The sequence below is a fragment of the Coregonus lavaretus genome (assembly GCF_964263955.1).
Source record: "Coregonus lavaretus genome assembly, chromosome: 28".
Taxonomy (NCBI): domain Eukaryota; kingdom Metazoa; phylum Chordata; class Actinopteri; order Salmoniformes; family Salmonidae; genus Coregonus; species Coregonus lavaretus.
The window spans coordinates 20,791,913-21,052,170 of record NC_140015.1 but is presented as its reverse complement, the minus strand read 5'-3'; the positions used below and the strand labels follow the sequence as shown (position 1 = coordinate 21,052,170).

At 43.8% G+C, this 260,258-nt stretch overlaps 14 protein-coding genes, 1 long non-coding RNA gene and 1 pseudogene across 20 annotated transcripts; 12 read left to right on the top strand and 4 right to left on the bottom strand.

The window, feature by feature from the left end:
- Positions 1–17,381: 17,381 nt before the first annotated feature.
- Positions 17,382–68,793, bottom strand: LOC311103614 (netrin-1-like). Of its 2 annotated transcripts, none has more exons than XM_084145211.1 (7): positions 68,561–68,793; positions 67,209–68,253; positions 42,821–43,009; positions 37,587–37,736; positions 36,356–36,409; positions 23,786–23,860; positions 17,382–18,101 (listed from the first exon to the last, which is right to left on the bottom strand). In XM_084145211.1, exons 2-7 carry the CDS (start codon positions 68,221–68,223, stop codon positions 17,782–17,784), a joined length of 1,803 nt encoding a protein of 600 aa, XP_084001337.1. In that variant the 5' UTR covers positions 68,224–68,253; positions 68,561–68,793; the 3' UTR covers positions 17,382–17,781. The 2 variants fall into 2 exon arrangements, with proteins under 2 accessions (XP_084001337.1, XP_084001338.1); XM_084145212.1 differs by having other exon boundaries at positions 68,592–68,793.
- Positions 68,794–73,180: 4,387 nt separating this feature from the next.
- Positions 73,181–78,811, top strand: LOC311103920 (phosphoinositide 3-kinase regulatory subunit 5-like; annotated as a pseudogene). The gene is made up of 12 exons: positions 73,181–73,208; positions 73,713–73,782; positions 73,929–74,106; positions 76,036–76,202; positions 76,426–76,494; positions 76,614–77,397; positions 77,582–77,707; positions 77,814–77,942; positions 78,146–78,239; positions 78,405–78,481; positions 78,581–78,674; positions 78,807–78,811. The product of its transcript is annotated as a phosphoinositide 3-kinase regulatory subunit 5-like (transcript).
- A 3,487-nt stretch (positions 78,812–82,298) lies between these two features.
- Positions 82,299–89,945, top strand: LOC311103478 (phosphoinositide 3-kinase regulatory subunit 6-like). The gene is made up of 19 exons (XM_084145044.1): positions 82,299–82,385; positions 82,605–82,691; positions 82,851–82,942; positions 83,073–83,141; positions 83,384–83,519; positions 83,651–83,720; positions 84,014–84,191; positions 84,327–84,471; positions 86,136–86,222; positions 86,339–86,657; positions 86,931–87,024; positions 87,156–87,275; positions 87,464–87,574; positions 88,376–88,481; positions 88,595–88,668; positions 88,907–88,997; positions 89,095–89,147; positions 89,455–89,555; positions 89,708–89,945. Exons 1-19 carry the CDS (start codon positions 82,373–82,375, stop codon positions 89,862–89,864), a joined length of 2,103 nt encoding a protein of 700 aa, XP_084001170.1. The 5' UTR covers positions 82,299–82,372; the 3' UTR covers positions 89,865–89,945.
- A 3,961-nt stretch (positions 89,946–93,906) lies between these two features.
- On the top strand, positions 93,907–97,421 carry mfsd6l (major facilitator superfamily domain containing 6-like). Its single transcript, XM_084144868.1, has 2 exons — positions 93,907–94,156; positions 94,509–97,421. The coding sequence occupies exon 2, from the start codon at positions 94,563–94,565 to the stop codon at positions 96,375–96,377; it is 1,815 nt and encodes a 604-aa protein (XP_084000994.1). The 5' UTR covers positions 93,907–94,156; positions 94,509–94,562; the 3' UTR covers positions 96,378–97,421.
- A 742-nt stretch (positions 97,422–98,163) lies between these two features.
- LOC311103319 (bMERB domain-containing protein 1-like) lies at positions 98,164–113,545 on the top strand. Its single transcript, XM_084144869.1, has 6 exons — positions 98,164–98,472; positions 103,384–103,507; positions 109,306–109,379; positions 110,130–110,244; positions 110,851–110,921; positions 111,099–113,545. Exons 1-6 carry the CDS (start codon positions 98,394–98,396, stop codon positions 111,218–111,220), a joined length of 585 nt encoding a protein of 194 aa, XP_084000995.1. The 5' UTR covers positions 98,164–98,393; the 3' UTR covers positions 111,221–113,545.
- An 8,814-nt stretch (positions 113,546–122,359) lies between these two features.
- LOC311103534 (target of Myb1 membrane trafficking protein-like) lies at positions 122,360–140,892 on the top strand. Of its 4 annotated transcripts, XR_014610098.1 has the most exons (17): positions 122,370–122,512; positions 124,213–124,297; positions 124,402–124,480; positions 135,451–135,600; positions 135,725–135,859; positions 136,019–136,150; positions 136,414–136,530; positions 136,679–136,812; positions 136,900–136,927; positions 137,037–137,160; positions 137,248–137,311; positions 137,857–137,926; positions 138,289–138,357; positions 139,259–139,318; positions 139,610–139,649; positions 139,814–140,239; positions 140,571–140,892. XR_014610098.1 is itself a non-coding variant. In XM_084145109.1 (16 exons), the coding sequence occupies exons 1-16, from the start codon at positions 122,461–122,463 to the stop codon at positions 139,897–139,899; spliced, it is 1,425 nt and encodes a 474-aa protein (XP_084001235.1). In that variant the 5' UTR covers positions 122,370–122,460; the 3' UTR covers positions 139,900–140,892. The 4 variants fall into 4 exon arrangements, 2 of the variants coding, with proteins under 2 accessions (XP_084001235.1, XP_084001236.1); XR_014610097.1 differs by lacking the exon at positions 138,289–138,357 and having other exon boundaries at positions 122,360–122,512; XM_084145109.1 differs by having other exon boundaries at positions 139,814–140,892.
- On the bottom strand, positions 126,135–134,779 carry LOC311103535. The gene is made up of 3 exons (XR_014610099.1): positions 134,680–134,779; positions 128,012–128,212; positions 126,135–126,551 (listed from the first exon to the last, which is right to left on the bottom strand). It is a non-coding gene; the product is annotated as an uncharacterized lncRNA (long non-coding RNA).
- Positions 140,893–142,315: 1,423 nt separating the features above from the next.
- Positions 142,316–147,353, top strand: LOC311104549 (2-amino-3-ketobutyrate coenzyme A ligase, mitochondrial-like). The gene is made up of 9 exons (XM_084146417.1): positions 142,316–143,066; positions 143,739–143,869; positions 144,117–144,218; positions 144,353–144,499; positions 144,849–145,003; positions 145,143–145,225; positions 145,474–145,645; positions 146,218–146,339; positions 146,829–147,353. The coding sequence occupies exons 1-9, from the start codon at positions 142,847–142,849 to the stop codon at positions 146,978–146,980; spliced, it is 1,284 nt and encodes a 427-aa protein (XP_084002543.1). The 5' UTR covers positions 142,316–142,846; the 3' UTR covers positions 146,981–147,353.
- A 408-nt stretch (positions 147,354–147,761) lies between these two features.
- LOC311104547 (DNA replication licensing factor mcm5-like) lies at positions 147,762–155,770 on the top strand. Its single transcript, XM_084146413.1, has 14 exons — positions 147,762–148,068; positions 148,433–148,559; positions 148,762–148,890; positions 149,034–149,206; positions 149,509–149,664; positions 149,801–149,970; positions 150,068–150,239; positions 150,350–150,461; positions 153,668–153,811; positions 153,904–154,146; positions 154,276–154,388; positions 154,545–154,673; positions 154,768–155,038; positions 155,244–155,770. Exons 1-14 carry the CDS (start codon positions 147,899–147,901, stop codon positions 155,343–155,345), a joined length of 2,211 nt encoding a protein of 736 aa, XP_084002539.1. The 5' UTR covers positions 147,762–147,898; the 3' UTR covers positions 155,346–155,770.
- A 4-nt stretch (positions 155,771–155,774) lies between these two features.
- Positions 155,775–160,235, bottom strand: LOC311104546 (heme oxygenase-like). Its single transcript, XM_084146412.1, has 7 exons — positions 160,122–160,235; positions 159,964–160,015; positions 159,655–159,766; positions 159,266–159,481; positions 158,899–159,171; positions 156,201–156,249; positions 155,775–156,116 (listed from the first exon to the last, which is right to left on the bottom strand). The coding sequence occupies exons 2-7, from the start codon at positions 160,011–160,013 to the stop codon at positions 156,001–156,003; spliced, it is 816 nt and encodes a 271-aa protein (XP_084002538.1). The 5' UTR covers positions 160,014–160,015; positions 160,122–160,235; the 3' UTR covers positions 155,775–156,000.
- A 2,130-nt stretch (positions 160,236–162,365) lies between these two features.
- Positions 162,366–170,753, top strand: LOC311103612 (FAD-dependent oxidoreductase domain-containing protein 2-like). Its single transcript, XM_084145209.1, has 10 exons — positions 162,366–162,482; positions 162,908–163,125; positions 163,328–163,639; positions 165,350–165,601; positions 165,778–166,113; positions 166,289–166,455; positions 166,620–166,785; positions 167,140–167,366; positions 167,571–167,741; positions 167,996–170,753. The coding sequence occupies exons 2-10, from the start codon at positions 162,911–162,913 to the stop codon at positions 168,226–168,228; spliced, it is 2,079 nt and encodes a 692-aa protein (XP_084001335.1). The 5' UTR covers positions 162,366–162,482; positions 162,908–162,910; the 3' UTR covers positions 168,229–170,753.
- A 376-nt stretch (positions 170,754–171,129) lies between these two features.
- LOC311103594 (ankyrin repeat domain-containing protein 54-like) lies at positions 171,130–173,627 on the top strand. Its single transcript, XM_084145188.1, has 8 exons — positions 171,130–171,719; positions 172,017–172,064; positions 172,177–172,275; positions 172,414–172,485; positions 172,664–172,711; positions 172,803–172,927; positions 173,023–173,130; positions 173,293–173,627. Exons 1-8 carry the CDS (start codon positions 171,341–171,343, stop codon positions 173,365–173,367), a joined length of 954 nt encoding a protein of 317 aa, XP_084001314.1. The 5' UTR covers positions 171,130–171,340; the 3' UTR covers positions 173,368–173,627.
- A 257-nt stretch (positions 173,628–173,884) lies between these two features.
- Positions 173,885–183,679, top strand: LOC311103574 (HMG domain-containing protein 4-like). Its single transcript, XM_084145163.1, has 13 exons — positions 173,885–173,943; positions 174,662–174,751; positions 174,902–175,038; positions 175,127–175,202; positions 175,319–175,915; positions 176,061–176,264; positions 176,397–176,587; positions 181,556–181,637; positions 181,739–181,803; positions 181,947–182,046; positions 182,217–182,392; positions 182,701–182,823; positions 182,997–183,679. The coding sequence occupies exons 2-13, from the start codon at positions 174,715–174,717 to the stop codon at positions 183,039–183,041; spliced, it is 1,833 nt and encodes a 610-aa protein (XP_084001289.1). The 5' UTR covers positions 173,885–173,943; positions 174,662–174,714; the 3' UTR covers positions 183,042–183,679.
- Positions 183,680–185,810: 2,131 nt separating this feature from the next.
- LOC311103510 (GTPase IMAP family member 1-like) lies at positions 185,811–188,127 on the top strand. Its single transcript, XM_084145085.1, has 3 exons — positions 185,811–185,917; positions 186,907–187,061; positions 187,145–188,127. The coding sequence occupies exons 1-3, from the start codon at positions 185,893–185,895 to the stop codon at positions 188,027–188,029; spliced, it is 1,065 nt and encodes a 354-aa protein (XP_084001211.1). The 5' UTR covers positions 185,811–185,892; the 3' UTR covers positions 188,030–188,127.
- Positions 188,128–208,063: 19,936 nt separating this feature from the next.
- Positions 208,064–209,026, bottom strand: LOC311103394 (forkhead box protein D2-like; the record flags this gene model as incomplete). Its single annotated transcript, XM_084144960.1, has 1 exon — positions 208,064–209,026. The coding sequence occupies one exon, from the start codon at positions 209,024–209,026 to the stop codon at positions 208,064–208,066; it is 963 nt and encodes a 320-aa protein (XP_084001086.1).
- Positions 209,027–237,203: 28,177 nt separating this feature from the next.
- Positions 237,204–240,551, top strand: LOC311103611 (permeability factor 2-like). Its single transcript, XM_084145208.1, has 4 exons — positions 237,204–237,444; positions 239,372–239,504; positions 239,747–239,833; positions 240,129–240,551. Exons 1-4 carry the CDS (start codon positions 237,381–237,383, stop codon positions 240,136–240,138), a joined length of 294 nt encoding a protein of 97 aa, XP_084001334.1. The 5' UTR covers positions 237,204–237,380; the 3' UTR covers positions 240,139–240,551.
- The last annotated feature ends 19,707 nt before the right edge of the window (positions 240,552–260,258 follow it).

The window sequence follows — 260,258 nt, the reverse complement described above, 5'->3', positions numbered from 1 at the left end:
TGGCCATATGATGTTTAAACAATCCAGACTATGGATGGTTTTACACACATCCAAACTTTTCACAGTAGCTGGACAAAGATCCAATATAAATAGAAAGGGAGAATGTCCACACCGTTATACTGCTCCCAAATAGGCCTGTGTTTTATGAACATAATCGGAACCATTTTACAGATCAGATCACATTCACACATCTCCAGAAGTTGCATTGCAAGCGAGCCACGGACGTTGTCACCATAATACCAGGAAGGTGAATCATTCTAATAAGTTTGGTTGTAATAAAATTAAACAAAAAACAAGCAATCTGTTTGTTTTTTAAAACAACAACAACAATAAATAAATGTCAAATGTAATGATATCATAAAATCGGCAGTATAAAAAAGACACGCATCGCTGTTGAACCAGCCTTCGTTATAGAAGGCCTAAGGGACGGCTTGGTTTTGGAACATATGAAATGGAAAACAAGCAATTTTTTACAGGTTACAGATACATTCTTAATACCAGGTTCACCGGTATTAACCGAAGGTTCTCATCTCTCGTTTCATGATGGGTATGGACATGTAGCCTACATCATGGAGGGGGTTTTACGCACGTCCAAAACAGGACCTGCATGGCTAAAATTATGTGGGCCTGCCTACAATGCATAGATAAAAAGGGAATGTCAGCTCACTGTTTTACTCCTCTCAAACTTGATATTTTAATAAAGCTTTGGTGATTAAGATTTATCAAAAGTCTTGACTACTTCGTGATTGCATTGGGCAGACAAAAAAAGGGGAGGCAATGATTGGTTTTTAATCAAATAAAAATAATAATAAAATAAAACTATTGTAAATACGAAGTATACAGGCACCAAAAGCACATTGGGCTACTCTTGTTCCATGCGCATATGGGCAGTGTGCATCACGGCTGGATAGGCTGAGTTTCCGCTGTCAAAATTCATGCCATAACCAACTGCGTTACAGGCTAAAACCAGCTTTTGGTTGGTCTTAAATATCCCCATCAGCGCTGCCTGAAATGTAACTGTGGATCATGTTTTTAAGGACCATATTTCCACCCCGCCTATCTGAGCGCAAGCGAACTGATATAAGACAGGTAAATTGCCGAACCCGGCGTTAAGGCTGGAAAATGCCAGTGCTGCAGTTTTTACATGACAAAATTGCAAACTAATGTGCGTTTGACACTAGTGCCGCCTTAACGGCAGCGAAAATAGAGCCCTTAAAGTGCATAAATACAGTATCAACTGTCTAAAAATTAATTCACTAATCTGGCAACCAGACAGATAAAAGTTTCTGATGCCCTGGTAGTCCAAGGTCATTTTCTAGAGATGTGTTTGTTGTGCACTCAGTAAGGGCAGGGGGCTGGAATTGGCCTTCCCCGTGGCTAAGCCTCCTATCTGACCCAAGCCTTCCTCTTCTGACCCCGTGGAAGATTGCCATCAGAGGTGTTTTTGATGTTGTATTGATGCTTGGCTTTTGATGTCAATGCTGCTTTGATGCCGATGCTGGACTTGTATTGGAACACCACCCCGTGTGAAACAAATTGCTTGTCTGTTCCTCTTTGATCCTGACTGCTGATTTGTCACCAAGCTGACTCTTCAGCTAAAAGGATTAAGGCCTACCCTCACCTCAGAGCTCTGCACACTTTACTCTATTTCTAAGATAAATCTTTCTCTTACATGAACAACTAATGCAGTACCTGATGCTCTATTCATTACAGGGACCATGAGGCAGACTGATTCCCTAGTTCTCCACCGGTTCTGCAGTTACAGTTTTGTTTCTCCTTGACTGTTTAATGTTCTCCTGTATTAATCCGACAACCAAAAGGCCTGATTTACAAGCATCCTAGGAGCACTTTGCTTCTACTGTGCTTTTAGTAGGAAGGAACTACAGGCAGACAGTAATGTCAAAACCAGACCCATGCCCCTAAAACATACTGCAACATGGTAAGAGTTTTCTTGGTACAGTTTCTAACATTTTGATTGCATAGTGATTCAATGTGTACAAGGTAATTCTCCACACAGACCATACTTCTTTCCAGATGCTGAGACTGATATCTTAAGCAGTGTCTCAACAATATGTTTTGTGACACATTTACTTTATGGAAATCTTAGGGCGGCACTTTTGGAGGTTTACAATCACGCTAGAAGCGCTGAACATACCAAGTCACCCTGAGAAAATAAGGTTGTCTACCTCACTCTCACTAAATGTCCGCCATGAATCAACCTCAGTATCATCTTCAAGCCTTTCACATCATATATACCTAGAAATGTACAGTGGTTTATTTTGGCTCCACGGTGGTGCAACAGCAAAAGGAAAAAATGGCAAGGGAAAAAGTGATTGTGAAATGTGGGAGCGAGGATATTTGGCAGGGCTTGGCTTGTTTGCTCAGTAAACCCCAGGCCTGTGTTTTGCTCAGGGAAATGCCCACATTGTTGGGCCTGGAGACCGTGGTTACAAGCCACCATGGGGCCCAGCCAGCAGGTCTGGAGAAACAACAAGATGAAGGTCAGCTAATATAGCAGTTAATTCCACTTCCTGGTCCCCATGACACCCAGTGAGGGTTTATTTGAAGATCCCAGACCCCAAAGTCACTGTGCACTTTGTTTAGTCCATGAGTATTTTTCGTCCTGAGCCAACACTTGCAGATATTAATGTATTCTGATGAAGAGAGAGGGAAAGAGGGGGATTCTGGGCCGGGAACAATCCAATTTTACCCACCATTCTCTGACCCTATTCCCTGTTTTGTTTAACCCATTTATTTCTGAATTCTCACAGCAGAAAAGTAGAAATGTCTGAATGTAATATTCACATCAGTCAGGTGTCCGAAATAGTGGCAAAAAATTGTTGATAGTCTCTTCCTAGCTTTGTTTGGTCTCCTCTTGGATAGTCTATTTAAATGGTGGAAGATGAGAAAAGCGGTTTACTGTGAGGCAGCTAAAATGCTTTCCTAGTTGAGCAGATCCTTTCACCACCATTGAGATGTTATTCCACTCATACCTACTTTGGCTCTGACAGTGTGTGAATAGACATTAAAAGAGCTAGTTTATGAGCTGATTGTCTTACCCATAATTCACCTCAGGCCTCTGAGAATGGTGAGGGGGGTGGCTGAAAAATATAGTATATACCATCCAAAAGCCAAGTGGCTTAATCCTGTATGGAAATGGTCATGAGAAGAATGAAAGCCAACCCTCTCTATGTGCTCTTGGGTACCCAGGCAGGAATGTAGGCCTCTAGTGGGACTTCTCCAAGATGCATAAGAAAAGCCTTTGTGCTCCAATCTAGTAAGCCAGAAATACAGCTTTTGAACCATAGGCGTTGAAAGAAAGAGAGAAATAGAGAGGGAGATGGGGAGAGAGTGATTAAGTGAGTGAAGGGGGGGTCTGAGGGTGTTAGTGTCAAATGCTGAGGGTGTAACGCGTTTGGAATCCAAGAGGCTGTGTGTGTGTGTGTGTGTGTGTGTGTGTGTGTGTGAGGGATGACATCAAGTGCTTTTTTGAGGCCTCCCTCGATTTAGACTCCATTAAGGTGCTTCGTTCTTTGTTTCATGGAGTCCCATTCTCCCATGCTTAAGCCTCACTGTGAATGAAGGGTGTGAACGATTGAGGGATGGAAGAGGGCCTGGAAAATAGAAACCGGAAAGGTTGTGTATGTGTATTATTTCTAAGCTATTGACTGGTGAATAGACTCATATAACTGCATTGTAGAATTGGAGTCCAGGGCACTGGTGTCACAGCATCTTAACTATGTTACTGTATGTGTACAAGACCTGGTGTGCAGAAGTTCCTCAAGGAGACAAGACTAGCTAGTCTTATTTAATGTCTGTGAGTTGATATCTTTAAAACATTTAAAATTAATACAATAATATATTTGTGATGGCGCTACAGTGGATAGCAGCTGTTTTTCATTTCCGACCAATTAATACAATAATCTTAACTTTTTTTTGTACATAATGTCTCTGCCATCATTTCCTATGACCGAAAATGGCTTCTGGACATCAGAACAGCGATCACTAACCTCGATTTGGATGAAGATTTCTACTTCAATGAGTCGGCAGCTCTAAACATTCTGCTTACCAGGCCCTAATCCCCGGGACTCTAAAGAGGAAGTTGCGGTGAAAAAGAGGCAGGCGAGGCAGCCTCCTAACGAGATTACGTTGGCGAACAAATAGATCGCCATTGCACTCTGTTCTGTTGGCGAATGTACAGTCACTGGAGAACAAACTGGATGAACTCCGTTCGAGACTATCCTATCAACGGGACCTGAAGAACTGTAATATCATATGTTTCTCTGAGTCTTGGCTGAATAAGGACATGGATAATAAATATCTTGCGGGTTCTATATGCGTCGTCTAAACAGGACGGCAGCTTCGGATAAGGCTAGGGGGGAGGGGTAAGTCCCTTTGTTAACAGCAGCTGGTGCGAGATCTCTAATGTTAAGGAAGTCTTGAGTTTTTGCTCGCGTGAGTTAGAATAGCTCATGATAAGCTGCAGACCATACTATTTACCGTATATTTTTTGCAGCTGTCTATTTAGTACCACAAACCGATTGAACTTCACTCAACTTTCTAGTTTTCCCCTTTAGTTAACACTATCAACGTTTCTCTCTACTGTGGGAATTGCTAATATTACCTTGACTAACCTGTGCCCCCACACATTGACTCTGTACCGGTACCCCCTGTATATAGCCTCCCTACTGTTATTTTACTGCTGCTCTTTAATTATTTGTTATTTTTCTATTATTTTTCTTCTTTTTATTTTATTTTTTACTTATCTATATTTTACTTAACACTTATTTTTCTTAAAACTGCATTGTTTGTTAAGGGCTTGTAAGTAAGCATTTCACTGTAAGGCCTACACCTGTTGTATTCGGCGCAAGTGACAAACATTATTTTATTTTATTTCAATGCATACCAATACATACCGAAACAAAACAAACTATGAAAGGTTTAGTATGCAAAACTAACTATGCAAGATATTTTCTTGTATGCAGAACACACCAGAGTAGGATTCTATTGCATTGACAGGCACAACTCAGGCCGTACCCTACAGACCGGTGCGGCATATCCAATCAGCTGCAATATCCCTATATGCAAATAGACCATTGCCATATATGGATCTGTGCCATTCACTTTGAACTGGACTGTGTTTACAACATGAATGGTGGCGAGTAGATGCGCTTGTTTTGAGATCAAAGCGAGAGCTGCATGTAGCCATGTGTGCACATTTGTTCATATTCTTTGCTAGTTAGTGAGTTATTAGCCCAGTTATAGCTCATTTCTAGTCAGCAATGTGGAAGTGGTTGCTTCCTACAAGAGCACAAAACGTGTGCTTTTCTAGTCATCTTTGAAAAGCAAGTCAGGTAAAGAGCATCTTTTCTGTCTTAAAGGGGCAGTGTTGTATTTTGAGACAGGCTTTAATAATCTATGTAGCCAATAGGCAGAGGGTGGCATAATTTGTCTGATTCTCTGTAATAATGGTATGGGAATAATAACAAACTTTATTTTTTAAAGTGGTTTCTTGCATCAAACAACACATTTTCAGTCACCTCCTTGTCTGAAGGACAAGTGGATAAACAGGTTAATGTCAGGCCCTGCATATTTTTTTCCAATAGACTCAATGAATGTAGGCCTACATTGAACACCACACATTGGCTGCTACTGTAGGCTGAATGATAGAACAGCTATTTCCATGTTACAATGTTATGGGATGCATTTTCTCCATTGTTTTTGATGGTAGGCCACTGATAGACCTACATTATGATCAAATAGCCACAGTAGCCTACTTGGCCACTGTTATAACTGTAACTTAAAACGGGTACAGCCTCAGTGTTCACAATAAACGTGTGCTAGAATACATTTTCACAACTTTCAAGTTTGCACTCAGCAGACCTGGAATTTGCTCATTCCCTAAATAAATTAGAGGGAACATTGGTCCACACACACCAACACAGTTGGGAAGAATGCACAACAATGCTTCTTCCCCCGCAGGCGGCTGAAAATATTTTTAATGTGCCCTCAGATCCTCAAAAAGTTCTACAGTGACACTATTGAGCGCATCTTGACTGACTGCATCACTGTTTGGTATGGCAACTGCTTGGCATCCAACCGCAAGGCGCTACAGAGGGTAGTGTGTACGGCTCCTTACATCACTGGGGCCGAGCTCCCTGCCATCAAGGACCTCTATACCAGGCGGTGTCAGAGGAAGGCCCTAAAAACTGTCAAAGACTACATCCACCCGAGTCATAGACTGTTCTCTCTGCTACCGCACAGCAAGCGGTACCGATGCACTAAGTCTGGAACCAACAGGACCCTAAACAGCTTCTACCCCCATGTCATAAGCCTGCTAAATAGTTAACCAAACAGCAACCCAGACTATCTACATTGACCCACCCTTTAGCACTAACTTTGACTCATCACATACACTGCTGCTACTGCTTATTGTCTATCCTGTTGCCTTGTCACTACCTATATGTACATAGCTATCTACCTCCATTTCCTGCACATCGACTCGGCACTGGTACCCTGTGTATATAGCCAAGTTATTGTTTCTCATTGTGTATTTATTTATTGTGTTATCTTTCCATAATTTTTCTGTTTTTCTCTTTGCATTGTTGGAAAGGGCTCGTGAGCATTTCACTGTTATTCTACACCTGTTGTTTGCGAAGCATGTGACAAATACATTTTGATTTGATATTAGTGTTCATCACCATCATAAAGCGATTGGGTCCCTATAGCAGTCTTCATACTGACTGACATTATCCTCTCCTCAGATGTTCTAAAGCAAATAGCGCTTGAAAAATACGTTTGGTCAGCTGAGGAAACATTGGGTTATATTGTTCTTTGTTTGGTTGGCTGCTTGGGAGGGTTTTACGGAGGGTTAAGAAGATGGAGCGGGGGGCCAAGTGGGTTTCCAGAAACAAAGGCTCTGATTGCATCTAGTTTTCAGCAGAGAGAAGGGGATCAGAACCCCATGGTTCTGGTTCTACCTGATTTAAACGCACCCTAAAGCTTTCTCTCGAATGAAATGTGGAGGCGCTCTTCTAAAAAGTTAAATGAAGTCTCTGTTTCACAGAGTCACTTCCCCTCACAGAGTCACTTCCCTCAAGCGGAGCGGAGAGGAGAGGAACGGAGGGGGAGAAAGGAAGGGCTTTATTAGTGTCAGATGAACCATGGTGACGCTAAAGGCCCTACTGCCTGCTGAGGGCCCTGGTTGGATTGGGTCTGAGAGTTTCTCACGGCACCTCTTCTCTCCAGGCTAATCCACTCTCCAAGCCTCAGACCTCCCCTCAGCCCTTCACCATCCACCCAACCCCATAGCATTCCTGTCGATGGTTGGCATCTCTAACAGCCTCCGAATGGTGTGCAATGGTGTTGGGTGGTGTAGGCGGGAGGCTGGAGTGTGTGTTGCTCCACAAGAGTTGTGAACAAGGAGAATGGGGGTGGTGATCTATTCCTGGATATGATGTGAAAAGTTCATCAGCGATGTGCTCAGACCTTGTTTCTACTACCTTCTAATTTACTAATAGCAGGTGGAGGGGTCCTTTGCTTCATTTAGAACCTTATTTTAATTTTACCTTTGGACATCACTGTCTCCACAGCAACAGAAGACACCCCTAATGGTCTCAGGGTTATGTTTAAGTTTCAGGGTGAAGCCAGGGAGCAAGGAGCGAAACAGAGATTTCAGAGTATGAAGCATTTGAAGGTCTGATTGTGACCAAAAATATGGTCTTAAAAACACAGTCCTCTGGCACTAAAACAACTGACTGGGAACTGAGAACATGGATGGTCATGTGATGGGAGGTTCCTCCGTTTCCTGTCAGTGAATGCTGTAGACCAGTGGGGGGTATAGGGACACTGTCCAGCCCTGTCCTGTCCTGCTGTCAGCTCGGTCCCTGTCAGAAGTGCGGGCGGAAGCCTTTGTTTTCGCAGGAGTCTGCAGCCTGTTCACAGGGAAACAATGGCAGGAGTGTGCCTGGCCCTGGGCTGGATGTTTATGGAATGTACAGGGCTAAAGGCGGGAATCCCACCCTGCTGCAGTCTACTGGAGACTGCCTGCATGGGAGCTGACCTTATTCCTCCTCCCAATGTCACTCCAAAGCTCTCTCTCTCTGCATGCTGGAGTAGAGCCATGTGTTGCTCCAGATTCTCCTGTTCTCACACTGAGAGTGAGACACACACACCCAGATCCCTTTTCACCTCATTTCCCATCCCTCCCTATTACACAGTTAATAGAGAGAGAGCACATCACAACCCTTGTGATTTAAAACAGTAAGAGTGTCTTAAAACAGTCAGAACTTTTTAGAGTTCATGTTTTGGGTGTTCAGGACTGAACTGTGTTTTTGTGGAGGAGGCATGGGGCTTGGATAGCTAGAACAGTCATCCTGGCAGCCAGCAAAACCAAAAGCAATAGAAACCAATAGCAGCACATAGAGAAAGGAGCAAGAGGCTTGTTGTGCAACTCCAGACACACCACATTTTTTGTGTGTCTGAATGAGCGTTATGAGTTTACACTCATCCATAGTGACCTCATCCTCTGTCTTTCTCTCCTCCATCTTTAAGGCTTGTTAGTTGGGATCGTTTCACGGCCCGTGTGTAGCTCAGTTGGTAGAGCATGGCGTTTGCAACGCCAGGGTTGTGGGTTCGTTTCCCACGGTGTCACGGTTTCGGCCGAGGCTGCCTCTCTTCCTTGCTCGGGCAGGCTTCGTCGTTCGTCGTCTCCGGAATACTAGCTGCCACCGTTGTATGTTTCTATGTTCGTCTGGTCTGGTTTTGTACACCTGTTATCGTTTAGTGTCATTAGTGTCCTATAAGTTCTCGTTGTGTTTGTCTAGTGTTGTGTGTGATTGTTTTCACTGTCGTGCGTTTTGCTAGTGATTACTGTTTGCTCGGTTGAGCTGTTCTCCCTTGTATTGGAGTATTTTGTCGCACATGTGTAGTGCGCCCGTTCTATTTTCGCCTGCGTGCGGAGTTCTCGCCTCAGGGCATTTATTTTCGTGCTTGTGTTTCGTGCAAACCACTAAAGTCTTTTGGACTTACTTTCTGCGTCCTGCGCCTGATTCCACCACCACACCCACCTACAGCAACACTGACAGAATCACACACCATCTCAAATGGAATCAGCAGGAGCCGCAACAGCACAGGAGACGTTGGAGGACTGGGTCCGGGAACAGAATGACCAGATCCTGCGGATGGGGGCCGCACTGCAGGAGGTGATCACCACCCTCCAACGCTGGGAGACCCGAGGGACACCCCCAACGCCATCTTCCCTGCCCTCACCATCGGCAAGCCATTCCATTCCCGCTCCGGAACCCAGAGGAGTTCGACTCTCGCTCCCGAGGGCCTACGATGGGACCGCTGCCGGGTGTCAGGGTTTCCTTCTCCAGGTGGAGCTTTACCTGGCCACCGTGCACCCGGCGCCCTCGGGGCACGAGAGCGTGTCCGCCCTGATCTCCTGCCTTACCGGCAAGGCGTTAGAATGGGCCAACGCCGAGTGGAGGAGAATAGACGCTGCCACCATCACGTACGACGAGTTCTCCCGCCGCTTCAGGGCGGTGTTTGACCATCCCCCGGAGGGGAAAGCGGCGGGGGAGCGTCTGTTCTGCCTCCGGCAGGGGAGAAGGAGTGCCCAGGAGTTCGCTTTGGAATTCCGTACTCTAGCGGCGGATGCAGGGTTGAATGAACGGGCCCTCATTCATCACTACCGCTGTAGTCTACGTGAGGACGTCCGTAGGGAGCTGGCCTGTCGGGACACCAGCCTCTCGTTCGACCAGTTAGTCGACATGTCCATCAGGCTGGATACCCTGCTAGCTACCCGCGGACGTCCCGAGGGGGGTCCGTCCATTTCATCCTCCAGCGCCTCCGAGCCGTGCCCCATGGAGCTCGGGAGCGCTGGCGCTAGAGAGAGGAAGGGTCGGAGTACGAGGGGGTCCATCTCCTGCACCAACTGAGGTCGGGGAGGACACACCGCGGCTAGGTGCTGGGGATGGCCTCCTAGGGGAGAGGACGACAGGCCCCGCACTGGGGAGCCCTTCCAGGTGAGTAGGCGCCCCACTCACCCAGAGCTCTCTGTTGCGCACTTCTGTATACCTGTGCGTTTTCCACAGGTCGCACCTCATTCCCAGCATAAGGCGCTGGTAGATTCAGGCGCGGCTGGGAATTTTGTTGATAAGAGATTTTGTTTAGCCTTAGGGATTCCCCTTCTTCCTGTTGACGTCCCCTTCCCCGTTCATGCCCTAGATAGCCGTCCGTTGGGTGCGGGCTTGATCAGGGAGGTCACGGCGCCACTTATGATGTGTGCGCAGGGGGGTCATCAGGAGATGATCCAGCTATTTCTGATCGACTCGCCTGCGTATCCGGTGGTGCTGGGCATGCCCTGGTTGAGTACCCATAACCCGTCTATTTCGTGGCAGGAGAGGGCTCTGATGGAGTGGTCTGCCCAGTGTGTGGGTCGATGTTTAGGCGTTTCCGTAGGGGCTACCTCGGTGGAGAGTCCAAACTCCCATAACGTCTCTTTTGAAGGGGGGTCCGGTGCGTCTGCAGTGGTCAGCCGAGGCGGACAGGGCGTTTGGGAGGCTGAAGGACCTGTTTACCTCGGCCCCGGTGCTGGCGCATCCGGATCCCTCTTTACCATTTCCGGTAGAGGTGGACGCGTCAGAGGCCGGTATAGGAGCAGTGCTTTCGCAACGGTCCGGCGCGCCACCTAAACTCCGCCCCTGTGCTTTTTATTCCAAGAAGCTCAGTCCGGCGGAGCGAAATTATGACGTAGGGGACAGGGAGCTGTTAGCCGTGGTACAGGCCCTAAAGGTGTGGAGGCACTGGCTTGAGGGGGCTCAACACCCTTTCCTCATTTTGACGGACCACCGTAACCTGGAGTACATCCGGGCAGCGAGGAGACTGAACCCTCGCCAGGCGCGGTGGAATATGTTTTTGACCCGGTTCATATTTAAGATCACGTACATCCCTGGGTCACAGAACGGTAAGGCAGATGCACTGTCTCGGCGGTATGACACGGAGGAGAGGTCCGTGGAGCCCACTCCCATACTTCCGGAGTCTTGTCTGGTGGCACCGGTAGTGTGGGAGGTCGATGCTGAACTCGAGCGGGCGTTACGCACCGACCGTAGTCCACCTCAATGCCCGGAGGGTCGGAAGTACGTCCCGCTCGAGGTTCGGGATCGTTTGATCTATTGGGCTCACACGTCACCCTCCTCTGGACACCCAGGTATCGGCCGGACAGTGCACTGTCTTAGTACTAAATACTGGTGGCCCACGTTGGCGAGGGATGTGAGGGTTTATGTCTCCTCCTGCTCGGTGTGCGCCCAGTGTAAGGCGCCTAGACATCTGCCTAGGGGTAAGTTACTACCCCTGCCCGTTCCACAACGACCATGGTCTCACCTCTCTGTGGATTTCATCACTGACCTTCCTCCTTCACAGGGGAATACCACTATACTGGTCGTTGTGGACCGGTTCTCTAAGGCCTGTCGTTTGCTCCTTATGCCGGGCCTTCCTACTGCCCTGCAGACCGCCGAAGCGCTATTCACCCATGTGTTCCGGCACTACGGGGTACCCGAGGATATTGTGTCTGATCGAGGTCCCCAATTTACCTCCAGAGTCTGGAGAGCTTTTATGGAGCGGTTGGGGGTCTCGGTGAGCCTCACCTCGGGTTACCACCCGGAGAGTAATGGGCAGGTGGAACGTGTGAACCAGGATGTGGGTAGGTTTCTTAGAACATACTGCCAGGACCGGCCGGAGGAGTGGGCAAGGTACGTTCCCTGGGCCGAAATGGCCCAGAATTCCCTACGCCATTCCTCCACTAACCTAACCCCTTTCCAATGTGTGTTAGGTTACCAGCCGGTTCTGGCACCTTGGCAGCAGAGCCAGATCGAGGCTCCTGCGGTGGATGAGTGGGTGCGGCGCTCGGAGGAGACATGGAACGCTGCACACGTCCACCTGCAGCGGGCCCTCCGTCGTCAAAAGGCGAGCGCCGATCTCCACCGCAGCGAGGGACCGGTGTACGCACCTGGTGATCGAGTCTGGCTCTCTACCAGAAACCTGCCCCTCCGCCTGCCCTGTCGGAAACTGGGTCGGCGGTTTGTAGGGCCATTTAAAGTCCTGAGAAGATTGAACGAGGTGTGTTACAGATTACAACTACCTGTTGAGTATAAAAGTATTAACCCCTCGTTCCATGTGTCTCTTCTCAGGCCGGTGGTAGCTGGCCCACTCCAAGAAAGTGAGATCAGGGAGACTCCTCCGCCCCCATTGGACATCGAGGGGGCACCGGCGTACTCCGTGCGGTCCATCTTGGATTCGAGACGTCGGATGGGGGGTCTCCAATATCTAGTGGAGTGGGAGGGGTACGGCCCGGAGGAGCGGTGCTGGGTGCCGAGGAGAGACATTTTGGACCCGTCTCTCCTGACGGAATTCCATCGTGGTCACCCGACGCACCCTGCTCCGCGTCCTCCTGGTCGTCCCCGAGGCCGGAGTCGGCGCACGTCTGGAGCCGCGCGTCAAGGGGGGGGTACTGTCACGGTTTCGGCCGAGGCTGCCTCTCTTCCTTGCTTGGGCAGGCTTCGGCGTTCGTCGTCTCCGGAATACTAGCTGCCACCGTTGTATGTTTCTATGTTCGTTTGGTCTGGTCTGGTTTTGTACACCTGTTATCGTTTAGTGTCATTAGTGTCCTATAAGTTCTCGTTGTGTTTGTCTAGTGTTGTGTGTGATTGTTTTCACTGTCGTGCGTTTTGCTAGTGATTACTGTTTGCTCGGTTGAGCTGTTCTCCCTTGTATTGGAGTATTTTGTCGCACATGTGTAGTGCGCCCGTTCTATTTTCGCCTGCGTGCGGAGTTCTCGCCTCAGGGCATTTATTTTCGTGCTTGTGTTTCGTGCAAACCACTAAAGTCTTTTGGACTTACTTTCTGCGTCCTGCGCCTGATTCCACCACCACACCCACCTACAGCAACACTGACACACGGGGGACCAGTATGAAAAAACAAAACATGTATGCACTAACTGTAAGTCGCTCTGGATAAGAGCGTCTGCTAAATGACGTAAATGTAATGTCGGCCAGTCATATTAGTGGTTATGGTCCCTTTCACTAATGAAGAACACAGCCTTTTATAAAGGGGCGGTTGGTTGGATCCTTGGGAGTACTTTGGATTGTGTTTCCCTTGAGTAGGCCTAGCCTATGACCAATCAATCCTACTGTAGTGTTGGTAGAAACTCCCATAAGACAAAAAACGAACCAAGGACTTGAGTTGTATGAGGGCTACTTTTGGCCATGAACACATTGTTGAGAATGGAGTTTAGGATGTCATCCAATGACTATGATGCCTCCACCTCACAGTTCCATCTGTGCTGTGCATTAACTAAAAGCTTGGTGATATAATCATCTTAATATCCAGTACTTATTGTCTGTGAAGTTTATAGAGTTCAGGGATCTAAAACCAATGATGAGAAGGAATTGCTGAGTTAACTACTTTGTGTTGTTGTAAATGACTGGAGCTCTTGGGCGGTAATGTCTAATTTATGTTGAATACATTTACTCAATGAACAACTCTTAGTATTGCTCTTTTCTGTAGTCACCTAATGTGCTGACTGTACTGAAATGACCTCTTTAACTTGTAACTTGGTGCTGTTTAGATATATAACGGTTTTTGTTAGTTCTTCTCAGATTTTCTAAAGTTTAATTACATTTTCCCAATTGTAATTCACTGTTATTGCAGGAGGAAAATAGACAATGGCTGATGCAGTCTCATAGGGTAATGACAGACTGTGGTCATATTGGGCCACACCATTTAGCCCATGTCAATCCCAAATGATTCACTACACTGAAGTACATAACTACCAATGAGACACAGATGAGATGATGAGAAACAGTTGAAAGTCCACAAGTACTTTTACAGAGCTTTATTTCAGATTTATTAGGCTGTTCAATAGCTACACTTTTACTTTTTCATTACAGCCGTCTATTATCCAAAGCAAAGAGTAACCAAAAATAAAAACAGGCAAAAACAAAATCCACATTGTTTCATGTGTCATTAAATATATTCATTTGTGATAAACATAATATATTAGTATGCATTACAGGACATTACACAAACCTTTGCAATGGACAAAGCTAAACAACATTTACAAGCCCAAGTATGAACACAAGCAACGTTTAGATATATTTCTGTAGCAGATATCTGGTCATGACTGAGTACCATTCTCCAAATGTGTGTGAAACTGGTCTAAATTTACACAGTGGACTCACTGACAGCTTTGATATGTGTTGATCCAGAGATGGATGCACTGGCACAAGAACAGTTGAAATGGATTGCAATAAAAATGTCAATACAAATATGTCCAAAAAAAGTGTGTGTGTGTGTGCGTGTGCATCTGCGTGCATGTATGTGTGTTTATGTATTTCCCAAATATTTTTGGGAATGTTTATTACAGGTTGTAGATAAGCCTCTCTCTGCTGCAATACACTCCTGGGTATGCATAACTCGTAAACAAGAGAAATCTGCCTCTTTTTCAGTCATTTGTCTACCCATTTATTAAGCCTATGGTATTTTAAACTCTGGTTAATAACACATAGACATAAATCTAGTAAATGTTTAACAAAAAATAGTAACAAACTATACAACTATATAACATTTAAACAGCCGGTCACCCCTTTTGTTGAGTACCAAGTAACGTCTTGAAAATGGAATGTCTGCAAGGTTTGAAGTGAGAATCAGACGCTGACACAGTGTGTTGATCACACAGCTTGACTCCTGTGATATTTCATCACTCCACAGGTTATCTTTCACAACATAATGTATGTATCTGTATACAGCACACACACACATACTGTACATACTGTCATCCACAATTTGGTTAGCTTAGTCAGCTAAGTAGTCAGCATGCATCTATTAGTTTAACAAAACGTAGGTTCCTTTTGATAGGTCTTATCAAACAACATGAGGTGATTCACTGTTGAAGAAACCAGTATCATCAAACCAGTCTGTGGATGATTAGAGAATGCATCAATCAACAAGACAGAGTCAGTGGACATTAGGTGCCAGGACCAAAGGCCAAAGGCAGCACAAGATGATCAGTCAAATGTGTGATCTCAGTTTGAACAATCATGAATGGACATACATTCGTTCTTTGATGATTTTTCTGAAACCATACAAGTATGTTAGTTTGTATCCTGCAAAGTGCCATTAAACACTGAACATATCTTATATGTTCTGAATACTGTTGAATAATAAAGGACTAAACATTAAGTGCATGGTCAACTCATCTATTTTAGTTCTTCTAGTTGAGAACAGAGTGCTGTCTAAATACAATAATATTGTATAATTATGTCATGCTTACTGGTACTTTTATTTAGCTGAGGTCACAACCACACTGTCAGGATGGCAAGGAAATGTAGCATTTAATAGACTCTTTCTCTATGATAGTATCTGAGGAGCAACTTCTTCGTGGCACTTTAATGTTGATTACATAGTACAGCATCAGCTGTAATAATGAGGTAACACCCACATGAGGAGCTCTTAAAGAAGAAAGGTAACTGGCAATAGCTGGCATGTTTTTTCTCTTTCTCCAATTTGTACAAGTATACGCTGAAACCACAGTAGAACCTAGTTTAAATGATCAATTTAACGTGTTAACACTCTTAGCAGTTTACACAGTTTATCTTGACAAGGCCTGGCAAGCAGGAGCCACTCATTAAACATGAGAGAGATTCCCCTTAAGCCATGCCATGCCACCTCAGCTTGCTAGAAAACACTTTACACAATATATATACAGTGGGAAAAAAAAGTATTTAGTCAGCCACCAATTGTGCAAGTTCTCCCACTTAAAAAGATGAGAGGCCTGTAATTTTCATCATAGGTACACGTCAACTATGACAGACAAATGGAGAATTTTTTTCTCCAGAAAATCACATTGTAGGATTTTTAATGAATTTATTTGCAAATTATGGTGGAAAATAAGCATTTGGTCACCTACAAACAAGCAAGATTTCTGGCTCTCACAGACCTGTAACTTCTTCTTTAAGAGGCTCCTCTGTCCTCCACTCGTTACCTGTATTAATGGCACCTGTTTGAACTTGTTATCATTATAAAATACACCTGTCCACAACCTCAAACAGTCACACTCCAAACTCCACTATGGCCAAGACCAAAGAGCTGTCAAAAGGCACCAGAAACAAAATTGTAGACCTGCACCAGGCTGGGAAGACTGAATCTGCAATAGGTAAGCAGCTTGGTTTGAAGAAATCAACTGTGGGAGCAATTATTAGGAAATGGAAGACATACAAGACCACTGATAATCTCCCTCGATCTGGGGCTCCACGCAAGATCTCACCCTGTGGGGTCAAAATGATCACAAGAACAGTGAGCAGAAATCCCAGAACCACACGGGGGGACCTAGTGAATGACCTGCAGAGAGCTGGGACCAAAGTAACAAGGCCTACCATCAGTAACACACTACGCCGCCAGGGACTCAAATCCTGCAGTCCCAGACGTGTCCCCCTGCTTAAGCCGTACATGTCCAGGCCCGTCTGAAGTTTGCTAGAGTGCATTTGGATGATCCAGAAGAGGATTGGGAGAATGTCATATGGTCAGATGAAACCAAAATAGAACTCAACTCGTCGTGTTTGGAGGACAAAGAATGCTGAGTTGCATCTAAAGAACACCATACCTAATGTGAAGCATGGGGGTGGGAACATCATGCTTTGGGGCTGTTTTTCTGCAAAGGGACCAGGACGACTGATCCGTGTAAAGGAAAGAATGAATGGGGCCATGTATCGTGAGATTTTGAGTGAAAACCTCCTTCCATCAGCAAGGGCATTGAAGATGAAACGTGGCTGGGTCTTTCAGCATGACAATGATCCCAAACACACCGCCCGGGCAACGAAGGAGTGGCTTCGTAAGAAGCATTTCAAGGTCCTGGAGTGGCCTAGCCAGTCTCCAGATCTCAACCCCATAGAAAATCTTTGGAGGGAGTTGAAAGTCCGTGTTGCCCAGCGACAGCCCCAAAACATCACTGCTCTAGAGGAGATCTGCATGGAGGAATGGGCCAAAATACCAACAACAGTGTGTGAAAACCTTGTGAAGACTTACAGAAAACGTTTGACCTGTGTCATTGCCAACAAAGGGTATATAACAAAGTATTGAGAAACTTTTGTTATTGACCAAATACTTATTTTCCACCATAAATTGCAAATAAATTCATAAAAAATCCTACAATGTGATTTTCTTGAAATTTTCTTCTCATTTTGTCTGTCATAGTTGACGTGTACCTATGATGGAAATTACAGGCCTCTCTCATCTTTTTAAGTGGGAGAACTTGCACAATTGGTGGCTGACTAAATACTTTTTCCCCCCACTGTATATATATATATATATATATAAGAGCCTCTTTAAACACAGAAATGTGATACAGTAGATTGTTTTCTGATGTTCTGTAAAAATGAACTGGAAATATAAAAATAACAGTATCATGAATAAAACAAAAAATAAGTAACTTATTTGAAATATTAGGTGCAAACTCTGCAATTCCACAACGAAACAAACCTTGAAGGACAAACAGAACAACAACTGTAAAAAGAGCTCCTTCACACAAATGTTTCTAAAACCACTAATATTCTCTTTTTGTTTCCACTCAAAGCAGCAGCACTCAGTCACTTTCTCTCTCTCTCTTTTCACTTCATCTCACCCTCTTTCCTCTCTCCCTCTGGTATTTCCTCCTTCTTTCTCTCTCCTCCTGTGTTCCTCAGACTCGAGGTGAGCCCCCTCTCTTTCTCTCCTCTCTGGCTCCTCTTAACACTTGCCCCTCTTGTCGCGCTGTTGGAACTTCCTCAGTCTCCGGCCCCACAGGTCCTTCCAGGGGATGAGCAGGCTGCCCTTGTCCGCCACCACGCCACTCTGCCCAGGGGAGTCATCATCCGTGCCCAGCAGCAGGTACTTCCTGCCAAGCTTGATTTTGGGGCACTTGCAGGCCACGTCCTTGGCACGCACCCACAGGAGCTGGTCACCGCGCCGGATGCGTTGTTCTCCTTGCTTGTAGACGGAGATGATGTTGACGGTGAACTTCCACCACTCCCCTGCCTTGTCTCCTTTGAGGACGTGCACCTGGACAGCTGGATGACCAATGAGAAGAAGGAGTGAATGTGAAAATGTCACAATAAAGCAAGCAACTCTTGAGTATAAGAGATCCAGTTAAAAGTTAATGTACAGTAAAACATAGATCCCTCTTAATAAAACACAGGGTAACTAAGCAGGGAATCCATAGCAGCCTGTGGGTTTCTGTTCCTGGGGTCCAGACTGGCCTGGGGGTGACCGCTCAGCTGTAAATGTCCTGTTTTACTATAGCTCCAATAACTGCTCCAATGTTTGAGTATGATTCAGGAATTGCTGACCCAGTCTGTTTGGATTGCTCCCCCTGGTCCCTCCCCTCAGCCATCACCCCTGACCTCTCCTTGTTGTGTTGGCTAGCATACTCCGTATTACAGCAACAGTTGCCATAGTGCTCCACAGGGAAAAGACAATGGGTGCCCGCTGAGTACATTTGAATGAGCACCTCCCTGAGACTGGCTGTAATGTTTGACTACTGTGGACGTATCCTTAGAAACACTTTCCTTTCCTCAACTGACAAGCCTGGAGAAAAAGAAGTGGCGAGTATACTGGATTCAACTCAGAAAGTCCAACAGTGAAAATGCAGCATTCAACCTTTACTAAAAGAATACCACATCTGTTTGAGGTAAAAGCTCTGAAGCAAAGCCATTCTTGTGCTTTTGATAGAATGGCCTTTCAGGTGTTAAGCAGGATGCTGCACATCTTAAGAACCCTAGGCTAGAGCAACCTGGACCTGGTAGCCATTGAACCTTTCTCCCAAGAATTTGGCCCCTTAGAGCAGACAGAAATACAGACCCCCCCTTGCAGCAGCTCCCCTGCATGGATTTCTCTGTCACATAAATCTACCATTACTTCATCACTCTGATTGCAAAAACGCCTCAGTCATCGCAACAAGGGGGAAACAACTGAACTGACTGGGGTAGGAGCTAATCTGTGCTTGAGGTAAAGTGGTTTAGCTGGGAATGTGCTATTAACGATTGGACTAAAGTAGGGGGAAAATGAACCAACCTGAATAGTGTCCACTCACAATTGTTTGAATTGACCCAATTTGGAAAACAGTGTGTGGATGGTGTGAAATGTTCTCAAGATTCACACACACACTAATAAATATACACACACACACAAATGCATACATGCACACGCAGACACACGAGTGCGCACACACACACACACCTGTGTGTGGGCTAATGTTAGAAAAATATAGGTGTCTGAAAATAGCACAGGAAGTATTTTTTTCTACTTGTCTCTCTCTGAATGCCAACGTTCTCTATTGCGAGCCGCATCGATTGTCCCCCATAACAGCCTGGAACGTTCTAAGAGAACGGGAGGGGGGGCCTGCTGGTGTGAGCAAATTGTACACAATTTCAGAAGAAAGGAGGCCTGTTGGGCTGAGTAGAGCATGCTCTCACAGTCCTTCCATTCATTAACAATGTGTCTCTGGGCTGGAGCCTACTCCTTCATCCAAACACATAAAGGGTGTGTGGGGGGGTGGAGTGGGCCACTATTTATCTTCCCAGCCACAGAGAGGCTTCCAGAAGAATCGGGATGTGTTCTGACCTCATGAGCTATCCGGGTTCTGCTCCCAGAGCCCCATCCAAGAGCAGCGTGAGAATCCAGCAGAGATAGCCCTCTTCTCTCCGGGTCGCTCTTACTGACCGACTGGCTAACTAGCTCCCCGGGTGAATGGACCAGACTCAACTCTATGCTGTCTGACACCAATGCAGAACCCTCTGTCCTCAAACCTCTGCACATTGCTTCAGTCCTGCTCCTGACCCAATTAAGTCCAAAACGCCCATGGGGCTGGTGTTGAACTGAGCTCATGAATGGAGATCTAGGAAACTAAACATCTGTTTTTCTAGCAGACAATCGGGTACATCAGTACTACTTGGACCATCTTAGCAGGGTGGCACAGAGGGAGGGAGAGAGAGGGAGTGGGAGAGAGAGGGAGTGGGAGGAAGAGGAAGAGAGAGGAAGTGCGAGGAAGAGGGAGAAAGAGGAAGTGCGAGGAAGAGGGAGAGAGAGGAAGTGTGAGGAAGAGGGAGAGAGAGGAAGTGCAAGGAATTGGGAGAGAGAGGAAGAGGGAGAGAGAGGGAGAGAGAGGGAGAGAGAGGGAGTGCGAGGAAGAGGGAGAGAGAGGAAGTGCGAGGAAGAGGGAGAAGAGGTGCGAGGAAGTGGGAGAGAGAGGAAGTGTGAGGAAGAGGGAGAAGAGGTGTGAGGAAGTGGGAGAGAGAGGAAGAGGGAGAGAGAGGGAGAGAGAGGAAGAGGGAGAGAGAGGGAGAGAGGGGAAGAGGGAGAGAGAGGAAGAGGGAGCGAGAGGAAGAGGGAGAGAGAGGAAGAGGGAGAGAGAGGAAGAGGAAGGAAGAGGGAGAGAGAGGAAGAGGGAGAAAGAGAAGGGTTTAATAGCACAATGCCTGCCAAGCCTCCCGCTGGGTCCCCTCTCTGAGCAGTGTGCTGGGGCTTGACCTGCACACTGCCAACAAGGGGGCTCTAATCAAATTAGAGGGTGTTTAATTTCAATACTGAGGCCCATGTCCCATCTGGTTATCAGCTGAGTGACTGATCTGGGCCCTGCTGCCCCCAGGGTGAGCTCACAGGGGCTGCTGGGTGACGGGGCTGTGTGACCCTTCCTTTCACCGCTGGCCCTGAACGTCTGCAAAAGCTCTTTGATTCATTGTCCTCCCCGCTGGAGGGGTGTCAGCCCAGAATATAACCCTTTGTGGCAGCCGTCTCCGTAGCTACGACCAAGATGGAAAACAAAAATGAATAAACACAACATATTTCTTTCTCTCCGGGGTGGCAATCCATCAGCGTCGGCCTAATTTACCACCTGTTTGCGCCCTGTGGAATGCTCAGAGCCGGCAGAGTGCACCACTGTGTTTAAACATGGGGCCTCTTCCCGCGACCCCGGGAGGCCCGCAGCGCCACTCACACAGGGGGGTCGTGGCCCCCAAGAACAGAGACACTGTGAACCCCACAAAGGCCCAGGGACAGCCCTGAGAAATGAATTAGATTGAGGCAGAGAAAAAGCCCCCTGAGGAATGGTCTCTCCATACAGCTCCAGCTCAGCCACAGGAGAATCATCAGTGCTCAGCTTTTTTGATGAACTCCGGAGAAACCAATAGGAACCTCCTGCTTTTCATTTACATTTTAGTCATTTAGCAGACGCTCTTATCCAGAGCGACTTACAGTTAGTGAGTGCATACATTTTCATACTGGCCCCCCGTGGGAAACGAACCCACAACCCTGGCGTTGCAAGCGCCATGCTCTACCAACTGAGCTACAGGGGACATGAATCAGTCTTGTGATTTATAGATGCGTCCGTTCTTTTTATGGATGACTAGCAAGATTAAATTAATGAAAATATGGATTCTGTTGACTGTTCAGTTTTCTGGTGAACTGAAACAAGGAGCTCACATTATTGTCTCTCTCTCTCTGTGTTGCACAATATTGATTGAGAAAAGAAGAACATTTGGCCATTTATGCATTGGGACTTTGTTAAAAGTCTGACATATCGCTCCGTTTGATTGATGAACTATGATTGATGATGAGGCTTTTGGACATGTGACAGCTATGAAGGGGAACAGTGTGGCCAATGCAGCTGGATGTGTTTCATTAGAGAATTAAAGGGATAGGTCACCCAAATTACAAAATGACACATTGGTGTACTTACCCTGTAAGCAGTCTATAGACAAGGTATGACAGCAATCCATGCTTTGATTTAGTTGACATGACTTGAATGGGATTTGTGTCACAAATGCTAAAACGTTAGCATGTGAAAACAGTGCCAGGGAAACTAAACCAAAGCATGGATTGCAGTCATTCCTTGTCCATAGACTGCTTACAGGGTAAGGACACCACTATGTAATTTTGTAATATGGGTGAACTATCCCCAAACCCTGATTATAGCAGATACGGTCTTATATGAACAAATATTCTATCAATCAAAGGCTTAACAAAATGATCACCAATTTATTGGGTGACAAAAATATTCAATATTATATAGGCCTACTGTACAGTTAGGTCTCATGCCAGGAGTCTAAGAGAGCTTGCATTGTCTTTTATAAAGGAAACTTTAGTGGATATTTGGTGATAGGGAGTACGATCTGTTCTCCCATGCTGGCAGAGCGCTGGACATGCCTCAGGGTTTGTGCTGCTGCTGCGGCTGGGGAGATTTGTACAGTGGTTAGCAGACATGAATCTGCTGATAGGAGATCTGCACCATACTACTACTGTGATTAATGGAATGGAAAACCCTCAGAGGGGAGGGAATCACTATCCTTATGGGGATATGGAGGCTACACAGTGGTACAGCGCAATGAAACACTATATTAGCGGCCAGCATCATCAATCATTCAAACTCAAATTTCCTTTTAGCTTCAAGTTATAGAAGTTATTTCATTTGTGAAACAGTTCTAAAAAACCAAGGCATGAAAACACAAGCTATGTAATACCTGTATTTGGCTTGGAAGTGAATGCTTTCATACTGGCACATTTGTAATGGCACATTTGATCAGAAGTATTTCAGATGCAGATGAACTCCTGTGGAGTCATTGATGACAGAGTATATTTGTTGTGCACTTTGGCTAATTTTATTAATATGGGGCTTGCTGAAAATGCCTAAGAGCCAGCTCCTAGCCAGAGCCTCATGCTCCCAGGGTGCACCAGCCTTTCACCATGGAGCAATAATACTGGACCCCACTGAGGCTGGCGGGCCTGAGAGCAGTGATTGCCCCAGACCATGGGCAGGAGCCAGGGTGAGCAGATCCACAGGGCTTAGAGGGAGGTGGAAGGGGAGAGGAAATGGTCCGTTAGTTGTAATTGAGAGGGACTGTGAGAGGACGCTGCGGGAGCTTGTTCTGCAGCCCTCTGAAGCTCAGAGCCCTGGCTTTATGAGGTACAACTCCCCTAAGACACACACACACATCCGTCAAGGTGGGACAACAAATCCAAAGAGTTCCAGCTAAAGCCTGGCAGAGCGGAGTTTTGCAGCTCTCCAAACCAACAGGGTGGCTGGCTCGTGCCCCAACCTCTCTCTGTGGACAGTTTCAGCTGGAGTGGAGGAACTGATATGAGCTCAAGATGTAGAGGATAGAGTTGAATAATCCCTTTGTTTCTCTGCCCAGACACTGATGCCACTGATCTCTATCTTTGGTGATAAAAGAAGAGGCCCTGCGGTGAGGATGCCCCCAGCAAACACTCTTCTCTCTGTCCAGCTCCCTCCACCTCCAGTGAATCTCACATAGTAATGAGTGTATGTCAGTGCAGGGATGTTAGGATATGTTAGACATAGGTTTTGTGTGGCTAGCTTACAGATGATAGATAATAATATGTATATATGTTTTGCATATAAACTAATCAAAGTGTAAGTAGACTGGATACATCTGTTAATGTGCTTTACACCAGTCTAAAGCTGTCTGGTTTTGAACATGACCTTTTTTTGAATTCCATCATGTCTTATTTCCCAGAAAGCAGCACTTCACAGTCTAATACTGGCTGGCCTGTCCATCAGCGGGTCCCCTGGGCTCAGTTTTGAGACCATTTCCCTTTGATGCAATGACTCTTATCCTGGGAGTGTGAATAAGCCACAGAGAGGGGCTTGGGCAGTGGACATGCCTGAGATTAATAAATACATCTGACCCTCAACCGCTGGCCGACGCCTGGGCATAATATTCCTGCATAGTGGACTCACCATAGTCTTTCTTGCAGTACTTCTTCATGTTGATCTTTAGCTTGCCCTTGGATGTCTTGCAGTGAGAATCACAGTCTGTGGAAGAGAGGGAAATAATGGGTGGATTAGGTTACAGCACACCCAACATATCACAAACATCTAGATTTGAATTATTCTCTCTCTCCCATGGTTTATGGACTGACCTCAATTATGTTATCTAATAAATGCTTTTTAGGTACATCCAAGGGTCTACACTCTACCCCCACTATAAGGGATTGAAAGCTTACATCTATTGCCAGGCCATTTTAGTGTACTTGTGGTCCACTGTCTCATGTTATGCTGTTATGGTGTCCCTGTGGAGATGGTGGAGGCTAGGCGAACCGAACGAGTGTGCTCACATACTCCCTTACTGTCATGACTTCCGCCGAGGCTGCCTCCCCTCCTTGTTCGGGCAGGCTTCGGTGTTCGTCGTCACCGGTTACTAGCCACTGCCGCTCCATTATTCATCATTCCATTTGTCTTGTCTTGTCAATCACACACACCTGGTTCTTATCCGCTCATTAGTCCGTGAATAAGTGTTCCCTCTGCCCCCCTTGTCCTTGTGGGTGATTGTTAATTGTGAGAGTAGTGTAGCTCGGTGGAGCTACTCGTACCTTGTTATTGCCAGGGTAGATATTTCTCCTGTGCCTGTTATTGTTGAAGCTACCGTTACCTTGTTGTCACGATCGTTTATAGACGGGACAGACCAAGGCGCAGCGTGATAAGCATACATGTTTATTTAAACGAATAAACACACGACAAAACAATAAACAAACGATACGTGAAGTCCAAGGCAGCACAACATACCTTAACACGGAACAAGATCCCACAACCCACTAGTGCCCATAGGCTGCCTAAGTATGGTCCCCAATCAGAGACAACGAGCGGCAGCTGCCTCTGATTGGGAACCACACCGGCCAACATAGATCTAGACATCCTAGATCTAAACATAGAAAATCCAACATAGAACATCACCACAATGAATATACACAACAAGGAAAATCACACCCTGACTCAACAAATAATAGTCCTCAGAGTCAGGGCGTGACAGTACCCCCCCCCCCAAAGGTGCAGATTCCGACCGCACAACATAAACATAACAGGGTAGGGGCCGGGTGGGCATTCCACCTCGGAGGCGGATCCGGCTCCGGGCGTGACCACCACTTACTCTCCACCTCCCTGTTGCGCCCCTGGTCTGGTCTGGACCTCGGCGCGCTGCTTCCCCTCTCCTTCCTCCCACGAAGTACCAAGCCCTGTCTGGACCCTGGTGTGGGAGACCCCGAACCTGGAGAGGGGCTGACGTCTGGGTCTGGACTGGAACCGCTGACTGGAGCTGGACCCGACGACGGTGGATCGACCTGCTCTGGCTCCGGAGTGGAACCGCTGACCGGAGCTGGACTGGACCCCGGTGGAGCGGATTGCTCTGGCTCCGGAGTGGAGCAGCTGACCGGAGCTGAACTGGGCACCGGTGGAGCGGACTGCTCTGGCTCCGGAGTGGATCCGCTGACCGGAGCTGGACTGGACCCCGGTGGAGCGGATTGCTCTGGCTCCGGAGTGGAGCAGCTAACCGGAGCTGGATCAGGCACCGGTGGAGCGGACTGCTCTGGCTCCGGAGTGGAGCAGCTGACCGGTGCCGGACCAGGCACCGGTGGGACAGGCACGGGCCGTACTGGACTGGACACACGCACCACTGGTTTGGTGCGAGGGACAGGAACAGGCCGGACCGGGCTGGCGACGCGCACCACTGGCTTGGTGCGAGGGGCAGGAACAGGCCGGGCCGGGCTGGCGACGCGCACCACTGTCTTGGTGCGAGGGACAGGAACAGGCCGGACCGGGCTGGCGACGCGCACCACTGGCTTGGTGCGAGGAGCAGGAACGGGCCGGACCGTACTGGGCACACACACCACTGGCTTAGTGCGGGGAGCAGGAACGGGTCGGGCCGTACTGGGAACACGCACCACTTGCTTGGTGCGAGGAGCGGGACTGGATTCCTTTATAAACCCCCGCTCCTTCTGCTGCCTAACCAGCTCCTCTCGCCGTGCCTCTACACCTTCCTTCTCCCTTTTTGCCTCCTGTAGCTCCTCCCTCTGACCGAATAACTCCTGCTCCCTCTGAACCAATAGCCCCCGTAACATGGTGGCCTCCTCTCCTAACCTGCAGATCCGCCCTTTAACGGCCTCCTGTTGCCTCGTCGTCCACACCGTGTGCCCCCCAAAAAATTTTTCTTGAGGTTGCCTCTCGGGTCTCTGTCGTCTGCACGGTTGGCGCCGTTTCTCCTCTCCTGCCTGGGCATTTACCTTTGCCCATGGCCCTTTCCCCGCGAATATCTCCGCCCATGACCACAATTTGCCCACCTGTGACATCGCTACTCGCTCTTCCTGGGCACGGTGCTTGGTCCTCGTTTGGTGGGATCTTCTGTCACGATCGTTTATAGACGGGACGGACCAAGGCGCAGCGTGATAAGCATACATGTTTATTTAAACGAATAAACACACGACAAAACATTAACAAACGATACGTGAAGTCCAAGGCAGCACAACACAACATACCTTAACACGGAACAAGATCCCACAACCCATTAGTGCCCATAGGCTGCCTAAGTATGGTCCCCAATCAGAGACAACTAGCGACAGCTGCCTCTGATTGGGAAACACACCGGCCAACATAGATCTAGACATCCTAGATCTAAACATAGAAAATCCAACATAGAACATCACCACAATGAATATACACAACAAGGAAAATCACACCCTGACTCAACAAATAAGAGTCCTCAGAGTCAGGGCGTGACACTTGTATTGCCAGGGTAGATTTTCCCCTGTGCCTGTTTCGTTTGTCGCTATCCAGCGCTTTTTGTGTACAACGGAATAAACTCTGCATTCGGTGATTACCCTCCTGCACCTGACTCCTTCTATCACACTGGAGCTTTACTTCTCCAGCATCAGGCCGGCGCCATCGGAGCGGGAGAAGGTGTCTGTCTTCGTTTCCTGCCTCTCGGGGAAAGCCCTGAAGTGGGCCAACAGGGAGTTTGCTCGCCTCTTTCGGGCGGTCTTTGATCACCTGCCCGAGGGTCGAGAGGCGGGCAAGTGGCTGGTCCACCTGAGGCAGGGGACGAGGGCCACGCAGGACTTTGCGTTGGAGTTTCGGACTCTGGCAGTGGGGTCCGGGTGGAACGAGCGGGCCCTGATCGACCATTTCCGGTGCCATCTGCGGGAGGACGTCCGACGGGAGCTAGCCTGCCGGGACACCATGTTGTCTTTCACAAAACTGGTGGACACGGCCATCCGTTTGGACAACCTGCTGGCAGCCAGAGGACGTCCTGGTAGGGGTCTGCCTGTTTCCACCCCGGACGACTCGGATCCCGAGCTGATGGAGCTGGGTGGAGCCGCCGTCCGAGAGAGCGGAGGACGACAGCGACAGTGCCACTCTGGTGGCACGAAGGGACAGTACACCACATGTCGTAGTCAACGCTCTTTTGGGCCTGGAGGCGGCAGGCAGGGCACTCTCGCATCACCCCAGGTATTGAACACCCACACTCGTTCAGAGCCCTCTGCTGCGCATTGTACCCTACCTATCCACTTTCCCAATCACATGGTGGTTCCCCAGTGTAAGGCACTAGTCGATTCAGGCGCAGCTGGGAACTTTATGGACAGGGCATTCTCACGCCGTCAAGGCATTTCATTGGTTCCCCTATCCATTCCACTCCCCATCAGAGCACTTGATAGTCAACCATTAGGGTCTGGGTTTGTAAAGGAAGTCATGGTACCAGTCACCATGATCACCCAGGAGACTCATTGTGAGCAGGTTACTTTTTCGATTATTGAGTCTCCTGCTTTCCCTGTGGTATTAGGTATCCCTTGGCTAGCACTCCACCACCCCACCTTCTCATGGCCGCAGAGGGTTCTCACGGGGTGGTCGCGAGAGTGTCAGGGTAGGTGTCTAGGTGTTTCCGTTGGTGCAACGGTTGGTGGAAAGTCCAGACGGTACCTCCACCGTGCGCATTCCCCCCGAATACCATGATCAGGCGCACGTGTTTTCTAAGACACAGGCGAAAAAATTACCACCTCATCGGGCGGGGGATTGCGCGATAAACCTTCGGGTAGACGCTGTACCTCCCAGGAGTCATGTGTACCCCCTGTCGCAGGCTGAAACGGAGGCTATGGAAACATACGTCACCGAGTCCCTGGGCCAGGGGTATATACGTCCCTCCACTTCACCCGCCTCCTCAAGTTTCTTCTTTGTGAAGAAGAAAGACAGAGGTCTGCGCCCGTGCATTGATTATCGATCACTGAACAAGGAGACTATAAGATTTAGTTATCCTCTCCCCCTCATTCCTTCAGTGATTGAGTCAATGCATGGGGCACACTTCTTCACTAAACTAGATCTCAGGAGTGCATACAACCTGGTGCGTGTTCGGGAGGGGGATGAGTGGAAGACAGCATTCAGCACAACCACGGGGCATTATGAATACCTGGTGATGCCCTACGGTTTGATGAATGCTCCATCCGTCTTCCAGTCCTTTGTGAACGAGGTGTTTCGGGACATGCTTGGTCGCGGTGTGGTGGTCTACATCGATGACATCCTGGTGTATTCCGCTACGTGCGCCGAGCATGTGTCCCTGGTTCGCAAAGTGCTGGCCCGACTGTTGGAAAATGACCTTTATGCCAAGGCAGAGAAGTGTATGTTTTTCCAGCAGTCCGTCTCCTTCCTCGGATACAGCATTACCACCTCAGGTGTGGAGATGGAGGGAGATCGCATTTCAGCCGTGCGTAATTGGCCGACTCCAACCACGGTTAAGGAGGTGCAGCGCTTCCTTGGCTTTGCCAAATACTATCGGAGGTTTATCCGGGGCTTTGGCATGGTCGCAGCTCCCATTACATCCCTGTTGAAGGGTGGGCCGTCCCGGCTCCGCTGATCTGCTGAGGCTGACCTGGCCTTCAGGAGACTGCGGGGTCTGTTCACCTCAGCTCCGGTACTGGCCCACCCCGATCCATCACTACCGTTCGTAGTGGAGGTGGATGCGTCCAAGGTAGGGATAGGCGCTGTCCTATCCCAATGCTCTGGCACGCCACCCAATCTTCGCCCCTGTGCCTTCTTCTCTAAGAAGCTCAGTCCGGTGGAGCAGAACTACGACGTTGGTGATCGGAAGCTGTTGGCTGTTGTCCGAGCTTTGACCGTGTGGAGGCATTGGCTCGAAGGGGCAAAACACCCTTTCCTCGTCTGGACGGACCACCGTAACCTGGAGTATATCTGGGCAGCAAGGAGGCTGAATCCTCGCCAGGCCAGGTGTGCTCTATTCTTCACCCGGTTTGATTTCACACTATCATACATTCCGGGTGCGAAGAACGTGAAGGCAGACGCACTGTCCCGGCTGTATGACACAGAGGAGAGGTCCAAAGACAACACCCCCATACTCCCGGCCTCCTGCATTGTGGCGCTGGTAGTATGGGCGATGGACGCGGAATATAGAGCAGGCATTACGCACAGATCCATCTCCACCTCAGTGTCCAGCTGGGCTGCGGTACGTGCCTGCTCTTATCCGTGATCGGCTGATCTTCTGGGCACACAAGTCATCCTCCTCTGGTTACCCAGGTATCGGTCATACAGTGCGCTGCCTGATCTTAAAGTACTGGTGGCCTACCTTGTCTAAGGACGTGAGGGTGTACGTCTCCTCCTGCTCGGTGTGCGCCCAGAGTAAGGCACCTAGGCACCTCCCAGCGGGTAAGTTACAACCTTTACCAGTTCCACAACGACCATGGTCTCACCTTAGTGTTGATTTCTTGACTGATCTTCCCCTCTCCCAAGGTAACACCACCATCCTGGTCGTTGTGGACCGCTTTTTCAAGTCCTGCCGCCTCCTTCCTCTGCCCGGTCTCCCCACGGCCCTGCAGACTGCGGAGGCCCTGTTTACTCACGTCTTCCGGCACTACGGGGTGCCAGAGGATATAGTGTCCGACCGAGGTCCCAGTTCACGTCCAAGGTTTGGAAGGCGTTCATGGAACGTCTGGGGGTCTCAGTCAGCCTGACCTCTGGGTTCCACCCCGAGTCAAATGGGCAGGTGGAACGGGTAAATCAGGATGTGGGTAGGTTCCTGCGGTCCTACTGCCAGGACCGGCCGGGGGAGTGGTCGGTGTTCTTGCCATGGGCAGAATATGCCCAGAACTCTCTCCGTCACTCCTCTACTTACCTAACGCCATTCCAATGTGTTTTAGGTTACCAACCTGTTCTGGCACCGTGGCACCAGAGCCAGACCGAGGCTCCTGCGGTGGATGACTGGTTTCGGCGCGCGGAGGAGTCGTGGGACGCTGCCCACGTTCACGTCCAGCGCTCTGTGCGTCGTCAGAAGGCCAACGCTGACCGTCACCGCAGTGAGGCCCCGGTCTTCGTACCCGGGGATCGGGTCTGGCTCTCGACCCGGAATCTGCCCCTCCGCCTGCCCTGCCGGAAGTGAGCCCGCGGTTTGTGGGGCCGTTCAAAGTCCTGAGGAGAATCAACGAGGTCACTTATAGGTTATTACTTCCCCCTGATTACCGTATTAACCCCTCGTTTCATGTGTCTCTCCTCAGGCCGGTGGTGGTTGGTCCGCTCCAGGAGTCTGAGGTACGGGAGGTTCCTCCACCTCCTCTGAACATCGAGGGGGCCCCGGCGTACTCTGTCCGTTCTTTTATTTATTTATCTTTTATTTATTTTATTTTTTGTCATTTAGCAGACGCTCTTATCCAGAGCGACCTACATTTACATTTACATTATTTAGCAGACGCTCTTATCCAGAGTGACTTACAAATTGGTGCATTCAACATATGATAGCCAGTGGGACAACCACCTTTCTTTTAATTAATTTTTTATTTTTATGGGGGGGTGGGGGAAGAAGGATTACTTTATACTATTCCAGGTATTCCTTAAAAAGGTAGGGTTTCAAGTGTCTCCGCGAGGTGGTCAGTGACTCCGCTGTCCTGGCGGAGCTTGTTCCACCATTGGGGTGCCAGAGCAGCGAATAGCTTTGACTGGGCTGAGCGGGAACTGTGCTTCCGTAGAGGTAGGGGAGCTAGCAGGCCAGAGGTGGATGAACGTAGTGCCCTCGTTTGGGTGTAGGGTCTGATCAGAGCCTGAAGGTAAGGAGGTGCCGTTCCCCTCACAGCTCCGTAGGCAAGCACCATGGTCTTGTAGTAGATGCGAGCCTCAACTGGAAGCCAGTGGAGTGTGCGGAGGAGCGGGGTGACATGAGAGAACTTGGGAAGGTTGAACACCAGACGGGCTGTAGCGTTCTGGATGAGTTGTAGGGGTTTAATGACACAGGCAGGGAGCCCAGCCAACAGCGAGTTGCAGTAATCCAGACGGGAGATGACAAGTGCCTGGATTAGGACCTGTGCCGCTTTCTGTGTAAGGTAGGGTCGTACTCTGCGAATGTTGTAGAGCATGAACCTGCAGGATCGGGTCACCGCTTTGATGTTAGCGGAGAATGACAGGGTGTTGTCCAGGAGCAATTAGGGTTAAGTGCCTTGCTCAAGGGCACATCGACAGATTTTTCACCTAGGCGGCTCGGGGATTAGAACCAGCGACCTTTCGGTTACTGGCACAACGCTCTTAACCACTAAGCTACCTGCCGCCCGTTCCATCCTGGATTTGAGGCGTCGGGTGGGGGGCCTTCAGTACCTCGTGGAGTGGGAGAGGTATGGTCTGGAGGAACGGTGCTGGGTCCCGGTGAGGGATATCCTCGATCCCTCCCTGTTGCGGGATTTCCACCGTCGCCATCCGGCTCCCCCTGCTCCGCGTCCTCCTGGCCGTCCCCAAGGCCGGGGTCGGCGCGCTGCTGGAGCTGCGCGTCAAAATGGGGGTACTGTCACGACTTCCGCCGAGGCTGCCTCCCCTCCTTGTTCGGGCAGGCTTCGGCGTTCGTCGTCACCGGCTTACTAGCCACTGCCGCTCCATTATTCATCATTCCATTTGTCTTGTCTTGTCAATCACACACACCTGGTCTTATCCCCTCATTAGTCCGTGTATAAGTGTTCCCTCTGCCCCCCTTGTCCTTGTGGGTGATTGTTAATTGTGAGAGTAGTGTAGCTCGGTGGAGCTACTCGTACCTTGTTATTGCCGGGGTAGATATTTCCCCTGTGCCTGTTATTGTTGGAGCTACCGTTACCTTGTATTGCCAGGGTAGATTTTCCCCTGTGCCTGTTTCATTTGTCGCTATCCAGCACTATTTGTGTACGAAGAAATAAACTCTGGATTCTGTGATTACCCTCCTGCACCTGACTCCTTCTATCACACTCATCACACTTACAAGACCTTCGCTTGAAAAATGAGAAAAAATCGGCAATAGTACTGTTTGTCCATCTTGCGGCGTCGTAGCCAGTATACACTTCCTCAAAATAGTTTGAATAAATCTAAGATACCTCAAGAAATCTGTCATTAATTTTGACGTTTTTGCAGAGGAGATCTTAGTCGCGCAGTTTTATATCTAACTAAGATATTTGGTTTAGTATTTCTCAGGTGAACAAAATGTGCATGAAAATGAGTTGTCTATCGTTGAATGTCAACAAAAACTTCATTGAAGAATCCCTACTGTTGACCAAAAGACCAACACACGGCTCCCGAACTTGGGATAGCATCGAGAAAATGTTTTGTGTGCACGAACAGCTGGAAACAAAAAACTTGCCGAAGACCAAAACAAACAAAAACGTCACAAAATGTCTGATTGGAGAAAAAAAAACTGATTGAAATGGATTTAACAGGTGACATCAATAAGGGATCATAGCTTTCACCTGGATTCACCTGGTCAGCCTATGGTTTTGTACACTCAGTGTATATGCACAAACTGTTCCGAACTGTTTAGGATGGGAAGCATGCGGACGCCTTTACACAGATCCTATTGTCAGCTCACTCCCACTCTCTTCCTCCAACCTCTCCACACAGAATCCCTAGCCTGTCAGAGTCCTGGCATCCATTGTGTCAGCACTCATGGTTGGGAAGGTCTCTTACAAAAGGAGGTCACTGAGGGAAATTAGCTAGTAGCCTACCAAAAATTAGCAGGGGCCTAAACAGTATCCAACACACTTGAGACGAGAAAGAGAATACTCTCACGTTGGCCGGAGCCGATCTCTCTGTGGCCTTTGAGAGGAGCCTGCTGCAAACCAGTGGCCAGAAAGAGCTCATAGAGTTATGATTAATTGCTTTTGGGTCTGGTGCTATCCCTTTGACACCAGGCTGTGTTGACCTGGGCTCGCAGGCGTGCCAAGAAGCTTTATCGATGTCCGCCGACCGTCGTGTTGTCAGGGTGCCAGGCACCTTTTGTAATGGGGGAGATGGGGCTGGGACGAGAGGCCAAACTGAAAATGAAAATCATTTGTTCCCTCCACTTTTCCACTGACTGACACAAATTGGAACTAGAACATCTCCTGGTTTTGCTCCCCCTCCCAGTGTAATAAGCCCCATGCTCTTTTTTTTGGGGGGGGGGGGGGGGGGGGGGGACGAGGGGCTGGTCGGCCAGGGGAAAAGGGGGAGCAGTTGGGAGAGAGGGGACCTTTCAGCTTGCCTGAATATGGACAAACTTCATTATTTCTTCCAGCCTCTGTCCAGTCCTCCCCTTTCTTTCCCTTTATACTCAGTGTGAATGAGGTTGCCCGGGTAACAGCGGAGGGAGAAAAAAACGCACTCCCCCAAAAAGGAGGATTGGGGCGGAGGCAGGGGGATGGGGAGTGCATGTATGTGGAGAAAACATTTCTAGTGAAACGCCTGGCAGCTTTCGGGTGGTGTAGAAATAAAAAAGGGAAGGGAAATCCCAAAGTAAATGAATTTGACGAGTCCATATCGACCACGCCTGATTTTCATGTAAATGTAGCGAGGGCCCATTTGTCTCCCCCTGGCCCCTGGAGGCCTTCATCGTACCTCCCTTTGATAGCTGCCATTGCCCATTAGCCCAGCAGCACAATCCCAGCACTGGCCATCACACCCACAGCTCTCATTAAGGCCCGGCCCCCGCTGGGAGGACAAACGTCCCCTTTGTGTGGCCTCTCGAGCGGGGCCACCGCCATTCTCCAGGGTCCCTGGGGACCACACCGCTCTTAATTTGGAGGGTGGTGTCTGTGTGGGGTTCCTGACAAGACTCCAAACCCCATTGCAGCTGGTTGCCACCGTATGTAGCAGGTTGGCCATTCACCGCAGTGAAATATGTGGCGCCACACTGTTAGTCCGATGATAATGATAAAAAATGACAGAACCTACACTACCAATTAAAAGTTTGGACACACCTACTCATGCAAGGGTTTTTCTTTATTTTTACTATTTTTTACATTGTATAATAATAGTGAAGACATCAACACTATGAAATAACACATATGGAATCATGTAGCAAACAAAAAAGTGTTAAACAAATCAAAATATATTTTTTATTTGAGATTCTTCAAATAGCCACCCTTTGCCTTGATGACAGCTTTGCACACTCTTGGCATTCTCTCAACCAGCTTCACCTGGAATGCTTTTCCAAGAGTCTTGAAGGAGTTCCCACATATGCTGAGCACTTGTTGGTTGCTTTAATTCACTCTGCGGTCCGACTCATCCCAAACCATCTCAATTGGGTTGAGGTCGGGGGATTGTGGAGGCCAGGTCATCTGATGCAGCACTCCATCACTCTCCTTCTTGGTAAAATAGCCCTTACACAGCCTGGAGGTCATTGTCCTGTTGAAAAACAAATGATAGTCCCACTAAGCCCAAACCAGATGGGATGGCATATTATGCTGCAGAATGCTGTGATAGCCATGCTAGTTAAGTGTGCCTTGAATTCTAAATAAATCACAGACAGTGTCACCAGCAAAGCACCCCACACCATAGCACCTCCTCCTCCATGCTTTACGGTGGAAAATACACATGTGGAGATCATCCGTTCACCCACACCACATCTCACAAAGACACAGTGGTTGGAAACAAAAATCTCCAATTTGGACTCCAGACCAAAGGACAAATTTCCACCGGTCTAATGTCCATTGCTCGTGTTTCTTGGCCCAAGCAGGTCTCTTCTTCTTATTGGTGTCCTTTAGTAGTGGTTTCTTTGCAGCAATTCGACCATGAAGGCCTGATTCACACAGTCCCCTTTGAACAGTTGATGTTGAGATGTGTCTGTTACTTGAACTCTGTGAAGCATTTATTTGGGCTGAATTTCTGAGGCTAGTAACTCTAATGAACTTATCCTCTGCAGCAGAGGTAACTCTGGGTCTTCCATTCCTGTGGCGGTCCTCATGAGAGCCAGTTTCATCGTAGCGCTTGATGGTTTTTGCGACTGCACTTGAAGAAACTTTCAAAGTTCTTGAAATGTTCCATATTGACTGACCTTCATGTCTTAAAGTAATGATGGACTGTCGTTTCTCTTTGCTTATTTGAGCTGTTCTTGCCATAATATGGACTTGGTCTTTTACCAAATAGGGCTATATTCTGTATACCCTCCCTACCTTGTCACAACACAACTGATTGGCTCAAACGCATTAATTCCACAAATTAACTTTTAAGAAGGCACACCTGTTAATTGAAATGCATTCCAGGTGACTACCTCATAAAGCTGGTTGAGAGAATGCCAAGAGTGTGCAAAGCTGTCATCAAGGCAAAGGGTGGCTATTTGAAGAATCTCAAATATAAAATATATTTTGATTTAACACTTCTTTGGTTACTATGTATTATTTCATAGTTTGATGTCTTCACTATTATTCTACAATGTAGAAAATAGTAAAATTCAAGAAAAACCCTGGAATGAGTAGGTGTGTTAAAACTTTTGACTGGTACTGTATATGTTTTATATGCATGGCAATTTAAGGGAATACTTCGGGATTTTGGTAATGAGGCCCTTTTTCTACTTCCCAAGAGTCAGATGATGTCTCTGTGTCCAGTATGAAGGAAGTTAGAGGTAGTTTCGCCAGCCAATGCTAACTAGAATTAGCACAATGACTGGAAGTCTATAGGTATCTGCTAGCATGCTAGTATCCCTTTAAGTTGGACCAAAAACAAGTTGGCTTAGGCAACAGGTTTTAGAGACCAATACTTTGCTCAAGGTCTCTCTTTTTCTCCTCACACACATGCACTGAGCAGTGACAAAGTATGAGCTAAATGTTACAGTGGTAAGTCATTTCAAATCAGTGTTGCACTATAGCACGCAGACTCAGAGCTGTGCATTTGAACAATAGGGTGAAAATAAGTGAGCAAGGGAAGGGTTCTCTTCCCTCTCAGCGCAGCGAGAGTTGATTGAAAAACCTTCGGGTGTGAATGAAGCATGCAATCAGATTATGGGCTGGAGGCTGAGTGGGAATACAGAATGGGAGGCCGGGGAGAGAGAGCTGACCAAAAACATCTCCTGACACATAGATATCCACTTAAAATACTACAATTATGAAGGTGACCCTTAAAATACTACAATTATGAAGGTGACCCTTAAAATACTACAATTATGAAGGTGACCCTGAACCGAAATGAATTGTGCATGTACTAAAATACAATACATTTGTTATGTTTTGCTTTTGTAATTGCCATACTCTGTGGATGCTACATGGCTCAATAGTGTCACAAACTCACCTAAGGGCTCTTCAGAGCTGATATAGGTGGCGGTGGGCGATGCAACTGGAATCTCTGTAGCAGAGAGAACACAGCACAAACATAATGACATTTCACATCACTACTCAGTTTGACAGCTTCATATGTGGAAAAAGGAGCAAAGTTGTTAGAACGTCTCAGTTCAATTTCCTGCTCGCTTTCCTTGGGGCTTAAATGAACCTCAGAGCATTGGTGATATACTCTCAGGGATGCCTTAATAGCTTGTCATGTTATTGATTGCTGATTAGGACACAGAGATTGTGCTTGGAATACACATTAATAGCCAGTTTCCCATTTGTGTTTCATTCTCTTGTATTCGTGGCATACTGTATTGTCAGGTACAGAGAGCCAGGCCCCCCGGCCTTGTTAAAATTGAAGTTGGCAGGAAGTTTGATATCACAAAAATGTAATATTAAGCTATTAAACCTAAAACATATTATCTAGAAAATATACGAGAAACCAAATATTTTCAGCTCCATTTTCAAGACCCCCATTTCCTCCAACTTTTACACTACATTTGTTACTTTCCCAACAAAATTAAAGAAATCCTATTCCAGTGGGTTCAACGATTTATTTTATCGCTGTGGATCCTGGCCAAACATATCACACTGATTCCTTTTCCACAATGGCTTTGTTGAATTTCCAAATACAACTTTATCGGAAATGTCACCAATTGAAACGGCTGTATAAAATGGCAGCCAAATGTAAATGTCTATGTGTCCCAGCCATCAGCGTTATCTTATCTGGTCATGCCAGCTGCGTTGGCGGTGCTACCCACCCATTAGCCCATCTCGTGTGTGGCGGTTTCGTTTATCGGCAAGAGGCTGGAATCTATGGGCTGCTGATACTGCGAATAAATAAATCAGTCATCATTCCCCTGGACTGGCTGGGTGGATTTATAGGGAGATGGACTGTTAACGGTGCTGCAACACACAAGGCCATGTTAGCCTAGACATTATGGCCTGTTTTCTTAAGCTCTGGTCAAACAGTAAAATATCCATCCAAAGAAATAAAGGAACAGGGGGAAATAACCAAATGAAATGAACTCAGGCCATGAATTCATGTATAACAAGCATGGGTTTTGGTGCGATACAGTACTTGTCAGCGACTACTCCAATTGATGGGGCCAGTGTTGTTACTAGCTGGGCTATGGTTGGGCTGACTTGTGTGGTCTGTCTGAGGACAGATCTCTAAGTACTGAGGCAGGTCATACTTATACAGGGGGCGATAGGAGAGCGGCTCTGCTGGTAGCCCTTGGCACAGCGGTTGCAGGTGATGCCAGTCACGCCGTCCTTGCAGGGGCACTGGCCGGTGGTTTGGTTGCAGGTCTTGCCGGCTGCGCCAACTGGATGACAATCACACGCTGTCAGGAGGAAAGAGCAGGAGAAAACAGAGATGATATCAACAAAATGTAGATTAGATGAAATCTGTTAGGTCTTCACTAGTATTAGTTTAAAACCAATTAGGCATAAAGCATCCTTCTCAATTCACTGTGCCTCTCGTTCCTCCAATGTTGACTCTCTAAACTTCAAAGTAAGCTTTGAACAAGCTTAAAGTGACTCCCAGGCCACCACAGATGGTGACTGGGACCTGCACCAGCAGTAAACCTCAAACAAATTACGATTACTCCCTTTTTCCTTAATGATTGTAGGCCTTGCCATCAGGCATGAGTATTGAGGAACAGTATATTACATTATCAAATAATATCACATTTAGATTTCACTAAACAGTTTCTCTGCCTGGTCTGTTAGCACTTTGAGACTGCACCTGTGTGTGTGTGTGTGTGTGTGTGTGTGTATGTGTGTGTGTTTGTGTGTGGGTGTCTGTGTGTGTGTGTGAGCCATGTGTGTGGGCCGTGCTTGTGAGCCGTGTGTGTGTCTGAGCCGTGTGTGTGTGTGAGCCGTGTGTGTGTGAGCCATGTGTGTGTTTGAGCTGTGTGTGTGTGAGCCTGTGTGTGTTTGAGCCGTGTGTGTGAGCTGTGTGTGTGTGAGCTTTGTGTGTGTTTGAGCCGTGTGTGTGTTTGAGCCGTGTGTGTGTGAGCCGTGTGTGTGTCTGAGCCGTGTGTGTGTGAGCCTGTGTGTGTTTGAGCCGTGTGTGTTTGAGCCGTGTGTGTGTTTGAGCCGTGTGTGTGTGAGCTGTGTGTGTGTGAGCCGTGTGTGTATGAGCCGTGTGTGTGTTTGAGCCGTGTGTGTGTGAGCCGTGTGTGACCAGTGTTCTCTCTGTGGAGCGTTGTGATCCACGGCGGGCAGAGCAGAGCCTGTGCGCCTCTCAGATTGAGTTTACAATCTAAAGCTTTTTGGCAAAGAGCTCCTCGCAAATATATCCTGAATAATGTTCCCCATTAATGGAAGAGTGGAACACACTTCAAAGCTGTCTGTTTAAGTTGTTAGTCGGGAGGATTGCACATTAAATGTGAGAATTTCGTTTTGTGCATGTGCTCTGCCAAACGTTTACCATAAAGCCTGTGTTTGAAGTTGAAGCCCAGCTCTCTCCATTAGAGTTGTATGTGTTTTATGTAGCAGAAGAGTAATTTGAAAATAGTTTTAAGTGGTCCAACAGAGGCTGGAGTTGGGTGCTATTAGCTGGGATTCAATGGGCTTCATGAATATTAGAAGTCACTTGTTAAATAAAAAAAACTAAAACTTTTCTGTCTTCTTTCTACTCAATTTGCAGTATAAGTACATTTTGTCAAGTTTGTTTGACAACTTTTATTGAGGTATAATAAAATGAGAATAAAATAATCCTGTCCTAAATAAAAACAAAAACAAGAAGGTCATGAATGAAAAGTCATGTTTCTAATCAAGTCCTCCATCTTTCCCATCTAGAATGTTCTTATGGTTCTTACGTCACACAGTAGGAATACAATAAATATGCCCAGGGTTATATGAGCATTCATTTAAAAACAGGATTCTAAACTCTACGGTACATGGACTGAAACTGTAGGCTTGCTCTTGCTTTCTGTTTATTTCATGGGCATTATCTTCTAAAGCATTTACAAATGACTTTTTAATGCAGGGTGGGACCATAAAAAAAAAGAACCTGAGGTCACTCTTGTCCCTCCCTATGGCATGTGGGTATTGTATTCTAAAGATTTATGTCTATTTCTTAAGGGGTTAAGGGGTTGTATTTGAAAGCAACATCAAAATAACTCTTGTTTTTGTATTGCTTTATAATACTTCACAATAGAGATGCACCACTGCGTCTCCACTCAATCCATCCACCACCATCTAGTCCTTGTCCTCTGAGCTCAAACCACTGCACTGTGCTCTTAATGTTCTGAGTCCTACACTGGGAACCAACTGGAAACATTAATTAATTTCCCTGTGCGTGTGTGGAGCTGCCTGCGGTGTGGAGGTAAAGAGTTGCTGAGAGGTTGAGGGGGAGTGTAGTGCAGTGGACCGTGTGGCTGCTCCACTGCTGTGGGCTCCCTGTGCCTGGTGAAAGGCTTATACGGCGGAGCGGACGAGAGGACGGGGAATAAAACAAACCGTTAGAGCTGGGGGCCGCTGGGGGCCGCGCTGCACTTCGAGAGCCGTGTTTACACTGCGCTTGATGAGGGATGAAGTCGTTAATCTGGGAAATAAAACATGAGGCATTCCACACTGCCACTGGAGACGCCGGTGTTTCGGCCTATATGGCGGAGGGGTCTATTTCGTAACCTCCACCTTTCTGAGAGTGGTGATCCTACATTTTGGGGTGTTCAGGTTGGAGAATGAAAGCAGACTTCCTCCTGGCTGTGTTGGCACAGCATTGTGTTTCCTGTCCAAAAACAGCAGAGCGAGATGGTTGGCTGAGTTGAACAATAAATACCATAGGTCCTAACTGATGTCACAAAGCGCTGAGTTTGTCATCTGAGGAGAGCACAGCAATCAGGCTGTTTGGGTTTGATCCCTGAGTATGGACCAGAGTAAATGGTGGGGCAGAGCTGGAAGCCTTCACGTTACTGATACAGCCCACTAGAAAGCCTAAGACAGGTTGCTGTATGTGGTAAGCTCATTAGGGAAGGAGAGAACCTCTGTAACACTAACCTGCCCATAGCTTCATCCTCTGCCCGCCCCTAACTTCATCCCAAATATAGGCTGTAAAAATGTTTGGGCTGGCAGCGTGCAGTGAAACAATGATGCTCCCAACCATTAGCCACTTTCGAGAAGTGCAAAAGATCCATCAAATGTGTTTAGAACAACAGCACAACATGAACTATGTTTGCCCTGAACTCCAATTAGGTGTGAACTCTGACAGCCACCACTGTGAAACAACCCCAAAACAGACTGGGTAAGTGGCTGCGTTTTATAAATGATGGTGGACTGTGTTGATACTTTCACTCCGTGAGACTTGGAATAGTCAGAATGAGTTAAGAGTGGAGGTCTCTTGTGGTCTGCAGTAGGAAATGTAATATGTTGCAGTTCCTGTGACTAATTGGCCAGTGGAGTATCAGGCTGAAGGGCACTGGAGGATAGGTACTCCAAGACCCCACTCTGAGCCAATAGGAATGCAGCCACGGAGACCCCAATATGTGGGTCTGCACAGAGTCACTTACTTGTCACTGAAGCGCAAGCTGGGTCCCAGTGTAATACAGCACATTGGGATGTTGTAATGGGACTGGAAACAAACGACTTGAAACAATATTCTGTCTTTCATACGAGGATATTACACTCTTAGAAAAAATGGTGCTATCTAGAACATAAAATGATTATTCGGCTGTCCTCATAGGAGAACCCTTTGAAGAACCCTTTTTGGTTCCAGGTAGAACACTTTCGGTTCCAGGTAGAACCCTTTCCACAGAGGGTTCTACCTCGAACCAAAAAGGGTTATCCTATGGGGACAGCCGAAGAACCCTTTTTTTTAAGAGTGTAGGATATTGCTGTATGATAAATATTTGGAAAGACTAGAAGTCATCCAGTTCAGAGTAAAGTGTAATGTTGGTGGATCTGATGCTGGCTTGTTCAAAGAGACTGTTTGAATCAACTCCTGTACTCCTGAATTCCATGGCAGACCTCACTTCTATTGTTAGCCACTCATCTCTTTTTCCAGGGAAATCCTCTGAGGTTTCCCCTCCCCCGTTACAATTCACAGACATTTAGGGCGACTCATTATAGTTCTCCAAGTTAAGCAAATAAAGTCTAATAAAATGTGGTCACTAGGGACCGAGTGTTGGGATCCTCCCCTGCTTTAGTGGTAAAGGTACTCCAACTACATTGTTTCATAGGCTCTGTCCACAGAAATTCTGTTATTACTGTAACCTGTAACCTCTATTTGAGAGAGATAACTTATGACTTGGACAAGGAACAACGGTAGAAGTTAATGCATTTGAGGTAAATGTGCAAAATGAATATGCTTTTTATTAATCCACTCACTCAAACCTGCCTCAGCATCTGCTTGTGCTGGTGTTTGTGTGATTGCATGTGATTGCATGTGTGTGTGTGCGTGCGTGCACATGTGTATGCGCATGTGTGTGTGGACGCATGTGTGTGTGTGTGTGTGCGCACGTAAGTGTGTGTGAGTGACAGGTGCTTGTTTGCTCAGTGCCTCAGAGCCTGTCTCCTCTCCCCACGGTGCAGGGAGACAAAGGGAGTGAAGCTTTTCTCTCCTCCACACACTAATCCTGGACAGCATGGACTCAAAACTGACTTATGTGCTCACACCTGTGAGTGTGTGTGTATGGGGGTGGGGGATGATAGCAAGATCTGTTTCCACTCAACTGTACAGCGGATCAGCTCACACATCACTTCAGTTTGTTTTGCTTGTGTTGTCATGGAATTCCCAATAGACTCCAAATACCAGAGTCACACAGGTCAGCAACACTCACACTGGCACAGGTGGGAGCTTTTATTTTACAACTCTCCTGTCTCACATAACCATAAATAGTAGTGAAGTAGTGGAAAGTTCTACGCATAAAAGTTATCAAAGGTTGTTGGAAGACTTGTTTCCTGCTGATAATTTGTTGAATTTCTAGATATCATGGCAGAACAATTCAACTTGTTTTCCAACAACATGCGTCAAGAAAGTCCAAAACTGTGGCCTCCCGTGTGGCGCTGCGGTCTAAGGCACTGCATCGCTTGAGGCGTCACTACAGACCTGGGTTCGATCCCAGGCTGTGTCACAGCTGGCCGTGACCGGGAGACCAATGAGGAGGCGCACAATTTCCGTGTCCCATCACGCTCTAGCGACTCCTTGTGGAGGGCCGGGTGCCAGCAAGCTGACTTCGGGCGCCTGCAAGCTGACTTCGGTCGCCTGCTGGACGGTGTTTCCTCTGTTTCGGAGGACGCATGGCTCTCAACCTTCACCTCTCCCGAGTCCATAGGGGAGTTGCAGCAATGGGACAAGACTGTAACTACCAATTGGATATATTGAAAAAGGGGTGAAAGTAATAATAATCCAAAACTGGAGCAGAATATCAGCTAGTGTGAGGTTTGGGTGTCACGCAGCCATTTTGAGCAGCCCAGATACCTTTGCAGGCCCTCCTGTGGGAGATGGCCTTGGACATGTCCCGGAAGAAGCCCTCCTTGCAGTAGTGGCAGTGGCGTCCGGCAGTGTTGTGGCGGCAGTTGAGACAGACTCCGCCGCTCCTCCGCCCAGACAGCTTGTATAGCTCCATGTTGAAACGACAGCGCCGGGCGTGCAGGTTACAGTGGCAGGCTGCAGAAAGAGGGGTAGAGAAAGAGAGGTGAGGGGGAGAATAACACAGAGGTCAGTGGGTTCGCATGCTTTTTACACAGGCGTTGAGTATACTTAACGAAGGCTTTGGCCTCCTGAACCTGAACCTGAACCTCAACACTCAACACAAAATAACTCCACCATGCAACCTTGCAGTTCAGCTAGTCTAGTGCTTCATACGCTGGAACTGAAAACTGATGAACTCAGCAACTCAGTATATCTGTACAGTATATCATGGTAGGGTGTTGACCACGTTACTTTCCAATTTCCAAAAACCAAATAACAGCTAGTGAAGTGTAGTGTATGGGGACCCTGAGAAGGTTACTGTTACTTTAATGACATCAGTGGGTCAAAGTCCTCTGGTCAGACATGTCATTTGGAGACAATGGGTTTTTAAAACAGATGGCCTGGCCAGGCTGTGAGCGATCCAGTTTCTAAGAGTAAAATGGTGTGGTCTGACGCCACGCTCTCCTTTCCCCTCCACCTGCCTATGGATTTGACCTCTGACCCATAGTGACGTCAGGAGAGTGATTTCCTTTCCCACAGATCTCGCAGCCTTTACTAATTCTCTTAGTTGTTTTATTGTCATAACATCATGAGGGATACCTTCCCAATTAAATAGGGTGATTTATTCCTCAGTTCATCAGTTCTCTCTGTGTGTTAGAGCCAGGGTGGACTTTCCACCTCTGCTCTAGTGATATTATCTTCCAAAGCACTGTGAAAGAACTTCAATTTTTGGGCTTGCATTTGAGCTTTTCTGTTTTAGTGTCATCCAGGCACGTACTGCTGTGATAAGGCTGGAAGAGGAGAAGCCCCCATTGTTTCTTATTTGTGGATAATCTCTCCATCAGTGCACCCTGCCTTAAGGTTATAGCCACAAGATCTGAGCGATAAGGGCACATATGCTACACGTACATCAGCACTCCCAATCACGTATCAACCAACTCACACCTGCCATTGGGGACCAGGGTTGGCAGGTGGGTGGGATTCAGAGCGGCTTCCTCTAAATTGGGGCTTAAACACACTGTCACACACACAGTCACACACACAAACCGAGGTGTTTGGCAGCTGTCATGGGCTTATCACACCTCAAACCCCAGGGCCGATCAACACACTCAGAGCACACCAGACCCGCGGAGCTTTGAAGCGTGCTCCCTCCTCCTCTATCCCCCTCCCTTCCCTCTCTCTCCCCCTTGCTCTTTACCACCTTCTTATCCCAGATGTTATCTCCACTTTGGGTGGAAGTGTTACTACAAATGTAATGGGATTTTTTTATGAATGGGAAATGGAATGGAATGCTTTTAGTTTTCTAACCAGAGGAAAACATCCTACAGATAACTGCCAAAATAAAGGAAACACCAACATAAAGTGTCTTATGGCATCGAGCCACCACGAGCCGCCAGAACAGATATATATTCTACAAGTGTCCAAAATAATGGGTAACTGGGAATTTTTATACATGACCCTAAGCATGATGGGATGTTAACTGCTTAATAAACTAAGGACCCACACCTGTGTGGAAGCACCTACTTTCAATATACTTTGTATCCCTCATTTACTCAAGTGTTTCCTTTATTTTGGCAGTTACATGTATGCTGGTACTGTAACTTTAATCTTCACAGTGAGTCAGATGGAAAGTTGAGAGATAAGAAATACCCAGGTAAGTATCTGGGCACATGCATTCTGCATGCAACATAGGCAGAATCTCCCTATTACTTTGACAAGCAGCAAGTCTTTGTTCGGTGTGTATCACAGTCTGGGTGTATCCAATAATGCTTCAGCCTGTGTGTGACCCACTGTGTGTGGCGTCGTTGTGGTGTCTATGTGTGTGTGAGAGAGTGTCTGCATCATGTGATTAATAAGCGTTATCTCCTTGGCTGTCCCCAGCCTCTCCTAATGAGTGCTGTGCTATCTCATACACACTTCCCTGGCCTGCTCTCCAATCACTCCGCTAATTGTCCCTCAGTGCCAAGGCCTCAAGTACTGATCAACTATATTTAGACCAGCTAGCCCAAAATGTCCCTCACAGCATCTATCACACACACTGTTGTGTTTACAACTGGGCGCCTGACAACAAAACAACAAGTGAAGAAACAAACAAACGCTCCCTAGTTTTCAATATGTGTTCAATTAGAGTGTAAATGTAGTCCTGTAGAACCTACTTAGAGGTACACCATTTAAATCTATTTATGTTCAAGTGTTGTAATACTGTATAGTGAAGGACATGGTAGGTGTGAGACTCTGACTTGATTAATCATCCCACAGCTTGCTGTAGGTGGATTCATATTCTGTGTTCCGTGAGAGAATCTAAAGGCCATACATGGCCTGTATTGATACCAGGTCCTGGATTGTTGCAGGGACTCCCTGCCACAGACACACATAACCTACCTGTCACCAGGTGTCTGATGTTAACCAAACACCCTGTGTTCCTAGACTGCAGACAGAGGAGTTGTGTGATTTGTATTGAGATGAATGCTGCACTTGTTCAAGGATGAAGAGGAAAGGAATTCCAGTGAAATTATTGTTTACCCAGGATCAATTAGTCCCTCAGTCAGTGAAGGCCCATAATGATAGTGGCCCATATTATGAGAGGATGACGTGTGCCAAGCCAAACAAGCCTCTCATCCTCACCCTGGCAGTGATCTGAGGGAAACACAACATCAGTGCCGTGAGCAGATTCATATACTTGTCACATTCTCTCCGAGGTATCCAATGCCGTATTTTCATGACAACAATTGGTTTTATAGGTTGATATTTCTGAGCGCTGGGTTTGTTTTCCTCCTCTACCACATTGCTTACTGTAAACCTCCCGGTGCGGTGGCTGTGCATTACGTCTAACTGTGAGAGACTACAGACTCAGCGATTGAAGTCTTGTTTATTGAAGTCTTGTTTGGCCATGCCCTCAGGAACCTAGTGATTTCCCAATTAGAATAGATGTATACATTTTACATGTTTATAGGACATTTTATGAGCTTTGCAGTTTGTTAAACAGCTTTTGTTTCAATGAGCTGGTAAAACGAATCCTGGCATCATGCGAAGTTACACTAATAAAGGTTTTAGTTGAAATTAGAGAAAAATCAACTTGTGACATTTAATTCAAAGTGCTTGTTACAAAGCCTACATGATACTTGCATAATACTTGCATAACACCTGCGTGGTGTGTGGGTGAAGCTTCAGAAAATGAGTCACAAGTATTCATTAACATTCATAAAGCACTTATGAAATCAAAGTGTTACCACTCATTCCCCCATAAATATCCAAATTGCAATGGAACTGTAATATATGAAGTAATAGTTAAGTCAAGTAACTATTTAACTAAATCAAGAAAAATGACAAGTGACTAACAGCATGCCTGACTTATGAAAGCATAATGAATCAATCGTTATGTTTTATTAAGGATGAGAGCCTATGGGATTATATAGGCTTCAATAAGAGGGACATGAAAGTCACTATTTGGCTCAATAAGAATTATAGCAATAGCTTTAAGTGGATGCTACAATATGTTGCCATTACAACAGACTGAAAATCACTCTTATGAAGTTCTAATACATCATTGTCATAAACATCTGGTTTAATAAAGAATCACATATATTATAAATGTTGGTGCCAAAAACATGCAAGAATCAGCAGACATGGCTTGAAACATTACTTGTAATATGCCTACATTTCTTTGGGCCAAGGGATTTGTCACAGAATTAAGATCCAACTGTGCATTTGGTCTGTTGATACATGTACTGCATGACTTTAATGGTGCAAATGCCCCTGAACGTCTTCTGTGGGGCACTCCCGTTAGATCAGTCACCCTTAAGCTCTTAGCTTCATGCCCCAGACACACTCAACATTTTCCTACAATAAATATTTCGATTGCACATTGCTGGAGCAGCTGCTATTTTGATGAGGGAGAAAAAACAACAAAGGCCTTTTGGAATGAGCTATCCAGATGATGAATCATTTTATGAGTTTCCGGAATGCTTTTGATGACTTGAGCTGGGTTGAAAAGACAGAAACGGTATAAAAAAAGAAGAAACTTCTCTTATTTGGAGGACTGATTCAACCCGTCACCTTGGCGTAATGCAAACAAATAAATAAACAAGTGAGAGTGCAGATAAAGAGCGTATAAAGACTTTGATCAGTCTGAGCAGAGCTGACAGGTTGAGACAAACAACTGTTTGAACACGAGGACTTTTAGCATGTATGATTTGTTTTTAATGAGACACACATTGGAGGCGGTGGGGGAGGAGGTTTCAACAGGACGCAGTGATGAATGACCCTGGGGCTGGGGTTCATCTGCAGTGGAAGCAGCACCTGTCTCAGTTCCTTCCTCAGCTATGGGAACTCAATGGAAACTCTGACCTCTACGCTGGAAGGTCCAACATCTGCATTGTCCCACTTACTGGCCTCTCATACAAAACCACGGACACTTGGCATTCAGTAGCACTCTCTCTTTTAGAAGGAATGCACACAGGCATTGATGGAAATATTGCTCATCCATGAAGAACATGTAAGAACTCAAATCAATCAAATCAAAATGTATTAGCCACATGCGCCGAATACAATAGGTGTAAACCTTACAGTGAAATGCTTACTTACAAGACCTTAACCAACAACAAAAAAAGTGTTAAGTAATAAATAGATAAGTAAAAAATAACTAATAATTAAAGAGCAGCAGTAAAATAAAATAACAGTAGGGAGGCTATATACAGGGGGTACCGGTACAGAGTCAATGTGTGGGGGCACCGGCTAGTCGAGGTAATTTAGGTAATATGTACATGTGGGTAGAGTTAAAGTGACTATGTATAGATAATAAACAGAGTAACAACAGCGTAAAAGAGGGGGGGGGGGGGGGGGGGGTAGCCAAGATGAGCTGTTCTGGAGTCTTATGGCTTGGGGGTAGAAGCTGTTAAGAAGCCTTTTGGACCTAGACTTGGCACTCCAGTACCGCTTGCTGTGTGGTAGCAGAGAGAACAGTCTATGACTAGGGTGGCTGGAGTCTTTGACAATTGTGATGTACTGGGCCGTACGCACTACCCTCTGTAGTGCCTTGCAGTCGGAGGCCAAGCAGTTGCCATACCAGGCGGTGATGCAACCAGTCAGGATGCTCTCGATGGTGCAGCTGTATAACTTTTTGAGGATCTGAGGACCCATGCCAAATCTTTTCAGTCTCCTGAGGGGGAATAGGCTTTGTCGTGCCCTCTTCACGACTGTCTTGTTGTGTTTGGACCATGATAGTTTGTTGGTGATGTGGACACCAAGGAACTTGAAGCTCTCAACCGGTTCCACTACAGCCCCGTCGATGAGAATGGGGGCATGCTCAGTCCTCTTATTTTTCCCTGTAGTCCACAATCATCTCCTTTGTCTTGATCACGTTGAGGGAGAGGTTGTTATCCTGGCACCACACGGCCAGGTCGCTGACCTCCTCCCTATAGGCTGTCTCATCGATGTTGGTGATCAAGCCTACCTGCCACTGTTGTGTCGTCGGCAAACTTAATGATGGTGTTGGAGTCGTGCCTGGTCATGCAGTCATGGATGAACAGGGAGTACAGGAGGGGACTGAGCACGCACCCCTGACGGGCCCCCGTGTTGAGGATCAGCGTGGCAGATGTGTTGTTACATACCCTTACCACCTGGGGGCGGCCTGTCAGGAAGTCCAAGATCCAGTTGCAGAGGGAGGTGTTTAGTCCCTGGTTCTTTAGCTTAGTGATGAGCTTTGAGGACACTATGGTGTTGAAAGCTGAGCTGTAGTCAATGAATAGCATTCTCACGTACAGTGGGGAGAACAAGTATTTGATACACTGCCCATTTTGCAGGTTTTCCTACTTACAAAGCATGTAGAGGTCTGTAATTTTTTATCATAGGTACACTTCAACTGTGAGAGACGGAATCTAAAACAAAAATCCAGAAAATCACATTGTATGATTTATAAGTAATTAATTTGCATTTTATTGCATGACATAAGTATTTGATCACCTACCAACCAGTAAGAATTCCGGCCCTCACAGACCTGTTCGTTTTTCTTTAAGAAGCCCTCCTGTTCTCCACTCATTACCTGTATTAACTGCACCTGTTTGAACTCGTTACCTGTATAAAAGACACGTGTCCACACCCTCAATCAAACAGACTCCAACCTCTCCACAATGGCCAAGACCAGAGAGCTGTGTAAGGACATCAGGGATAAAATTGTAGACCTGCACAAGGCTGGGATGGGCTACAGGACAATAGGCAAGCAGCTTGGTGAGAAGGCAACAACTGTTGGCGCAATTATTAGAAAATGGAAGAAGTTCAAGATGACGGTCAATCACCCTCGGTCTGGGGCTCCATGCAAGATCTCACCTCGTGGGGCATCAATGATCATGAGGAAGGTGAGGGATCAGCCCAGAACTACACGGCAGGACCTGGTCAATGACCTGAAGAGCGCTGGGACCACAGTCTCAAAGAAAACCATTAGTAACACACTACGCCGTCATGGATTAAAATCCTGCAGCGCACGCAAGGTCCCCCTGCTCAAGCCAGCACATGTCCAGGCCCGTCTGAAGTTTGCCAATGACCATCTGGATGATCCAGAGGAGGAATGGGAGAAGGTAATGTGGTCTGATGAGACAAAAATAGAGCTTTTTGGTCTAAACTCCACTCGCCGTGTTTGGAGGAAGAAGAAGGATGAGTACAACCCCAAGAACACCATCCCAACCGTGAAGCATGGTGGTGGAAACATCATTCTTTGGGGATGCTTTTCTGCACAGGGGACAGGACGACTGCACCGTATTGAGGGGAGGATGGATGGGGCCATGTATCGCGAGATCTTGGCCAACAACCTCCTTCCCTCAGTAAGAGCATTGAAGATGGGTCGTGGCTGGGTCTTCCAGCATGACAACGACCCGAAACACACAGCCAGGGCAACTAAGGAGTGGCTCCGTAAGAAGCATCTCAAGGTCCTGGAGCCAGTCTCCAGACCTGAACCCAATAGAAAATCTTTGGAGGGAGCTGAAAGTCCGTATTGCCCAGCGACAGCCCCGAAACCTGAAGGATCTGGAGAAGGTCTGTATGGAGGAGTGGGCCAAAATCCCTGCTGCAGTGTATGCAAACCTGGTCAAGACCTACAGGAAACGTATGATCTCTGTAATTGCAAACAAAGGTTTCTGTACCAAATATTAAGTTCTGCTTTTCTGATGTATCAAATACTTATGTCATGCAATAAAATGCAAATTAATTACTTAAAAATCATACAATGTGATTTTCTGGATTTTTGTTTTAGATTCCGTCTCTCACAGTTGAAGTGTACCTATGATAAAAAATGTCAGACCTCTACATGCTTTGTAAGTAGGAAAACCTGCAAAATCGGCAGTGTATCAAATACTTGTTCTCCCCACTGTAGGTGTTCCTCTTGTCCAGGTGGGAAAGGGCAGTGTGGAGTGCAATAGGGATTGCATCATCTGTGGATTTGTTGGGCCATTATGCAAATTGGAGTGGGTCTAGGGTTTCTGGGATAATGATGTTGAAGTGAGCCATGACCAGCCTTTCAAAGCACTTCATGGCTACAGATGTGAGTGCTACGGGTCGGTAGTCATTTAGGCAGGTTATCTTAATGTTCTTGGGCACAGGGACTATGGTGGTCTGCTTGAAACATGTTGGTATTACAGACTCAGTCAGGGACCTGTTGAAAATATCAGTGAAGACAATTGCCAGTTGGTCAGCGCATGCTCGGAGTACACGTCCTGATAATCTGTCTGGCCCTGCGGCCTTGTGAATGTTGACCTGCTTAAAAGTCTTACTCACATCGGTTACGGAGAGCGTGATCACATAGTCATCCAGAACAGCTGATGCTCTCATGCATGCTTCAGTGTTGCGTGCCTCGAAGCGAGCATAGAAGTGATTTAGCTCATCTGGTAGGCTTGTGTCACTGGGCAGCTCACGGCTGTGCTTCCCTTTGTAGTCTGTAATAGCTTGCAAGCCCTGCCACATCCGACGAGAGTTGGAGCCGGTGTAGTACGATTCAATCTTAGTCCTGTATTGACTCTTTGCCTGTTTGATGGTTCGTCTGAGGGCATAGCGGCATTTCTTATAAGCGTCCGGGTTAGAGTCCCGCTCCTTGAAAGCGGTAGCTCTACCCTTTAGCTGGACAAGAGGGTCTGCCACAGTGACAGTTTCTGGACAGTTCCTGGAAATACTGCATATTGACCAACACTTTGACATGGTTGGCTTAAAGGGTAGAGATGATGGAAGTGGATGAGCACAGGAGGCCTGATTTTACTACAGAGATGTTATCAAACTGATGTGTTAGGATGGCCAATTAGTGTCAATATTTATAATCCCTGCTATGGCTTGTGCTCTGCTACCATAACAGCACTGAGTGAGACATGATGATCAATCACTCAGCTCACCTTTAACCTTTGAAAACCTGCCAAACCACACAAGAGTGCACTTTGTGCCCTGAGATAAGACAACAGAAGGAAGAGATAAGCCAGGCTAATGAAATGGATTTCTGTGTTATGAAATAGTGTTTGATTCTGATCCTTTTCCATTTGACCCAAGGACCCAAGCATCCTCTTATGTCAAAGGCCAATGCGTGGGTCAATACGCTTAGCCCATTTTAGTCTTCAGAAAGGTAAATGCTGATTTTATCAGTAACTGCTTGCCTTATACCAAGTCAGAGTGTAAGCTTATAGGGAAAACTCCCAAGGATAACCTTTCAGCTTTCAGCTATCACTCTTGCCAAGAGAATACAACGAGAATAATTTTAAAGACCTGCTACTGAAGCTTAACGTAAACTTCAGTAGCCACTACATGGTCATGAAAAGCTCCAATCAAACTTCAATCAGACTGCCTATACTTTGAGGTATAGTACAACAACAATGTTTTATAACACCATGACAGATCTGGACTATGATAGTGTACCATAATGATAACTTGCACTCTAAATGACTGTACACTGTGTTTACTGAAAGTCTGAAAAACACTTGTCCTATGTATCCTAGCTCAAGTGGCCCCAATTTCTATGTTACAGAAAACTCCCTTATAAAGGCCCTTTGGCCTGGCAGCAAAGTGTCAGAAGTGATGTATTTTGAGCAGCACTGTGTGCCTGAGGACTAATAGGATCTCCTTTACACAACCAACCCCTGTGGCCATGTTTAGCAACAACAAAGCCTCCCTAATGGACTCCCATTTCCCACTACTAACGCAGGTTTAATAGCAGTGTGTGTGTTTGTGTGTGTTCTCTCCCTGCTCCCCGTTTCAGTAGGACACCATACCCCTCTCTCCCTTTGGGCTCTCTCTCACACAGAGGCAGTCTGGGAAGGCATCTCCCCTCCGCCTCGCTACGCAGTGATGTCATGGGGAGCGCTCTCTTTTTACAAGCGCATCTCTGTGATCTCTGGCGGAGATCAATTAGCTGAGCAATCAGGCCTCCCCTGCTTTTGTGTGAGTAACTCCTCGTAAAACAGAGCGGTTGCCTGGCGAACGGGCACATGGCGTCTCAACAAAAACAGCCACCCAAAGTCAGGCCAAGCCATGCTCTAAGAACGAAGGCAAAACCAAACCGTGATTCTGCTGTTCTGAGCGTAACATTAGCTAATGTAATGTAACATTAGTGAATGCTAATGTATCAAGTGTGATGGGTGGTGACTGGTGCCACTGTCAAAACCAGTTGTTAATTGGCCTAAATGATGCCAGTCTGCTGCACACAAGATGTCATAACCATGGAGAAGTTGAAGTTGGATCATGTTGTCTGAGAGTTAATTGGAAGCCTCTCAAAAAAACATTACAATGTGCTTGTTGATCTCAATGACAATGTTTGTGTCTTTCCCAATTATTCCTTTGCTTGTGTTATCAGTTAAAAAGGCATAGCTACTGTATGGTATGCCGCCTTGTCCTTTTAGAATAGCTCAAGTGGAACCACACATCACCTACACATGAACCCACAGAGACTGCTCTGTATCACAACCCTTAACTACAATAAAAAAGACCTGACACTTTGGAACAGCAAAATTGTATAATTGTGCAATCAGTAATAGCCAGAGAGCTCTGCTCCCTCCCCTCAACAACTAGTTGTGGTGCCAATGATAATACACCATGTCTTATGAATAATAATATATAATGAGCAGCATATCTCAGTCCATTTATCCTGCCTGCTCTCATCCTCAGTGGAATACCTCAGTGGAAATGAACTCGCTATCAAACAGAGCCCAATCAAACTGCTACTCTCCCAATCCACAGGCCTGTTCTCATGGCCTCTGGTCTGAATGGGTCACGCTCTATTTAAATACTCCAGGTCCCCACAGTCAGGAGTCATCATCACCTCCGGGGAGCTACTTATGAATGATAAAGGTTGCTAAGACTTAGCGTTTGCATTAGCTGTTAGCGGCCACGTTAAGGGTAATTGTGACTCCGCTGCTGTCTGGGCGGTCAATGCGGGAAAACATTGGACTATAACATTTCCAATTAAAGTATCAGGCTGACGTGCTAGTGGCAGAGCGTCCTGTAGTGTCATGAGCTGCCGGGCAGTGGGAGAAAATAAACAAGTGTATATGAGGGGGTGTCGGTTTGACGGGTCATCTGGGGAACATTTCCACTTTAGCCTATGTGCTATACGGCACCAGTGAGGAAACACGTCAGCATGAAATATACCTCAGCGCTGTAACATGGGTGTTGTAATCATCTTATGAACAACTTATTTATTTCTGATTTATTTGTCTATATTTTGTCTGTGCAGGTGTTTATTTTCATAACTGTACTGTAATACATCCAGTGTGTAAGTAAAGAAACCAACTGACAGGGAGGCTGTTCCTTTCCTTCCTCAGGTTTATTTCTTTGAGTTTATGAGAGAGGTGATATAAAATCCTTTGCTCACTAAGCTCAATAAGCAAAGTTTACACTCTTCCTGAACTTTCACAATGGTCAGTTGATGAGAGGTATGGCTCAAGTTCTTCTTGATTTACTATAAATGTGTATAGCACCATCTACTACACCAGCCCTAATGCAGCAGAAACGATATAGATATTAGTGAACAGAGGTCACAAGTCAGTCACACAATTGACTTAATTTACTGTTACTGAGTCAAGATCATGAAATGATTAGTGCAGTGCTGACGACACACAAAACCACTGTGGCTTCTTAACCATTTGAGCCGACAATTTATATAGTTAGAAGGAAAACAAATATGTCAAAATACTTTCCATAATGCCATAAACAAACATCCAAATGTCACAATCTAGCAACGAAAAGACTGTGTTACAGTCCCATTGATTTCCTGAATTCCTATACTACATACAAAACGCTTGAATGTGCATATCATTACCTCCAAATAAATGAAGACATATTTTAAGACTGGAAAGTGGAAACCCTCCACATTCTAAGGTTTTCAAAGTGAATATGATTTTTTCCCAATAACAAATCCATCATAACCAAGAGGTCCTAATTTTCAGGAGTGCTTATCTCTAGTAGCATTGCATCCCCTTTCCCTCAGGTGTAAGACAGGCAGTTCAACAGATGTGCGGCATTATAGCTCATCCACTCATCATCTCATCTCTGAGACCTTCCTTCTGAGAACCATGCGGTCATGGTCCAGGGAGCGACCCTCTCCTGGTGCAGATGTCGTCCTCCTGCATTGCCTTCCATTCCTCTCCACAGGATTTACTGGCCTTGGTGGACGTTAACAAGCCTCAACGCTGTTTTATTGGAATGCAGCAGCTCCACAGTGGGGGCCTTCTTCAGGGTAATTTACTGGCCGTGAAAATAACTTCAGTTGGTGGTGAGGTGGGCATGACATAGTGGGGGGCCAGGGTGTCCATGGTGGTTAAGGTTGGGGTGAAGGACCTGATCTTTATCACCACCATTCATCAGGAGTTCAGAGCTTGTGAGGCCCATTGGTTTTACTAGCTGATTTCTTCATTAACCACAAGTATCTCAGACAGTGCACTATGGTCTGATTAGTGGAGAGAGGCAAAGAAGGTCCACAACTGCCAATGAAGATCAGGAGATGAATTTGTTCTGCACATCCATGAACACAACATCTCTACACAGCCTCTGTCATATCCTGGCTTATAGGTCCCTTTCTTCTTCTTCTTCTTCTTCTTCTTCTTCTTCTTCTTCTTCTTCTTCTTCTTCTTCTTCTTCTTCTTCTTCTTCTTTTTCTTCTTCTTATTATTAAATGTCCTGAGGCTGGAGGTGTCAGTGATCAGAATGTAAACAGGCTCTGGTGTGGTGAAGCGTGTGGTCAGAGGGGAGTCTCTCATTCATTCAGTCTCCAGACCAGAGGAGATTAAATAGAAAGCTTGCAGTGAACATGTCCTGCCCTGGGCACTCTGGAACTTTGGGGGGCTGCGGTGCGGTGGGCTCCAGTCCAATCCTCCCCACAGCGCGGGGAGGATTTTTTTGCGTTCCGCCACGCGCGCCCTCCACACTGTCTCCTCCGTGGCGGAGAGCGAGCGAGCAGGAATCCGCTGCGCTGTAAATCATAAACGACGATCCATCGTAACCCTGGTGTGTTTATTGTGCTTTTCTCCCCTTTTCTCCATGCGCTCATATATAACCACGCAAACTCCCGATGTCAAAATCTCTCTCAAATATGTTTTATTTTTTGAATGTGTCAGGCCAGCCATTTTCTTTCTCAATAATCAGAGGATCATTAAAGGACCTTATCCCAGGGTTGTTTGAGGCTTTCCTTTTAGTGGCTTAAGCTTTCTCTATTAATCAAAACAGGTGGAAAGCTCATAATGTGAGATAAATGAGGAAATGTTTGAGCCCTAGGGGTTCCAGCTTGCCTTGGGAAAGGGGACTGAGCAGTTCCATTCTGGCGAGATGAAGGAAAATGTTATGGAATAATTGTTAATGATTGTTTTCGTGGAAACACTGAGAAGTCGTTGTGAGTTGTGTTTTTTCCTACTAATTTCACCAAAGTCCCAAAGTTTGTTCTGGTTGCTAGGTGGCTTTCAGGAGATGGAATTGGGCTGGAGAGGAAAAGGCAGGGTTCCTCCTTTTGCACGCCAACGGTTTGTTGTCTTAGGGAACCCAATCAACCTACAGTAACTACGTCCTGAGCCAGATAGAAAATACACCAATCTAACCTGTGCATTTGAACCATCTGGTTCCAATCACTGTCAAATACAATTGAATACATTTCACATAGACTTACATCACGTTGATGTCTGCCATTTCTGTCACTTTCAGTTAGGTCAGAATTATCAACTTGTCTCCAGATAAGATATCACAGAACTGTCTGGCTTTTCACAATGACTTATTCAGATCTGACAGTTCCAATATGTGTTTTATTGTAACACTATGTGCTTCTGGCTTGTTATGTTGATTTTTCTGTCAGTTGTGAGTGATTGGGGACTAAGACAAACTTAAAGAGTCATTAAAGAAACTGCTCTTCGGTGAGAAGCCAAACCTAGAATGAAACAGTAAAATAGGCTTAAAGGCCTACCAGGGCTGGTTAATGATCTTTGTGGGGGTAATTTAAACTATAATGCAGTGTGTATACGACATATTAACTTTAAGGGTTTACTGTAATTTATGCAATTCCCTGAGATACGGAGTGGAAACCCTTCTGAAGCTACTGGCTACTGTTTCCATTGTGATTTGAACGTGGACATTGAGGTTGTGGCCTGGAAGTTGCTGTGACCTTTAAGGTCATTGAAATGGTCTTGTCTACTTTGAATCATCTCCATCTGTTGATGGAATGGGCCAAGTCCACCATTTTGGGTTTGATACGTGTTGAGGAAATGTCACTCTTGAAGTTCAAAACATCTCATTACGGAGCCCAGACCCTGCCATTGTTACATCACAGCGTAATCTAACTTGGGCTTTGGTCTGTGTTTGTTATTGGGCCTCTTAGCTCATTCCATTTCCCACCCGCCTGTGAGGAAACCAGATATCACATCTCAAACTCACTATCCTGAAGAAATGAAGCTCAGTATCTTGGAAAATAAACCATCTGGCATAAAGAAAAGGGTTGTAAAAAGAGGGCGGGCCAATGATCCCCATCGCCTCACCAACCCCATGCACACACATTATATGCACACACAAACACGCACACGTGTACAGTCAGTGTTCATCACCCAAGACATCAGCATGACAGGGAGGATGTTATCTCTGCCTGTGGGTTTGGACCAGCAGGAGTGGGAGGAAGTCACGCCTCAGTGTTTGGGGTGTGTGGAGCGACCATGACCCCAGGCAAGTGCTGGTTCCCTGCCCAGAGTATATGACAGCCACCCTGGTTTTCGTCCATCTTCTCCAGGACTGTAAGACTTATGAAAGACTGTGTAATCCTCTGCCTGTGCAGGGTTCCATGCTCCAGGAGCCAACAGAACAGAGATCTGCTCCACACAGCACAGCAGCAGCAGGAAGAGGAGGAGTACGATTGATGAATCCCCAGGTTTTAACTTCTTACAGCAGATGGAACCCTGGGATATTTACAGTTCTGTGGGGAAGGATGGGGGTCTGGTAGCCATCCTCCTCGAGCTCTACTGATTCTATCCTACTGTTATTTATCCTCCTGGATTTCCCCCCAAATCCACTAAGTGGTTCCTTATTCGGAGAAAGGAATTGGTCACTGGGGTATGGGAGAAAGACATGTGGTGTCAGGGGGTGACTGAAATCAATTTAAAAGTACCGAAGATCCTTGGAGAAGCCCAAGCAGAACTTATTTGGACAAATAAATAAAAGTGGGAACAACTCCATTTCCTTATCACGGTGGTGATTGGGTCTGCTGTTTGTTTGTTTTACAACGTTCTGGAGATAAGTGGTTTTTAATGAGGAGGACGAGAAGCATCGCTGAAGTCTGCACATGAGAACTGAGCAGAGAGAAGTTTAACAATTGGATGCTACACGAGCTTCGCTGTATCTGAAGACATGTTTTACTGCTGAAATTAATTGAGTGTTGATACTGTGGTAGCACTATCATGCAACAGTATGGATCAGTCAAAGCCTTCAACCAGTCAAACATTTTTACTTTGACTTTTTGATCAAATTTGTTGGTGTAAAAGCAGCAGTTGTTGGAAAACTCCTTAGCTCTGACCCAAACTGCATGGTGAAAAAGATGTCCAGAAAATGAAAAGCCCCCTGCTGACTGTCTAAGATTCTAATGAGTATCAAGCCTTCATTCAGCCATAATAGAGCCAGTTGTCATTTGTTGTCTTTGTCTTTGAGTTAAAAAGGCCCTGTATCCACATAACAGCAGGGAGGATGGCATCAGCCAAAGGCCGTTAGCTCGGCTTCTACTGGGAATTTCACAATGCTGAGGTAATAGGGTAATTGCAATAACCAGCCATGCCATTGCACAGGGAAGTGTGTGCATGTGTGTGTGTGTGTGTGTGTGTGTGTGTGTGTGTGTGTTTGGGCAAGGGGTGGTAACATCCCAGTACTGGCTGTGTTGGGTGGCAGCACAGTGGGGGAGCTGGTGGAGGGTCTGAAGCTGAGCAGTGGAGCGCAGAGCGTGTCATTTCACTGGGCCATTAATCATTCCCAGACTAGGGGCTTAGGGGCTTCATGCGGGCTTCATGCGCTCACACTCATGCTAGGTGGTCCTGTCGCCGCCGTGGCAGCCCAGGCGGGCAGAGGGTGGCGGAGGTTAAACCCACGTAGGTTAAACACACAAACACACATCAGCTTCCCATGCCTATGTCAACAGATACACTCAAACAACACACACAGATAAACAAACTAATACACATTCATTCCATCACACACGGTTATCAACAGATATAAATATTGCATATTTGCTTGTTTTGACAGAAGTGGCAATCTCTTCCTTGGCTTCTCTTCAGACACTAGAAGATAATCACATCTAGCAACCAGTGAAACACACTATTGAATCCCTCTCAATCCTCCACATCCCCTGTTCTCTACTTTGGAATTAGAAGAGTGCAGATTTTCTTCTGGTGGACAGTTTATATACCAACACAGGATGGATACATAGTAGACAGACTCCCAGCTCTACCTGTGCTCCCTCTCCTCTGGTGCCCATTAAGAACCCTTATATATTTAAGCCTGTATTTATTTAAGCCCCCCCACCACCACTGTACCTCAGCATGGTTACCCCATAGAGATAATGAGGTCACAGATTAGCCACGTGTGCGACTGTTCCATTTAGTTGCCAGACCCACCTGTCTCCGTTTTCACTGTGAGATCTCTGACTTATACAGTCTCTACAATTTCCTCTTGGCTGGTGATACAGCACCTCAAGCATTCATAATGTGACCTGTGATATGTGTAATGCAACACTTGTCAGCGGTTATCACGTATTAGTAACACTAGACAATACATTAACTGTTTCAGTTCCTGAAGAGATGAGTGCCCACCAAGATTCACAGAGACTGGACCTGTATGTCCTCTGACACACTGAAGCAGTGTGAAATGACCCCTCATGGTCATCTGACGTCAGAGTCAAGAGAAAATGAATCTTAAACCAAAGCTAACATTTCCTTCCAAATGTTGAGGGTCAACTCTCCAAACTGCCGTCCACAACATAGCTATAGAATATTTTCTCTATTGTCTTAAAAGCCAGAGTAAAGCCTTTTTGGCTCTACGTTCATGTCTGTCTTGAATTATGAGCTCAACAAAACAAAATCCCCCAAAACATGAAGCATTTGCCCAGAGGACACTGGATTCCACCAGAGCTTGGATTTTGAGATCCCAAAAATACACGTCTTTGTTTTTTAGTCTCCCTGTATACAGTGAAACCTCCCAGCTCACTACAGCCACACAGGCTGATGTGCCAAAAGGACTGTCCTGCAGGCCCACCATATGGAGATACACTGTAGTTTCCACTTCAGTTATGGAACAGAACTAGTTTGGGGATGTTTTGGAATGAGTAACAGCCCAAATGTACTGCTATACATTACCTTGTTAGCATAGAGGTCCATCGTGTGGACTTTTAGAACTCCTGATATTGACTGCAGATTATTTTATTTTCTTTAGACTGCAAATTTGATATTCTTTTTTTATATGCAGTAATTGTCTCTACAAACGCGCAGACCATAATTTTTCCTTGAAAAATCCTAGAGGCCAAACAATGTACATATTTCCCTCCTGGCACTGTGCTCTATACCCATGGTTTCAGATGGACCTAATGATATGTTTTTAGTCCTGCTCAATCTAAGAGCAGTCTAACTGACCTTCTACTCCCAGTGGGGTGTTTAAAGGTGTCTGAGTTTTCATCTGTCTGTGAGAGACTCCCAATACTGACCTGGCTGCAACCCACCTGCTTCCAATTAACTATTCAAAAAGCTCTCCTGCTGCATGTATTTGTTTTCATTTTTGTGTTTTCTTTTGTTGGTTATTTTTCTCTTTCATTCAAAAAACATTTATTTTACAGAGATGTATTTTTAGGTCTGCATGGCACATTTCCTTTTGCTTGGTACCCATAATTGAATGGTGCATTCTTTCAGCCCATGAGACTGTCACGATCGTCGGGAACAGAGGAGGACCAAGGCGCAGCGTGGAATGCGAACATATTTATTATTATAAAGTATCACACGAACAAAACGAAAACGTGACATCCCTGGTTACATACACAAACCAACACGGAACAAGAAACCACACTGAATGAATGCCTAACGGCTACCTAAGTATGACTCCCAATCAGAGACAACGAGCTACAGCCGTCTCTGATTGGGAGCCACCCTGGCCAACATAGATATACAACAACTAGAACAAACACAAATGAAAACTCACACCCTGGCTCAACATACTAGAGTCCCCAGAGCCAGGGCGTGACAGTACCCCCCCCTAAAGGCGCGGACTCCGACCGCGCCAACCAAATACCACAGGGGAGGGAACGGGTGGGCACTCCGCCTTGGCGGCGGATCCGGCTCCGGGCATGATCCCCACTCGCTCTCTAACCCCCCAAAGTACCCCTGGTCCGGTCTGGCCCTGCTGACCGGAGCTGGACTGCACACTGGTGGAGCGGATTGCTCTAGCTCCGGCGTGAAGCAGCTGACCCGTGCTGAACCAGGCACCAGTGGAACAGGCACGGGCTGTGCCGGACTGACGACGCACACCACTGACTTGGTGTGGGGAGCAGGAACGGCCCGAGCCGGGCTGACGAAACACACCCCTGACTTGGTGCGGGGAGCAGGAGCGGGCCGAACCGGGCTGACGAAACGCACCACTGACTTGGTGCGGGGAGCAGGAACGGGCCGAGCCGGGCTGACGAAGCGCACCACTGACTTGGTGCGGGGAGCAGGAACGGGCCGAGCCGGGCTGACGAAGCGCACCACTGACTTGGTGCGGGGAGCAGGAACGGGCCGAGCCGGGCTGACGAAGCGCACCACTGACTTGGTGCGGGGAGCAGGAACGGGCCGAGCCGGGCTGACGACGCGCACCATTGGCCTGGTGCGGGGAGCAGGAACAGGCCGGACCGTACTGGGGACACACACCACTGGTCCTACGCAGGGATCTGGAATGGGCCGGACCGGACTGGTAACACACCCCAGTACCTCTCGCCATGCCTCTACACCTTCCATCCCCTCTTCGACCAGTGGCCCCCGTAACCTGGCGGCCTCCTCTGCCAACCCGCTGGGCCGCTCTGCCGCGGTCTCCTGCTGGCCCGTCGTCCACGGCGTTAGCCCCCCCCTAAAAAATTTCTGGCCATCTCTCCTACCCGTGGACCAGGTCTCCATGTCCCTCGCCAGCCTTTCGCCCTTCTGCTTCCATGTCAAGCCCTTCTCTTCCTCACCCGGCTTGACCCAGTCGAGGAGGCGAAGGAGATCTGCTAGAGATCTCCCTGGCGATGGCTCCTGGACACGCTGCTTGGTCCAGTCTTGGTGGTTTCTTCTGTCACGATCGTCGGGAACAGAGGAGGACCAAGGCGCAGCGTGGAATGCGAACATATTTATTATTATAAAGTATCACACGAACAAAACGAAAACGTGACGTCCCTGGTTACATACACAAACCAACACGGAACAAGAAACCACACTGAATGAATGCCTAATGGCTACCTAAGTATGACTCTCAATCAGAGACAACGAGCTACAGCCGTCTCTGATTGGGAGCCACCCTGGCCAACATAGATATACAACAACTAGAACAAACACAAATGAAAACTCACACCCTGGCTCAACATACTAGAGTCCCCAGAGCCAGGGCGTGACAGAGACCTTTCTTTGCTAGCTGTGTTCACTAATAAATACAGTATTCTATGAAAACAAGTAACTATCCATAATATACAAGTAACTCAATAAAGAGAAAGCATTTCAGTGGTTGTTTGCTCCAATATAATTTCACTTAATATGCTACATTCTTTAACTAACAAAATATTTGTTAAAACTGACTAAATAAAGGTTATTAACATAACAGAAATAACAATAATGTAAAATTATTCAAAATAGGGATTAATAACTTGACAAATCAAAACCTACAAACATGTCACCAAATCCAGCTGGACTGGACCTAACCCCTGGCAGTAGATGATGGCTGCTTCGGGCCGAAGAGTTCCTCTACAAGAACATCTATGACATCATCTTTTCAATAAATTATTTTCCCTGTCACATGGGCTACAAAGGAAGCGGAATGAGACCCAGATGGTGGGCAGCCCCGGCCCCGACCCAGCCTGGCAGTCCATGGGAAGGCAGCAGGACTGGAGTCAGCAGAAACAATGTCAATGGTCCCAGTCAGCCACATGGAGAAAGAACAGTCCTGCAGAGAGACTCACTGAGCTGCTGCACACATAGAGAAGGCCTCGTCAACATGGGGTCCATCAGAGGTCTGGGGTTTGTTAGAGCCTATCTCCTCTTCACTTTTTACCAAACAGGTGGGATAGCCCAACCAGCGATATCACAGTTTAAACAAAGCTCTGTGTTCTATAACTGGGTCTTTTGACTGAAAAACTTCTGCAGTAGAACATGAACTTCTACTTTATAAATGCTCTCTCTAAACTGTTCCCTTTGAGACATAGTGAACGCAATCTAGTGGTCTTTCGGGGAGATTTAAGAGCTCACATAAAGATTCAGCACACTTTGACACTATTTTTAGTGTTGGTCTAACACAAGTACGTGCTGGACTGCCCGGGAGGTGAGCCAGTGGGCTATTGACATAATTACATCCCATTCAACATCACTGTATGTGGTAGACGTGTCAGTCCAAACCAAGAATGACTTCTGTTTATGTTCGATAGCTGTCACATACTTTCAACAGTGTACAAAACATGCTGATAACAATTAGAGAAAAAATATATATCTTATGAGAGAGTGTGGCTGTTTCATCGGTTTGTCAAAATGTGAATACAGGTGCATGACATTCATAATTTGTATCCTATTTCAATCTACATGTAAATTCACTTTTGTCCTCTCCTGTAATATGTACTATAAACCAGAGGGTTGGACAGTTTCTTTTCAATTGCTTTCTCTCTCTGGTTCTTTGTGACAGGCTCTTTGTTATGTTGATAGGCAATGCATTTAATTTAGGGGGGTTAGACACATGCAGAGATCTGTGTAAGGCAACAGGTCAAACATAACGGAGGTGCCAGTGGCAAGTGACTGATACTGCCCCTCTGCCAGAGAATCCCAGCTCAGAGAGAAAAGAAGGCCATGCTGAATTACCAGGCCTTGGCAGGAACTTTCCAACTCTCCCTCTACATCAGTGGGCCAAAAGCCTATAATGTACATTAAAGAGGAGAACATTAAATCAATAACTAGGCTTGGATGCACAAATGCTCCACAACTGTAAGAGCCTGGTAAGGTCTCAATTAAATAATAGTGTTGCATTTAACCTCTGTTCAATACAAAGTTGAAATTGAACAAGTGCAAAATTACACGTATGAGTGACTAAGGCTACCATTTTCAACTTGCCTCCAAAGCCACTTGGCAGGCAAGTCTTTCCCACAGTTTCCTTCACACCCCATCAGTCAACGAAGTGAGGAGAGTAGGTCTGACGCGAAAGGGTCAGTGCTACACTGTGCATGGGTGGAATAGAAAGCAGCTGGAATGAATTTAAGAGATGTGCCTCTTCTGGAAGAGAAAACCTGATGGTCAGAGGAGGAGCCAATTCTCAATTTCTCTCCTTCATTTATCTCTTCAATGATAAACCAATCACTGGCCTTTGGGGGTGTGGTGGTAACAGATGAAGCAGATCATGCAGATGTATTTTCTCATAGCATCTAAGATGCTAAATTAAAGGCAAATCCAATCATTAAGATTTTAATTTGGTTTAAATTAACTAACTTGCTTTGCATGCAACATCATTGGATGGGAATGCAATGGGAGGGTAAAAATTCATTTACACAAAATATGATGGCCTCCCTGCATGCAAAGCAATGGGAAATGGACATTGTTTTACATCCCCAGTGCAGCACTTGTAGTGTAGCCAACTACTCTCCCATATCCACATCTCTCTCTGTCTCGCCACTTCACTCTCTCTCCACCTCTCTGTCTGTTTCTCCATCTCTCTCTGTCTGTTTCTCCATCTCTCTGTCTCTCCACCTCTCTGTCTGTTTCTCCATCTCTCTGTCTCTCCACCTCTCTGTCTGTTTCTCCATCTCTCTGTCTCTCCACCTCTCTGTCTGTTTCTCCATCTCTCTCTGTCTCTCCACCTCTCTGTCTGTTTCTCCATCTCTCTCTGTCTCTCCACCTCTCTGTCTGTTTCTCCATCTCTCTCTGTCTCTCCACCTCTCTGTCTGTTTCTCCATCTCTCTCTGTCTCTCCACCTCTCTGTCTGTTTCTCCATCTCTCTCTGTCTCTCCACCTCTCTGTCTGTTTCTCCATCTCTCTCTGTCTCTCCACCTCTCTGTCTGTTTCTCCATCTCTCTCTGTCTCTCCACCTCTCTGTCTGTTTCTCCATCTCTCTCTGTCTCTCCACCTCTCTGTCTGTTTCTCCATCTCTTTCTGTCTCTCCACCTCTCTGTCTGTTTCTCCATCTCTCTCTGTTTCTCCATCTCTCTCTGTCTCATCATCTCTCTCTGTCTTTCCATCTCTCTCTCTGTCTTTCCACATCTCTCTCCGTCTCTCCACTTCTCTCTCTGTCTTTCCATCTCTCTCTCCGTCTCTCCACTTCTCTCTCTGTCTTTCAATCTCTCTCTCTCTGTCTCTCCACCACTCTCTGTCTCTCCACTGCTCTCTCTCTCTTTCTGATAGTACTCTAAGTCAGGGGCCAACCAGAATCCCAGAAAGATCATTAGCAGCAGCCATTCTGAGCCCCTTTAGCCAGACCACTGAGTTGGGCTGTAGCCCAGTGAATAACAGCCTCCCCTCGCCCAATACACACAACGAGGTGTCAGGCCACCCTTATTATTCCCTTCCCTTCCCTTGGACTGCATGCTTATTCTGGCTGTTCTGACGCTTTATCTGATGACATAGAAAGTGAGGTGGTGAAAGGGGCCTCATGCTGACAGCATGATGGATGCCACAAGTGACAACCTTTTGTTTCAGCAAAACACACTGACATGCCAGCCCTGCACAGGCAAAATGTAGAGGGCAAGGGGAACAACTTGTTCACTTGTTCTGTGTCATTGAACAAACCATGGCAGTGTCAGAACTTGTTTATTTTCCAGGTTTTGGTTCACTGTAGATGAGGTTTGTTCAGTGTGGTACTGTTTATACAAGCATCCAGATCTGTTGAAAAATAGGCATCACAGCAAATATACTCTACTGATGGAATTAAACTTAGTTCTGGTTTCAAAGTACCTAATGTTTTGTCCCTCTCTGAATAGTTGACTTGGCCCGAAGTGGCAGTTTATTCTCTACGTGCCAAAAATGTCAATAAAACCACCTTAATTGCCCATCCAATCTGATAAAAGCACCTGCTTATGGAAACACAACATGCCTCTGCAGTCTATCTCTACAGCTGCAATGTTTCCTTCCTTTTGAACTGCTACTACAGTCGGAAACTCTGCTCAAAATGCAATTAAGTACTTGGGCACCCGCACTTCCTTTGGAGAAATAACTTCCTGCCTTTTCTTTCAGGGATTTTTTTCTGAGATAAATATAAAATCAGAGGCCAATATAAAGCATTTAGACTAAACAGTAAGCATGTGTTTCTCATGTCTTCCAAAATGGATAGTATCCCAAAATTACATGTTTATAAATGTATTTATATTTTACATGTTTTTTTTATGGGGGGGGGGGGGGGATTTCCATTTGTTTATATCAATATCTAACTATTTTACTCTCCAATGACTGATGTGGTTACATACTTCAAACAAACATATATTATGTGTTGTTCTAAACAGTACAAACATGTCATTGGCATGGTTGGTGTCAACATGAGATGAAATACTATTCAATTAATGAATTGAAAATGTTTCATTATTTTTAAAGGAGGATGAAGTTCATGATTTATGTAAATTTTTTATATCTTAATTGAGTGATTTGAAATGGAAATTAAGCCAAGGTTTAGTCAAAAGTTGATTAATATTACAGTCCATTTTGATATGAGTGTAATATAGTCTATCATAAAACAACGTAAAAAAAAAAAAATGTAATTAGGCCAACACATTGTGGTTTTATTTTTCATAAAAATCTGTATTTTGGTTTTGATTTACGTTTTGCATAAATCATTGCAATGTGTAGCTAATCAGCGTTTGGTTTTATGTGGATACTTGTTAGTAAATTCAATTCCATACAGGGTGATAAAAACAAAGTTTGGAACAAGGACCAGGCCTCACTTTATTAAATTCAAATCATTCAATTAAATTATTTTCAACAAAATCATTTTTTTACATTAACATAATAAGTTGGTTATAGGCTACAACATTTGATATAAATTATGCTGACTTTTTCAAATTGGTTGATATATGTTAATTAATTCCCATCCTCCCAATTACTGTGGTTTCCCATTTTGATTCGTTATCAAATAGGGCATATTTGAACAGGGTAACTAATTTACTGGTGTAAACAAGGAGAATGTGCTTATTATAGGCCATTACGAATGCATGGTGCATTAGTTTTATTTGACACAATTCAACGATTTAAATCAAACTAATTAGCCAAAAACAATCGGTGGTTTACAAAGCCTAATTCATATTGGATCAATGTGAGATGCTTAAATTGAATTTGAATTTAAGAAAAATAATAATTAACAAATCAGGTCTGCGTTAGGCTATGCGTAAAATGCGTTTTTCTAGGCATAATAAGAAACATGCGCACTCACACAAAATACTTTCGATCATTATAAGTCTTGTAATTTAGAAAGTACATCTCGAAAAAATACGTTATAACACAAAGCTTTTGATTATAAAGGTAAATAGTTGACTCACCAACACATTCGTTTGCCTCTCTTGCGGTTGCGCGCTGCCAAGGACGGTCATAATGGAAAGGTTTGCACCTGTCACACTCCGGCCCCGCGGTGTTGTGCTTGCACTCGCATACCAGGTTTCCTTCCCTATCTTTTACGCACTTTGAAGCGTGGCCGTTGCACTTGCACCGCCCGCCAACCTGCAGGTCTGATACCGCGTAAAAGTAAGAATCTCTAGCCAGCTCCGAGTCGTCCTCGTTCTCATCTCCAAACGTGTGCAGTCGGCTGAACGTCACCTTGATGTCGGTGGCTGTCACCCAGTCCTGCAGCACGGGAGAGTTGTCGAAGTCGTGCGCCGAGGGTCTGCCATCCAAGGTGCTGAACGCAATGAGCCCACCTGTCAGCGGGTGCATGTCCGTGTGAGAGTCCGTGCAAATCGCCTCTTGTTCGTTCTGCTTGGTAATTGCCGCCTTATTCTGCTTGTTAAACATCTTCTTACACTGGGTAGAGTAGAATTGGAAAGGAACCCAGGATTTGCCATAGTCCATGGACTTAAAGATAGCCATAGATTCGGGTCGGGGTGAACAGAACTGCAAGCTCACATAGGTGACCTCAAATTTTTTACCCAAGGACAAAGTGAGAGTGACGTTCTGAGGATACTGGACATAGTTTTCTGACTGCCAGCAGGTGAGGTTATGAGGGTTGTTGAGATCAGTTAAATACGCGGGTGGATGAGTCTTCTTTGTGTCCCCTGCATCGCAGGTGTGGCAATCCCTAGTCCTCTCCTCTTCCTTCTCGGTCACGACGCAGTACCTTGAGGCCGGGGTTCCACAGGTGCTGGAGACGCGCACGTCCTTCCCGAAAGCGGAGTTCACGAAATCGGGGATGCACCTCCGGGGGTTGCCGTTCTCATCATAGCATGGGTCTGGAGGGGACGACTGGGCAGCAAACATACTCATCCCATAACCTCCAAGAGCCCCCTTAACCAGCAGAGAAATGGCCACCAAAGTGACCCAAACCTCTAAAATCCTTATCATTGTAATCCGTGCTCTTTAGTGTCTCTTGCGCTGAAATGTAGTCGTAGAAAAAGAGAGACATATTTAAAATGTTTGTTACATAGATTTAGAGGAACTCTATCATATCATGCATTATAAAATGAATAGCCTATAAAATATATATATTTGACCAATTATATATAAATGCTATTTAGCCTACATCTGAAATTATCCATGATGAAGACAAACAAGCAGAATACTATTCACACATGTTACTATTAAATCAATAGCCTATGTACATTTCTGTGTTTTGTTCTCCACACATAAACAGATGAAATACAAACAGTCATGCACATGTACGTGAATGAAATCATCTTACGAGACAAAGAAAACTCCACAGAGGACACTACCTCGGAATAACTGTTCAGCCTGGAAGAGAAGTGTTGTAAAACGTAAGAATTTAGAGGGCAGCCTACTCTCTTTTTACGCACGAAAATATACCGCTAGTTTGGCTTTTTCTGGGTTTCTAGACATACATTGGAAGGACCAGCTCGCTATTAGCTTCCCTGTCCTGTCTTCCGCTCAGTCACACCTCTGTCTACCTCTGTCTCTTGTCTGTCCCATTCCCTCTCTGACGCTTTCACTGTTTGAACAGAAAAGTGAGACCCTGTTATCCAGCAGAGTTTGAGGTCATATGGAGATGCTCGCAGAGCTAAAAGACAGAACAACGACATCCACTGGTGTGTGTCAATAAATTATCAAATATACCTCGACTCAAATGTATTTGAAATATGTTTGTATTCACCTTATTACATCATATTATTAAAGCAACCATGATAATTAGGATGTTTTTCCTCTTATTTGAATTATTGCAAGATCACACAGCTGGCAGGTCCAATGGCAAAATATGACAAATTGTGGCCAACATTCTAGATAACTTCAGTGTTCTTCTCAAGTTACCACCTGTGCCACAACAGGATAGCAGATGCAGGTATAACTGATAAATAATCATTTTAAAAAACGTTTAACTTGAATCTCACAAAAGTGCCAACCCAACAGGTTTAATCTCAGCCTTAACTGTATTATTGAAGTACTTTAGTAGGATACGTTGTGATCAGATTTGCCTCAAATTTAGATAGAAGTCCCACCAAGCTTCAGTAAGTTACAAGCAAGCAGCGACATCGTGCGGTGGCGGGAAGTAGTGTCACGAGAAAGGAATTCAAAGTAATCTATCCTTGAGACATTCCTGCTGACTGTGCCCGCCTTTGTTGGCTACTCTGAAGCTCAGTAAACGCTTGATTGGGAAAATGGAAAAGAATGGGCCAAAAGCAAACCAAGGTCACATCCCTTTAACTGTTTGACACATTTTCCCATATTGAAAAAGTATCATTTTGTGTGGCAATTTTTTTCAGACATAAAAAAATGTAAGGTACACTCAGCGAAATGATGTTGCCACAAGCAGCACCGCAGATATGGCTAGAAGGGATACAACTTTTGTCAAATTAACATTTTAGCTAACGTTACCCTTTTCCAAATCTTAACCTAATTATCCTAACCTGATACGTTAATTCTCCTAACCTTCTGCGTAAATTCTCCTAACCTGCTATGAAAAGTCAAATCTGACAAAAAAGGTATCCCATCTAGTTAAAACCTAGATATTGAGAGGAGCGAGATGCAATACTACCCTCTCACACGGTCAGCGCATGTGCATGGGTTCGCTTCACGCTGTTCACAGCGTATTAGCCAGGGCACCCAAACAGCAAAGAAATTGAGCCTAGCACTTCAACGCTCTTAGTTGTTGCGGAAATGGACCCACTGCTGGTCATCACTAGTTACCACAGCCACAAAGTCATAATTATGGCTAAAACCCTCCTATTTCTACAATTTATCTTCTTAAAATCTGATTTTAAACCTTACCCTAACCTTAACCCTAACCTTCTGCTAATCTTATGGCTAACCCTAACCTTAAATTAAGACCAAAAAGCAAATGTTTGTTTGCATGAATTTTTATGATATAGACAATGTTGACTTTGAAGCTGTGCTATCTTATGGACACCCACTATGCTGTTTACTTTCTGCATCTACTTCATATGTCATATCGCTGAGTCTACCTTTAAGGCTTCAAAGATGCTTTACAGTTTCAGTTGACCAGAAGTTGTCAATGTCATGCAATTTTTAAGACATTATAATCTGTCCGATTCTTAGATAGAAGTAGGCCTACTTAATTACTTTGACAGTGTCAATCTCTTGACAAGATGTCAAATGAGGTAAATGTATTTGAGATACTCGGTCCAATGTGGCTCAGTTCGTAGAGCATGGCACTTGCAATGCCAGGGTTGTGGGTTTGATTCCCAGGGGGGACCGGTATGAACAAACATGAAAATGTATGCTCTCACTACTGCAAGTCGCTCTGGATAAGAGTGTCTGCTAAATGACATTAATTAAATGTGCCTGCCAACTACCCCCTCAACATGACTTTCATTCAGTTCCTGTTTAGCTTCATATGCTCACTTGATTTTGCATTTGGCATCATCTATTTTCGTTGGGCTGTGGCAGCACACACAGTGAAGGATGTGGTCGCTGTATTCGTTTCTCTTCCACTAGTGAGCCGCAGCTGGATGGAATCAAAAACTCTGGGATATAAAGCAATACTGAATGACACAGACCCTTCAGGACAGCTGCAGGTAAGACTTAACAAACTTCACTCAATGTCTGGTCTACTGCTTTGAAGAAATGTCAGCATTACATTTACGTCATTTAGCAGACGCTCTTATCCAGAGCGACTTACAGTTAGCACATACATTATATTTTTTATCGAACCCACAACCCTGACGTTGCAAACGCCATGCTCTACCAACTGAGCTACATCCCCTGCCGGCCATTCCCTCCCCTACCCTGGACGACGCTGGGCCAATTGTGCGCCGCCCCATGGGTCTCCCGGTCACGGCCGGCTACGACAGAGCCTGGATTCAAACCAGGATCTCTAGTGGCACAGCTAGCACTGCGATGCAGTGCCTTAGACCACTGCGCCACTCGGGAGACTAATGTCCTTTCTCCTAGAATAATTTAGACACTTTGTAAGAACTTGTTGGTGTATATCTTGACTCAAGACTTGGGAAAGGAAAATAATTTAGACTCAAGACTTCAGTTTAAACTGCAGTTGAGTGTGTGTGCAGTGTTGATACCTTCTGTGCCATACCCAACAACAACACTGAAGTCGCTTAGCTTTCTTAGAAAATGGGCCCATTTTGCAGAGGTGTGAAATTTCAAAATCTTCCAAAAAATGTTGCTGCAAAGATAAAGTGTTGCTAAGGCTTTTGTTTCCTGTTCCTCTTTCAACATATTATCCACGCAATCTGTCAACAACAGTCTAAACCAAGTCACAACATGATAGTTGTGGTGTTGGACATATGCTTCACATACTCCAACACACTCAGTTATTGTTGCTCCCAGTACAATGTTGTTGTCCCTGTGTTATGTGGGAGTCCTCTGGCTGGCACCATGGACCACAGGAACAGTGTGACAGGGTGACAATAGGGTGACACCTGCTTCCTCTGCAGACAATTACCTTTCTGCTGGCTGAGGTTGGAAGTCTGGCCAGGGCCAGTACAGTAATGTCAAGTAGAAAGGTGCTCATCAGACCAGAGGAGGCTTTGTCAATGAGTTTGTGTTAGTTAGTGTGTCATAGCTCAAAGCACAAGTGTTCTGAGGCACCAAATGGAGATAAAATATCCAGCTTCATTGATTCACAAGTCATATACTATATATACAAAAGTATGTGGACACCCCTTCAAATGAGTGGATTTGGCTATTTCAGCCACACCCACTGCTGACAGGTGTATAAAATCGAGCACACAGCCATGCAATCTCCATAGACAAACATTGGCAGGAGAATGGCCTTACAGAAGAGCTCAGTGACTTTCAACGTGGCACCGTCATAAGATGTCACCTTTCCAACAAGTCAGTTTGTCAAATTTCTGCCCTGCTTGAGCTGCCCCGGTCAGCTGTAAGTGCTGTTATTGTGAAGTGGAAACGTCTAAGAGCAACAACGACTCAGTCGTGAAGTGGTAGGCCACACAAGCTCACAGAATGGAACCATCGAGTGCTGAAGCGCGTAGCGCGTAAAAATCGTCTGTCCTCGTTTGCAACACTCACTACTGAGTTCCAAACTGCCTCTGGAAGCAACATCAGCACAATAACTGTTTGTTGGGAGCTTCATGAAATGGGTTTCCATGGCCGAGCAGCCGCACACAAGCCTAAGATCACCATGCGCAATGCCAAGCGTCAGCTGGAGTGGTGTAAAGCTCGCCGCCATTGGACTCTGGAGTGATGAATGACGCTTCACCATCTGGAAGTCCATCGGACAAATCTGGGTTTGGATGTCAGGAGAACGCTACCTGCCCCAATGCATAGTGCCAACTGTAAAGTTTGGTGGAGGATGAATATTGGTCTGGGGCTGTTTTTCATGGTTTGGGCTATGCTCCTTAGTTCCAGTGAAGGGAAATCTTACCGCTACAGCATACAATGACATTCTAGACGATTCTGTGCTTCCAACTTTGTGGCAACAGTTTGGGGAAGGTCCTTTCCTGTTTCAGCATGACAATGCCCCCGTGCACAAAGCGAGGTCCATACAGAAATGGTTTGTCGAGATCGGTGTGGAAGAACTTGACTGGCCTGCACAGAGCCCTGACCTCAACCCCATAAAACACCTTTGAGTTTAATTGGAACGCCGACTGTGAGCCAGGCCTAATCGCCCAACATCAGTGCCTGACCTTACTAATGCTCTTGTGGCTGAATGGAAGCAAGTCCCCGCAGCAATGTTCCAACATCTAGAGGAAAGCCTTCCCAGAAGAGTGGAGGCTGTTATATCAGCAAAGAGGGCACCAACTCCATATTAATGCCCATGATTTTGGTGTTCAACGAGCAGGTGTCCACATACTTTTGGTAATGTAGTATACGTGAAAAGCTACCATCAAGTTCACACAACAGAACTGTAAATATGGTAAGTGTGCACAGGAAAGGTTTCAGTGAGTAGGACAACGTCATTTTATTATTCCATGTCATCACATTCCTGCCTTAAAGATGCACTTCCGGGATCTTAAGCACTACAAATGTGTAACATATTGCACAAATTGGATTTGTAACATATCACACAAATTGCTAAATTCGTATGATACTGTATCATACAAATTGCACAATTCGTAACATATCACACAAAATGGATGATGTGGTACACAATTGGATGACGTAGTACACAAAAAACGGGGACCAGTTTTGGCTCGTGGGCATCACTTTCAAAACTACTGGCTGAAATTATACAAACGTTTGAGAGTGCATCTTTAACTGCCATATCTCCTTATCTCATGTAGGGTATGAACTTCACCCTTGGGGTGCTTCCGTAGTCACCTTCCAAGTAGTCATAATAGGGAGGCTCTTTTCCTGTTTGTTCTGCCACAGGTGACCCTTAGTTTCCTATTCTGGTTTAAACAACACAAGAGGTAACGCCATCCCTTATACTGTATTTCCACCAGGTATCTCATTTCAAAGACTAGTGAGAGAAGAACAGGGCTTGACCACCACCACCAATCACTCCAAAACGATGTAAGTCAACACGGGCCAACAAAGACCAACCGTGATTAAATCATTCAACATCGCTCCAACTTGAAACATTTAAACACAAACCACTGTTCTCCTCTTTGTTGTGTGTGTGTTCATAATATATGTGTGTGTATGTGTGACTGTATTAGGACGGTGTTGTTAATGAGCCCAGGCGAGGACGTCCCTCCTGAGTTCCTGTCTGTCTCTGAGCAGCTGAGTGGTGTCTGTCACTCCCAGAGGGACACCTCCGTCACCCTGATCAAACATGCCCTCCAGGCTGCCCTGGGGACCAAGTACCCCCTTCACATACTGCATAATGCACTGCAGGTATGTCCTATTATATGTGATTCCTAAATTATGTGTTCACAGTTCAGTTACTTTACCTACTGTCAGGTAGGCATTTGTATATGATTATCTGTACCCAAGGGTCATGAATTACCTTTTTCTATTCACCATTTTCTAGCTCCATGGTTTGTTAACGTATTTTTGGTTGTTTGTTTTGGATTTATGCATCTATGCATTATGCATAGTGCACCAATACTACTGAAGAGAATCTGTATCATACAGTTGAAGTCGGAAGTTTACATACACCTTAGCGAAATACATTTAAACTCAGTTTTTCACAATTCCTGCCATTTAATCCTAGTAAAAATTCCCTGTCTTAGATCAGTTAGGATCACCACTTTATTTTAAGAATGTGAAATGTCAGAATAATAGTAGAGAGAATGATTTATTTCAGCTTTTATTTCTTTCATCACATTCCCAGTGGGTCAGAAGTTTACATACACTCAATTAGTATTTGGTAGCATTGCCTTTAAATTGTTTAACTTGGGTCAAACGTTTCGGATATTCTTCCACAAGCTTCCCATTATAAGTTGGGTGAATTTTGACCCATTCCTCCTGACAGAGCTGGTGTAACTGAGTCGGGTTTGTAGGCCTCCTTGCTTGCACACACTCTTTCAGTTCTGCCCACACATTTTCTATAGGATTGAGGTCAGGGCTTTGTGATGGCCACTCCAATACCTTGACCTTGTTGTCATTAACCCATTTTGCCACAACTTCTTTCGGAGTATGCGTGGGTCATTGTCAATTTGGAAGACCCATTTGCGACCAAGCTTTAACTTCCTGACTGATGTCTTGAGATGTTGCTTCAATATATCCACATAATTTTCCTTCCTCATGATGCCATCTATTTTGTGAAGTGCACCAGTCCCTCCTGCAGCAAAGCACCCCCACAGCATGATGCTGCCGCCCACATGCTTCACGGTTGGGATGGTGTTGTTCAGCATGCGAGCTCCCCCCTTTTCCTCCAAACATAATGATGGTCATTATGGCCAAACAGTTATATTTTTGTTTCATCAGACCAGAGGACATTTCTCCAAAAAGTACGATCTTTGTTCCCATGTGCAGTTGCAAACCGTAGTCTGGCTTTTTTATGGCTGTTTTGGAGCAGTGGCTTCTTCCTTGCTGAGCGGCCTTTCAGGTTATGTCGATATAGGACTCGTTTTACTGTGGATATAGATACTTTTGTACCTGTTTCCTCCAGCATCTTCACAAGGTCCTTTGCTGTTGTTCTGGGATTGATTTGCACTTTTCGCACCAAAGTACGTTCATCTCTAGGAGACAGAACGTGTCTCCTTCCTGAGCGGTATGACGGCTGCGTGGTCCCATGGTGTTTATACTTGCGTACTATTGTTTGTGCAGATGAACGTGGTACCTTCAGGCGTTTGGAAATTGCTCCCAAGGATGAACCAGACTTGTGGAGGTCTACAATTTTTTTTCTGAGGTCTTGGCTGATTTCTTTTGATTTTCCCATGATGTCAAGCAAAGAGGCACTGAGTTTGAAGGTAGGCCTTGTGAAATACATCCACAGGTACACCTCCAATTGACTCAAATGATGTCAATTAGCCTATCAGAAGCTTCTAAAGCCATGACATCATTTTCTGGAATTTTCCAAGCTGTTTAAAGGCACAGTCAACTTAGTGTATGTAAACTTCTGACCCACTGGAATTGTGATACAGTGACTTATAAGTGAAATAATTGTCTGTAAATAATTGTTGGGAAAATTACTTGTGTCATGCACAAAGTAGATGTCCTAACCGACTTGCCAAAACTATAGTTTGTTAACAAGAAATGTGTGGAGTGGTTGAAAAACGAGTTTTAATGACTCCAACCTAAGTGTATGTAAACCTCAGACTTCAACTGTACATATACTGCTCGCAAGCAGATTATACAATATCTGTATCTGTCTAACAGTCAAAAGGGGCAGAGGATCTGGAGCAGCTTGTGACTGCAGTAACAGAGGCCCTGGAGATAGCAGCCTCTACACGGGACCCAGACACAGCCAGAGAGTCTACTGCAGAGCCTGAATGGGCTGGTGGAGAGCATTGGAATACCCCCTACAGACTGCAATACAGGCCCTGGTGAGAGAACTTTACTACATGCTTCATCATAATCTCACCATCTGAGGTGTTCCTGGAACAGATAAGATGGTCAACATTGGGCAAACAGGACTGACTGGAGATGATTAGAGATGGACAGATGAGGAAGTCCAATTTTGAGTTATGACTCTGAGAAACTCAGTGTCACATACAATGCTTGATCCTACTTGATCTGATTAGTCTTTGTTCTTTCTCTTCTTATTAGGAAATGCCCATACACTGATGCTGCCCTTAGCCAAATGTCACATGTACTCCTGGGATAAGGACAACTTCGGTAATTAGCTTTTTTCCCATTGCTTCTTTCTCCAAATCCAAGACAGTATATTTCAATGCCATACTGTAAAATATGTATAGCCTTTGTGTCTGTGGCTGTAATTCTGTGTATTCGTTCAGACATTTTAAATTACATTCTTCAGAGTGAGCTGGACCAGCTCCCAGTCCTTAACCTTCCCAGAGACAAGGGAAAGGAGGATGATGAAGAGGAGAAAACAATAAAGAACCGATACACAGACCACCGGATCTCCACTGTGTCCACCTGCTCCAGAGACTCTATGTTCTCCAGCTACTCCCTGTCCTCCAGCTGGTCTGTGCCCTCCACCCTGTCTGAGTCTTCTGGGATGGACAGTGACTTCAGCGAGGACTTGGAGATAGATGACGGCCAACCAGAGACCAGGAGGAAGCCTAAGTCAAAAGCCCACCTCAGCCAGCGTTTCTCCATGCTCTTCAAGTCCCAACGCAGCTCCTCCCTCTGTCGACGTGCCCAGAGCATGGGCTCCCGTGGTGATGTCATTAGAGTCGGCACGTCTGGGGCACGGATCAAGCGATCCAAGTCCTTGCCTAGACAGGTCCGCCTGCCCCGCAGTTCAGGGGTGCCCGCCCCCACCTCAGATGGACCGTTTCCCCAGAGTCACCACGTGTGTGTCCAGAAGAGGCCCATCCTGAGCTGTGAGGAGGGGAAGGGGTGGAGGTGTTTGGGGAGGACCGGGAGGCAGGGAGGCTGGCCAGGGCCTACACTGACCTTCAGCAGAGGGAGAGCAGGTGTCCTCGCCTCACCAGGGCCTGCAGGCTGCAGTTCTACTTTGTTCCTGTGAAGAGGAGGAAACTGGGAGGTCCAGGAGGAGTGACCACAGTGCCAGAGGGGCACCTAGGGAGTCCACTGAAATGCCCACCATCTATGGTGAGAATAGCCAGCTTTTTGGTTCTTCCAGAAGAGGACAAGAGCACAGCTGACTTCATAGTTGTGTACAGAAGACAAAAAAAAGTATGATGTGCCATTAGATAAGATAATGAGAGCTTATAATCACTTCCTAACCCTAACCCTAACTTTGTACAATTTATCTTATCTTTGCTGTCACATCCAGGAGTCAAATGGAGTTATACTTGAGGACAGCACCACTGACATCGCCCAGTTGATAGGCATGACTGACCCCTGGTACAAACGAAGCGTGCTCAGTCTCCTCAGCCTGTCCTCTGATGTCCTGTGCGAGGTACCACAATTACAACTTCACCTGGGTTCCTTTTCAAACAGGCCATCATGTGCCCTTTAATTATCCTAACTGGGGATTGTATTTCTATATGAATGTAATTTCCCAGACGACTTCTAAAGTGGATTGTAACTCAGAGAACAGCTCCTCTGAGCGCCTTCTCCTCCTGGCAGACCTGGTGCTGTATTACTGTCGAAATGCAGCACAACCTGTTCTGCTACAACTCTACCAGGCTGAGGTGAGCCCGGTCCTACTTTAACTAATACATATTTCAACACTGTATTCAGATACACTGTGAAACATTGTAGGATACAAAGAAGTTCTATACAGTCAGATCTGTCTATACCAGTAAATGATTGAGTCCACATGAGTGAGGTTTTTCACACACACACACAAACACGTGCATGCCATTCAAAGTACTTTCAATTATTTGTGACATAGCTGACCCTGGCTGGGGGAGAGAAGAGAAGAGAGGTGTTTATCCATTCCTTGGAGCTAGGACACACAGCAGGGACACGAGCCGTCAAGGCCATGGGTGAGTTTGCCCACCTCAAACACACATATGCATGCACATGCACAAAAACACACACACCACTCTCAAAGGTTATTTAACAAAACATGCCTGTGCTTTATTCTGAAATCTATACTTTTGTATGTCCTTCTACTGTAATATCTAATCATGATTGCCTCTGTATTACAGGTGCAGCTAGCAAAAGGTTTGGGATTGATGGAGATCGTGAGGCCCTGCCATTAGCACTAGATGTTGTTTATAACAAGGTATTATTTAGCACTTTTTCAAAAATACTAAGTAATCAACACTATTATAAAATTACTTGAGAGAGATTATTTTCCAACCCTTCCACCATTATTTTTTAGGTTTGTGTGAGTGGGAGGAGTCAAAGGACAGAAACAGACATGGTTTGCACCTCGATAAACTTGAGGAAAGCCTGCAAGGGACCTGAGCAGCTAGGTATGTGGCTTACCACAAGCTTTGAGGAAGATGAATTGAGAAAGATTAATGCAAAAATAGATTTCTCTTTAATTTTTTGGCAACCTTGAGTGGATGCCTTGTGATGCATTGTACTTGTGTGAGGATGTCTAGACTAGACAAAGGGGATTTTACTGTTGTGGTGCTGTGAGAAAGTGTTTCACTCAGGATATTGTACAATCACCATAGGCTTCCATTGCTAGCAGTGCACTGTACTTTTTTAGTCATTCTTATTATGTCTGAAGATTCATTCATTGAAATGTTCTCTATGCTATAATGTCAACATTTAATTTTCCAACTATGAATGGCCCTATAGCCTCCTCAGACCTTATTGACAAGTGTATAGCATTAATAAATAAATATTTATTTAAATAAAGAAATCCACCCTGTTGAATTTATTTCAGCTAAGCAATGATATAAAGGAAGTGAAAATTCCAGTTCGATTCCTGTCGCTGCAAGGAAAATCATTCAATTTCCACCCCTCTTCCTTACCTTGCCATTTTTTCCGACCTTAGCCTGCCTACATATTACAAAGAAGGTGTGGCCAAATACACTGTTTTTGTTCATGTAGCCTACTAGATTAGCCAGGCAGGCTGACGCGCGACCCACGTACCTAGAGAGGCTACTGGATTGAATGTTTTTTTTTTTACCAAACTTCCTCCTATGAACACAACAGTATAACGTTACCGTGTAGCTGCTGCTGTTCATCAGTCGATTCGTCCACATCCAGTGTGCGGCGTACAGCGGCAGGTGCGTCTCTGTAGTGACTACTGTATCATTGTATTATAGGCTATACTGTAATAGTAAAGTATATTTGCACCTGTAAAGCAGACTTTTGCGATGGTGTTGTAATAGTGATTGCTGCAATGCAGTTTGCTGTTTTTACATCTAGAACTCTAAATATATATCTGTTACTTTTAATAATCTCACGCATAGATCAATGCACGTTGATATCAATTTCGCTATTGCTTATGACAATGTTTGTGTAAATAGCCTAGGTCAGCAATAGTTTACATGTAGGTTTATATGCTGAGCCAGTCAACTGGGTTCCCTGGGGAGTTTTTCACCCTAGGCTTGCACTTTTAAAAGTTCACTTCAGTGACAAATTACTAAAAAGTTAAATACAAATAGACTAGGATTGATTTGATTGATTGAAAGAAATGAATTTTAAGTAAACTTTGAAAGTAGGAAGTATTAGTAGCGCAATGACAGTGAATGACCCTAGACCTGTATCTGGAATTTGGTGGAGGGAAGACAGAATTTGGTGGAGGGAAGACAGATTGATTGTCATTTCTCATGCGTTCAGTATTCAAATGTGTTCAGTATTCAAATGTACATTGTGTCAAGTGCATAGAGAACTCAGTAGTTCAGAAAATCTTTGTCGTAGCAGAAGAGATTCATCCGGAAATCCTTCTGATCTGTGTAGTTAATGTTTTGATTATTGGTCTTTCTGCCTTTCAGTTTGTCAGAGAGTACTTCTCAGTCTATAACTAGTCGTCATGCTCTCTACACCCACACATTTCTGTAGACAGGAAACAGGTAAATTCTGGCCTCAAGGTGTTATCTGAGGAGACTTACTGTACTGTACGCTATGTGTTGATGCGGAATGGCAGCTTTAGATCGTTTGAGGTTGTATGAATGTAATAGTGTTTTTATGTACGTTTGTAAATTACATAAATTCATCAATTTTTATTTTTTTTATTTTTATTTTACCTTTATTTAACCAGGCAAGTCAGTTAAGAACAAATTCTTATTTACAATGACGGCCTACACCGACCAAACCCAGAAGACGCTGTGCCAATTGTGCAATATAAATTGTCAATATAATTTGTTTCCCAATGTTTCCCTGTATGTATCGACTTTGGTGTCTGATAGGTTAGGTGTCACTTATCAAGTGAATGATCAAAAAGGCTTTATGTTTTTATGAGTTGCGGAGAAGGCCCCCCACCTTCAGTTGTCTTACAGTGCATTCGGAAAGTATTCAGACCACTTGACCTTTTCCACGTTTTGTAACTTTACAGCCTTATTCTAAAATGGATTAAATCTATATTTTTCCTCATCAATCCTTACACAATACCCCATAATGACAAAGAGAAAAGTGGTTTTTAGAAATGTTGCTACTTTATTACAAATAAAAATGGGAAATATCACATTTACATAAGTATTCAGACCCTTTACTCAGTAATTTTTTGAAGCACCTTTGGCAGCGATTACAGCCTTGAGTCTTCTTGGGTATGACGCTACAAGCTTGGCACACCTGTATTTGGGGAGTTTCTCCCATTCTTTGCAGATCCTCTCAAGCGCTGCACAGCTATTTTCAGGTCTCTCCAGAGATGTTCGATCGGGTTCAAGTCCAGGCTCTGGCTGGGCCACTCAAGGACATTCAGAGACTTGTTCCGAAGCCACTCCTGCATTATCTTGGCTGTGTGCTTAGGGTCGTTGTCCTGTTGGAAGGTGAACCTTCGCCCCAGTCTGAGGTCCTGAGCACTCTGGAGCAGGTTTTCATCAAGGATCTCTCTGTACTTTGCTCCATTCATCTTTCCCTCAATCCTGACTAGTCTACCAGTCCCTGCCACTGAAAAACATCCCCACAGCATGATGCTGCCACCACCATGCTTCACCTTAGGGATGGTGCCAGGTTTCCTCCAGACATGATGCTTGGCATTCAGGCCAAAAAGTTCAATCTTGGTTTCACCAGACCAGAGAATCTTGTTTCTCATGATCTGAGAGTCTTTAGGTGCCTTTTGGCAAACTCCAAGCGGGCTGTCATGTGCCTTTTACTCAGGAGTGGCTTCTGTCTGGCAACTCTACCATAAAGGCCTGATTGGTGGAGTGCTGCAGAGATGGTTGTCCTTCTGGAAGGTTCTCCCATCTCCACAGAGGAAATCTGGAGCTCGGTCAGAGTGACCATCGGGTTCTTGGTCACCTCCCTGAACAAGGCCCTTCTCCCCCGATTGTTCAGTTTGGCCGGGCGGCCAGCTCTAGGAAGAGTCTTGGTGGTTCCAAACTTCTTCCATTTAAGAATGATGAAGGCCACTGTGTTCTTAGGGACCTTCAATGCTGCAGAAATGTTTTGGTACCCTTCCCCAGATCTGTGCCTCGACACAATCCTGTCTCGGAGCTCTATGGACAATTCCTTCAACCTCATGGCTTGGTTTTTGATCTGACATGCACTGTCAACTGTGGGACCTTATATAGACAGGTGTATGCCTTTCCAAATCATGTCCAATCTATTGAATTAGCCACAGGTGGACTCCAATCAAGTTGTAAAAACATCTCAAGGATGTTCAATGGAAACAGGATGCACCTGAGCTCAATTTCGAGTCTCATAGCTAAGGGTCTGAATACTTATGTAAATAAGGTATTTCAGTTTTTTTTTTTTTTTTATAAATTAGCAAAAATAAATAAAAACCTGATTTCGCTTTGTCATTATGGGGTATTGTGTGTAGATTGATGAGGATTTTTAATTTTTTTAAATCCATTTTAGAATAAGGCTGTAACGTAACAAAATGTGGAAAAAGTCAAGGGGTCTGAATACTTTCCAAATGCACTGTATATCCACTATATGCAGTACATGTGGTGTCATCAACCCCTGCTATTTTCTCTAGGAGGGAGCCCATGATGCTAAAATGTGATGTTTGACCTCCAAATTCTCTTGGGATTAATAAGGAAACAACCCCATGGAACCCTCCAGTAGGTACACTTTCACTCACTCAGTCTTTGAACTCATACAGTATTTTAATTATTTATGTATACTTTGCTCTTTACTGTTTACTGTTGTTTGTCTCTATTAATCACTTGGGTAGACTGATGTCTAGTTGTAAGAATCCCCACACATAGGACCACTGTGTTTTAAACAGAGCTGCTATCTTGTCAAAATATGACGTGATGTTTATAACTCTATTATTGTAGCTGCCAGTATGTCGTCAGCAGTGGAGTCCAGTATGTACACCAGTATCCGGGCCATCCTCAGACAGGCTGCCTCCTCATGCAACAAAGGTACATTATCAGTGCATACAACAATTAAAAGGAAACGATTATCACATGTATCATTATGTGGCATAATTATCTATTATAGAATATTATTAGTATTACACAATTTAATAGACTTGAGGACATAATGTGGTCAATTCAGCAGCATTGTATGACTTCCTGAAGGTATGCTGAGGTGGACTCTTCATAAGAAGGTGGAGACCCATCCGTCTAACAGTGTCTCACTGGTCAGGGTTCTGGTCAAAGAGCTGGAGAAGGTTGGTCTGCCACTACTAGAGTGTTTTGTTCTTGCAGAATGACACATGGCATGCCCTTTGTCTTCAGAAGTAGAATTGGCCATTTAATTGTCAGTTTGTTGATGAAACCTTCCTTCATTTGTTGATTCAGGTGGAGAGGATTGACGATAAGATGCATGTCATTCCATTGCTTCACACTCTCATCTATGTTATTATTCAGGTCAGATCCATTTACCTTACCTTCATCTGAAATTACCTTGATCATAGAGTAGCTGTCCTGTATTACTGACGTCTTATTTACTGTGTTATATCCACGTATTATATTTATTGTGTTGAGTTCCTGGTTATCTTTATCATGCACAGAATAGTTCTATTGTTCCTTGTTTGTTTTTACTTGCCAATCAGCTCTGATGTATGTATCTGATTGTGATGGCTGTTGTCTCTATTCCGGTGTATCGGCAGCAGTCTGGCCACATTCCATGTAACCTGTATCAGAGAGTGTATGAGTGCTTGAAAAGGCTGCTAACACTTCCAGAGCCCTACTGTACTATCACACTGAGATACATGAGGAGCATAAAGATGGAGCAGATCACACCAGGTACTCATCAATAGCACTTTACACTTCAGTGGCATGTACTGTAGCACAAGCACATTTGAATCATAAGAAGACAGTATACAGTTCTCCAAACATTTATTTGAGTTTCTACCTTACAATAACTTACTCCACAGGAGCTTTGTATCAGAGAAGGGTCATTGCTGAGCAGAGCCTAAGGAACAAACATTTTCCCAAGCAGGAAAAGTGAGTTTAAAACAACCATGAACATATATGCCATCAGAAGATATTTTACACTTCCCACTGAAGTCCATTTGTAGTCACTGAATCATTATTAGCAACAGCTGACTAATTTAATCATGGTCATTTCTCGTAAGGTGAGGGTGGTATTTATTTTGCTCTGTGTGAGCTGTGGTGATACTTTCCCTTTCACAAACTGATGCTTGTAAATGAGGACTTTCCCCTCAGCTACTCTGAGGTTGTGCTGTATCCACAATAGCTGTGCTGACTGGCTGCCCCTCTGACTGTGTCCCCTGTAGGGTATTTGTGTTTGCAGACCCTGCTGTGTTCTCAGGGCCCCTGTGGCAGGCAGTGAGGGCAGACCTGGAGCTGGCCAGCCCCCAAAGTGACACACTGGCAAGACTGGTGCTACTGCACACTCTGCAGGCTGGACTGGTGAAGGCCTGTCATGGCCCCATACTGACTCAAGCTCTGGAGGTGAGGGAGGTCAATGGGCTGTGATGATATGAGACGTTTGGATGAATTGATTTCCTATTTGTGTGCATCAGATGGATCATGAAATCACGTGTGTGCCTGCGTGTGTGCGGGCGTGCATGTGTGTGTGTGTTGCAGGATCTAGGAGAAGATGTGGAGCAGTACTTCCAGGAGGTGGTGTTAGCTGTAGAGCAGAGTATAGAGAACGGCGAGGCCGGCCGTGACCAGTACCAGACCAGGCTACAGCACATCTACAGTGACATCCTGACCTCTGCTAACCAAGGTGTGTGTAAAGGAGAATAGGGTTGGGCGGTTTCCAGATTTTCATATCGTCATACCGTCCTTCTCTCATCTCGGGATTTACGGTATTACCTGTGTAGTACACAAGGGGGCGCCAAAAAACAGAAAAAAACATTGGGCATCTATTACCATAATGCTAGCAAAGCACAATTAATAGCGAATTTCCATGAAGGCTGCTAGCTAAATATGCTAACGAGCGCAAACGAAAATAAACAAATTGCAATGACAGGAATTCCAGCTCATTAAGTTATACATATATAGGTAGGAGCTACTGAATGTCATTTTTGGTGAGTTTGGACATTTACAAGCGAATGTGAACAAGAGACATTGTGCAAATGAACAAAGTTTTGATCCGTGCTTGTCTGAAGGAAGAACAGTACTGGCTCTGGAGCAGTATGTGTACACACTGTTTCTGTGTGGAGTCTGGAGTCTCTAGGGCAACGGGCCTGCCTGCTCTGCTCGGAGAAGAGGGAAGGAGTAGCAGACAGCCAAGAATGTAGAGGAGAAAAAATGCAAGGAAATCAAGATAACATTGGCAGCTGTACAGATTTCTCAGACACGGCAGAAAGCTAACATCATATGATGCCCTGTCACCTTATTAATTCAGCCACTTACTTAGATAACTAGCAAGTTAAACTTAGGGGTCGCGTTAACGAAGAATTCTGCATTTTTCACGAAAAAAATATCAAACGTATAAGAAATACCTTGCTGCGTTTTATAAACGCAGATCTAAAATGCTTCTTATTGTAATTTCTGCTCGGCATCAGACTAATTCTGTGCTTCAGTTGCACTTCTCCATTCAGATGAGAATTCAGGAACGAGCATTCTATCAGCAGACAGCGCTCTGACTAATGTGGAGCTACTTTTCTCCGGTACTTTTTAGTGTAGCCTACTTTTCTCCTGTAAAATGCTAGATTAACTTTAAGCAAAACATTAGGAAATGTAGCTGGCTACGTTCTTTCTATGATAAACATTAGAAATATGATGGCCATGCATCATTTTTGAAAATATTCCTTGCTTTTTCATATTAAGCTCATTTACTTGTGTGGCTGCCAGCCAAATAGCGTTTCACTTCTGTTGTCATCTGATAAAGAATTAAGCTATTTTCTGCCGAATGTGTTACACTAATGTATTTTCTGTGAAGGAAAGTATAGTTACACGCCCCTGATCACTCTATTGAAGCAAAAAAACACTGTTGACTTTCAATATAAAATATAATACCCCCGTGAGTACCCAGCTGGACTGACCTGCTCCCGCTTTCTCCCATTGTGCTATTTACAAACAAACACGTGACTGGCTTAACTGTTCTGGGGAACTACGGTAAGCTTCATAATGTAAGATAGTGTGACAGCTGAAATGAAGTACGCAATCTGCTTTATCTCTTAATGTATTGCACAAGTTGACTGAAGGTATTTACTTAAAAGAGTAGCTACAAATATTTTTATTTAATGAAAAACTTCAAATAAATAGCTTAAACGTTATTGACGGTATTGAAAAACGATCCCGTGGCTATTTCCAAATACCCCGGCATACGGTATATATGGTATACCACCCAAGCCTAGAGGAGAATAATGAAAGAGATTTGCTGACTGTGACAAACAGGATACGCACTGTTTATTGTTTTATGTTCACTCTCTCTCTGTTCAGACCCAAAGGCCCGGGGCTCTCTTTCTAACACTCCATTGCCCTCTCCAAAGATTCACTTCCACCTGTGGACAAACGAAGAGGAGCTGTGTGAGTCAACATTAGAGAACATTAGAGTCTCTAGGCCATTATAAAGACTTGAGAATACTGTCAAATCAGACTAATAGATAGTGTGGCAATCTTGAATCTTTCATATTTTTCTATAGGGAATGAGCTGATGAACTTCACCCTAAACGTTTCCCCCTCTGAGCGGAACTCTATGTACCAGGAGGAGGAAGAGGAGAAGGATGTGTCCAAGAGGGTTTCCCTCCTGTCTGTTGACAGTGGAATAGAGAAGGACCGGTCACCGGGTTTCAGAGGGAGAATGAAGCCGGAAGACAAAATGGCGCTGGTGCAGGAAAACATCAAGGGGCCCACCAGTAGCACCCCTCTCCCTAAAGAGGAGGGGAACCATACAGCACGCATAGTGGTGATGGGAGACGACAGGGTGCTGGGGAGACTGGCCAAGGCGTATCACTCCATCCGGTAGAAAGTACTTCTACTGTCCCTTAATGTCCCTTAATACCTAATTCCATCCTCATACATGTGAAATTCAATTTTTATCCAAAGCGACTTAAAGTAATGTGTGCATACATTTTATGTATGGGTAGTGCTGGGAATTGAACCCACTATCCTGGCATTGCAAACACAATGCTCTACCAACTGAGATACAGAGGACTACACTGTAATTACACTATAATTCTGTCATTTAGGAATGTGTGTGAACTGTTTTACAATGTGCATTGCTTTTGTGTGCAGAAAAAGGGAGGCAAAATATCTCATCTTGACCAAGAGAGTGAACCTACAGATATACTACATCCCTGTCACTAATGAGCCCATCGTCAATTCACCTGTGAGCAATAATCCAGTCCAAAATCAAATCATACCAATAATGTAAAATAAACATCCATCTCATGCTACACATGTACAGTAACCGGTATGATTTGATAGGTTAAGGAACCACAGTCTTTTTCTCTTTTTCAGGGAAGCACATCACAAGTTGGAGACAGGTTGTCTCTAGCCTCGTTCTTAGGAAGGGTTGATCCCTGGTACGAAAGCAACATCAACAATTTGGGAGCCATGATTCCAAAGCTGGCGGGAACGGTGATGATTACTACTACATGCATTGTTTCATAAAGTAATCACATGGTCTAATTCTGATCATGATTATCCAGAAAGATCCATCAAATAGTTTCAAGGATACCTAAATGGAAAGGGGTTTTAAGAGAGAAATAGACATCCAGTCATGTCACAGTGAGACCTAATACTGTGTCTACTATGTGCCATTGCAGCAGTCCAGTCACAGCAGGTCATCAGAACCCAACCTATTCCTTGTGGATGTCCTCTCCTACTACCTTCGCTGTGGCCTACAGCCTGTCCACTTCACACTCTACTCCGTCAAGGTCAGGTCCCTGAGATACATCCACATGTTATAGTCACGTGTGTGTGTGTGAGTGTGTGTGTGTGTGTTAGCAGCAGGATGATACACAAACATATGGCTGTTCATGAATAGTTCATACTTAAGAGTTCATAGCCCAGAATAACATAATGATTACGGTTTTCATCAGGGGTTAAATTGGGAATTCGGAGGTTGGGAAGCCCTATTTGATGGATGGGGGGGATTAGGGTTGGAGTTTAAGTTATGGTTAGAGCTGGAGCTAAAGTTAGGGTTAAGTTTGTGGTTGAGGCAAGTTTTAGGGTTGAACCAGAATGTGGACGTAAAGCTAGGCTTAGGGTTGAACCGGGATGTGGACATGAAGCTAGCATTATGGTTAGGGTTGAGGTTTAGGCTTGAACTGAGATGTGGACAGGAATCTAGGGTTAGGGTTGTGGTTGTGGTTGAGGCTAGGTTAAGGGTTTAACCAGGATGTGGATATTAATCTAGGGTTAGGGTTGTGGTTGAGGGTTAGGGTTTAACAAGGATGTGGACATGAAGCTAGGGTTAGGATAAAGGTCAGGGTTGCGGTTATCCTAGGGTACCCAAGCCTTAACCCTAACCTTGGTTTATCCTACTTTTATCCTACTTTTTATCCTACTTTCTTCTTTGGACCCGTATGTTGCTGGCTCTCCCTTTGACCCAAGGTGCAGGAACCCTGCTTCGAGTAGCTCGGGCTCAATTTAACCACTTTTTATCATTAAGAAAAAACCACAACACAATTTCTCCCTAATTTCAGCTTGTTCTTGTTGCCCTGTTGTGTTTTTAGATATCTGTCTCTGGCCAGACTGGCAGCCCTGTGGAGGAGGTGTTTGTGTCCCACCTGGAAGCAGAGTTCCCAGAGTTTAAAACACTCAGAGAAAATCTGAGACAAGGTACTGTTGTCAAAACTGTGAATGCAGCCTGAACCATGTTCTAAGGACAGGGACAGAAACTATCTGGTCCTGTTATTGCTTCTGTTGGTGATTGTCATAATGTCTCTGTGCAGAGAGATCTAGTAGGCGACGAACAAGGAAGCCACTTGGAACCTGTGGAGCGGTGGTTTCTGTGAATTACAGTAAGGTACTTTCTGAAGGCTTTCTTCCCTATTTGTGTTATATAATATTTGGTTAGTGGTTAGTGAATGTATTCCTGCTGGTTTAGTGTAGTCACAGTATCACTGTAATCATTTAGGAACAAGTGGTACACTTTTAAATGAAAAGTAACAACTATGGCAATATCTAGATATCCTTTAAATCCGTATGGCATAATGTCTTAACTACTGTACCAAATGTGTTTGTGTCTCATATACTTTCTGCAGGTCTCCTTGAGCAAACAAGAGGTTGTTAAGGGAATGTCAGTGATGACATGTGGAGTGGTCATCAGTGCAATATCACCCAATGAAACAGAAGGTTTGCATTAAAACATATAGTAACTACCTAGCTGTTCTCAATGGCAACTTGGTTTCATTACCTCAAATCAACAATTTGTCATCCCTACTTTCCCTAGGTCTTGATTTCCTCACTGTCAATTTTGACAGCACAAATCCAAGATGCTGCGCGGTAAGGATATTTCTGAATGTGTGATTAATAAATCATTGAGACCCCAGTAACACCATATTGAAAAGTACTGAAACTGTCAGTCAGGCAACACACTGCCGGATGTGGTTTCTTGATCTTATCCTCATGTCTCACCTCCAAAGTAGATTATTGATTAAGGCAATTATATATAATGGTAGAGGTTTGATTTGAGCCCATACATGTAAAGAGGGTAGGCATACAATATGTACTGCAATTTGGAGTCACATCCCACAATGATTTTTGCTCCCAACCTATCAGGATATTTAATTTTACCCTGCTGTGTTTACAGGAGATCAGAACCCAAAACATTAAAATCAGAATCCTGGAGGATAAGACCTTCACTGTGTGTCTGGACAAAGACTGTCGCAGGAAATACACACATGTCCAAAGGTCAGAGATAACACTCATCAGCAATAGAATGCCATGATGCTCTACCATCTCTACTATTGATCAATACTATACAGTAGTTATTTGGTTGTCTTTTACAGAGAATTTCCCTGGGCTCAAACTGTAATAACTAAGTAAGTAACACTATTTTACAGCATTGAGATCTCTCCATGCTTGGATCCAGGGTATTGCCCCCAGACAAGTTCCAAGTCCAATTTCAGTGTGGGAGAGGAGTGGGAGGCGGGGCTGAGCAAGTACTTGTGCAAGATCCTGCCTCTGCCAATCAACACCTTCACTGGCATCAACCACTGAGGGGATTTGATTATTTGGCCTGGGCTCCGGCCCGGGCGTGAGCCAGGTGCCCCGCTCTGGCCAACGGCGAAGGAAGCTAAAAACAAAAGTGACGCAGGTTAAGCACGTGGTGTAATGAGTAGGATTCTGTGTTTTCACATGCAAAAGGGATTTATTTTGATAAAAAAACACTTTATCTGCCTTCCCAATGAAAACTAGTTTGAAAATTCTAACATTATATTTTATGAAAAAGAGATGTTGTTTGTATTTTTTGGGGTATTTTATTAGGATCCCCATTAGTTGTTGCAAAAGCAACAGCTACTCTTCCTGGGGTCCACACAAAACATGAAACATGGCATAATACAGAACATTAACAGACATGAACAGCTCAAGCACAGAACTACGTCAAATTCTTTTTTTTTTAAGGCACACGTAGCCTACATATCAATACATACACACAAACTATCTAGGTCAAATAGGGGAGAGGCGTTGTGCCGTGAGGTGTTGCTTTATCTGTTTTTTTTTAACCAGGTTTGCTGTTCATTTGAGCAATATAAGATGGAACGGAGTTCCATGCAATAATGGCTCTATATAATACTGTACGCTTTCTTGAATATGTTCTGGATTTTGGGACTGTGAAAAGACCCCTGGTGGCATGTCTGGTGGAGTAAGTGTGTATGTAAGAGCTGTGTGTAAGTTGACTATGCAAACAATTTGGGATTTTCAACACATTAATGTTTCTTATGAAAAGAAGAAGTGATGCAGTCAGTCTCTCTCAACTCTTAGCCAAGAGAGACTGGCATGCATAGTATTTATATCAGCCCTCTGACTACAATGAAGAACAAGACGTGCCGCTCTGTTCTGGGCCAGCTGCAGCTTAACTAGGTCTTTCCTTGCAGCACTCGACCACATGACTGGACAAAAATGAAGATAAGACTAAACTAGAGCCTGCAGAACTTTCTTTTTGGAGTGTGGTGTCAAAAAAGCAGAGCATCTCTTCATTACGGACAGACCTCTCCCCATCTTTACAACCATTGAATCTATATGTTTTGACCATGACAGTTCTTACAATATAAGGTAATGCCAAGTAATTTAGTCTCCTTAACTTGTTCAACAGCCACACCATTCATTACCAGATTCAGCTGAGTTCTAGAAGTTGGGGAATGATTTGTACCAAATACAATGCTCTTAGTTTTAAAGATGTTCAGGACCAGTTTATTACTGGCCACCCATTCCAAAACAGACTGCAACTCTTTGTTAAGGGTTTCAGTGACTTCATTGGCTGTAGTTGCTGATGCATAAATGGTTGAATCATCAGCATACATGGACACACATGCTTTGTTTAATGCCAGTGGCAGGTCATTGGTAAAAATAGAAAAGAGTAGAGGGCATAGAGAGCTGCCCTGCGGTACACCACACTTTACATGTTTGACATTAGAGGAGCTTCCATTAAGGAAAACCCTTTGAGTTCTATTAGATACAGTGCATTCGGAAAGTATTCAGAACCCTTCCCTTTTTCCACATTTTGTTACGTTACAGCCTTATTCTAAAATTGATTAAATAAATAAAAATCCTCATCAATCTACACACAATACCCCATAATGCCAAAGCTAAAACAGGTTTTTCGAAATTTTAGCAAATGTTTACAAATAAAAAACAGAAATAACATATTTACATAATTATTCAGACCCTTTGCTATGAGACTCGAAATTAAGCTTAAGTGCATCCTGTTTCCATTGATTATCCTTGAGATGTTTCTACAACTTGATTGGAGTCCACCTGTGGTAAATTCAATAGATTGGACATGATTTGGAAAAGCACACACCTGTCTATATAAGGTCCCACAGTTGACAGTGCATGTCAGAGCAATAACCAAGCCATGAGATCGAAGGAATTGTCTGCAGTGCTCCGAGACAGGATTGTACCAAGGCACAGATCTGGGGAAGGGTACCAAAAAATGTCTGCAGCATTGAAGGTCCCCAAGAACACTGTGGCCTCCGTCATTCTTAAATGGAAGAAGTTTGGAACCACCAAGACTCTTCCTAGAGCTGGCTGCCCGGCCCAACTGAGCAATCGGGGGAGAAGGGTCTTGGTCAGGGAGGTGACCAAGAACCCGATGGTCACTCTGTCAGAGCTCCAGAGTTCCTCTGTGGAGATGGGAGAACCTTCCAGAAGGACAACCATCTCTGCAGCACTCCACCAATCAGGCCTTTATGGTAGAAGGGCCAGACGGAAGCCACTCCTCAGTAAAAGGCACATGACAGCCCACTTGGAGTTTGCTAAAAGGCACCTAAAGGACTCTCAGACCATAAGAAACAATATTCTCTGGTCTGATGAAACCAAGATTGAACTCTTTGGCCTGAATGCCAAGCGTCACGTCTGGAGAAAACCTGGCACCATCTCTACGGTGAAGCATGGTGGTGGCAGCATCATGCTGTGGGGATGTTTTTCAGCGGCAGGGACTGGGAGACTAGTCAGCCTAGGTTTGCCCACTTTGCCAATGAAGTAATAATTTAAATAATTGGCAACATCAAATGGTTTTGTGCTGAATAAGCCATCTGATTTGATGAAAGATGGAGTTGAATTTGTCTTTCTGTCCATAATTTCATTTAAAGTATTCCAACGTTTTTTTGCATCATTCTTTATATCATTAATCTTGGCTTCATAATACAGTTTCTTCTTTTTTGTTGTTGAGTTTAGTCACATCATTTCTCAATGTGCAGTAAGTCAGACAGTCAGATGTGCAGCCAGACTTATTAGCCACACCTTTTGCCCCATCTCTTTCAACCACACAGTTTTTCAATTCCTCATCAATCCATGGAGCCTTAACAGTTCTAACAGTCAGTTTCTTAACAGGTGGATGTTTATCAATAATTGGAAGAAGCAATTTCATAAAGTGTCTGGATGCTCCTTATTAATCACATCAGACCAACAAATATTTTTAACATCATCCACATAAGAGTCACAGCAAAATATTTTGTATGATCTCTTATCCACTATTTTAGGCCCAGCTTTTGGAACTTTGGCTTTCCTGAATATAGCCACTATATTGTGATCACTGCATCCAATGGGTACGGATACAGCTTTAGAACAACGTTCTACAGTATTAGTAAAATGTGATCAATACATGTGGATGATCTTGTTCTTGTAGTGTTTGTAAACACCCGGGTTGTTTGTTTCTGAATGATGCAACATGCTGCCTAGTAGACAACATGACAGAGCGGCGCAGATTACTGTTCGAGTTGAGAATTGCGCTCCTCGCTCACCGCTTTTGCCCATTCATGTCATGGGCCATAGACCGGTGCACCGTGGTTCAGCTTAATCGATGCCAATGCCTAGTAGTGTGGGTGGGGTTCAACAGGCACAGTAACATTTTTAGAGCTGTCACTCCTGTCTACAAAAGTGCAGCTATATTCTTGAAACACAACTAACTTTTGTAATTTTCTTTAACACAGCATATTGACTGTATAAAGACATGTTCAGCAGTTGTATATTTCCTTGCAAATTCCAGATGGACAGTCCAGTGAATTGTTAATGTTTTGACTGTATTTAATCTGGACTACTTTCTACAGTGCTTGTTTGCAATAAATGTTCTGTTTACACTATGCTATTAAAGGAAGGCACTGTGTTATTAATCACAGAGGAAATTATGGTCCTCAGCTGGTAGAGCACGGCGCTTGTAACGCCAAGGTAGTGGGTTCGATCCCCGGGACCACCCATACACAAAAAATGTATGCACGCATGACTGTAAGTCGCTTTGGATAAAAGCGTCTGCTAAATGGCATATTATTATATTATATTATTATTACTTCTTACATCTTACCCGATTCAAATGTTTAGAATGAAGAACATATTTTTGACTGTGTGACTTTTTTGTATGAATAAACTATGAGTTAATTTAATCATGTAGCACTGGAAAAACTCACCACCTGAGCTGGGTGTTTTTTTCCCCCTGTCTCGTGCAGTTGTCATCCTCACGCCGTGAGGGCGCTGCAGACAAACAGATGGATACGTGCAAGGTGTGTACCACAACTTTTCTTTTTCAATTTACAGAGAGGTGATAACAGGTGCGCTCGTGACAACTATCAATAACGATATAAGAGACGTAAAAAGTCAGAGCCAAAATGACCGAGCACAAAGAATAACCATACGTTAATTAAAGTCTACTCTCAAAAAGGATCAGTTGTGTAAAACAGTTTACTGTAAAAGATGACGTGGACATGGACGGAGTGGACATGCCTAGGTTGAAACAGGTTCATCGACTAGCCTCAAACACGCCAGCTGCGCCGAAAATTGGATTAATCGTTTTGACGGTAAGTCATTGTAGCCTACTGATGTTAGTGGTTGATGTTTTTGGCTCTATTGAATTAGGTTACAGTTTTTTATTGAAGGTTTGATTAGGTGCATATATGGCCGATGATATCTTTATTTTCAGTGATTTCAGTCATTCTTATAATATAGGCATTCGTTAAAGTTAAATAAAAACAAATATGATCACATCCTCAATGTTAAATATGATTGCTATGTATCTATACTTGATTTTAAGATATATTGCATTATTTTCCAGGTATTCAAACATTAACCAAATAGTAAATGTACATGTTAGCTACTGTTTGAAATATGTTTATAATTATTTCTCTACATATTATTCGTATGTATTCACAGTGCGTGCTCTGTATGAAGATTCTGTGAGTCAGCGAGTTCACTTGGCTGGCAGCCATGAAGAGGAACAAGCAGATAGACATTAAGGGTGCTCTAGCCCTCGCCAGCACCTTCCACTTCCTGTATTCTTGTGCCAGAGCCTGCATCCTCCCCTTCCTCACCCTGTACCTCAGATACCTTGGCCTCACTCCCTCCATGACGGGCCTTCTCATGAGCACCAAGCATCTCATCTCCCTGGTCTGGAGCCCTCTGTCCAGCTTTCTGTCCAGACACTACAACAAGAGGAGGGCAGTGATTACGGGGTCTCTGGTCTGTTCAGCAGGGGCAGCCCTCGTCCTCCTGCTCATCCCATCCACAGGCGTCGAGACGCTGACCAGTCATTGCAACATCTCTCACCTCAGTGTGAGCCCCACTGAAGAGCTGAGTGACGATGTGCCTGTTTTTGGCAGTGTAATGCCTACCACCCACACTACCATTGTATCCCAGTCAGCAGCACATGAATCTTCACCTACAGATACAACCGGTGACACTGTGTCTTCTCCTGTTTCAATGAGCAAAGCCACAACTTACACACTCCAGCAGCAACGTTCCAACAATGTGACTTCTCAATGGTCACAAGTGAATGTATCTGTGGCCAGCCGCAGTAAAGGAGGGGAGAGCAATGGCTCAGAGTCCCACCACGGTGCCTCCAACACTTCACCCACAGTGAGGAGGAGTAGGAGGTCAGGAGGTCAGGAGAAGCAGCAGCAGAGGGAGAAGGACGAGGCCCACTTCCAGTTCCTGGGCAGCCTCAAAGTTATGGACGTCCAGCACCAGCTCTTCTTCATGCTCCTCATCGTGGTGTCGCTATGGGAGCTGATGGCCGCCCCGCTGGAATGGACCGTGGACGATGGGCTGTATGAGTACTTGGATTTTGTGGATGCCTCTGATCGCTATGGTAGCACAGGGGTGTGGGGGCTGCTTGGGGCAGCGTGTGGGGTGGGTGGTGCAGGACTGCTGGTGAGCCACCTGGACTGCCTCATTGGCTCACACACACCCAGGAGCGCTGTCCACTTCTACTCCTATGCAGCTCTGACAACCCTGGCCGTGCCTGTGGTAGCCTTCCTGCCCCTCTACCTCAACAAGAAGCGTAGTCGCTCCACTGGGCTCTTCAAAGCCTTACAGCTGGTGCGAGGGGACCTCCGGGCCCTGCTGTGTGCTGTCACTGCCTTCCTAATGGGGCTGGCGGGGGCTGCGGTGGATGACTTCCTGCTGTGGCAGATGCAGGACCATGGGAGCAGCGAGCTGCACATGGGCATCTCTTTAGCCTTAGCGGTGCTCTCCCGGGCCGCCTTCCCTCTGCTGAGTGGCCAAGTGTCAAAGCTCCTGAGCCCAGGCAGGGTGCTGTTGGTGGGGACGGCCTGCCTGGCCCTGCAGTGCCTCTACTACTCCTTCCTGTGGGGCCCCTGGGCTGCACTACCTGCCCAGGTGCTGAGCTGCTTCAGCAGTGGCGCCCTCTGGTGGGCAGTGCAGATGCAGTGCGAGGACGTGGCCACGCCGGGCATGGAGAGGAGCTTGAGGAGGGTCTACCAGGCCCTCTCTCTGGACCTGGGGGCAGGGCTGGGCAGCTTGGCCGGGGGGTTTGTTGTCCACAGGTTTGGGGTATCTGTGCTATTCAGAGGGGTGGTGGTGATTCTGCTCCTGTGGTGCCTGTTTCTGCCACTGCTCCAGTGGAAAGCCCCACGCCAACGCAGGATCAACTACTCCCGCCTCCTCGCTGCTGACACCAGTGAAGTGAGCGAATCAGAGTCGGAGCAGGAGAGAGACTGGCTGGAGAAAGCCATGGAGGATGACAAGAGCAATAATAACACGGGCAGAAGGATAACTCATTAGCCCTACAGTACAATATGCAACACAATGGGAGCAGGACACCACCACTTACGGACATGTCACTCTTCATTTAGTCTGTCTTCTTGCTGCTCCACAAACTGCTAAGTGAATCCGTCCTTGGCTGGTTTAATTGAAAACCAAGTGTTGCTTTTTAATTCTCATTACTGCAGCTTTATTCATTTAGTGCTAATGCTCTGGCATTCCCCACCTGCCCAGAAGGCATTTGACATTCTTCAGTTAAACTAAACATATGGACTGCAAGCCTTACTATTGCACTGGAGGTTGATCCACTGTGAATGCAGAGTGATGATAAACTGTCATTTGCATAAGCTATCAAGAAACTCTGGATAGCAAATAACGGAGAATAATTAAGTGTGGGCAGGTGACTGAGTAACTGTGCGAGTGCTTATGAGTGTTAGTACAGTCCACGTTAGGCAGCTTTACTGTCTGTAACATAAGGCCACTTGAGTGCAGGTGTGGTCTTTTTGGGCGAGACAAAACGCTGGACTAACAGACTCATCCTGAATGTGTGGTTTAGCCTGCTCACATATGGCAAAGATACTTACTCTCTTGAGTCCACTGTGAAAATGTTATGTATTGTTCAACGTTCAGCTGTAGGTCTACCACGGGGGGGCCAGTATAAAAAAAAAAATGTATTCACTAACTGTAAGTCGCTCTGGATAAGAGCGTCTGCTAAATTACTAAAATGTAATGTAAATGTGTCTCTTGTGTGGGGGAAGTACGAGGAAGTATTAGAAGCTATCTGTGGTTGGTTGCTGAACCTGTATGTTAGATGGTGTTTGCTAAACCTGTATTTCAAAGGATGTTTGCCAAACTTGCCACAGGTGACATTGCCCATTTTGACCTGACTGTTATTTCAGCATGTCAGCCAGAGACAGTAACATAGATATGCACCTCTCCCTGAAAGCTTTGTTTAATTTATAATGCTTGGAGTGGATACAGCAATACATTACATACAGTGGTTGATATACATGTCCAATGAATAGTAATATATCAATAAAAATATTTGTATTATTGTGCCTTGAAGACATTCTCAAATATTGAAGACTGGCATTACAATACCTTTTGTTTATCTAATGTTTCTAGTATGTTTATTGATACATTGTAAGTCAATGCAGTGGACAGGATATGTCAATACCTCACAACAGGGTAGTGTCAAACATCAGAAAATGTCTTGTAGTGTTTTTAAAGAACACAAGCAGGAAACCCAATGCCTCTTGTGTGAATATCAATACACCTCTTAATGTAACAAAGCAAAGGTCAGTAGTATGTGGCAGTCCTCTTGAATCTTTGTATTTGGCCTGGTCTGTCACGACTCATGACTGTAGAGAACAGTCAGTTGAGTGATAAGGAGCTATCAGCCCGAGCAGGCGCCATAAGTAAAATATTTGTTTTGCAACAGGAACAGTCGGTCCCAGACGGGTGTCCTTCTGTTCACTTCCACCTTATACTGTTGACTTATTCACGCACTATCCTGACCTTGTCAAGTGATTTTTTTTGGGGGGGTGAATTGTCACCTCATGACTGAACTATTTTATCTGTCTGTGTACTGTAGACTTATAGGCTACTGCTCTCTACTGATGACTTTAGTCTGAAGTCCCTGTGTGTACACAGCTGCTGGATCAGCTCCAAAGGGTTAGTGACAGTGACCTGGGCTTGTAGTGCTGCCACCTACTGGCCAGAGGCAGCATCTGCTACCAGCCCAGTCTCTCCAGACCCTCTCTATCCCCTCCCCCCCGCCGGACCTTTGCAAGTCACAAGGTGGCGCTTCACGTTATACTTCAGTCATCCGACTCGAGCTGTGTCCGTGGTGCTGAAATCGCACTGTATTCTGCAAATACATCGCCAGCGTTCAACAGGTATTCTCCACGTGGTGATGGTGTTTCGATATGGCCACATAAATAGGCGGCGCCGTGTAATTCCATTTTCAAGTAGGCTAAGGGTATTTATCTGCTACTGATTTATTATTATCAGCCTGAAGTCGTTCAGACCGAAGAAATGGAAAAGGAGCGAAAATTCTCCAAACAATATGGGTCTTTGGATCGCACCAAATTGGATGGAAAAGCCGATAAGAAGGGTGAGCCTTTGCAAAATGATTAATGATGTACAGTGCGTAGCATGGAAAGTTGTAGATATACGGGCTACCTTTTTATTATCTATTCTACTTGTGTTTTTTTGCATGAGGATAAATTCAGTTTGATAGGACTTGGTGCTGAAATCTTTCCGTTTTAGACTATTTTCTTTACAAAAATCCAATATGTTTTGTGATTTAGAGACTTTTTATGAAGATTATATGATACTCGAACTGAGCTACACCTATACATAGAAATACTTGCAGTAATCCAGATTAGATCAAAGTGTTTCAAAACTTGGGCTATTTGCCTATTATCACCAGAACCTTGACTATGTGAACTAAAGGTTATTCACTGAACCACACTATGGACATGTTAACAATCTTTGTATGTATCTGCATGCCATATATAGAAATTTCAACCAGTGACCAAAATACTGAATTCACAAAGGTCATTTCTAACTTAAAGCCACTGTCAGATGTATCATTGTCATTTTCCTCATGGCTATAAGGCTCAAAATGTTACTCTGGTCCATGTGCTAATCATAAAATGAACAACACTTGACTGGGTTAAGGACACTCATTGGTGACTGGAATGGCGTAGTGATCTGATATTCTTGTGTATTGTCTGTTTTTTCTTCTGTCTGTACTAGTAGAATCATTTCATGAACATGGACCATGGATAATGTTACTGCATTTAGAAGTAATAGCCAGGACAGGGAGACGTGATGAACGATAGATCGATAGATCTTAGAGTGAGACATTTATTTTCTGAAAAGAGAACTTAGTGCAACAAGGCATAAAACAGAGCAAATGTTCCCAGGATCTTTATGTAATCTGGTTGTGCAGTGCAGACAGCAGGGGAGTACACTTTCAAATGACATCTGAAGGCTGGGGGTGGCAAGGCGACCTAAAGAGCGACTTTGCTTGGAATTAGTAGGCAAAAGAGAATGAGGGACAAAATGATGGAAATCGGGGGTGTTTGAGCTGAGGTTGAAGAAGAGGAGTCTTTTATTTTTACTTCCTCATAATGTTTTTGGTATGCAGAGGGGCTCAGTAGAGTGGACTGGTATCCTAAAAGAAGCCCTGAAATGCTGCTGTCCTGACTCATTGTGTTACTCTGTCTGTACATATGCAGTGTGAGGATATCACTCACCTTTGCCTCCAGCAGTGACTCTTCACAGGTGATACAGGAAGACATACATTTACATTTTAGTCATTTAGCAGACGCTCTTATCCAGAGCGACTTACAGTTAGTGAAAACATATTTTATTTTTTTATACTGGCCCCCCGTGGGAATCGAACCCACAACCCTGGCGTTGCAAACACCACGCTCTATCAACTGAGCTACATCCCTGCCGGCCATTCCCTCCCCTACCCTGGACGACGCTGGGCCAATTGTGCGCCGCCCATGAGTCTCACAGTGATGAGTCTCCACAAAGGTGAAAAGGAATGGAGTATAGCCAGCCACACACAGAGCCCTGGTAAAGCTCTGGTCATCCAAAGTGACATTTGGAAATCCAATTGTCAGGAGCAATTTTCACAATAGGGGCAGAAAATTGCCTCCGGAGGAAGGCACATACAGCAGGCAACTCACGATCAAAACACAGACACCAAGCTTGCTCTGAGGATTTTGTCAAATGCGTAATTAGTGAAGACCCATTCAAAAAACTATCAGGAGCTTTTAAGTGGTGAGGAGTCAACCTGGGCGTCTGGAGGTCTGAGAGGTCAGAGGGAGTTGTTGACTCTTCAGGGCAGTTCACTCTGGGAGGTGTTTTGAGTTGTCTCATTAAACTAATGTTGACTAAGAACACAATAGCATTGGATAAGAAAAGCCAATAGACTGAAGAAGGACATCTCAGCCTTTAATCCCCTGCTGAGATCCGAGTCATTTGGCATCATCAAGCTGCCTCAAATTCCACTCACCATCATGTTCAATTTTCTCACTCATCCCCAGCCTTGCTAAGCAAGTCCGTAGAACGTTACACTAAGCAATGAAAGGTTTATTCCAATTATCCAGCCCATCGTCTGTTGTAGGATGGAGCAGTTCTAGACAAAATGAAGAGGAATCTACATGATTATCACTGATTGCAAATCACTAGTCCTAATTTCAAATTGTTTCTTTGTAGTTCCCCAACATACCTTCATGCACCAGTTAAGTGTATATGTTGTTTATGTATGTTTGACAGTTCTTAGCCATTGCAGGTTGAGATGACTATAATGGAGATGATTATATTCAGTGTTTCATATCATCTTGGGAAACTAGGAGCTCATCACGGATAGCAATCACAGCGCTTCACAGACTATGACCAATGAAACAGACCGGCCCCCTCCTGGCACCACTGCTGGAGATGGGCCAAATGAGGAAATGTTAATGAGACTGCACAAGTCTACTTAATTGATGACCTTAACCAGTTCATTATAGATTCTAGAAATGTACTAGCCCGTCGGTGCTCAGCATCTATTTCCTACTTTAATTGTCACTGATTCTCAGTCTTCTGTCTCATTGTCTGAGATTCTTTCTCATTGTTCATGAAACTCAGACATGTATCAATATCCTGATGTCAACTGTTCAGAGAGAGCTGCTGTCATGCCATCCCAGTCTCAGCACCACTGAGTCTCTGTCCAGCCTGGCAGTGTGCCACTCAGAGGCACATTCCCTACATGCTGTCCCACTGGGGGAGGAAACCCAGGAAGCATGCTGCACACATGCCATAATTAAGGCAGGCTGAAGACACACACACTCACCACCACGCACACACACACCCACCACTTATGCTGCTGCCATACTGTTTACTATTGTTATTATTATTTATCCTGATATCAGTCACTTTCTCCTAATCCCTGCCTACATGTACATATCTAACTCAATACTCCAGTATCCCTGTACATTGTACATTAGGTGCTGGCACTGACCCTGTATATAGCTTCCTCTCTTATTTCTTTTTTCTCATGTTTTGTTTTTTATTAGTTATACTATTTTGATATTAAATACTTCACTGTTGGGTAGGGCTTGCAAGTTAAGCATTTCACTGTACTTGGCATGAGACAAATAAACATGAAACTTGAAAAGTTCTGCTCTGGCCTCCCTCTCTCTTCTAAGACATGTTGTGCTGGGATAGGTGGCGCGAGCAGAATAAACAGTCATTTGTTCCCGTTTCCGTGCTGATGCATAGTACTATGCCAATGTAGCAGTAGAATAACTTGCTAATACACTACATGACCAAAGGTATGTGGACACCTGCTCGTCGAATATCTCATTCCAAAATCATGGGCATTAATATGGAGTTGGTCCCCCCTTTGCTGCTATAACAGCCTCTACTCTTCTGGGAAGGCTTTCCACTAGATGTTGGAACATTGCTGCGGGGAATTGCTTCCATTCAGCCACAAGAGCATTAGTGAGGTTGGGCGATTAGGCCTGACTCACAGTCGGCGTTCTAATTCATCCCAAAGGTGTTTGATGGAGTTGAGGTCAGGGCTCTGTGCAGGCCAGTCAAGTTCTTCCACACCGATCTCGACAAACCATATTATTATTTATGTATTTATTTTTGTAATTTTTACCCCCTTTTTCTCCCCAATTTCGTGATTACGATCTTGTCTCATCACTGCAACTCCCCAACGGGCTCGGGAGAGGCGAAGGTCGAGTCATGCGTCCTCCGAAACATGACCCGCCAAACTGCGCTTCTTAACACCCGCCCGCTTAACCCAGAAGCCAGCTGCACCAATGTGTCAGAAGAAACGATCGAGGTCAGCCTGCAGGCACCCGGCCCGCCACATGGAGTCGCTAGAGCACGATGAGCCAAGTAAAGCCCACCCAGCCAAACCCTCCCCTAACCCGGACAACGCTGGGCCAATTGTGCGCCGCCCTATGGGATTCCCGGTCACGGACAGTAATGACACAGCCACAGGGATCGAACCCCAGGCTGTAGTGACGCCGCAACACTGCGATGCAGTGCCTTAGACCGCTCCGCCACTCGGAAAGCCTCGACAAACAATTTCTGTATGGACCTCGCTTTGTGCACGGGGGCATTGTCATGCTGAAAGAGGAAAGGGCCTTCCACAAACTGTTGCCATAAAGTTGGAAGCACAGAATCGTCTAGAATGTCATTGTATGCTGTAGCGTTAATATTTCCCTTCACTGGAACTAAGGGGCCTAGCCCAACCATGAAAAACAGCCCCAGACAATTATTCCTCCTCCACCAAACTTTACAGTTGGCACTATGCTTTGGGGCAGGTAGCGTTCTCCTGGCATCCGCCAAACCCAGATTCGTCCGTCGGATTGCCAGATGGTGAAGCGTGATTCATCACTCCAGAGAACTTGTTTCCACTGCTCCAGAGTCCAATGGCGGTGAGGTTTACACCACTCCAGCCGACGCTTGGCATTGCACATGGTGATCTTAGGCTTGTGTGCGGCTGCTCAGACATGGAAACCCATTTCATGAAGATCCCAACGAACAGTTTTTATTTTTATTAATTTTTTATTTAACCTTTATTTAACTAGGCAAGTCAGTTAAGGACACATTCTTATTTACAATGACGGCCTACACCGGCCAAACAGTTCTTGTGCTGACGTTGCTTCCAGAGGCAGTTTGGAACTCAGTAGTTAGTGCGCAACTGAGAAGAGACAATTTTTACGTGCAACGCGCTTCACAATAACAGCACTTACAATTGACGTGGGCAGCTCTAGCAGGGCAGAAATTTGACAAACTAACTTGTTGGAAAGGTGCCACGTTGAAAATCACTGAGCTCTTCAGTACGGGCCATTCTACTGTCTATGGAGATTGTATGGCTGTGTGCTCGATTTTATACACCTGTCAGCAGTGGGTGTGGCTGAAATAGCCGAATCCATTAATTTGAAGGGGTGTCCACATACTTTTGTATATATAGTGTATCTTTGTTTTCTTGTTTCCCTTCCAGCAGAGGAAGACATTGTGTCAATGGCGGACTCCACCATCACAATAGATGACATCGAAGGGGAGCTTTTCAGAATTGAGCGGATACGTGATGTTCTGGTACGGAGGGAATCAGAACTAAGATACATGTGAGCATTTTTTTAAATAACTATCCAATCACACCAACACTCAGTTTCTGACATCTTTTGGTGATTTATCAGAGCCCTCTAGTATGAGGTAGAAGAACAGGATACACATTTTGGGCCTTTTCAGTCTCACACATACAGTGAGGGAAAAAAGTATTTGATCCCCTGCTGATTTTGTATGTTTGCCCACTGACAAAGACATGATCAGTCTATAATTTTAATGGTAGGTTTATTTGAACAGGGAGAGACAGAATAACAACAACAAAATCCAAAAAAACGCATGTCAAAAATGTTATAAATTTATTTGCATTTTAATGAGGGAAATAAGTATTTGACCCTCCGCAAAACATGATTTAGTACTTGGTGGCAAAACCCTTGTTGGCAATCACAGAGGTCAGACGTTTCTTGTAGTTGACCACCAGGTTTGCACACATCTCAGGAGGGATTTTGTCCCACTCCTCTTTGCAGATCTTCTCCAAGTCATTAAGGTTTCGAGGCTGACGTTTGACAACTCGAACCTTCAGCTCCCTCCACATATTTTCTATGGGATTAAGGTCTGGAGACTGGCTAGGCCACTCCAGGACCTTAATGTGCTTCTTCTTGAGCCACTCCTTTGTTGCCTTGGCCGTGTGTTTTGGGTCATTGTCATGCTGGAATACCCATCCACGACCCATTTTCAATGCCCTGGCTGAGGGAAGGAGGTTCTCACCCAAGATTTGACGGTACATGGCCCCGTCCATCGTCCCTTTGATGCGGTGAAGTTGTCCTTTCCCCTTAGCAGAAAAACACCCCCAAAGCATAATGTTTCCACCTCCATGTTTGACGGTGGGGATGGTGTTCTTGGGGTCATAGGCAGCATTCCTCCTCCTCCAAACACGGCGAGTTGAGTTGATGCCAAAGAGCTCGATTTTGGTCTCATCTGACCACAACACTTTCACCCAGTTCTCCTCTGAATCATTCAGATGTTCATTGGCAAACTTCAGACGGACCTGTATATGTGCTTTCTTGAGCAGGGGGACCTTGCGGGCGCTGCAGGATTTCAGTCCTTCACGGCGTAGTGTGTTACCAATTGTTTTCTTGGTGACTATGGTCCCAGCTGCCTTGAGATCATTGACAAGATCCTCCCGTGTAGTTCTGGGCTGATTCCTCACCGTTCTCATGATCATTGCAACTCCTCGAGGTGAGATCTTGCATGGAGCCCCAGGCCGAGGGAGATTGACAGGTCTTTTGTGTTTCTTCCATTTGCGAATAATCGCACCAACTGTTGTCACCTTCTCACCTGCTTGGCGATGGTCTTGTATCCCATTCCAGCCTTGTGTAGGTCTACAATCTTGTCCCTGACATCCGTGGAGAGCTCTTTGGTCTTGGCCATGGTGAAGAGTTTTGAATCTGATTGATTGATTGCTTCTGTGGACAGGTGTCTTTTATACAGGTAACACGATGAGATTAGGAGCACTCCCTTTAAGAGTGTGCTCCTAATCTCAGCTCGTTACCTGTATAAACGACACCTGGGAGCCAGAAATCTTTCTGATTGAGAGGGGGTCAAATACTTATTTCCCTCAATAAAATGCAAATCAATTTATAACATTTTTGACATGCGTTTTTCTGGGTTTTTTGTTGTTGTTATTCTGTCTCTCACTATTCAAATAAACCTACCATTAAAATTATAGACTGATCATTTCTTTGTCAGTGGGCAAACGTACAAAATCAGCCGGGATCAAATACTTTTTCCCCCTCACTGTAACATCCATGCCTTGGCTCCTTGTGGAATGGGTTGTGGTTGTACTGTAGTAGGTTTTCACAGGGCTCATTAGAGTTCGACAGTGATCCCCTCTGACTTGGTGACGCTCCACATATGACAGCATCTAGCGATGGGAGTGACCAAGTGCATGAAGGCGAATACTGTGTAGAGAGGACAGCAGCACATTGTCTGCTCTCCTATTAGTCGACCAGCTCAGCTCCTACACACTTTTGTCTCGACACTGCACATGGACTTTGTTCTGAAAAGAAACAGTTTTATACTTTTCTCTGTCTGATCCCCTTTGCTGTAATGTTTCTTCTTCATTATTGTGACATGTGTAGGAGAGAGCGGGGAGAGACTCCGAGAGAAAGGATAATGATGCTGGGTATGGGGAGGTCCAGTTGCTGGGGAGGCTATATTCTCACTGTTCCTCCTCCAGACCTCACCTTTCTGGGTTGGAGCTTACATATAAGCAACCCTTTAAACAAAGTAAATGGGATTTCTATGGGATTTCTGTGAGATTAAGTATGATTACTGAACACTAACCCTACACACTAACAGTAATCACTATTGGCCTGGTAAACAGCCGTACTTCCGCTCACCGTTAAGTAGATGAGCACAGCGGCACAGAGAGAGCTTTTCTCACTTCTTACTGTATCTGTGATTCCTCCTTTTTCATCATTTGGGACAGGAGCATATTGACACCAGTCGCTGCAGAGCTCAAGGTCTTTTCAAGGCTGACCACAGCTCTAACAGAGAGAAACTGAACAGTGATAGCATAATAACAAGCAATGTACCTTTGTTTTCATGTGGAAAAGTAATTACTGTTAGGTTTCTGATGTGGAAAGTAGCTTGTTTTCTTATCTACTTAGGTGGAAGTGAAATTAAAAACTAATAACATGACATGGTTTGCTTATGGAATTAAATAAGAACTCTCATTTGCATGCAGTGCATTAGGTGTATGCAGTTCAGTGTGTATTCTTTTTTAATGCTGTAGGCACCGCAAGGTGGTTTATTGTGAAAGGCAGATTTATTGTAATGTCGGGATGCAGCTTCAGACACAATGACAGGGCAATACAAAGGGAATCCATATTAAAGCACATACACAATTTCCATGCAAATAAACTGTGATGCAGCTACTGCATTGGTCACTCCTATGAAGTGGCTTGAAAATAATAACACATTTCCTGTGCTTAAAGGCCTGGGGGCATGTTTATCTAGGAGGTCATTTTCCTCTTATCGTCCGATGGAAAAGCCCAGTTATCCAGAGCCTCATTAGAATTCCAGTGGGAATAGCCACATCTGTAAGAGTGTCTGACCAGTATTGTTTACTTAAACCTCCCTACCTGAGTCAATCAGTGAAATGAGATATGATGCAGCTGCAGCTCAGAGAGATGGGGAGTGACTCATTCTCAGAGGCCCTGTGGCATCAGTTGTTTCAGCTAATAAACCCTCAGCCAACAATCATTTCAGTCCTCCTGAGAAGAGGAGAAAGCTAATTTCATTCGCCATTTGCACTGAAGTGGTTTCTGTCTGTAGGATAGGATAATATGGTTATTGTTATTATGTCTATGTTTACCAAGCTGAAATGGAAATCGCTTCAATTCTATAGCATTACATTTTACTATGTATTTGGCCATTTAAATGTACTGTGTTCGAATCGTTGAGAAGTCACTTTTTATTTAATTTTATAGAAGCCATTACAGTGGGGAGAACAAGTATTTGATACACTGACGATTTTGCAGGTTTTCCTACTTACAAAGCATGTAGAGGTCTGTAATTTTTATCATAGGTACACTTCAACTGTGAGAGACAGAATCTAAAACAAAAATCCAGAAAATCCCATTGTATGATTTTTAAGTAATTAATTTGCATTTTATTGCATGACATAAGTATTTGATACATCAGAAAAGCAGAACTTAATATTTGGTACAGAAACCTTTGTTTGCAATTACAGAGATCATACGTTTCCTGTAGGTCTTGACCAGGTTTGCACACACTGCAGCAGGGATTTTGTCCCACTCCTCCATACAGACCTTCTCCAGATCCTTCAGGTTTCGGGGCTGTCGCTGGGCAATACGGACTTTCAGCTCCCTCCAAAGATTTTCTATTGGGTTCAGGTTTGGAGACTGGCTAGGCCACTCCAGGACCTTGAGATGCTTCTTACGGAGCCACTCCTTAGTTGCCCTGGCTGTGTGTTTCGTGTCGTTGTCATGCTGGAAGACCCAACCACGACCCATCTTCAATGCTCTTACTGAGGGAAGGAGGTTGTTGGCCAAGATCTCGCGATACATGGCCCCATCCATCCTCCCCTCAAAACGGTGCAGTCGTCCTGTCCCCTTTGCAGAAAAGCATCCCCAAAGAATGATGTTTCCACCTCCATGCTTGACGGTTGGGATGGTGTTCTTGGGGTTGTACTCATCCTTCTTCTTCCTACAAACACGGCGAGTGGAGTTTAGACCAAAAAGCTCTATTTTTGTCTCAACAGACCACATGACCTTCTCCCATTCCTCCTCTGGATCATCCAGATGGTCATTGGCAAACTTCAGACGGGCCTGGACATGCGCTGGCTTGAGCAGGGGGACCTTGCGTGCGCTGCAGGATTTTAATCCATGACGGCGTAGTGTGTTACTAATGGTTTTCTTTGAGACTGTGGTCCCAGCTCTCTTCAGGTCATTTACCAGGTCCTGCCATGTAGTTCTGGGCTGATCCCTCACCTTCCTCATGATCATTGATGCCCCACGAGGTGAGATCTTGCATGGAGCCCCAGACCGAGGGTGATTGACCGTCATCTTGAACTTCTTCAATTTTCTAATAATTGCGCCAACAGTTGTTGCCTTCTCACCAAGCTGCTTGCCTATTGTCCTGTAGCCCATCCCAGCCTTGTGCAGGTCTACAATTTTATCCCTGATGTCCTTACACAGCTCTCTGGTCTTGGCCATTGTGGAGAGGTTGGAGTCTGTTTGATTGAGTGTGTGGACAGGTGTCTTTTATACAGGTAACAAGTTCAAACAGGTGCAGTTAATACAGGTAATGAGTGGAGAACAGGAGGGCTTCTTAAAGAAAAACGAACAGGTCTGTGAGAGCTGGAATTCTTACTGGTTGGTAGGTGATCAAATACTTATTTCATGCAATAAAATGCAAATGAATTACTTAAAAATCATACGATGTGATTTTCTGGATTTTTGTTTTAGATTCCATCTCTCACAGTTGAAGTGTAGCTATTATAAAAAATGACAGACCTCTACATGCATTGTAAGTAGGAAAACCTGCAAAATTGGCAGTGTATCAAATACTTGTTCTCCCCACTGTATCTCTACACTCATCTAGAGTATATCTCCCTGTCTCCTAGCTCTGCCTGCCTGTCAGACAGTTTTTTCACTCAGCAGCAATCTTTTGAAAATTGCTATAATTCGCTGTTGTTATATTGACCACTGTTGTAATAGAGGAGTTATTGCAGAAGCTGAGGGCTTGATGGGACGTTTTGCCTCAGGTTTTGCCTCAGGGACAACTGCAGTGGTTGTCTGACACATTGTGGTCCCAAGGGAAGGGTGATCACATCAGAAGGTCCTCTATGTCACAATCCTTATTACTGTCCAGCAGCACCTTTTTTCTAAGAGTGACTCTCTCTGTGTGAGGTGAGGTGTTCAATTCACATAGTAGTGACTGTCTGTGTTCTTCAGTGTTAACCCTAATGTGGGGCTATACATGCAAGCCACAGTGCCTTCAGAGAGACCACTCAACACTGGAGCCAGCATGATTGTATCTTTAAGACTACAATCTCTCCATCCTCTGTATTGAAGCATTTTGTATGGGTTTCAATTGTTCTGTCAATAAGAGAAATTAGGATTGATTCCTGACTGTCAGACTAAGTGTGGTACAGGGAGAAGAACAGCCATTGTACTGACAGTCGATACGTGACAGGATCCGATTCTCACCTTGTCCTGGGTTCTCTTCCCCTGGCTCATACTAAACAGCTGTGAATATATATTTCCTTTGAAGTATATCAATGTGGTTTATGATTGAGAATGAAATGGATTCCTCAATTTTTTCCCCTCAGGATGGACGACATTCAGCTTTGCAAGGAAATCACACGGCTGAAAAAAGAACTTCAGAAGCTGGTGTCTGTTTCAAGTAGGCTACCATACACTCTTAGAAAAAAGGGTTCCAAAAGGGTTCTTCGGCTGTCCCCATAGGAGAACCCTTTTTGGTTCAAGGTAGAACCCTTTTTTGTTCCAGGTAGAACCGTTTTGGGTTCCATGTAGAACCCTCTGTGGAAAGGGTTTTACATGGAACCCAAAAGGGTTCTATCTGAACCAAAAAGGGTTATTCAAAGGGTTCTCCTATGGGGACAGCCGAAGAACCCTTTTCGTTTCTAGATAGCACCTTTTTTCTAAGAGTGACTCTCTCTGTGTGAGGTGAGGTGTTCAATTCACATTATAGAGCGCACACACACTCACTGTGGCAGAAAATGAGGGAATATCTCCATTAAAAGGGCTCATAGTCCAGGTAGTGCTCTAGGAAAACCAATAATAAAACATTTGCAGTACAGAAAAGCAGAAGATTTGGAGCACAACATCCTCATTATCTCAGCTTATCATTTCAATGTTTCAACTCCAGCCTCTTTCTGTATTATCTCACATTTTGTAGGTTAGATCCAGTGGTAATGCTATCCACGCCCCTTTCTCAGTATTGTAACAGCAACACCATGCACAGTCATCTGGTGGTTACAGATCCATCAGCCTAAGCTTAATTTGCCTGGTGCTTAATCTTGAACTGGAGCTGTGTGAATGCTTAATGATTCCTAGCATCTATGGTTACTATATGAACCGTTTATGACTGCTGTATGACCACTCCATGACTATACTCTCTGTATGACTCTAGACACAGACAAATCCAACGAGGACCGGCAGAGGGAGGAGGAGCTGCTGCAGCAGATCCACAAGCTGGTGGAGACCAGGGACTTCCTGGTGGATGATGTGGAGTTTGAGAGGCTCAGGTGAGGGCTGCCATGATCTTAAAGTCAAGGAAGTGTGGGCCATCATGTTCTTAAAGGCAAGGGATACTATAACTAAACATGTTGCCGAAGTAGCATCTAGTGACCATTAATATTGGTGACTCAGTTGTCACCTCTGAGTCATACTGTATCGGAACCTGTTTGTGACCATTCCTCCATGTTGCTGTGCAAGCCCCTTGCATTTGTTTAGAGCGCTAAATTAGCTGTCTTGCATGTTAGGCAGCCCTGCTTCTCTGACTACAAGTCTGAGTGACACTTTTGACAGATCTCAGAAAGGTGGGTGATACGTGGGAAGCAGATACTTAATAATTTACAGTAAAGTGATGTTGACAGTAGAAAACCATAAAGAGAAAATGATTTATTGTTCAAGTGAATTCACACCATCCACACATATGAACAAATGTTGGAAGTGTTCATGTGAGCCTCTTTGTCTCTATCCAGTTGTTTGGTTGGTTATTTGTTAATTTTGTGTGTGTGCGTGCATTCTTGTGTATGACTGTGTTTTATGTCAACAGTGGCTGTGAAATATATAGTGGAAGATTTTCCCTGTTGTTAACTGTGCATACACCACTCAATCTCCTTCAACAGGGAGAGAGAGGAGGACAAAGAAATGGCTGATTTCTTACAGTCTAAATTTCCCAAGACCTCGAAGAAAAAAAGTATGTGCAAATGTGTTACCATAGTGCTGTGTAGTCAAGGCTCAAATATGAAGCTTCCTTTTGTGCAATTAGTCCAAGTCACATTGATTGAACCAAGTTAAAATATGATAACAACATTAACCATGCTGATGGTGCTGATGACAATGATGATGATAATGATGTCTCTTTTTTTCCCAGATGTCACAGAGGACCGAAGGATGACCTCCAAAGCCCAGCAGACTTTGTCCACTCCCTTCGTCACCAAAACCGGCCTCACCCTTCTGAAGGAGTGCTGCGGCTTCACATGCTCTGTCATGTAGACTCCCTGCCCTGTGGAGAGACAGAGACACTTTGTTGGTGTCTGGATGGGGTTATTTGTGTCGAGCGGGCAGACGGAGCTCTCATACTTAGACTATAACCATAAACATATGTACAGTGACAGGTAGGGTTAGGACTGTGTTCCATCAATTAATCTTTTGCTGGATTGTTGCACCAATTCAGTGCATTTTGAGAAGTGTAGATTTCAACTCATTTTTAAATTCTGTCATAAAGAACACATGTTCAACTTAATAAAAAAACAAGTTTTCCCATCTCAAGAGGTTAAATACAAAAATTACTATAGTAAGTGCCTATCAAGTTCCAAATAAAGTAACAGGGTTGACCGCAACAGGGTTGACGATTTAATCTTAAATCACCCACAAATCCGCTTGTCACAGGGAATAGAAGTTTGTTGTGTGCAACAGGGAGTGGCAATTTAATTCAAGCTTCACAATAAAAATATATATATTCAACAATATCTAGCCTGTCTATCTATGGGTAACAAGGTTAACCTGTTATGCTTGACCTGCTCAGTTTCCCACCACAGAACACCAGGAAATTGCCAAAAAGAGTAGAACCAGCTCACCTACTTTTACACTATGATTTGAATATGAATTGAATGTTTCTTTTGAAAAAAAAAATATTTAAAAAGGAATAGTTTCACCATATTAAAACCAGAGTTCAGTTCACGTAACAGGGTTGACCTTAAAATGAGGGACAGATGTAAATTATTCACTAATCACATGAAATAAATAATAATCTTCAGAAATGACTTTGTCAAAGCAACAAAATAACTAGGGCTTTACAATGATGGTGAAATGTAAGGGTTGAAAATCTTCCTAGAAGTCACAGAGGGTGCAGGTAGGGACATGTCAAAATGCAGATTTTTTGCACTTTAGTAAGTCTTTATTTAAGAAATCTTCATTTTTGAATTCTCCATCTGGTCTATATCAAATGGCACTTAATTTAATATAACAGGCTGATAATTTCCTGATAAAGTATATAGCCTACTTGACTCAGCCCAGTCCATACATCAACACATATCTTCCTCTTCACAATGGTCAAAATAAGTATTCTGGTCTGTAACCATGTTTCAAGTAACGAACAGTGGTACTATCCTTTGGACAGAGTGAAAATTACAACAGAACGTTTCCAGTCTGATACATTATTTTTATCTCTAGCAAATGTGGGTCAGGTCCTGGAAATGACTATCTGGCAACCCTTAGATGGTTGGTGTATATTTGCGGATGTACAGATAATCTATGGAAAACTGTCTGTAAAACTTGTATTGTGATTTGACACGGTGAGTGACTACGTTTAAAAGCTCTGCAGCAGGAGAGTCGTTGAGCACCAGGTTAATGGCAATTATCTTATTCAAATGGTCTCTGTCCAATTAAAGTAATTAGACAGTATTATGTGTTGCTATGACTGTGCAATTATCCCTCTCCAATGCATTAGAGCTTGACACTTCATTTCCCTGGGCATTGTAGACTGCTATGACTAGCAAACTTCACTCTTTTGGTGACATTTTACATGGTCACGGCTAACAATGACACTGCTTAACCTTGTTAAAGGCCACTGCTTGCTTGGCTTCCATGCCAGGTGAAAAAAGGAGCTAAAAAAGATCCCCCTCTCTCAGTCATTTGGCCCCTTGGTATCTCCCCTCTGGACTAGCTGCTTTACTGTGGTAGCGACCCTGTCAGTAGCTGTGCCTGATTGCTGGAATGCCTTCTTCTTTCAAAATGGTAACCTTGTTTCCATTTCAGTTTAAAATGCCATGTTTTGCTTTTTTTGTTTCCCCTTACTTTCTATTATGCTGATTGGTCCGAAGGGAATTGCTGTTGTTGCTAATTTGCGATACTTGTCATTTTTTGTGACAGTAGAGGTAAATGTGTGATAGTGAAAACCATGTACTGTGAATGTGGCAATGACAAATATCTCAGAGTATCAAGGACAACTTTCCAAGCATAATGGAGATCAGAATTTCTCCCCTTTTGAATTAGATAATATGTCTTGAAATCAACTGTCTGCTGATGATTCTATTACATAACACTCTATAACCTGACATCTATCAATGAGCACAGTCTGCTCAATGTAACAGCTCATTCACAATGCTCTGTATATTTATGTTGAATTCTCTACAATGGTTTAAGCCAAGCTGTCTCGTAGTAGCACATTATCTGGGTGGAAAACTGAAAATGTATTTTCACATTTATGATCCTAATGGCTATGGGAGTTGTTTGTGATTAGCCTAATTGTTATAATTTTTTGTGGCTTAGAATGTCAGAACTTCTGGTTGTAAATATTGTACTGGTTTAGAGTGCTTGTATAATTAAAGAGTTGTAATGTAGGTTTATTGTCCATGATTTATCCATTATTATTAAATCATTGTTTAAATCTGTACTGTATTACCATCAAGCCAGGTAAAAGCTCTTGCAAGGATATTGTAAGCTGGTTATAAGGAGCTAAATTGATTTATTTCAAGATCACGTACATCTTTACCTTAATTGAATCTCATACTTTCTTTACTCTCATCTCTGTGAATCACTATACTAACAAATGCTTTGTGTTATCAAGGGAGTGTGACAATTAGGTTGTTTTTTTCCTTCTCTTCCGCGCTCACATCTCAGAGACATGGGTGGGCGTTGAGAGTATTGGAAACAAAGCCACAGGAGCCAGTGGAGGCTGCTGAGGGGAGAACGGCTCAATAATGGCTGGAACGGAGCAAATGGAATGGCATCAAACACTTGGAAACCATGTGTTTAATGTATTTGATACTATTCCACTGATTCCTCTCCAGTCATTTCCACAAGCCCGTGACAGGAGCGTTATTAAACTGTCACCACAATGCAAATGTAATGCGTGGGGTTTGGGCTTTAACATCTGACCTATTACAAAGAGCATTCTGCCACATGCGTGTGTAACTGTCATGACAACGGCCCATGATGGGAGCGATGGTGTTGCTCTACAATAGTGAGAACCAGCTGTTTGTATTTTTGCCCCAGAGCACGTTCCTCCTCACCTCAGCCCCCCCCGCACTGCGCACACAGATGACTCATCCAAGGGACTCAAGGGGAGAAGGATTGTGATCCACTGTGGCTTTTTCTTTCCCTGAAATCCTTCACTCTATAGCAAGTCCACCACTGGGGGACCATCTGCAAAGGAAAGCTGATCCTAACAAATAATAATACACACTGCTTCAGAATAGAAAACTGTCAATTGACAATACAGTAGCCTATACCCTGTTCAAGATAGAACAAGATTGGTTTGGTTTACTGGACCTAATGATATGGGTGTTTTAGATGTAATTGTTGTTTTGCAAGATGTTGTCTATTGAAGATACTTGAAGACTCAATCATTTCTGTGGCATTTACCTGACAGCTGAGAGAGAGGCACAGCCGGTTGCAAATTACCAGACTCTGCGTCAGTGAAGACACCTCACTGCATTTCATTTGCAGGCCAAAAAAACATATAATCAAGCAGCTGCACAGAGAGAATTCAGACACATTACTTCCAACCCACCCTAATTGGAAGCTGCTGATTCTCAGCAAGCTCGTTCTCATATGCGGCGTGGGCCGAGACATTAAACAATCCCTGCACAGAAGATAACACGGCTCACCAATTAGGGACCATTTCTGGCAAACACATTTGTATCTTTCTTCTTTCTTCCTCCTGCGCTCCTCTCCTGCCCTCCTCTCCTGCCCTTCTCTCCTGCCCTGCTCCTGCCCTTCTCTCCTGCCCTCCTCTCCTGCCCTCCTCTCCAGCCCTCCTGCCCTCCTCTCCTGCCCTCCTCTCGAGCCCTCCTGCCCTCCTCTCCTGCCCTTCTCTCCTGCCCTGCCCTCCTCTCCTGCCTTCCTCTCCTGCCCTCCTCTCCAGCCCTCCTCTCCAGCCCTCCTCTCCTGCCCTCCTCCCCTGCCCTTCTCTCCAGCCCTCCTGCCCTCCTCTCCTGCCCTCCTCTCCTGCCCTTCTCTCCTGCCCTTCTCTCCTGCCCTCCTCTCCTGCCCTCCTCTCCTGCCCTTCTCTCCTGCCCTCCTCTCCTGCCCTTCTCTCCTGCCCTCCTCTCCTGCCCTCCTCTCCATCCCTCCTGCCCTCCTCTCCTGCCCTCCTCTCCTGCCCTTCTCTCCTGCCCTCCTCTCCTGCCTTCCTCTCCTGCCCTCCTCTCCAGCCCTCCTGCCCTCCTCTCCTGCCCTCCTCCCCTGCCCTTCTCTCCTGCCTTCCTCTCCTGCCCTCCTCTCCTGCCCTTCTCTCCTGCCTTCTTCTCCTTCCCTCCTCTCCAGCCCTCCAGCCCTCATGCCCTCCTCTCCTGCCCTCCTCTCCTGCCTTTCTCTCCTGCCCTCCTCTCATGCCCTCCTCTCCTGGCTTTCTCGCCTGCTCTCCTCTCCTTCCCTTCTCTCCCGCCCTCCTCTCCTGCCCTCCTCTCCTGCCTTTATCTCCTGCCCTCCTCTCCTGCCCTTCTCTCCTGCCCTTCTCTCCTGCTCTTCTCTCCTGCCCTCCTCTCCTGCCCTCCTCTCATGCCCTCCTCTCCTTCCCTTCCTCTCCAGCCCTCCTGCTCTCCTCTCCTGCCCTCCTCTCCTGCCCTCCTCTCCACCCCTCCTGTCCTCCTCTCCTCTCCTGCCCTCCTCTCCTGCCCTTCTCTCCAGCCCTCCTATCCTTCCCTTCTCTCCAGCCCTCCTGCCCTCCTCTCCTGCCCTTCTCTCCAGCCCTCCTGCCCTCCTCTCCTGCCCTTCTCTCCTCCCCTCCTCTCCTGCCCTCCTCTCCTGCCTTTCTCTCCTGCCCTCCTCTCCTGCCCTCCTCTCCTGCCCTTCTCTCCTGCCCTCCTCTCCTGCCCTCCTCTCCAGCCCTCCAGCCCTCCTGCCCTCCTCTCTTGCCCTTCTCTCCTGCCCTCCTCTCCTGCCCTTCTTTCCTGCCCTCCTCTCCTGCTCTTCTCTCCTGTCCTCCTCTCCTGACCTCCTCTCCTGCCCTCCTCTCCTCTCCTGCCCTCCTCTCCTGCCCTTCTCTCCAGCCCTCCTGCCCTCCTCTCCTTCCCTTCTCTCCTGCCCTCCTCTCCTGCCCTCCTCTCCTGCCCTTCTCTCCTGCCCTCCTCTCCTGCCCTTCTTTCCTGCCCTCCTCTCCTGCTCTTCTCTCCTGTCCTCCTCTCCTGACCTCCTCTCCTGCCCTCCTCTCCTCTCCTGCCCTCCTCTCCTGCCCTTCTCTCCAGCCCTCCTGCCCTCCTATCCTTCCCTTCTCTCCTGCCCTCCTCTCCTGCCCTCCTCTCCTGCCCTTCTCTCCTGCCCTCCTCTCCCCAGCTGAAGTTCCCCTCTTGTTGTGAGTTGTTATGATCGATAAGCTCAAAGCAGCGCCAGACAAATCAATTCCTTGTAAATACAACCCCATGGTCAGGGCTGTATGCTCCCCTGCTGTATGTATTTTGTTCCCTGGACAAATTATTTTGACATTTACACCAGTGAAACTAAATAAGAGATCTCATTGGTCATGTCAGATATGGAGAGAGGTGGCACATTGGGAGGGATCAGGAGGCTGCCCACTGGTAGCTGTTGGTGGAGTGGAGGGCCAGAAGAATAACCCAGCATGCCTTAATAACCTGTTTGCAGCTCCAACTGGATGCAGTCACTCTTCAACAGTTTTGTTCCCTAGCAACATGTCACCTTGACTTTCAATGTAATGTTGTTGTTATTGATAAATGTAGATATAAAGGCTGTGAGATTATTATTTTTATAATTGAAAGCATGGTGTTAGAGATAGCATGCTGAGGTGAGGTGGTTTCAGTTAACAATAGAGGTGTTAGAATCTAAGTCAACATCATATCAAATTCATATGCTTTATAACGTTAATGCATTAATAACTTAAGCACTGTGCGCTTAGTGACATTAAATAAACTAAGTATACAGTATGTTCATAATGGCATCTCAATTATATACAGTATAAAGGGCATTTGAATCATGTGGTTTCGCTAATTTGCCTGTCTTTCTACTGTATCTCCACTGACCTGTGCCCTGTGACTGTGACTGGTCTAATTGAATTCATTAGTGAAGGATTAGAAAACTGTTGAAGTGTGACAATGAGAGATTGAATGGTTGTTAGAGCTGTAAAAGAAAAACACTTCTGTGGAATTGTATTATCTGACTCAGGGTTGAGGAAGAGTTGATGAGAGTTGAGACCCTTTCCTCCATCATATTCTATGCATTTCTGCAACCTTTTCTTGATCGACTGGAACAGTATTTACATTTATAACAAAATGTATTCAGAAAAGAATCTCACATCTGGATGATCTAGTGTACAACAACTAAATAATGATCTTCAATGCATCAAGTTCCTGTCGATTATGTCTCAGTTCTCAGTTCAATATGGGATGTGCAAGATATTGTAAACCATTGGCTCAATAACCGGAGATAGGAGAAATGACATTGGCCAGACATTGACTTGCTTCCAAATTGCATGGAATCTGTTTATATTTTCTATTCATCTTTATCACATTGACAGTGATGATGCGACATAATATATGTGACATTTCGGCCTATTGCTCAGAGCTAGGCTCAGTATTGGCTGACCACTGGCATTTTGCAGTCCCCATATTGAACCCTTTGCCAGCAACTGTCTTTCAGCTGTGGATTGGACAGGTCCGTGTAGGCTGGCTATTGGTTCACTGCAGAGGTCACCAAGACTTTGCATTGGAACACACTGGTACCCTTCCTTACAAGAAATACCATTTCTCACACCCATTGTTCGAGATAAGATAACATGGGCCACCATGATTCAAGGGCTTATCACTCCCTAAACATTTTTATACAGTGGGGAAAAAAAGTATTTAGTCAGCCACCAATTGTGCAAGTTCTCCCACTTAAAAAGATGAGAGAGGCCTGTAATTTTCATCATAGGTACACATCAACTATGACAGACAAATTGAGCATTTTTTTTCTCCAGAAAATCACATTGTAGGATTTTTTATGAATTTATTTGCAAATTATGGTGGAAAATAAGTATTTGGTCACCTACAAACAAGCAAGATTTCTGGCTCTCACAGACCTGTAACTTCTTCTTTAAGAGGCTCCTCTGTCCTCCACTCGTTACCTGTATTAATGGCACCTGTTTGAACTTGTTATCAGTATAAAAGACACCTGTCCACAACCTCAAACAGTCACACTCCAAACTCCACTATGGCCAAGACCAAAGAGCTGTCAAAGGACACCAGAAACAAAATTGTAGACCTGCACCAGGCTGGGAAGACTGCATCTGCAATAGGTAAGCAGCTTGGTTTGAAGAAATCAACTGTGGGAGCAATTATTAGGAAATGGAAGACATACAAGACCACTTATAATCTCCCTCGATCTGGGGCTCCACGCAAGATCTCACCCCGTGGGGTCAAAATGATCACAAGAACGGTGAGCAAAAATCCCAGAACCACATGGGGGGACCTAGTGAATGACCTGCAGAGAGCTGGGACCAAAGTAACAAAGCCTACCATCAGTAACACACTACGCCGCCAGGGACTCAAATCCTGCAGTGCCAGACGTGTCCCCCTGCTTAAGCCAGTACATGTCCAGGCCAGTCTGAAGTTTGCTAGAGTGCATTTAGATGATCCAGAAGAGGATTGGGAGAATGTCATATGGTCAGATGAAACCAAAATATAACTTTTTGGTAAAAACTCAACTCGTCGTGTTTGGAGGACAAAGAATGCTGAGTTGCATCCAAAGAACACCATACCTACTGTGAAGCATGGGGGTGGAAACATCATGCTTTGGGGCTGTTTTTCTGCAAAGGGACCAGGACGACTGATCCGTGTAAAGGAAAGAATGAATGGGGCCATGTATCGTGAGATTTTGAGTGAATTCCTCCTTCCATCAGCAAGGGCATTGAAGATGAAACGTGGCTGGGTCTTTCAGCATGACAATGATCCCAAACACACCGCCCGGGCAACGAAGGAGTGGCTTCGTAAGAAGCATTTCAAGGTCCTGGAGTGGCCTAGCCAGTATCCAGATCTCAACCCCATAGAAAATCTTTGGAGGGAGTTGAAAGTCTGTGTTGCCCAGCGACAGCCCCAAAACATCACTGCTCTAGAGGAGATCTGCATGGAGGAATGGGCCAAAATACCAGCAACAGTGTGTGAAAACCTTGTGAAGACTTACAGAAAACGTTTGACCTGTGTCATTGCCAACAAAGGGTATATAACAAAGTATTGAGAAACTTTTGTTATTGACCAAATACTTATTTTCCACCATAATTTGCAAGTAAATTCATTAAAAATCCTACAATGTGATTTTCTGGATTTTCTTTCCTCATTTTGTCTGTCATAGTTGACGTGTACCTATGATGAAAATTACAGGCCTCTCTCATCTTTTTAAGTGGGAGAACTTGCACAATTGGTGGCTGACTAAATACTTTTTTTCCCCACTGTACATGGGCCATAATGGTTCATTCTCTCTGTAATCATCCAGATAGTTTTTGTTAGTGTTAATTTCATGGGTACAGTTCAGTGGAGGCTGCTGAGGGGAGGACTGCTCATAATAATGGCTGGACAGAGCAAATGTAATGGCATCAAACACATGGAAACCATGTGTTTAATGTATTTGATACCATTCCACTTATTCCGCTCCAGTCATTACCATGAGCCCGTCCGCCCCAATTAAGGTACCACCAACCTCCTTTGGTACAGTTGAAAAACACTTGGATTTGATGGACAATTGAATGCCATTGAAATACACATATGTGGAGCAAAATGTCACAGTGAATGGCCAGTGCCTTTTCAGTCTCTGTGCTGTGGAACCCAGTGATGTCAGAAAGCCTCTGGGTGAGACAGGTCAGCAGCAGAGAAGAGCACAGTGATGGTTACCCCGATTTTCTCTTTACTCCCAGACTCATGAGACCATTAATGAAGAAAACAACTATTCCAGGTGCAACACAGCAACTCACATCTGATGACCACAGACAGTGACCATCTCTCAAACACTATCTTCTGCATGTTCAATATTCACACTCACACATGCAATTACCAGCTCTAAAACACACTGGCAACCTCAAAGCACCTGCAACCAAATCACTTACACACAGTAAGTTATTACATTTCTATTAGTGATATTATGGCATCATAACTGTGAGGTACAGAACAGTAAAGGCAGAGACGGTGAGAGTAACACCTCTAAAGTGTTTTCATTTTCGTCTCACGTGAGTCATTCTGAGTCACCCCTAGCAACTTTGCGGCATAACAAGTCAATTATTGGGCTTTTCTCCTGCATATCTCACCCTCTTTGAGGAAGAAAACAACATTTAAGGAATGTAATTTGCAGGTTATTTATTTTAAATGCACAAACTATTCAATATTTTGGGAATTTTGCAATTAATACATGCTATTACAATGTCATAGCATCTACAGTACATATTATTTGTTATTTTGTTGCACATATTTTCATTACTATCTAAAAATACTGAAATAAAATACTTGTATAGAGGTGTCTCCAAATTTCACTCCAAGTGCACAGTAAATGAAGTGCAATAGCCTATGTGAAATAGAAATCAAACCATACCATACCATAACATAACTAGTGACTGACTGTAGGAATCACGATCACTGCCATAACCCTAACATTTACATGATCTTTAATGAAACAGTGCGACCTTGTGGCAGAAAGCTGAATCAGTTGAAATTGCTGTATAGGACAGAGCCGACAATATTGTTGCTTAAAAGTTTACATGACTCAAGAAAACGATAACACAATTAGTGGAGTCGGCTATTTCAGCCACACCCACTGCTGACAGCTGTATAGAATTGAGCACACAGCCATGCAATTTCCATACACAAACATTGGCAGTATAATGGCCTTACTGAAGAGCTCAGTGACTTTCAACATGGCACGGTCATAGATTTACACCTTTCCAAGTCAGTTTGTCAAATTTCTGCCTTGCTAGAGCTGCCCCGGTCAACTGTAAGTGCTGTTATTGTGAAGTGGAAATGTCTAGGAGCAACAACGGCTCAGCCGCGAAGTGGTAGGCCACACAAGCTCACAGAACAGGACTGCAGAGTGCTGAAGCGCGTAGTGCATAAAAATCGTCTGTCCGCAGTTGCAACACTCAATACCGAGTTCTGCCTCTGCCTCTGGAAGCAATGTCAGCACAAGAGCTGTTCGTCTGGAGCTTCATGAAATGGGTTTCCATGGCCGAGCAGCAGCACACAAGCCTAAGATCATCATGCGCAATGCCAAGTGTCGGCTGGAGTGGTGTGAAGCTCGCCGCCATTGGACTCAGGAGTTCTCTGGAGTGATGAATCACGCTTCACCATCTGGCAGTCCGAAGGACGAATCTGGGTTTGGCGGATGCCAGGAGAACGTTACCTGCCCCAATGCATAGTGCCAACTATAACGTTTGGTGGAGGAGGAATAATGGTCTGGGGCTGTTTTTCATGGATCGGGCTATGCCCCTTAGATCCAGTGAAGGGATATCTTAACACTATAGGATACAATGACATCCTAGACAATTCTGTGCTTCCAACTTTGTGGCAACAATTTGAGGAAGGCCCTTTCCTGTTTCAGCATGACAATGCCCCCGTGCACAAAGCGAGGTCCATACAGAAATGGTTTGTCAAGGTCGGTGTGGAAGAACTTGACTGGCCTGCACAGAGCCCTGACCTCACCTTTGGAATGAATTGGAACGCCGACTGTGAGCCAGGCCTAATCGCCCAACATCAGTGCCCGACCTCACTAATGCTCTTGTTGCTGAATGGAAGCAAGTCCCAGCAGCAATGTTCCAACATCTAGTGGAAAGCCTTCCCAGAAGAGTGGAGGCTGTTATAGCAGCAAAGGGGGGGACCAACTCCATATTAATGCCCATGATTTTGGAACGAGATGTTCAATGAGCAGGTGTCCACATACTTTTGGTCATGTAGTGTAGCTTCATAGTCCACGTATTTTGATGGCTGGGGTAGAATGTGAAGATGGTTTATCATTGTTCAATATTGAAAATATAGCCTTTAGTCAAATAGTGTTTTTTTGTTCCTCTCTGTGTAACTGTTCTGGTGGCCCTATTGTAGGCTACCCTATCATTCTGAATGTATTAATATGGTCTCATTTTATGCAATGTATAAATTCCCAATTAGTAGACTATAAAGTTCAGTGAATGTAACTTTCACTTTAACAGATGACGTAACCTAATTTAATTAAACTTGTGGTGTTCCAGTTTGTTGCGAGAACGCCTCTCTGCTGTGGAAACGAAGGACGTGCAGTTCTGGATTTTGGTTTGACTGGCAGAAAGAAGGATGGAGTTTCTGACAGGGAACCCGTTTACTACACCGGTTGGCCAGCGAATAGGTAATTGTTACATTTTAACTAATAAAGTAGGTTTATAGCGGTTTGTAGCTAGTTTACATTGTTGCATCAGACATGATTCGCTACAAGACATTGGTAGGCTATTGTTGGAAAACAGACACTATCACTCCATAAAACGCCACAAAAGGAAATTGGCGTTATTGGTTATGTATTTAATAAGAAACAAAACTGTGACAATTGCTTGCTTATAGTTAGTTAATTGATGAAGATTGACAGTGCAAGAATAGATTATGCTATTACTTGACTGATCCTTACACCGCACAATAATACCCTAGAGGCGGGTTTACAGTGTTTTAATCCTCAATTTCATTGGCCAGTTTGGGTATTGTTGGTGTTGTATAGACCAATCGTTTGGCAAGTTCTGAGTGGGGCGGTGAAAAGTAGTTTCCTTCCTTCGTGACCTAATTTTAAGGGGGGAATTTATTAAAGGTCCAATGCAGCCGTTTTTATCGCAATATCAAATCATTTCTGGGTAACATTGAAGTACCTTACTGTGAATGTTTTCAATTAAAATTGTAAAAAAATAAACAACTTCTTAGCAAAGAGCAATTTCTCAAGCAATAATTTTGCTAGGACTGTGAGTGGGAGAGGAAAACTAGCTGTTATTGGCAGAGGTTTGGAACTCTTTCTTATTGGTCTGTTAACTAATTTACCACCTGGTGATATCATCGGGTAGGCCAAAACTCCATCCCACCAAAACAGGCACATTTCAGGTAGACTTTTCAAACATCTCTTACACTAAAAGGGAATTATCATCATTTTCACAATTTCACATTATTATTACCACCTAAGTGTGAAAAATATATATCAAACACAGGAAAATCATATTTTTGACTGCACTGGGCCTATTAAGAAATAATTGAATAACATATACTGTAGATGTTTCAGAGTGAATAACGTTGCTGACTAATAATTAATCTTCTTGCCAACTTGTTTTTATGTAGACTACAAGTGGCCTACTATTTTATCTTATAAGCTTGAAAGCTCCCCCTGTGACATAATTATAGATGGGAATACTGTCTGCCTATTTTAATCTATATTTACATTTACATTTTAGTCATTTAGCAGACGCTCTTATCCAGAGCGACTTACAGTTAGTGAGTTCATACATTATTGTTATTTTTTATTTTTTTTATTTTTTTATCATACCCCCCGTGGGAAGCGAACCCACAACCCTGGCGTTGCAAACGCCATGCTCTACCAACTGAGCTACATCCCCTGCCGGCCATTCCCTCCCCTACCCTGGACGACGCTGGGCCAATTGTGCGCCGCCCCATGGGTCTCCCGGTCGCGGCCGGCTACGACAGAGCCTGACCACAATGTGACAGTAAAAGTAGGAGAGGTTGTTCTACTTTCTCAACTGAGCTAAATCCTGTTTCTATCCCCTCCCTTTCAGAGGAATGAAGACAGAACATTTAATTTGTTTCAATAAACGTCTGCCAAAGCACCTGATGCTGGTCACATGAACCAGTCAGTTAGACGGAGAAAGAATGAGTTTAACAAACAAACAGGGATTTAACTCGCATGGATGAGTAGAGGCATCAGCAAAGTAGGCTAATACACAACTATTGAGAGTTGTGAATTAGAATGATGAGGCAGAGACCGTTTCACAGTGACTTCTATGTCGTCCAGATAAATAAATGTAAAATAAAGTGCAATGTCTTAATTGTTTTTGTTCTCAGAATATGCAACCAGCTCCAGTCTGCAGTCGGAGGACTGGGCCCTCAACATGGAGATCTGTGACATCATCAACGAGACAGAGGAGGGGTGTGTATCCTCTGTTGACATAATGGACTGGTTTTTCCTTTGGCAGCTTACTATATTGTGCTCTTGTTGTTTTGAAATTGATTGTTTACCTACAACGATTACAGGCCTAGAGATGCATACAAAGCAATAAAGAAGATAATTGTGGGAAACAAGAACGTCAGAGAGGTCATGCTGGCATTGACTGTGAGTGTAACATTTGCCTCTCTCATTCACCATACTTTTGCCTTTTCTTCATACATTTTACATTTTAGTTATTTAGCAGACACTCTTATCCAGAGCGACTTACAGTTAGTGAGTGCATACATTTATTTTTGTGTTTTTCATACTGGCCCCCCATGGGAAATGGCATGTAACCTATGTTACAAGTTTATGAAGAAACTAAATCTAAACTTTCTCTCTCGCCCTCTGTTAAGTGAATTATTTAACAAACTATTTTAGTGTCTCTGTGCGTCTCCCAAAAGGTTGTAAGTCTTTTGAGATTTAAGTAACGGCCAGAGTCCCGGTCTGCATAGTCAGAGATATTTATTCATTGAGAATTCTGAAACAAAATGGTGGTACAATCCTTTTATACACATAAGTCATACTAAAAATCCTGCCCCCCCCCCCCCCTTAGGCGGCCTGTATTTTTCCACTATACACATCTTGTAAACACACACACACCTCGGCTCAGCTCATGTTTTCCTCTGCTCTCCTGACCATCACTGTTCTTATCTTTTCCCACTCCTTGCTCGGCCAGGTGCAGATATCGCATCCTCCCTAAATTGGGAGGCCCCTTTATCTTGGTTTAGACAGTTCTCCATTGTTGTCTGGTCTAACTCTTACTCACATTGCTAAATAGTAGCTCAATGGTAGCTTACTGGTCCTACACTCACACATTTCTAACACATTATACACAGTTTCAGGGTGTAATAATTAGTCATTAATAATTAATCTATCAATCCACCCTTTGACTAAATATTACGCACATACAAAATATATGTTGTTATAGAAATAAATCACACTCATTGAAGTATATAAGTTGGTTTGCATATAAAAACATTAAAAAGTGTCTCATTCAATACAGGTTCATCAGGGTTACCCCATGATTAAAAGCGTAATGTTACTATTTAGCAATGGTACCTAACCTGTTTACCCACTATCTGGAAACAACAGTCTAAGCCTATAGTGAAGAACATTTGCTTCATCACATCCTGCAATATTGATTAATTAGTACATCATACTTAAAACTAGACTTTAATACACAAAAGTCATTACAATAACTTTTAAACTAGAGATTTGTAGTTCTAGGTTAACATCCAATCACAGCTCTTCGTTAGATTTTCACTGCAACCTTCACACATTAGAACTAAGAAAAGTTTCATCCAGTCTCAAACTATCTGAATCGTCGTCATCCTCCACCAAGCCTGGTAGGTCATATCCTTCATTCCTTAGGTCGGAGTCCGGGATTGGGCCGTATCTCACCATCTGTTGGGAAACTGCCTACTCCATCGCCTTGCTCACCAACCCTCAGACACAGGGAATAAGACAACATCCACAAAGAACAAGCATACCCATAGAAGCTATAGCGGCACCCAGAATAGTTGCAACAATAGTTTTCCATTTACCAAATATGTTATCAAACCAACCGTTTAGGGAGCTATCAATACCAGAGTTCTCAGCCAGTTCGTTCGCCAGCGTGGTGAGTCCCTGAAGCGCTTTGGTCATGGACCCGTCCGGTGCTATATTGTTGGGGATGAAAGTACAGCACATAGATCCAAACAGAACATAAACTCCGCCCCGCTCAGCCAAAAGCATATCTAAAGTTATTCTATTCTGCCATGCCATTAAGCTAGTTGCCTCTGTCTGCTCAGCCAATCCCTTTATTGCATCACGAGTGTGGTTTATAAATCTTTGCTGGTTATAGTAAATATAATTTATCCAATCTACGTTTTTATTAATTGTTGACCACCAGAAAATACTTTATTCAAACCCAGCTGCGATCTGATTCCTAGCTTTGAATTCTTCTGGAACCCCTCGAGGTACTCCTATCCCATCAATATATATCCTTTCATCAAAGGATCCCGGGAGGAGGTCCCGCTTTCTACGTGACAACTCACCAGTCTCTGACACGTTTGATGAGAGTGAAGGGCATTACCAGCTGAGCTAGCGCACAGGTTCCTGTCCAATTAGTATGTAGGTGAGGCCACAGTCTGTCATCACCACACAACCACCAGATGTCAGCACGGGCCTGGTTTTGGTTCCTAAAATCCTCTGGCTGCAACAAAGAGGAGAGATTAGTCATGGTCTCTTTAGTTGTGACATTCTCTGTGTGGGAGCAGGAGCTAAGATGCCCTACCCTGTATCCTATTTTATCAGTCCTAGAGAAACAATAGTAAGACTCCCCTGAGACTTCAAACGGAAGTAACCTAGGTCGGGGTGACTTTGTTATCGGGGGATACAGATAGTGCAAGTTACTACAAGACTCCTTCACCACATTCCCAGGTGGCTTGAACAATTTAATCATGCAAGATAAACCTGACGGAGAGTTAAAGCCCGTCAAGGGGAACGGAGTAGTTGTTAACCTTGGTTTGGCTGTCCCACAGGCATAACAGTCCTCTTTAGACATAGTTCTTGCCGTATACTGAATCCATTCCAACCACAGGTTAGGATCCCTGTACCCCGTCTCCACCTGTACTACTTCCTTCAGGTCTATAGTTTGCACTATCTTCACCATGGCCCCGGTCTCACTACCTCCCTCAGAGATGTTTACTCTATAGGGTGCCCCAGTTGAAGAGGATATCTTACTTGTCAGGTCTGTAACATCTGCTGGGTTGATTACTACCCAGAAAGCCACTAATGGGTCTCCACAACATTTGCGGTAAAATCCTATGTACCACATTCCCTCATCCGTAGCCTTTACCTGTTTTAGCGTAATTCGGACTTTCAGACAGTACCTACCCTTATATGGGTCGCACTGCCATTTCTGGTAATTCCCTACTTTCACAATACTCCACCTGTCCTTAAACTGTGTATGGAGATTGACATATCCCCCTCGCTCGGTATGAGCAACTACATGGTCCCAGGATGTACATGGTGACATACATATATATCTCCCATCCTTTATGATACTACCAGCCAGTAGTCCCCAACTTCCCAACTAGTCCGCAAAGACCTCAAAGGTGATGTCCTTCCCTACAGTCCCTAGTACTTCCCCTTTCCCTACGTCTAGCTGTCTCCTATGCCTTCGTAGACTGTGCTCAGGTATTATTTTATCAACTTGTGTTAGGTTAACTACTACTTCTGGCGGATCAGGAGGGTTTGAGTGTGTTAGGAATATGGCCCCCACAATCAGACAGCTACCTACCGTCAGGAGACCTGTGAATCCCCACCCTCGCCCTGAGAACATGTCGTCCTCTGTAGCTCAGCTGGTAGAGCACGGCGCTTGTAACGCCAAGGTAGTGGGTTCGATCCCCGGGACCACCCATACACAAAAAATGTATGCACGCATGACTGTAAGTCGCTTTGGATAAAAGCGTCTGCTAAATGGCATATTATTATTATATTATTATGTCAGATGCCAGAGGCCAACCCATTGCTTTACCTTCTATCGAACTCACACAGGGATGATCAGACAGGGTAAGGGAATCTTCGTTAAGGAGCCAACCCCCGAGCCCTAGTGGTGATCGGTTCTTTCTCCTAACTCTGTGTTTGTTCGTCAGGTGTAGCTGGGATTACCTTTTTACAGTGTGTGACATGCACCCAGGTGGATCTTTCCGCAATTCTTACAGCGAAGGCCGTCACCAACAGGACCTGATATGGACCTTCCCAACGGGGCTGCTTCCAGTCTTTCTTCTTCAAGGATTGGATCCACACCCAGTCACCTGGTTGGATGGAGTGGGTTACCTTCTCCTTTAGTTCTCCTGTGGGGCACAAAATCTTTGACATACGTGTTTGGATAATGAACAGTCTTCTCATGTGTTGTGCCAACGTGTCTTCTACTTCTATGTCTGCCTGTTCTGGCCCTGCCAACTGTGGCATCCTGTAAGGTCTTCCAAACACTTTCTCAAAGGGGGACAATCCATTCTTATCTGGCGTTATTCTGATAGTCATTAGTACGATTGGCAGACATTGTACCCAATTCCTTCCTGTGCTCATGTGAGTTTTTCGTAATCTAGCCTTAATTGTCTGATTCATGCGTTCGATAAGTCCAGCCGATTTCGGGCTATACGAACAATGCTTCTTCATGTTTATTTGTAACTTCTGTCCAATATTATATATTACTTGATTAGAAAAATGCGATCCATTATCAGAAAAAATAGTTTCTAGAAGGCCGAACCTTGGTATTATATCCTGGCATATTGCTTTTGCTACTGTTATAGCATCTGCCGAGGAGGTAGGGAAAGCTTCTACCCATTTAGTGTATTTGTCTATTATAGTCAAACACCACTTCTTTCCCTCACTCCTGGTCAGCTCTATAAAGTCAATTTCTAATTGTTGAAAGGGGTACTTAGCCGGAGGGTACTCACCCAGAGGTGCCCTTTGTCTACCCTGGTGATTACTTTGAGCACAGATAACACATCTTGAACAAAAGTTTTTTAAATAATTTGTAATCCCATATGCAACAAAGTGTTGTCTAATCTGCTCTACCATCCCTCCGGTTGACACATGCCTCTGCCCGTGTGTCAATATTGCAGCATATCTAAACAGTGATTTCGGGAGAATTGGTAAGCTGTCTTTGACCCATATTCCTTCCTTATTTACTGCGCCTTGCTTTACCCATCTGTGAACTTCCTTAATTGGGGCCCTACTGTAGCTCTCTATAAGTAGATCTCTGTCTATCGAAACTTCCTCTTTTGACAGCTGACTGGAACCAGAGAAGTGTTTTGACCCAGCCTTCTTAGCTTCCTCATCTGCCTTTGCATTCCCCAAAGTAATGCTATCCTTCCCTGTAGTATGCGCCTCACACTTACATATTGCGAGCTTTTTTGGTAATAGTACTGCATCTAGGAGGTCAAGAATCAACTCTGCATGTGTTATTGGTTTACCCGAAGTCGTAACCATTCCTCTATTCTTCCACTGGGCAGCAAAGACGTGTACGGTATTAAAGGCATATGCACTGTCGGTATAGATAGTTATAACCTTCCCTTTACCCAGTTGGCATGCTTTTGTTAATGCCACTATCTCTGCCTGTTGGGCAGAGTAGTTTCTTGGTAAGGGTTCAGCAGCTAGAACCTCGTTCTCTGTCACTACAGCATAACCAGTTGCATTCGTGCCATCAGGATTCTTCCTAGAAGATCCATCAACAAACATTGTTACTTCACAACATGGTATAGCTATGTCTGTTAAGTCAGGCCTGGGTAGTACTATTTTTTCAGTTTCTTCAATACAGTTATGGGGACTACCATCATTCACAACTGGAACCAATGTTGCAGGATTCAGCGTTGTACATCGTTCAATAGTTAGATTTGGCATGTTCAGCAATCTTATCATACAAGATAGGTGTCGTGCTGGTGACATGTACGCCATCTTGTGTTCCAATAGCAGAATTGACACTGCATGTGGAACTTTTAAGGTTAGATCATGGTATAGTACTATTGAAGCTGAGTCCTGCACTGCATTAGCAGCTGCCACAACTGATTGCAAACAGACAGGCATTGCCTGAGCCACCTCATCAAGTCTTGAAGAAAAATATGCTACCGGTTTATTTTTGTCCCCATGTTTTTGTGTCAGTACTGATGTCATATATCCCTCTCTACAATCCACAGTTTGAGTGAATGGTCTGTCATATCTAGGGAACGCCAGCACCGTTGAAGAGGTCAATAATTGCTTAATTTCCTCAAATTGCAAATCAGCCTCGTTATTCCAGATTATTTTATCATGTGCTGCCATAGCTTTTCCATAGATAAGATCACTACATTTTCCAGTGTGTAATGCATAATGGGGAATCCATGCTCGACAGTAATTTATCATTCCCAAAAAGCTCATCATTTGTTTCTTATTCAGAGGTTTAGGAGCTTCTAATATTGCTGTTTTCTTGAGGAGTTTAGGGTTCTCCCATCCTGCGTTATCGTGTGACCTAGATATATTACCTCTTTCTGCCAGAGTTGTAGTTTCTTTTTACTGACCTTGTGCCCTTGTCCTGCCATAAAAGTTAACAACTGGAGAGTATCCTTTTTACACCCCTCCTTCGAGGGGTTTGCTACCAGTATATCATCGACATATATCAAAATTTGGCTCCCCTCTTGGGGTTCAAACATTCCCAGGTTACGTGTGATAGCCTGGGAAAAAATTGTAGGACTTTCCGAATAACCTTGTGGAAGTCTCGAGTATGTGTATTTCTGACCTTTGAAGGTAAAGCCAAACCATCCTTGACTATCAGGATGTACAGGTATACTAAAGAAAGCATTAGCTATGTCTATCACAGTAAAGTAAGAATGTTCTGGTTTCAATTGGTTCAATAGAGTGTGTGGGTCTGGAACACAGGGTGCTCTTGGAATGATGTTCTTATTTACCCCCTGTAGGTCCATTACCATTCGCCAATCATTGCTTGGAGCTGCCTTCTTTACTGGAAATACAGGTGAATTACACTGTGCCTCATCCCCGGGGATTATCACTCCACCTTTGAGTAAGTGGTCAAATGTGGGAGTAATCCCTATAATGGCTTCTGGTTTCATTGGATATTGTTTTTGGTATGGCCTATGGTTTGACCGCGGAACCACCTGGACTGGAGTTACTCCCTTAATTAACCCCACATCGGCTGGTCCCTTAGACCACAACTCTAGAGGTACAATCTCAAGGTCTCTTTCTTGTTCCTCTGTGAGGAAAATATCTGGTCATCAATTATCACATCCTATGTCTAGGTGCACAGCGGGTGTGCAACCTGCTCTCCAATTCAACTTCCTACGATATCGGCCGGTTGATTGGCTATGTTGTTCCCGGTTAGGAGCAGTCTGCCAGTCTTTAACATACTTTGCCTGTGTCACCCATTTCCCCAGATCTAACCACTCCTCTTGAGCTTCCTTTGCCAAGGAGACATGTGGGCTCCATCTCTCTCTATAGAATTGCTGACTCTGTGGCCTCAATTCAACTTCTGCTGCTGCATGGGTGTCATCATAATGAAACCATTTCAAGCCTATTGTCCTTTCTGTGGTTTTAAACAGAGCTTCCTCATATTCTTTACTAGGGACAGAGTGTGTATTATACCACAGAGTACAATGTAAGTCATCCTCAGTCATTTTAGGTGAGTCAGGTACTAGGGTTTTAGTCAAGTCTACTAAGGTCTTTGGTATGTCTGAGTTACCTCCCCTCAACAGGTCCTGGCTATACCAATAACATGGTTCCCCTTCACCACTTACAACCATATTATCCTTTATCACATGAGCCTGCATTCCCCTCACTGTCGGTCTTACTTCTATGTTTAACTGCGTAATCGCATCTCTTCCCAATAGATTAACAGGACACTGTACTGAAATCAGTACAGGCAGAGTAGCTTCACTCCCTGTCTTTACATGTTTCAGTGTTACTGGTGCAGACAGCTGTTCAATACCTTTATGACCAGAGGCTGATTGCACTATAATTTTTTCTCCATTAATGTCAATTCCCTCTGGTGCATTATCTTTACAAATACAGGTTCGGTCTGCCCCAGTATCACAGAGAAATGTTATCTTTTTACCCATTACTGTCAATGTTAGGTATGGTTTCTGTTCCTGTTGTAATGCCAAATCTACAAGAGACAGATCAAACACCTCCAGCTCTCTCTCCTGCTTCTCCTGATTTCTTTCTTCCTCCCACTCTAGTCATGCCTCCTCTTCTTCCTCTGATTCTGGCTTTCTCCCCCTGTCTCTTCCTCCTCTGCCTGGATTATACTTTCCTCCTTTTCCTCTCTTCCCCTTCTTTTTACAGTCTCTTGACTGGTGCCCTTTCCTTCCACAGTGATAACACGGTTCCTCACATTCTCTAGCAAAATGTCCCGTTTTGTCACAATTGAAACACTTCCATTCACTCCTGTCTCCACTATTACCGTTGCCTCTCTTCTCTCCTAGGTCCTTCCAGTCTCTCCTACCTCCCATCTCCCCTAGGACTGCCACTAGGTACTCAGCTCCCTTCGCTTCCTTTCTCTTGTTTCGTTCCTTTACATTCTGTTCATGATGGATTGCATAACGTTTAACCTCAGCTAAGGTGGCCGTCCCCCAGCCAATTAGGGTATTTTTTATTGTTTGAGAGATTTCTGGCCTCATTCCACTTAGGAAGGCAATCTTTAACTGTTGGTGATACGGACCCTCTGGTGCCCCTGGTCCTGGATCTATTAGCCCACTGTTTGCATTGAACACATCTCTCAGTCTCTCTAGGTATTGACTAATAGTCTCACTGTCTCCCTGTTTACACTCATGGACCTTGGAGAAGTCGGCATGTCTGTGATAATATTCTCTCAGATTATCACAGAGTTGTGCCAACTTATCTCCATAAGCCCCTCCTTCTGCCCACTCTAGGACCTGCGCATTCCCGTCTCCGGGAACCCAGTTCCCTCTCACTGCCGCCCAGTCTTTTAACACTATCTGTCTGACTGCCCTCTCTAGTTCCCCTGTATTCATCTTAAAGCTGGCGGTCAGCCCTTCCATATCTCTTCTGAACTGGTGTACCCCCGTCTTGGGGTGTGGTATCCCGTCCACTGCTCTCATTACATCTCTCTGGGTCCATGCTCTGTATACTTGTAATGTATCAGGCTGGTTGTCTTCTCCTGCTCTGGGGTTTGGCAGGGCTATTAAGGGATAGGATTGCTCCATTTTACCCTTACCACTGCCAGCCCCATCTGATTCTTACCCTTCTGACTCATCATTCCCCTTTCTCTTGGCCTCAGCCCTGTGCCTCTCTAGCTTTTTCCTTTTCTCTTTCTCCCTTTTAGCCTCCTGTCTGACTTTCTCTGCCCTTGTCCTGTACTCCTCTACCTCTGGCTCTTCCTCACCTTCATCTTCCCTTCCTCCTCCAGCCCCTTCTTCCTCATAGGGAGGTGGGGCCGGTGGGGGGGCGACATTATTCCCCTGCACTCTCCTTCTCCTCCCTACGTATTCATCATCTGGATTTTCTCTCCATGCCTGGTCTGCCAAGTTTGGATATAACCTTTCTGCCCTCTGCTCTGGGGGAGGCTCGGAGACCTCAACCTTCACTTCTCTTTCCCTCTCACTCACTTCTCTTTTCTTGCTGCCTTCTTCCCGCTTTCTAGCTTCTACTAGCCACACCCTGGCTGTTTCTAAGCCCTCTCTTTTCTGTTTCTTTAGATCAGTACCACAATTTACATGCATTTGTTTAATCATAGATTCCAGTTTAATTACATCATGTCGCCCATTAAAGCCATATTTATTTCTCCAAATATGCCCATAATACACATTTCGTTTGTCTCGCATTTCCATGAATTTCTCGTCCCCAGTAAATTCTGGGACCTCTTGTGAGGATTTGCCCCCCATGGTTGGTACTGTTAAAAATCCCTTAGCCACCTCTTCTATATAACAAGTCAATTTAACAAGTAATAGAAAACCGCTTCACACAACAACACCCTGAATCACCCCTTCCTGTATATGTAATCTTGACTAGTCCCCCAGAATTATCTCATACTTTTACAGAGGGATTGATCCCCACAATGTAATCTTGATAATTCCTGACAGTCTCATACAACAGGAATGGGTTCTCCCTCCTCTATACAACCACCTGGAACCACCCCTCCCTGTATATGTAGTCTTGACTAGTCCCCCAGAATTATCTCATACTTTTACAGAGGGATTGATCCCCACAATGTAATCTTGATAATTCCTGACAGTCTCATACAACAGGAATGGGTTCTCCCTCCTCTATACAACCACCTGGAATTATTCATGTGACTTTTGAGCAAACATTAGGTCTCACACGTATACAACCTTACATGATTATTGGTGTTGTATCGGTAACCTGGAGTTTATAAGGCTCCAGAACGGATAGAGTTACAGCAAAATCTACAGTTGTTTTTGACTTTACTAATATTCTATTTCTCACACATGCTTCTTTAATTCCTTCTGGTGTACTTTTTGTATTTGTTTAACCCGGATTATTTGTTGACTGTTCAATAATCTCTTACAGGTTACATCCCATAGGTGTACTTTTAATAGTTCCTTCTATTTCAACACCGGGTAGTTTCTTTTGGTAATGGCCTATTACCGTGAATCATTACGAACCCACCACCAGGTTGACTAGTCCCCCAGAATTATCTCCTACTCTACGGAGGAGTCTATCCTCACAATGTAATCTTGATAATTCCTGACAGTCAACCCCACATTTCACTTAAAATGGCTACGCATTGATCAATTTGCTACTTTTCAATATTTTAGCAAGTCCTCAAATCAATTTCACCAAGTTAATGAATAAAGACTACTGACCTTATCCTTGCAGCCGAGATTCAATGTAGGTTTGGATTCCGTCACCGTCTCTGTCATTAATCAGGTGTCCTCTGGCCTGTTTTAACCCTTAATGTCAAAGGGCAGGACTTTCTATTTACGAATGTATCATTCGCCCGTCGACGGTTTTCAGAGTTACCTGGAATGACAGAAACAGGGTATTGGAGTCCGGCTCAGAAGGACCAAGCTGTTAAGTGAATTATTTAACAAACTATTTTAGTGTCTCTGTGCGTCTCCCAAAAGGTTGTAAGTCTTTCGGGATTTAAGTAACGGCCAGAGTCCCGGTCTGCATAGTCAGAGATATTTATTCATTGAGAATTCTGAAACAAAATGGTGGTACAATCCTTTTATACACATAAGTCATACTAAAAATCCTGCCCCCCCCCCCCCCCCCCTTAGGCGGCCTGTATTTTTCCACTATACACATCTTGTAAACACACACACACCTCGGCTCAGCTCATGTTTTCCTCTGCTCTCCTGACCATCACTGTTCTTATCTTTTCCCACTCCTTGCTCGGCCAGGTGCAGATATCGCATCCTCCCTAAATTGGGAGGCCCCTTTATCTTGGTTTAGACAGTTCTCCATTGTTGTCTGGTCTAACTCTTACTCACATTGCTAAATAGTAGCTCAATGGTAGCTTACTGGTCCTACACTCACACATTTCTAACACATTATACACAGTTTCAGGATGTAATAATTAGTCATTAATAATTAATCTATCACCCTCTCTCTTATGTCCTGTTGGTTCTCAGGTACTGGAAGTGTGTGTGAAGAACTGTGGCCACAGGTTCCATGTGCTAGTCTCAACCAGGGTGTTTGTTGAGGGGGTTCTGGTCAGGGCCATCTTACCCAAGAACAATCCCCCTCTGGTCCTGCATGACAGAGTGCTCAGCCTTATACAGGTGAGCGATGGCATTGGTACTCATACCTTCAGTAAGCCACAGAGCTCACTAACACTGTGTTGGAATTGACAGCTAGCTATTGTTGGGCTGTGCTGTTTATGATCTGTGTTTGTCTATTGTTCAGGCGTGGGCAGACGCATTCCGCAGCTCACCAGCTCTGACGGGCGTGGTTTCTGTGTACGAGGACCTGAGGCGGAAAGGACTGGAGTTCCCCATGACTGAACTGGATGGATATTCCCCCATTCACACTCCAAATAGGGTATACCTTCAAACAATGACTGGTGAAAATGCATGCATGCATTTCCTCACTGACAAATACAGAGTACAACTTTCTGCTAAACCTCTCTAAAGCCGTTTTAACTCCCTACTCCTTAACACTATTCTCTAACTCAGTTGGTCCCTGTGCTCTGTCCACCAGACTATGCCTGATAACGGGCCTACTGTCACTGTATCTGCTGCACCCTCATCTCCCAGGCCTGTACCCATATCACCCCAGCTTCCTGCATCCCAACAGAGCGAGCATGGACCCCTCACCTTCACACCTTATCAGGTGATTAGAATGCTCACGTCGTACAGGGGCCTCTAAAATGGCATGGCTTTTATTTTAGTAACACAACATATATTTTGCATGCAGGCTGAATTCACTCCAGGGCATTACTTTAAAATCAAATTACCTTGTGCACTGTGGATGTTTCACAGTTACTTGTTTCACATCCAGAGTTTATGATAAAAGTTGATGCTTTGCAGTATTATGCCTTCCCCACCCCACACAATTTAGCATATGAGTGCCGATGCCATTGACTCCTATTCCAGGTTAAAAAGTTGAAGACAGACCTGGGAGTGGTTCGAGGTAACCTGACAGTGATGTCAGATATGATGTCTCAACTGGATCCAGCAACAGCCAAGCATTCAGACACAGAGCTGCTTCAGGTTAGTTGGTTCACTCTCTGGGCACGCTCTATGGCTGTCCATCCATGGCTGTGACACATGTCATCTGTTTGTATCCATCTCACTTTTGTCCATTGTTGTCTTTTCACTGACTCTCTGTATCTCCTGCTCTCTCTCTCTCTGTCAGTAGGAGTTGTATGCAGCATGTAAGGACATGCAGGATACGATAATGGAGCTGGTCCCAAGACTCAGTGAGGAGAAGCTGACAGAGGAGCTGCTGGTTGCCAATGACGAAATCAATGCCACCTTCACTCGCTACCAGAGGTATTGTCCTAGCTAAATGATCAACATCAGATACAGTCAATAATTCATGCTATGATAACAGTGTGATTTTCATTATTTCCTTTCCAGGTTTCAGAGACAAAGAGCTACACAGCAGGTAAGTGTTTTTCTTAAGGATCTGTCGTCCTTTACCCTAATTTCTCAACCAAACATGCATTTGTGATATGTACTGTTCAACTTCTTCAAAAAATGTCTCAATCGCCCAGAGCCCAACCTACGTTAACCTTATTGACCTCAGTGCTGCAATCAAGCCTGTTGCTACAGCTCCCACCCACTGCCATCTCAGCCGATCAACAGTTGACACTGTGTCTAGTCAGATGACAGGACTCAGTAAGTAACTACAGTGTTCCTCCATCTGATAGAGGTTCTCACTGTCCCTATAGTACAATTCATTATCTTTCCCTGTTTTCCATATAGGTATGAGGGAATTCGATGAATTTGCACAGAACAGGAGCATCTCACAGACACAACAGAGACCGAGGTAATAGGCAGCTCCAACAAAATCTAGGTTTTGCTTTCATCGTAGAACGGATTGCTCAGACTGATAGCGAGTGTGAGAGGGAGCTTACAAAAGCAGGTCTCAGACTTTCTCCTGGCTTAGTACTGTATAACAAATAGACTAGTGCTATGGTTCAGTCTTGTCACTCCGTGGCTTGTTTTAGGTTATAACAGTCCTGCTCCAGCTAAGGTGGTGCTCTAGTCTAGACAGGAAATGAATGTAGGCCTATTGAGGTGAACCTGACTGGCTCAGGGTGGCTGCTTATCTCTCTCAAGATATCTGTGCCATTCATTCTGTCAATAAGGATTATGAACTGAGTCTGACATGAACTGCAAGCGTACATGGCTAGTGAGAAAACTGTACAAACATTTGCAGGACAAATGTTGAAGGAATGCGTTCCTCCGCTGTATTTGGTTTTCCAGTAGAAGTGGTTCATACTATGGCCAATGGTTACTTGTGGAGATGGCTACTACTGTACGTACACTGTAAACTGCATCATTTTCTAAGCAGTGAAATGTGTGTTTCAGTGAGCGGAATGAAGGTGCTGCCGACAGTCTGGCTCAAGCTCAGAACACCAGATTACAGAACACTGGAACGGTCAGTAACCCCAGAATGATTTAACCCAGGACCGATTTGAAAGGATGTCTGGTTAGGAAGGGCATTGATTGTGTCCATAGAGTCCTTGTGCCCTGTGGAGTGTTACTAAGTGTCACTAATGTGTACAATAACCCTGTGTCTTAGTTAATGTGTAGGTCTGCCCTGCCTCTGTATGTGGAAAAAAAAAAAAAAATCTGTCTGTTAACCTGCTACAGTTTCACGTGCAAAGTTGGCCATTTTGTCAGTGCTATAAGAGTGTCTGTCTGTTTTGTCTGCTTGTTCATAACCCAATGGTTTTGTGTTATGGCATGCATGTCTACCGGTATGTTTGTTCGTAAATAAAAATGTCTATCTGTGTAAAGGATGACAGCCCAGACCCCACCCCCCTCAGCTCCTCGCCACAGTTTGATTGGATGATGGAAAAGGGAATGGTGGGTCTGATTGGCTGGCACAGTGCCATTCCGTTTGTGTTCTAGCCTGTGTTTGGGGCTCATGCTGGGATATTTTGCATTCAAGCATGTTTAGTGTGTATTTTAATTAATTATTGTTTCCTCCATCTTTGTACTGAGATGGTTGCATGCTCTTCTTTCCTGTGTGCCTGAACTGGTTATTTTTAGCTTGTCAAACAATACTTAGATTTTTGCATTCATGGGTTGAGTGTTATAAGTGTTCATTTCTGAAGCTGATAGGGATACTTCGGGATTAAAGGGATACTTCGGGATTTATCTATTTCCCCAGAGTCAGATGAACTCGTGAATACCATTTTTATGTCTCTGTGTCCAGTATGAAGGAAGTTGGAGGTAGTTTCGTGAGCCAATGCTAGCTAGTGTTTGCGCAATGACTGGAAGTCTATTGGTATCTGCTAGCATGCTAGTAGATCGATACCCATAGACTTCCAGTCATTGCGCTAACGCTAGTTAGCAATTGTGCTAGAGTTAGAAACTTATTTGAAATGGCTCGCAGAGACATAAAAAGGGTATCCACAAGTTCATCTGACTCAGGTGAAGTAGACAAATGGCCTCATTGCCAAAATCCCGAAGTATCCCTTTTAAATCATGACTCTTCAGAATCATTACTAGGCTTGCTAATTTACTCCCACTCTCTGTTCTGTTTTCCCTGTCATAACTTGAGGGTGGTGGATCCCTTGTTTCCCCCTGTCTAAAATAAATGGTTTTCGGGTTTGTTTCAATCAGAATACTAGGGGTCTGCATGCTTGAATGGTGGTTATTTGTAGATTGCCCAAGAAAAATCTAGGGGTAACAGTGTTCTTGTGATGACCAAACAGTGGCTTACAGTAAATCCTGACAGTAACCTCTCACCCGACTCCCCCAGATCCCTGTGAGTCAGACGTCTGTGATGGATGACATTGAGAAGTGGCTGGATGTGGATGAGGTGGGTCACTATTGGCATTCACTCAAAATGTAATGGTATACAAGCAGAGTCCAACTTGGTTCCATGTTATACCAGTGCCTGTCCTTGCACCCCCTTTCTCATTTGGTTTTATGGACTATAGTGTACAGTAAATGCAAATGCCTGCTTTGTACTTTACCCCAGCAAATGTAGCATTCCTGGATTCTTGAACATATTCAATCTGCTTGCATGAGCAAGTAGATTTGTTTGGACAAATGACTGTTGACGTGAACACAACAGACAAGGCTTTCATGTGTGTTATGTGTGTCACAGGAGGACGACATGGCTGATTCAGAGGGTGTGACAAGTGAGGGTGAGCTTCTATTTCTTAGTTTCTCATCCACTCCCTGGGTATCGCTATGTAGATCCAACAACAATTTTGTTTGCTTTCTTGTACTATTGCAAAGTCCTGAGGAATCCCTTTTTGAGACCCAACAAAGCCCTCCTAAGGCAACTTCTCCTTCTCCCTCCTTTTAGAATTTGACAAGTTTCTGGCAGAAAGAGCGAGAGCAGCAGAGCGACTCCCGTCCCTGAAAGCTTCTTCTTGTGACAACAACCACTGAGTCATAGGCCAAGCCGCAACCTGCCACATAACCAATGCCATTTTCCCAAATAGTGTGAGAGGACTGAACTGGCTGAATGTATGATTGGCACATACAGTGAGCAAATGACTGGTGGGAACAAGAACTCCTGAAAATAGGGGTGTGCTACTGACACTCAGGTACACTACAGTACTACTTTATGTTAAACTCCCCTGGGTTAAGGTCTTTATCTAATATGTTTAATGTGTATTTTTATGTTAAGGCTAAATTAACATGGACCAAGTGTTTTTAACTTACACTAAACGAGTGCTTTATGATAAGTTAAATCGTTCCATGCCACTATGTATATGGATATCCATCAGCGGAGGCTGGTGGGAGGAGCTATAGGAGGATGGGCTCATTATAATGGCTGGAATATAATAAAATGGAACGGAGTCAAACGTGGTTTCCTTATGTTTGGTACTGTTTCATTTATTCCATTCCAGGTAGCTTAGTGGTTAAGAGCGTTGTGCCAGTAACCGAAAGGTCGCTGGTTCTAATCCCCGAGCCGACTAGGTGAAAAATCTGTTGATGTGCCCTTGAGCAAGGCACTTAACCCTAATTGCTCCTGTAAGTCGCTCTGGATAAGAGTGTCTGCTAAAATGACTAAAATGTAAATAATGAGCCCATCCTCCTATAGCTCCTCCCACCAGCCTCCTCTGGTATGCGGAATTTGCACAATGATTGAGTTTAATTCATGTTACATTTCTTAGAAGAGAATGGAATATGTCCAATATTTTCAGATAAACAGAAAATGCAGGCATGGTAAACACAATGGTAGTAGATTGCAATAAGCTATAATTAGGGGAAATGGTTAGGAAATGAATTATGTGATGCTCATGATGAATCCCATTTGTAATACAGAACACTTTTAGGAAGAGCAATACAAACATAATTGTTTCTGAAGTACTTGAAGTTTATCAAATGTTACACAATGTCATGATGAAATACTGTAATATTAAACACAGATTAAGTCTTAAAGATAGTTTGTTTTTATTCACTCTGAGGGTTGGGAGATGGGGTGCTCAGCGTGTGGAACACCGAAGGGCTGAGAGGAGTTCCATACAACCGTGGCAAGGGCAAATTGAACTCTGTATTTTCTTTCCTGATACAAGGAATTGATACCCGAAGTAAAAACTAACATTGTGCCTAAAACCAAAGTATGAAAGAGGCAATTTAGAAATGTGTTGTGAAGCATAAAGCAGGCCTATATTTGAATCTCTGAAATATAGCATTTTGATCTGGAAATCTTTATTCTGCATGGTATCTAAACTATACTGAACAAAAATATAAACAACAATTTAAATGATTTTACTGAGTTACAGTTCATATGGAAATCAGTCAATTGAAATAAATTCATTAGACCCTCATCTATGGATTTCACATGACTGGGCAGGGGAGCAACCATGGGTGGGCCTGGGAGGGCATAGGTTCACCCACTTGGGAGCCAGGCCCAGCCAATCAGAATGAGTTTTTCCCCACAAAAGGGCTTTATTACAGACAGAAATACTCCTCCATTTCATCAGCTGTCCAGGTGGCTGGTCTCAGACGATCCCGCAGGTGAAGAAGACGGATCTTGAGGTCCTGGGCTGGCTTGGTTACACGTGGTCTGCAGTTGTGAGGCCGGTTCGACATACTGCCAAATTCTCTAAAATGACGTTGAAAGTGGCTTATGGTAGAGAAATGAACATTCAATTCTCTGGCAACAGCTCTGGTGGACATTCCTGCAGTCAGCTTACCAATTGCACGCTCCCTCAACTTGAGACATCTGTGGCATTGTGTTGTGTGAAAAAACTGCACATTTTAGAGTGGCCTTTTATTGTCCCCAGCAAGAGGTGTACCTGTGTAATGTTCATGCTGTTTAATCAGCTTCTTGATATGCCACACCTGTCAGTGGATGGATTATCTTGGCAAAGGAGAAATACTCACTAACAGGGATGTGAAAAAATTTGTACACAAAATTTGAGAGACTTTCTTGGAAACATGGGACCAACACTTTACATGTTGCATTTTATATTTTTGTTCTGTATAAATCACGATTGGCCTTTTTCAGAATAAGCTGTTTACCTCTATCTCCTGTGTACAAGTATAAAGACTTAGAGACTGCTTTGTTTCTTTGGTTGCTATTCTTTGTTTTATCAGTGGTTTCGGTTTTCTACAGGTTTAATTGAAAAGTAAAATGTTTTATCTTAAGTAGGCTACTTTGTTGCTACTTGCAAATTAAATATGGCGAGTTCGTTTTGCATGGCCCCGTGACCCGGGATATTGGCGATTTAAGGGCCAATATAATAGTCTAACATTTGCGAACCCAATTTACGGGACACCGGGCCATGTGAAACGAACTCGCCCATGGTGTCGCTTTACCACGGAGTTTCTAAACCCAGAGGCGCAACATCGCGAGACTTCCGGGAACGCTTACGAAACAGACCAGGCCGAAATCTAAAGGCACAACCTAGATTCGAGCCAATGTCTTAAGTAGGTTAACATGTTATTACTCCAACCTCGTTAAAGTGACAAACTGATACGTTTTTATTTTCGTCAAAAACTATTTTACATCGAAGGAGTGCCTTTGATTTGACTGCCTGCACATGCGTAGTTCGGCGCCAGACGACCATTAGACCCGACGACGTGTTTCTACGCATGAGTTTAGCTAGCCAACGTCGCCATGACATCGACTACAAGTGTGATCGGGGATAGTTTTATCCTATTTTCATACTGTACTGCCGTTGGCTATATGTTTTGAGACGTGGTTGGATTCAGAAAACGCCGCTACACTCCCCATAGCTTCTGATTGGTGCTCCATGATACGCCCACGTGAGTTATATATTACTCTGACGTCACTTACATTATTGTTGGCCACGCCTTACGTCGTTATTCTGTCTAGTCACAACCTGTCAACTGCTTGGAAAGATTTTGACAGAAATTCACCATGCCTCTTAGAACAGCTGTCCGTTGTCTTAGTACCCCAATAAGGGGTATTTTGAGACCCTCGACTACCACCTCAAACCGGGGCTATGCAGCTGTCGCCGAGGCTAGATCGCTGCTGGAGCATGAACTTGAAACGATCCGAACCGGTGGAACGTGGAAAGGAGAAAGAATAATCACGTCCAAGCAGGGTCCTCATATCAACGTGGACGGCAGTCGTGGCGGTGAGTAGCCGAACGTTATAGTTAAGGGTCAGCTCACCAGCTTTCAATTCTATTGATTTGCCTACCTATTGCTGCCCTCAGGGACATGAAAAACATGTGGCAAAAGTTGGCACCGAGAAATTTAGCTCTAGTCTACCCACGTTGTCCAACGAGGTCAAACTTGTTGCATACAGCCAGGAGTTGTAGCAAGCTAGCTAGCTAGTTTACCTACTAGCTTAGTATTTTCTGCCCCCATCTGAACTTCACAGAAATTCATCTCAGCCTGATGGTGTTGGGGTAGCTAGCTACATGACCGAGACTTGCCCTACTTGGCAACTGGAAGTTATGCGTGTGATTAGTGTTATCGTGATTTGTGGTGGCTGCTGGTGTTGTCACTGTTCACCTTTGTGTACCAGAGAATGACTGACCCCTAGTGCTGATTTATGAATGGCTTATTGACTGCATGTCCTCTCATGTGTACAACTGGCACTCTGCTGTATTTGCCAGTAAGTACACAATGGCAGAAATTCCCACTCATACTCCCTCCAGCAGTCATGCAAGGTCACTGTGGTAATTACCACTGGTAAATCAAGCTTTCTCTGGGAGTTGAGTCAGTATTGTTATGATGTGTATGTCCTCTAAGACCTGGCTTATATATGCTTACCTATTGTTTCACTCTCTCTCCCCATACAGACATATTGAATTTCTGTGCAAACAACTATCTGGGCCTCTCCAGCCATCCCCAGGTAGTGGAGGCAGGGATAGAGGCCTTGAAGAAGTATGGTGCCGGGCTGAGCTCAGTGAGATTCATCTGTGGCACACAGGTAACCAAAAGACTGCTTGCACAAGTGTTGTGGTCCTCTGTAGCTCAATTGGTAGAGCATGGCGCTTGTAACGCCAGGGTAGTGGGTTCGATTCCCGGGACCACCCATACGTAAAAATGTATGCACACATGACTGTAAGTCGCTATGGATAAAAGCGTCTGCTAAATGGCATATTATTATTATTATTATTATTATTGTTGGTGGTTCACAGTACTCTGTGATTGTCTCCTTACCATATGATCCACAGGACATTCACAAAGATCTGGAGCAGAAGCTGGCTCAGTTCCATGAGCGGGAGGACTGCATCCTATATGCCAGCTGTTTTGACGCCAACGCAGGGCTATTTGAGGTTTGTGATTCTTGAATACATTAACATGTGATTATAACTGTTTTATAACATTATGTTGCATGGTATGTCTTTACAGTATATATGCCACTGTATTAAACAGGCCTAAAGTAGTAATGCACTCTGTTCTACATCAGGTTCTGTTGGGCCCCGACGATGCAGTTCTGTCTGATGAGCTGAACCATGCCTCTATTATTGATGGGATCAGATTGTGTCGGGCCAAGAGGTTCAGATACAAACACATGGACCTGAATGACTTGGAGACCCAGCTGAAAGAGTCCCAGGTAAAGAGGGTGCTATACATGCATTGAAATAATAATCTCCTTGAGGTGATTGTTATGTGGGATAATGACGGAGGGGTAAGAAGTAAGACTGCCTTCATCTGCTGTCCATCTTCCAGCTAGAGGATTTCTTAACCCAGTCTTCCCCATCCTAATACCTGCACTACCTTCATATGATTGCACAGCTTCTTTTTTTAATGAAGAGCTGTACCTTTCATAAAGCTTATCATACAGAATCCTCTTGAAATCCATGAAGCTTGAAACCGTAGTGATGGGTAGATTTCTGAATTGATTTTAGTGTTAATGGGCTGTGTTTGCATCACTGGTCATCATGGCGCCCTGTCCCTTTCAGTCATCTCGTCTACGCCTCGTTGTCACGGATGGTGTGTTCTCCATGGATGGTGACATGGCTCCATTAAAGGGGATCTGTGACCTGGCAGAGCAGTATGGAGCCTTGGTCTTCATTGATGAATGCCATGCTACAGGCTTCATGGGCCCACGAGGCAGGTTAGTGAAGGTCCAGGTGGAGAGATGGAGAAATTATGATAGAACTCTAATTATGTAATTATGCCTAGGAATACTAGAAAGGATGATGGTTTTGTAGCCAATTATTCAGACTAATAGTGTTATTCAATTTTGTTTGCAGAGGCACAGATGAGCTACTGGGAGTGATGGACAGGGTTCACATTGTCAACTCTACTCTGGGAAAAGCACTGGGAGGTGCAGCTGGTAGGTTTCCCTCAGTTTAGACCCATATAGTATATGGAGTCCATTAACGGTACTGTATGTTCTCAATGCTTATGAAATGTCACTATTGACAATGTAGGCTCTGTAATTTAACTTCATAAATGGATGACAAAAATAAACTTGAAAATATACATCGATATGGGGTCAGCTTTTTCTTTCCACCTGGACCTTCAGGTCAGGTTTATCTCAATATATAAGGTGGATATGGTTTTCTTTCTATTTTCTCTCAGGTGGGTACACAGTGGGTCCTAAACCTCTGATTGACCTGTTGAGGCAGCGCTCTCGTCCCTACCTCTTCTCCAACTCCCTCCCCCCTCCTGTCGTGGGCTGCGCTACCCGGGCTGTCGAGCTGCTTCTCGCGTCCAATGAGATTGCTCAGAGTGTCGGGGACAAAACCATGAGGTGGGAATCCGGGGAGGGGCCCTCTGTTTTGGTGAATGTGGTAGACACCCTCTAAGCTTATGCAACGGTTAACATAGGAGCATGGACAAAAACAGATAAGCCTTTTGTGTTGGTCTTTGTGAAAAATACGTATGAACAAAATCATGAAAGGGACATGTTTGAAAAGAGCAATTGATTGACCTTGAGATTGACTAATCCCTTGTGCTGAAAAAGTGACAAGATCTGTGTTTATTCTGCATTCAACACTTGCTTGTTTCATCTCTTATCTGTACTGTGTCCTTCACAGGAGGTTGGTGGCACCTTAATTGGGGAGGACTGCAGCGGAATAAGTGGAATGGTATCAAACACATGGTTTCCATGTGTTTGATGCGATTCAATTTGCGCCATTATTATGAGCTGTCCTCCCCTCAGCAGCCTCCAGTGGATCCTTCCACACATGTTTACAGTTTCAAGAGCACTACATGTTTCCCAGAGAACCCAGTTAGCAACAATGAAAGTTGAAGGCATTGATACTGTATGAGGAACGAGTGCCATTTCTGTCATGTTGTCATTATTCTCTCCCCCTCTCGTAGGTTCAGAAACAAAATGACTGAGGCTGGGTTCACCATCTCAGGCTCTGACCACCCTATCTGTCCTGTGATGCTGGGGGACGCCAGACTAGCCTCTCTGATGGCTGATGACATGCTGAAACTAGGTGAGACAACAGTTCAGGCTGAATGTGAATGGAGCACAAGAACATTTCAAGCATTATCAAACATTACAAAACAAGCTGTATATTTGTTTGAAATACTCTATGGGTTTTTTGTCCACTCATTTTATAGAACTTAACTATTTTTGAAAAGCTTGATCAAAAAGATTTCTGGCAAACAGAGCAGTGTGGAATTACAAATGAATGGACACACATCAACCTGTAGAGGGAGACAGAGATTTACTCATTGATATTTTGTATTCAACAATTCTGTCTCACAAAATGGGAGCTGACAACAATCAGAGTTGACATAGGGGCCCTTTGGCCACCATAGACCTAATAGACTATTGGCTGCAAACTACACTGCTTGAATACAAGGGCTGGGAAAAAAATATTCATTTGAATTCGGGCCTCCAATCTGCCCTTTCTTGAAGGACCGAAGTCTTCAGTGTTATGTCTATCTACTGCAAGTACTCATTCTTCTGATTCCCACAGGAGTGTATGTGATTGGGTTCTCCTACCCAGTGGTACCAAAGGGCAAAGCCAGAATCCGGGTCCAGATCTCAGCGGCCCACACTGACCAGGACATTGACCGCGCTGTGGATGCTTTCATACAGACAGGCAGGAAGCATGGAGTCGTGTCTTAAATAGAAGAACTGATGGATCATTTTGCTGCCAATAAGCAAGTTAAAAAGACAAACAGCTTGCAGAGCTTGGACTGGGTTACAGGTTACAGAGGAGGCCTATGAATGACAGTGTGACAAAGATAATGTATTACATACAGGGTAATGTATTACAGACTAAGGTCAATTGTGGTCAATGCTATTTGTTGCTTTTACATTTTTTAAAACATTTTAGTCATTTAGCAGACGCTCTTATCCAGAGTGACTTACAGTTAGTGAGTGCATACATTTTTTTTCTTCATACTGGCCCCCAGTGGGAATCGAACCCACAACCCTGGCGTTGCAAACGCCATGCTTCACCAACTTTTCTCAGTTGAATGAATAAAATACTTTTGACAAAACTTTGTATTTTTCTATGAAGCTAGCTAGCTATGTTGGCTAGATATGGTTGTAATACTGGGCAAGCTAGAAGAATATATTTTAAAGTATTGTTTTTATTCAGGGAAATCAACGTGTGCTTGCATCAACAGTAGCTAGTAACTTTGTGATCACAGAAGAAACACAACGGGTTGTTTCAGTTTGTTGTAGCGCCACCACAATATAATGTCCCTGGCTTGCTCATATCTGGTTATTTGTTATTTTCCCGCCACCAACTCTTGCAAGTCCCACCCTTCTACAATCAGGACATGCCTCTAGCAATGTATTCAGCCAATCATTATCACTAGTCGAGCCTATCTCCCAATGGCAAAGCGAGGGAGGGCGTTGATATCGGATCTCGCGGGAAAGTGACGCAAAATTTTGCCGCGAAAGAGTCAGCGGGGAATTCATTGTCCACAGAAAGTCATTGGAGTCAGTCATTAAAAAGTGTTTTACGTTTAGAATTATTGCACTTTGAGCACCCAAACTTTATTTTCATCACTTTGTAGATATAATCGGTGCATTATGTCTGGTTTCGACGACCCGGGAGTGTATTACAGTGACAGCTTCGGCGGTGGAGATGGACCCGGGGATGAAGGTGGTGTGAAACGGAGCCAGATCAAGAAACGATTCCGTGAATTTCTTCGGCAATTCAGAGTTGGAACCGATCGCACCGGTTTCACCTATAAATACAGGTAAGATCGAGATTGTATATAGTGCCACGAAGTCATTGTCGATGGCTACCGCCGGTTTGTGTGATGACGATGTTCCACCGATGCCTAACGTTAGTTAGCCAGCTAGCTAACAGTTAGTTAGTTAGCCAGCTAGCTAACAGTTAGTTAGGTAGCCAGTTACTGTAACGTTAGCTAACTACCACTGATCACCACAATGGTTTTGAAGGAATAAAGTTAGACTCTATTCAATGTCCTGTGATTGAGTTTGTTTTTAGCTATGTCCAATCGTTTTGTTTGCCCTATGATTAAATTCACATTCTGTGTAAGATATCTATATATCTTATATTGTTCATGTTGGATTGTTGACATGTGTTCTGGTCTGTAGAGATGACCTGAAGAGACACTACACCCTGGGGGAGTACTGGGTGGAGGTGGAGATGGAGGACCTGGCCAGCTTTGACGAGGACCTGTCAGACTGCCTGTACAAGCTGCCCTCTGAGAACCTGCCTCTGGTGAGAGGCTTGAATAGAATAATAATAGACTAATAATTTGAGTTGTTTTAATTGGCCCAATTGCAGGCTGAATAATTCATGGATTAGATGGGTTCCTATAGTTTGCTGATCGTATCATACTGATCTACTATTTTTCTATTTGACAAATAACTATATCTGAAAAGGATCCTTTTAAACTGAGCCCTGACATTATGATTGACAGCTGGAGGAGGCCGCTCAGGAGGTGGCTGACGAGGTGACCCGTCCCAGGCCCCTGGGAGAGGAGACAGTGCAGGAAATCCAGGTCATGCTGAAGAGTGACGCCCATCCTGCCTCCATCCGCAACCTCAAGGTAAGAGACCCTCTGAGGATGCAATGCTGGGCCTTTCACCTTTCAGTTGGCTCATGTAGAGGGTGGCATGAAAGATGTCCCTCAATTTCCCAGCCATGTAACATGCCATGACTCTGAACACTCCATCTCTTTCTCTCTGGTAGTCAGAGCAGGTGTCCAGGCTGGTGAAGGTCCCTGGGATCGTCATCTCTGCCACGGCCGTGAGGGCCAAGGCCACCAGGGTGTGTCTGCAGTGTCGTGGCTGTCGCTCTGTCATCAGTAACATCTCCCTGCCCCCAGGCCTGCAGGGCTACGCTCTTCCCCGAAAGTGCAACACGTGAGTGCGACCCTCTGAGTTGTTGAGTGTTTGTGTGCACACTCCAGTACATGAAAAGTGTATAAAGTCCTCGTGTGTGTGTAAAATCATCAGTGTGGTCCACTGTAGCTCAATTGGTAGAGCATGGCACTTGTAACGCCAGGGTAGTGGGTTCGATCCCCGGGACCACCCATATGTAAAAATGTATGCACACATGACTGTAAGTCGCTTTGGATAAAAGCGTCTGCTAAATGGCTTATTATTATCTGCTTTATCATAGTGTGTGTGATTCCATTCTTAAACATATCTTCTCTGTCTCTCAGTGAGCAGGCTGGCAGGGTGAGGTGTCCTATAGATCCCTACTTCATCATTCCAGACCGTTGTGTCTGTGTGGACTTCCAGACCCTCCGTCTGCAGGAGGCTCCAGATGCTGTGCCACACGGAGAGATGCCCCGCCACCTGCAGCTCTACTGTGACAGGTAACACACACAGCAGCATCTGTGTACCACAATATTCTCAATTAAAAACAATTAACACATGCCCAATATACACACAGTGCAAAGTGAGACCGAAGAGTACATACCACATTACAGCTCGTGTTCTGCATCCCCTCAGGTACCTGTGTGACCGTGTGGTCCCTGGGAACAGAGTGACCATCATGGGGATCTACTCCATCAAGAAGGTGGCCCATGCTAAGGGCAAGGGCAGAGATAAAAGTGCAGGCGTGGGCATCCGCTCCTCCTACCTACGTGTGGTGGGCATTCAGCAGGACACAGAGGGAGCAGGTAGGCATGATAAGGCTACTAGAGGTTAGATTACTTATCCAACATTATATCCTATGTGGGATAGTGTCATAGATATAATGCTATCTTTGTCTCTCAGGTCGCGGGGCCACAGGGTCAGTCTCCCCTCAGGAAGAGGAGGAGCTGAGAGCATTGGCCTCCTCCCCCGACGTCTACGGCTCCCTCGCACGTTCCCTCGCTCCTTCCATCTACGGCAGTGATGACCTGAAAAAGGCCATCGCCTGCCTGCTGTTCGGCGGCTCCAGGAAGAGGTGAGTCATAAACATTGGAAATTGCACGTAGAATTTTACGATTTTTGATATGCTCACATTTCTCTCCAGTGTGTGTGTATGTATGGTAATAATGACCTTTCCTGTCTCAGGCTGCCTGACGGGCTGACCCGTAGAGGAGACATCAACTTGCTGATGCTGGGAGACCCCGGTACTGCCAAGTCTCAGCTGCTCAAGTTTGTGGAGAGGTGCTCTCCCATTGGGGTAAGGATGGGCTTAATGTACAGTGTGTATGTATTCACACCCCTTGACTTTTTCCACATTTTGTTGCGTTACAGCCTGAATTGAAAATGGATAAAAGTGAGATTTTGTCACTGGCATGCACGCAATACCCCATAATGTCAAAGTGGAATTTAGTTTTTTGACATTTTTACAAATTAATAAAAAGCTGAAATGTCTTGAGTCGGTAAGTATTCAACCCCTCTGTTATGGCAAGCCTACATAAGTTCAGGAGTAAAAATATGCTTAACAAGTCACATAAGTTGCCTGGACTCACTGTGTGCAATAATAGTGTTTAAACATGGTTTTTGAAAGAATACCTCATCTCTGTACCCCACACGTACAATTATCTGTAAGGCTGAGCAGTGAATTTCAACCACAAAGACCAGGGAGGTTTTCTAATGCCTCGCAAAGAAGGGTACTTATTGGTAGATGGAAAAATATATATATCCCTTTGAGCATGGTGAAGTTTTGAATTACACTTTGGATGGTATATCAATACACCCAGTCACTACAAAGATGCAGGCGTTTTTCCTAACTCAGGAGAGGAAGGAAACCGCTCAGAGATTTCAACATGAGGCCAATGGTGACTTTAAAACACAGTTTAATGGCTGTGATAGGAGAACTGAGGATGGATCAACAACATTGTAGTTACTCCACAATACTAACCTAATTGACAGAGTGAAAAGGAGGAAGCCTGTACAGAATTCAAATATTCCAAAACATGCATCCTGTTTGCAACAAGGGACTAAAGTAATACTACAAAAAATGTGGCAAAGCAATTAACCATCTGTCCTGACTGAATACAAAGTGTTATGTTTGGGGCAAATCCAGTACAACACATTACTGAGTACCACTCTCCATATTTTCAAGCGTAGTGGGGGCTGCATCATGTTATGGGTATGCTTGTAATCATTAAGGACTGGGGAGTTTTTCAGGATAAAAAATACACAGAATGGAGCTAAGCACAGGCAAAGTCCTAGAGGAAGACCTACCTGGTTCAGTCTGCTTTCCACTAGACACTGGGAGCTGAATTCACCTTTCAGCATTACAATAACCTAAAATACAAGGCCAAATCTATACTGGAGTTGCTTACCAAGAAGACAGTGAAGATACTGGAGTGGCTGAGTTACAGTTTTGACTTAAATCTACTTGAGAATCTATGGCAAGACCTGAAAATGGTTGTCTAGCAATGATCAACAACCAATTTGACAGAAAATAATAATGGGCAAGTTGCACAATCCAGGTGTGGAAAGCTCTTAGAGACTCACCCAGAAAGACTCACAGCTGTTCTCGCTGTCAACGGTGCTTCTAAGAAGTATTAACTCACGGGTGTGAATACTTATGTAAATTAGATTATGGGGTATTGTGTGTAGATGGGGGGGGGGGGGGGGGGGATATATTTAATCCATTTTGAATCCAGGCTGTAACACAACATGTGGAACAAGTCAAGGGGTATGAATACTTTCTGAAAGCACTGTGTGTGTATATACACTGCTCAAAAAAATAAAGGGAACACTTAAACAACACAATGTAACTCCAAGTCAATCACACTTCTGTGAAATCAAACTGTCCACGTAGGAAGCAACACTGATTGACAATACATTTCACATGCTGTTGTGCAAATGGAATAGACAACAGGTGGAAATTATAGGCAATTAGCAAGACACCCCAATAAAGGACTGGTTTTGCAGGTGGTGACCACAGACCACTTCTCAGTTCCTATGCTTCCTGGCTGATGTTTTGGTCACTTTTGAATGCTGGCGGTGCTTTCACTCTAGTGGTAGCATGAGACGGCGTCTACAACCCACACAAGTGGCTCAGGTAGTGCAGCTCATCCAGGATGGCACATCAATACGAACTGTGGCAAGAAGGTTTCCTGTGTCTGTCAGCGTAGTGTCCAGAGCATGGAGGCGCTACCAGGAGACAGGCCAGTACATCAGGAGATGTGGAGGAGGCCGTAGGAGGGCAGCAACCCAGCAGCAGGACTGCTACCTCCGCCTTTGTGCAAGGAGGAGCAGGAGGAGCACTGCCAGAGCCCTGCAAAATGACATCCAGCAAGCCACAAATGTGCATGTGTCTGCTCAAACGGTCAGAAACAGACTCCATGAGGGTGGTATGAGGGCCCAACGTCCACAGGTGGGGGTTGTGCTTACAGCCCAACACCGTGCAGGACGTTTGGCATTTGCCAGAGGAACACCAAGATTGGCAAATTCGCCACTGGCGCCCTGTGCTCTTCACAGATGAAAGCAGGTTCACACTGAGCACATGTGACAGACGTGACAGAGTCTGGAGACGCTGTGGAGAACGTTCTGCTGCCTGCAACATCCTCCAGCATGACCGGTTTGGCGGTGGGTCAGTCGTGGGGTGGCATTTCTTTGGGGGGCCGCACAGCCCTCCATGTGCTCGCCAGAGGTAGCCTGACTGCCATTAGGTACCGAGATGAGATCCTCAGACCCCTTGTGAGACCATATGCTGGTGCGGTTGGCCCTGGGTTCCTCCTAATGCAAGACCATACTAGACCTCATGTGGCTGGAGTGTGTCAGCAGTTCCTGTAAGAGGAAGGCATTGATGCTATGGACCGCCCATTCCCCAGACCTGAATCCAATTGAGCACATCTGGGACATCATGTCTCGCTCCATCCACCAACGCCACGTTGCACCACAGACTGTCCAGGAGTTGGAGGAGATCCCTCAGGAGACCATCCGCCACCTCATCAGGAGCATGCCCAGGCGTTGTAAGGAGGTCATACAGGCACGTGGAGGCCACACACACTACTGAGCCTCATTTTGACTTGTTTTAAGGACATTACATCAAAGTTGGATCAGCCTGTAGTGTGGTTTTCCACTTTAATTTTGAGGGTGACTCCAAATCCAGACCTCCATGGGTTGATAAATTTGATTTCCATAATTTGTGTGATTTTGTTGTCAGCACATTCAACTATGTAAAGAAAAAAGTATTGAATAAGATTATTTAATTCATTCAGATCTAGGATGTTGTTTAAGTGTTCCCTTTATTTTTTTGAGCAGTGTATATTTCAGCACTCTTATGACACTCCCTCAACATAGTTTTGAATATGAATTACAAAGATGGATTCCAGAAGTTTAATTTGACAATTAATTTATCAGTGTGCTAGTGACCCCTATCTAAAGCGCTAACCCATACATCCCCTCTCTCTCTTCCTCTGTCAGGTGTATACCTCAGGTAAAGGCAGCAGTGCTGCTGGTCTGACGGCCTCTGTCCTCAGGGACCCCGTCACCCGTGGCTTCATCATGGAGGGAGGAGCCATGGTGCTGGCTGATGGTGGGGTGGTCTGCATCGATGAGTTTGACAAAGTATGGGAACATGGACAAGAGAAGTACATACATTGCTGAATACTTGACAAGTTTGTTTGCAGACTCTTAACTGTGTCTCTCTTTCCTCTCAGATGAGAGAGGATGACAGAGTAGCCATCCATGAAGCCATGGAGCAACAGACCATCTCCATTGCCAAGGCTGGCATCACCACCACCCTGAACTCCCGCTGCTCGGTGCTGGCCGCTGCTAACTCTGTGTTTGGCCGTTGGGACGACACCAAGGGAGAGGACAACATCGACTTCATGCCCACCATCTTGTCCCGTTTCGACATGATCTTTATCATCAAGGACATCCACGACCATCAGAGAGACATGGTGAGGGAACACACTTTAGTCTTCTGGGTTTGTGTGTGTGGGAGAAGGTTTATGCACAGGGATACTGAACACGGCCCAGGCTAGCAGTGTTAACACAATCCACACTATTGACCTTCTTTTCTCTCTCAGACTCTGGCCCGCCACGTGATGAACGTCCATCTCAGTGCTCATACACAGACTGAGGGTGTGGAGGGAGAGATCACACTGGCCACACTGAAGAAGTACATTGCCTATGCCAGAACGTGAGTCTTGAAAAATTCTGCAGATAATATATCCTGTGTATGATATATTCTGTTTAGATTGAATTCATGAACTCTACTCACAGAGAAACAATCCTACACACTAGCATATACACATGAAGGGATTTGGTGTTTTAACGGTCAAATGTGCCCTGACAGGAAATGCGGCCCACGTCTCTCTGCGTCGGCAGCTGAAAAGCTGAAGAACAGATACGTGGTGATGAGGAGTGGAGCGAGGGAACATGAGCGGGAGAGCGACAGGAGAGCCTCCATCCCCATCACTGTCAGGTACCTATATGATGCTTCACCTGACAACATCATTACCAATCAGGATACAGTCTATCTTCAGTGTCATTACGCTTGATTCTCTGGTCCCCTGTAGGCAGCTGGAGGCGGTGGTGCGCATCTCTGAGTCCCTGGCCAAGATGAAGCTGCAGGCCGTGGCTGGAGAGGAGGAGGTGGACGAGGCCCTGCGGCTCTTCCAGGTGTCCACACTGGACGCTGCGCTGTCCGGCAGTCTCTCGGGTGTGGAGGGCTTCACCACTCAGGAGGACCAGGAGATGATCTCTCGTGTTGAGAAGCAGCTGAAGAGACGCTTTGCCATTGGCTCCCAGGTGTCCGAGCACAGCATCGTCCAGGACTTCACCAAGCAGGTCAGTTACACTAGTCTACTTTGAACATATACTGTGTTGAACAGAGACTGGACCACTTGGTCAATCACATAAAAGTACCTTGTGCAATGGAATGTTGGGCATTTGTCTATATGATTGAGTGCTGTCCTCAGTTGGCCTACGTGTTACCCTGTAGCCTGTTTACCTGTCCGCTGACCAGAATCTCTCTACCCTCTCCCATATACAGAAGTATCCAGAGCAGGCCATCTACAAGGTCCTTCACCTGATGATGAGGAGGGGAGAGCTGCAGCACCGCATGCAGAGGAAGGTTCTCTACAGAATCAAGTAGTCTCACAAAAAGATGCATACGCACAAAGATGAAGCCATGATGTGCTGTGTAAATAGTAGTTGGGACAAGCGTCTCCTCCATTCATTCCTCACAAGCCGGTGGACATCTTCATGAAGTCACGTCAATATGTCTTCTCCATCCTAGACCATGGTCCGCCTACAGAGCCACTGATGTCTACCTTTTCATGTGTTGCTTTGCCAAGTTAAGCCAACAGTTATTTACACTTCTATTGCTCTCATAAGTCTTTTGGTATCTATTATTTTAAGACTAAACAAATGATGTTATGGAGGCTATTTTGTATGAACTGTATTGTTGAATTGTTTGGGGTAAGAAGCGAGTGACATGAGAATGCCCTAAAGATTGTTAACGTTAAATAATTGTGAAAATAAAAAAGAAATGTTTAAATAAAGAAGTTTGCTATGTTGAAATGGTGTGCATAATCTTTAATGAAACATACTATGTACAAAGATATTGTACAGAATTGCAATTAATACAGCATATATCAATTTACATTACTATAAGATTGCCTTAAGCATTAAAAAAAGTACAGCCATGACAAAGTGTAGTAAGTGCATACACCCTTAGGTGGTCATGATTGGTGAAGTGATTCTGTCAACTACATAAACATACATATTTAAGGACTTATTTCAAGGCTTTAGAATACATAGATACCTATTCCGACTGTTGCTAAAGCAACACAAATACCCAGAGACAACTGCACGATGGACGAAGAGGGGATGAAAGCTGGTGTCTTGGTCTTTTTTTGGTCCCCTGCAAAAGCAAAATAATACCTTATAACACAAAAGTCAGGTGAAAGATCACATCTTTCCATTCAGCATATAAGCTTTGACTTACCATAAGCTTCCTCTGTGACACTCAACATTTTCTGTAGATCATCGAAGACCTGTACGAGAAATAACAAACAGGATGTCTTCATTGAACAAGACACACAATCATCAGCAATATGCTATGGCAATGGCAACCCAGTAACAAGTTTACAATGCATCATTCACTAGACCTTCCAGTTTCACTTCCTTTGCACAGTTATGTTTTGCAAGTTTTAATGTCACATGCACAAGTACAGTGAAATGCCTTTCTTGTAAGATCTAAACCCAACAATGCAGTAATCAATAAGAATGTAATACTAAAAATAACATAATGTAGAACAAAAACACACTAGAAAAATTATAAGAAATAAGAACATGAGAAAGTAAGCATACTATATACAGGGTCAGTCAGTTCCAGTACAATATTTACAATGTGCAGGGATACTGGAGTGATATAGGTAGATATGTACAGGGATAAGGTGATTAGGCATCAGGACAAATGATAAACAGAGTAGCAACAGTGTATATGATGATTGTATGTGAGTGCGTGTGTGTAGAGTCAGTATAAATGTATGTGCATATTATGTGTGTTTGAGCAAATTTTGGAGTGAGTGTTTGTGTCTGTGTTGGAGTGTCAGTGTGCATGAGTGTGCATAGACAGTGTAAAACTGAAATACAAGGGTCAACTCAGATAGTCTGTGTAGCCATTTTGTTAGCTATTTAGCAGTCTTATGGTTTGGGGATAGAAGCTGTTCAGGAGCCTGTTGGTGTCAGACTTGATGCACCGGTACCGCTTGCCATGCGGAAGCTGAGAGAACAGTCTGTGGCTTTGGGTGGCTGGAGTCTTTCATGATTTTCCAGGCCCTCCTTTCACACCGCCCGATATAGAGGTCCTGGATGGCAGGGAACTCGGCCCCAATGATGTACAGTGGGGGAAAAAGTATTTAGTCAGCCACCAATTGTGCAAGTTCTCCCACTTAAAAAGATGAGAGAGGCCTGTAATTTTCATCATAGGTACACGTCAACTATGACAGACAAAATGAGGAAAAAAATCCAGAAAATCACATTGTAGGATTTTTAATGAATTTATTTGCAGATTATGGTGGAAAATAAGTATTTGGTCAATAACAAAAGTTTCTCAATACTTTGTTATATACCCTTTGTTGGCAATGACACAGGTCAAACGTTTTCTGTAAGTCTTCACAAGGTTTTCACACACTGTTGCTGGTATTTTGGCCCATTCCTCCATGCAGATCTCCTCTAGAGCAGTGATGTTTTGGGGCTGTCGCTGGGCAACACAGACTTTTAACTCCCTCCAAAGATTTTCTATGGGGTTGAGATCTGGAGACTGGCTAGGCCACTCCAGGACCTTGAAATGCTTCTTACGAAGCCACTCCTTCGTTGCCCGGGCGGTGTGTTTGGGATCATTGTCATGCTGAAAGACCCAGCCACGTTTCATCTTCAATGCCCTTGCTGATGGAAGGAGGTTTTCACTCAAAATCTCACGATACATGGCCCCATTCATTCTTTCCTTTACACGGATCAGTCGTCCTGGTCCCTTTGCAGAAAAACAGCCCCAAAGCATGATGTTTCCACCCCCATGCCTCACAGTAGGTATGGTGTTCTTTGGATGCAACTCAGCATTCTTTGTCCTCCAAACACGACGAGTTGAGTTTTTACCAAAAAGTTCTATTTTGGTTTAATCTGACCATATGACATTCTCCCAATCCTCTTCTGGATCATCCAAATGCACTCTAGCAAACTTCAGACGGGCCTGGACATGTACTGGCTTAAGCAGGGGGACACGTCTGGCACTGCAGGATTTGAGTCCCTGGCGGCGTAGTGTGTTACTGATGGTAGGCTTTGTTACTTTGGTCCCAGCTCTCTGCAGGTCATTCACTAGGTCCCCCCGTGTGGTTCTGGGATTTTTGCTCACCGTTCTTGTGATCATTTTGACCCCACGTGGTGAGATCTTGCGTGGAGCGCCAGATCGAGGGAGATTATCAGTGGTCTTGTATGTCTTCCATTTCCTAATAATTGCTCCCACAGTTGATTTCTTCAAACCAAGCTGCTTACCTATTGCAGATTTAGTCTTCCCAGCCTGGTGCAGGTCTACAATGTTGTTTCTGGTGTCCTTTGACAGCTCTTTGGTCTTGGCCATAGTGGAGTTTGGAGTGTGACTGTTTGAGGTTGTGGACAGGTGTCTTTTATACTGATAACAAGTTCAAACAGGTGCCATTAATACAGGTAATGAGTGGAGGATAGAGGAGCCTCTTAAAGAAGAAGTTATAGGTCTGTGAGAGCCAGAAATCTTGCTTGTTTGTAGGTGACCAAATACTTATTTTCCACCATAATTTGCAAATAAATTCATTAAAAATCCTACAATGTGATTTTCTGGATTTTTTTTCCTCAATTTGTCTGTCATAGTTGACGTGTACCTATGATGAAAATGACAGGCCTCTCTCATCTTTTTAAGTGGAGAACTTGCACAATTGGTGGCTGACTAAATACTTTTTTTCCCCACTGTACTTGGCTGTCCGCACCACCTTCTGTAGTGCCATGCGATCGAGGGCAGTGCTACTGCCATACCAAGCAGTGATGCAGCCAGTCAAGATGCTCTCAATGGTACAGCTGTAGAACTTTTCATAGTGACTTTTCATTATTGTATCAGTTCCCATTCTTACCCAGTTTGCAGCCACCCTTCCTCCCTCTTCCCTTTCACTCACCTGGATGTTGAGTTCGAAGGCCATGATAGCCTCCTCCAGCACCCCCTCCCTCTCCTCCTTGGTCAGCTCGATGCTGTTCATTCTGCTCCTGTACAGCTGCTTGAAGCGGTTAGGGCTTGACACTCCGGGGAAAGAGAAAAATGACAGTCCCTCTCTGCTGCTTAACCCAATTGACTTCTGGGTAATCTTCCCCAAAACTTGTCCTCCTGACAGGTCACCTAGGTAACGGGTGTAGGCGTGGGCCACCAGCAATTTAGGATTGCCTTCGCCAATCTGGAGAGGGAGACAAAGAAATTGTTATTACTAAGCAGGTACACAATTAAGATAGTGTGCCTACCCTGCATGTTGGTATATCTATAGTCTGTACCTTGCGAAGTCTCTGTGTATATCTGTGTGTTGCAGCAGGAGTGATGACTCTCTTTCGCCACTCCTGTCCAAAGAAGTGTTCCAGATCTCTCTCTAGTGTCTCCAGTCGGGCCAGTTCCTGGGGGAAGTATATCGGTGCGACACCTGGGTGGGAAGCATTTCTGTCCATCTCCTCTTCCAGTGCTTTGTAGATCTCATAGAGGGAACACAGAAGAAGCTGCCATGGAAAAGAGGGGCACAGATTAATACTTAATACACATTGAGTGCTCATTATCCATGACTATGTAGAAAGTTAAACAAAAGGCATTCTAGGTAGTTCATAATATGAAAACCACTGTAAATAATTTTGGCAAGTGGTTTTTAATTCACTCTCAGATTGGCTTTTCTCACCTTGTACTGCCGAAGAGTTATCTGTCCCTTCTGATAGCTCAGCATCAGTTGGGTGTTTTCTGCCCTGACATGGATGTCTTTAGTCGCTGCTTTTATCTGCTCTGACAAATCACTGAGGAGAGATGGCGAACATTGGAAGGAGGACATACTGATTTACCCGAGTACAGTAAATGTGATGCACAGTGTTTGCAGTTAGTAATTGTGTTCTGTATCTTCAATACCTTTACTTTACCATATATCAGCCCTGACCTGGTCTGAAATACAATAATCTAGTAAACATATCGACCATTCATTACAAAGTTACTGTACCTGCCAGGGCTCTGCATGTCATATTTCCGTGCCGAGCTGACTGTCTCCATGTCTGTAATCCAGAATTGTTTATATGGTGGTTATAACATTATCACCCAAATGTGACCAGCTCTTACAGTTTATTCAAAAACAAGTCAGTGAAAGAGTTGATAATTTACCTGTGTGGTATTTCCTTGTTGATGTCTTGTTGTACAGCTGGTAAACGAAAGCTGCCTCCTTCTCAGACAAGTTTAGAGTTGCTGTGTCCTCTTTGTCCTGTGCCCCTGTCTTTATATTTGACTCCCTTACCTTCTCTCCCAGTGTTTGTCAGCTAAATCAAATGGGAAGTGAGACTGTTGACTCATTTCCCTTATGCTGAACCTTAACATGACAGGGCAGATTTACCAGTGAGGGGAGAGCATGAGTGAGCAGATGGGATGGTAGAAATCATTAAAGACAGTCACATGAACCACAGGAAGTGAATGTGTTCCTTCTGCTATTGAGGGAGAGTATGTTGACTACAGGTGAGAACAAAGGTATATACACTGAGTGTACAAAACATTAGGAACACCTTCCTAATATTGAGTTGCACCCCCTTTTGCTCTCAGAACAGCCTCAATTCGATAAGGTGTTGAAAGTGTTCCACAGGGATGCTGGCCCATGTTGATTCTAATGCTTCCCACTGTTGTGTCAAGTTGGCTGGATGTCTTTTGGGTGGTGGACCATTTTTGATGCACACAGGAAACTGTTGAGCGTGAAAAACCCAGCAGCGTTGCAGTTCTTGACACACTCAAACCTACTACCATACCCGTTCAAAGGCACTTAAAACGTTTGTCTTGCCAATTCACCCTCTGAATGGCGTACATAAACAATCCATGTCTCAATTGACTCAAGGCTTGAAAATCCTTCTTTAACCTGTCTCCTCCCCTTCATCTACACTGATTGAAGTGGATTTAACAGGTGATATCAATAAGCGATCATAGCTTTCACCTGGATTCACCTGGTCAGCCTATGTCTTGTTCCTAATGTTTTGTACACTCAGTGTATGTACCTATTCGTTTTCTGAAGATGAGTCAGAAAAACAAGAGTGATTCAATATGCTGACTTAACTGCAGGCAGGACTCAATGGTTTAGTTAATCCAATTTAACCCAATTCTCTCTCCCATTGTGTTCATTGCACTTTGTGTTGGTACAAAGTTGCAGCCACAAATGACTAACTGCAGGTCAAAATTCCTTTCAGGGGATTACATTGTAAACTCTTGCTCTCAACATTCAATTAGTATGATTTACCCTACATCTGTCTATTATCCATCTATTGATCTATTACCAATCTATAGATAACCTGATATGACACCAGCTAGCATAATAACATGATTCAACAAAATAGAGAAGTGGGATAACATGACTCAACAGAAATGTATGTTGCAGTCGCCGAAGGCAAAAATCATATCAGAGCAATTTCTAGGCATGATAATATTATGAATAGTTAATTATGTTTATGATATTATAATAATATGCATGTTATGTTTCACTTAATTAACATTTAATAATGATTAGTATGTCTTTCACAAAACATTAATCAAATTACTACAATTATCTAAAAATCTAAAAAATTGCAACATTACAAAGTTTATTACATTGAATGTAATAAAGAAGGTCAAACTGTTACTTTTTCTACTTGATACTTTTGTATCAAAAGTAGCTAACAGTTCTTCAGTGGTGGAAAAAATACCCAATTGTCATACTTGAGTAAAAATAAAGATACCTTAATAGAAAATGACTCAAGTAAAAGTGAAAGTCACCCAATAAAATCCTACTTGAGTAAAAGTCTAAAAGTATTTGATTTTAAATATACTTAAGTATCAAAAGTAAATGTAATTACTCAAATATACTTACGTATCAAAAGTAAAAGTAAAGTATAAATTATTTCTAATTCCTTATATTAAGCCAACCAGGCGGCACCATTTTCTTGTATTTTACATGTATGGATAGCGAGGGGCACACTCCAACACTCAGACATAATTTACAAACGAAGCATGTGTTTAGTGAGTCCGCCAGATCAGAGGCAGTAGGGATGACTATGTTCTCTTGAAAAGTGTATGAATTAGAATATTTTCCTGTCCTGCTAAGCATTCAAAATGTAACGTGTACTTTTGGGTGTCAGGGAAAATGTATGGAGTAAAAAGTACATCATTTTCTTTAGGAATGTAGTGAAGTAAAAGTAAAAGTAGTCAAAAATATAAATAGTAAAGTAAAGTACAGATAACCCAAAAAACTACTTAAGTAGTAATTTCAAGTATTTTTACTTAGGTACTTTACACCACTGCAGTTCTTGTCCGTCACTTTAATTTTTTTTATCACGCCCTCTATTTTACACACAAGCTCTTATTGGTCAGAATACTTTGGCATGCTTGAGCGTCGTATCAAGGTATAGGGGCTCCGTTATGAAATCCCAGAATGTAGGTTGTTGGAGAGTTTTATTTACAGACCAAATGCTAATTGATATGGGTTTAGATGAGAGGGAACCATTGCAGTGAAAGGTAAGACATCCTACTTTAATTGATCTGTTGTGTCTTTTGGGCTCGTGGAGTGCTTCTCAAACAGCGGTCTAGTGCAGCTGCATCCCCTCATTTCGAGTTATGATGTCGGGCTAGAGTTTCAAGGCGAGCACGGGGATACACCCCATGAAGGCCCACTATTGTCGTACTTTCTCTGTTCTTCCACTCACTTGAACAATGCTATCTGATATTTAATTTCAAATGACCTTCTTATGTTGGTAAAGCCACTGAAAGGAGTTGCATGACTTTTGTAATAATATGGTTGCTGCTGTCAGTGGATATTTTCAGGCTGCAGCTTCCAAAGCTTAAATGTGCCATTGATTATTGTCACCAGGGTATTGCAATGACCTTCACTAAACCCACTCTCCCACCAATAAATGCCTTCATTGCCTTTTACTCATTCATAGGTCATGGATTCCCCTATCCTTCTTCTCCTTGCCCTCCTGGTCACCCTGGTCCAATGTTTTCCTGATGACTACAACAGTCACAACAGCACCCGTCACCATGACTACTGTGTGCTTGGAGCCGGGCCCGCGGGCCTTCAGATGGGTCACTTTCTCTCCAAGAGTCAGAGAGATTACATCATCTTGGAGAGGAACTCGGGGCCAGGGAGCTTCTTCAATATGTGAGTGCCACTGTAGTAATGGGTGTCGGCTATATCGGGTGTTGCACTTGCTGAATACATTTTCCAACTCAGCAAAGTATTTTGTGACAGTGCAACAATGATGCAACTCTCTCTATTGCCCTGCTCATAGAAATATGTCCTGACCTACACCATGTACATGAACGTGTTGTATCTCATGGATATTTTTTCTCTCCATTTAAAGATACCCTCGACACAGGAAACTCATCAGCATCAACAAGATCTACACAGGGAGGCGGAACCGCGAGTTCAACCTTCGCCACGATTGGAACTCCCTCCTGAGTGACAGGCCTGACCTGCTGCTTCAGCGAGTCAGCCGGGAGCTCTACCCCGATGCAGACTCATTCCCCCGCTACCTCTCCATGTATGTGAAGGAGCTGGGGCTGAAGGTCCAGTATGGGGTGGACATCGGGAAGATCAGGGCCTCAGAGTCTGAATCACCTAGAGGCAGGGGATACATACTGACTGACCAGGGTGGACTGGACTATACATGCAGGTACTGTGTTATATCCATACTAATACAGTGCATTCGGAAAGTATTCAGACACCTTGACTTTTTCCACATTTTGTTATGTTACAGCCTTATTCTAAAGTGGATTAAATTGTTTTTCTCCTCAACAATCTACACACAATACCCATAATGACAAAGCAAAAACTGGTTTAAAAAAAACGGAAATATCACATTTACATAAGTATTCAGACCCTTTACTCAGTACTTTGTTGAAGCACCTTTGGCAGCGATTACAGCCTCAAGTCTTCTTGGGTATGACGCTACAAGCTTGGCACACCTGTATTTGGGGAGTTTCTCCCATTCTTCTATGCAGATCCTCTCAAGCTCTGTCAGGTTGGATGGGGAGCGTCGCTGCACAGCTATTTTCAGGTCTCTCCAGAGATGTTAGATCAGGTTCAAGTCCGGGCTCTTGCTGGGCCACTCAAGGACACTCAGAGACTTGTCCCGAAGCAAATCCTGCGTTGTCTTGGCTGTGTGCTTAGGGTCATTGTCCTGTTGGAAGGTGAACCTTCGCCCCAGTCTGAGGTCCTGAGCGCTCTAGAGCAGGTTTTCATCAAGGATCTCTCTGTACTTTGCTCTGTTCATCTTTCCCTCGATCCTGACTAGTCTCCCAGTCCCTGCAGCTGAATAACATCCCCACAGCATGATGCTGCCACCACCATGCTTCACCTTAGGGATGGTGCCAGGTTTCCTCCAGACGTGACACTTAGCATTCAAGCCAAAGAGTTAAATCTTGGTTTCATCAGACCAGAGAATCTTGTTTCTTATGGTCTGAGTGTCTTTCGGTGCCTTATGGCAAACTCCAAGCGGGCTGTCATGTGCCTGTTACTGAGGAGTGGCTTCCGTCTGGCCACTCTACCATAAAGGCCTGACTGGTGGAGTGCTGTAGAGATGGTTGTCCTTCTGGAAGGTTCTCCCGTCTCCACAGAGGAACTCTAGAGCTCTGTCAGACTGACCATCGGGTTCTTGGTCACCTCCCTGACCAAGGCCCTTCTCTCCCGATTGATCAGTTTGGCCGGGCGGCCAGCTCTAGGAAGAGTCTTGGGGGTTCCAAACTTCTTCCATTTAAGAATGATGGAGACCACAGTGTTCTTGGGGACCTTTGCTGCAGACATTTTTTGGTACCCTTCCCCAGATCTGTGCCTCGACACAATCCTGTCTTGGAGCTCTACGGACAATTCCTTCAACCTCATGGCTTGGTTTTTGCTCTGACATGCACTGTCAACTGTGGGACCTTATATAGACAGGCGTGTGCCTTTCCAAATCATGTCCAATCAATTTAATTTACCACAGGTGGACTCCAATAAAGTTGTAGAAACATCTCAAGGATGATCAATGGAAACAGGATGCACCTGAGCTCAATTTCGAGTCTCAAAGCAAAGCGTCTGAATACTTATATAAATAAGGTATTTCTGTTTTAAAAAATGTTCATACATTTGCAAACAAATTCTGAAAACCTGTCTTCGCTTTGTCACTATGGGGTATTGTGTGTGTGTGTATATTGATGAGGATTTTTATTTATTGAATCAATTTTAGAATAAGGATGTAACGTAACAAAATGTGGAAAAAGTCAAGGGGTCTGAATACTTTCCGAATGCACTGTATCTAATGTAAAAGGATGGAAATATGGAAAAATTATCCGCTATGAATACCATTCAAGAGATGATTATCTCTCTCTTTCTCTCTTACCCACAGAGTCCTCCTGGTGTCCACAGGACTGTGGGATCCTCAGAAGGTCCAGTTTGAGGGCTCAGACCTGGTGGAGGGCTATGAGTCCATCCCTGTGGACCCAGAGGAATATAAGGACCAGGCCGTGCTGATCCTGGGCAAGGGGAACTCAGCATTTGAAACAGCTCAGAGCATCCTGGGTAGGGCCAGCCGGATCCATCTCTATAGCCCGAGCCCGGTCCGCCTAGCCTGGCAGACACATTATGTCGGAGACCTCAGGTACTGAGAGGCATGATTTAGGTTTTGACTCCCATATTGTCCTCTCCTACCAATTGTTATTTCTTTTGTTTCACTGATTTTAGTACTCCTGCAGCAGTGTTTTAGATCGGAGTATGTTGCTATCCTCTTAGCATAATCTTTACATATCAAAGTGATCTATTTTCTCTCTTCCACAGAGCTGTGAACAATGAGCTGCTAGACACGTACCAGCTAAAGTCCCTTGATGGGCTGGTGGAGGGAGGCCTTGAGGACATTGCTATCGTCAGAAATGGAGAGGATAAAAAGAAGCGCTCAGGCAGAAAGAAGAAGTGTAGATCCAGTGGGAAGGAAAAGCGTGGCCAGTTGTTCCTTACTCTAGCTGAGCTACTGGACAGTCCGGATGGGAAGAACAGTTCAAAGGTCACAGCGACAAACCTGCCTGTGTACCACAATGACAACTTCTCTCTCCGCCAGCCATATGATCGTGTGATCCGCTGCTTGGGGTTCCGGTTCAACTTCAGCATCTTTGATGGGTATGTCAATTATAATTTTACAGTGGCATGTCTTTACATAGTGCGGAAAGAGTTCTGTTAAAGTAATTGTTTTCTATGGAAGTGGTGGCTCTTCTATTTTATAATTTTCATTGGAAAAGCCATGTTTCAGTCAGATAATGTCAGTCTGTCCTAATGATACCGTTAATCTCTCCAGCTCTGCCCGCCCACCAAGCAGTGAGGGTGCCAGGGGGCGGTTGCCAGGGGTGACAGCCTGGTACGAGGGGCGGGGAACCCCAGGCCTTTTTGTTCTGGGGACGGCTGCCCACTCAAGAGACTATCGCTCTTCTGCAGGGGGGTTCGTTCATGGCTTCCGATACACAGGTAACCATTCAAACTGCTGGTATTACAACGCAGACAAGAGTAAATCTGACTTCTGTATAGTTAGTAACTGTCTGTAAAGGGGCAATTTTGTCTATAATATAATGTTTATATAGACAAAATGTTTATTTGACTATTTATGGTTCTAACTTTGTGTTCCACCCTAGTGCGTGCTGTACATAGAGTCCTTGAGCTGCGTTACCATAGCAACTCGTGGCCAGCAACCAAACTGTCAATCAGTCAGCTGCAGTCCTGGCTGTTGAGGAGGGTCAATGAGGCCTCCGGACTGTACCAAATGTTTGGGGTACTTGGAGACATCATTTTACTAAGAGGGTAAGTAGTGCTGAACCACTGTGCACATTTGTCTTCATGATTATTGTCCTTCATTGTAATCTCTACCAATGAATCTCACATTGATTGATTGCCTATAGATATCCCGATTTATGTTAATTAAGGCTGCGTTTACACAGGCAGCCCAATTCTGATATGTTTTTCACTCATCTGTATTTTGACCAATCCGAGCAGCTCTGAAAAAGATCTGATGTGAAAAGATCTGATGTGATTGGTAAAAAGACCAATTAGTGTAAAAAAAGGTCAGAATTGTGATGCCTATGTATACGCAGCCTAAATTTGTCAATTTGCGAACCAGTTTAACTTGAATAATCTACTCCTTTCCTTTCCCGTCAGCTCTCACTGTGAGTATCTGGAGGAGTTTCCCCTCCAGGCCCTGCCCCAGTTCTCATCTCTGTCTGGCCACCAGCTCTCCAAGCATGGTCTGCTGGTTCTGGTCCTGCAGTACGGGATGAACCGCACAGACTCACTGGGCCCTGGCAGAGCAGAGTCAGAGTGGACCCGTGCCTGGAGGTCCAACTTCCTCCACCCTGTTCTATACTACTACGACACACTTCCTACGGGTGAGTGTGAGAATGTTATAAACCTTATGAAGAGGACAAAACAGTTTGGCTTTATGGTTGTGTTGAAGTAATGACATTCAAATGAAGAGTATGTCTGTGTGTAGCACAAGGCATCTTTGTGGTATGACGTCAGCACTCAAACCTACATATGTATGTAAAAATATAATACATGTTATTCTTACATTTGTCTGCCACCCTAAACAGAGAGGGACATGAGACACCGTCCTGTTGGCTGGCCACTGCCACGACCCAAAGCAGTGCATCACATGATCGAGGACTTCTTGACTGAGTGGGATGGGCCCATCTCCCACAGCCAGCCACTGCGGCGCTTCCTGGAACATTGTCTCCACACTGACCTCAGGGCCTTCTATGCAGGTAGAGCATGTCCTCTCCTGATCCCTCATTACAACATGCCCTTAGGATATGTCCTTTATATTTCCATATACAGTACCTCCTACTCATCTATTTGTATCACACACGATTTGTTTGTTCGCTTGAAACATACTTTCATACATGATCTGTGTTATTACTGTTTTATTACGGTTCTGCCCACTCAGTTGAGACATTTTATTACTTGATGATTACTGTTTTACAATGTGTAAAATTGACCTTGTTTCTTTTCCCCACAGAGTCATGTTTCCGCTTTTCCCTTACCAATCGAAAGCCACCCCTGTTTTGTCGTCAGGGATACCTGAGGAAGCATGGGGTTGTTAGTAATAGTCAGCTAAGGCAGCATGCCCATGAAGCTGGGCTAATGCCTACAGAACAGGACTCTGCATCCCTAGACACAGACCCATCGTTCCCTGATTACCTTACCCGAGCTGGAGCCTCAGTGTCCTCTGCAATGAACCTCGACTTCTGATTGTTTACCCAAGGATCCCCAAACTAAGCAAATGACAGTTTTGATGTCCCAAGACATTCTCTACCTCTCATTATAATATCCCATTAATATATACAGTATATACACTGAGTGTACAAAACATTAAGAACACCTTCCTAATATTCAGTTGCACCCCCCCTCCCCCTTTTGCCATCAGAACAGCCTCAATTTGTCAGGGCATGGACTCTACAAGGTCTCGAAAGCATTCCACAGGGATGCTGGCCCATGTTGACTCCAATGCTTACAACAGTTGTGTCAAGTTGGCTGGATGTCCTTTGGGTGGTGGACTGTTCATGATACACACAGGAAACTGTTGAGTGTGGAAAACCCAGCAGTGTTGCAGTTCTTAACACAAACTGGTGCGCCTGGCACCTACTACATACCCCGCTCAAAGGCACTTAAATATTTTATCTTTCCCATTCACCCTCTGAATGGCACACACACAATCCATGAGCATGTCTCAATTGTCTCAAGGCTTAAAAATCCTTATTTAATCTGACTCTTCATCTACACTGATTTAAAGTGGGTTTAACAAGTGACACCAATAAGGAATCATAGCTTTCACCTGGATTCACCTAGTCAGTCTGTCATGGAAAGAGCAGGTGTTCTGAATGTTTTGTACACTCAAAAGTTTGGACACACCTACTCATTCAAGGGTTTTTCTTTATTTTTACTATTTTCTACATTGTAGAATAATAGTGAAGACATCAAAACTATGAAATAACACATATGGAATCATGTAGTAACCAAAAGTGTTAAACAAATGAAAATATGTTATTTTATATTCTTCAAAGTAGCCACCCTTTGCCTTGATGACAGCTTTGCACACTTGGCATTCTCTCAACCAGCTTGATGAGGAATGCTTTTCCAACAGTCTTGAAGGAGTTCCCACATATGCTGAGAACTTGTTGGCTGCTTTACCTTCACTCTGCGGTCCAACTCATCCCAAACCATCTCAATTGGGTTGAGGTCGGGTGATTGTGGAGGCCAGGTCATCTGATGCAGCACTCCATCACTCTCCTTCTTGGTCAAATAGCCCTTACACAGCCTGGAGGTGTGTTTGGGGTCATTGTCCTGTTGAAAAACATGATAGTCCCACTAAGCGCAAACCAGATGGGATGACGTAACGCTGCAGAATGCTGTGGTAGCCATGCTGGTTATGTGCGCCTTGAATTCTAAATAAATCACTGACAGTGTCACCAGCAAAGCACCCCCACACCATCACACCTCTTCCATGCTTCAGGGTGGGAACCACACATGCAGAGATCGTCCGTTCACCTACTCTGCGTCTCAAAAAGACACGGTGGTTGGAACCAAAAATCTCACATTTGGACTCATTAGACCAAAGGACAGATTTCCACCGGTCTAATGTCCATTGCTTGTGTTTGTTGGCCCAAGCAAGTTTCTTCTTATTATTGGTGTCCTTTAGTAGTGGTTTCTTTGCAGCAATTCGACCATGAAGGCCTGATTCACGTAGTCTCCTCTGAACAGTTGATGTTGAGATGTGTCTGTTACTTGAACTCTGAAGCATTTATTTGGGCTGCAATCTGAGGTGCAGTTAACTCTAATGAACGTATCCTCTGCAGCAGAGGTAACTCTGGGTCTTCCTTTTCTGTGGCGGTCCTCATGAGAGCCAGTTTCATCATAGCGCTTGATGGTTTTTGCGACTGCACTTGAAGTAACTTTTCAAAGTTCTTGAAGTGTTCCGTATTGACTGACCTTCATGTCTTAAACTAATGATGGACTCTTTGCTTATTTGAGCTGTTCTTGACATAATATAAATAATATGTACTTGGTCTTTTACCAAATAGGGCTATCTTCTGTATACCACCCCTACCTTGTCACAACACAACTGATTGGCTCAAACGCATTAAGAAGGAAAGAAATTCCACAAATTAACTTTTAACAAGGCACACCTGTTAATTGAAATGCATTCCAGGTGACTACCTCATGAAGCTGGTTGAGAAAATGCCAAGAGTGTGCAAAGCTGTCATCAAGGCAAAGGGTGGCTACTTTGAAGAATCTCACATATAAAATATATTTTGATTTGTTTAACACTTTTTTGGTTACTACATGATTCCATATGTGTTATTTCATCATTTTGATGTCTTCACTATTATTCTACAATGTAGAAAATAGTAAAAAATAAAGAAAAACCCTTGAATGAGTAGGTGTGGCCAAACTTTTGACTGGTACTGTATATACCAAATATTTTGGTTGAACAACTATCCTGACTCCTCTGAGAGTTGACCGCTTATCCCATTTTAGTCCTTAAAGCATATTTATATATTACACTAAATTGTGGCATGTTTTATATGATGTAACTTTAGATTTGAATGTGTACAAACAGTATGGGTGATGTTGGGTTTTCATTACATGGTGATCTATGCATTATGCATTATTTATTTTTTATACTGTTTGTGTAGGCCTACTACTGTTATTTATCTGCTTACTTTATTTTCTGTTGCAACAGATGTAAGACATTAAAGAGAGAGAACATAATGCTCTGATGTTTACATGTTTTTGTAGTATACAGCGTATGGGCAAAGAATATTTCTTGAATTTCTTCACTCTAAATCGTATCTGTTTTCAAGATTTCTTGAGCGTAAAATCTCACATAGAACTAACGCGATATTCAATACTGCAAGCACACATCCCGCCTGTCCCGATTGCTCATTGGCTTTTGCACGGGAGTGGGGGTGCTTTGTTTTTCGAGTGGAAAAAAACAACGTTGACTCTGATTGGTCATAGTCCTTCTCAACTTTCCTCTGTACAATAGGAGCGCCTTTTACTGCTTGTTCTCCGTGAGAATTGAAAATATGAAACAGGAGACATTTTGGCTCTTGTGACAGGCGCTCATATTGAATTCAAGGCATGAACATATGAGCCACAATGGTAAATGTGTGTAGAATAGTTTCTGTATTGATGTCCTAGTGCCAGCGATGGCAACGGAGGAAATAAACGACGTATTCAAAGTTCTAAGTCAGTTCATCAACATAAATTACTATTTTCGTAGCTCCTAGTACTGGCTTGCGAACGAGGATCAATTTGAAGAGAGAACGGCTAAATAAATCTTCCATATGAGTCGGTGAACATGGACGGGTGGAGTCCAATTGTTGCAACAGCTTCTGACGATGAACGTTCAAGCTCCGAGGGTGAACACACGGTGGAGACTGGATCAAGAGAAACGGAGGAGAAAGAGGGTGAACTAAAGAGAAATGATGAGAGGATGGATGGAGGTGCTGCTGAGGGATTTGGGATAACTGGATTCGGGGAGGGCACGGTGAGATTGAGTCGTACAGGACAGACCGCTGAGCAAGAACTTCGGTACCTCCACTTGCTATGGGAACCCAGTCGAGTTGGATTAGGGGCGGGTGGCGCGAGCAGCAAACCCGGGAAGGTGACAGGGTGTAGAGCGAGGCGACAAGGGAGAGCCCGGCGAAATGTGGGGCCCATTGGAAAATATATTTATGGTACAGAAATTCCACACACTCAAAATTGGAAAATGTTTTTGTGTTGATGGAAGAGTTGACTGTGAATTCCAAACCCAATCATGAGGTGTAAATAGTGTAAAGCTGTCTGAATGTTGCGGTGGGACTGGGATGTCATGCAAGGCTATGGCTCCTGAACTTTGATAACAGTATCATCAGTATGCATTATACTAGCCTAATACATCAGACGGTGATAGGCATTTCCACACTCAACGCATAGAGCTTAGCATTATACCTGTTGTTTACCTGAACTTTGGCATGTTTGTTCATTCTCTCTAGTGGTGAAGAGGTTTCGAGAGGCTGCCAATGGCAACGACATTGATACAGGTAGGCACTGAAGAGAACTATTGGAACATCTCTATTGTAAGTCTCAACAAGACTAAGTAATATATGGCATCCCTTTCAGGTGTTTAAAGTTTCTGTCTCTTTTTTTATCCAGTGCGCAGGCTTCTTCAAGAAGATATAGACCCTTGTGCAGCAGATGACAAAGGAAGAACAGCCCTCCACTTCTCCTCCTGTAACGGCAACGAGAGCATCGGTAAGTCAAAGTGAGAAGTGCAAGGGACTCATGATTCATTACTCAACAGAGTAATGACATTGTTATGAACTGATAATAATCACATCAGCATTACTGTGAACAAATTATTAACTCGTCCCCTTCCTTCTGGCTCTGCAGTGCAACTTCTTCTGAGCTACGGTGCTGACCCTAACCAGCGGGATGGCCTTGGGAACACCCCTCTCCATCTGGGTAAGAACAACACATGGCACAGAAAGTATAGCATTTAGTTCAGTGGTGTACAACATTGCTACTTTAGGTCCCGATGGCAGAAAAGTAAAAGATGAAAAATGTATTTTGATTTTACTTTTCCATGACTGAAAAATGTATATATTCCACAATCTTTCCACTTCTGCACCTGTCTCTGCAGCGGCCTGTACCAACCATGTGCCTGTAATCACCACATTGCTGAGAGGAGGTGAGAAGCCATACTGTATGTATGAACACACATGGACATACATACTGTACACCAGCTGAGGGTAACTTGTTAATGTTGTGTTTCTGTTCAGGAGCACGTGTGGATGCCCTAGACCGAGCAGGAAGGACCCCCCTGCACCTGGCACACTCCAAACTCAACATCCTGCAGGAAGGAGACTCGAGGAGTATAGAAACTCTAAGAGGGGAGGTCACACAGGTAATAAGGGGTTATAACAACAGCACTATGTAAACATTAGTATACCAACGTTTATTTGGTGCAGTCTGAAATTCTCTCTCTCCATGGCTCTGTAGATCATTCAGATGCTGAGGGAGTACATGAATGTGATGGGACAGAGTGAGGCCAGAGAGAGACTGGACCATATCTCATCACAGCTGCAGCACACACGCACCAAAGAACAGGTAAGACACATTTGTGTTTAACTCGCTCTCTCTCACACACACACACCTGTTTTTTGGCATTGAACCAAATGGTAACACAACCAACTGATATCATTCTTATTACTTGGTACAAGCATGAATGAGCCTTCACAGGTGACAATTATGGCTTCTCTTCTGTTTCAGGTTGATGAGGTAACTGACTTGCTGGCCAGCTTCACGTCACTCAGTCTACAGAAGCAGAATTTGGGGGATAGGTAGAGGGGGCTGTCTTTGTGGATACATTCTCCTGTTTACCACGGGGGTAATGGGCATACTACTGTGATAAAGTACATAAAAAATATATTTATGAACTCATTACCTTTGACTGTTGTGTTGGTCTCCCTCTCAACATCATATTTGTGTCACTGCCTTTTTTAAATGTTGCCTTGCATGTGTTGTACATTAATGTTTACTGTAAAAAATGAATCATGGTCATTGTTGTAACAATCTGAGTTAATGGATGAATAAAATATGTTTATAAGAAAAAGAGGGTGTCTTTGTAGACTTGGTGTAACATCAATATGCATTGTCAGTTAATGCAGTTGTCATTATCTCATTCATAGAATTAGTAAATGGAAAATAATTGTTACATATTGGTTACATTACAATATCTTCAAATTAATAGAAGCAATGTATATTTCCCGCAATTGGCATTGTGCACTACAATAACGTACACAATTTAATTGTTCTGATTCGCTACATCCCAGTCAAGTCCCTCCCCCTGCCGACATGCGTCGTTGTTGACTGGTATCAAAGATGGCGACTGGAACCGCGTAAATTGGTGAATCCGGAGAGGTAGTAAAATTACATATAATTGTACATTTCTTCTCTCTTTGCGACAGTAAAATGCACATGTTCTCACCTCAGTATGCTAAAAAATAATTTATGAACCAAATGCTTGGAAATGACTTTCTTTCTCGATTTAGACCGACATAGGCCTAGCTGCACCAGAAGCCACGGACTGCTATTGCAGTACCTTCCGGATAACCCAGCACATAATCAGCAATACGAGTTAGAAGGGGTTTCAAATGTTGGGAGTTAGGGACTCTCAGCTAATGAAAGGGGGTGTGTTTGTGTATTTTTTCGAAAGTAGGCGGGAATTTATCCTTCAATTACCTAAACACACTTCAGTTTTGTAATGTATCTATTATTACTATAGGCTCAAGCATGCCATTTATCAGTGTAGACCGTTATCCAAACTTTAAGGAGAGACGGCAATTACAGCAATTGAATGTCCCATCTCATCACCCATATGTGGTGGCGGGTTGTAACAAGGCAGTTCTTGCTTTTTGACGGGGCTTACTCAGTTTGATCAATTTGGTGTACAAATACTTCTTTATTGTTGTCTCAGTCTCTTATTTATGACATCCTTTCATTCACAGTGAAATGTAAATATCCTGTATTTTGCAGTGAAACTGCTCTCAGTCACATGTCCGTGTTATATTGGCTGAGTCAGTGGCTGATGTTTCCTCCATATCCTTATGACTGTGTTCTAATATCTTCCTAATGTTAGTGACACCCTGACACAGAGAGACGAGCAAGCGGGTTGAGAAGAAAAGAGAGATCATGGCTTTTGAGGAGATCAAGAAGAAAGGAGTAGTTGGTAATTTGTGCCAGTTCTTTCCTCTTGTGCCTCTTATGTTCTTTTGAAGAAATTTGTCAATAATTTAGTTATTAAAAGTCATCATCATCATTCCAATTGTCATGCAATGCCTGAAGTTCCCATTGTGCATTACAACTATCTCTTTCTCAGAGGTAGGGATGGAAGGGGAAGTGGGCCTTGTGGCTGGTCGCAGTCAGAGAGAGAAGAGGAGATCATACAAGGACTTGCTCAGAGAGGAGGAGGAGATTGCTGCGCAGGTCCGCAAGTCCTCCAAGAAACGGCCCAAGGTAACACCAGAACACTGGCTTCAAAATGTAGTGCCATGTAGTTTCTGTTGGTTGTAAATTTAGTAAAATCCTGTATTTTTCTGTTTAGGACTCTGAACTTTTCTTATTGGGAGGGGACTCCCACAAGAAGAAGAAAAAGCACAGTGAAGACTACTATTATAGAGGTAAGGGAGGAAGGAATTCTGCTCTGTCAATAAAAAATATTGAATTATTTGTGTGAATTTTACGCTGAACAGATTCATTACTGTTCTCACTCTCCCTTCATTATGTTCTTTACCAGACCAGCAAGGCTCAGGCGCACCTCCCCACAAGAAGAAGCGAAAGTCGTCGGACCACTCCCCTTCCCTGTCCTCCTCGTCTTCCTCCCATCCCACAGACACAGCCATGGGGCTCCTACAGGCCATCACCTCCCCTATGGCCACCGGCTCAGACCCGAGCCCACACCTGCACAAGAAGCCCTCCTACCCGTCCTTCTCTTCCTCCCACTCCTCCAAAGACCGCAAACGTGATGGGAGCACCGGAGGAAGCAAAGGCTGCCACTCCTCTCATTCCCGCCCTATGTCCTCATCCTCCTCTTCCAAAAAGCACTCCTCCTCCTCCAAGTCGTCGTCTCTGTTCCATGGCGGTACCAGTTCCCCTAAAGGAGATCTCCTGAACCTACGCGAGCCGGATGGGCTGAGGATGAAGCTCATGCTCTCGCCTAAGGAGAAGGCCGAAGGAGAGGGCTTCCCCTTCCCTCCCCACTCCTCCTCATCCTCAAAAGGAGGGATAAAAAAGGAGAAGGACAGAGACCGGAAGCAGCTCTCTAAAGTCCCCAAGAAGATGCAGCAGAGCCGAGATCCACTGCCTGTTGTGGGTAAAGAAGTGGAGGTGGAGGGTAAGAGTGCCTTTGGCAACATTAGGCATAGATTTATCACTATGAGACATGATTAGAAACACAAATTTGCATGTGTACTTAACCACTTATCCTGTATTTGTATTGATTCCTGCATGAACCCTATGTCCTCTCTCTTGTGTGTCAGGGCACTACGGCGGGGGTATGGGGGGAGACAGCTCCTCCTCAGGGGGCGAACTGGAGGCAGGAGAGCTGGTGATAGACGACTCGTACAAGCATCTGTCAAAAAAAAAGAAGAAGAGCAAGAAAAGCAAGAAGAAAAAGGAGAAAGAGAAGGACAGGGAGAAAGACAAAGGCGGGAGAGAGAAGAAGCACAGCAAAGGATCAGGAGGTGATGAGAAACTTTTGGAACGCTGCCTCTAGTCTGCCTTAGTCCTATTGCAGAAAGATGTTTAACATTGGTTTCTTGAACAGTTACTTTCATTATGCATTCTAATACATGCTCCTTGGATGCTTTCTCCAGGAGACCCATCGAGAAGCCACACCCATACCCATGGCTCAGCCAATCACACTGCAGCTGGTGGAATGTATGCCACAGGGGCCCCCATCCCTACTCCCATCCTTACTCACCATCATCAAAGTAATGAAGTAGCAATGATGGAGAAGAAGAAAAAGAAGGAGGAGAGGGAAAAGGAAAAGCAGGAGAAAGAGAAGGTAAGAACCAAAACAGATTGGTAGTTTAGGCTTGTAGACAGTGTTTCCTGCATTTTGTACAGTGTATATATCAAATCAAATGTTATTGGTCACATACACATATTTAGCAGATGTTATTGCGGGTGTAGCAAAATGCTTTTATTTATATATTTATATATATATACACTGCTCAAAAAAGTAAAGGGAACACTTAAACAACACAATGTAACTCCAAGTCAATCACACTTCTGTGAAATCAAACTGTCCACTTAGGAAGCAACACTGATTGACAATAAATGTCACATGCTGTTGTGCAAATGGAATAGACAACAGGTGGAAATTATAGGCAATTAGCAAGACACCCCCAATAATGAAGTCATTCTGCAGGTGGTGACCACAGACCACTTCTCAGTTCCTATGCTTCCTGTCTGATGTTTTGGTCACTTTTGAATGCTGGTGGTGCTTTCACTCTAGTGGTAGCATGAGACGGAGTCTACAACCCACACAAGTGGCTCAGGTAGTGCAGCTCATCCAGGATGGCACATCAATGCGAGCTGTGGCAAGAAGGTTTGCTGTGTCTGTCAGCGTAGTGTCCAGAGCATGGAGGCGCTACCAGGAGACAGGCCAGTACATCAGGAGACGTGGAGGAGGCCGTAGGAGGGCAACAACCCAGCAGTAGGACCGCTACCTCCGCCTTTGTGCAAGGAGGAGCACGAGGAGCACTGCCAGAGCCCTGCAAAATGACCTCCAGCAGGCCACAAATGTGCATGTGTCTGCTCAAACGGTCAGAAACAGACTCCATGAGGGTGGTATGAGGGCCCGACGTCCACAGGTGGGGGTTGTGCTTACAGCCCAACACCGTGCAGGACGTTTGGCATTTGCCAGAGAACACCAAGATTGGCAAATTCGCCACTGGTGCCCTGTGCTCTTCACAGATGAAAGCAGGTTCACACTGAGCACATGTGACAGACGTGACAGAGTCTGGAGACGCCGTGGAGAACGTTCTGCTGCCTGCAACATCCTCCAGCATGACTGGTTTGGCGGTGGGTCAGTCATGGTGTGGGGTGGCATTTCTTTGGGGGGCTGCACAGTCCTCCATGTGCTCGCCAGAGGTAGCCTGACTGCCATTAGGTACCGAGATGAGATCCTCAGACCCCTTGTGAGACCATATGCTGGTGCGGTTGGCCCTGGGTTCCTCCTAATGCAAGACAATGCTAGACCTCATGTGGCTGGAGTGTGTCAGCAGTTCCTGCAAGAGGAAGGCATTGATGCTATGGACTGGCCCGCCCGTTCCCCAGACCTGAATCCAATTGAGCACATCTGGGACATCATGTCTTGCTCCATCCACCAACACCACGTTGCACCACAGACTGTCCAGGAGTTGGCGGATGCTTTAGTCCAGGTCTGGGAAGAGATCCCTCAGGAGACCATCCGTCACCTCATCAGGAGCATGCCCAGGCGTTGTAGGGAGGTCATACAGGCACGTGGAGGCCACACACACTACTGAGCCTCATTTTGACTTGTTTTAAGGACATTACATCAAAGTTGGATCAGCCTGTAGTGTGGTTTTCCACTTTAATTTTGAGGGTGACTCCAAATCCAGACCTCCATGGGTTGATAAATTTGATTTCCATTGATAATTTTTGTGTGCTTTTGTTGTCAGCACATTCAACTATGTAAAGAAAAAAGTATTTAATAAGATTATTTCATTCATTCAGATCTAGGATGTGTTGTTTAAGTGTTCCCTTTATTTTTTTGAGCAGTGTATATATATATATAATACACACAGTTGAAGTGGGAAGTTTACATACACCTTAGCCAAATACATTTAAACTCAGTTTTTCACAATTCCTGCCATTTAATCCTAGTAAGAATTCCCTGTCTTAGGTCAGTTAGGATCACCACTTTATTTTAAGAATGTGAAATGTCAGAATAATAGTAGAGAGAATGATTTATTTAAGCTTTTATTTATTTAATCACATTCCCAGTGGGTCAGAAGTTCACATACACTCAATTAGTATTTGGTAGCATTGCCTTTAAATTGTTTAAATTGGGTCAAACGTTTCGGGTAGCCTTCCACAAGTTGGGTGAATAATAAGTTGGGTGAATTTTGGCCCATTCCTCCTGACAGAGCTGGTGTAACTGAGTCGGGTTTGTAGGCCTCCTTGCTTGCACACACTCTTTCAGTTCTGCCCACACATTTTCTATAGGATTGAGGTCAGGGCTTTGTGATGGCCACTCCAGTACCTTGACTTTGTTGTCCTTAAGCCATTTTGCCACAACTTTGGAAGTATGCTTGGGGTCGTTGTCCATTTGGAAGACCCATTTGCGACCAAGCTTTAACTTCCTGAATGATGTCTTGAGATGTTACTTCAATATATCCACATAATTTTCCTTCCTCATGATACCATCTATTTTGTGAAGCGCACCAGTCCCTCCTGCAGCAAAGCACCCCCACAGCATGATGCTGCCACCCCCGTGCTTCACGGTTGGGATGGTGTTCTTCGGCTTGCAAGAACCCCCTTTTTCCTCCAAACAAAAAGATAGTCGTTATGGCCAAACAGTTCTATTTTTGTTTCATCAGACCAGAGGACACTTCTCCAAAAAGTACGATCTTTGTCCCCATGTGCAGTTGCAAACCGTAGTCTGGCTTTTTATGGCGGTTTTGGAGTAGTGGCTTCTTCCTTGCTGAGCGGCCTTTCAGGTTATGTCGAAATAGGACTTGTTTTACTGTGGATATAGATACTTGTGTACCTGTTTCCTCCAGCATCTTCACAAGGTCCTTTGCTGTTGTTCTGGGATTGATTTGCACTTTTCGCACCTAAGTACATTCATCTCTAGGAGACAGAACGCGTCTCCTTCCTGAGCGGTATGACGGCTGCGTGGTCCCATGGTGTTTATACTTGCGTACTATTGTTTGTACAGATGAATGTGGTACCTTCAGGCGTTTGGAAATTGCTCCCAAGGATGAACCAGACTTGTGGAGGTCTACAATTCTTTTTCTGAGGTCTTGGCTGATTTCTTTTGATTTTCCCATGATGTCAAACAAAGAGGCACTGAGTTTGAAGGTACGCTTTGAAATACATCCACAGGTACACCTCCAATTGACTCAAATGATGTCAATTAGCCTATCAGAAGTTTCTAAAGCCGTGACATAATTTTCTGGAATTTTCCAAGCTGTTTAAAGGCACAGTCCACTTAGTGTATGTAAACTTCTGACCCACTGGAATTGTGATGCAGTGAATTATAAGTGAAATAATCTGTCTGCAAACAATTGTTGGAAAAATGACTTGTGTCATGCACAAAGTAGATGTCCTAAACAACTTGCCAAAACTATAGTTTGTTAACAAGAAATTAAAAAATAAACTTCCGACAAAAAGTATTTGATCCCCTGCTGATTTTGTACGTTTGCCCACTGACAAAGAAATGATCAGTCTATAATTTTAATGGTAGGTTTATTTGAACAGTGAGAGACATAATAACAACAAAAAAATCCAGAAAAACGCATGTCAAAAATGTTATAAATTGATTTGCATTTTAATGAGGGAAATAAGTATTTGACCCCCTCTCAATCAGAAAGATTTCTGGCTCCCAGGTGTCTTTTATACAGGTAACGAGCTGAGATTAGGAGCACACTCTTAAAGGGAGTGCTCCTAATCTCAGTTTGTTAACTGTATAAAAGACACCTGTCCGCAGAAGCAATCAATCAATCAGATTCCAAACTCTCCACCATGGCCAAGACCAAAGAGCTCTCCAAGGATGTCAGGGACAAGATTGTAGACCTACACAAGGTTGGAATGGGCTACAAGACCAACGCCAAGCAGCTTGGTGAGAAGGTGACAACAGTTGGTGCGATTATTCGCAAATGGAAGAAACACAAAATAACTGTCAATCTCCCTCGGCCTGGGGCTCCATGCAAGATCTCACCTCGTGGAGTTGCAATGATCATGAGAACGGTGAGGAATCAGCCCAGAACTACACAGGAGGATATTGTCAATGATCTCAAGGCAGCTAGGACCATAGACACTAAGAAAACAATTGGTAAGACACTACGCTGTGAAGGACTGAAATCCTGCAGCCCCGCAAGGTCCCCCTGCTCAAGAAAGCACATATACAGGGCCGTCTGAAGTTTGCCAATGAACATCTGAATGATTCAGAGGAGAACTGGGTGAAAGTGTTGTGGTCAGATGAGGCCAAAATCGAGCTCTTTGGCATCATCTCAACTCGCCGTGTTTGGAGGAGGAGGAATGCTGCCTATGACCCCAAGAACACCATCCCCACCGTCAAACATGGAGGTGGAAACATTATGCTTTGGGGGTGTTTTTCTGCTAAGGGGACAGGACAACTTCACCGCATCAAAGGGACGATGGACGGGGCCATGTACCGTCAAATCTTGGGGGAGAACCTCCTTCCCTCAGCCAGGGCATTGAAAATGGGTCGTGGATGGGTATTCCAGCATGACAATGACCCAAAACACATGGCCAAGGCAACAAAGGAGTGGCTCAAGAAGAAGCACATTAAGGTCCTGGAGTGGCCTAGCCAGTCTCCAGACCTTAATCCCATAGAAAATCTGTGGAGGGAGCTAAAGGTTCCAGTTGCCAAACGTCAGCTTGGAGAAGATCTGCAAAGAGGAGTGGAACAAAATCCCTCCTGAGATGTGTGCAAACTTGGTGGCCAACTACAAGAAACGTCTGATCTCTGTGATTGCCAACAAGGGTTTTGCCACCAAGTACTAAGTAATGTTTTGCAGAGGGATCAAATACTTATTTCCCTCATTTAAAATGCAAATCAATTTATAACATTTTTTACATGCGTTTTTCTGGATTTTGTTGTTGTTATTCTGTCTCTCACTGTTCAAAGAAACCTACCATTAAAATTATAAACTGATCATGTCTTTGTCAGTGGGCAAACGTACAAAATCAGTAGGGGATCAAATACTTTTCCCCTCACTGTAGTCTGCTCATCTCCTGCTTGTCCTTTCTCTCTCAGCCCAAGAAGAAGAACACAACAGCGTACCAGGTGTTCTGTAAAGAGTACAGGGTCAACATCAACGCAGAGCAGCCGGGACTAGGTGGGGAGAGTTATTCCATTTTTATAATTACATTGGAACTATTCATAATTGTGGTACATATGTTATACAAAACCTAGAGAAAGACTTTACTGTTTTTGCAGTGTTTGGGGAGCTGAGCAAAAAGTTGGCAGAGGTGTGGAAACAGCTCCCAGAAAAAGATAAACTGGTAAGTTTCACTTGAAATGATCAATTTAAGAAGAGATTTGATTGATAATTCTGAGAAACATTTGAAATCAATTTAAGAATTGCGTGCCTGCACTATGCTATGAGTCATGGTCAATGGCCTAAATTGCTTCTATATACACACAGGTTTGGAAGCAGAAAGCTCAGTACCTGCAGCACAAGCAGAACAAAGCTGAGGCCACTACAGTCAAACGCAAGAGCTCCACAGATGGAGTCAAAAGCAAAGGTTAGAGCCCATCTGCAGCCACATTGGCCTTGCAGCTCTATCAGCTTTGACAGTGATTACAAGTCAATCAGTAGTCCTGCCACTTCTCTATGCTGCTTTATCTCTCTCAGTAGTCCACTGGACACTCATGTTCAGTTGGTCACTGCGTGTGTTGTATTTGTGTGTCTCAGGCTCTATGAAGGGCATGGGGCTGGGAGCAGGGCTGGTGTCCCCCAGCCGGGCGTCTGTGGGTGTGTCCCTGTCACCAGCACGGGTCCCTGACGTCGACCCAATTGACGCGGCCGCCCACCTGCAGCTATTGGGAGAGTCCCTGTCCCTCATCGGCCACCGGTTACAGGAGACAGAGGTACACACACCAACTACCTATTCCCTGTATCTTTTAACTTAGCTGTTTTTTTTAGTCATTTAGCAGACGCTCTTATCCAGAGCGACATACATTTTCATACTGGCCCCCCGTGGGAATCGAACTCACAACCCTGGCGTTGCAAGCGCCATGCTCTACCAGCTGAGCTACACGAGACCAGCTGTTGTGTCCAACCTTACTCTCTTCACCTACAACAGAAATGTCTCATTATCACGTTCATATGAGTAAAGTCTGAACAAAGATTTGTGTGTGACCACTAGACTAACTGCCTCTGCTCTCATCTCCCTCAGGGGATGGTGGCAGTGTCAGGCAGTCTCTCTGTACTGCTGGACTCCATCTTGTGTGCCCTGGGACCCCTGACCTGCCTCACAGCACAGATCCCCCAGCTCAACGGGTGTCCCCGCAATGTCTTGGTAAATCACTCACACCTTGCCATCTATCAGAAATGTTGTTCTAAAAGGTTTAATGTCCCACTTGGGCTGTATAGAGTAAAAATATGTGGCTGTAGTGACAGCACTTTGTGTGACAGCATGTGTGTTGCATAAGGCCAGCCTGTAACATTTCTCTCCTTTTATGTCTCTTTCAGTCCAACACCTTGGACAACATTGCCTACATCATGCCTGGGCTGTGAAGACCACAGAAACATTCCTTTCCCATCTACTGAGTGTCCTCGCCATGAAGTAAAACGTTTGGAGTGAGAGTGCCCATTATAGAAGCCTGGCTTGGGATGCAGACTATTATTTATGCCGCAAGGCATTGGAAAACGTGGACATTAATAGTTTCAACATGTTTTTTTAAATGTATTTTTAAATTTGTTGTTAATTTTCTATATATATATATTTTTTTTTTACTGAAACCTATTTTAATGAACACTCTTATCTTTCCCTCTGGCATGTCTGTTAGTGTCTTCAGATTTAACTGTATGTTCTTGTGAATGTGTGCGGGCGTGTGTGTTTTCTGTGTGTATACAGTATCTCCAGAGGCTAGTTTTTACTCAAAAGGACAAGCCGGGGCCCAAATCCACCATTGTTCCTCTTCCATCAACATACCATGAAAATAATATATTTGACAACTGCTCATGTTTGTTTTACCAGTTAATTACATAATGACTTGCTCTTTTGTATATATGCTATTTTACTGTGTATTAAGGTTTAGATTTTGATTGTAGAATGAAATTTGTATACGGTAGAAACATTTTCAGGCAACTGCAATCAAACTACTGTTGTGGTATTTGCAGCTTTTGAAGCACAAAGCCACATTTTCATTAATACATTTCTTCCTCTGAGTATACAGTATGGAAATGTTTACAATAAAAATGACAGTGTCAACATGCAGACTAAGCATAGCAGACTTATATGACTGGTATGTACCACCACCACCTTATTTAAACTACAGCTGTTGTTCTGACACCTACTCAAACCAATTAATTAATAAGGCTTATATTTATTGTAACAAACCGTTGTAGTGTATCAAATTAATTGACCTTTTAAGGCCAGTTATACCTACAACTGAAATTGCTATTTTTAAGTGAGTAAAGTTAATTGTACATGAACTGCAGCAGGTGCTCTTGAAGAACTCTCAATGTCTCACCATTTATCTCAGGATCCTTGTCAGATTGAGGATGATATGCTCTTCTCTACAAATACAGTAAAACTAGAACACTATTTCTGTGTTTCCACATGACTCTATGCCCCAGCCAGGGAGGAATGCGAAACCTTCCCTAATGACGTGCTTTGGATTTTTGGTGGCATTTGTTAACCCAGAAGTAAAATCTAGCGTAATTTGGTCAGCTGCGTGATTAACTTTGTGTTCATATGTGTTAGAAATTGAGAGAACGTTTGGTGATACTGATGATTTGTCGCCACAGATGGTTTGTTTACATAGCAGGTTAAGTTAACTAACATAGCTGGTTAGGATAATTAACGTGTTAGGTTACGAGAACTAACGCAGCAGGCTAGGTGAAATAATGTAGCAGGTTAGGAGAGTGAGGTCAAGATTACGCCTCAATCACACCGACAGTGTTTTTGCATTTTGGTACACCAGAAGTACATTCATTTCCGATGGAACGCTGCGTTTGACTTTTAGCATTGCGTTGAAGAGTCAGTTGCAGTGCATTCTGTGTGGTGCATACATTGGATTTATCGAACGTATGCGTCAAAACTGTAGACGGCTTGACAGAAATGGTTGCAGAAAGTGAATGTTGAACTTTTGTTGCACACATATCTAGATGATGCTGCGTACCATATTGCGCGGGACTCTGTTGGTGTGATCAGGCGTTAGGAAAAGGGCTCAGTTACAACGCTACGTTGACAACGGTAGTCCCCGACTCGACCACTAGATGGAGCTGTAGTCCTACTCCATCTAGCCACAACGGTAGAAACGTAAACAAACCATTTGTGGCGACCAATGACTATGTATATATGAAGGTGGCGACAAATAATCAGTATCGACATTACACCGGGTCTTCAACCTGTTCTTGCCCAGGCACCCCCTCCCAGGCAAACCGGCGTTCCAGGGACCCCATCCTACATTAGACCCCAAAAAATATCACGTCTTGTCTTATCATCAGGTGAATGATGATGGCAAGGAGAAGTAATCAACATTTTAAAATGAATAGATTTGGTAAATCGTTTTTCATTATTTTGACCTCCCCATGTAATCTGGAAGAGGAAGTGTAAACTCTAGTATAGCCTATTAGCTGGAAAGGTAACTCCAAACACAGCAGCTGTTTAACTGGTTAAACAAAGGTTAGCCATGTGTTGTCAAACATATATGTCCAAATCAAAAAAGCTTACCAGAAGCCAGCGGCACTTCCACACTGGTAGTTTATTTGCAGGTGCTATTTCAAGGCCTATGTCAGACACTCCAGTGAGTGTAATACCAAAGACTGTGTAATTTTGTATCTTCTTTACCTGCACTGTTGGAGCTTAAGAATTTCACTGTAACCTGCAATTACATCTGCAACCCTGTCATTGTGATTAATAAACTAATCTAATCTAATATTATGTTGTTGCTAGCAATATTCATAAAAACATTTAAATACAAATATTTATATTTTCGCGGATCCCTGCAGTACCACGTGCCTCCGGTTGTATCCCATAACAATATAATGCACATCCCTTCAGTTCTGGCAGATTCTCGGTCTACACACAGAATCTGCCCACGGGAGATTAGATTTTTGGAAGTTTGAGCAAGTATGCCTTGAACATATTGATTATAGTGTTGTTGCATAGTTGGCATTTGAAGAAGTCAGCCTACTTGACTTTTTTTGTCACTGCATCAAAATACCCTACAAAAACGTAGCAGGCTAAAACAGGATTTTCTTGAAGAGCATTGACTGTACGGCTACGCCCTGACGACTGCAGAAGCACACGGCACAGATCGATCCCTCTTCTAGTGAGTCAGGACGTAGGAACGAGGAAGTTGACTAGGGTGCATACTAAATACGGAAATAATATCTGGCAATATCGCACAAGCAAAAGATGGCATCAGGTCCCCCACAAACAGGTACATGTAGCCTACCAATTATTCACGCAGGTTTCAGGAAGGGTAGGCTTTGACTTCGCGTTTGTTTATGACTGCTTCATACTCGCTTGTGCACTGTTAACTCTCCACAAACGCACTTTACGGCCTGTCAGTTTTTAGAACGTGAGGGAGACTGTCTCCGCATTACGCTTGAGCGTATGTCTGTCTTTTGGAATTAGAGGAGACGTGTTTACATTGTATGCTACATTTTATAGGCCAGGGTTTCACAAACTCGGTCCTGGGGCACGTTTTGGGTTTTTGCCCTAACACTACACAGATTATTCAAATAATAAAAGCTTGATGATGTGATGGTTATTTCTCCCGAGTGCTAGAGGCGTCACTACAGACCCGGGTTCCGATCCCGGGCTGTATCACAATCGGCCGTGATCGGGAGTCCCATAGGGAGGCGCACAATTGGCCCAGCGTCGTCCGGGTTAGGAGAGGGTTTGGTCGGGGTAGGCCTTCATTGTAAATAAGAATTTGTTCTTAACTGACTTGCCTAGTTAAAGGTTAAATGCTAGGGCAAAAAACAAAACGTGCACCCAGGGGGTTTCCTGATTGAGTTGATTCTATGATTATTTATTTTTTTGTCTCACAGGAAAATATGTACAATGCCTCCATTGTTACAATATATATTTGGGCAGAACTTTCAGAGATACAAATGTCATTGCTTATTGAACAGTACTAATGTAAACGGGGGGCCAGTATAAAAAAATATGTATTCACTAACTGTAAGTCGCTCTGGATAAGAGCGTCTGCTAAATGACAAAAAAAAAAAAAAAAAAAAAAAAAAAAGTAATAAAAAAATAAAATAAAATAAATAACAATAAATATAAAATAGAAAAATAACAATAAAAAAAGAAACAAAAGAAAGCAGAGATCGGATGACAGAAGCTTGTGATGTGTGCAGGCTACTGAATCCTCCTTTTCTAATAATACTCCTTCCATCTCCTCGCCTTGTCCCAATGCAGAGCTGAGGCTGGTTCTGCTGGGTCGGACAAGAGCAGGACAGAGTGCAGCTGGAAACACCATACTGGGCCGCCAGGCTTTCCTTACCCAGACTGCCAGTGAGCCAGCTGTCACTCAGGAATGTGAGAAGCACAGAGGAACCATTGCAGGGAGATGGGTAAGATACTTTGTTCATTCTTTAAAAAGGAAATAAATGTCAACAAGAGGTTCTAACCTCACACACTCTGTTTTTGCGTGCAGGTATCAGTGGTAGTCGCCCAAGATTGGTTCTGTTCAGAGCGCCCCCCGGAGGAGGTGAGGCACCATGTCTCCTCTTGCGTGGCCCTGTCGGCCCCAGGGCCTCATGCCTTCCTGCTGTGTGTCCCTGTGGACCGGCCGGCTGACATGGAGCTGCGGGCCCTGGAGTCCCTGGAGAAGGTTTTTGGCTCCACTGCAGTCAGTGGACACACCCTGGTCCTCTTCACCCACACAGACCAGATGGTTCTGGGACAACAGCTGGACGAGTACATCGCCACCAGACGCAAAGACCTACTGGAGCTGGTGGTGATGTGTGGAGACCGCTATCACTCTCTGGAGAGGAGGAGTAGAGGAGAGAGGGATGAGAGGAAGAGTGTGGAAGAGCTGCTGGAGAAGGTTGAACAGACTGTAAACGAGAGTGGGGTGGAGTTCTACAGCTGCCCCCTCTACCAGGAGGCTGAGGCCAGGGTGAGAGAGAAGCAGGCAGAGATAGTGCGGCAGAGAAGAGAGGGAGGTGGAGGGGGAGAGGAGCTTGATGAAGAGGTGCCCTCCTCAGCCTCACCTCCAGAGCAAGAGCTAGACGATGAAGAGATGGCAAGAGTTAGGGAGGAGGCAGAGCGGAGTGTGCACAACTTGAACATAGACACCGACGGTATCACCTCTCTTTCTCCTGCCTCCCCCTCTCCTTCCTTTCTCTCGTCCCTGTGGCAGGGGTTGACAGGGTGGCTGAGGAGGCTGCCCAAGATGCTGAGGATGGAGTCTCTGCTGGGGGCTTTCGTTGGCCTGTTTGTAGGTGGGCCCGTTGGGCGGATGCTGGGGGCCACTGTGGGCTCAGTAGCCACTGAAGTGGGGAGAAGGAAGACCCTGAAGACAGAGAAAAACAAATAATGGCAATGGGATACATATCTCCAGTTATTAACCTTAAACGGTCATTTCACAATTTTTCAACTTCATATTCATCATCTCCAGCACCACCCCAACATCAACATATGTGAAAATGGCGCATTTCTATGTTTTGTTGTAAAGAAGATAGCGAAAGATACGTTTTTCCAATGACATCATCAACCAGTTAGTAGATAATGCCTACTCATAATTAGTCCAAATCACACGATGCACACCGCTGATGTCATTGGAAAAACGTATCTTTCTCTATCTTTCTTACTACAAAACATAGAAACACACCATTTTCACATATGTTGATGTTGGGGTGGTGCTGGAGATTGTGAATATTAAGTAGAAACATTGTGAAGTTTCCCTTTGTCATTTCACTGCACTTATGTTTTATTGTGCAATTGGCTTGTATTTGACCAACGTAAAGTCCTCACAATACTTGTTATAATATATTTGTTGTTTCACTATTGGCATGCCTATTTTGACTGGTCATATTTTCAAAACCATGTATTGTAGAACTTATGGTAGGGCCAACTAAGGACTTCAAATAGAGGGGAAGTTACATACATGATCCACTTGGTGGAGACATTGACCAAAACATTGAAGTTGAACATAAAATATTTGAGCTCAACTGAAAACAAATACCTTACTGCTAACTAAAGGAAATAAAATACAATTTCTAAGGCAATTTGTTGTGTCCTGTATATGTCACACAGTTGATACTTTTAAAGCATACAATTACACATTTCCCTCAGACTGAATTTTGTCATTTACTGTCTTTGCAAAAATTTTAAAGCACTATATCAGGAGTTGAGCATAGGCTACTTAAAAATAAGATCTTCACGATACATGATAGACAATGGAGACCTCAACTATGGACGGACCATCTGCATCAGTGTGTGTTAGCTGATGACAATTGCTAGAGCTTGTAGAGGGAGTTCTGGTGATGAGTGTGGAGTCCTAAGTGAAAGTGCCTCTGACTTTGGAAAACACTGACGCACTGCTCTCAACGCTTTCTCTCTTTTCTCTTTATGCAAGGGCAGGTTATGGTTTTGACATTGATGTAATTGATACTCTGTTAAAACCATCAGTCAAAACCCATCTTTACATCTCTCTCTCTAACTTTCTCTCCCTCGCTCTCTCTCTCTAAGCTGACGGAGACTCTGCCTGTGGAACAGCTAGGCGTTTCCGAATGTGGGTGGTCCGCCGGGGGTGGGAGGGAGAGAGAGAGAATTAGTCCAGCTCTCATGTTTCCCAAAAAGAGGGGGAGGAAAGGAACGAGAAAGAGAGAGTGGGGAGAGAGCGAGAAAGAGGAGAGAGTGAATATGTGTGAGCAAGCGAGAGAAAGAGAGAGAGAGAACATGCTCAGGGATTACATCTGTCTTCCAGATGTGGCCTCCACAGTTGTCTGAAACAGGAAAAAAGAACGTTTAAAAGTAAAGGAAAATTGGTGCTAAACAGTTTTTTATTGTTAAGGATTACACATACAGTACAGTACGGACTACAGTATAGCGGTCTACAGTGAACCAGGGTATGTTGCCAGTTAATTTCTTATGAAACTGCAATGAAATGACGTGGTGCACCCGTCCAGTAGACCTTATGAAGATAATGCATATAAAAAAGAACACCTGTCCAAATATTGTTCTGTCTTATTGGATATGCATCAGTGAGAGGACAGAGTGAGTGATGATAGAGTGAGTGATGATAGAGTGAGTGATGATAGAGTGAATAAGAAGGGATGAGAGAGGGGTGGAATGTAGTGAGATGGATTTCCATAGGCAGACACTGTGAGTAGAGGCAACCATGGCGTTAGGCCTAAATCAGAGGGAGGCTGTATCTCTTGTGTAGACAGTTGTGGCCCAGGGTTGGTCCTCAGAGGGTGAAACCTCCTCAGGACGGCAAAGGATGCAGAGTTGATTTGTGCCTGTATGCATAACCAACGCCAAACATCTGAACATACAGCTCATTGAAACACTAGTGACCCATCATTAACACAAGGGCTGTAACTTCTGAAGCTCTCCATCAGAGCAAAAATGTTGTTCTAAGGACCTTGTGGTCCCCCACTGAAGTGGGGGCAGTTCGCTGTGATTCGTGGACACCACACATTTTTTTTGTTATCATCACGCAAACCAAAGGAAAATAAACAGGATGACACACTTTTTCCTCCACCGCACACAAGGCGTCTCCCTTTACTAGCCAACACAGCACTCACCGTAAAATGCTCAAAATATCAACAGGTCAGGACTGATTACAACCACAGTATACCCTCTAATACACATCAAATACTGCATGGTCTCTTTGTGGTTTGTTGAGAAGAACATCTGAATGAAAATACAGTAGGCTACAAAGGCATTGTGGAAATTGAAGTTGGCTAAATTAATCTGGACCATATAAAAATAGACTGTTTTATCCCTGGATGTATTCACAGAGGAAATAACAAATACTACACATGTGCCAACCAGAATTTACAAAAATACGTTTTGAGAAAGGTAGAAATAAACTTTTATTAAAAATATGGGCTAATAATGTGGTGATATGGTGTGTCCAGATATTAGAAAGGCCTTTTGATGATGGTTAGCCTACTGGGTGGGTAGCAAGTGGTATGCCAACTTGGAAATTCAAGGTTGCTTGTTACTTTGCATCATATAATTTTTGCTTTGCATATAGCGAGGCATACTGTAATAATTATATCACAGCCCATACTGTTCCCCTTCCAACAGAGCAAGGCCTAAAATGTTAGGTCCAGCGGCCTGCCTGCCTGCTCTCCTCTCTCCTCACCAAGTGTTCTCCCCGTCACAGGCTGAGTCCACTCATCTTTTTCCTATTAGTGCTGTTTTCATGTTCCTCCCTGTAGCGTGAGCGTGTGTGTGTCTGCAATTGTTTACGAAGCACTGTGAGGAGCTAACATTTGCCCTGTCCGTGTGTGGGTTGGTGCAACAACTCATAAAGCCAAGATGAAAGCTTCGGCCAAGTTAGCAAATAATAATGCAAGAAAGATGTGTCCATTGTAACGGCGCATTGAGGGGTTTGAAGCTGTTTATGGCTGGCTGGCAATATTAAAGTAGTTGACGTTGAATGGTAGTGTCCGTTTATTGCTTCATGAGGTGATATGTCGTGCCAAACACATGATGCATGATTTACTATTATGGCTTTTGACATTTTTGACCTTAGAAGGGGTAAGCCTACCTCTGTCAATAATCACATGGAACAGTCAACATAGAACTTCCAAATTAATCTGTTTATTTCAGTTATCCAGACCATTTGACATTGCTATGATTGGTAAAGCATGCAATACATATTCTGTAGCTATAAACAACATTTATTATAATGCACAACTGAAAACAAGGACATCACTAATTTCCTTAGAGGAGTACAATTAGCGCATGCTTTCACGCAAATCAAGATAAGTGTCAGGACAAAGAGGAAGAGACCACAGCCAACATCACTGTAGGCCTACAATCACATACATCTGCCGAGGTTAGGGGAGCTAGCACGATCCAGTGGACGGATACACACATACACACAGCCAGCCTCGCATGCACCAACAGCTGGACTGATGTTTAGGATGGGAGAAGCACGACTGGGTGGAAGTGGACTGGTGCAGCCAGCCAATATGAGAGTAATCTTTCATCCCCTCACACATAGCTGGCCTGCCCTGGACCCGAGCTAGATGTGGAGAGGAAGCTAGCGGAGAGGGACAGAGATGGAGATTGAGAGAGAAGATGGGGAGTGTAGGGAAAGAGAAATAAAGACAGAGAGAATTAGGAAGATTGATGTTGTTGTGTGGTCTAGTGTTTTTATGTTCTTTCTTCCCTCTCAAAAGTAATCCCCAAAAATGTCTGTGTATCTGAGTCGAGAGAGAGAGAGAGAGAGAGAGAGAGAGAGAGAGAGAGAGAGAGAGAGAGAGAGAGAGAGAGAGAGAGAGAGAGAGAGAAACCTTCCATAACAAAGTCATCACCTACAGAGAGATGAACCTGGAGAAGAGTCCCCTAAGCAACTGGTCCTGGGGCTCTGTTCACAAACACAAACAGACCCCACAGAGCCCCAGGACAGCAACAGAATTAGACCCAACCAAATCATGAGAAAACAAAAAGATAATTACTTGACACATTGGAAAGAATTAACAAAAAAACAGAGCAAACTAGAATGCTATTTGGCCATAAACAGAGTACACAGCGGCAGAATACCTGACCACTGTGACTGACCCAAAATTAAGGAAAGCTTTGACTATGTACAGACTCAGTGAGCATAGTCTTGCTATTGAGAAAGGCCGCTGTAGGCAGACCTGGCTCTCAAGAGAAGACAGGCTGTGTGCACACTGCCCACAAAATGAGGTGGAAACTGAGCTGCACTTCCTAACCTCCTGCCAAATGTATGACCATATTAGAGACACATATTTCCCTCAGATTACACAGACCCACAAAGTATTCAAAAACAAATCCAGTTTTGATAAACTCCCATATTTATTGGGTGAAATACCACAGTGTGCAATCACAGCAGCAAGATTTGTGACCTGTTGCCACAAGAAAAGGGTAACCAGTGAAGAACAAACACCATTGTAAATACAAACCATATTCATGTTTATTTATTTACTTTAACTATTTGCACATCGTTACAACACTGTATATAGACATAATATGACATTTGAAATGTATTTATTCTTTTGGAATGTTTACTGTTCATTTTTTATTGTTTATTTCACTTTTGTTTATTATCTATTTCACGTGCTTTGGCAATGTAAACATGTGTTTCCCATGCAAATAAAGCCCCTTGAATTGAATTGAGAGAGAGAGAGAGAGAGAGAGAGAGAGAGAGAGAGAGAGGAGATGGTCTGCATCTCTGTCAGGAGGAGTGTACAGTATATGGGCCTAGTGTGAGATGTTTTATGTGTGTGAGAGCGGTACCACCGGAGGGAAGAGGGGTGTGGATGGACAAGAGGCAATTATATAAGGAGGAGGAGGAGGAGGAGGCAGAACTGAGCCATCTTAAAAAGACACACGTCCAGGCCAAATTTCCCAACAGCTTTGGAAAGAGTTTTAAAAAGAGTTATCTGTGTTGCGGTGAACGTTTGAGAAGTTGGGATAAAGGGCTGGGAGGGCTGGGTAGTTGTTTGTGTGACAGTTCTTAAGGGTTTGTGGTTCTACACCACACCTCCTACAAAAGCCAGTGCTTGAGAACTTATAAGAGGGGAGGGGCCTAACTCAGGACTAATGACAACTCACTACAGGCTGTGGGTGCTGGATGGCCCCAGAGCTTGCCATAATTGATGAATAGTGTGGTCCACACTAACTGACATGCGCAGTTGGCTGTAAGTGGGTGCGGTGAGCAGAGCCTTTTGAAGCTGGGGCCGTGGGCTGTGTTTGAACCATCAGCAGAGACCCTGCTCTCTGTAATGGACACCGACCTGGGGTTTGATCAGGGGCTCCGGCAGGCCAACACAAGCACACACTTTCCTCCAATTGTATTACTGGGCTTGGGGGAGGTGATGGTATTATTTCTGCTACAACACTGGTTTAATTCAAGGCAGATCTGACCCCAGCCTCTCTTCTCCAGTTCAACTCATTGGATCAAGTCATAATCCCGCCTCAACCACATGAATAAGACACAAAGGGGCGATGCACTCGTTCTTATCGCATACGTCAAATGTCACTCTGGTCCACATGCAAGTCATGTGGCTCATGATGATACCATTTCATCTGAAAGCTGAGGGAGCTTAACAGAGATCTACAGAGACGAAAGGAGAAGACAGACAAGTAGGACAAATGGTGCAACGCCACATTGACACAGAATCAACCTGGAGCTTGTGGCACTGCTGTTTGCACAGATCCACAACCCAGCCCAAACTCCAGTGGATTACACGGGAAGTTACTTGGTGGCAAGTCGATGTATTAACATGGCAAGTACTCGTCCACCAGGGGCAATGCGAGAGCCTGTTAACATCTAGTAAACCATGAGCTACGGTTTGACATGTTGTATTTGGTTCGACATGAGTATTCGTATTTGACTGTTTAGAAGTTCGAAATGGGGGGTCATAAGTCTGGAGAAATTCTGGAGGTTGTGTTGCGACATGGGGATTTGTATTTGTCTTTTTAGAAGTTTGAAATGGGGGATTGTTATTCTGGAGAAATTCTGGAGGTTGTGTTGCCACAACCAAACACAGGCCTACTGTAGGCCTACACTCCACCAGATAAACTAGTGACTGACCCATCACACCACTTCACAGGAATAGTGCGCCAAACCGTCCCTAAACAGGAGAGACTTATGAGGACATTTACTGTGAGCTATGACTAAACCAAGTCATCTCCGAGCACTCTGCGAAACATCCGAATTCCATCCCAGAAATACAGGCCTTTCTCCAAAACACATAATAACTCCTGTTCAAAGGCCCTATCTTGTAGTATCATTTCAAAGGGGCCAAACACAAAACACACTCACACTCAACCTTGGGCAGGCTTTTCCAGTGACTGCGCAGCAGGCAGCGGATAGCGGCGGTTGCGGTTGGTTGCCGTTTGGGGTGTGACACGGTCCGGCTCCCACGTAGTTGAAACACGGGAACATGGAGCGGCGGGTGCTACTGAGGCCCCTGATCCTCGCAGACGCCGGGGGGAGGTGGGGGGGGGCACCCTTTAATCTGAGTTTGAAATGAGAGACAGGCCGCCAGCACTCAGGGACGGCCCTCTGATTTGTTCTGTGGTTCCTTTGATAGCATGCATCCTACAAAAGACAGGGAAACAAAAAAAGATGACATACAGACAGGTCTTGGGGAAAACAGGTTTTAATCCATGCAGCTGCAATGACTGCGCTTCGGTCACAGCCTCCCCAGAGAGGGCAAGGGAGTCAAGCTGAGAGTCACAGCCTCCCCAGAGAGGGCAAGGGAGTCAAGCTGAGAGTCACAGCCTCCCCAGAGAGGGCAAGGGAGTCAAGCTGAGAGTCACAGCCTCCCCAGAGAGGGCAAGGGAGTCAAGCTGAGAGTGATAAGCTAACATACAATTAAACACAATAGCGTTTCTGACAGCTAGATAGATTAGAATAGTATTCTCTTTAAAGAGATTGAAGTGGATTTTAAGCACTTACAAATTCGTAACATATTGTACGAATTGGAATTCGTAATACATCATACAAATTGCATTTATTTATTTATTTTCAGGACATAACCCAGGAAGCAAAATGACGTTAGATGTCTTTTCCAGATGTCAGGTGCATTTTAGGTGCTGAATGAAAGGTGAAAATACGTATTTTCTGGATGTCAAAAATCCATATTTTCCAGACATTGAAAATGCGTACTTTACAGACATTGAAAATGCATATTTTCCAGACATTGAAATCAACTGCATTTTAGGTGCTGAATGAAAGGTGAAAATACATATTTTATGGTATTGAAAATACATATTTTACAGACGTTGAAAATATATATTTTCCTGTCATTGATTCAATGGTCAAATTTCAACTGCACATACATTCTCAATGAAGTAAGCATTATATCACAATAATACTTTTTCAAGCCTCTTAATATAGGAAGAGGAGCCAGCTGAAGATTGCAACATAATAATTAGTATTGCTCCCATTTGCCACATACACTTACAATATGTTAGCTTTTTCAAAATCTTTAAAACTGACAGTCCAACCTACAAAATAAACCAACAGACCACTTCAACTCCAATAACATTCTCAGCAACGGTTACAGAATGACTGTGATATGTTTAGTTCAATGCTCTGACTGTAAGTTGCTCAGGATAATACCGTCTGCAGAATGACCAAAATGTAAATGCAATTTACTTTGACATCATTTGAGATATAGCCTATATTGGGCCTAGTGCTTTTTACACAATGTAGAAACCTAATATTCCACAAATGACTTTGTAATTTCAATGACAGGTATTTGTATCCACATTTCAGCTGTTTATAATAAACATATTAGGCCATCACTGTCTATAGTGAATGATACTTCTTGACATTTTACAGGTGAAACGTCCAAGCTGCAACTGCATGCCAACCATTTGATCTCAATCAGTTTCATGGGAATATGCATTTAGATTTTCTTGAATGATGTAACTACTATTTGAGCGAATTTTAGAGCAAATGGTGTTATCAAGCTATAGCCTACCTGTATTTTGTTTAAATCAAAACACATATTTAGCCTAGTGGTGCACGCTGTTGAGTTATGGCCTGCATGAGAAAAGAAACGTGACACTTTATTTAGATGCTCTACAGATGGACTATCCGGACTATCCAAATAAAGTGTGACCCTATTCATCACAATCATCCCAAAATAAATTAAGTTGTGTTTTTGGTCTAACAGTAACTTTGTACTATGCTATTATTTTCGGTATGTTAGGCATATGTAGAATACTAATGAATCATTAAGTGATCTTGTGAGACACTGATTCAGCTTTGATCTAAACTTTATTAAACAAGCACCATTCTGAGAAGTGCCGGAGCGTGGCTCTCTACGGCACTCGGAAATAAATGGTAGAGCGAAGCGTAATCATTACAACAATTATTATCTGGGTGATTCTTTTTATTCGCACCGGTGCTCCCAAATTAAAATTCCAGGTTGCACAACAAAATATGTAGGAGCATCTGCGACCAAAATGGTTGCACTTTAGAGTCCTGGTTGTACACAATTGTGCACAATTTTCGGGGACCTGTTTTGGCTCGTGACCGCTACTTTCAAATCTACTGGCTGAAATTATACAAAACCTCTGTAGCATCACTTTAAGTCAACATTCTAAAGACATTATTAGCGATAATCAATAATCAATATGGTAATAATCTGTCATTCCTGATTTTGTCAAATATAATTTTACCCTGGAGTCCATGCTTTGACACATTCATTTTGGTCACATTTAAATCACTGTCAGTCTGAGTGAAAGCGTTTGCAAGACTGCCATGAAAATATGAAAATATAATCTAAACATGATCTAAAGAAAATGTTTAATCCCTCACATAGCATATTCCTACACAAATGTGTTTCAGTTTGTGCATGGTTTGTTTAAAGGCGTGGGCTTGAGAGAGAAATCAGAGTGTGTGAGAGACAAATCTTGAGAGAAACAGACAGATTGTGGCTACTTTGATGTGCTTGGGTGCTGCTAGGAATAGATGCTAGAAAGAAAAAAAGCACACATTGCAGATTCAATGGACAAATGTCTGTCTACAGACCACTACAGTATAACTGTGTGTGTGTCGCACAATAACTCACAAGAGACTCACACTCATCCATGTGTGCAGACTCAAGTTGTCAATCATGTGAACTGAAAAAAAAGAAAAGAAGAAAAAACATTTTCTCCCAAATATCCTCAAGCGAGGCAGACAACCAACACGCCTTTAAAGGGAACCAAAACAGCCTCCACCACATTTAAATCTTTGTTGTATTATGTTCCCTCCAGAAGGAGGAGGAAAAGTAGTATTTCTGTGATCAGAAATCTGCGACCAATATGCTCCCCATATGTCTGACTTTAGCGTTTTGTCTTTCAACTCCGGTCATGTTTTTGTTTTGGAGGAATTTGGCTTTTCTGCACATATCTATTTATCTATTCTTTGCTCTTATATACCCAGCGTATTAAGTGAAGCCTGTCTTTGTGTGGACGCTGACAGCCCATCACTTAGCAGTGACTGTATGGTTTGCTTTATCAATAGCACATCCAGCGGTATTAGGAAAATGGGCCTAAATGGGGCCATAGGTCTACACTAGACACAGACAGAGCCCTGTAAACAGTACATGTACAACTGCAGTTCAGATATGAAGCGCATCAAGAAACGTCAATGTTTTTTCAATCTACATTCCAAGATTACTTCATTTCCATCACACTGCCAGACTAGAGTCGCAGCCAACATCTGAACACTTCATCATTCATTGAAATATTACAGACACTAAGCTCAGTAACTCACAGCCATAGTTTGAAAAATTCATCTGTGTATTCACCTCTATTAATTAACGGTTGCCATGACTCAACGTGTTTCAACATGGTCTCTGTACAACAGTAATTATCTATGAAGGCTGTCATGTTTATTTGCCTAGTAATCTTTAAACTGCTGAAGTCGAGTCGTTCAGTGCGCTCACTGTGCCGTGTAGATTGTTAGATCGTGTCAGATTGAAGAAGGAACAGATTGAGTTGATTTTTCCTTATTTGAGGCAGGGTGGTCCCTCTACAGCCTAGTGTGTGGGACTGTCACAACAACGTGACCCCCTGAACATTTCCAACACACACTCACCCCTGTCCCATCTGTAGGGCGAGGGAGCAATCCTCCCCAATAACAAAGCCGCCATTGACACTAACCCTAGCCTCCTTCCTCCACCCCTCCATCCCCCTGGTCCTCATCACCCTCCCACGTTGCCCGCCCGGGCCCAGTGCTGGGCTGGCCATAGGGCCCCGGAATGCGGTTCAGGTGGAGAGCTGTGCTGTTTCCAATTAGCAGGGTATAAATTAGCATTGCTCTCTCCCATCTCCTCTCCAAACATTGCTGTCTCCCCATTATTTTCGACCCCTCCACACTTCACTCTTGCTCTGACCTCCCCTCTGCCGCGCCACCACATAAATTTCCTCTCTTTATGGCTCTTGTCTGCAGTCCCTGCACTACCTACTCTCATGCTCAGTATGGTTAACGTGCATTTGGTATAAAGTTCTTCATCATCGGTCAATGAGAGTATAAATCCAGTGTTATATATTTGAGTCTGAAAGGATATATACCTCCCAGGTTTACTGTAACTCTGCTCAAATCCTGTACAGAGGACAAGGACAAGGACAAGGACAAGGACGGACTCATATATTGTTTATGTCTGCAATCCAGTATACTGTATGTTGGGTCATATTAATATTCAATTACAAAAGTAGAATGTGCAAAATGTGTAACTGAGCGAGTGTAGTCTTTTATTTCTGGACTTGTTACAGTGTATTTGCGAGCTCTTTTTCCACAGGTCAGTCTGTTAAATGTAGTGTTATTTTTCCAGGGCAGATAGATCAGGCTCAGTGTAGCCAAGTAGGACCTGAGGTCAACCTGGCACTGAAGGTTCACATCTGTTTAAATAAATCCTCCACGGTGCCATCAGCAGTAAAAACACACACGCACACACACATGCACAAAAAACACACACATAGAGAAACACACACAGTGATAGTTTTTCATCATTAACTTTTTTCACATTCCCGCTTTTGGCACCTGTCATCCCTGTGTTTTTTTGTTTCATTTTTTACGAGCGCGGGCTGCCGTTACTGAGAACACAGCACATGGGAGGGAAATTTACAGAGCGTGTCCTCCCCAGACCGCGCACGTTCACAGGGATCAAATGCTCCCAAGGTGTCCTACGTATAACTCTATATTTTCCCTCTGCCAGACCCACCCCCCCCCCCCACTACACTGCACTATTTTACAGAGCCCGAGACCTCCGCTTGCCCTCTGAGCTCTCACTTTATGAGCCCCAGCTCATCCCTTGACTTGTAGAGAAAACAAGACTGGGGCAGCCTTTTATAGGGCTCCTGAGGAAAAGACAGGGGAAAGGCCCAAAAAAAGAGAAAAGTATGAAGCACTTGGTTTAGTCTCCTGCTCCCTGGACATCAGAGAGACACGGCGAGGGTGATAGAGGAAGGGAAAGAGGGAACGAAGAGGGAAGAACTGCAGAGAAGAGAGGAGCAGTTTGCTGAGGAAGTGGTCATGCTGTGTTTCCCAGCAGCCTGCCACCAGTGTCAGCACCAGAGACCAGACCAGCATCACCTCATCGACTGGCATTCCCTCCATTCAGCTGACCAGGAGGGAATGGGGGATAAAGATGCAGAGAAAAAGAGAGAGAACAGGGACGAGGAGGAGGGCGTGAACTCTCCTCCCTGACACAGGCTCACTCATGTGGGCTCCCTCCTCCGCAGGAGTCCCGTGCCTCTTTAGATAAACACAGCGGATCAGTTAACAGCTTTCACCTCCCTCACTCCCTCCTTTCCTCCTTCTCTCTCCAGATGTTTGGCCCATGCAGCCGAGTGCACTCAGGGCTGAGGAGTGGCGATCTCCAGCATCGACTGGAATGCTGCTCCTCCATCCATCTCCATCAGTGGAGACACCATTTGTTTGACTTGAGATGTGATTGTGTTTTCCCTTCCCCACACCTGCAGCTTCCTCTGGACCTACCCTGAGACCTATGATCAATCGCATTGACTTGGGAAAATAGTAGCAGAGCAGCTGCAGCCCCATGCTTTATGACTTCTGCCTGTGGTTGCAGGCAACCTATGGATGAACAACATCCTGAGCACAGTTTAATTATCAAAGTGTTATTCCCATCAAACTAAACCCAGGAACACATTTTATGATCCTCTTATATTCTTGCAATGGAGTAATCATGCTCTACCTACCCCATCTGTTTTAAACTGTTGCTCTCTCTTCCCTTTCTGCACTGCTGCGACTTTGTGTCATTCAACAGACTGTGTTTTATATGGATCAAATGCTCCTCTAACTCTAGCTTATCATGCACCTCAGGGAAAGCCTGCAAGGAACCTCATTTGTCAATAGCGCTTAACAACTGGTAGTGGGGAGAGATGGCCCAAACTTAGCAGCGCTCATTTCAACACGGTGGGCTACCCTGTTGTTCAAATCCTCTCAAGCTGTTCCAGACATCTGACAATCGCTACTTTTATTTATTGACTTCATTTTGCTCAGAGGGCAGGTCTTACTTCTCCCCTGAGTGATGCAGAGTTAATCTTTCTCTCTCCTTTAAACCGTACTTAAGTGTTTAAACACTCTGGGTAATGACGTGCTGTTGTAGAAGTGAAAAACCATGCCAGATAAAAAAAGGAAAACATCCCTGCAGCCTTTCCCTGAGGAGCGGATGAGAGAGAGGAGGACCCTGTTAATCAAAATGAATGAGCACCTCTTAGGGCCCTTGTGTCGACTGAACTAGGAGCACTCATAAACCCCTGGGCTGAGTCACTGCTTGCTCAGAGTGTGAAGAGAGATCCAGATTCTCTCCCACACACAGAGAAGATATCACCCCAACCAATTGTAGGTTTCTGTTTTATTAATTGTTTTCTCTTCTTTGCTTACTTTTCCAACATGTTGAATATTTATATTGATGTCATATTTTGTCAGTGAGTCATAAGAACTCTTGCGGTGTATCCCTCTAGAAATGATTAAATAGTCTATTTATGATGAAGAATTGTTTTCTCACTTTTGTCAGTACAATGAGGGAGGACTTCAGTTGGCATCTGATAGATCCTCTCGGATATTGGAACGATCACATATAAAATGTATCTTAGCCAACATTTTAAAGTTTTGCCAGTTGGTTTTAAATTCTACAAACAATACCGCTGCTCTACTGTCAAAAATACGAGTCTGCTATGAACATTAAAGTAACAGACATACAATGGTGATTCCATACTGCATTTCAAACCCAATATTTGTGTATGCAATTTAAAAATAAGAGTTACCTGGAGTGAGCACATATTACAATGATCAATGAATTAAAAGAAGGAAGGGTTTCCGTTTCCCAAGTTATTACTACATAAATAGGTTTTGAGTATGGAGATCATCATGTTTTGCCGTGTCTGTTTTCCTTTTGATGCACTCCCTGATTCTCCCTACTGTAGCTCCTACTGCCTTATAGAATGTCTTCCCCAGAGCAGCTTTTTCAAATTTGGGGCTTGCGACACTCAGCCAAAAGCCGCAAATTACCCCCCTCTAGCAGCAGCGAATTAGGAACAATTTTGTGTTTGCTATTAAAAAAAAAAACAGGGGAGAGAGAAGCGAGGGGAAAATGTAGCTTACACCAGGGACCACCAACGGAGGCAACATGGGATGAACAGCTCGTTGGCCGACAGATTGGGTGGCAGGGCGGTGCTTTTACACATATTCTCTACTCTCTGATCTTCACAGCAATCAGCTCTATCACATCACTGCTACATAGTATAACACAACATTCATTACATACAGTAAGAATTACTGTATTTATGTTGTTGTTCCAATGTTTACAAGCCCCTGAATGTGCTTTGTAATTTTCCCAACCCAGACCTGCAGCACTGATAAAATAAGGCTTTTGCTCCAATACCAGCACCCTCAGGGATGCAGTGACTATGCTGACATTGTGTGGCAAAGGGTGAGAGATATGAGGTGCAAATTCAATGGATGTACTCTCTTTATTTCATTGATGCCATTCTTTTCAGTAGAGGGAGAGGGCTAGGTTTGATTTCCCTACTATGCGGTTGGTCCTTAACTCTGTCTGAGCACCAACGTAAAAATGCTTTTTTTTCTTGTTTCTTACAAAGCGTGAGGTTTGGCTCGCCCGCCTAATCTGCTTCGATTGAGCCAGTCCATGTTTTTCCCATTCTGGCAACATTTTCAATGCCCTTTTAAAATCCACATCCAAGTTGTAATATGCCACTGCAGATGTTATTGAGAGAAGGAAGAAAACCAAAACTGGGGAGAGAGGGGGCTATAGGAGGGACCTATCCCCTACTGTTACCCTTTAAGTTCAGAGTTTCCAAACTCCATCATGTCCCCATGGTGATGTCTTGTGGAGCAGGCAGGCCACTCGGTCTTGCTCAGAGATCAGTTGGCCAGAGCAGACTATGGCCAGGTTGGGGTTACTGAGTTATTCTCGTTAAGCCATAGGCCTACTACAACTGTAATCAGAGCCCGGCTAGCCTGACCCCACTCTGACAAGTCTTGGACCAGATGTTCATTGTGCTTCCTGCTTCTTTTTGATTAACTGACAGCAGGTTTTAGTCTTTGTTTGTATGGCTAATGGCTCTCATTTGGTGCAATAAGCGGTTGAGGGGCTGCTGTGGGTGACATCACACTCAGTGCCTTTGATCTGAGCTCTCTGAGGATACGCTAGCTAGCGTTTCTTGTTGGCCACGGTTGTGCTAGGGTTAGAGCTGTTGGTCCATACCTGGGGGTCTGGACTTGATGACGACAAGAAGGTAGAGTACATGGCACTGCCCGATTCTTGTTGCCCAATCATTGGGCACATTGGGTAGAGCTCTCTTCACCCACCAGCCCTAAGGGGTGCCAGGCTGCAGGAAAAGGGCGAGGGCATGAGGTCGCCAGCTGGGACGCAGCAGGCTGCCAGGAAGATTGAAGGGGGGCATTGTGAAGAGTAGGGGGGTCATGACCAAATGCCACCCATTGAACTGCATAATGGCTGCATTAGAGGGCCTGTGTTTTTGTCTCACAGATGTTGTAATGAGGTAGATTCGATTAACAATAAAACCCAGAGCGCAACTGCGGATATTTTGATGTTGTTTGCGAGAGTATTTTTGATCTTGGTGTTTCGTGAGAGAAGTTGGGTAGTTCTTCTGGAATATAGAGGGAGTAAGTGGGTGGAGGGTGTGGTTAGTCAATTCATGGGTATAGAGGCGGAGTCCATTAGGGTTCTATGATTAACACCAGGAAATCTATGTCTCCACACCAACTCTGAGAACTTCACCCTTGTCTTATCAGGCACCTATCAGACCCCTGCCTACTTGTCTTTTGCTGTCTTGCAATCTCTCCATCTCCGTAAAGCCTTCTCGCTCCCTCGCTCTACCCTTCTCTCCCTCTTTTTCTTGCTCCCTCTCTCTCTCTCAGCGCGTGGCTGAGGTGTGAGATCATTCTCCTTCTGGGTGGCTTTCCTGCTATATGTCACTGTCATCTGCTGGCACCGAGGGTTGGGGGGGGGGGTCCCTTTTCCGAAAACACACTGCCCTCCACCGCCCCACACACATAAATTCTTGGGCACGAGACTGGAGAACGGTGCACCAACGCAGCACCCTGTTTTACTGGGCCTGGCAGAGTGAAGCACAGACCGGTGAAGCAGGGGAGAGAGGGAGACGCGGAGGGTGGAAGATTTATAATTGAATAACTCTCGAAAGCAGGGCAGCGGGGATCAGCCCTGCCAGGAAAAGCAAACGCCAACGAGCAGAGCCTGTGGAAGTCAGCCATTAAAGTGAGAGGATCAGCCGCAGCACAGGGCTAGCTTTTCAAAGGCTAACTCAAAATGCCACCTACTTAGCTTCCCCCTCTATACCTTGATACTACCACCCCCTCAATTCTGATCACTGTAGCCAACAGATAATCCCTTTGAAATTGAGCTGCACTTAAATGCTTGCATTGTCTTTGGTCTCTTTCAATCAGAGTTTAAATAACTTACAAACCACTCTCAACAGTTCAGGAAAAAAAAACATTCAACGGAAGTCATTCCAAATGATGCATTTCAAATGTAGGAATAACATGTAGGAATAACATGTAGGAATAACATCGGAACATTGTTTTTCCTATAATGACTGAATTGGCAAAGGCTATCCCACAATGCACCACTCTCTGCACTGTGAACTGGGATCATGGCTGTGGAAAGGAAGAAAGGGGAGGGGGGTGTTGGAGGAATGAGTTTACCTTGCCTGTTTGGCTTGGCCTTAATGATGCTAGAATGAAAGCATGGCATAGCAACCGTGTCAGGCATGAATGGACTTCTGAGTAAATCGACAGACTTTTCCCAGGAAATGGCCTCTACATCAGAGGGAAGATATGAGTTATGATAAGTCATAACTGATAATCCACGTGCACCTGAGTAGAAACCTGGAGCGGTAACAGGGCACGCACCACTGATGGGGGTCACATAAACCTACATTCATCAAATTCATAGTGTTATGAATAACCATAATGTGACATCGACTGGAGTCTTCGGTAGTGACGTATTCAATTTAAGGCCCAGCGTCATTGTTGTTACAATTGCTGAGCCCTTTTACAGATCATATTTAATTTCCAAATGAATTGGCAGTCTCAAGGAACATTCTTTCACATGCCATTTAACAAGAACAAAAACACCCACGATGAGACTATAAGAGAGAGAATGTAGGAGAGAGGTGGTGCTGACCAGGGGTTAATGCAACAGGTCTCCACTGATAAAAAAGAGGAGGTAGTAACAGATTCTCTCCCATCCTGTTTGACACCATCTTGAAGGACGGAAAGGAAAGGTAATAAAGGCAAACAACTGATTATTGGCAGGCTTCTTCTTCTCTTCCAACATGGATGGAGAAGTCGGTGTATGATAAAGGACAGCTGAACACACATACAAGAGGACATACATGCACAGTTTCTGTCTTGCTTATTTTGTCAGGTGCTGTGACTTTCCCCACAGATAAATGTCACTCCTTTCTCTCTCTGTCAATCAAAAGCACTCTGCTTTTCTGATTGTTTGTTTGTTCTTCTTGATAAGAGTTTTGACTTCTGCATTATCTACAAAGCTTTCACACAGACCCATTGACTGACGCATGAGGAGCATTTGACTTTGATCCAAAAGGGCAGAGGTGACAGTGTATCTGTCTCATACTTGACCAGGGAAGGTGACTCTCAACCATAACGCCTGGTTAAAATGTAGATGTTTCAAAGTCGTGCATTTGCAGCTTCTATATGTGCCGAGGCTTTACGATGCTAGTGTAATCAATGAAGGCACTGGCTGTCCCAGAGTTTACACTTGATCTGTTTTCTAATTGACCAGAGTTCTGAGATGAATCATGACTGACCACACAATAAAAGATGGCATTACGGCTCTGACACTGTTATCATACATGGGCTAAAATTACACATTAGTAGTATTTTCAGATTTCCTTCAAGCAGATAAGTATCATTCAAACACTAAATATTTACTGTCAGATGATATAAATCTCATGCTGGATCTTTTAAGGTTACTTCACCACAATTCCCACCACACTATTTAAGATTATCAATAGCAATAATAAATGTCTAGTGTTTTACGTGCAAAAAAAATATATGACCACAAAAAGGATCAAATACACAGTATTCGGGAGGGGACACACACACACATACACACACACACACACACACACACAAAGAAAATCATTGTGTATTTCTCTCTCAGTCGAGCAATTTAACAATTCGCCATCGGGTAACAATCTTTTTATTTATTTCACTCCTCCAATGGGTGCCAAACGGCATTAGACTGAAGTAGATATTATACTTCTATCCATCAGCCCTTTCCAAAAGCTTTAGAGTAGTCATCAATCTGAACTAGATTTAGAATAGAATTAAATAAATACTTTCCTCCCATGAAACCTAACATTATTTTCTTCCTGTCATTTTCAGTGTAACACAGCACGGTCTGGCATAGAAGTAAAAGAAAAGCACACAATAAATCTAAACAAGGACGTTTAAAGAAAGCAACCAATATGGTTAATTATATAATTCAACATTTACATGAATAATCTGTCTCAAATACTCAATCTTCATTATAATCCATGAGAAATGTCTGTTACTTTGGGTTCAAACAGTACCAGAATCATCTCCAATGTGGCTCCAGATATTTCAAATGATATTAAGAGGGTAAGGAAACCTTTGTATTCCTCTTATGTTTTGTTCCTTTTATGTTTACAAATATATAGCAAACAGTATCACAAATTTACTTGATTTGTGATATCTATCAAGTTCTAAAGCTATTTGTTATTAATTACTTTAAAATATTGTTTTAAAACATCCATAATTCCCAACCAATAAACAATAGGGCTTACATTTTCTTACAATGTAATATTGCTTTTATTTTCTGACTACTAGAACTATATTCCACGAATCTGGTTCTAGCAAAACAGAGTTAAATCATGTCTTGTTGATGTCTATTTAAACACATATTTGAATAAATCCTCAACTGGCAACGGTTCGTTTGTGGTATACCTCTTTGAATAGTAGGCTATAGGCTCAAGCTACATTTCCCATACAAAGATATTAAAACATTTCTAAATAAAAAAATCTTATAAGGAATGCTTTGGAGAGAGACAACCAAATGCGGGTTTAGGAATTACCTCATAATCTGACATTAAAATATGAAGTCTTTGAATGTGTTGAACAGATTTTTTCCATTTTTGGTTTGAGAACGAGCAGGCTGTGTGTGGCCCCATGACGCAAAATCAGGCAATTATAATACGATGTTGAACTAATGGATGGATGTGGTGTAACTCAACTGACAATCTGAAAGCTGCGCAGCTGCACAGACCGTTACTGCTGGACTTCAAATTTAGAAAGAGCATTAATTTACAATGTGTTTATATATCAGTTTTTGGGGATGAATGGCAAACGACAGCGAGCTGCTGAAGAACAACCACATTGAGAGAGTTTCATAATAAATAAATAATTGCAGTAGGGCCTATATTGTAGTCATAAAAAAAACGACAAATAAAAAAAAGTTTCATTTGCAGTATCAGAAAATCATCAACATGTAGGCCTAACATATTTTCCAGGATATTTGATTTAGCCTAGATTAGAGTAAACACAATATTGCTTCTCGTTCATGTGATCCATATATAATTTGATTCCGCACATCACTTGATCCCGAGTCCCTGTTTCGACAGACACTTTTAAAGCTATATGGGCAAAATTGGACAATTATTTTAAGAATTTGATTTGACTTAATATAGGCCTAAACATCATATAATCGAATAAAATAATATTTTATTATTAGAGAAATGCTAAACAGCCAAACTAAAATTACCCTAATTTTGTAAAAAGTTCTGAACATAATTTAACCCATGCATCATCTACACACTCAACAAAATTCTGAATTTAATGGTTTTCTTGCTGAAAGATGCAATCAAGTTCACTGCGCATTTAGGCCTACTATAGGTAAAAAAAATGTGCAGCTATATTTCCATCAGTTGTTAAAGGCATCAATGACAGATCTTCATTTGCGCAACATTGACAGGTCAGTGACGCAAAGGCCTATAAGAAATATGACTGAGTTAAATATGTTGTTTTAAATAATTCACTTTATTTATTTCCAAATGTAAAAGGAAACTCGTCTGTTAAATATTTGCATTTCAATGGACAAATGTAATTTTATACTTTAGAAAGAAAAACGCAAGATGCTATGAAAAATGTAATCAATGCAAGGCATAAATCTACAGCATACTTAAGAACTTTTCAAATAGGCCTAGATCAACAAGAAAGTCCATCCAATTACCATTGGCAAAACACCTGTGTTTCCACAAGAGCTTCAAAAATCTCTATCACCTGAGATACAAATCAACAATTTAAAGTCTGAAACACAACTAAAATATTCACAAGCACGGCTCATTTAGCCAGGTCAGAGGTGCTGCGCTGAGTCTGTAATTTCTGATATTCTTGATGTAAACTGACGAGATGTGGAGACGCCGCGGAGTGGAACAGCGCAGGGGACGCGTATGGAGCGCTGGAGGTCAGAGCGGAAGAAAAGGTGGCACAGCGGCCCGGATTGAAGGACCCGATAGTGACAGGCTGCTGTGATTGAAGAAAAGCCTTGGCAGCGAAAGAGTTCCGGGTAAACAGGCTCGACAAAGCCGGTAGGAGGCTGCTAACAGGTGGGATGGTGGGCGCGCATGACGAGTGTGCATGGTGATGGAAGCCGAACGGATATATCTCCAAACTGGGTAGCTGAAGACCCGCTGTGCCAAGTCCATAAGTACCATAAAAGTTGTGAAAGACACTGGGCTCTAGGGGTTGCTCCTTCAGCACCCCGAAACGAAAATGCTGGCGTTTGAACCTCTTCCTTCGACGCAGAAAGCTCCCATTCTCAAACATGTCCGAAGAATTGGGGTCCAGCGTCCAGTAGTTTCCCTTCCCTGGATTACCAGGCTCCCGGGGCATTTTGACAAAGCAGTCATTGAGCGAAAGGTTGTGTCTGATGGAATTCTGCCAGGCAGGGAACTTCTCACGATAATAAACGAAGCGGTGGCTGATAAAGTCACATATCTCGCTGAGGGTAAGACGCTTTTTGGGGCTTTGTAATATGGCCATTGTTATCAAAGCGATGTAGGAATACGGAGGCTTTACCGACGCCGGGCTTTTACTTGCTGCTGGAGGACAATTCGACGTGGGTGAGTAGTCCTCCCTTTCCTCGTCCTGCCCGCTCGAAGACAAAAAAGTGTCCGGTTCATGCTCTGCGCTTCTCGCCTTTTCCAAAGGTAAAGACACGAGATTCTCCTCTCCGTTATCCCTGAGTCCTTCTCCTACTACGTCAATAACAAAATCTTCCATGGGCTCCAAGTCCAATGTCATAGTCCACGGGCAGAGCCAATATCACCTGTCCCAACAGGTGGGAAAGGGACAGTTCTTTGAAATGGATAGATGCTCACGCGCAATGCTTTGCCTTCTCCATTCACAAAAAACAAGCTTAAAATATGTGCGCTTAGCCCCCTCTCACGAGAGTCCTCTAACGATAGTCAAGAGAGACAAAAAAAACTTCAAAAAACCCAAAGCCTTTTTATCTCCAAACAAACACGAAATTGAACAACTTTTTAGCCTTAAACGGAGAAAGGGGAGGCTGAGAAAAGTATGAAGCACGGTGAGTCTTCCAAGATGTCCAGCATCCTCTATCGTTGGTTTCCTGTTGGAACTGTAACCGTATTGGATCAGGTGACTGTGATGTCATGGTTATGCTCGAGGAGAAGCTCTTAACCAATCGAAACAAGGCAATGGGTACCAAAGTACCACCCGTTAACTATCATCATCCATCACTCCAATATCAACATCATATTTCAAATTCCATTCGGTAAATTACCATTCGTTTAATAAGTGACAACTATAGGATCAATACGGTGGGGGAAAATGATCAAGTATAGCCTAATCCTGTTATCCAATTAGACCTAGGCCTACTTGTGGATGGCTATTCGAGGCCTACTTGTGGATGGCTATTCGAAAGATCAAATATATGTAGGAGTAGACATTTGGCCGCACTAGATCATCTGAACTATCACCACATCAATAACACATTTAAAAAACAAAATGGCCTTTAATTGTAATTTCGTGAAGCACCAAAAACAAAGATAACTCAGTATAAGCCAAATACCATTAATCAACTCTTCTTTTTTTCTGAATAAATAATAATGTCCTACCAAGAGTGTTTCGAACATGTTTCTTATACTATTTTAGCAACATATGCCCATGTGCAAAAAATGGAGGTGAGTGTGAATTGAAGCCTCCATCACACCGACAGCCTATTTGCGTTTTGGTACACCAGGAGTACATTCATTTCCAATGGAACTCTGTGTTTGCCTTGCAGCATTGTGTTGCAGAGGCAGTTGCAGTCCATTCTGTGTGGTGCATACGTTAGATTTATCGAACATATGCATCTTATTGTATGCATAGACGGCTTGACAGAAACAGTAGCAGAATGAATGTTGAACTTTTGTTGTACACATATCCAGATGATGCTGCGTACATTTGGTGTAAAACACTGTAGGTGTGATCGAGGCATAAATTCTAACATTACGCACAAATGGCACCGGCTAAACAACTATAATGTAGGGAAGCGTGTTGAGTTAGTAATGTTGAAAATACGAAGTTTGACATGAAGTTTAATAAAATCAAAGTGAGGAATCATTTTAATTAGGTTATGCTCTTTCAAGAAATGATGTCCTTTGGATAAAGGCCTAATGCTTGTGAAAATATGACTTCATATACTGCAGCCAGAGGCCCACATTCAAAATGCTGCAATAATGTAAAGGCTAGATTAAATCAATCAATCTAGATCGATCAAAAATAAATGTGGTAGGCTATTAATTTTAGTCAAGATAAGTGAGACAAATCAAAGGAGAGTGAAGATTAACAACACCACAATAATTGTGTTGATCTTGGGGACTTGTAGTGACGGAAGAGAAGTATGAGCCAACTCCATCATCGACACTTATAGTGGCAAAACAAATCGGTGGACAGTAGGCCGATAGATCCCCTTCAGAAGGTGTCTATCCCTATAGACAGAGACAGTTCACGCGCCTTGCAACTTTTACAATTTATAGGGGGAAATGTAGCCTATAGAAATGTATAGTAGCCTAATTATGCTCATAACATGCTGCTATTATAATAGCAACAGGAATAATATTCGAGCATATTGAAACTAGGCTACTATGCCAATTAAATGTAGCAGCTAGCCTACTTGTTATTTCGTGATAGGCATATGACTAGATCTGGCTAAGGTAAAGATAACTAGGCTTGCTGACATTATTTTTCCTCCATGAGAACCCTATTTAGCGAGAGGTACCAGGATGGTCATAATGTCAAATTCCACACTGAGAAAAATGTAATTGATATGCCTTATTTCTCATGAACAGAGAAACCATAGTCCTGCTAGTCAATTGAAAACACACACTTTTAAATATATAACAGTCCGCGCTAACACTGCTAAATTGCCTTTTATATAGGCCTAATAGCCAACTGAGAATAAACTGGTATTATGATGAAAGTAATAGATTTGCACTTGCCAATTCATAAAAGGAATGCCAGAAGCGGAGGGCACTTTTGTATTGTTCGAAGGCCCTGGGTTGTTTGTGTTTAATGATTCAGTCCTTTGTTGGGATTTCCACATTTCCTATTGATACCCCAGGGCAGCCGGCGACGGGGCTGGTGTGGGTGGGCTACGTTACCGACAAAGCTGCAGATGATTTGCCAAATTCATCACGCATGTCTTCAGATTGGAAACAGGCCCAATGCCGTGGCGGGAAAACGCGTTGTGTGGTTTCAATAACAAAAACGGATAATAATAGAAATTCGTCTGAATTTCCACAGATATGGTGCTATAATGACTATAGCTGGCACGAGAAACGTTATTCATTTCTCGTTGAAATGACTCGTTGAGAAACGAGAGATGGAAATGATCAAACCAACAAAAGGCCATATACTGAGATAGCCTATAGGCTAAATGACAGTTCATTATAATAAACAATTTAAAGTTAACGCCACATCCGATATTGTTATTAGATGCACACATAAAATATGGTGCTGTCGCTTAAAAGTTGTTGTGCATCGTCATATCACATCATAAATTATATTTAAAGCAGCTTAGTCCTACAGAGAAATAGGGTTATACCCAAGTTAAATTCACCTGCTGATTAACGTTTTAGTAAAAGTATAGGAGTTCCATTAATTTGTTCTTCAGACCCCAGACTCTCTCTCACTCACTCAAAAACATACACACGCGCACAGTAAAGACGTTTAAAATATTATTCTTCAGACATTCGTCTACATATTTCTGTTTCCAATTCTGTCAAAATATTTGACTATCCCTTCAAGATGCTTTCATAATTCTGAGACACATGTGTATGCCTGATCAAACTGAGAGAAAAAAAGTAGACTAACAAATGTTTTTTATTAGGAAATATTGACTAGCACTTCAAAGACTGAGGATGTTTTCTGTCAATTTCACATAAACACCTCCTCAGCTTTATCCACTTAAAACCTTGGCAGTGCAGTGTTGAATGACTCAGGCATAATGTGAGAGGCATTGTATATCATGAATTACTAGTTCAGTCACATTTAAAGAACTGCTGAGCCAAACAACAGTGATGTAAGAAACTAAATAACGGGTGAATATGTATTATTATGTGAATGAGTGTGTATGCTTGAGTGTGTCTCACTCTCTCTGCATTTATGAGGGATCCAGAAGAAGTGGGAATTTCATAAATCATCAGGTCAGTACGTTTTGCTTTACTATAGTTTTCACCATCCCCTTGAACAAATATTACAGCTCTATGAAGGAGTACATTTCCAAGGACTCGAATACAGTGCTATGAGTCTACGTCAAACCACATGTTAACTACAGAGGACCAAAAGCAATTTCTATTGTAGAATACCTACAGTCATGTTGAGTGTGTCCAGGAGATACTTTTCTCCAAAAGTGAGCATGACGCCATCTTGTGGCATAAATGAAAAATCACACCATCACATTCAAAAACATTGCATTCTGAACAGACCGCATGCAGACCGCGCCATCGCGCGCATGTAGATTATTTCCTCCCACACCAGACACGATCAGGACACGCATGTTGAAATATCAAAATTTACTTTGAACCAACTATATTAACCTTAATCCCAAATGCAAATCAATTTATAACATTTTTTACATGTATTTTTCTAGATTTTTTTGTTGTTATTCTGTCTCTCACTGTTCAAATAAACCTACCATTAAAATTATAGACTGATCATTTCTTTGTCAGTGGGAAAACGTACAAAATCAGCAGGGGATCAAATACTTTTTCCCCTCACTGTATATATATATATATATATATATATATATATATATATATATATATATATATATATATATATATATATATATATACAGTACCAGTCAAAAGTTTGGACACACCTACTCATTCAAAGGTTTTTCTTTATTTTTACTATTTTCTACATTGTAGAATAATAGTGAAGACATCAAAACTATGAAATAACACATATGGAATCATGTAGTAACCAAAAAAAGTGTTTAACAAATCAACATAGATTTTAGATTTTAGATTCTTCAAAGTAGCCACCCTTTGCATTGATGACAGCTTTGCACACTCTTGGCATTCTCTCAACCAGCTTCACCTGGAATGCTTTTCCAACAGTCTTGAAGGAATTCCCACATATGCTGAGCACTTGTTGGCTGCTTTTCCTTCACTCTGCGTTCCAACTCATCCCAAACCATCTCAATTGGGTTGGGCTCCCGAGTGGCGCAGCGGTCTAAGGCACTACATCTCAGTGCTTGAGGCGTCACTACAGACCCCCTGGTTCGATTCCAGGCTGTATCACAACCGGCCGTGATTGGGAGTCCCATAGGGCGGCGCACAATTGGCCCGGGTTTGGCCGGTGTAGGCCGTCATTGTAAATAATAATTTGTTCTTAACTGACTTGCCTAGTTAAATAAAGGTTAAATAAAAAATAAATAAAATAAAAAGGTCGGGTGATTGTGGAGGACAGGTCATCTGATGCAGCACTCCTTCTTGGAAAAATAGCCCTTACACAGCCTGGTGGTGTGTTGGGTCATTGTCCTGTTGAAAAACAAATGATAGTCCAACTAAGCCCAAACCAGATGGGGATGACGTGAGATGTGTCTGCTACTTGAACTCCATTAAGCATTTATTTGGGCTGCAATTTCTGAGGCTGGTAACTCTAATGAACTTATCCTCTGCAGCAGAGTTAAGGGTCTTCCATTCCTGTCACGGTCCTCATGAGAGCTAGTTTCATCATAGCGCTTGATGGTTTTTGCGACTGCAAAAGTATTGACTGACCTTCATGTCTTAACACAACTGATTGGCTCAAACGCATTAAGAAGGAAAGAAATTCCACAAAATAACTTTTAAGAAGGCACACCTGTTAATTGAAATGCATTCCAGGTGCCAAGAGTGTGCAAAGCTGTCATCAAGGCAAAGGGTGGCTATTTGAAGAATCTCAAATCTCAAATATATTTTGATTTGTTTAACACTTCTTTGGTTACTGCATGATTCCATATGTGTTATTTCATAGTTTTGATGTCTTCACTACTATTATACAATGTGAAAAATAGTAAAAAATAAAGAAAAACCCTAGAATGAGTAGGTGTGTCCAACATTTTGACAGGTAGTGTATATATATGCCAGAATTGCAGGAAATTAACATCAAAGTTGCCCATCCCTGACTTAGAGTAATGAATTCATCATTTACCACTTAGAGTAATAGACCAATCCAACATACTGTATCTGTTGACTAATCCAAATACAAATACACATTTATTTATTTTTCACCTTTATTTAACCAGGTAAGCCAGTTAAGAACAAGTTCTCATTTACAACTGCGACCTGGCCAGAAATGTGCTGAATAAAAATTACTACTGTACATTCTCCTGTACATTTATTTTTAAAATATATAACAGCGGTCTCTGCCATTAAATAGAATAATACAACTAATATACTAACATTATTTAAAATAGATTAAATACATTTGTGCATATGTTGGTTCACACCTACAGTACATCAACATGGCTAGTTTAAAGCAGAGGTAATCTGATGGGGTCAAACAGCACCCTGGACATATGATCAGGGCCTTTTATGTTTTTAAGTTAATTTCCTACAATTCTACAAATTTTTCCATTTGGCATAGAGAAAATGTTGCAGTTTTAAAGCAAGTTTTCTGCAATTCTACACATTTTGCCATGTGTCCGAGAGCACATTTAGCAATTGTATAACTAATTTTGTGCAATTACACTCATTTTGCTATGAGGCAGACAGACATTTTTATAATAAATGTTATGCAATTCTACTCATTTTGCCATGGGGCATAGAGAAAAATGTGCAGTTTTACTGCAAAAATCCTGCAATTATACACATTTTGCCATTGGGTGGAGAGAATTTTTGCAGTTTTAATTTCCTGCAATTCTACACATTTTGCCATGACAAAATCAATGGGGCCCCCTTGGAGATCAGGGCCCACAAGTTTAGATAGCTAGCTAGACTAACTTTCCAATCTAAAAAATGTTAGCTGACATGGGCTAGTTGAGTGACCATGTCAGTGACTGCTGATGCACAACCAAATTTCGAAATTACAACTTGTGTATTCTACTTTTCTAACTCTATGAGTTCCTAAAAATACAAAGGGGGGGGGGGGGGGGGTCAGGTCCTCCACTCACACTATCTGTTCCTCAGTGTGGTCTAATCCCGCCCCCTCCACTGTCCCCCCTCCTTTCCCCGTCGTAAACCCCCGTCTCACAAAGCAGGCCCTGGTGTGGTATCACTTCATTTGTGACATCATGATTTTGCCCCATATTAAAACATCCGATTAAGGGAGTCGGCTAGTTGAAACACACAAGGGGAATCCCAAATCACCCCCTTCCCCTCCCACACCCCTCCATTTGCGCGTTCACGCACAAGCGTCCCAAAGCTGAAGGAGTGAAAATTATCGAGGGTGTTGTAGCATCTAATTAGACCCTCTGGTAGGCACTTCGATTGAGCCTGCAGCTTCCGAGCTATTGGAATACGGTAAGGCACCGCGTTATTTCACACAAAATAATGGAGAGGCTTGCGTAATTATATGACACGTGCATTTGTTTATGTCTGGTGTCGAGACTTGACAAATGCAAAATATTAAATACCTACCAAATTAAATGTTGAACTGTTACTGAGGTTTATATTTTGTAAAATGACAGGGGGATTTGTTAATTTGAATTGCATGCTCGTTTTATTATTTAAAAGTGAAACATGAATTGCATCACGAGTGTGTCCTGAGGTTGATTGGTTTACTGATCCTCTCACCACTCTCTGGAAGTACCCTCGGAGATTCGTCAGCAACACGTGACAACAGAACGCTCACGAGGCGGTGGTTTGGGATTCTCCGAAAAGTTATGTTTGTGATTTACCTTTTTCCTGATGACATGACCTGGTCAGCAAAAAACTCTGGGCCCTTACTTTTGTGATGTCCTTTCAAAGTGTGTTGCGTTGTGGGGATATAAATTGTCCTACATGTCGACTGCATGAACTTTACAAAAATCATGTGATCAAAAATAATCATGTTTTGAATGCAGCCATCGCCTGCATTGTAGGAGGCTCTATTGTCAACCAATCATTAGGGCGTTTTTGTTTGACCCACCCCAGGGTGACCAAAGACATGACTGAAACAGGAACAAACTTTGCCTCAATTCATGTATACAGTGGATATGTACAAATTAATGTGATATTTGAGGCTCTATCTCACACCAACTGATTGTACAATGTACACAAATATATTTTCAGTTTGTGAGTGTGATGAGGTAGTGCACACAAAAATGTACTTTTTAGCTTACGTTTTCATGTACTGAATAAAAATCTAAAGTTCAATGTGTTTCTATGGCATTTTCAACTCTACCGATATTTTTGTCACAAAAACTGTTGTATTAAATAGCAAATGTGCCTACATGCACTAGTCAACAGCTCACAGATACAGTGCGGGTAGGGAAGGCTAGTCTACATGATGAGATTATTATGAATATTTGTATTTGCCAAATGGCAGTCAAGCATTGATCATGTCACCAGAATAAGACCCTCAATATTTATTGGAAAGGAGCATCAATCTCATCACAGTGCACTTTCATCACCCTGTGAAGTTCATCATTTATTTAATCTGTAGCCTAATAAACTGAATGGTTTCCTGAGTAGTAGTGGGAGGACCACACACCATATCATAGCGTGACTCCAAGTTTACTGCGTTTCCACCACCATTTCGCGCATAACACATTTTAAAAGACACAAAAAGATCCCACCATGTCGAACGAACAAATGATCTGTTGGCATTTACAAAATTGTACTGAAACTTCCTGTTTCCATCACAGGCACAGCTGTTGTGATTTTTTTTATATGTATGACTTTACTTGCATAAAAACTGTGGCTGGAAACGTGGTTAGGGACAGATATACATTTACTGGGGGGGAGGGGCTGGTCCAACTCAAAATAAAAATGCACCCCCCTCCCCAACATTACAAATATTTTAATAAAATTAATTGAACACCCTCCCCCTCATAGAATTCACTCAAAATAATGTTTACGACCAAAAATAGCAATAACTAGCAACCCTGTGTTTATAAATGTGGATATCGACTTTGCCACTTCAGTATGCTTATGTGGCACAGTCCATGCCACGCAGGGTTACAGGCCAGAAGGATGAGGGTTCGCCGAACACCACAGACAAGCTCACTCTCCCTGCCTGTTTCATTACTTCACTATCAGAGCCAGCTGCAAACAATGATCAGCTAGGGGGAAATACGATTATCTACATTTTGATGCCATATTTATAATTCTATAAAATATATGCAACGAATTGTCCACCAACACGTTTCTGTGCCAATGCACCACACAACCAATAAACAAAGCATACCGATGTCGGGACCTTCAATATCATTGTTTGCGTTTTCAACACCACAATAAATAGACTATGTCAATCTGAACAAACAGAACATACATCCCTCCCTACCCAGTATCGATGGCTTGACAATCTCCAAATGTCATTCAACTTTTCGGTGTTTTGTAACAGATTTCTCTTTCCATTCATCAATTGGACACTGCACAGTTTGGAATGATTGATTGATTTTATTTGTCAGTTAAAAGTAGATTTTTAAAAGTGACTGGGATTGCACAATAAAGTCGCGGACTGATTTCCATTGTTGTCCCAATTTGTTTTACATAAATACATATACAATTACATAGATACAGACACTTTACAGAGATAGAGACAAAAAAATGCTGAACCGCCAGATGAGTATGAGGGGGGAGTTTAAGTATAATTCTTACAAACTTGTTTGGCTGGTAGCTTATTCTTTAGATGTTTGGGGCTGCTGGTAAACAATGATGTGCAGACATAATCAAAGAGACACTGGACTAGCGCACTTGCCGGAGTCTTTAGGGTGTCTATAGCTAGGTTTCCATCCAATTGGTGACAGATTTCATGCGAATATTCTAAAATCTTCAAAAAACAATATGCCATATCAGAGTTTCCTTTCGAAAAATTTGACGCCAGACAACATGACAAGGAACGTTTTAATTTACCAGACATTTGAGACATTTCACAGACATCCATATGCATTCAGATCCGACCTGGCGCAGGTCGGATCTGTTGGTCCCCCCTTTGCTGCTATAACTGCCTCCACTATTCTGGGAAGGCTTTCCACTAGATTTTGGAACATTGCTGCGGGGACTTGCTTCCATTCAGCCACAAGAGCATTAGGTAGAGGTAGGGCACTGATGTTGGGCCATTCTTTCACACCGATCTCGAAAAAACTATATCTGTATGGTCCTCGCTTTGTGCACGGGGGCATTGTCATGCTGAAACAGGAAAGGGCCTTCCCCAAACTGTTGCCACAAACTTGGAAGCACAGAATCGTCTAGAATGTCATTGTATGCTGTAGCGTTAAGATGTCCCTTCACTGGAACTAAGGGGCCTAGCCCGAACCATGAAAAACAGCCCCAGACCATTATTCCTACTCCACCAAACTTTACAGATGGCACTATGCATTGGGGCAGGTAGGGTTCTACTGGCATCCGCCAAAACCAGATTAGTCCGTCGGACTGCCAGATGGTGAAGCGTGATTCATCACTCCAGAGAACGCATTTCCACTGCTCCAGAGTCCAATGGCGGCAACACTTGGAATTGCGCATGGTGATTTTAGGCTTGTGTGCGGCTGCTCGGTCATGGAAACCCATTTAATGAAGCTCCCGATTAACAGTTCTTGTGCTGACATTGCATCCAGAGGTAGTTTGGAACTCGGTAGTGAGTGTTGCAACCGAGGACAGACGATTTTTACACGGCCTACCACTTCGCAGCTGAACTGTTGTTGCTACTAGATTTTTCCACTCCATAATAACAGCACTTACAGTTGACCGGGGCAGCTCTAGCAGGGCAGAAATTTGATGAACTGACTTGTCGGAAAGGTGGCATCCTATGACGGTGCCACATTGAAAGTCACTGAGCTCTTCAGTAAGACCATTCTACTGCCAATGTTTGTCTATGGAGATTGCATGGCAGTGTGCTAATTTGAAGGGGTGTCCACATACTTTTGTGTTTGTTGAATTAGCTGTATCCCTGAAAACCGGATGCATCCAGTTGTGGGCAATTCCACTAAGGGTGACCCCTGGCTCTACACGGGGCACAACATCAGGAAGTAGCATTAGCCACTAGTATGATGAAGGAAAATGGCGTTCTTTATGTCAGATGGCTCCTGCGTCTGCGTCTGTACAAAAGGAGGCTAATTCATTAATTTTCTATCCTAATATTTTTATAAAGATAAGCATTATATTGTTAGATTATAGGAGACACTCTGGTAGGCCTGAAACAGAATTCCTCACCTCAAGTTCAACTTCCTGAGTTAGTTGGAGAGCCGGGGCCGGGAGAGCTGGGGCCTGCAGTAGCTAAAGCTTAACAATAGCCACACCATACCAAACCTTTCTAAACTTTATTAGGGTAATATAAAAAGTAAGTCAAGCCATTGTTTACAGGGAAAATATAAGCAGAAGAGTGAATGTAAACCAGGGACAAAACGCACTACCCTCCCCTGTGCCCAATAAAAAAAACACACAACCTTCCCCCCAGTAAATTTCGACATGTCCATATAGTGTCTGACTTTCAGCTGTTGCAGATGACTTCATTCCTTGACTTTTATCTACAGTCAGTTGCTTTCGCCTTACCACTTAAACAAGCCCTCTGTTATTCGTTACTGACTATAACCAGAGTTTTCCCAGTGAGGTCACTTTAAGCTCAGGAAAAACTCCTGTTCCTACTTATAGCACAACCATTGCAGCACAATCTGTGACCTATACAAAATCACCCATCAATCATATTACAATTACTATTTTCAAAAAATACACACTTCCTCTCATAGATGGGGGCAGAGTGGTCATACATGGTGTGATGTCGTAGTTGTACGGGTCAGATGTGTTGGTTCATGTTTCATTTTTGTCATGTGTTTAGAGCCCATGGCGAGCTGAGTTTCTGGCACCCTGCCTGTCTGGAGGAATGTAATCTCAGTTACTCAATGTTTACTTACATTTTATTGTTTGTCACTTCATGTTTATAATAGAAAATTGTATTTAAAGTGTGGACAGAGATTGTGATATAGACTGAGTATACAAAACATTAGGAACCTCCCCTTTTGCCCTCAATTTGTCGGGGCATAGACTCTACATTGTAGAGCCTACAAGGTGTCCAAAGCGTTCCACAGGGAAACTGGCCCATGTTGACTCCAATGTTTCCCACAGTTGTTTCAAGTTGGCTGGATGTCCTTTGGGTGGTGGACCATTCTTGATACACACAGGAAACTGTTGAGAGTGAAAAACCCAGCAGCGTTGTAGTTCTTGACACAAACCGGTGCGCCTTGCATCTACTACCGTACCCCGTTCAAAGGCACTTAAATATTTTGTCTTGCTCATTCACCCTCTGAATGGCACACATACACAATCCATATCTCAATTGTCTCAAGGCTTGAAAATCCTTCTTTAACCTGTCTCCTCCCGTTCATCTACGCTGATTGAAGTGTATTTAACAAGTGACATCAATAAGGGATCATAGCTTTCACCTGGATTCACCTGGTCAATCTATGTCATGGAACGAGCAGGTGGTCTTAATGTTTTCTATAATCGGTGTAAAGCATGCACAGAGATTGTGATTTAAAGTGTTATTAGGTAGGCCTATTTATGTAAATAAAACATCAGTCAGCTTTAGAGGCCCGGGTGGTGTAAACTAGGCCTACTTGCAATAAAAAGAGTATTGAATTGAATTGAATTGGATTCAATTGGATTCAATTCAAGCATTGTGTTTTCTCTACTATGTCTTCATTTGAAACTCACCATCATACATTAGGTGAGCGAACATAGAGTATATTATGCCCCTTTCAATGGTAGAATAAATAAAAAAACGTCTAAATGAATGATGATTAGGGTCGGTGTCCAGGCGGTCAGGGAAAACTACTGGCTCTTATAGCATAATTATGTTCAGGAGTTTTGTGATCTGGTGAGCCTAATCACTGGCGATGATGATTCTTTGTTGAAACGGTCCATCCTGTGTGATTAATGTTTTGTGACACAATACGCATATTTCAGCCATTTGTCCACAGCTAGGTTGCATTAGAAATGTTCTATTAGTCGATGTCAGTTAGGATTCCAATGTACACATCTTGAATGTGTTAATACATAGTTGTGAGTGAGAAATATAGCGCTGTGCACTTTACTCATATGCAATTCTACTCATTTTGCCATGGGGCGGAGAGAAAAATGTGCAGATCTACCGCAAAAATCCTGCAATTATACACATTTTGCCATGGGGTGGAGAGAATTTTTGCAGTTTTAATTTCCTGCAATTCTACACATTTTGCCATGACAAAATCAATGGGGGCCCCTTGGAGATCAGGGCCCACAAGTTTAGATAGTTAGCTAGACTAACTTTCCAATCTAAAAAATGTTAGCTGACATGGGCTAGTTGAGTGACCATGTCAGTGACTGCTGATGCACAACCAAAATATCGAAATTACAACTTGTGTATTCTACTTTTCTAACTCTATGAGTTCCTAAAAATACAAAGGGGGGGGGGGGGTCAGGTCCTCCACTCACACTATCTGTTCTTCAGTGTGGTCTAATGTCTAATCCCGCCCCCTCCTTTCCCCGTCGTAAACCCCCCACAAAGCAGGCCCTGGTGTGGTATCACTTCATTTGTGACATCATGATTTTGCCCCATATTAAAACATCCGATTAAGGGAGTCGGCTAGTTGAAACACACAAGGGGAATCCCAAATCACCCCCTTCCCCTCCCACACCCCTCCATTTGCGCGTTCACGCACAAGCGTCCCAAAGCTGAAGGAGTGAAAATTATCGAGGGTGTTGTAGCATCTAATTAGACCCTCTGGTAGGCACTTCGATTGAGCCTGCAGCTTCCGAGCTATTGGAATACGGTAAGGCACCGCGTTATTTCACACAAAATAATGGAGAGGCTTGCGTAATTATATGACACGTGCATTTGTTTATGTCTGGTGTCGAGACTTGACAAATGCAAAATATTAAATACCTACCAAATTAAATGTTGAACTGTTACTGAGGTTTATATTTTGTAAAATGACAGGGGGATTTGTTAATTTGAATTGCATGCTCGTTTTATTATTTAAAAGTGAAACATGAATTGCATCACGAGTGTGTCCTGAGGTTGATTGGTTTACTGATCCTCTCACCACTCTCTGGAAGTACCCTCGGAGATTCGTCAGCAACACGTGACAACAGAACGCTCACGAGGCGGTGGTTTGGGATTCTCCGAAAAGTTATGTTTGTGATTTACCTTTTTCCTGATGACATGACCTGGTCAGCAAAAAACTCTGGGCCCTTACTTTTGTGATGTCCTTTCAAAGTGTGTTGCGTTGTGGGGATATAAATTGTCCTACATGTCGACTGCATGAACTTTACAAAAATCATGTGATCAAAAATAATCATGTTTTGAATGCAGCCATCGCCTGCATTGTAGGAGGCTCTATTGTCAACCAATCATTAGGGCGTTTTTGTTTGACCCACCCCAGGGTGACCAAAGACATGACTGAAACAGGAACAAACTTTGCCTCAATTCATGTATACAGTGGATATGTACAAATTAATGTGATATTTGAGGCTCTATCTCACACCAACTGATTGTACAATGTACACAAATATATTTTCAGTTTGTGTGTGTGATGAGGTAGTGCACACAAAAATGTACTTTTTAGCTTACGTTTTCATGTACTGAATAAAAATCTAAAGTTCAATGTGTTTCTATGGCATTTTCAACTCTACCGATATTTTTGTCACAAAAACTGTTGTATTAAATAGCAAATGTGCCTACATGCACTAGTCAACAGCTCACAGATACAGTGCGGGTAGGGAAGGCTAGTCTACATGATGAGATTATTATGAATATTTGTATTTGCCAAATGGCAGTCAAGCATTGATCATGTCACCAGAATAAGACCCTCAATATTTATTGGAAAGGAGCATCAATCTCATCACAGTGCACTTTCATCACCCTGTGAAGTTCATCATTTATTTAATCTGTAGCCTAATAAACTGAATGGTTTCCTGAGTAGTAGTGGGAGGACCACACACCATATCATAGCGTGACTCCAAGTTTACTGCGTTTCCACCACCATTTCGCGCATAACACATTTTAAAAGACACAAAAAGATCCCACCATGTCGAACGAACAAATGATCTGTTGGCATTTACAAAATTGTACTGAAACTTCCTGTTTCCATCACAGGCACAGCTGTTGTGATTTTTTTTATATGTATGACTTTACTTGCATAAAAACTGTGGCTGGAAACGTGGTTAGGGACAGATATACATTTACTGGGGGGGAGGGGCTGGTCCAACTCAAAATAAAAATGCACCCCCCTCCCCAACATTACAAATATTTTAATAAAATTAATTGAACACCCTCCCCCTCATAGAATTCACTCAAAATAATGTTTACGACCAAAAATAGCAATAACTAGCAACCCTGTGTTTATAAATGTGGATATCGACTTTGCCACTTCAGTATGCTTATGTGGCACAGTCCATGCCACGCAGGGTTACAGGCCAGAAGGATGAGGGTTCGCCGAACACCACAGACAAGCTCACTCTCCCTGCCTGTTTCATTACTTCACTATCAGAGCCAGCTGCAAACAATGATCAGCTAGGGGGAAATACGATTATCTACATTTTGATGCCATATTTATAATTCTATAAAATATATGCAACGAATTGTCCACCAACACGTTTCTGTGCCAATGCACCACACAACCAATAAACAAAGCATACCGATGTCGGGACCTTCAATATCATTGTTTGCGTTTTCAACACCACAATAAATAGACTATGTCAATCTGAACAAACAGAACATACATCCCTCCCTACCCAGTATCGATGGCTTGACAATCTCCAAATGTCATTCAACTTTTTGGTGTTTTGTAACAGATTTCTCTTTCCATTCATCAATTGGACACTGCACAGTTTGGAATGATTGATTGATTTTATTTGTCAGTTAAAAGTAGATTTTTAAAAGTGACTGGGATTGCACAATAAAGTCGCGGACTGATTTCCATTGTTGTCCCAATTTGTTTTACATAAATACATATACAATTACATAGATACAGACACTTTACAGAGATAGAGACAAAAAAATGCTGAACCGCCAGATGAGTATGAGGGGGGAGTTTAAGTATAATTCTTACAAACTTGTTTGGCTGGTAGCTTATTCTTTAGATGTTTGGGGCTGCTGGTAAACAATGATGTGCAGACATAATCAAAGAGACACTGGACTAGCGCACTTGCCGGAGTCTTTAGGGTGTCTATAGCTAGGTTTCCATCCAATTGGTGACAGATTTCATGCGAATATTCTAAAATCTTCAAAAAACAATATGCCATATCAGAGTTTCCTTTCGAAAAATTTGACGCCAGACAACATGACAAGGAACGTTTTAATTTACCAGACATTTGAGACATTTCACAGACATCCATATGCATTCAGATCCGACCTGGCGCAGGTCGGATCTGTTGGTCCCCCCTTTGCTGCTATAACTGCCTCCACTATTCTGGGAAGGCTTTCCACTAGATTTTGGAACATTGCTGCGGGGACTTGCTTCCATTCAGCCACAAGAGCATTAGGTAGAGGTAGGGCACTGATGTTGGGCCATTCTTTCACACCGATCTCGAAAAAACTATGTCTGTATGGTCCTCGCTTTGTGCACGGGGGCATTGTCATGCTGAAACAGGAAAGGGCCTTCCCCAAACTGTTGCCACAAACTTGGAAGCACAGAATCGTCTAGAATGTCATTGTATGCTGTAGCGTTAAGATGTCCCTTCACTGGAACTAAGGGGCCTAGCCCGAACCATGAAAAACAGCCCCAGACCATTATTCCTACTCCACCAAACTTTACAGATGGCACTATGCATTGGGGCAGGTAGGGTTCTACTGGCATCCGCCAAAACCAGATTAGTCCGTCGGACTGCCAGATGGTGAAGCGTGATTCATCACTCCAGAGAACGCATTTCCACTGCTCCAGAGTCCAATGGCGGCAACACTTGGAATTGCGCATGGTGATTTTAGAATTGTGTGCGGCTGCTCGGTCATGGAAACCCATTTAATGAAGCTCCCGATTAACAGTTCTTGTGCTGACATTGCATCCAGAGGTAGTTTGGAACTCGGTAGTGAGTGTTGCAACCGAGGACAGACGATTTTTACACGGCCTACCACTTCGCAGCTGAACTGTTGTTGCTACTAGATTTTTCCACTCCACAATAACAGCACTTACAGTTGACCGGGGCAGCTCTAGCAGGGCAGAAATTTGATGAACTGACTTGTCGGAAAGGTGGCATCCTATGACGGTGCCACATTGAAAGTCACTGAGCTCTTCAGTAAGACCATTCTACTGCCAATGTTTGTCTATGGAGATTGCATGGCAGTGTGCTAATTTGAAGGGGTGTCCACATACTTTTGTGTTTGTTGAATTAGCTGTATCCCTGAAAACCGGATGCATCCAGTTGTGGGCAATTCCACTAAGGGTGACCCCTGGCTCTACACGGGGCACAACATCAGGAAGTAGCATTAGCCACTAGTATGATGAAGGAAAATGGCGTTCTTTATGTCAGATGGCTCCTGCGTCTGCGTCTGTACAAAAGGAGGCTAATTCATTAATTTTCTATCCTAATATTTTTATAAAGATAAGCATTATATTGTTAGATTATAGGAGACACTCTGGTAGGCCTGAAACAGAATTCCTCACCTCAAGTTCAACTTCCTGAGTTAGTTGGAGAGCCGGGGCCGGGAGAGCTGGGGCCTGCAGTAGCTAAAGCTTAACAATAGCCACACCATACCAAACCTTTCTAAACTTTATTAGGGTAATATAAAAAGTAAGTCAAGCCATTGTTTACAGGGAAAATATAAGCAGAAGAGTGAATGTAAACCAGGGACAAAACGCACTACCCTCCCCTGTGCCCAATAAAAAAAACACACAACCTTCCCCCCAGTAAATTTCGACATGTCCATATAGTGTCTGACTTTCAGCTGTTGCAGATGACTTCATTCCTTTACTTTTATCTACAGTCAGTTGCTTTCGCCTTACCACTTAAACAAGCCCTCTGTTATTCGTTACTGACTATAACCAGAGTTTTCCCAGTGAGGTCACTTTAAGCTCAGGAAAAACTCCTGTTCCTACTTATAGCACAACCATTGCAGCACAATCTGTGACCTATACAAAATCACCCATCAATCATATTACAATTACTATTTTCAAAAAATACACACTTCCTCTCATAGATGGGGGCAGAGTGGTCATACATGGTGTGATGTCGTAGTTGTACGGGTCAGATGTGTTGGTTCATGTTTCATTTTTGTCATGTGTTTAGAGCCCATGGCGAGCTGAGTTTCTGGCACCCTGCCTGTCTGGAGGAATGTAATCTCAGTTACTCAATGTTTACTTACATTTTATTGTTTGTCACTTCATGTTTATAATAGAAAATTGTATTTAAAGTGTGGACAGAGATTGTGATATAGACTGAGTATACAAAACATTAGGAACCTCCCCTTTTGCCCTCAATTTGTCGGGGCATAGACTCTACATTGTAGAGCCTACAAGGTGTCCAAAGCGTTCCACAGGGAAACTGGCCCATGTTGACTCCAATGTTTCCCACAGTTGTTTCAAGTTGGCTGGATGTCCTTTGGGTGGTGGACCATTCTTGATACACACAGGAAACTGTTGAGAGTGAAAAACCCAGCAGCGTTGTAGTTCTTGACACAAACCGGTGCGCCTTGCATCTACTACCGTACCCCGTTCAAAGGCACTTAAATATTTTGTCTTGCTCATTCACCCTCTGAATGGCACACATACACAATCCATATCTCAATTGTCTCAAGGCTTGAAAATCCTTCTTTAACCTGTCTCCTCCCGTTCATCTACGCTGATTGAAGTGTATTTAACAAGTGACATCAATAAGAGATCATAGCTTTCACCTGGATTCACCTGGTCAATCTATGTCATGGAACGAGCAGGTGGTCTTAATGTTTTCTATAATCGGTGTAAAGCATGCACAGAGATTGTGATTTAAAGTGTTATTAGGTAGGCCTATTTATGTAAATAAAACATCAGTCAGCTTTAGAGGCCCGGGTGGTGTAAACTAGGCCTACTTGCAATAAAAAGAGTATTGAATTGAATTGAATTGGATTCAATTGGATTCAATTCAAGCATTGTGTTTTCTCTACTATGTCTTCATTTGAAACTCACCATCATACATTAGGTGAGCGAACATAGAGTATATTATGCCCCTTTCAATGGTAGAATAAATAAAAAAACGTCTAAATGAATGATGATTAGGGTCGGTGTCCAGGCGGTCAGGGAAAACTACTGGCTCTTATAGCATAATTATGTTCAGGAGTTTTGTGATCTGGTGAGCCTAATCACTGGCGATGATGATTCTTTGTTGAAACGGTCCATCCTGTGTGATTAATGTTTTGTGACACAATACGCATATTTCAGCCATTTGTCCACAGCTAGGTTGCATTAGAAATGTTCTATTAGTCGATGTCAGTTAGGATTCCAATGTACACATCTTGAATGTGTTAATACATAGTTGTGAGTGAGAAATATAGCGCTGTGCACTTTACTCATATGCAATTCTACTCATTTTGCCATGGGGCGGAGAGAAAAATGTGCAGATCTACCGCAAAAATCCTGCAATTATACACATTTTGCCATGGGGTGGAGAGAATTTTTGCAGTTTTAATTTCCTGCAATTCTACACATTTTGCCATGACAAAATCAATGGGGGCCCCTTGGAGATCAGGGCCCACAAGTTTAGATAGTTAGCTAGACTAACTTTCCAATCTAAAAAATGTTAGCTGACATGGGCTAGTTGAGTGACCATGTCAGTGACTGCTGATGCACAACCAAAATATCGAAATTACAACTTGTGTATTCTACTTTTCTAACTCTATGAGTTCCTAAAAATACAAAGGGGGGGGGGGGGGGGGGGTCAGGTCCTCCACTCACACTATCTGTTCTTCAGTGTGGTCTAATGTCTAATCCCGCCCCCTCCTTTCCCCGTCGTAAACCCCCGTCTCACAAAGCAGGCCCTGGTGTGGTATCACTTCATTTGTGACATCATGATTTTGCCCCATATTAAAACATCCGATTAAGGGAGTCGGCTAGTTGAAACACACAAGGGGAATCCCAAATCACCCCCTTCCCCTCCCACACCCCTCCATTTGCGCGTTCACGCACAAGCGTCCCAAAGCTGAAGGAGTGAAAATTATCGAGGGTGTTGTAGCATCTAATTAGACCCTCTGGTAGGCACTTCGATTGAGCCTGCAGCTTCCGAGCTATTGGAATACGGTAAGGCACCGCGTTATTTCACACAAAATAATGGAGAGGGTTGCGTAATTATATGACACGTGCATTTGTTTATGTCTGATGTCGAGACTTGACAAATGCAAAATATGAAATACCTATCAAATTAAATGTTGAACTGTTACTGAGGTTAATATTTTGTAAAATGACAGGGGGATTTGTTAATTTGAATTGCATGCTCGTTTTATTATTTAAAAGGGAAACATGAATTGCATCACGAGTGTGTCCTGGGGTTGATTGGTTTACTGATCCTCTCACCACTCTCTGGAAGTACCCTCGGAGCAACACGTGACAACAGAACGCTCACGAGGCGGTGGTTTGGGATTAAAGAACCAATTATGTTCTTTAATGCAAGGCCGACAGACAAGTTCCTTACTCTTTCCTCCTTCCACTTTCCTCTTCCATTTTTGCAGTAATGCTGCAATTATTTGGTTGTAATTTTGGGTAGAGCAGACATTTCCATATGTTTTTGTTAGCTGCATGTGCGACATAACTCTACCATTCCTACCGATAAAATCATTTACGAAGATTATACTTTTTATTTTATTTTTTCTCAAAAAATAACGTTTTTTTATCAATTAGTATATTTTAGTTTAACCACAATATTTGTTGCAATATTTGTTCTGTCATTTCTGGAGGATTAAATTGAAATTGCAACCAACTTTCTATGGCTTGTTTTAGAAATAGTGATATTTGGGAGATGATTTCCTTTTCAAATACCTGAAAGTGAGGGGTTGTAATCTGAATAAAGGGAAAAAGTCCCTTCTTGAACATTGGTTGAGACAATCTTACTAGTTTGCTAGAGAACCAGTTCGGATTTAAGTATCATTTTTGTATTACTGAAGCTTTTAGTGATGGGTCTAATGCTTTAATATTTAATAATTTCTGTCCTCCTAATTCATATTCATTATATAAATAGGCCCGTTTAATTTTGTCTGGCTTGCCTTCCAAATAAAATGGAATATTTATTTCTCATATGATTTAAAAAACAGTTTGCTAGGCGTAGGCAAGACCATAAGCAAATAGGTAAACTGGGATAATACTAAAGAGTTAATCAGGGTGATTTTTCCACAAATTGACAGGTATTTACCTTTCCATTGTAGCAAGATCTTATCTATTTTTGCTAACTTTCTATAAAAATGTTTTGGAGTGAGATCATTTATTTCATTTGGGATATGTATTCCGAGTATATCCACATCACCATCAGACCATTTTATTGGTAAACTACATGGTAATGTAAAAATTGAATTTTTTAGTGATCCAATATGTAATATAGTACATTTATCATAATTTGGTTGTAATCCAGAGAGGTTAGAAAATGTATCTAGATCCTCTATGAGGCTGTGGAAGGATTCAAGTTGTGGAGTTAAAAGAAAACATGAATCATCAGCGTACAATGACACATTTGTTTTTAAGCCTCCCGAGTGGCGCAGTGGTCTAAGGCACTGCATTGCAGTGCTAGCTGTGTTACTAGAGATCCTGGTTTGAATCCAGGCTCTGTCGTAGCCGGCCGCGAACGGGAGACCCATGGAATGGCCTGCAGGGATGTAGCTCAGGTGGTAGAGCATGGCGTTTGCAATGCCAGGGTTGTGGGTTCGATTCCCATGGGGGGTATGAAAAATAAAAAAAAGTATGTATGCACTCACTAACTGTAAGTCGCTCTGGATAAGAGCGTCTACTAAAATGTAAATGTAAGCCCTGGATTTCTAATCTCTTGATATTATTGTTGGATCTGATTTTAATAGCTAACATCTCAATGGCAATAATAAATAGATATGCCGATAGTGGACAACCTTGTTTCTTGACAGTTTAAAACTTTCATGATTTTAACCCAATTTATAAGTGATTGTCCAAAATTGAAATGCTCCAGGCATTTATATATAAACCCCAGTCGTACTTTATTAAATGCCTTTTCGAAGTCTGCTATGAATAGTAGGCCTGGCTTCCCAATTTTTCATAGTGTTCTATTGTTTCCAGAACTTGCCTTATATTATCTCCAATGTATCGCCCATGTAAGAAACATGAATAATGTCAGACAATACCTTTTTAATTCTATGCGCTATACATTTTGCTAGAATTTTTGCATCACAACACTGAAGTGTAAGGGGCCGCCAATTTTTTTAATGGACTGGATCTTTATATTCTCCACTTGTATCCTGTTTCAGTAATAATGAAATCAGGCCTTCTTCTTGAGTGTCTGATAATCTACCATTTACATAGGAGTGGTTAAAACATGCTAATAACGGTCCTCTGAGTATATCAAAAAAGGTTTGGTATACCTCGACTGGTATGCCATCCAACCCTGGAGTTTTCCCGACTTAAAGTCTTTAATTGTATCCAGAAGTTCCTCCTCTGTAATTTCACCTTCACATGAGTCTTTCTGTATGGCTGTTAATTTTACATTATCAATAGAAAAAAAATCTCTACAATTTGCTTCAGTTAGAGGAGGAGAATTATTGTAAAACATATGCTTAAAGTACTTTGTTTGGGACTAATAACAAATAACAACAAATAATAACAAAGATAGCTAATAATGTAAGCATACTGTGTCCATAATAAGTATATAGGTTGTATGTTGGGAGCTTTTGGGAAAGAGCACAGTTAGAAAGATATGGCATTTAGAAGAAAACCGGATGGACATCATGAAAATGATCGGAGAGGTTGAGAGTAGAAGAGGTTCAGGAGCAAAAAAATAAATAAATATATATATATATATATATATAGAATTATTGTAAAATTAACTCTGTCCATAAGGTGTAGATAGTAAGTATAGACCGGAAGTAGAGGCCTGGGCGTTGTTGTTCACTAATTTACTCCAAGTAGGGAAAGGATGGTGGGGTTGAAAAGTAATAAAGGGGAATATATATATAAAAATAAAAATAAAACATGGGGGATTGGAAGTGATGCAGACAATTACATTGATAGAAGATACAATCTATATGCAATATTAAGCTGATCCACCCCCCCCCCCCCCCCAAAAAAACAAAAAAAAGTACTTTGTTTCCTCCTTCAAAATATCATTTGGTGAATCATGGGTGACTCCGTCATTTGTAACCTGTTTCAATAAATTATATTTGGTAGCATTCCTATGTTGAAGATTAAAAAATAATTTGGTGCATTTTTCCCCATATTCCATCCAGTTTGCTTTATTTTTATAATATATTACACTTGATCTTTCTTGAATAAGTTTCTCCATTTCTTTTTGTTTTCCCTCTAATTCATTCTGAGCCTCTATGTTACAGTTTTTATTGCTATCTATCTGTTCTGTTAGACCTTCTATTTCCTTTGTTAGTGTGGACTCTTTTGACCTAAATTGCTTTTGTTTTCGAGATGAGTACTGAATTGCATGGCCCGAAAAGTTATGTTTGTGATTTACCTTTTTCCTGATGACATGACCTGGTCAGCAAAAAACTCTGGGCCCTTACTTTTGTGATGTCCTTTCAAAGTGTGTTGCGTTGTGGGGATATAAATTGTCCTACATGTCGACTGCATGAACTTTACAAAAGTCATGTGATCAAAAGTAATCATGTTTTGAATGCAGCCATCGCCTGCATTGTAGGAGGCTCTATTGTCAACCAATCATTAGGGCGTTTTTGTTTGACCCACCCCAGGGTGACCAAAGACATGACTGAAACAGGAACAAACTTTGCCTCAATTCATGTATACAGTGGATATGTACAAATTAATGTGATATTTGAGGCTCTATCTCACACCAATTGATTGTACAATGTACACAAATATATTTTCAGTTTGTGAGTGTGATGAGGTAGTGCACACAAAAATGTACTTTTTAGCTTACGTTTTCATGTACTGAATAAAAATCTAAAGTTCAATGTGTTTCTATGGCATTTTCAACTCTACCGATATTTTTGTCACAAAAACTGTTGTATTAAATAGCAAATGTGCCTACATGCACTAGTCAACAGCTCACAGATACAGTGCGGGTAGGGAAGGCTAGTCTACATGATGAGATTATTATGAATATTTGTATTTGCCAAATGGCAGTCAAGCATTGATCATGTCACCAGAATAAGACCCTCGATATTTATTGGAAAGGAGCATCAATCTCATCACAGTGCACTTTCACCACCCTGTGGTTCATCATTTATTTAATCTGTAGCCTAATAAACTGAATGGTTTCCTGAGTAGTAGTGGGAGGACCACACACCATATCATAGCGTGACTCCAAGTTTACTGCGTTTCCACCACCATTTCGCGCATAACACATTTTAAAAGACACAAAAAGATCCCACCATGTCGAACGAACAAATGATCTGTTGGCATTTACAAAATTGTACTGAAACTTCCTGTTTCCATCACAGGCACAGCTGTTGTGATTTTTTAAATATGTATGACTTTACTTGCATAAAAACTGTGGCTGGAAACGTGGTTAGGGACAGATAGACATTTACTGGGGGGGAGGGGCTGGTCCAACTCAAAATAAAAATGCACCCCCCTCCCCAACATTACAAATATTTTAATAAAATTATTTGAACACCCTCCCCCTCATAGAATTCACTCAAAATAATGTTTACAACCAAAAATAGCAATAATTAGCAACCCTGTGTTTATAAATGTGGATATCGACTTTGCCACTTCAGTATGCTTATGTGGCACAGTCCATGCCACGCAGGGTTACAGGCCAGAAGGATGAGGGTTCGCCGAACACCACAGACAAGCTCACTCTCCCTGCCTGTTTCATTACTTCACTATCAGAGCCGGACAACATGACAAGGAACATTTTAATTTACCAGACATTTGAGACATTTCACAGACATCCATATGCATTCAGAGCCGACCTGGCGCAGGTCGGATCTGTTGGTCCCCCCTTTGCTGCTATAACAGCCTCCACTATTCTGGGAAGGCTTTCCACTAGATGTTGGAACATTGCTGCGGGGACTTGCTTCCATTCAGCCACAAGAGCATTAGGTAGAGGTAGGGCACTGATGTTGGGCCATTCTTTCACACCGATCTCGAAAAAACTATATCTGTATGGTCCTCGCTTTGTGCACGGGGCATTGTCATGCTGAAACAGGAAAGGGCCTTCCCCAAACTGTTGCCACAAACTTGGAAGCACAGAATCGTCTAGAATGTCATTGTATGCTGTAGCGTTAAGATGTCCCTTTACTGGAACTAAGGGGCCTAGCCCGAACCATGAAACCAGCCCCAGACCATTATTCCTACTCCACCAAACTTTACAGATGGCACTATGCATTGGGGCAGGTAGGGTTCTACTGGCATCCGCCAAAACCAGATTAGTCCGTCGCACTGCCAGATGGTGAAGCGTGATTCATCACTCCAGAGAACGCATTTCCACTGCTCCAGAGTCCAATGGCGGCGACACTTGGAATTGCGCATGGTGATCTTAGGCTTGTGTGCGGCTGCTCGGTCATGGAAACCCATTTAATGAAGCTCCCGATGAACAGTTCTTGTGCTGACGATGCATCCAGAGGTAGTTTGGAACTCGGTAGTGAGTGTTGCAACCGAGGACAGACGATTTTTACACAGCCTACCACTTCGCAGCTGAGCTGTTGTTGCTACTAGATTTTTCCACTCCACAATAACAGCACTTACAGTTGACCGGTGCAGCTCTAGCAGGGCAGAAATTTGATGAACTGACTTGTCGGAAAGGTGGCATCCTATGACGGTGCCACATTGAAAGTAACTGAGCTCTTCAGTAAGGCCATTCTACTGCCAATGTTTGTCTATGGAGGTTGCATGGCCGTGTGCTCAATTTTTTACACCTGTCAGCAACGGGTGTGGCTGAAATAGCCTAATCCACTAATTTGAAGGGGTGTCCACATACTTTTGTGTTTGTTGAATCAGCTGTATCAGTGAAAACCGGATGCATCCGGTTGTGGTTAATTCCACTAAGGGTGACCCCTGGCTCTACACGGGGCACAACATCAGGAAGTAGCATTAGCCACTAGTATGATGAAGGAAAATGGCGTTCTTTATGTCAGATGGCTCCTGCGTCTGCTATACAGATATAGATCTACAAAAGGAGGCAAATTCGTTAATTTTCAATCCTAATATTTTTATAAAGATAAGCATTATATTGTTAGATTATAGGGGCCAGGCGAGCTGGGGCCTGCAGTAGCTAAAGCTTAACAATAGCCACACCATACCAAACCTTTCTAAACTTTATTAGGGTAATATAAAAAGTAAGTCAAGCCATTGTTTACAGGGAAAATATAAGCAGAAGAGTGAATGTAAACCAGGGACAAAACGCACTACCCTCCCCTGTGCCCAATAAAAAAAACACACAACCTTCCCCCCAGTAAATTTCGACCTGTCCATATAGTGTCTGACTTTCAGCTGTTGCAGATGCACCATGCTGACTTCATTCCTTGACTTTGATCTACAGTCAGTTGCTTTCGCCTTACCACTTAAACAAGCCCTCTGTTATTCGTTACTGACTATAACCAGAGTTTTCCCAGTGAGGTCACTTTAAGCTCAGGAAAAACTCCTGTTCCTACTTATAGCACAATCATTGCAGCACAATCTATGACCTATACAAAATCACCCATCAATCACATTACAATTACTATTTTCAAAAAATACACACTTCCTCTCATAGATGGGGGCAGAGTGGTCATACATGGTGTGATGTCGTAGTTGTACGGGTCAGATGTGTTGGTTCATGTTTCATTTTTGTCATGTGTTTAGAGCCCATGGCGAGCTGAGTTTCTGGCACCCTGCCTGTCTGGAGGAATGTAATCTCAGTTACTCAATGTTTACTTACATTTTATTGTTTGTCACTTCATGTTTATAATAGAAAATTGTATTTAAAGTGTGGACAGAGATTGTGATATAGACTGAGTATACAAAACATTAGGAACCTCCCCTTTTGCCCTCAATTTGTCGGGGCATAGACTCTACATTGTGGAACGCTTGTGTCCAAAGCGTTCCACAGGGATACTGGCCCATGTTGACTCCAATGTTTCCCACAGTTGTTTCAAGTTGGCTGGATGTCCTTTGGGTGGTGGACCATTCTTGATACACACAGGTAACTGTTGAGTGTGAATAACCCAGCAGCGTTGCAGTTCTTGACACAAACCGGTGTGCCTTGCATCTACTACCATACCCCATTCAAAGGCACTTAAATATTTTGTCTTGCTCATTTACCCTCTGAATGGCACACATACACAATCCATATCTCAATTGTATCAAGGCTTAAAAATCCTTCTTTAACCTGTCTCCTCCCGTTCATCTACACTGATTGAAGTGGATTTAACAAGTGACATCAATAAGGGATCATAGCTTTCACCTGGATTCACCTGGTCAATCTATGTCATGGAACGAGCAGGTGGTCTTAATGTTTTCTATAATCGGTGTAAAGCATGCACAGAGATTGTGATTTAAAGTGTTATTAGGTAGGCCTATTTTTTGTAAATAAAACATCAGTCAGCTTTAGAGGCCCGGGTGGTGTAAACTAGGCCTACTTGCAATAAAAAGAGTATTGAATTTAATTAAATTGGATTAAATTGGATTCAATTCAAGCATTGTGTTTTCTCTACTATGTCTTCATTTGAAACTCACCATCATACATTAGGTGAGCGAACATAGAGTATATTATGCCCCTTTCAATGGTAGAATACATTAAAAAAACGTCTAAATGAATGATGATTAGGGTCGGTGTCCAGGCGGTCAGGGAAAACTACTGGCTCTTATAGCATAATTATGTTCAGGAGTTTTGTGATCTGGTGAGCCTAATCACTGGCGATGATGATTCTTTGTTGAAACGGTCCATCCTGTGTGATTAATGTTTTGTGACACAATACGCATATTTCAGCCATTTGTCCACAGCTAGGTTGCATTAGAAATGTTCTATTAGTCGATGTCAGTTAGGATTCCAATGTACACATCTTGAATGTGTTAATACATAGTTGTGAGTGAGAAATATAGCGCTGTGCACTTTACTCATATTAATAGTTAAAAACAAATCTGGTTAGTAAAGAATCATCAATGCATTCAAAACTCAAGCATTTCACAACATTTCATAACACTTTAATTTGGCATTTTTCCATCTGTGTGATGTGACAGAGGTTGTTCCATGAGAAAGCTGTTGATAAATCAAAATCAAATCAAATCAAATGTCATTTGTCACATGCGCCGAATACAACAGGTGTAGACCTTACCGTGAAATGCTTACTTACAAGCCCTTAACCAACAATGCAGTTTTAAGAAAATAGAGTTAAGAAAATATTTACTAAATAAACTAAAGCAAAAAATTACATCTATAAAAATGTAACACAATAAAATAACAATAATGAGGCTATATACAGGGGGTACCGGTACCGAGTCAATGTGCGGGGGTACAGGTTAGTCGAGGTAATATGTACATGTAGGTAGGGGTAAAGTGACTATGCATAGATAATAAACAGCGATTAGCAGCAGTGTAAAAACAAATCACAAGAGAGTCTTGCTGTCACTCATGAGATAAACTGAGAAATTCCCTGCCTCACTCAGCCAGTCAGTCAGCCAAGTCCCCGATTTCACAATCTTCCATATGCTGCAATGACTCACTTCCAGAACTCGGCTTTAAAACAGCTCTCTCCCCACAGTGGCAGACAAAGCGTCTCTCTCCTCACAGCGGCAGATTCAAACTCACCACAGACAGAGAAGGAAAGAAAGAAAGAACTCACAACAAGACTGACAAAGAGAGAAAGATATAACAATACAATACTTTACACTACTTGTTACCAGCGAGATAACAACATTAGACTTTATTTGAGGATTTCTAGTAGGATCATCTGTAACTCCAAGATGAGCATCAGAATGTCAGCCAGCCTTGTCGTTGTGCTCCTGGTCCTCCTGACCATCACTGAGGGTGAGTTTATATTATTACCTACATCACTCTGACTCAATGCATTGACACCAATGGACATGAATATAATGGTTATGAGCAGTAGGATTACTATTTACCTTTATATACCGTACTGTATCCTGTATCCAGTGGCGGCTCCTGAACAAATTCTCAGGGAGGGCAATTTTTCTGATGATTTAGGTGACCTACACACATTTTTAAAAAGATATGTCCAGCAACAACATGAAGACAGGGGCAGCATATAAGTCAATACCAGAAGCATTTATTGACTGATCTCAAAAGTGTTGGCTTACAAAAGCAAAATAAGTTATCACAGTAAAAATAATCAAGGGTGTTCTTTCACATTCCTCAACACTGCATAAACAATATGCATTTCCATAAACAAATGAAATATCAGCTGAAAATACAGCATCTTGGTATTTGTTCAGATTGCAGGATCAACAAGAGCTTTTACCACATTTTTTGATATCTGTTTAATCTTACCTTATGGCCTGCACTTGCTTGTGAAGCTGTCGAGGGCACGTTTGATAGAGACAGCATCGATGTCCTTCTTCTGTAGCTTCTGGTACAGAATGTCGACGTGGGGCATGATTTTGTGAAAAAGCCGCAGGAAAAAAATTAAATCTTCATCATGTAGTATCCTCACGTAGCCAGCTGCCTCTCTCAAGGTGTGCTGGTCAAATGAACCCAATGAACCCGTCCGGATGGCTTCAAAACATTATATGAGGTCGTCTCGATTCTCGTAGACAGTGTTCACGACTCTGCTGTTGCTAACCTCATCGTTGTGGCGGCGGACAGCTAGCCTGTATCCCTCATCCAGTTGAGTGGCAATATTCACTCTCCCAAAAGCAGACAATCTCAAACAGCTATATGTGGGTCTTTGACAGCTAATTTTTCTTAATCTTTTCTGAAAGATGGTGCATGTCGGTTACACCAGTCGCTGTCCAAGCGGTGCTGTCTGCTGTGCCGCCTTCAGGGTGGAAGAGTAAGCAGGGGTAGCAAAAAACTGCATTAGCTACATCGCAGCCTGCTAGCCAGGTTTTCCGTTCATACCAATTTTTGGAAAATCCTCGGGTGTAGGACTTCCCCCCTTTAGTAGACACCTGTTGAATTATTAAATTTGGTCTGGGGGGTCCTAATTGTTTCGTTGCCAATTTATCTTCATTTGTTCGCCGACAAAAAGGAACTTCTTTCAAACACACAATCGAGTTGGACTGAAGCCTAGCCATTTTGATAGTAGTAGTGAATTGAATGAGGCTGCTACCTGGTCTTTTCTTAGTTACGTTCATTCGTGGTTACGTTATGTATGACGAAAGCGCGTAAGTGCAAGCCCACAGACACCCATAGAGAATGTATTGAAAGCTTTGAAATGTGACAAAACTAGATTTTACATGGGAGTCTATGACAGACTTCTGGGCGATTTTCAACCTGACTGAAATCGCCCAAAAAACGGGCGGGGCCATTTGAAGCACGACTTTAGCCTGATTTGACATTTAGTGGCTGGCAGATCAGACGTGAACACTGATAACTGCTGTTGCCGTGATATAATTTTTTATAAATTTATAAAAAAAAAATATTTTTTTTTATTTAATTTTTTTTAAAATAATTGATTAGAAAAAAAATCCCTTCCTTTTCCCGTTTGGCAGTGCGTCGCCCATATCGCCCTATTGAACAAGCCGTCCCTGCCTGTATCTTATTATACATACAAATCAGTCTGTCTATCTGCATCTCTCTCTCTCTAATATATGTAATATATATATACTGTATATATACCATTTAGCACACGCTTTTATCCAAAGCAACTTACAGTCATGCGTGGATGACTCTCTCTCTCTCTTTCCCTCTCTCTAACTAATCAAGTGTGTTTGTCATCACGGTGGATGCCTGTGTATTCTTTCTACCCCTGACCCATGACCTCTTCCTCTAACAGGGATGAGTCTGAGAGGCGTGGGGGCTGACCTGCGATGTCGCTGCATCGAGACGGAGAGCAGACGTATTGGTAGACTCATTAAGAAGGTGGAGATGTTCCCTCCCAGCTCGCACTGCAGAGACACTGAGATCATGTGAGTCCTGCTGCTTCCTGGTTAGAGTCCTATTACACTGGCAAATGCTTACTGTACAATATGGCTAATATATGATGTTGACATTAAATGTGGTTACTATAGAACGTTAACTTAAAAATATATAACTTAAATTAATCAGTCCTACTCCCTACCCTCCCATTTCACTAGCTAATGCTGACACTAAAATGTAGTTATTACCAGGTTTCGTGATTGTCTGACTGTGCTGTGTGTCTGTCCTGCAGTGCCACTCTGAGCAAGAGCGGTCAGGAGATTTGTCTGGATGTCAGCGCTCCTTGGGTCAAGAGGGTCATTGAGAAGATGCTGGCCAAGTAAGTACAAGATAAACTCGTACAGCCTAAGGATGTAAAACGACCAGGTAAAACAACACAGATAGGATGACTGTCATTTAACAGAGAGTTTGATTGGACAAAATTATGTCATAAATACAGCAGAGTATGACTTGCTTCACCTGACAGAAATATGTCTAGGTTCAAGTGACATTTTCTTTAATATTTTATTATCCTAAGCTTGGGGAATTTTCTTGTCTAGCTCACAAAAAGATCTGAATCCACTTCACATTGTCAATTATATTGTAATAACGTAATCTTTTATTTTCCTCAACAGCAACAAATGAAGAGGGGGAATCATTCCATTAATATTCTGAACTGTTACAAGATACAAACCAAAGAAGTATTGATAAGATTGATAGGCTGCATTCTATCATTTTCTATCCAGTTTGGAAAACAATACTAGATTTAGAGTGGGATGAGATTTATTTTAAATGAAGAGACAGTCGGTTTCTTATATACAACCAAGTACTATGTACTAAGCTTATATTTTATATTTTATTTATAAAGCGTTTTTCTTTCATTGTTGTAATCTAATTATGAGATTTACATGCATTCCGGTTGTATTGGAATGATTTCGTAATGAACAACGTCACATCCTACTTGACCCTCCAATGTATTTATGCAAACCTCAGTATATTTATTGATATATTTATTTTGTTGCCTATTTATTCATATTAAACTGATGGATCATGTTGAAACTTCCAATCTAATTCTATTACAATAAATGTGTGAAAAAAAACTCTGAAATCTGTCTCTCTCTCTCTCTATTTCTTGTATATAAATATTGCTCTACTTCTAAAATGCAATCACAGATTTTTACAACAGCTGGACTTAGACAAGCCTTATGACATTGTTCCCTAAAGCAAGGGACTATAGAGCATTGTAACAACAACACTAACAAACAATCATTCAGTAAAAATAAGGACATCTCCTCACAGTAAACCAAAAGTTGGATTTCCATTTGACAGAAAAAGGGTAATTAATTGTTGCCCATTTGAGTCATGGATTAAGATAGTGCTTGTTTCTACACAGTGGCCAATGAGCTTGGCTTGGATACAAGTCTCTTTAGATTACCCCCACTCCAGAATTGATGATTGTACTTTGCTTTGATGTTATTTGAGAAGATTCAGAACTCATCAACACAAATATTTTCCTTGAGGAAACTTCTGTAACAGACTAATTGATGAAACTTTTGCGGCAACATATAACAGTGCTGACATTTCAAAATATCTGGCAGTGGAACTTGCCGTTCTTTTGGTCATTATATGATCATAAAGTAAATGTGTTTAAATTCATTATCAACCACTATGTGATCCACATCTTGTGGCTTCAAGTTAATTACTTTACTTCAATGCTGTACTGGCAACAGAAGATACACAACTGTAGACTCCAGGTGAAGACAGTGTAGACTCCAGGTGAAGACAGTGTGGAGTCCAGTGTAGACTCCAGGTGAAGACAGTGTAGACTCCATGTGAAGACAGTGTAGACTCCATGTGAAGACAGTGTAGACTCCAGGTGAATACAGTGTAGACTCCAGGTGAAGACAGTGTAGACTCCAGGTGAAGACAGCGTAGACTCCAGGTGAAGACAGTGTAGACTCCATGTGAAGACAGTGTAGACTCCAGGTGAAGACAGTGTAGACTCCATGTGAAGACAGTGTAGACTCCAGGTGAAGACAGTGTAGACTCCATGTGAAGACAGTGTAGACTCCAGGTGAAGACAGTGTAGACTCCATGTGAAGACAGTGTAGACTCCAGGTGAAGACAGTGTAGACTCCATGTGAACACAGTGTAGACTCCAGGTTATGATAGTAGAGATACACAGCTTAGTACTGTGTTTTTGAACCAGGTGCAATAAATACAACTTCAAGGAACTTTAAGTTCCCAAGACATTTAGTGTCCTAATGTAACCGAGTTGAGTTGGCTAAACTTGCTCCTCAAATTGAAATTCATTTTTGGTGGCACATCTGGTTAGAGGTGTCATAAGAGGGCAGTGATGTGCATTTGCAAGACAGAGGACGGGAAATCTAGTCTCAGTGCGAGCTGGTGAGCCAGGAAGCTATACTGTTGAAGCAGCAGCGTGTGGCCGGGTACACTAACATGACTTACTTTGTGTGGGTCGTGTGGACATACAGTACCAGTCAAAAGTTTGGACACACCTACTCATTCAAGGGTTTTTCTTTATTTGTACTATTTTCTACATTGTAGAATAATTGTGAAGACATCAAAACTATGAAATAACATCATGTAGTAACCAAAAAAGTGTTAAACAAATCAAAATATATATTTTAGATTTTAGATTCTTCAAAGTAGCCACCCTTTGCCTTGATGACAGCTTTGCGCACTCTTGGCATTCTGTCAACCAGCTTCACCTGGAATGCTTTTCCAACAGTCTTGAAGGAGTTCCCACATATGCTGATTACTTGTTGACTGCTTTTCCTTCACTCTGCGGTCCAACTCATCCCAAACTATCTCAATTGGGTTAAGGTCGGGTGATTGTGGAGGCCAGGTCATCTGATGCAGCACTCCATCACTCTCGCTCTTGGTCAAATAGCCATTACACAGCCTAGAGGTGTGTTGGGTCATTGTCCTGTTGAAAACTCTCCTGAGTGGCGCAGTGGTCTAAGGCACTGCATCGCAGTGCTAACTGTGCCACTAGAGATCCTGGTTCGAATCCAGGCTCTGTCGCAGCCGGCCGCGACCGGGAGACTCATGGGCGGCGCACAATTGGTCCAGGGTAGGGGAGGGAATGGCTGGCAGGGATGTAGCTCAGTTGATAGAGCATGGCGTTTGCAACGCCAGGGTTGTGGGTTCGATTCCCACGGGGGGCCAGTATAAAAAAACAACAACATGTATTCACTAACTGTAAGTCGCTCTGGATAAGAGCGTCTGCTAAATGACTAAAAATGTAAATGTAAAAAAAAATAGAAAAACAAATGATAGTCCCACTAAGCGCAAACCAGATGGAATGGCTTATCGCTGCAGAATGCTGTGTTAGTCATGCTGGTTAAGTGAGCCTTGAATTCTAAATAAATCACTGACAGTGTCACCAGCAAAGCACCCCCACACAATCACACCTCCTAACTCCATGCATCACGGTGGGAACCACACATGCGGAGATCATCCGTTCACCTACTCTGCGTCTCACAAAGACATGGCGGTTGTAACCAAAAATCTCAAATTTGGACTCATCAGAACAAATGACTTGCACTTGTCCCTTGCTGCCCTTGATAAAGTAACAGTAGGCCTATAGTTTTCAATTGTTCATTACCTCTCCTCAGGTTGGGGCCGCTTGTCGATGTAGCCTTCATTTACATACACATGGCATGTAGAACAGGCCAACGAAGTCTCACATGCACCTGAGTATTAACACAGTACCAGATGGTAACAGACAAGACTATGACATGCACTGTCATCTTTCCAAGCAATATACTAAGACAGAAAGACAATACATTTCAACTTCTTGAGGAACCCATGTCTTTGATCATGGACATGAATGTGGGATGGATGTCAGTCAGTCAGTCATGACCCACTGGGCAATGCCATGCTTGTGGGTCAAATATAGGATGTTGTCCTCCACATGAGCCTTCACTAGGATTCTCTGTCCTGAGCGGGCTATGTAAACAACTTTAACTCTGCAGACACAAGTGACAGAGAGCAAAACAATTGTACTACTTTTGTAGGAACATTTATTTTTTCATTAAATGTTACAAAGATAATCAAATGGTGGTACTCCCAAACAGAAGGCCTATTTCAGTTTCCTTTAACACACATAGAAAATAGTCTAAACATATTTGGCCCAATTTCAAAGACATTCCTTAATTTCAACACCTGGTTATAAAGACTCTGTAATAGACTATTTGTACAAATGTTTCAAATTATACAAACTAAAGTGTTACAGTTTATCCTACAGTAGTATCAATGAGCAGCAATAGCCAAAAGGCCGGCAGGTGGCAATATTGAGTCATTTCATTTTACCGTCCAAAGGCATTGTTAGCAGCTGGCTATACAATCGTACCCCGTGGACCGGTTCATACATAAAACATTCTCAATTCAGGGTGCAAATATGGTTTTCACTAGATACCACAGCCACAAAGTCAAAAGGGCTATATCGTTAAAATTCATGAAAACAAAAATGAGCTTTTTGGTCTTAATTTAAGGTTAGGGTTAGGTTGGCATTGTGGTTTTATTATGGTTAAGGTTAGGGTTAGGTTTAAAATCTGATTTTAAGATAAATTGTAGAATTAGGATGGGTTTATGACTTTGTGGCTGTGGTAACTAGTGACAACCATGCTAGAAGGGGCTAATGCCTAGGAATGCTAGTCCTGGATGTTGAGTATCGCGTTCAGCCAATCAGGTTGCAGAAGTCTGTTGTTTACGCCTGGCTAACCTAACAAAGCAGGTGGAAAAGAAAACACCTGAGCGGAGTTCCCACATCCGCTTTTCAGAGGAAAAGGAAGCTACACTACATGACCAAAAATATGTGGACACCTGCTCGTCGAATATCTCATTCCAAAATCATGGGCATTCATATGGAGTTGGTCCCCCCTTTGCTGCTATAACAGCCTCCACTCTTCTGGGAAGGCTTTCCACTAGATGTTGGAACATTGCTGTGGGGACTTGCTTCCATTCAGCCACAAGAGCATTAGTGAGGTCGGGCACTGATGTTGGGCGATTAGGCCTGGCTCGCAGTCAGCGTTCCAATTCATCCCAAAGTGTTCGATGGGGTTGAGGTCAGGGCTCTGAAGGCCAGTCAAGTTCTTCCACACCGATCTCGACAAACCATTTCTGTATGGACCTCGCTTTGTGCATTGGTGTATTGTCATGCTGAAACAGGAAAGGGCCTTCCCCAAACTGTTGCCACAAAGTTGGAAGCACAGAATCGTTTAGAATGTCATTGTATGCTGTAGCATTAAGATTTCCCAACACTGGAACTAAGGGGCCAAGGTGAACCATGAAAAACAGCCCCAGACCATTATTCCTCCACCAAACTTTACAGTTGCCACTATGCATTCGGGCAGGTAGCGTTCTCCTGGCATCTGCCAAACCCAGATTAATCCGTCAGACTGCCAGATGGTGAAGCGTGATTCATCAGTCCAGAGAACACCTTTCCACTGCTCCAGAGTCCAATGGCGGCAAGCTTTACACCACTCCAGCCGACGCTTGGCATTGCGCATGGGTGATCTTGTGTGCGGTTGCTCGGCCATGGAAACCCATTTCATAAAGCTCCCGACGATGTGCTGACGTTGCTTTCAGAGGCAGTTTGGAACTCAGTAGTGAGTGTTGCAAACGAGGACAGACGTTTTTACGCGCTACGCGCTTCAGCACTCTGCTGTCCCGTTCTGTGAACTTGTGTGGCCTACCACTTGGCGGCTGAGCGTTTCCACTTCACAATAACAGCACTTACAGTTGACCGGGGCAGCTCTAGCAGGGCAGAAATGTGATGAACTGACTTGTTGGAAAGGTGGCATCCTATGACAGTGCCACGTTGAAAGTCACTAAGCTATTCAGTAAGGCCAATCTACTGCCAATGTTTAGCTATGGAGATTGCATGGCTGTGTGCTCGATTTTATACACCTGTCAGCAACAGGTGTGGCTGAAATAGCCGAATCCACTAATTTGTATACTTTTGTATATATAGTGTAGGTTGAATTAGCTGTATCCCTGAAAACCGGATGCATCCGGTTGTTGGTAATTCCACTAAGGGTGACCGCTGGCTCTACATGAGGCACAACATCAGGAAGTAGCATTAGCCACTAGTATGGTGGTGGAAAATGCAGTTTCATAAAGAAAGAACGCATATTTTCCTGTTTTTTTCCCTCCTTCTCGTCATTAAATCAAGTTACAGAGAAAATCAAGGCCTTTGCAGCCTGAATGGAGAATGTTTTATGTACCAACCGGTCCACGGGGGATACGAGTGTATAGCCAGCTGCATACAACGCCATTGGACGGTAAGATGAAATGACTCGGCATGCACTCAGGAGGACCTACTTTCACAGATTTTTTATCCTTCTAACATTAGACTGTAGAGGCTTGGGAATTCCCCAGGACGGTGAGTGTCAGTGGAGGAAGTGCAATGATGCGAAAGTGTATGAATGGCGCTGTTAAGATCAGAGATTTGTCTCCTGAGTATACACTTTTGTTTGAGGTGTACATACCTATGTCTCCTGATTACAAACCAACTAATATGATTTATAGGTATTCATGCTCTCTTGAGAACCCTGATGATCTCGAAATAGAATCAGACGGCAGTGGTGAAGGCTCTGAGGTTGAGCCAGTCCAGGATGAAGAAGGCCTACCTGCGGTGACAGGCGTAGTGGAGCCTTCCAACGTTTGCCCTGAGAATCCTACCAGAGATTATTTTGGACAGGTAGAGTGGATTCCTGCTTTTTGGCCGACCCATACATTGTGTCAGGCTGGGTAAAGGACAAACTGGGAATGGATACATCTGTGAAAGTTTCAAGAAGTGGAATTGTTTTGATTTTTGTGTATCTGCCTCCCAGAGTAAGCGTGCGCTTCGAGTCACGCGGCTCGGGACTCAACCTGTACACATCACTGACTATCTGAAATGGTCCATCCACACAGACAGTGTGGTGAAGAAGGCCATAAGACTCTCACAAACTTCTACAGATGGACAATTGAGAGCATCCTGTCGGGCTCTATCACCGCCTGGTACAGCAACTGCACCGTCCGCAACCGCAGGGCTCTCCAGAGGGTGGTGCGGTCAGCCCAACGCATCACCGGGGGCACACTGCCTTCCCTCCAGGACATCTACAGCACCTGGTGTCACAGGAAGGCCAAGAAGATCATTAAGGACCTCAGCCACCCAAGCCATGGCCTGTTCACCCTGCTACCATCTAGAAGGCAGGGTCAGTATAGGTGCATCAAAGGCGGGACCAAGATACTGAAAAACAGCTTCTATCTTAAGGCCATCAGACTGTTAAATAGTCTTCACTAGCCGACATACGCCCTGAACTGTGACTGTCACTAGCCAGCTACCACCCGGTACTAATAGACTGCTGTCCCATGTACATAGTCATGGAACACTGGCCACTTTAATCATGTTTACATACCCTTTTACCCACTTCATATGTATATACTATATTCTAGTCAAGGCCTATCTTATTTAACTGTTGCTGTACATATACTATCCATAATGTCTATACATCCCATCATATACATATATATTTATATTCCGGACTCTGACATTGCTCGTCCTAATATTTATGTATTTCTTAATTTCATTATTTTACTTTAGATCTTGCCTGTATTTTTTTGTATTGTCAGATATTCCTTCACAGTTGGAAGGAATATCACTACATTTCAGTGACACAAGCATTTCACTACACCCGCAATAACATCTGCTAAATATGTGTATGCGACCAATAACATTTGATTTGATTTGAGGAAGTTTTGAAAGAAGGGGTTCTCTGTAGCTCAATTGGTAGAGCTTGGCGCTTGTAACGCCAGGGTAGTGGGTTCGATCCCCGGGACCACCCATAAGTAAAAATGTATGCACACATGACTGTAAGTCGCTTTGGATAAAAGCGTCTACTAAATGGCATATTATCCTCCCAGGCCGACAGTCTGGTGTAGGATCGTTTAGGGCCAAAGTAGTGGGATGGGGTGGTGGGTGTTGGGGGATAGTGTATAGGTGCAGGGTTAGATGGTGGTGCAATTTCCCATTCCCCTTTTATTTTTTGGGGGGAGTGACCAACATTTGCAATCCGCACTCTGCACTCCAACCTGCGAAAGGCAGCAATACGCAACACAGCGTCTAGTGTGCCGGAAAGCAACACGAAGAAGAAGCAGAAGAAGAAGAAGCAGAAGAAGAAGAAGAAGAAGAAGAAGAAGAAGAAGAAGAAGAAGAAGAAGAAGAAGAAGAAGAAGAAGAAGAAGAAGAAAACGACTCAATATCGCCATCTACCGGCCTTTGGGTAGAGCAGCAAGAAGTTGGAACAGCTCGATTACTTTCACTTACAAGTAGATGGTTGTAGCCTTCTTGTCGGGGTTCTGAAAATGTCGATGTTGTATTTCTTTGTCTGCTCAATATTTCCATGCGTGCAAGTATTTAATTGAGGCAAATTAACATTGCCATGAGTGTGTTTTGGTCACATGATGTAGCCAATTATAAAATCGAATTTAACCTAGGCGAGAAATAATGTTGCCAGTTCGAAAAACAATGACACGAAGAAATGATTACATACAATACTTGTGGAATTACAAAATGTGTCAGTAGGCTACTTTTTTTTCTCACGGGAAAGACAAAGCCACACAGTTTGAGTGGAGCTTCAATCGCTTTTGACAACAGAGGGAGCTCTTGCATTGCATTGTACAGAAGAAGGCCAACAATAACCTTTCATCAACAAGCAGTGTTTTTTTGTTGTTGTTATTGAAATGGAATTAACTTTCCCTCGATTCCCAACAGCCTATACAAGGGACAAGCATTCAATTGAACGCGAGGGTAAGGTTAAAACTGGTGAAGGCCTACACACCATTTAATGCCGCAATATGGCTGAGATGTTCCTCAGACCACACACACACACCACTGTCAGACAAACTCCCACCTCATTTAGCATGACTTAATTACCTTCTTTGACTGACTGACACCACACTGTACTAGCAGCCGTATCTGTGTTCACTGGCTGTTACCTGCTGAGAAAGCAGTGGGCTACTACTACATATGTGTTGCAGAGACACTAAGTAAGATACTATATAATGATGGGATATTGCCAACCTGGACTCGGGGTAGATGTAACATAGTACATGTAAATAATTTTTGTATGATATGTTACGTTTGGTATGGTATGTATTAATTTGTGGATGTCCATCATCCATTTTGTATAATATGTTACAAATTACAATTCATACAATATTTTATGAATTTGCAAAACATATGATGTGTTACGAATTCCAATTTGTTGTGGCTAACATTGGCTAGGTGGCTAATGATAAAGTTAGCTAGGTGGCTAACGTTAGCTAGGCTAGGGGTTAGGAGTTAAGGTTTGGGTTAGGATTAGGGGAAGGGTTAGCTAACAAATAGTTGCAAAGTAGCTAAAAAGTAGTAAGTAGCTGCAAAGTTGCAAATTAGTTAAAATGATCAATTTGTCCGTGATGAAATTTGAACACGCAACCTTTGGGTTGCTAGACCTTCGCGTTATATGCTGACCCATCCACCCCGACCAGCCATCCTGCTTTCATTTTTGCCTTAAGTAACCTTCTGTTTTATGTAACCAAACTTAACATATCATACTAATTTGAGTGTCCCAGATGTACATTTACTATGTTACGTCTAGTCTATGAGACCAGGCTGATATTGCTGATAAAGGTATTACCTCAGCAGTTGGACATGTCAATTGTGTAGCTCTGCAGTAAAGATGGAAGCACAGATGGAAATCTTACCACACTTCCCATTATTGTAGCCACAGTTCTTGGCACCTAGCACATCCCTTTACCCAGTTGGCCTTGGTCAGTTGTTTGTTATTGTATGATGTTTCAGGGGCATGACATTTAAAAATCTGGCCCTTAACAATGGTTGTTGGTTATGTTCCTCACTCAACTCTATGCGGATAGACAGCAGTGGTTACAACTCTGAAACAGTAGTTTCCCCTGAGTTGTTGACAGTAATCCCACAAAGAGAGTGAGAGGAATGCAGATGTTTTTTTTTAAAGCTCAGTGTGTATCAGAGTGACAGACGCTCTGAGGTCAAAGGGCTACGGGGGGATTGTGTACAGCAGCGAGTTGTTGGAGCGTATGTGAGATAAACGGTGTTATGACTGGGCTCTACTGGGTGAGGAATGGGGAGCGTAAACGTTTGCTCTCAGGCTCTCTGCCTCTACAACACAGACAGTCTGAGAGAGAAGAGTGTGAAGATGTACTGTAAAGATGTGTACCTGACAGCTTTGTGTCCTCTCACTTCCTGTGTCCCCTCCCAGGATCTAAAGGTCTGCGATGTAATGCCAATCTTGTATCTCTCACTGTTATCATGACAAGCAGTGAGTTAGGACTTGTCCCCAAGGACCATTGGGGAGGAAAAGCGTGGTTTAGAAAGTGTATTGTTTGGTCTAAGATCTGGAGGAACTGTGGAACAAAGGGCTAGCCTCAGAGTGACTGGCAGGGATGGATCCTCTGATGTACATATGTTGGGTCTGGGCAATGATACACGATTCCACTACACAAACACTACCAGCAGGGCTGCAGCCTGATGATTTCCTTTCATGTGGTTTTCAACGGTTAGGATTTGGTGGTCCTCAGAAGTCAATGGGATGGACCACCTGGTTTTAGTAATCCCCCAAAAATATTACTGTAACGAAAGCTAAGACATAAGATTCCAGAGAAATGAACCCTGAGGCAACTCCACCTCTATATAATCACCCTAACAGCTGTAAGGGAAAGGTGAGCAATATGTAAATTTCTGAGATAAGTCTGAATTATATTTGTAGGCCGTGATTCTATCTATAGCGCAGCACGCTGGACAGCTGGCAATGCGTTTTTTTAAAGGTAACTTCCAATTGAGCTGACATACACATACAGTATACAGCGTTTACTGTGAATGTAATCTCTGCAAACGCGCAAACTTTGCCTTTCAAAGCCGTATTGTCTACTACGCGCGATCGGATTGAATCGGGTTGAGTATCTGTTTATAGACATTTCATGATGGTTTATTAACACTATTGCAGTGTAATATTATCATCAGACAGTGCCAGTAATGTATTCTGAAATGTTTCTTACTTCAATTTAATTTAAAAAACTTTATTTATCCCGAGGGGAAATTAATTAGGGCAGTCTGCAGAAACGACGACAACAACAAGGCAACATACCACAACCGTACCACAATGACAATACTACACACAGGGTTGCAAAGGGAGGGTATATTACTGGTAACTTTCAAAGTTTACCAGTAACTACCAGAATTTGGGTAACTTTCAAGTATTTATTTTATTTTATCACATGACATCTAGTGGCCTTTTCGGGTAATTCAGATTATCACAGGTGTCTGTAATTATCTCTGGCTCTCTGTGTGGCCGTATCACATCTAAAAAATATAAAATAATAAAATAAGATGATTTTCAAATACAGCATAGAATGACAAAGATGTAAAACATTATCCTAAATATAAACTGTCAATTTAGTGAATAACTTTTGTGTTTAATATGAGGGTTTCAGCATGAAATATCATTTTCTTTCTATATACACTTATTTTTTACTATGTAAATATGTCTTTGTAAATGTTTTGGCACCAAACTGGTGGCAGTTGTGAAAAAAGTCAATAGTTGGAAGAGTTGCAGAGTTAATAGAAAATAATTCCATTGTTGATTTGATGCTTTTTTCATTAATTACACTTTTTTTCTCTTGAACCATGTTGTCTATCCACTAGAAACTAATGGACAATATGGATACATATATAAAAATTGAATACTATATATTAATACATTTTTTAAAAAGTTATTCAACTCAATAGATTATGGTAACTTTGCTAAATTACTGGTAGTTTTGCAACCCTAACCACACACAACCATCACATCATCATCAAAATCATCACAGACCACAGGACTGACATACACATTGACAGGTTTAAAATGCATAATATAATTAATGTCCATAATAAAAGTGCAAAGATCAAGTCCATTACTTGATGATGTATGTCTTTACATGGACACACCCAGACAGAGGGAGCACAAGGCAGCAACTGCTTTCAAGGAGCCCTGGGGGTCATGACCCTGGGGTGGTGTGTGGTAGAGAGAGGTCAGACCGCTGCACTGAGGCCACGTTGTTCTCGTACCCTGCCCAACCACCCTACACCCCTCATAATCCCCCCAACAATCCAGGCAACTGCTCCTAACCCCCTCAGCTGTGACGCCACCACATTCCTAGGACAATTCCAACCACTAGACAAGTGCACTGCTGACAGATACATTCCATCAGTGGCATTCTTTACACCCACCTGGGTCTCTCTATAGTTTAGATTACACCCATAAGGCTCTTCCATAATTCCTGTCTAATTAAAAATGTTCTGTACTTTCTGATGTGCTAGGACAGCAGAGTCATATATATGACAGCCAGGTCTTTGATTTCTAGTAAAGTTGCATGTTGTTTGATATTGATGGAATAGGGGATGCATGCATGCCTCTGTGCCATCCTAAAATGTATACTTTTCCTACTGTTCCACCAGTCTGTGATGTTTGTACACTTTGTGGATGCCTCCTGTGAATGCATTTGCCATGTATTCATGTTGGAGTGAGGTCGTTTGTGCTATGCCTGTAGATGTGTAGGTGGTGATAATGCGTGTGGATGTCTGTTAAACCGCTGGCCTACATTCTCTCTTGGCACCAGGCAACAGAATCTGAAGGGACGTCCCACTGTCCTCTCTGACTGCCTGTGAAATCCATTACTATCAGACAGGCCCAGACGTAACGCCACACACTTCAACCCAAAACAGCAAAGAATACACATCAGAGGGGCCATTTCATCTCCAACTCATCCATTTGGGACCCCTCTCCCGACACACCTACTGTAGAGACTGGTTGGGGGCCATGTTAAGAGGGGAACCAGGGTCAGAACAGTGCTCTGGTCAAGGATAAACAGTATTTTGTAAACTTCCCTCTCCTGGAGTCATGAGCCTGTGGACTGGCAGCTGATTTAATTAGTACAGTATACGTTTCTAAACCTTTATAAAGCACTAAGGACCTGTGAAGCCAGGTATGAGCTGGATAGTCGATGTGTTTATAAAGTTTGCCAGGAGGTTTCTTAGGCATTGCCACAGGTGATACTACATTTAGATTTAGTATTACATTTGGACAGCTGGGAAATGTGTTTTAGAGTAACTTTACTGTAGGGTGATGAGTGTCCCATGATGGGAAATCCGGGTCGCCTGCTCTTCACTCTGCCTCTACACACACACACACACACACACACGCGCTCATGAACATGCACACACATGCACCCACACAGAACACACCTCCATAAAGCATCAGCCTGCTCGTCCTAAACTCAGCAGCTTGCTCCCAGGCGGCTCCCCATGTGTCCTCACGTTCCTCTCTGCTGTAAATGGATCAGTGTTTACCCTCCACCTCCTCAACATGACGACAATCTACAGACAGACAGCAGCCACACTCCCCTCATTAGCCCTGACTTTTATCCCTCCTACTCCCTGTGTCTGGCTGTCCATTACCTGTCTGACTGTCCCTCCACTTTAATGGAAGAATCGTCTGAATGTAGCCTAAGAGTAACAGTATGCGTTCATCACATTCTTCACTCTTGGCTACTTTAGGTTATCATTCACTCAATGCATACTGTTTGTAATGCTAAGTATTACATGGCCTTATTGGTCTTCCTCCAAGTTTGGGTTATTGACATGACATGACATGACTAGAGGTATTTCGACAGGAATGTGACCTTAACCACTCTCTCTTTCTCTCTCTCTCTCTCACACACACACACACACACATACACACAAACAAATGAAACTGTACTGCTTGCAAATGGCATTCACGCTTAAGAAATTGTATTTGTCCACACAGGATCACACACCCATCACTTTGACATTATAAGCTCAGTAAGCATTCATGACAAAAGACAAACAGGTCCCAACAATCGTGCATATTGTTTACAGGGTTGCTCAATTTTCTCAAGAGCCAGAGCTATAGTACATTACCAACTACCCTTACCAGAGGGCGACCCGCCTCTGCCACTCCAAGCCAACTAATTTAAAACAGGTTTCCTTATCTGACGCCACTTTCATTTGTGTATATGTGTGGGAAAATTTCAATCTATCCCATGCAAATGAGCAGAGACGCTCAAACATTTCCTATGAGGAAATGTTTTTCCGAAAGTCTCCTATTACAGTGAGATCCCATCTTACCATGCCCACCCTAACATGGTCTCTGGGCCAAGAACAGCAGGAATGAAAGAGTATTATCTCTTATAATCTCCTTTGATTGTGTCAATGCCTTCCAGCTGTGAAACTGTCTGGCAAAGAAGTGGATGTTTTTTAAGCTATCATTTTCATTTTGGGAAAGTAAATGATATGCTTAATCATGTATTCTGGCCTAGGCGTCACAGATGTAGAAGTGAGTCAAAGACATGTTGCTATTATCTGTCATTTGATCTTGTTTCTCAGCTTACCTCATAGTTTTACAGGCTTATCTTCTGATATACCACTATGCTGGATTTCTTTGCCAAAACAAAACACAGCAAGTAAACACAAAGTTCAGTGGAAGGAGAGAGAGTCCGGGACAAAGATGTACCAGTGCCAAAATCAGAGCATCTCCACCAGTTAAACCTGTACACGAATGACGTCTCCACCCTCCACTTCATAATGTTTCCACTTGGCTACCAGCCTTCCACCATGGCTCCCGCAGTTCAGCTAATAGCTGTGTCAGCTCCCTGGTGATGTTACAGTAGCTGCCTGGCCTGGCTGTAGGCCTTTTGGACAGTGCACTTCTACATAGCTGTAGCGGCACATCCTGTGAGTGTGTGCCAGACGTGGAGCTTCAGATCAGAGCGAGGCCCTCTCTGTCCACAGGGACTCTTTACTGAGCCAGGTGGAGGATTTACAGGTGCCAGGGGTCTGAGGGATGAATACTACACTCAATGTCTTCATTGTGCTGAAAACGTGTTGAGGGATATTGGGTGAAAGAGAGATTTGAGGCATTTCACAACCCTCCCATGGGATCTAAAGGGCAAACCATACACACGCACAGAGACGTGTCATCACTAAGCAGATGCATATGTAACATGGGAAATATACTGACTGACCCACCCACCCAAGAGTTCTGGTCCTGGAGTAGACTTTACCCAGGAGCACTATGCTGTATGAAATCAAAGCTACAAATCAAGCCTCCTGGCTGTTTAGACATGTTCCATTTAATCTGAGAAAAGCTCTCAGCCTTGAGCCTTCTGCTCTGGCTCGGCTGTGCTTGGCAGGAAGGCAGAAATCACACAATACCAAAATCCCTCACACACCGCATGAATTATGTGAGCTGTGTCCTTTTCTCACATTCTTTCTCTTGCTTTAGGCCAGCTTTGTAAAATGGATGTATTCTGTCTTCTAATCTTGACTTCCTTTCTTTACCAGAATCATGTGCCAGAAATAAAGTACTGTAATAAGAATGTATGGGAAAAGGAAAGTAAAACAGGCTTCCAGTTCAAATAAACCAAGGTTGTTTGAAGTTCGAGTGGCAATAAATCATCTTTGTCAATTTGAAATATATTCTTTCAGTGCTTCAACTGCAGTAGAGTGACATTTGACTGATGTTTCAATTCCAGGGATCTATTCAGAAGTTCACCCCATATTCTCCCGAGTTCTTTAGGAAAGATTACTCAAAACGTTATGATTTACAGGGATGAGGTTAACAGCTTTGTGTGAGTGTGTTAGTTTGTGCCTGAATGGGCGGCAGGTAGCCTACCGGTTAAGAGCATTGGGCCAGTAACCGAAAGGTTGCTGGTTCGAATCCCTGAGCCGATTAAGTGAAAAATCTGTCAATGTGCCCTTGAGCAAGGCACTTAACCCTAATTGCTCCTGTAAGTCGCTCTGGATAATAGTGTCTGCTAAATTACTAGTGTGTGTGCATGCATGTTTTTGAGTGCACTTCAACATTTGTTTGTTGGCATTTGTGTGTGCGCATACATGTCTGTTTAGTGCAAGTGTACTACTATGTGTGTGAGGCAACTCCCTCTGATTAGAGGGTGGCATTCTGCCTGCAGTGTTTCCCTTGGATCAATTCACCCTGTAATTTTCCTCCACAACCCGCGCTCTCAATGAGGAGAGCGGGTGCGTGACCTCCCACCTACACACGGCCACAGGAGGTAGAGTTTCCCGTTCACACATCCCTGCAGTTTAGGCCTCACTGACCCCCTGCAGTACTCAACAATCTTAAAAACAGGAGCTTCTAAAGTTCCAGCCTCCAGCCTCTTGCTCTTTTGTACTGGACCTAAAACTGTATGTACTATGTATACGGAAGTCATCAGTGGAGATGAACTGATGACATTTATACAGGGTTAAGGCCATCTTGTGTGGATTTAGAATTCCTTCCCTAAATCTCTCTGAGCTGGAGAAGACACATGAAAGGGCCTAAAAAGAGGCCAATGTTGACCGAGGCAGCATGTCTTTGCGGATTTCTTTGTCAACCTTGTCACTTTCCCTTGCTCCCCCTGTATCTCATACTCTCCCACGTTCTCTCCCAGTCATTTGGTTTCAGTCTCTCCTTCCCCTACTCTCTCTTTCTCCTCTCTTGCACACTTACACTCCACCCACCCACATCCAAGTCCTTCTAAAGAGTCCAAGAGTCTAAAACCATCCAGAAAGACAGAGGCACTGAAGCAGGCACCACCACAAAACAAACAGCCTGAAGGCTCCTTGGCCAGGCCATGGCCTCTCTCTGAGGGATGGGAAACCTAGTGCCTCAGAAGGAAAAACAAAGAAAAATTCCCCACGCAGACAAAAACAGTGGATTCCGTTGTGCTGAAAGTTTGAGGTTCAGGACCATTAAGTTTAAGGAGAGCTACAACAATACTGGAGGTGGATTAGAGGCTGTACAGAGCAGCACAATGGATGGCAAACAGTGCTGTGGTCCTGCTGTCTGCAGTTTGCAGTCAGATGGACCTGATGAACGCATGGGTCTGAATCCAGGGAACCAAATCTTCTCATAGGGAGGGAATGGGAACCACACTGTCAGAGCGGGGTTCAGTTTGCAGGGTTGGAAGCCAAGACAGACTCCATACAAAACAGGCACAATGCGTTTGGCAGGTACTGTATGTCTGAACTGTGAGGGAGAGAACTTAATGTGACGAAGACAGCTCTGCATGTGCTTTAGATGATAATAATCTAGAGCAAAACCATTCCAATGGCCTTGATATACAGCTTCAGCCTGGCTTCAATTAGTATTAGCCTCTCATCTAACACCAAACCTTGCCACTATAATTCATGGCAAGCTTATCTTTATAGGAAAGCAAGATCACCTGACAGATAGGGCTCGCACAGGGCACAATATACGACTAACACCATGGGGAATAAAATTTATCCGACAGGGACATTTATCCCCATAGGGATCTACCTGTAGGCCAACTTCAAAGGGCCAACATAGATAGGGTCCCACAAGTGGCCTCAATCAGCCCACGGGGCATGTATCTAACTCCACAGAGGAGGTTAATTTCCACTGTTGTGGTGGGAGTTTTCACCCTGGGGCAAAACATCATCACCATAGGGACTAATCCTCAGGCTCAACTCCACAAGGCCCCACACTAAGCCTTTCATTGACACCATAGAGACCCCACAGAACCAGGCCTGTTCACCAATTTGTGACAGCAGGACTTTTACAGGTGTTGTTTAATTCATTATCCTTGTATCATTCCAAATAGAAACATAGTACTTTTCCTTTTTCGTAAGGCTCAGAAACTTCTATGCTCTTCTGTCAATATCGATTATCACCATGTAATACCAAGATGAAGAAAATAAGTCTCTCTCGTCTTCCTCCATGCCATGAATGAAGGAAGGTGAAATGTAGTGTCACAATTCCATTGAGAGAATGAGGCCACTTGATTCCCACAGATATTCTATATGTGTCCCTCACACTGGTCAGCATTCCTCGTGGAGGCCCAGCTAGCAGACAGACAGACACCACAGGGGATACACTCATTGTCTGTGGTCACATGGAGACTGTGGCGCACACACACACAAACAGAGACACACACACACACATAAAAACAACAGGATATAAACTTGCAGGACTGAACATGCACTACATTAATCAGGGGTCCCTTAAGATAATGCTGTTATCTGTTTCTACCTACAGGGATCCTAATCAGACAGGGTGATTTCTGATAAGATTACCCAACCCCGAACAAGGGCTTGTTTTTAGTCAGGACCACTCCCATTTTACTATCGCTCTCTCTGTGTTATGTTAGTGTTAATTATGTCAGTGTTAAGCATAGGGGCATATACTATAACAGGGGAAACTGCCCCACACACTTGATTATATAAAATAGAAGGATTATAAACTGCACTTGATTAATGACACTGTTCAGTCAAAGCCTTAGAGGGCCCTGTCTTTAGGGCATTATAGTTATAAATCCCCACAGAGAGAACATGGAACAGAGAGTCCAAAGGGCATGTGAGCCTTTACAAAGCACCTCTTTATGACATCCAAATGTTTGTGATTAGAACAACTTAGCACTCTCTCTCTAGTTGGAGGATAACTAAATTATTTAATGCCCCCACTGTTCCTGTGTTCCCATGAACTGCGTGAAGTTTACAGACCCAGCTTTTCCCCCTCAAAAACTATCCTTAAATACTTGCAGTCCCATAAATACTTCCAGTCCCCACAAACAACATTAGGAAATGACCCCCAGGGGATTTTACAGTGTAGGAGGCTGTGGCTGGCTGCCTTTGCAAGGGCCTCGACGTCTGACAAAACCCAGCCACCATCATATGACAATGAGCTGAACTGATAAGGGTCAGACAGGCATGGGTCCAGCATTCTGGTTTCCTGGGTCCTGGCATATGTTGGACTGTCACAATACATGATGAAGATCCTGCATACAGTGGCTTGCGAAAGTATTCACCCCCCTTGGAATTGTTCCTATTTTGTTGCCTTACAACCTGGAATTAAAATTGTTTTTTTGGGGGTTTGTATCATTTGATTTACACAACATGCCTACCACTTTGAAGATGCAAAATATTTTTGGGGGTGAAACAAACAAGAAATAAGACAAAAAAACAGAACTTGAGCGTGCATAACTATTCACCCCCCCCCCCCCCAAAGTCAATACTTTGTAGAGCCACCTTTGGCAGAAATTACAGCTGTAAGTCTCTTGGAGTATGTCTCTATAAGCTTGACACATCTAGCCACTGGGATTTTTGCCCATTCTTCAAGCCATAACTGCTCCAGCTCCTTCAAGTTGGATGGGTTCCGCTGGTGCACAGCAATCTTTAAGTCATACCACAGATTCTCAATTGGATTGAGGTCTGGGCTTTGACTAGGCCATTCCAAGACATTTAAATGTTTCCCCTTAAACCACTCAAGTGTTGATTTAGCAGTATTCTTAGGGTCATTGTCCTGTTGGAAGGTGAACCTCCGTCCCAGTCTCAAATCTCTGGAAGACTGAAACAGGTTTCCCTCAAGAATTTCCCTGTATTTAGCGCCATCCATCATTCCTTCAATTCTGACCAGTTACCCAGTCCCTGCCGATGAAAAACATCCCGACAGCATGATGCTGCCACCACCATGCTTCACTGTGGGAATGGTGTTCTCGGGGTGATGAGAGGTGTTGGGTTTGCGCCAGACATAGCGTTTTCCTTGATGGCCAAAAAGATCAATTTTAGTCTCATCTGACCAGAGTACCTTCTTCCATATGTTTGGGGAGTCTCCCACACGCCTTTTAGCGAACACCAAACGTGTTTGCTTATTTTTTTCTTTAAGCAATGGCTTTTTTCTGGCCACTCTTCCGTAAAGCCCAGCTCTGTGGAGTGTACGGCTTAACGTGGTCCTATGGACAGATACTCCAATCTCTGCTGTGGAGCTTTGCAGCTCCTTCAGGGTTATCTTTGGTCTCTTTGTTGCCTCTGATTAATGCCCTCCTTTGTCCCTTACCTTTTTGGAGTGCTCCTTGGTCTTCATGGTGCCGCTTGCTCGGTGGTGCCCCTTGCTTAGGGATGTTGCAGACTCTGGGACAGGTGTATATATACTGAGATAATGTGACACTTAGATTGCACACAGGTGGACTTTATTTAACTAATTATGTGACTTTTGAAGGTAATTGGTTGCACCAGATCTTATTGATGGGCTTCATAGCAAAGGGGGTGAATACATATGCATGCACCACTTTTCCGTTATTTATTTTTTAGAATTATTTGAAATAAGTAATTTTTTTCATTTCACTTCACCAATTTGGACTATTTTGTGTATTTCCATTACATGAAATCCAAATAAAAATCTATTTAAATTACAGGTTGTAATCTAACAAAATAGGAAAAATGCGAAGGGGGATGAATACTTTTGCAAGGCACTGTAGGTACTGTAAATCAAGGGTTGAGACGTTCTGAAATACATGCAGTGATGCAGAATGCCTTACAGTACACCCAGCACACAGACAGACAGACAGACAGGATACTTGGTTCTGCTGCTGAGGTAGAGGATGCTCTGCACTGTACTTGTCTGCTGGTGGCAGCATTCAACTCTTTTCCTCTCTGTTTGGGAGAGTTGTTGAGTCACTCTGTAAGTCAATAGGAATGTGAGCGTTCACAGGCACCTCATCACCACAGGAAAAGAGAGGACGTATGTAATTAAACACATTATGTAATGAAGTTTCAAGGATGAGCAAAGCCACGTTTACACATGCTGGTCTGCTAAAATCCTTTAAATAAATGATCACAGAACTGAAGATAACTTTAAATAAAGGCGCTTTAT

Coding starts and splice junctions, on each gene's coding strand:
- mfsd6l (XM_084144868.1), top strand. CDS start 94,563: ATGAAGAGGAACAAGCAGATAGACATTAAGGGTGCTCTAGCCCTCGCC.
- LOC311104546 (XM_084146412.1), bottom strand. CDS start 160,013: ATGGAGACAGTCAGCTCGGCACGGAAATATGACATGCAGAGCCCTGGC. Junction 159,172..159,265: donor ATACACAGAGACTTCGCAAG/GTACAGACTATA, acceptor CTCCCTCTCCAG/ATTGGCGAAGGCAATCCTAA. Junction 156,250..158,898: donor CCTTCGAACTCAACATCCAG/GTGAGTGAAAGG, acceptor TTTCTCGTACAG/GTCTTCGATGATCTACAGAA.
- LOC311103478 (XM_084145044.1), top strand. Junction 87,025..87,155: donor AGCCCATCGTCAATTCACCT/GTGAGCAATAAT, acceptor TCTCTTTTTCAG/GGAAGCACATCACAAGTTGG. Junction 88,482..88,594: donor CAGAGAAAATCTGAGACAAG/GTACTGTTGTCA, acceptor GTCTCTGTGCAG/AGAGATCTAGTAGGCGACGA.
- LOC311103319 (XM_084144869.1), top strand. CDS start 98,394: ATGGAAAAGGAGCGAAAATTCTCCAAACAATATGGGTCTTTGGATCGC. Junction 110,245..110,850: donor GTGGAGTTTGAGAGGCTCAG/GTGAGGGCTGCC, acceptor CTCCTTCAACAG/GGAGAGAGAGGAGGACAAAG. Junction 110,922..111,098: donor CAAGACCTCGAAGAAAAAAA/GTATGTGCAAAT, acceptor TTTTTTTCCCAG/ATGTCACAGAGGACCGAAGG.
- LOC311103594 (XM_084145188.1), top strand. CDS start 171,341: ATGGACGGGTGGAGTCCAATTGTTGCAACAGCTTCTGACGATGAACGT. Junction 172,276..172,413: donor TAACGGCAACGAGAGCATCG/GTAAGTCAAAGT, acceptor CTGGCTCTGCAG/TGCAACTTCTTCTGAGCTAC. Junction 172,486..172,663: donor GAACACCCCTCTCCATCTGG/GTAAGAACAACA, acceptor CTGTCTCTGCAG/CGGCCTGTACCAACCATGTG.
- LOC311103612 (XM_084145209.1), top strand. CDS start 162,911: ATGGATTCCCCTATCCTTCTTCTCCTTGCCCTCCTGGTCACCCTGGTC. Junction 166,114..166,288: donor AACTTCAGCATCTTTGATGG/GTATGTCAATTA, acceptor TAATCTCTCCAG/CTCTGCCCGCCCACCAAGCA. Junction 166,786..167,139: donor GACATCATTTTACTAAGAGG/GTAAGTAGTGCT, acceptor CTTTCCCGTCAG/CTCTCACTGTGAGTATCTGG.
- LOC311104547 (XM_084146413.1), top strand. CDS start 147,899: ATGTCTGGTTTCGACGACCCGGGAGTGTATTACAGTGACAGCTTCGGC. Junction 154,147..154,275: donor ACGACCATCAGAGAGACATG/GTGAGGGAACAC, acceptor TTTCTCTCTCAG/ACTCTGGCCCGCCACGTGAT. Junction 154,389..154,544: donor TACATTGCCTATGCCAGAAC/GTGAGTCTTGAA, acceptor GTGCCCTGACAG/GAAATGCGGCCCACGTCTCT.
- LOC311103574 (XM_084145163.1), top strand. CDS start 174,715: ATGGCTTTTGAGGAGATCAAGAAGAAAGGAGTAGTTG. Junction 175,203..175,318: donor TGAAGACTACTATTATAGAG/GTAAGGGAGGAA, acceptor GTTCTTTACCAG/ACCAGCAAGGCTCAGGCGCA. Junction 182,393..182,700: donor ACCGGTTACAGGAGACAGAG/GTACACACACCA, acceptor CATCTCCCTCAG/GGGATGGTGGCAGTGTCAGG.
- LOC311103510 (XM_084145085.1), top strand. CDS start 185,893: ATGGCATCAGGTCCCCCACAAACAG. Junction 185,918..186,906: donor ATCAGGTCCCCCACAAACAG/GTACATGTAGCC, acceptor GTCCCAATGCAG/AGCTGAGGCTGGTTCTGCTG. Junction 187,062..187,144: donor GAACCATTGCAGGGAGATGG/GTAAGATACTTT, acceptor TTTTGCGTGCAG/GTATCAGTGGTAGTCGCCCA.
- LOC311103611 (XM_084145208.1), top strand. CDS start 237,381: ATGAGCATCAGAATGTCAGCCAGCCTTGTCGTTGTGCTCCTGGTCCTC. Junction 237,445..239,371: donor CCTCCTGACCATCACTGAGG/GTGAGTTTATAT, acceptor TTCCTCTAACAG/GGATGAGTCTGAGAGGCGTG. Junction 239,505..239,746: donor TGCAGAGACACTGAGATCAT/GTGAGTCCTGCT, acceptor TCTGTCCTGCAG/TGCCACTCTGAGCAAGAGCG.
- LOC311103614 (XM_084145211.1), bottom strand. CDS start 68,223: ATGATAAGGATTTTAGAGGTTTGGGTCACTTTGGTGGCCATTTCTCTG. Junction 36,410..37,586: donor TCCTATCGCCCCCTGTATAA/GTATGACCTGCC, acceptor TCTCTGCTACAG/AGATTCCAGTTGCATCGCCC. Junction 23,861..36,355: donor CAGCTCTGAAGAGCCCTTAG/GTGAGTTTGTGA, acceptor TCTCTTCCACAG/ACTGTGATTCTCACTGCAAG.
- LOC311104549 (XM_084146417.1), top strand. CDS start 142,847: ATGCCTCTTAGAACAGCTGTCCGTTGTCTTAGTACCCCAATAAGGGGT. Junction 143,870..144,116: donor GATTCATCTGTGGCACACAG/GTAACCAAAAGA, acceptor TATGATCCACAG/GACATTCACAAAGATCTGGA. Junction 145,646..146,217: donor GTCGGGGACAAAACCATGAG/GTGGGAATCCGG, acceptor CCCCTCTCGTAG/GTTCAGAAACAAAATGACTG.
- LOC311103534 (XM_084145109.1), top strand. CDS start 122,461: ATGGAGTTTCTGACAGGGAACCCGTTTACTACACCGGTTGGCCAGCGA. Junction 137,927..138,288: donor GATTACAGAACACTGGAACG/GTCAGTAACCCC, acceptor ATCTGTGTAAAG/GATGACAGCCCAGACCCCAC. Junction 138,358..139,258: donor GGATGATGGAAAAGGGAATG/GTGGGTCTGATT, acceptor CGACTCCCCCAG/ATCCCTGTGAGTCAGACGTC.